The 251,829-nt window shown below is 38.5% G+C and overlaps 1 protein-coding gene and 1 non-coding gene across 2 annotated transcripts; both read left to right on the top strand.

The window, feature by feature from the left end:
- Positions 1-8,457: 8,457 nt before the first annotated feature.
- Positions 8,458-187,124, top strand: LOC122426469 (von Willebrand factor C domain-containing protein 2-like). The gene is made up of 4 exons (XM_043445442.1): positions 8,458-8,504; positions 11,045-11,511; positions 35,264-35,393; positions 186,867-187,124. Exons 2-4 carry the CDS (start codon positions 11,122-11,124, stop codon positions 187,013-187,015), a joined length of 669 nt encoding a protein of 222 aa, XP_043301377.1. The 5' UTR covers positions 8,458-8,504; positions 11,045-11,121; the 3' UTR covers positions 187,016-187,124.
- Positions 49,969-50,094, top strand: LOC122426946. Its single transcript, XR_006265294.1, has one exon. It is a non-coding gene; the product is annotated as a U6atac minor spliceosomal RNA (small nuclear RNA).
- Positions 187,125-251,829: the final 64,705 nt, after the last annotated feature.

The following is a 251,829-nucleotide window of genomic DNA, read 5'->3' as shown; positions in this document are numbered from 1 at the left end:
ACCTCTACTAGCTTTATCCGTAGTGATGCTTCCTAAGGCCCACTTGACTTTGTGTTCCAGGATGTCTGGCTCTAGGTGAATGATCACAACTTCATGGTTACCTGGGTCATGAAGATCTTTTTTGAATAGGTCTTCTGTGTATTCTTGCCACCTCTTCTTAACATCTTCTGCTTCTGTTAGGTCCATACCATTTCTGTCCTTTATTGTGATCATCTTTGCATGGAATATTCCCTTGGTATCTCTAATTTTCATTATCTCTTTTTAAAATTTATTTTTAATGAAGGATACTTGCTTTACAATATTGCATTTGTCTATGCCATACATCAAGATGAATCAGCAATAAGTACACATAAGTCCCCTTCCTCTTGAACTTTCCTCCCATATCCCACCTCTCTAGGTTGTTACAGGGTCCTGGTTTGAGTTCCCTGAATCAGGTCTTTGAGATTCAGAAGAAGCCTGGGAGACTAAAGCTAAAGTTTTTCACTTCAAAGGCCAGGGACAGAGGGGTTTGTACGATTTCAGGCCTAGCAGAAGAAATGGCATGCACATTCCCAGTTATAAAAGTTATTTGCTTCAGTCTCCACTATCCTACACAAGATTGCCATCTTTGTTGTTGTTTTTTTTTTTTAAAGGAAACATTCTAGGGTTATAGTAATGTTTTGTATCTCGATAGGGCTGAAATACACAGATACATTTTTGTCAAGATAAAGTTTCACTTGATACATTTCATCATATATAAAGAGCAAAAAGTAAATATTGGACTTGTGTTTTTAGGAGGATATTAGTTGATGCCTACAGTTTACTTTTTTTCTTTTATTTATTTTTAATTGGGGTATAATTGACATATATTATTAGTTTCAGATGTAGAACATAATGTATTTTATATGTATTGTGAAATGATTACCACAATACATTGAGTTAACTCTCATCAGCACACTTTTTTTTTCAGTTTAGCTGTTTCTTAAAAATTAAACATATTGTTTAGTTCTCTGGCCCATTTTTTGATTGGGTCATTTATTTTTCTGGAATTGAGCTGCAGGAGTTGCTTGTATATTTTTGAGATTAATCCTTTGTCTGTTTCTTCATTTGCTATTATTTTCTCCCAATCTGACGGCTGTCTTTTCACCTTACTTATAGTTTCCTTTGTAGTGCAAAAGCTTTTAAGTTTCATTAGATCCCATTTGTTTAGTTTTGCTTTTATTTCCAATATTCTGGGAGGTGGGTCATAGAGGATCTTGCTGTGGTTTATGTCGGAGAGTGTTTTGCCTATGTTCTCCTCTAGGAGTTTTATAGTTTCTGGTCTTACATTTAGATCTTTAATCCATTTTGAGTTTATTTTTGTGTATGGTGTTAGAAAGTGTTCTAGTTTCATTCTTTTACAAGTGGTTGACCAGTTTTCCCAGCACCACTTGTTAAAGAGGTTGTCTTTTTTCCATTGTATATCCTTGCCCTTTGTCAAAAGATAAGGTGTCCATAGGTTCGTGGATTTATCTCTGGGCCTTTCTATTCTGTTCCAATTGGTCTATATTTCTGTCTTTGTGCCAGTACCCACACTGTCTTGATGACTGTGGCTTTGTAAGAGAGGTCTAAAGTCAGGCAGTTGATTCTCCAGTTTCCATTCTTCTTTCTCAAGATTACTTTGGCTATTCGAGTTTTTTGTATTTCCATACAAATTGTGAAATTCTTTGGTCTAGTTCTGTGAAAAATACCGTTGGTAGCTTGATAGGGATTGCATTGAATCTATAGATTGCTTTGGGTAGAATAGCCATTTTGACAATATTGATTCTTCCAATCCATGAACACGGTATGTTTCTCCATCTGTTTGTGTCCTCTTTGATTTCTTTCATCAGTCTTTTCTTCAGTTTTAAGCATTAAATTTTTGCCTATAAGGAAATTCAGTGGCATTAACAGAGAAGCCCCAAATGTCACACTTATCTGAATTATAATTTAAGAAAGAAAATTTAAAGTCAGTAAAAAGCAGCAAGGAGATCAAACCAGTCCATCTTAAGGGGGCTCAACCCTGAATATTCACTGGAAGGACTGATGTTGAAGCTGAAGCTCCAGTATCTTGGTCGTCTGATGCGAACAGATGACTCCTTGGAAAAGTCTCTGATACTGGGAGAGATTGAGGACAGAAGGAGAAGAGGGTGTCAGAGGATGAGATGCTGGATGGCATCACTGATGCAATGAACATGAACTTGGGTAAGCTCCAGGAGATGGTGAGGGACAGGGAGGCCTGGTGTTTTGTAGTCTATGGGGTCGCAAGGAATAGGACACGACTGGGCGACTGAACAACAATAACAAACGAAGCAAGAGTTTTTAAATAATAAATATTTCAATTAAAATCCCAACTTTATCTTCTCTGAGCCTCATTCTTTTTATTTTTTTTATTTTTTTTATTAGTTGGAGGCTAATTACTTCACAACATTTCAGTGGGTTTTGTCATACATTGATATGAATCAGCCATAGATTTACATGTATTCCCCATCCCGATCCCCCCTCCCACCTCCCTCTCCACCCGATTCCTCTGGGTCTTCCCCCTATGGAATATTACTCAGCTGTTAAAAAGAATTCATTTGAACCAGTCCTAATGAGATGGATGAAACTGGAGCCCCTTATACAGAGTGAAGTAAGCCAGAAAGATAAAGAACATTACAGCATACTAACACTTATATATGGAATTGAGCCTCATTCTTCATTAGATAAGAAGGGAGGATATCTACCTGTTAGGACTGAGTGCAGGACGTGTGAGGTAACTGGTGATGCTCTAGGTGCTCAATAAACAGTGGCTGCTGCGAATTCATTCTAGCAGACCTGAAAGACAAACTCATCTCCTTTCTTTCCAAAAATATTATACTATTTATGCCATACCACAACTCCTCCTACAGCAAACATGTGTTGACTATTGATTATGCCATTTCATAATTAATGTCAAAAATACTGTAGTAGGTAATATGCAGAATTCCTAAGCTAAAGTAGAATTTGTCTAGGTTAAGAGATGAGTGTTGAAAAGATTAAGGTAACTCTTGGTTATTTTAGGTATTTACTCTCAAATTGAATTTTCACACGTTTGTATCTAAAATCAAAAGGCTTCCCTGATGGCTCAGACTGTAAGGAATCTGCCTGCAATGCAGGAGACCTGGGTTCCATATCTGGGTTGGGAAGATCCCCTGGAGGAGGGCATGGCAACCCACACCAGTATTCTTGCCTGAAGAATCCCCATGGAATCTTTTGGGGCTTCCCTGGTGGCTTAGCCAGTAAGGAGTCTGCCAGTAATTTAAAAAAGTACCAACATTTCACTAATATTTGCACATTTTGTTAAGATGCAATGAGTTTCCAATTTTTGTTGGTTCACCCAAAGTGATTCCATATACCCAGATACAATGTCACCACTTGATTTCCATGGGCTATTTCAGTTTATATACATCAAGAGAGTCAAAGATTCAAGTTTTTATACCATATCCAATTGAGACTGCTTTGCTCAAGATATTATTAAACCTGTATTTTTTTTCAAAAATTTTCTTTCTAAAACAGAGTATAAAGAAGCTCTATAATGTATATTTAGCACTAAAATTTGAAAGAAATACTAATTTTTTAAGATTTATTGGCTCATTTATTGGCTTTGGGTGAAGGCAAAATTTAGTGCTTTCTTCTTTAGCCAAAAGAAGTTGGCAAATTAATCCAAAGTAGTAAAATGAATAGCAATACAAGTTATCCTCATTCAAACTCATTGGTCAGCAAAGTAGATAGTGATTTAACCGACAAGAAATTATTCTAAATTATTGATAGATTAAAATAAATGCTAAGTTTTTCAGAGATGTGTAGATCAGAAGATAGTCATAATCACTCATTATTGATATCTACTGATTTACATAAAAAATAACACTTAGGAAATTATATCAATCTTCTCCCTGGACTGCCTACTTTCTCCCTATTCTGTAAAAGTCTGGGCATCCTGATAACATAAATGTTAATCAAAAAAGGAGCAAGTCATTTTTTATATAATACATGTTGAAATATTTATATTTTAAAATACCTTTTAGATCATTGTTGATAAACTATAACGCTAAGTATTTTAACCATATACTGTATACCCATTTGATATTTGTGGAATGTGTGCATTTATAATTTAGTATAATCATTCTTAAATACAATGCTAAATGACATTTTAAATAGTCTATTTACTCAGGAATTGCATAGTAGGAGTCAACGTTTTATTAAAATATTATAATGGTTAAGTATTTTGTTAAGATGTTGTAAAATTTTAAAATAGAAATAATTTTTTCACATTTTTAAAAAGACACATGAACATTGTAGGTACAAGTTTTCATAAATCTTCATGTACTATTTAAAGTTTCATATCTATTGTATTTTAATTCCACTGACCAAGTTTGATGTAGCTAAATCGTCTATCCTTCCTAAATTTTCATTAAGACTGTGACATTGGTATGACAAATGATTCATCCTGTAGTTTATTTTTTATTGCCAGTCATCAGGATGTTTAGAAAGATAACTGGGCACATGTTTCTAAATACTTTCTAGAGATGCTACCAGTAGTCTGATTTTTTTTTTCTTTTGAGAGTACCACCCCCTCTCTCACACCGGTAGATACTAATGTAGTAATTGATACATCCTGATTAGTAATTGACACATCCTGGTAAGTAATTTTGCAAATCTTCTAACCTAGAAGCAGTTAAGCATCTTAATTCCCAGTAAAACTAATTTTGAGGTCAGACATTCTATGCCATGTAATAATCCAGTATACTTTATAGAGGTGAACATGATGTTAAATAGATAGATGGATACACACAATCTTACAGTCTTTTGAAAATGAGTTCAAGTAAACCTGCAAACCTCACCATGAACTTGCTGACTCAAATCTGTTCAAGCAAAGACACATTGTTAAAATATCTGCAGCATGGTATTGTTGAATTATATTATGAAATAATATACTTCTGTCATCAAATTCCAATATTATTATTTTCTCTATTTTATTGATCAAATTTTCAGAAATTACTAATAACTTTCACAAAGATTTTCAATTATAATTTTTAGAAATTTGACTCCAATAAAAGGTAATGGTTTAAAAGCTAAATTGTTTCCCTTTTCTTTAGGGGCTTTGATTCTGCTTGGTTTTCTTTGCAAAAAAATAGAAAATGATATTTACCACCTACCTTGTTATTATATGAAGACTACAAGAAAAAGAAAGTCATTTAATTCTTAGGAAAGTCACAAACAACTGTCTATAGTGTGAGGTTGAAAGTGGAATCCATATGTAACGTCTCTGTTGGCAAAGACTTGGTAGAAGGGGCTTTGTAATAAATATTCACATCTGCTGCTTTGGACACTCAAATCCATCCTAAGGATCTTTGCTGTGTCAGGCTTTGTTCTAGATGAAGAAGCCCAGTAGATAAAAAGGTTTGTAAATAGGCCATATTTATCACGGTCAACTTTACCATGTTTCAGAGACTATTCATGGCAATTGGGGTTAAAATATGTGATTAAATATTTCACAGTGACCTTTATGGCAATATCATTATAGAATTTTTAACATGGAATGGTAAAACTCTACTTCTACAGTGTATCACCTACTTAACATTGGTCAAGAAGGTGTCACTGATAACAATGCTATGCTAGATATAGAAAACCTAATGACTAAAAAAGCCAGACTCTATATTCAAAGTGCTGGTGACTAAATGTGAGCTCCCTCCGATACCTAGGGTGTCATCTTAAGCAAGTTATTTAGCCTTTCCCAGTCTCTTTTTCATCACTTATATAGGAGTTATTATTTTATCATTAGATATTATAAGATTATCTGGAATAATAGATACTAATTAAATTTACTAAATCTAGTGTACAACATATTGAAAGAGTTTAATGAATCTTAAATGTCATTACTGGAATGATAATATATACCTTCTAAATATGGTTACATAATCCCATGGACAATACTAATATCACTTATTTAACCCACACATTGAGCTTATATAGACATATTTTATTGCTTTTACTTGCTTCCAAATTCCCTGATAGTTTGCTGCAGGATTTCTTTAATAAAAGTTTTAGTTGGAATTGTATGTGGATATGTTTTTTATTTTAAGGAAATTATTCACTCACAAATATATGCTATAAAAATGTTGAGAATACTCTGTGCTATATTTAGCTCTTTTATGATACAAAATTTTAGTTTAACAGAATTTTAAATTAGATTAAAAATGCTGACATCTTTGAAATGGAGGTATTTATTTTCACTTCAACTCCAAATAAAAGTTTGCTGGACCAATGAGTATCACAATTTTTAAAGTATAGATTCATATTATTATAGTTTTAAGCAATGATGTAGTATAGTAAACAAATTTTAATATAATAAATTTAAGTATAACAAATTAAGTATAAATTATCCACTGTGTATGTATATTTATTTATGTATGTATTAGTGTGTATATTTATATCTTTGCCATAGATAGTTTTGAATCTTATTTTTAAAACTTTTCCAGAGATAATTCACTTGAAAAGAAAGGTTTATTGTTTACTTGCTTTCAATCTCATCTTCTCAAAATTATTTATTAATCCCAAATACAAGGAGACTAGCAGGGCATTTTATGACCTCTACATATTAAATAGAGATCATTTAAAAATTTAAAAATCTACTCGTTGGCATATCTCAGTTGTGACTGGGATTATTTCCTATACAACCAGGAGTTAGTTCAGATTTGTTGACTGACATCTAACATGAGTCTGGATTATAGTTGAAACAAAAATGTATATTTTGTTGCTTGTAAACTGTTACTGCTTGAAATAAAACTTTGATTTTCATTCTTTCTCTCTCCCTTCCTCTCTCCCCCTCTCTGTCAGGTCGAGTTTTAGCTCAGGCAAGTGGCAATGGGGTTATCCATTTGCTGGATCTTAAATCTGGGCAGATTCACAAACTGATGGGCCATGAGAGCGAGGCTCACACAGTCATATTTTCTCGTGACGGAGAGACTCTGTTTTCTGGAGGCTCTGACGGCACCGTTCGAACATGGTCTTGACGGTCAGTGCATCCCACTGCAGAGGGTATTCCCTTTAAGGCTTGAAAATGCCTCATATTGTCCCAAACCAGTAAATAGCTGGTTAAATGTGTCAGCAGGTAACATTTACAATTTGCTTTAAAACTTGCTTTGGACATAAATGCTAGTGCTCATACTGTTACCAATAAAAAATAATAACTTTCTGACCATTTATTTGTGTCTTTTTTTTTTTTTCTCCTTTTGATAAGAATTCCAAAACAGAGCATCTTTGCTAGTGGTTTGGAAGAAACAGTTTTACAATGACGCCTAATGACAGACTAGATGAATTACAAGAGATTGATTTTGAATGTTAGAAAACAAACTGCAGGAGAACCAGGCTACTTTAAAAAAAAGAATCAAATCTAAACTGAAAGAAGACCTGAAGTGTAATTATGTATAGCACGGGGAAAGGCTTTCTGCAAACAAAGGGTCAAGTGGAAATTGGGAGCATACGTTTTCACAAATTCTTTAACAATGATTGTGCTTTATCTGTTAATAATAATCAGAGACTGCAGGTGGCTTAAATCTAAATGCAAAGCTCTTCCGAACTTTCATCTCTGCAGCCCATGCAAGAATGCATTAGGTATAGTTACAGTGTTTTTTTTAATTAGTGTTTTATTGTAATTTCAATGCAAGTAAGTATCTCGCACGCACGTAAAATGCCTTTTCCCCCTCCTAACGCACGCATCCACTGTATAAAACACGACTGCTTAGAGAAGGCTCTAGCCTGGTCTCAAGGAGCAGCTCGGGATTTCGACCTAGCTGGGTTCAGAAGCCAGTTGTTGGCGCTGTCCGTGGTGCTGAGGAATTCCCGGCTGCCGGCAGAATGAGCTCCAAATCAGCAGTCTGCAAACTGCTCTCAGTGATGCAGAAACCCAGCTAAAGTTGCTCCTTTCCTTCACGTCCACAGTTAGCATTTTCTGGTGTGTAAGAGGGGATTCAAGCAACATACTGTGGATGGTGTTGATGTTCCTGCCGGCGGAGTGGGCTTTAAGCTACAGCATGCTGTTGCTGATTTTGATCCTCAGAGCCTAACCAAATCACCTCTACTGCTGTATCAAACACTGTGTAAGTGAACTCATGTGTGGAGGAGGCATAATCAGCTGGGAAATTTCATAGAAGGATCTGGGAAAAGGCTAAAAATAAGTTCAACATGATTCTGCTCCTGGGGTCTGGATTGCTACAGGACCAGCATTGCTTCTTGCTTTGAATTCTGAAGACAGGTCCAAAGCATATTTCTTATGTGTGTCTGCTGTGTTTCTCTCTGGAAGGGCGGGAGACTGCTTCTTGACTGTGTTTTGAAATGGGAGGTAGAATGGATTGCCTTTAATTCAAGCCTGGAAAATGTATTCTTTGGATAATTAAAGAAAACTGCTTTCCTAACACAAACGTGATCTTTTAGTTCGTATTGGCCTGTGACCCCCACCACCACCATTTAACCTCCAGAGTGATTAGGTAAGTGTATCTTATGACATGAGTTATGTTTGTTTTCTCAAAGAAATAGATGCAATCACTTTAAATCATATGTAGCAATATGGGGAGGGGGAAAGTTTAGCTGGGAAGTGATCCTCAGTTTATCAGTGTTTGCTTACTTATTAAAGATCTTTGGATAAACATTTTGATTTCACTAATATTTCTTCTCTTAAATAATTATTAAATTACATGAGAGTAGCCCAGTTAGGAAGAATGCTTTTTAAAGAATAATAAGTTTCTTATATTGACGAGAAGACCTTGTTTTCTCCATGCAGATTTTTAAATATATTTCATATTTAAAAAGCATGTTTAATGTTCATATAAAGTGAGTATGACATCCCTATATTACCTTTGAGTTTGCATTTACCCTAGCCTGACACATTAATGCCTACCTGTAGCTTGCAAAGAGATCATTTTCTGTCTGTGTCCTTTTGAAACAGAATGATCTGGGTATTTTATATGGCTTATCTTGCATGTATTGACAAGATACTACTAGAAAACTGTAAGAAAGCACAGTAGCTCCTTTTTCTTCCAAGATAAACTTTCTAAGTGTGTGGCAAATGTGTAAATGCATGACTTAATTAGAAAATTATCATTTTTCAGAAGCTTGTATTATGTCTGTAGCCTCTATAGTAATTTAAGAGAAAAAATGCTTTGTCAAAGGAAGCTTCCAGCTTCTCAAGTAGAATTATAGGTTTGCATTTTTTTTGGTTTTGTCGTGACTCATTATTTTTGACATATTTTAAAAGAGATCCATCTCCTTTATCATCACCTTCACAGAAGGAATTCTAATATTAGAGAGCAGTTTTTTCTCTTGAAGGAAGGCATGAATATACTATCTTCCATTTTACTATTACCAGAATTTGTATATCTAACTTAAAATGCAAATATAATAGTTCTTGAAGTTTTCTAGTGCCATCTTTATCTTACTTAAAATTATTATGTACATATGTTAGACTAAAATAGATAGTTTATCACTGCTATTATAATCTGAAAATAAAACAAATGAATAACCCTTGTAAAATGATCTGAAAATGCCCTATATACAATTTTAGCAATATTGGCAGAAAGCCAGCAACATGTAAATAGACAAATGAATTATTTGACATTTTTCTCATCCATTACTCCCTAAAGTCACAAGTTCTCCAAGGCTTTGTATGAGTTAGTCATTCTAACCATTTAAATAACAGCCCACTACCAACACTCCCCATCAAGTGCTAATACTAAGTGAAGTTTACAAGAGTCAGTAACACCAAAGTATGTAAGGTAAATTTTCTATGAATTGATAACACCTTATTATTTTAGGAAACTTCAAACAGTTGTACATTGGCATTTTTGTGCAAATTGCCTAAATGCAAGTATCTTTGGCATGTCAAAAAGAGAGGTATATTTTTGAGAATATGTGAATGCTATTTTACATTGAAGTAATTCAAGTATAATTTCTTACATGAATATTAGACTCAAGTTACTGTAAAAATAATTTACAGATACATCTTTCCTGCCCACTAGGAGCTTACTTCCTGAATAAAATAAAGGTGTGGACAATAATACAAATAAATTTGTTTTTAACAAATCCTTTTCCATACATGGTGTTTTCTTATTTATTATGTAAAGTTTTCATTCTGTTACTCACTGTGAAATACTTGTACTATTTCCCTTCTTAACTATGTTTCAAAATCCAGATTCATATCCACATAAACAAGTAAGCCATATTGAGACCACTGTTGTTCTCTAATTATGGACATAAAGTAGTAGGAAGGCCTTTGTACCAGCTCCATCCAATGATAATTTACATTCAACTGTTGGTCTTTCCTTTAGAAGCAGCATGTTTTCTCCCTAATCTCTGGCATTTTCACACAGATGACTGTAACATATATACATTCTGTCTCTCACTAGTTTGGTTTTGTCAGTGAACTCAAAGAGAATGTGCATTCGGATATTCTTGAGTTAACTGTAACTGTTAATACTAGTAAAATTGAGTCTCCGTAAAACCACTTCTTACAAGATAGACAAAGCTAGACCTTTGAAATTCAGAAGGTAAATTAAAGCTGAAATATCCAAGGTAAAAGAAGTTCATAAAGGACAAATTTTAATGCATATATTGCCAAGGATCAACCCTCCAAACTTCATAATAAAGTGCAGATAGTTGCATGAACTTAGTCTATTTGAGGTCTTAGGAGCTTCCAAATTGGGTTTCCCAGGTGGCTCAGTGGTATAAAGAAACTGCCTGCAATGTGGGAGACTCAGGATCGATCCCTGGGTCAGGAAGATCCCCTAGAGAAGGAAATGGCAAACTGCTCCAGTATTCTTGCCTGGGATATCCCATGGACTGAGGAGACTGACAGGCTACAGTCCATGGGGCTGCAAAGAGTTGGACATGACTTAGCAACTCAACAACAGCAACAAAACTTCCAAATAGATCACAAATAAACAGATCTCAAACATTTTAAGAGCATGGATTTAAATAAACCTATATTCTCTTTATATATGTCAAATCATTCTTTTTAAATATTTGTTTTCAGCTTGCCCCTCTTGTATTCTCATGGAAGGAGCTGAGTATATCTAATATTAGAACATCCAGAAGCCGTTGAGGAAGGGGATGGCTCTTCATATTCATGAAGCTTGCATACTGCTATTGGTCATCCCTGGATTGGTCACCTCTGCTGCCATCAGTCATGAAGACTATCCTGCTGATGAAGGTGACCAGACCTCCAGTAATGACAACCTGATTTTTGATGACTATCGAGGGAAGGGGTGTGTGGATGACAGTGGCTTTGTATACAAGTTGGGAGAAAGATTTTTCCCAGGGCATTCCAACTGTCCGTGTGTCTGTGCTCTGGATGGACCTGTTTGTGACCAGCCAGAATGCCCTAAAATTCACCCAAAGTGTACTAAAGTGGAACACAATGGATGCTGTCCTGAGTGCAAAGAAGTCAAAAACTTTTGTGAATATCATGGGAAAAATTACAAGATCTTGGAGGAATTTAAGGTATGAGTTGCCCTCTGTATTCATTGAATACTAACTTTTTACACCACATACTTAGACCACAACATTAAAATTACAGTTGAAAAAGCACATTTTTAAATTTCTCTTTGATTTACAAAAATGTGACTCCAGTTAGCCTAAGTACCACTGTGGTGGTACAATAGGCAATTGGTTTGTTGACCAATATCTGTAGGGTTTCACAAGAATTTTTTTTTTCCTTCAGAAGTATTTGGAGCATGCTTACCATCTTTTATTTTTGCCCTTAAATGTTTCATTGTGTTATTACAAAATATGTTTTCTGATGGAAACAATTTTGTTTAAAAGCTATGTGTTTATTAATGTTTAAATTTTGTGAGTTTCATGTGTGAGTGTGTGTGGCTTATTAGCCTGTATTTGGAGCCATTTAATTGTAGTCTAGAATTATCTATTTAGTGTATGGAAATTCAAGTACTACAGAGACACACTTCTGAGCTGTGGTCTTTGTATTAAGAATATGCATTGGACTTACTTGTTGTAGAACATGGTTCCCATTCTGTTCTCTTATCTTTAGATTTTTTTTTTTTTTGACATATAAGACCCCAGAGAGAACTGAATTTTTATCATAGTCCCTTGTAAAATGTAGTTTAAAAAAAAAAGGCTAGTTTTTCAGGCTTTCGTCCTCAATGGTATTTTTAGTCTTTCTTTTATGCTTGCATCATGTTGTCAAGTAACGCGGACTTCATTTTTACCTCTTCTTTGAGCCTCTTTTTTCCAATGACTAGTTTTAATTAGGGTTTCATACAAGCCAGATCTGAACGCTTAAGGTATAAATTAATATATCAACATGTCCTCAAATGCAATGACAGTTTTGCCTTGAGGTTTCTGTCATATTGGTGGCTTGATGTAAAGATTTTCATTTTGCCTAACCAAGTTCTGTGACAACGTGCTGAGAAATGTGTAGGCAAAAGAAGATATAGCTAGTTTTCAGTGCATTTATGTTTTAGAGAAGAATGTTCAATTATTAGCATTGACCCAATTTCCTTCTTTACAAGAGTCAAATGGTAGAAGTCAATACATGGGAAAAGGTTTTAACAGATCATGATCGGAGTACTTCCTATATGCTGGCAATTCATTGCATTCAGTCGATTCTAAGTTGTGGGTTCAAACCATATCTGATTTACCCAAGAAACCCAATAATTTTGACTAGTTTCCTCAGGACATGAGAGAAATTTCAGTGATAATTATCACATTCAACTTTCTTATATGTAAGTGTTATTCTAGACTTTTTCATGTATTATGATACTTTGCTGCACAATATTGAGAAGGGGCCTGAGAATCTAGTAAAATTACCATTATTGACATCAAATAATAGTTAAGAGTGTCATACATTTATCAATTCCCTTCTGGTCTTTCACATATTGGACACATTTTGACATAGGGTAACAAAAGTAAATGCAAATACTCAACACATGACTGATTGTCGACATAGTTCTAGAATCAGGTCACTCTCCTCTAATATGCATATTTATTTGGAGTAGAATAAAAAGACATTTTAAGATAGCCTATCCCAAGCAAAATTGTATTCCAGATAAAATTTGAGATTATTAAATACTGACTACCAAATTAAATAAAAGAATAAAAGATACTGATTTTTTTGAACTTAGCTCATCACTGAAAATGCTATAGTTTTCCCTGTTTTTGTTAGATTCTTATTCCAAAGGTAAAAATTATTTTGCCATATCAAACAATAAAGATATATCAAGTTAATAATTCCTTCATTCTAATTATCTGCCACTGCCATAATTAATATTTAATCTGTTGATATGCACAACATTCTCCCTGACTTATAATATCACTGATTTTAAATCAATGTGATTTTTAAAAAAGAAAACAGATACCACTTTTTCACAAGGATTGGTTTTAAGAGCTCTAGAGATTATCTAGAGTAAATTAATAAGATTGAAAGAACTGAGACCAATCAAGTTTGATACTTGTCCAAAATTGTCAAGTTATTTAACCTTTTTCTAAATACATCCATTCTAACAATAAAGCCTATTTCACTTCTCAAAGCACTTTGGCTCTAGAGTCAGAAAGACCTGGATTTATATCCAAATTCATCACTTAGATGTAAGATTTTGGAAGGAGTCCTTAAACTTTTTGAGCCACAGTAGCATTCACTACAAAATGACCATCATAATAATTACTTCTGTTGAGAGGAGATATTGGAAAGAATTAGTGAAATAATTTATATGAAGTAGTGATCTTGTAACAACTGGTACACAATAGATACTGAAAAAAAAGGGTCCTTTCACTCTTTCTAAATCCTAGTGTCCAGGAATTTCCTCTGAGTTCTACATTCTTCCATGTCTTCACCTATGTCTCATGATGGAAGCTTGACTTTAAAAGTCACTCAACTAAAAAAATAATAATAATAAAAGTCACTCAACTGAAAAAATTCCAACAGTTTTTTAAATTTCATACTTATCTATATGAACTATTTTGCCTAGTAAATATCAGCCATCTTCTCTTCTAATTTAGTTTCTTGTCTCTTGTAAGCTGATCTTTGAAGCTACATGCAACTTTCACATAATAATCTTGGCATGTTATTAAGAAGCTTATATTGTGATATTCTTGTATATTATATATTTGTCTGATAAGCATTTGTTGGACTTTTTAATAGATAAGATACTGTAGTTGTACTGTACATGCATTAGAGAGTCAAAGATCTAGAAGAGAACATCTCCACTCATAAGGAATGCATGAGCCAAGCTGGAGAGAGGAGTGGGGAAAAGGCAATATAAAGCATGTGATTGTGAAGGTCAACACCAAGGGGATTTTGGTGCCAGAAGCTTATCAACATGGTATGAGGTTTGGTCAGACAAACTGTCTTTTTCTTCAGGAAGGTCAAAGATGAGCCTATTCTTAAAAAATTAAAATGTATCTAGGAAGATTAAAATTCCAAAGAGGAAACTGCTTAAGCAAAGTCAGATATTTGGATAAATAAAATCAGCAAGAAGAGGAGAAAGATGAGAATGACAGGGAACTGGATCTTACTAAAATGCTATTATCAGAAGACAGAGGTAAACTTGAAAAGTGTTTTTGGAACGTGGAAAGAGGAACTCGAGTATTGGGCCAGAATAGATTCAGTCTAAAGAGTAACAAGGGACAAAATGCAGGTTGTTGTACATAGAGTTAACCTAGTTAAATGTGTTTTTTTAAACAAGATTACTTTATAGTCAGGTATTTAATTGAATGGAAGTGAAGAGAGATTAATGGCTGGGAAAGCAGGACTGTTGCAGAAAACAAAGAATGAGAAGACCAGCTTGTAAAAAGACAAAAACATTCAGGGACAGTCTTGAGGATAAAAACCAAAATTCCCTAGTACAGTCTAGATTCTACTCATCAATTCCTTCAAGTTTATTAAACTCTCAGTGACTTCTCTTGCCTGGGTGCTTGCACATGCTGGCCCACACCTTTTTACCATTTCTGCACCCGTGTGTAAGTCCAACTAAACTGCTTCCGAGCTCCATTTAAATCTCATCTCAACTGCAAAGCCTCCTCTGACTGGCCTACTGCTGTGTTCTGGGCTGCATCTCATACCTTCATAACAAGGACAGTAATCAGAGCCAGACACCGTTAAGAGCTTTGTGTGTATTATAGCACAATTTCATGCTAACACTATGAAGTTACACTTTCATTAGCACTGTTTTACAGTATGAAAACTGAAGCACCCAAGTGTAAATAGTTCACCCAACACCATACATAATATAGAAGAACTAAGATTCAAATCCAGGCTTCCTGGCTTCAGCATATGAACTCATTACCACCATCTCTATCACATCGCAATAATATAAACTGAAAGGACTGCTCTCTCCCCCACTGGACAGTGAAACATTTAAGGCTGGGGACAATGTTTTCTTTTTGCTCCTTGGTCCCAACCCCAGCACCAGGTAAACCACGTAACAGGCATTTAATGTATTTTGGTGAACAAAATGAGTCAGGTTATAATTGAACAGACAGAATATAAAAAGTTAAAGTTCCCTTAAAATGCCTTTGCTTCTGTCTATGTGTCCATCTCTCCGTTTTAATTAGAGAAGCATTCAAGCTTCAGGTAGAGTGCTCTCTGGGCCCCTGTAGATGACATACATTGTTCATTTCCATCCTGCTTCTACTTTCTACTCCGTCTCCCCACCTCTTCCTAACCGACGCTCATCTTGGATTGCCTTTCCATCCCAAGTGTTGTAATGACCACTCAGTGTTTTAGTTGTGCGGTCTGATGCTATACAGTTACAAAAACATATGTCACTACATCAGTGTCCTCTGATCACTCAGTTTAAATGTAAACTGATATACATGTGTCACCTGATAGAAAAAATAATGTCATTTATACACATTTGGATTTTTTCCAACACTTACTGATCTAAGGTTTGAAAATGGCTTTCACACTCTCCTTTTTGAAAACCGAATTCTCCAGTGTTCTGTTAATATTGTACTGAGATAAAGGTCATCGTGTAGTGGGTTTCTCTTCTTTCATGTGTGCACAGGCGAAATGACACTGGAACCTACTTTTTAAGAAATAAGTATAAATAATAATCTACAGTAGCATTTCCTACAGAAAATCTTGATTGGAAATGCAGGTTGTATCAGGTGTGCTTCTGTGCTTAACCATCTCATGCTGAGTTTCTTAAAGGGAGAAATAATTTCTTATTTTGCTCAATATTTTTATAACTCTCACTCAGCTAGAATTAGCCTTTTTGGAATTTTTTAGACTTCGTAACTTGTACTGATTTAGTTTTAGGTCAGACACTGAAGATTATACTACTTGCAACTGAAAGAGATTTTTTTTTTTTAATTTCAGCTTTGCATAGCCTGTCTTAAAGTGATTTTCTGCAGTCAACACCCAGTACCCTTACTTGAGGATTTGGATTTACCCAAAATCTGCCTTTCTCTGCAGGCACTGACCTTTGTACTTTTCCCATTATGGGCCAAAGACAGTTGATCAAGTTTCTGGTTTTTATTTTTAATAGGTTCAGTGTGATTATTTTCTCGTTTTGCACATTTTGTAAATATGTTACAGCTTTAAAAAAAAAAAAAAAGTTTTCATGCTGTGGTAAGCTGTTTAGTTTTTGCCCTGAATTTTGGACTTAACATTTAAATCTTGAGGAAAGCAGCAAAGAGGACAGAGAATTAATCACTCAGAGTATTCTGCCAAATCATCATACCCATAAAAAATGTCGATGCCAACTAAGATTGAGAACTGACTCGCTCGTCAATGGGTACATTCACAGGAAGACAGGTTTCCCAACTTTGTCATTAATCTATGTCCCATCATTAATGTCCAGTATTGTAACATTATAGAAATCTATAAAAGTGAGTAGAAAGGATTTTTCAAGTTAGGATTAGGAGATTTCTTTTTTTTACGTCTGTTTTAATACAGAAAAAGGATGAAAAGCAGCATATTCTAGGAACTGATTACCAAATATATGAAAGAACAGGGGAAAAAGCTGTAAAGAAATCTCAATGAGGGGATAATTGTTTGCAGAAATGCCACTTATTGTACCCCACCCACTCATCTGCCATTGCACCAGTTTCTATTAATATGAGAGGCACAGAAACTAAGATGTTTGTACTAGACAAAGAGATACAGAATGCATCTTTCCAGATGTATGAAGATTGTAGTATGCATTATATGTATTTCATTGCCACTAAATGGAATCAAATTTGTTATGAACATCCTGCTGAAATATGGGAGACAAGGCAGGAAAGACCTCTCATCCTAACAACTGGGAGGGTTTTGTTTATTTATTTTATTTCTGCTTCTTTGACTACCTGTATTCATTTTAATAATGGAAAATGGGTGAATTTTAAGACTATGGGTGGGGTTTTTAAACATATTTTTCCCAAGAGGGGATGGACAAGTTCTTAACAAGTAGTTGGGGCATTTGTAAGATTCCATTGAGAGTCAGTCCTAGAAAACATTATAATTTCATACAACAAAGATAACTGAGGTCTTTGTTGGGAGATTGAGAAGACTAATTCCACAGTTGTTGACTCTACAATATGCAGTTTTTGTTTTGCAGAACATGTTGTTTTTAGTATTAAAACTGCCTCTGAGTGAATTCAAGCATAGCTTTTTTTCCTTTCAAGTAGCTGCAAAATATCAGAGATTAAGTAATCTTAATCAATAATGACTGTTGCTCATCTGAAGCTCAGCCCCCAGCATGTACCACAGCAGCCTCAAAGTGGATCATTCTCAATGATCATTCTCCCTAGAGGGAACGCCCATCTTTTGTAAATAACTAGGGAGCATCTGCTTAATTTGTATAATGTCTGACCAGTTTCAAAGATTAGAAGTCAGTTTTGTTAGAACTTAAATTTATAAAGTTCCTCAAACCCTTTCTCATTCTTTTTACATTGTATTCATTTGGTGTGTTTTAATTCTACAGAACTACATTAAATATAGAAATAGATCAGAGTTTTGAAATAATTTGTTTTTTTCAAAAACCTCAGTGAGAACTGAAAATGGCCCTCAACAATTTTCAAATTATGGTAGTAGAAATTATAGTTATAAATAGCTTCCAAGTTAACCCCTGAAGGGATGAAATAGTCTCTTACTTTAAATTTTAAGAGACTTGATGGTCACCTGGCCCTTTAATTAGTTAAAACTATATAGATGCACACACTGATTTTTATTGCTGTCCTTCATATGGTAAGATGCTGCCATTAATGGTGATAACTGTGTGATAAACATGACTAGAGAGATTTGTGTCTAGGCTTCTATCCCCTGTGCACACGGGGAGATTGGTGTTTGATTTGCAGCCACATCTGAGATTTGTGGAGCTTGTTACTGCTAGTGACTACAGCAGACTTGAGGTCAGTCATCAGCTGTTTATAAACTTCACTGTCCATTCCTGCTGACTCACCAATACTATGAGGAGATGAACCTGAAAAGAGAGTGACCTGGTAGTTTCCCCTCCAAATTTTAACTCTAATTGTACAAGATTTTGGATATGTTAGAAATTTGCTAATCTATCATTGTGTTTTTACTCACCAAAATACATAGTCAATGGCGTGACTATGTCCTATACCTTATGACATAATCTACATATTTTATGCAAATTTTGTAGATTATATAGTCTAAACTGAAATTGTTTCATACATGCATTGTGTGTGTATGTGTGTGAAATTTGAGGGAGCTTGGAAATGTTCTTACTTTAAGAAAATCTTTACAATTATTTCTAACCCTTCTTATCACCCTGATCATATTTTTTGTTTTGTTTTGTTTTCCTTTAACTTGATTTATGTATCAGACAGTGTGTTTTACAAAGTATAGCACAAGAAAAAAAATACTGGTTTATGTTTTAGTTATATTTAACCAAACTTTCAAGGAAGAGCTTGAAACAAATACTTCAAGGTGATTTCAAGTGCTCAGTGGGTTTGCTTACCCAAGTGATCTTTCTCAAGCTTAGTCATTATTAATAGGGACTGGCTTATTTTAGAGTCAGCTTATTTTAGGTTTGGACCTTTAATCACCACTGATTATCATCAGTAATTTCAATCTCACACACCACCATTGTTGATTTCTTTGCCTCCAGCCTGCCATCTAGCACATCACAATAATGTCATTTTTGCAAGAATTTAATGACACCATGAAAAGGGTGAATGAAGTACCAAAGTAACAAGAAAATTCATTTATCTCCTGAAAAGTTTTTATCTGGTATTATTTTATGACTATATAAAGTTGATTAAAGTGGATACAAATCTACTGAACACAACTCTTAATTTTTTCCCTATTATGTCATGAGACCATAAACAAAATTCAAATAAATTTAATATTTCTATATATAAGATGGATACAATAATGTCATATATCTAATGAGGAATAAATAGTATTGGGAATTTGAAAATTAAAGTATTACATATGAAGTTTAATTAACAATTCTGATTGCTCAAAAGTTTGTGTGTGTTTTTTTAACTAAACATTACTTGGATGAGATTTTGAACTAACTTTGTCTTAATATTGATCCTTGATTATCATTGTTATTTCTTAGCAAGGGATTGGATTTCTAGTATCTGAATTTATATAAATTCTTCTATCTAAAAAAGGCAAGCGTTGTGGTCTTTGCTTTTTTTTTTTTTTAATTCATAATCTAAGTCTTCCCTACTTTTAAGAACTGACAACAGAATTTTAGATCTGGACAAGAACTTTCAACTTTTTTACAGATGATAAAACAAAGACCAACAGAAACTTAGTGGAAACACCACAATGGCTGACAGAACTTACTATTTGCAAAGGCAATATAAAGATATTTTTCCTGTGGTCTTTTATCTACATTTTAGACCTTCAGACTTAATGCTTATTTGCATCTTTCTTTCCAATAAATATACTAGATGCAGAAATTTATTTCATCCAATTGTCTATAGAAATGTGATATCGGGACCTATCTCCATGACAACCCAGAGTTACAAACAGACCAGAACAATAAAATATTGGCATATCTAAAATCAGTCTTTGACACAGATAGAGGTCAACTTGCAAAGGAAGCCTAAGTTTGCAAAGGCTCTAATAAAAAAGAGAATCCTTTGTCTAAAAATGAAAAATTCTATAATTAAACCAAATAGTATAGGCCATAATAAAATTATATTAAACACTATCTGTTTTCACAGAGACTGCTTTATCCTAGGAAGAAGCAAAGAAACTAAATTAGCTGCCCTTGCCACATATTTGGTGATTTTAGGAACTGAGGATCTGTGTTCTTGATTTTTTTTTTTTCACTCTGCAAACTGTCACCACTCACTACATGACAGGAATGGAGTGTGAAAAAATGGATGAAGTGTACAAAAATTATCTAGCTGTGTGACATTAGAACAAAGGGCTGTCCTTAACCTGGCAAATGATCAGTATCATCTAAGGCAGGAATGTTACAAAAATTCACATTCCTTGACCTCTCCCTCTTCAGTGCCAACCAAAAATGGTTTAAATTTCTATTTTAAAGTTTCCCAGATAGTTCTAATGATCAGCTAGCTAGATTTTTAGTAGGATTTTTGCTTTTCTTTTTTGTGGTCAAGTTATTCTGAGAAATGATGCATCTTTTAACACCTCTTAGAAATATGCAGTGTCTGATCATATATATTAGTATACTGACAGCACTTGAAAAATTTTTAAAGGTTTGTTTGAGAGTCAGTATGAACACAGTTCAACAGCTGAGAGCTCAACCGTACGGTGAAGACTATATTTTAGAGTAGGTTGAGTAGGTTCTACGGCAGCCCACCAGGCTCCCCCGTCCCTGGGATTCTCCAGGCAAGAACACTGGAGTGGGTTGCCATTTCCTTCTCCAATGCGTGAAAGTGAAGTCGCTCAGTGGTGTCCGACTCTTAGCGACCCCATGGACCGCAACCTACTAGGGTCCTCCATCCATGGGACTTTCCAGGCAAGAGTACTGGAGTGGGGTGCCATTGCCTTCTCCGATGTCTTAGTGCACGCATCTCTAAAATAGAGATATTAGTAAAAACTACTTGGCACACAATAAGGGATTCATAAAAGCTATCTGACATTTTTACTACTATTGCTCCTAACCCGTATTTAGTCCAGTATTTCACAAATTTATGTGACAGCAGAACACTTTTCTTTCCTCTGAACATCTATTAACATCTTAAAGTTCATAAGCATTCAATGAAACCATTTAAGAAGTATTTTGTTAATGACCAAGATCATCCTTTATTCCTTTATCTGACTCTGATGGGCAATTAATGATAAAAATCTATATATCTCAGCTTATCTTTTATTGTCTGGTCCTTTTTAAAGTTTCCAAAATTGCAGTTAATGTTGTTATTTGTGTTAATTAATTTTTGTTCCAGAAAACCAATGTAAATGGACAATGACTTATTCAATATAATGGCAATGATGCCAGTTACACAGGGATCAGCACACGACAATCTATTAGCCTATTCTAGCTCACCACCCATTTTTGTAAGTAGAGTTTTATTGAAAAATAGCAATGCTTATTCATTATGTATTGTGCATGATGGCCTTCAGGCTGCAATCCAGAGCTGAGTAGTTGCTCCAGAGATTACATGACCCACATGGGTCAAAAATATATATCGTATGGCTCTCTGTAGAAAAAGTTCGCTAACTTCTTATCTAGGATCAAATTCTTCTCCCCTTTCTGTGCTGTGTGAACAGTCGCGTCAGTCATGTCCGACTCTTTGCGACCCTAGCCTGCCAGGCTCCTCTGTCCACCAGACTCTCCAGCACGAATACTGGAGTGGGTTACCGTGCCCTCCTCCGGGGGATCTTCCCGACCCAGGAATTGAACCCATATATCTGGCATCTCCGGCGTTGCCGGCAGGTTCTTTACCCACTGAGCTGCCTGGGAAGCCCTTCTTCTCTTTCTGCTTCCCTCAAATCATACTGTCAGCAGATCCTTTTGACTCGCATTCTTCAAAGTTACAGATTCTTTGGGTACTGTTAGGTATAGGTTTTACTTCACTTGTAGGTGGTCTTGGGGATGTCTTTCCACATGTGTAAATCTTCAAAGGCATTTAAATTTGCCTATTTTAAATGTATTATACATACTTAACAACAGACATGTTAAGTCATCGCTCTTTGCACATTTGTCTCCAAGGAGTATGGCTTTGCTCTTTGCATTGATGTATAATAATTTAATAACTTCCTACTTACTGAGAATTCTCAGATGAAATAGATAAGCAAAGAGGATAAAAAGGTGCTTTATTTTGAGATCCCATGTGCTCTCCTTTGAGAGTGTGATAAATCAGGTAGGTATTTTTCATTTAATATAATATAATAGATATATTTCCTATTATATTAATAAATGAAAATATGTATCTTATCTGCTCAATTAGATGTTAAGTTCACTAACATGTTTTCAGGTCAGCTTGCATAATACATGGTTTGATTCCATTAAATGCTCTTAATGTCTCTGATATGTAGAGAGGTGATAGGTGTGAGGCGTGTACCAAATTGTATAAGACATGAATCTGACCCTCAAGGTGCTCCTAGTGTATCAAAATGAATGCTGCAGATAACCACAGATAGCAGGTGATCTGGGAATTTGCTCAGGAACTCACATCAGGAAAGGAACAACTTAGTCAAAAGAGCTTAGGAAGAGCCTAAGAGTGAGGATTTCAGTGCACTGAAAATATTTTAGACAAAATTGGAAAATTGGCAAAAATCACTGGAAAGAACATTCATAGAAAATTGAGTTAACCCAAGTGGCCAGATCAGAGGGAACAGAGGAGACAAAAAGTGAGAGATGAGAGAGATAGGGGACATGGAACCAGCCTGTGAAGACCAGGCTTGGGAACTTGAACCAAAGCCTGGAACCTGTGTAAAATCACCAAAGGGCTGGAGTTAGTGACATTACCAGATTTGTGCCTGAGGGAAATATAAATACTTGTTGACAATTTTATGAGGGTTTTTTTTCATCTTTGTTCCTTCATGGAATGATTTAGTTCTTAGATGATTTTTATTCTCATGTTATAATTGATAAGGGAGGCTTCTGACTAACTGCAGTGCTCTGGCCATTAAACCTGCCCAGATTCCAAGAGTATACTATGGACATTATGCAAGAAATGTGATAGAGATGGCTTATTTAAATGTGTACACATCCTGCATTTTGGAATACCTGTTCAATTATAACTGAATTATTTCACGTTGTCTTATTTCTTCCTGATGGAAATCTTGTACACTGCCAACATAAGGGAAATTCTTTTCCTACTCCATGTTTTACATCACTCAATTTGTTTCACTTAAAAAACTCCAATGCCCATAAAGAAGGGTGAATCTAAGGCACATTCCTGTTCATTAAACGACAACAACAACAAAAAACACCTACATTCGGAAAGTAGTGAGGATTGACCAGGAATGTTGTTATTGTTGTTTAGTCATTCAGTCGTGTCCAACTCTTTGTGACCCCATGGACTGTAGCTCCCCAGGCTTCCCTGACCTTCACTATCTCCCAGTTTGCCCAAACTCATGTCCACTGAGTTGGTAATGCCATCCAATCATCTCATCCTCTTCTCCTCCTGCCCTCAATCTTTCCCAGCATCAGCGTCATTTCCAATGAGTTGGCTCCTCTCATCAGGTGGCCAAAGTATTGACCAGGAATATTTTTTCAAATTTTGTTGTTTTCATTTTAAGTTTCCACATCAGGAAAATGAAAATTAGAATCAACAACAAAGATAATGTGGACCCTGAAAGGGCTTTTTGCAGCTTTAGAAATACCACAGTCATTGTAGAAACTCCCAGTGGTTACAAATTAAGTCCTATTTCTATATGGGGAGAACACAGCTCAACTCCCTGAAACTCCACCTATTTTCACTGTATGCTAATTTGATTTTACAGTCCTAAATAGGACAGGGAAAAAAATTAAAATTGTTCAGTCTAACTTTAATACTCCCCAAACGTTAAAAATAAAATCCCGCTAAAATAGCAAACCTTTGACAGCTGAGATTTAGAAAACTTCATTAAGGAGAAGAGGGACAATCATAGAGAGTTTTCCTTTTTATAATGAGTCTCTAGGACTTTCAGATTGAAAATACTCAAGATACTTAAGTCAGGACTCCAAAAAAAAAAAAAAAAGTGAGCTCAAGTTACCCCACTGCAAATCTGTTTTTGGCAAGACTCGGATTGGCAACCCACTCCAGTACTCTTGCCTGGAAAATCCCATGGATGGAGTAGCCTAGTAGGCTACAGTCCATTGGGTAGCGAAGAGTCGGACACGAAAGAGAGACTTCACTTTCACTTTTCACTTTCACGCACTGGAGAAGGAAATGGCAACCCACTCCAGTGTTCTTGCCTGGAGAATCCCAGGGACGGGGGAGCCTGGTGGGCTGCTGTCTATGGGGTCGCACAGAGTTCGACATGACTGAAGCAACTTAGCAGCAGCAGCAGATTAAAGAGTGAAGTTTCATCTCTGTAAATGAGTATCTTAATTATCGAAAAAAAGTTTTTCAATATCATTCTGTCTAATGATAATGAGTGCAAACAGTGCTGCATTTTAGAGATGCAACAGATTGCTCTCAAAACTAAAATAGATATTTTTTACAAATTTAATATTTCAAATAAATATATATTTATATATCATTATAAATAAATTTATATTTGTTTATCATATATAAATATTTATAAATCATTATAGTAGAAATGATTATGTCATGTGTGTGTTAGTTTCTCAGTTGTGTCTGACTCTTTGCGATCCCATGGACTGTAGTCTGCCAGATTCCTCTGTCCATGGAATTCTCCAGGCAAGAATCCTGGAGTGGGTTACCACCTCCTCCAGATTATGCTATAATTTAATAAAAAATAATTTATGATCAATATAATTTGAGAAATATACAGTCACTGAAAATAGATGAAAGGAGAGTAAACAAATAAACCACTGGTCAACTAGAAAGCTAGAATAACAATGAAAGTCATTTACAAAATGCATGATTTACAAGCTTCTTCAAATGTTGTTATTTCCATTTTGTCTCATAAAAATACAGTGAGGAAAACTAGAGGTCTCTTAATATTATATTATTGATTTCATCCTACAAATAAGAAAACCTAGTTTCAAGTGGTTTAAGTAACCTATCCAAGCTAATACAACATTGTTAGATGACAGGACTTAAGCTCCAAATGTGCCTACTCTGCTATCCTATAGCTGAATCCCACTGGGATACCAACAGTGTTCACACGTGACTACACAGCTGAGACTGCTTCTGCTATACTTGCACAAAAGATACACACTAAAGTCAGAACTTTTATCAATAAATTAATCAGTCAATATTTTTTCAATTACAATAACCTCTCATATTATTGCCCATAAGCTATCCCGATATATTTTTGTGGAATACGTTAAAGATAGGAATTAAGCATCAAAAACCACAGCATAAAGTTGAGTAGGAAATTACTGTTTGTACTTAAAATTGGAAATGAATGTTTTATTATAATATTGGCAATCATAAAGCAATTTATTTTACTAATTCTAAATTTCTGTCTCTTTCAAACAAGTAAAATGCATGTTACTAGCAAATGGAAAATGAAAAGATTTCAACTTTTAGATTTCTTAGTCATCTGACTGATATTCCCAATACAAATGGACTTTTGTGTCTATACTCCCATCCTATTGACCCTGAAAAGCCCTGAATTCAGTATCATCCACACAAAGCAAGAAAGCTCGAGTTATCACCCTCTCTCCTTCCTCTTATCATCTCCACTCAGTGTTTCCTGTAGAGTAAAACTGATTGTATTTGTCTCTTACATGATTCTTTCATACTGTACAATTCTAACAGTGATGTATTCGCCCCCACCTGCACATGACCTTGTTTTAATGCTATTATAGATTATGGGCTTTTAACTGATAAACAGTCTGTCGTTTTCAATATCAATAGGAAAGTTTTGAAGTTGTGCAGTTGTTCACTTTTCCCTTGTTGCATAAATGGGTAATAAATGGAACAGCCTTAGCGTGGAGACATACAGGTACTACTCAGAATATTCAGTTCCTTGATAGGGACCTGCCTTGTACTAAAATCACTCTCAATCCAGCTTATCAGTGAAGGACTAGAAGCTGCTGCTTTTCTAGGCTATTTTACAAGTATAATACTTTATCAAAATCTTTATCTTCAACCTACTAGCCTTTGTCTATACCTTTGAGTTCTTCAAAGATCTTAGAGGCAACTAAAGCATCCTTTTCCTGCTTAAATACACACTGATATTTCCTTGTTAAGTGTACATTTGCCTACTTAAAAAAATACATCTGTTATTGCAACTAAAGAGAGATTTTTGCTTACATTCTCCTTATCTATATTTTATTTTTCTCTATGCTATCCCTTATGTTTTCAAAAGGGCTATATTTTATTGTCATAAGACTCCTTGAAAATATCCATATTTTACAAATGGCTCTATACACCAACAGTTTATCAGTATGGGCAGTATATAATTATAGAATTGCCTGTCTTTGATACAAATGCCAAAATATATTTACATTTTTTAGAATTGTTTTAGAACAAAATATTTTAGAGGAAAAAAATCATTAATATGATTCATTGTTGTGTAGCAACTATAATGATCAGTTTTCAAGAATGAGTAAACATTTTTGTACTTGACAATAATTTTAGATGGGGTATACTTCATTAACTGTTTTTGCAGTATTCTTGTGTTTTACATTATCTCAGAGTAAATGCAAATTTACTCTGTAGAAAGATTAATAATTCTGTATTCCATTATAATAGTATCATCAGTTATTCTTGTAATCAATTGATTTAAAAACTCAAAAACTTATTTTTATAGATACCTAGATGGTCAATTTTGCCATTTATTGAGCAAAGGCTAGCTATGGAGTTCATCTTAGTATACCTTACATACATTATCTTATGTATAATACACATTTAATGAATATGCTGAAGGAATAATCTCAAAATTTTATATCATTTCTGAATTTTAGTTTATTACCTACCTAATTTACCATAGCTACATGGGCAAAGCAAAGCTATGTGCACTCATTACAATTGTTTGGCAAAAATTGTTTGTGTTTTCAACAAGCATGAAGTAGTTTTTGACAGACACCATAGAAATAATATTCCATGATATATTATCAAAATACCAACACCTCAGAAAGAATAGCTATTTCAGTCATTACTCAAATGATATAGTCATATACATTTTCTGACCAAAGCAGTTATTAAGAAAAAATCTATGCGTTGGTTTATTTACTCCAAAAGTATTAAAATTCATTAAGAAGTTCCAGCTCTATGTTCATAAATCGATAAGACTTACAACCTCAGTGTTTCAAATATGCTCCAATCAATGGGACAGATCACTGAAGAGACCACTACAATCCCATTAGAACAGTGAGGAGCATTTTTAATCAGTGACACATTGGTCTTATCTCAGATGATTGTGAATTTTGGTTACAATCAATTGGATCCATTGATTTTTTAGGTGACATCGGCCTAATGCAAATTCCTGACTAAGGGAGTGCCTGTGGATGTTAAATACTCTTGTACTCTGTAATTTAATGCATATTTTAATGAAGTGAACAGTCAGACTTCTGACAGGCATCAGCAACTTTGAAATAGAGTCTTCCAAATTTCTCGTACAGTCTGAAAGTAATGAGATTTGTTCCATAAAGTGATGAAATTTATGCCATAAATTATCTCTAAGAGAAGAGTGCTTCTTAAAGCAGAATCATTTCCTTGGTAGAGATCAGATTTTAAATAGTTGTTTAATAAGAAATTTGGGGGAAAGCAGTCTGAACTATGTTCTCTCAGATAATTTTTGCCCATTATCAAGGAAATGGAGTACCACATGGTATCTGAAGGCTGCTATTCTTAGAAGGAAAGCCACTGACGTAGTTAGTGTGCTAAAACTTGGAGCTTAGACTCCATCCCTTCTTTAAGTATATATCCCTTTACTCTTCAACAATATTCACTGACGACTTTCCAGGAATCAAATCTTCTTTCTCAGAGTATTCAGCAAGTGTTTTGTTGGAGTTTGTACCCTAAATCATCCTTTAAGAAAAAGAACACGGGCTTCCTTGGTGGCTCAGTGGTAAAGAATCCACCGGCCAATGTGAGAGATGTAGGTTGGATCCGACTTGGGAAGATCCCACATGCTGCAGACCAACTAAGCCCATGTGCCACAATTAGTAAGCTTGGGCTCTAGAGCCCAGGAGCTGAAACTACTAAGCCCATGCTTAGTAGAGCCATGTTCTGTAACAAGAGAAGTCACTTCCATGAGAAGCCCTTGCACTGCAACTAGAGAGTAGCCCCCACTCTCCACAACTAGAGAAAAACCCGCACAACAATAAAGACCTAGCATGGCCAAAAATAAAAATATAAATAAAATTATTTTTTAAAAAGAAAAAATACATGTTTAAAATGAGGGCCTTTTCTGAAAAATATTTTGTAATATACTAAAACCATTTTGTTTAATAAGTAACCATTAAACTTGACACATTATAAAATGAGGCTAACTTTTTCTTAGGGCCTTTAACAATTCCCCTACATGTATTCTCATCTTAGTTATCATGGTATTTTCTAGTGCAATTAAAGTCTGTAATTGTCAACTTCTAGATAGTCTAGTCAGTGGAGTGCTTGGAGATTGACTTAACTGGTGAGCCACATGATGGATATGATGAATTTCAAATTACCTTTAGAGGGTAAGTTTATGTTCATTGCCATAATGCTGAAGCCCAAATATTTACTTCATGAATCATAATCAGAAAACTTCTTCCCTCAAAGTTCTCATATAATATTTAAATAAAATACAAACATTATTGAATCAGAATCCTATCCATGCATGATAAACAGATGAAACTGCCCAGGTGTACGGTTTAACAAACAAGGAAGCATAGAATATACATAAATAATTGTGTATACGTTAACAGAGATTTCCTCAGTATCTGTTATGTACTAAGACGTCTGCTTGGTGCCAAGAATATAGCAATGAACAATATACTATAAGAAGCTTGTAAACTATGGGGAAGACAGATAAGAATAAATAATTGTAAACAAATCAATAAAATAATTTCATAATCTGATGAGAGCACTGAATGGGCCATGTGTTGGAAAAAGATGTTGGAGAGAGAGTCAGGTAAGAACTCCTCTGAGAGAGGGCCTTTGAAATGACATATAAATGATGAGACTTCAAGAAAAGAAAATAGATTTGTTGCCTTTTTTTTGAGTGATTTATAATGGTCATTTTAACCATTCACAATTACTCTTTATCTCAAGGCTTCTAATCAGAACTTTTCTTCAATGTGTTTCTGACATGATTAATTCTATTAGTTCACAAACCACCAAACCAAGTCCTATAAAACTTTATTGCAACCATATCCTACTTTGAATAAGAGAAATAACCTAAATATTCTTTTAATATAGTCATGTGCTTCCAGTTTTACGCTTTTTAGCTTATTTTTCAGAAAGCCATCACTAGCTAAGTATGCAAGTAAATAATGTTAAATATTTCTTACATATGTGCTTCCCAGTAACTCTGTGAAGTTGGTAATATTGTTATTCTTTTGTTTATTAAAAAACTAAAGCACAGAAAGGCTGTATAATTTGCCCAAGATTCAAAACTAGTAAGTAAAGCATTTTAGAAATGGAGCTCAAATACTAAGGCTATGGAGAATTCACTTTTAACCGCAAATAAAATCAACAAAATGAAACTTTTTTTTTTTTCAATTTTTCCTAATTTAGAGTTCCTCGATTTGTAAGAATGTTATCTTCAGTCTTACCAAGTTAAAATAGTAAGCAGAATCCTGCCGGTTGCCTTGTCACTTTGAATTTGTATAACAAACTTTATAGACTGGGACCATTTCCTCCCAGGTAGTCTACATACAATGCCAGTAACAGTCACCACAGAAAGAATAATGCTGTAAGGTATCGGTGCCTGGACCAAATATCCAGCCTTTCCTCCAGAAAGGATAAGTAAGTCTCATTGTATTCAGATTGCAAAATAAGGGTGTATATTCTAGAAGAAAGGCTTTCCTAATAGCTCAGTGGTAAAGAATCCAACTGCCAATGCATAAGACTTGGTTCAATCCCTGGGTCGGGAAGATGGCCTGAAGAAGGAAATGGTGACCCACTCCAGTATTCTCACCTGGGAAATCCCATGGACGGAGGAGCCTCGTGGGCTACAGTCCATGGAGTCACAAAAGAGTTGATGGCTAAGTGACAAAACAGCGACAGCAACGATCTTCTCTAAATATCCGGAGACGTCTTGGCAAGTCTCCAATAACATGTTCCAATAATCTTATAGTGATGCTAAGTGATAATCACATTAGCTTCAGATTCTCACAAAGAACATATGTGACTGTTTTTCTGGAGTTACTCAGTCCCTCCACTAACCTAAGTTACCAATTCTCAACCTACTTTTTGCATTTTTAAAATCACAAAGCATTCTACTGTTTGCAGGATTCTGGAGTTAGGAATCTCAGCTTCCTAATCTGCATTAGGATCTCAGCTTCAAGGTCTTCAGTGATAAACCATAGTTTAAAGGGTGCATATTGCTTTATTGCCAGGTTTCCATTCTAAAACCAAGGAGGAAGCTTTGAGCTCCAGTCACCTAAACCAAGAGTTAAGAAAGAGTCCCTTTTCATTCTATTAGTTTCAAAATAAATGAATACATCTCTAGGAGGACATCCCTTGAACTCCAGGAATGGCCTGGATAGCATTTGGGTTTGCCACACAAATAATTTTAATCACAGCAGAAACTGTAGATAAAATGTATGGTTTCTGCTTAAACAGATAACATGTTCAAAATAACTAAGATGAAGGCATACACATTCATAATACATACAATATTCAGATCACCTAGTGCAAACATTAAGAAATAAATTTGACCTCTAAACCTAATTTCAATAAAATTTGTGTAAAGGCATATACAGTGAATGTTACTTTATTTTTCAGAACTTTCATTGAAATAAAATGCTCTGTGAGATATGTTAGAAAAAGATTTTCCTTGTATAAAATTTTAGGATGGTGTCATTTAATCATCTTAACTGACCAAATCTCTAATTGACAGAAGCCATGTACTGATCATAATTTCACATGTTCTTCTAAAAGAAAAAAAAGAGCTAGCAAGAATAATTTTTTTTTTCCAAAGTACTTGTTCCAGTGTTCTCTATTCCTCGAAGGATAGCTTTATTGTTTAATCTTTGGTTTTACGGGGGACACTTTCAGATTTAATCTATAGTCTTCACATTGAAGAGCATGATAAAAAGAAATTTGTAATCAGCTCAGTGCTTAAGATGTAAAGATTTATTCAAAGCATCAAACCTTTCAGAGTTTTATGCTGTAAGGTGGGAAGGATTTTTACAGCAATGTAAATAAGTGTGAAGGATTTTTACAGTAATGTTAATGTTAAAGACGCACACTGCCCACTCGTAGGAACTTCTGGCTGTATAAGCAATGACTTTCAAAGTAGGGGTGGTGCAGGAAGTCAAATGAGGCAAGAAAATGATGAGTGAACTGGCAAGCTCAGGAAAGGAAAGAGGCTTAGGGAGGGAGGCTGCAGAGGACAGACGGGGGCTTTAGTGTAAGATCAGTAGATTAAATTTGAGGAGTATTTAGAGGGGCTGGGGACAGGCACATGGAGGCTTGCAATGAGAAGTAGGCTGTAACAGAGGCATTCTTTGAAAAAATGATCAAATAAAAATGTGATGTTTCCAGAGAACAGCATCAAAACATATATATTATCTAGGGTTAAACAGATCACCAGCCCAGGCTGGATGCATGAGACAAGTGCTCGGGCCTGGTGCACTGGGAAGACCCAGAGGAATCGGGTGGAGAGGGAGGTGGGAGGGGGGATCGGGATGGGGAATACATGTAAATCCATGGCTGATTCATGTCAATGTATGACAGAAACCACTACAATATTGTAAAGTAATTAGCCTCCAACTAATAAAAATAAATGAAAAAAAAAAAACCAAAAACAAAAGAACTAACAGGTTTCTTGAAAAGAGATTCTAGGACAGGAAGAGAAACTGGTATGTAAATAAAGCCAGGTTCAGGGAAAAATTGATTAGAAGCTGCCGGTGGCTAGGGTGATATTTTTATTTTTCTAATTAGTGATTCTTGTTATTCAAAAATCCTTTTCAAAAGTCTAGCATCCTCTTATGACAAAGCCTTGTAGTATTAGCTCTTCTTTAGAGTATTTTTCAGGAATCCATTGTGTACACTTCCAGCCACCACTGATTTCAGGCAGAGGCCCTGAGGTCTTTACTGGACCATTATCTGTTATTGCCTCTCCCAGATAATTACCATGAGTGTAGCTACCAGGTTACAAGACTTGAAGATGCCAAAGTCACCAAGAACATGAGCCTCATGGCAAACTATGTCTAGCCTATTACAATTTTCTATAAACTCACATTGGCAGGCAGTTTAAAAGTTCTACTGCTCCGTAATAGTCTATTTACCAACAAACCTAGTTAGTGAAATTCTCTTTCTTAGCAGGAAGTATCTATCCTCTATAAATCCTTCGTTCAGTTGCTAATGGTTATTTTCATGGATCTGATTGGCCTAGAGAGGTGTACAACACACTGGACAAAAAAACTATTCAGATGAGTGTGCACAGAATAAACACCACTTGGCATGACTATATAGCAGCTAGGCTGCCTGAATTCAAACCCTGCCCTTCTCCTACTGCCTACAGGACCTATTGAACCTGCATTGGAAAATCCAGGAGCTCTTTGGGATTTTTAATGCCCAAATCAGTCCACTAGAGTTGCACAGATCAGCCTCTCCTTCAGCAAGAAGGGAACCAGCAGAACAACCACAGCTGTGGAAGGGCAAGGTGCAGAAACAATGCAGCTCCCATTTTCTCTCATGTTAGCAATAAATTCAGACTAAGTCCTTGCTGTACACCAGAAGGCTATGCCAAAGTACTTCTTTGCAACTAATAAAGAAAAGGAGACACCTTCTGACAAGTTTGCTTTGGAATTTAAGATATCACAATGGGACTTGCAAAATAGGAAGCAGTATAGCAGATTGAATATCCATCTCTCACACTGTTTCCTCACTCAGAATTTTCTTCATCAAATAATGTGTTGTAGTAACAAACTTTTCCTTAATTTACTGAGATGATTTGGTAGAGGAGCCCCAGGAATGTTCCAGCCCTTGGGATGATACGGTAGATTTTTCTGGAATACTTAAACACATGGTAAAGAGCTTAACTGTACTCACCAATAAACTAGTTGACAATGCTAAGAGATAGCTATATTTCTTCCATGGATTCTGTGGCTAATTCTATTGTATCTACTAAATTTGAAAGTAAAAAAATTCACTGCAAGCTAAACTCATATGAATGGATTAAAAAAAGTCATGGGATGTAAATACAGTGGAATATTACTCAGCCATAAAAAAGAATGAATTTGAGTCAGCTCTAGTGAGGTAGATGAACCTAGAGCTTATTATACAGAGTGAAGTCATAAAGAGAGAAACAAATATCACATATTAGTGCATATGCACGGAATCTAGAAAAACAGTACTGATGAACCTATTTCAGAGCAAGAATAGAAATGCAGACATAGAGAACAGACTTATGGACCCAGTAGGAGAATGAGAGGGTGGGACAAATTGAGAGAGTAGCCTTGAAATATATACACTACCAAGTATAAAATAGGTAGCTGGTGGGAAGCTGCCATATAACACAGGGAGCTCAGCTTGGTATTCTGTGATGACCTAGTGGGGTGGGATGTGGGTAGGTGGGATGGAGGCTCAAGAGGGAGGGGATATATGTATACTTATGACTGATTCACTGTTGGACAGCAGAAACCAGCACGGTATTATAAAGCAATTATCCTCCAGTTAAAAATAAACAAAAAGAACATTGGCTTCCCTCATAGCTCAGTCAGTCAAGAATCTGCCTACAAGGCAGGAGACCCAGGTTTGATTCCTCAGTCGAGAAGATCTCCTAGAGAAGGAAATGGCAACCCACTCCAGTATTCATGCCTAGAGAATGCCACTGACAGAGGAGCCTGGCAGGCTACAGTCCATGTGCTTGCAAGAGTCAGACCTGACTTAGCAACTAAACCATCACCAATAAAAAGAACATTAAAATGAGAAAGCTAGGCTATCATTCTTCAAATAGAAACCACAGATAAAATTAACTTAAAGTAATTAGTTGAAAGATTTCTACTCTCACAGACTACCTGAGTCAAGATGCATTGATATTTTACCAAGTGTCAAGTTCATAAAGAGACAAGAGCTGACAGGTCTTGTGGACAGTTATCACTGAGACAAAGGCCGTGGACTTGAATGAACACAGTTTTCAAGTGAGTCACTGTGGCAAATAAATTGGAGGCAGAACTTTCCAGGGATAAATGGCTTGTTAGACCTGTATAACTTCTGAGAACTCCAAGTTTTCATTCCAGAATTTTCAACCTCTATTTTATGAGAAGGAAAAACTAGAAAGTATAAAAGATAAGAAAGTCACAGAATGGCCACTGTTTTAGATTATTTGTGGTATAGGAAGTTTCTAGAAAGGAATGAGAAAACCACAAATTCATTCTTGTCTGGTAAGTACTGTGAAGACAAAAATTGGTGTCTACTTCTTAATTTTTTTCTCTAAATGAATCACTGTTCAATTCTACTTTTAGAGTCCTCTGACTCTTAAATAGTGGCTTTTTAAAGTCTGTCCATTTTAGTTCATTCATAAAAGCAAGCAGGCAAGATGAAAGGTATTCAGTAAACCTTCCAAGAGGCAGTACCTGGACATTTGGATCCCAAATGCAATCTCCTCTAAAATTCACATTGGAAAAAAAAAATGCCCTTTAGAACCTAGGTTAGCTTGAAAAGGAGTTTCTGCCAAGGGTAAAGCTGTCCATTTACCATTTTCTCATTTCTCAGTAATCCTTTCTTTGCAGGAAAAAATGACAAATGGAAAAAACTTATTGCACATGTGCCAGTGTCACACCTGTTTACCAGAGGAAGGCATAGCCACCAGTGCATCTGGAAACCAAACCAGGAGGTGACATATTAGCTATCCAAACCTTTCTTTGGAGAGTAGGAACATAAGACATAGGAAACATCATACATGAGCGCTCTGGTTGCTCATGGCAACCTGAGCTGCCCTTGGCAACCCACCAACCCACACACCCTTGGCTAGGGTGTCCAGGTGGCCTTCCATGGGGAAAGAATGATCATACACATGGTAAATGGAGTTAATACAGTAAAGCCAATATAAACACTGATGTTTTATCTTCTGACAGCATATGAATGTGCAAGCATTAAGTTATAGGAGAAAAGGGGCTAATTTTAGATTTGTTCCTAGCCCTCTCCATGTGAATGGTGTCGCTGTGAGCCCAGCAATGAAGTTCACTGTGTTGTAGCAGACTGCGCAGTTCCTGAGTGTGTCAACCCAGTCTATGAACCAGAGCAGTGTTGTCCTGTCTGCAAAAATGGTAAGACCATACTGCATTAGCTTTCAAAGAGGGGTCAGTGCACAATACAGACGCTCCACCACTGCATACCATTCAATGCAGAAGCCCTCTGCGATCTACCTGTGTGATTTTTCAATGTGGGCATGGCCAATTAATATTTGTATCCCACCTTAAAGTGAAAGTAAGCCAGCAATGGGTGACTCGTGAAGTTTTCCATCTGGGGAATTAAAGCTCTTACAAGCTGACTTTGTTGTGCCCCCTATTATTTATTGTCGATTTATAAGGAGAATTTTGGAACGAACGCACTACCATCTTTTTTGTAGTGATTGGATTTCTCTTTCGTGGAGGTTATGAAGCAGTTCCTAGTACATAACCCAGGACAGAGAGAAATATCAATGCCAGGTGTTTTGCTTGGTACATAGACAAGACTTAAAGTTATCAACGAATTACAAAAATCAATTACTCATGCACTTAAGTAGAAATAAGGAAGACTAGAAAGTTTGGAGCTTTTATTCTAGGTCTTTATTGCAATGGAAAAGTACTCTCATAGTAACTACCATGGAGGGGAACTTGGTTTATAAGTTTATGGGTTCCTTCTGGCCCTTATATGATGGAGAGGTTGAAATGATTGTGGCATGCCAATCACCCGAAGTCAAGGTGATGCCACAGAGAAACCTATGTAGTGCTATAAACCCTATAAGGACAACTTACCAACAAACTCAAAATCACACTCTTGCTATGATTTTGATTGTATAGGATCAAAATATGCAATCAGGTATCAATCAAAACATAAACCTTCACTATGTAACATTCTGTCAGTGCCTTTGAATGGCACTAATATCTGCTTGAAAAGGTAGATCCAGCTCTTAATTAAGCTGAGGTCACTCTAGTGTTGAATTCTTACCTTCTTCCTTGGATTAGCAGTTCTCATCTTCCACTGTTACACATTTTTGTCCAGAATCTGGTATTATGTAAACTCACCTACTAATCTTTTCCCTTGCACAGTTATAATTAATAAAACAAACAAACAAACAGGTTATTTAGCCAAAAAAAGAAGCAAAAGCAGTTCTGATTGTTTTTATAATATTCATAGTGTTTTGGCATCTTCTCATGTGACTGATAAAGAAGCCTTATGACATTTCTCAGGCACAATCTTTATTATTTCTCATCATATAAATCTATTGAGTCAAATGTTAAACAGCACATCTGGGTTCTCTTTTTCTTCTTATCCCTCTCATCCAACTGACCTGTGTCATAGTGACCATCACTCTGACATAGAAGATAGACATAAATATACTCCTGAAGTTCAATGTGATCTAATATATGCAAAAGTATAAACTTTAAGACTTTATATTTTTAAAAGGATATTGAAGAAATTGGAAAAGATACAGGGAGGAACAATAAGATGATTTAATGCTTGAAACATAGGACCTATGAGGACAGAATGAAGGAGTTTGCATAATTTGTCCTGGAGAAGAGAAGGCTCCAGGGAGACTTAACTGTCATAAAGTATATGAATGGTTAGTCTAAAGTAGAAGAGCACCTGTTATTTTTCATTTTCTCCAAGGACAGAAGGAAGAAAAAATCAACTTCCTAATCAATCTTTAAAAATAGGATTGACAACTCTTTGACTAAAGACCATTTTTTTTCCAGAAGCAACTGTCTAAACAGGTCCTTGAGGATCTTCTCTGCCCTGGATGGCCCTGGTTGGCTGTGTTTCACATTTAGGGTAAACAAAACTATCCTTATAGTTTAAAATTCACACCTGGACATACTCAAAATACTGGGGGAATTAAAACATATAGACCAAATATTTAGAGTACAGGTTTTAAACCGTCCTAGGTATTCCCCACCCAAACCTATAATATATCCAGAGTTCGTGTTTATGTCAAATGTTAAATTGGCCTCTACAAACTTAGTTACACTGTATTTTATATCACCCAACATTATCCTATATCTCTCTGTCACATGTAAGAGTAGAAATTTGTCCTCAAATGAAACTCCCTTTGTATATTTTGAATATAAAAATGTATAATGAATGAACTTCAACTGTTCAATTCATTAGGTAATCAATTAGTAACACTTCAGGTCACTTCAGCTCAGTTCAGTCTCTCAGTCGTGTCCAACTCTTTGTGACCCCATGAACCACAGCACGCCAGGCCTCCCTGTCCATCACCAACTCCTGAAGTCCACCCAAACCCATATCCACTGAGTTGGTGATGCCACCCAACCATCTCATCCTCTGTCGTCATTTTCTCCTCCTGCCCTCAATCTTTCCCAGAATCAGGGTCTTTTCAAATGAGTCAGATCTTCGCATCAGACGGCCAAAGTATTGCATTTTCAGCTTCAACATCAGTCCTTCCAATGAGCACCCAGGACTGATCTCCTTTAGGATGGACTGGTTGGATCTCCTTGCAGTCTAAGGGACTCTCAAGAGTCTTCTCCAACACCACAGTTCAAAAGCATCAATTCTTCGGCACTCAGCTTTCTTTACGGTCCAACTCTCACATCCATTCATGACTACTGGAAAAACCATAGCCTTGACCACACGGACCTTTGTTGACAAAGTAATGTCTCTGCTTTTTAATATGCTGTCTAGGTTGGTCATAACTTTACTTCCAAGAAGTAAGTGTCTTTTAATTTCATGGCTGCAATCACTATCCACAGTGATTTTGGAGCCCAGAAAAATAAAGCCAGCCACTGTTTCCCCATCTATTTGCCATGAAGTGATGGGACCGGATGCCATGATCTTTGTTTTCTGAATGTTGAAGGTTAAGCCAACTTTTTCACTCTCCTCTTTCACTTTCATCAAGAGGCTCTTTAGCTCTTCTTCACTTTCTGCCATAAGGGTGGTGTCATCTGCATATCTGAGGTTATTGATATTTCTCCAACCAATCTTGATTCCAGCTTGTGCTTCATCCAGCCCAGCGTTTCTCATGATGTGCTCTGCATATAAGTTAAATAAACAGGGTGACAATATACAGCCTTGACGTACTCCTTTTCCCATTTGGAACCAGTCTGTTGTTCCATGTCCAGTTCTAATTGTTGCTTCCTGATCTGCATACAGGTTTCTCAAGAGGCAAGTCAGGTGGTCTGGTATTCCCATCTCTTTCACAATCTTCCACAGTTTATTGTGATCCACACTGTCAAAGGCTTTGGCATTGTCAATAAAGCAGAAATAGATGTTTTTCTGGAACTCTCTTGCTTTTTCGATGATCCAGCGGATGTTGGCAATTTGATCTCTGATTCCTCTGCCTTTCCTAAAACCAGCTTGAACATCTGGAAGTTCACAGTTCACATATTGCTGAAGCCTGGCTTGGAGAATTTTGAGCATTACTTTATTAGCGTGTGAGATGAGTGCAATTTGTGCGGTAGTTTGAGCATTCTTTGGCATTGCCTTTCTTTGGGATTGGAATGAAAACTGACCTTTTCCAGTCCTGTGGCCACTGCTGATTTTTCCAAATTTGTTGGCATATTGAGTGAAGCACTTTCACAGCATCATCTTTCAGGATTTGAAATAGCTCAACTGGAATTCCATCACTCTACTAGCGTTGTTTGTAGTGATGCTTCCTAAGGCCCACTTTACTTCACATTCCAGGATGTCTGGCTCTAGATGAGTGTGAATGATCGCACCATCGTGATTATCTGGGTCGTGAAGATCTTATTTATACAGTTCTTCTGTGTATTCTTGCCACCTCTTCTTAATATCTTCTGCTTCTGTTAGGTCCCTACCATTTCTGTCCTTTATTGTCTCCATCTTTGCATGAAATGTTCCCTCAGTATCTCTAATTTTCTTGAGATCTCTAGTCTTTCCCATTCTGTTGTTTTCCTCTATTTCTTTGCATTGATGACTGGGGAAGGCTTTCTTATCTCTCCTTGTTATTCTTTGGAACTCTGCATTCAAATGGGTATATCTTTCCTTTTCTCCTTTGCGTTTCACTTCTCTTCTTTTCTCAGCTATTTGTAAGGCCTCCTCAGACAACCATTTTGCCTTTTTGCATTTCTTTTTCTTAGGGATGGTCTTGATCCCTGCCTCCTGTACAATGCCACGAACCTCCATCCATAGTTCTTCAGGCACTCTGTCTATCAGATCTAATCCCTTGAATCTATTTTTCACTTCCATTGTATAATCATAGGGATTTGATTTAAGTCATACCTGAATAGCCTAATGGTTTTCCCTACTTTCTTCAACTTAAGTCTGAATTTGGCAATAAGGAATTCATGATCTGAGCCACAGTCAGCTCCCAGTCTTGTTTTTGCTGTTTAGAGCTTCTCCATCTTTGGCTGCAAAGAATATACTCAATCTGATTTCTAGTATACCAGTGGTACCAGTATTTTTGAGCAAACAGACTGAGCCCCGAGGTTTGCTTGCTGTCATTCTTAGTCCAGTAGATGGAACCAGATGACCTAGGTGTAGAAGAGCCAAAGGGGTGATACGTGTGTACTATAAGTGAGTATAACTAGAACAATTTCTTAAATTTTCAACACATAATAAGACTATCTTATTCCAAATGACAAGGTTCATTTGCCCAGCATCGTGTGAACTATTTTTAAGGTATGATACTATTTTCTTATATTGAAAAACAACAAGAAGAAGATAAAAATCTACCCTATGGATTCAATGTATAGGCTGTATATCCTAATTTGTAAACAGCCCTATAACATTTTCTACATTATCTTAAATCTTCAAAAATGCTGAAAAAATTTAACTTGCATAAATGCCAACTATCTTGGCTGCTAAATACTTTCTTTCTACATGCTAAGATTGATCTTTCCGCCTTCCTGATTTATAACTTGCCAAGAGCAAGAGGCATTAAAACTATAAAATGAAAGTTTAAAGCAATATAATCTACTACAAACAATATTCAGTTAATATCAAAATCTTTGTTCTCAGATTAAGACCAAGAAAAAAAGTAAGTAGAGTGATATATATGTAGGTAAATGAAGTTTTCCCAGAAAAGAGTAAAATGTAGCAATTGCCTTTAAAAATAAATATTTTTAATATTGTACATGCAAGGTAATCTGATCCCTAGATAAATAATGATAGTCTCTTTAGTCTCTGTAATATGTAATTTGTAAGAATAAATATAAAGTAATATACTTCTAAAACTTTTCTCTAATGATGTAAAAAATATTTTTTAATTTCTTGGCCTCCATGTTTCCTTGTCTCAATTCCTGTCTCTCAATGAGTCTTCCCTGGTGTCTCAGACAGTAGAGAATCCACCTGCAATGCAGGAGACCTGGGTTCAATCCCTGGGTCGGAAGATGCCCTGGAAAAGGGAACGCCAACCCACTCCAGTATTCTTGCCTGGAAAATCCTATAGAGAGGAGTCTGGCAGGCTGCAGCCCATGGGGTTGCAAAAAATCAGACACGACTAAGCGACTAACATTCGGTGTTTACCTCAAGCAAGATTTTCCAGTGGCTAACAATGAGTACAGCCAATCCACAAAATATACCCCGTTCTTACTAAAGTTAGGTTCGCACCAAGAAGACTATCAATTTAGTCTGAGCAAAATAGAAACATTAAGGAAATATGTGAATAGTTGGGCTTACACAAAACAGGAGGAGAAAGAGGAAAGTAATTTTTTGGGGGGAGGATTACAGTGATTGATGTAGGAATTTATTGTTTTAAAAAATTTTATTAATCATTTGCTTCTCCCTCCTCTATACATCTTTATGAACTTACAATCTAAATACTTCCCTGAAAGATATAACATTTCTAGACTGTTTTTCTTCCACCAAGACTCTGACTTTGGCCTGTCTTTCAGCTCCAGTCCTTTCCATGGGAATTAATATTCTTTATGTTTTCTGTTTTTATAATATGAAAAATAGATTAGCACAGCATCTACATAAAGAAATTATTTCTATTTTGGAGAATCATATAAATATTTCAAATATTTGGTAACTGACCATTCATTTGACTAGTAAAGTATTTGGGCATTAGATCATCCAAATGACTAACTGCATTTTTTATATTTCATCTGCCAACATGTCAGTGAGTTTTCTGTGCTTTTTGCTGAGATAAATAGTCAGTCATATTCATGATTTGGAAGAAAAAGTCACTTCATGAAAAACAAATAGACAGGAAACACCCTCCATAAACATTAAATAAGTTTTCATATCCTTTTCAACTAAACTGAATTTGTTATAAGCCCTATTCAGATATTTAATTTCATATCCCTTACTGTCTTCCAGTTCAGTAGTGATACAAATAAAGAAGGAAATAGACTAGCTGAAAGGTAAACGGAAAGAAGACAGCAAAGGGATGGGCAGTGTACAAATAAGATAAAGGACTTTGGAGCCATCCAATGCCTTCTAAAGGTACTTGGCTAAAATGGTGCTATGTATCAACACATACAATGTTAATATTCCTAATAAACAAAGAGCTCCTTGAGATAAATAAGAGAGAAAAACAATTCCACATGGAAGAAAACAGGCAAAGGGTATACAAAGAAAATTCACAGGAGAAGAAAACCAACTGTCTAGTAAATATACGAAAACACACAAACCTCACAACGGATCAGGGTGATAGCAATTAAAACAATGAGATACCACTATTGTGTTGATAATAACTTGAGACTGATGATACCTCAAATCAACAAAGATACCAAGAGCTGAGAAAATGCTGGAACAACTTTTAAGAAGGCACTATCAAAATGTTCATGTAATTTGAAGTTAATAGTTCCACTTTTTGTACTTCATCCAACATTTATGAACTAAATTTCCACTGCATTTTAAGAGCTTAAATGTGGGAGAAATGTAATAATACTTCAATGGAATAATAAAAGTATATTGCAGCCTGATGTTTTCCACTACTGTGTAAAATAAACAAGGAGTGTAAGAGCAGACTACCCATTTTTTATTGATAATATAGTATTGTAGTCTATATATAATATATACATTTTAAGGGATATATTTAAACATCTCAATTTTTAACTGATACACAATTTTAAATAGATAAATATTAAATTTGTATGTACATAAAGAGCCAAGTGTGGATACACGATAGATTATTAGCAGTGATTCAATGACTGCTTTTAGGGAGTAAAAGTGTGAAGGTAGATGTGGGAGAGACAAGAGTTAACCTCTTTAAAATATTAAATCTTAACAAATTGAGAGTAAAACCAGCAGAAAAGTACACAAACAGGCAGTTCACAAGCAAAATATAAACGTTCAAAAAATATAAAAACTATTCAGGCTCACTAACAAATTAGATTTTTGTTTTTTAAACCCTTTGTTATCTTTGTATGTAGCATAGGAAAAGTTCTGTAACAATATACACCAAATTTTTAACAGTGATCCAGTGATCAAAAGAGTAATTAAAGGATGGGGATCAAACCCATTTCTCCTGCATCTCCTGCAATGCAGGCAGATCCATTACCGCTGAGCCACAGGAGAAGCCCATCTATATATAAAGATGACTAAAACATTTAATAAATTAAGACTAAGGGTATATATTAAAATACATTTACCTCAGCCCTAAAAGAGAGAATCATGCTTAATACATAAACATTAATAAGCTCAGGAACAAGACAAAGCTCTACACTATTACTGAAAATTCAAATAGATAGTAGACATGAACTAGCTAATATAATCAGAAAAGAAATAAGTCAGAGGAAAAAAGTCAGGAGACAGAATGTCTATCATTTGCATATGAGAATATACTTGAAAAATCCAAGAAAATAGACTAAAAACTGATGTAAAGAAAATTTAGTAAGACAGTAGAGAAAAAAATGTGAGAGTACAGATCTCTCTGGGCTTCCCAGTTGACACAATGGTAAAGAATCTGCCCACATTGCAGGAGATGCATGTTCGATCCCCGGGTTAGAAGATCCCCTGGAGGAGGAAATGGCTACCCACTCCAGTCTTCTTACCTGGGAAATCCCATGGACAGAGGAGCCTTGTGGGCTACCGTCCACAGGATCATGTAAGAGTCAGACACAGCTTAACGAGTACACAACAACAATAACAAAACATTGTTAATGATGTATAATATATTTAGCTTCCATTTGCCATTATGTTTTTTAATCTCATATAATACATTTTTAAGCTTTAATTTCAAATGGCTCAAAATTGTGAAAGTAATGGATAACAGTGATATCTACTTAGAATCAACAGATACAAGGTGGCTTAAAAACATTAAAATAAATATTAATCTGTGGGGGAGATATATATATATGTGTATATATATATGTATAATATGAAAGTTTAAAAACTCACATCTTATAAAGAGCTATTTTTAAATATAATAAGACAATTTAAATATAAATTTTAAATGATGACTAATTTCTAAGTGTGAAAACTGAAATTTGTTAGAATGCTATTTCTCTAAAGATAAGTGTAAGTCTATCAAATTTTCCATGTGATGTAATTTTCTTTTGTAAGTTGTCAAAAGTTGGAAAATTTTAAGTACATGAATGTATTTGGGAAGCTTGGGAAATTCAATCTATCAGATATATTAAAATAATATGTAAAGGTATAATAGTTTTAAACAGTGTGATAGTGGAACAAAAATAGATAAATATAACAGAAAATCAGAAAGTAATTCACATTTGCATTACAATTTAACATACTTATCATGTGACATCCAAGCATCTGATGAAAGAATATATTATTCTAAAAATATAAAAGTTAATAAATTTTTAGAAAAGTGAAATTACATTCCATTACTACCCATTATACAAAAATAACTATCAGTTGGGTTAAAAACCTTAATCTAAAAAATGTGATCATAAAGGGATTTTTTTTAATCTAAACATCAATTTACTCTTAGGACAGGAATGGTCTTCCTAAACATAAATGCAAATAAGGACTTTATAAAAGGAAAAATTAAAATGGTGTATATCTCTGAACAGTAGGCTAATAAATGATTTTACTTTCTTTCCTTTGCTAGTCCATAGTTCCTAAATTTCCTGTAACAAACATTTATGATTCCTATGGTTTAAAATTACCATTTAAAAGAGTTTTATGATTAATAACACACCTCTTATTAGAGATTGCACTGTTATTCTTTGTTATAACTTCTACTCCATAATTAATGAACCAACTAATAATTCCACCACTTGACTTTCAACTCCTTTAACTATGAGATTCTTTGTAAAGAATTTGGAAAACATTGCCCATTTTATGTACTTATTAGGATTAAAATATTCACTTAAGTCTATCCATTTACATCTTCATGAAGCTATTTTGCAAGTCAGCCTTTTAAATGTGAAAATTAGTCTTTCACCTCAATTTGATATTTTCTCACTTTCTCTTAGGTAGACACTAACAAGTGAACAGAGACATTAAACAAACACACTGAAGATGAAAAATTTCCTGGCACTTGCACATATCCATTGGCTACAGAGTCTCTGAAATATTTCATGATGAAAGCACATCCTATGAAGGGCAGTTTCAAAGTCTGCATTTCATTGACTCCATAACTGAAAGTCAGAATTATCATATTCCTATAGAGTAGATGTCAAAACAGAGTAATTATAAACAGACATTTTAATGAGCTACAAACAATAATTTCCCATTGCTTTCACAAAACCTACTCCAAAATATGAAAGGAAATATTTATATTTATGTTGTCTAAAGCCAACAGGATTCCCTCTTAATTCATCAGCAAATTAGAATTCAAAGAGACTATTTTACAATGTTGACACAATGAAAATTAATGCTACATTCATTTCCTGCTAATAACATCTCTTCTTTAATTATCAGGGCTACCCAGTCCTTCAGAAAATGAAAGGAAGAAGGTCAACATATGCAAAAATGAGAAGTTTTTCTCTGTGTTTTCTCCTCAAAATACAGAAAATGCATAGGGACTATTTTTTCTCCATGTAAACATTTGGAATGTTAGGTCTGTTCCTCCCACAAAGCTCACAGTTAAGCACACATTAAGAAGTAGAACTCACTCCTTGGAGTGCCATGTAATACTTTGATGTCCAGGGTATCACTCCCCAGGGCATCTGAGGGACGGGAGGAAGGGTAATGCGTATTCTTATACTGAATATCTTGTTCTCACACATTCAGATAACCTTAAAGATAATCTAGTTCAAGAACAGTAGCTTGGCAGAGTGCTGAATATAGCTCCCAGAACTACCCATGCATTCTATTCTTTTTTTTTATCTTTAATATTTACTTTATTGGATTTTTTCTTTCAATTCTTAATCCCACCTTCCCTCTCATTCGTGAGAGAATGTTTTTGTAGAACAGTGCTGACTTCTAGGATTGTATACAGTAATCTCTAACAAAACACCTCTCAACTGTGAATGATGGCAAAGGGGCAATGGGGATCACTAACAGGTTCCTTGGGAGTTGGATTTGATTCTAGGAGTAATTAAGTGAATGAGGTCTGACAAGGAAGCCAAGACATTCAGTCCTGCCAAGTCTTTTCTAAGGGAGACTTGAGTCACTGGCCATGACGGGAACTACACAAGGGATCATGTCAGGAGTGTGGAACCACCGGTCCATAATGACTCCCAAGTTCTCCCTCACACAGCCCAGACAGCCGTGTAGCTCTCAGAAGCCCCCAGAGACCAGTGGGTCACTGCTGATGATGAAGGGAGAGTTTCCCTTTATCCAAACCTCCTTTCTGAGGTCAAGGCGTTAGAAGTCCCTCCTTCACCTCAAGTCTTTGCCATATAGAAGTTCAGGCTTTTCACACACAGAGCAAGCTGTATTTGGCCCCACCCCCTTCCCCCTTCACTAATTAATGTAACCCTGTGCAGTCAGACAAAAATAAAACAGAGTTGCCATGCAAATAGCTTTCCTTGACCTGCTTTGAATCTGAATGTCTTCAAAAGCACCTGGCAAGATGAGCCTAGAGGGCCTTCAGGAAGGTATAAATTACTTTAACTTCCACAGAAGTTTCAGAGATCTGAAGCAAGGGCATCTAACAGACTCATCTCTGAGGCACAGATTCCCTTTCTTACAGATAAGACCAAACTTCTTGAGCTTCTACATCCCATAGCACTGGTAAAGAAGGGATCCAGAACTCTGGGTCCTCCTGAAAACATCCTGACACTTTCCTAGCCAGCAGTCACAGCCTCACCCTCCTCGTCAGCTTGAGACACTTAGGACTGATTTCTTCCTGCTTAACTCAGACCTCGCCAGGAGCTCAGGACCACCAGGACACCCCTCATGCCCAGGGCTCTGATCTCCATATGTGCTATGAGCTCTGAGGTAACACCCCAGATCACCACTTTGCAGTCTTGGCCACTGCTTTCTCCTTCTCCATCACACCAACTGCCCCCTTGAATGGTATATATTTTACTTATTTCACTGCTTATCACCCCTGCTCACAGAAGTACAAAGATCATGCAAAAATTTTTGTCTGTTTTGTTCACTGTTGTTTTCCCACTACCTACAACACATTGTAGGTGCAAATATATGTTTGTGAATCAATGAATGAATGTACACCCATATTGTGCTTTTGGAAAAGCCAAAATTAAGAAAATTCTTTGAGTTCTTTTAACTTCTCTTTTGAAAATTATCAGTCTTCTACTTCATAGAGAAAAGCTCTTAAATGGAGAGTTTAGGAAGCATTGTGTGATGGGAAGGAGGGTGTTTTTTCTAATCAAGTTTGCTTTCATTTTCCAGTGGGATTCGTGGTACATATATTGTTGGAAGGCATTTCAAGGTGATCTAGTAGAGACAGGCTGGTTGCCAGGGGAAATTGAGTCAAGCTTGATATTTTACTACTTTATGACCTTTCTATGGATACCTAGATCTTCTTTTTTCTTAAAAAACGACTGCATGTAACAAATGACTGCATGTTCATATGCTTCATATGTTCATATGTTAATGCTAAAGCATTAATGTAATGCTTTAGCCAGTATTACCTATAATGATACATTTTATCTAACAATAGGGATTGGACTGGTTACCAGTTAAGGAAGCCACTAGCATTGACTGAATTTGTGATTTGTCAATATTTGGCAAACAGACTCAGAAAATGGGACTTGAGAGTGGGACAGAGGGAGCACTGATTGCAGGCAAGAATATTTAATTATTGATTAAATAATAATTTCAATAATTATTATAATGATTTATAGTATAGATTGTATAATTATATTAATTTATAATCATTTTAAACAATTAATAGTTGTTGATTAAATAACATTAAATCCACTGCAACCAAAAAAGATGATTATCAGAAATATGGTATAAAACAGGGGCAAAGGAAACTTGCTAACCAATACCTTTTCTGGCATACAGTGATGGGGAAATCTCTCCAAGGATGGCTGTGGCTGAGGTAGAAAGCCCTTGCAGAAAGACCTCTGATATTTAAATGTAGCTCTGAGCTGCTTCAAATCAATCTATCAGAAATGTTAAACCTCTTTTGAAACATATTTATGGTTGGATGCCCCTCAATTGAGAAAAGGAAAATGGGAAGTTCCTGCATGCATACTCATTTTGCTTACACGAGCTTCATTTGTACAAGGTGATGGTACAGAGCAGCCATAAATGTGGCTGCTTGTCAGGGTAGATAACCAGCCACGCCTGAGTCCTCTCTTCCTTTCACCCGTACTTTTATGCATTCTGCAGAAAGCTCCATAAAGCCACACACCTGCCTTCTGGATGGCTAAGCTCAGTTAGTTTCCAATGTCATTAAATAACAAAATACTTGGCAGTGTTGTATCCAAATCTTGAAAACCTGCCTCATTCCAACATACTGTGTGAGAATTTAAAATAGGGGTAAGATGGCAGGCACTAGGGGCTGATGTCCTATGTTCATTTTTTTAAATTTAATTTTTTAACTTTTTATTGTGTATTGGAGTATAGCTGATTAACAATGTTGTGACAGTTTTAGGTACACAGCAGAGTGGCTAAGCCATAGGTATACGTGTATCCATTCTCCCCCAAACTCCCCTCCCATCCAGGCTGCCACACAATATTGAGCAGAGTTTCCTGTACTATACAATAGGACCTTGTTGGTTATCCATTTTAAACACTGCAGTGTGTACATGTCCATCTCAAACTCCCTAACTATCTGTTCCTCCCATCCTTTCCTCTGGCAACTATAAATTGGTTCTCTGAGAGTCTGTTTCTATTTTGTAAAAAAGTTCATTTGTCTCATTTCTTTGACAGAAGGAGAAATATCATATGGCATCCCTTATATGCAGAATCTAAAAAGAAATGATGTCCTGGTGTTTAAGATGTGGGATTTTCCATGTCTGTTTTGTCCTTCCTGCGTTGGTTTGATGATTTCTTTGAGAATGGAGAGAGATGACATTGAGAAGCAGCAGAGGAGGAAAACTGCAGTGTAGAGGATGACATGCAAACCACAATTCCTGAAGGTTGATGGCTGAAAACTTAATTGGATTGTTTTTGATAGTCCTAGTAAGTACAATAGCTAAACTGAGCGAAACAGTCAGCCCCCATGCAGATATCTGAGGTACGCTCAAGAGCTCGTTCAACACGTCAAAGTTAGTGCCTCTTCTAGCCTGTCAATGTCCATGTCCCTGAACACATCCATACAGACTTTCATGCTCACAATTTTCTTTTTTAAAAGTTTCATCATTTAATATCACTAAAAACTTGAGGAAAGAATAGTACATCAAGTATTCTTGAATGGTACAAAGAATGGACCCGAAAGAATGGTACATCAAGTATTAATGACACCAATTAACTAACATATATTTTCTTGGCTTTATCAGATGACTAGATCATCAGACATAGGCCCAACTAGTTTAAATGTGGGAAAGAGTAAACCCAGGATAACAGGGATACCATAGAAAGATACTGGACCAAAGAGAGAACCCCTAGGTCAGGTGCCTGTAGGATGAGGAAGGGAGCAAGGAATGCTGGGAGGCTGAAATGAACTGACATGTCTGCTGATGGCATGTGTTCCCTTTTTCGTGTTTCCTCAATGACTGGCCTGATAATAATGATTAACCTAACTACTGAGTGTGCTACCAGCTTTCATTTGTTGCAGGGGAGACAACTGAGACTAAAGTATATAAACTACCCTCAGATACATAGCTGGGATTTGAACCCCGCTCTATCAAACTTCAAAGCCAGTGGTGTCTGGCCACTTGTTCTCAAAGTAGCCCTGGGCCAGGACACCACCATTATCTGGGAACCATTCAGAAATGCACATTTCTGAGCCCCTCCTAAATCTACAGAATCAGGAATTCTGGGAGTGAGACCCAGCATTCTATGTCTTAGCAAGACTTGCAGGCAATTCCGATGCTCAAAGTTTCAGGTGTCTATCAGAGAATGTTTGTTTGTTTGTTTGTTTTCCCTAATAAAGGATGTATGTGTTGGGGGACATTGGGGGAGCAAAAGCTGAAAGATTGTCAGCCAGTGGTGTCTGAGATACTGTTACACCCGGACTAGAAGGAAGACAAGGCTGGAAAGAAAGAGTTAGACACAAAGTCCCCTGGAGTCAAAGCAAGGCCACGTAGGTTGAGAGGATCTAGCAGTGGTAAACCCCAGTGGGAGCAAAGGTGGCTCCCCAGGGCCTAGAAGTGATACAGGTGGGAGATACCAGGCAGATGCTAGTCAAGTTAAGGGTCAAGCAAGGTCAGAGCTAAAGATATTTCTTAATAATAAAGCCATGGTCATTCACCTGATTTTTAAAGGCAGCAAAAGTCACTAGAGGTGTTGTATGAAAGGAGAGAAGGTTAGCACTCCCCTTGACAAGGATGGAAGAGGCTCTCGGGCCTGACAACACGCATACGGTTAAGGCATTGCCACCTACTTCGTGGCATCTAACCACTGTTTTTGTAACTCCATGGCTGATTCATGTCAATGTATGACAAAACCCACTGCAATGTTGTGAAGTAATTAGCCTCCAACTAATAAAAATAATTGGAAAAAAAAAAGAAAAAAAAATCTTACAGAAAAACCCAAATGAACTTTTTGGCCAACCAACCCAACAGCTTCACTTTTGCTTCTCTCTACAGATACATTTTTAAAATATTTTTTTTAACTTTGATATTTCTAATATGTCACCACTGATTTCTCTGGACTTAGGAAAAATAATGACAAATGCAATCAAAACATGTATTAAGACTTCCGGAATAAATTATAAGGCTTTTTTTTTAAAAAAAAAAAAGTCACTAGAGAAGGCACAGTGATGAAAGGGCAATGTGAGATGAAATCCATTCATCATTTGTCATGCTGATCTACTATGAAGAAGTGATTGCTTCAAGTAAATTATTTTCTGGATTTAAGTTATGATAACTATTAACATTTTCCAAGTTATATTTAAGAATATTTTAATCCCTTTGAACAGCTGTGTCAAGGTCTAATTGACATAAAGTCCACTCTGTATTTTAAGTGTACAATCTGATGTTTTAACATATGTACACCTGTGAAGCTATTGTTATAGTTGGAAAAATGCCCATACCAATCACTCCAAAACTTTCCTCAAGTACCTTTGTATTTCTTCCCTTTAGCCCTTTTCTGTCCCAGCCTCACCCAGGCAAATCTCTGTTGTGCTGCCATTATATTTAAATTTGCATTTCTTAGGATGTGGTATAAATGTAATTGTTCAACATGTATTCTCTTTTGTCTGAATTCTTTCATTCAGCATGATTATTTTGAAACTCATCCATGCAGCATGTATCCTAGCTCATTCTGTGTTTATTTCTGAATGGTACTCCATTACATACATATACCACTGTATAATTTATCCATTCACTTGTTGTTGGACATTGGACTGTTTCCAGTTTTTGATTATTACAAATAAAACTGTCTTAAACATTCTCACACAAGTCTTTGTATGGGTATATGCTTTATTTTCTATTGTGGGAATGTCTAGAAGTGGAATGCTAGATCACATGGTAGGTGTTATTTTCACTATTTTTTTTCTTTAATGCCAAACTATTGACATTTCAAAGGGACTGTATCATTTGAAGTTTCCATCAAAAATGTGTGAGAGTGCTGGTTCCTCTACATCCTTACCAATTCTTGGGATCATAAGTCCTGTTTAATTTTAGCTACTCTAATAGAAGCATATTATTATTTTATTATGGTTTTAAGCTGCATTCTCTACTGGCTATTGATGTTGAGCATCTTTTCATAAGCTAACTTTCCACCTGCATGTCTTCCTTAGAGACATGTCTGTTCAAATCATTCTCCAATTTTTAAAAGCTGGTTTTTTCTTTGTATTATTGAGTTTTCAGAGTTCTTCATATGTTCTAGAGGCAAGTTCTTTTCTAGACATACGCTTTGCAAATGTTTTCTTCCAGTCTGTGGGTATGTCTTTATATCCCCTTAACAGTATCATTTGAAGAGCAAATGTTTTAATTATGATGAAATCCAATTTATCGATGTTTTCTTTTATGAACCATGCTTTTAGTGTTGTAACTAAATAATCATGGCCTAACCCAGAATCAAAGTATTTTTCCTGTTTTTTTTCTAGAAATGTTTTAATTTTAGAGTCTACATTCAGGACAAAGATTCATTTTGAGTTATACTATGAATATGATGCAAGGAATTGACTGAAGGTTTTTTTTTTTTTTAATTTGGATATCCAGTTGTTTTAAAAACTTTGTTAAAAAGACTGTTTTTTTCTCCACTGATTGTATTTGTACCTTTGCTAAAAATCAGTTGTCTATTTATGCCTATATACATTTTCATCTATTTCTGAACTCTCCCATCTGTTCCACTAAAGATATTTTGGCCACTCTAGGTCCTTCGCATTTCCATATGAATTTTAATTATCAATTTCTGCAAAAGAAAAAGTACATTTTGATTGGCATTATGTTGAGTGTACACATCAGTTTGAGAATTGACATTTTATCAATATTGAGTCTCCTAATTTATGAACATTGTATGTCAATTCATTAATTCTTCAGTTTCTCTCAGCACTCTTGGTTTTGGTCAGTTTTATTCTAGAATATCTTATTTTTTTAATGCTATTATAGCTAGTATATATTATTCTAAAAATTCTGATTAGTTGCTGCTAATATATAAAAATAAACTTGATAGTTTATTGACTTTGTATACTGAAATATTGTTAAACTCAATTGTTAAATCTAGTTGAGTTTTGCTGCTAATATATAGAAATAAACTTGATAGTTATATATTGCTTTTGGATCCTGAAATATTGTTAAACCCAATTATTAAACCCAGTTGATTTTTTTTTATTAATTCCATTCCAATTGCCACATAGACAGCCATGTTACCTGCAAAGGCAGTTATATTACTTTCTTGCCAATTTTGATACTTTTTTGTTCTCTTTTCTTATCGCAACACTCTATAATATCTTATATGATATTAAATAGTAAATAGAAGTGCTAAAACAATATATCCTTGTGCCATTCAGGTATGGAATAAAAGTCATTCAATTTTTCCCAATTAAATATGATTTTACCTGTAGGTTTTTCATAGATGCCTGTATCAGACCAAGAAAGTGCCTTTCTATTCCTACTTTTCCAAGAGATTTTACCAGGGATGGAGACTGAGTTTTAAGATTTTTTCAGTATCTATAGAGATGACCATGTGATCTTTTTTTTATAGTTGTAAATTTAGTGAATTACATTGATTGTTTTTTAAATATTAAGCCAATCTTGCATTCCTAAGATAAACTACATTTAGTCATGAAATACTATCCTTTTTTATTTTTTTGGATGTGGACCATTTTTTTAATAATTAAATTTATTTATTTTTAATTGAAGGATAATTGCTCTACAATATTGTGTTGGTTTCTACCAAACATTGACATCAATCCACCACAGGTATGCCTATGTCACTTCCTTCTTGTTTTAAAGGAAGTTTTAAAGAGCACTTATTCCCCTGCATCTGTGGGCTGCAGGAGACCCAGACTTCTCATCTCTCAGCAATCTCAATCTCTCAAAAAGAAAGAAAATTGAGGTTTCTTGATTTTCAAGTTTTCTTGCTCTTCACTCCATGCTCTTACGTTATGTTTCCCTTGCAAGTTGTGATCCACCAACAGAGTATCATTGCAGAATTATAAACCACCAGCTGGGCCGACTTGACTTTGAGAGTTGTTTTCTTTTCTTTTTTTTTTTGAGAGTTGTTTTCTTATTTTTTTTCCCCATTTATTTTTATTAGTTGGAGGCTAATTACTTTACAATATTGTAGTGGTTTTTGCCATACATTGACATGAATCAGCCATGGATTTACATGTGTTCCCCATCCTGAACCCCCCTCCCTCCCTATCCCATCCCTCTGGGTCATCCCAGTGCACCAGCCCCGAGCACTTGTCTCATGCATCCAACCTGGACTGGCGATCTGTTTCACACTTGATAATATACATGTTTTGATGCTGTTCTCTCAGATCATCCCACCCTCACCTTCTCCCATAGAGTCCAAAAGTCTGTTCTATACATCTGTGTCTCTTTTTCTGTCTTGCATATAGAGTTATTGTTACCATCTTTCTAAATTCCATATATATTCATTAGTATACTGTATTGGTGTTTATCTTTCTGGCTTACTTCACTCTGTATAATGGGCTTCAGTTTTATCCATCTCATTAGAACTGATTCAAATGTATTCTTTTCGATGGCTGAGTAATATTCCATGGTGTATATGTACCACAGTTTTCTTATCCATCCATCTGCTTCTGGGCATCTAGGTTGCTTCCATGTCCTGGCTATTATAAACAGATGTGGACCATTTTTAAAGTCTTTATTGAATTTGTTGCAATATTGCTTCTGATTAGTCTGGATAAATATTTACCAATTTTATTTTCAAAAAACCCACTTTGGGGTTCATTGATCTCCTCTAATATTTTCTCTTTTCTATTTCATTGTTGTCTGCTCAACTCATTGTTTCCTTTCTTCTTCTTACTTTGGGTTTAATTTGCTGTTTTTCTAAATTTTAAGGGAGAATCTTTTGTAATAAATTTGGTACCTTTCTCCTTTCCTAATGTAGATGTTTTTATAAACACTCTAAGTTCTACTTTAGCATCATCTGCCAATTTTCATATGTTGTGTTCATACACATTAAATTTAAAATACTTTCTGATGTTCTTTTTGATTTCTTCTCTGAACCACAGGTTATTTACCATTTGTTAATTTGTTTCCAAACACTGGATATATTCCCAGGTATCTATGTTATTTACTTCAAGTTTAATTTTGTAAAAATGGAAGATCATATATTTATTACTCAATTTTTAAAAATTTTAATAGGACTTTTTTATGCCCAAGAATATATTCTACCTTAAAGACACCTCTAGTCTTTCCCATTCTATTGTTTTCCTCTTATTTCTTTGCATTGATCACTGAAGAAGGTTTTCTTAACTCTCCTTGCTATTCTTTGGAACTCTGATTTCAGATGAGTATATCTTTCCTGTTCTTCTTTGCTTTTAGCTTCTCTTCTTTTCTCAGCTATTTGTAAGGCCTCCTCAGACAACCATCTTGCCTTTTTGCATTTCTTTTTCTTAGGGATGGTCTTGATCCCTGCCTCCTGTACAATGTCATGAACCTCCGTCCATAGTTCTGCAGGCACTCTGTCTATCAGATCTAATCCCTTGAATCTATTTGTCACTTCCACTGTATAATCATAAGGGATTCGATTTAGGTCACACCTGAATAGGCTAGTGGTTTTCCCTACTTCCTTCAATTTAAGTCTGAATTTGGCAATAAGGAATTCATAATCTGAGCCATAGTCAGCTCTCAGTATTGTTTTTGCTGACTGTATATAGAGCTACTCCATCTTCGGCTGCAAAGAATATAATCAATCTGATTTTGGTATTGACCATCTGGTGATGTCCATGTGTAGAGTCTTCCCTTGTGTTGTTGGCAGAGGGTGTTTGCTATGACTAGAGCTATGAGTTCTCTTGGCAAAAATCTGTTAGGCTTTGTCCTGCTTCATTTTGTACTCCAAGGCCAAACTTGCCTATTACTTCAGGTATCTCTTGACTTCCTACTTTTGCATTCCAGTCCCCTGTGATGAAAAGGACATCTTTTTTTCATGTTAGTTCTAGAAGGTCTTGTACGTCATCATAGAACCATTCAACTTCAGCCTCTTTGGCATTAGTGGTTGGGACGTAGACTTGGATTACTGTGATGTTGAATGGCTTGCCTTGGAAATGAACAGAGATCATTCTGTCATTTTTGAGATTGCAACCAAATGCTGCATTTCAGACTCTTTTGTTGAGTATGATGGATACTCTGTTTCTTCTAAGGGATTCTTGTCCACAGTAGTTAGATATAAAAGTCATCTGAATTAAATTCACCCATTTGCCATCTCCTATTTGACCGCTTCCAATTTACCTTGACTCATGGACCTAACATTCCAGGTTCCTATGAAATATTGTTCTTTACAAGAACATTAGACATAACAAGGGAACATTTCATGCAAAGATGGGCACAATAAAGCACAGGAACAGTAAGAACCTAACAAAAGCAGAAGATATTATGAGGAGGTGGTAAAAATATACAGAGGAACTATACAAAACTGGCTAATTGGAAAAGACCCTGATGCTGGGAAAGATTGAACTGATATTCTATCTTGGAAATATTCCTTGTGTGCCTGTGAAAAATGTATATTCTGCTGTTTTTGAGTATGGATTCTATAGTTATTAATTAAGCTAAGATGATTGATAGTGTTCTTCAAGTCTTTCATATTCTTTTTAACTATTCTGTCTAGTTTGTTCTATTAATTATTTTTGTTTGGTCACTCAGTCATGTCCAACTCTTTGAGACCCCATGGATAGCAGCATGCCAGGCTTCCCTCTCCTTCACCATCTCCTGGAGCTTGCTCAAACTCATGTCCATTGAGTCAGTGATGCCATCCAACCATCTCATCCTCTGTCATCCCCTTCCCCTCCTGCCTTCAATCTTCTTCAGCATCAGTCCTTCCAAAGAATATTCAGGACTGATTTCCTTTAGGATTGGCTGGTTTGGTCTCCTTGCAGTGCAAGGGACTCTTGAGTTTTCTCCAACACCACAGTTCAAAAGCATCAATTCTTTGGTGCTCAGTCTTCTTTATGGTCCAGCTCTCACAGCCATACACGACTATTGGAAAAACCCGTAGCTTTGATTGTATGGATCTTTGCTGGCCAAGTAATGTCTGAGAGAGGGATATTGAAACCTCTGACTATAAATTTATCTAGTTTTCTAGCAGTTTTATCAGCTTTGTTACATAAATTTTAAAGTCTTTATTGTGTGCATCAATATTTAGAATTCATTATGAGTTTTCACAAATTGACCTCTTTCTAATTATTAAATGACGTTCTTCATTTCTTTATATTTTTTGCTCAGTAATCTACTTTGTGCTGACATTAATATAGCCAGTGCAACTTCTTTTGATTAGTGTAAGATGCTGTTAACTTGTTCTATCATTCTATTTTTATCTTTTATGTTTGTATATTTGAAGTCTTCTTCTAAAGAGCAGCATAAGATTGGGTGTTGCTTTTTAATCAGAACTTCATTAATAGTGTAGAATTCTTCGTTGATGGGTTATTATTGTTTTCTCTTTCTTTCAGTACTTTGAAGATGTTGCTCCACAGTATTTTCCCTTGCATTTCTTTTTCCTGATGAGCTATTAGCTCTTATCTTTATTCCTGTGAATATAAGATGTTTCCCTCCACTCCATCCTCTAGCCATTTTTAAGATTTTCCCCTTATCTTTTTTTTTGTGTGTGTGCAATGTGATTATTATGTATCTTGACATGGTTTTCTTAGTGTTCCTTATGCTTCATTAACATCTGTGGGTTTATAGTTTCTTCCAAATTTGAAAAAAAAATTCAACCTTTATTTCTTCAAATATGTCTTTGTCTCTCCCCTAGCTTTGGGAATCCCAATTATACATGCATTGGGTTGCCAAAAAATATTCCACACATCATGCTCTATGCATCTTTTCTGATGCTCCATTCTTTTGATTTTCATTTTGTATAGCTAGCTCCTGTTAACTTAAAACTTACTAATCTTCTCTTCTGCATTATCTAATCTAACAATAAGCATATCTTATATATTCATACTTTGCAGTTTTCATCTCTAGAGGGTAGGGTTTTTTTTTTTGCGGTTTTGGTTTTGTATTCCTTTGTCAGTCTCTCAGTCATGTCTGAATCTTTGCGAACCCTATGGTCATGTCCAACTCTTTGTATTCCTAGATTCTACTTAAGTTTTTTTTTTTATATGGAAAAAAGTTATGTTTTCATTTTTTCTGCTTATTTTAATATATGGTAGCTCTAGATCTTTTTTTAATTGAATGTCAGGCATGGTAACTTTTACCTCGTTGGGTGCTAGATATTTTGCATTTCTATAAATTTTTTTTTTTTTTCATTTCTGGATGCTCTTTTTTTTCCCATTTATTTTTATTAGTTGGAGGCTAATTGTAGTGGTTTTTGTCATACATTGACATGAATCAGCCATGGATTTACATGTATTCCCCATCCCGATCCCCCCTCCCACCTCCCTCTCCACCCGATTCCTCTGGGTCTTCCCAGTGCACCAGGCCCGAGCACTTGTCTCATGCATCCCACCTGGGCTGGTGATCTGTTTCACCATAGATAGTATACATGCTGTTCTTTTGAAACATCCCACCCTCACCTTCTCCCACAGAGTTCAAAAGTCTGTTCTGTATTTCTGTGTCTCTTTTTCTGTTTTGCATCTAGGGTTATCATTACCATCTTTCTAAATTCCATATATATGTGTTAGTATGCTGTAATGTTCTTTATCTTTCTGGCTTACTTCACTCTGTATAATGGGCTCCAGTTTCATCCATCTCATTAGAACTGATTCAAATGAATTCTTTTTAATGGCTGAGTAATATTCCATGGTGTATATGTACCACAGCTTCCTTATCCATTCATCTGCTGATGGGCATCTAGGTTGCTTCCATGTCCTGGCTATTATAAACAGTGCTGCGATGAATATTGGGGTGCATGTGTCTCTTTCAGATCTGGTTTCCTCAGTGTGTATGCCCAGAAGTGGGATTGCTGGGTCATATGGCAGTTCTATGTCCAGAATTTTTTTGAGATTTGCTGTAGTACAAAGTTAAGTTACTGGGAACTATTTCGTTCCTTTTACATCTGATTTTTAAGAATTGTTCAGCAGGACTAGAACAGTGCTTAGTCCAGGGCTAATTCTTTCTCTACTAAGGTAAAAATTGAGTACTGTACTCAATACCCTGTCAGTCATATGATTTTTCAGTCTGGTTGCTGGGGATGGTACTTTTCCCAGCTCTACCCACTGTTAGTTCTTTCCTGGCCTTGGGTAGTTTTCTCACATGCATATGCTGATCAGTACTCAGCTAAATACTTAAGGGAAACAAACTGCAGGGCCTGGAGTCCTGTCTCTGGCATGTCTCCCCTCAGCAGTATTCTGTCCTGCAAACTCTCAGCGCCTTGGTCTTCAAAAAACTGTAGCTCTGTTTCCTCAATACTGGGAGTCACCTGGGTTTCACTGCCTAGCTCTGTGAGTTAAAAACTCTCAAGGCAGAAACTTAGGACAACCACAGAATTCCCCTCATTTGTTTCCCTTCTTTTAGGAATGTCCTCCCTTGCCCAATACCCAGTGTGTTAAAAACTGTTTCACAGATTGTATTTGTTTTCATGATTTCTAGTGGGGATATAAATCTTCTTAGGTACTCTACCTTGGACATAACTGGACGAGCATAGTTTAATTTCATAGCTTGTATTTTTCAACAGAGACCTAGGCTGGTACAATCTATACCTATCACAACAGTGCTGAGCAATTCATAGCTAAACAAAAATAAAAGAGTATTATTCTTTGCCCTCTCAATAGCTGCCAAACGGTTATCACTCAATAATGAGTACTGTGTACATACTACTTGACCTACTATGTCTTAGCCATTTTGCTAGATAGTTTACTTATTTCTCATTCTTAGTAACACATTATGAGGTTTTTGCCTGTTTTTTATTTTACCATTTATGTAAGTGAGGGAAATTAGGTTTGTTGTTGTGTTTGTTTAGTCTCTAAGTCACGTCTGACTCTTTGAGACCCCATGGACTGCAGCACACCAGAGTTCCCTGTCCTTCACTATCTCTCAGAGTTTGCTCAAACTCATGCCCATTGACTTAGTGATGCTATTCAACCATCTCATCCTCTGTCACCTCCTTCTCCTCTTGCCCTCAATCTTTTCCAACTTCAGGGTCTTTTCCAATGAGATGGCTGTTCCCATCAGGTGGCAAAAGTATTGGAGCTCTAGCATCAGTCCTTCCACTGAATATTCAGCGTTGATTTCCTTTAGAATTGACTGGTTTGATCTCCTTGCTGTTTAAGGGACTCTCAAGAAATTAGGTTTAGGAATGTGAAAAAATGTTCCAAATATCCAGTAAGTGATGTATTTAGCTTTCAAATTCAGATGATTCTGATTCCAAAGACTTTCCACTTCCTATAGTGCTTTGTTATTATTTACCATAAAATACAAATAGGACATTTAATAATGGATTATCTAATTGTACATTCCAGCTGAGGGCATTAGAACGTTTCTAACTTAATCACCTTAAAAGATTTTGCTGACTAATAGAATTTTAAAAGAGATTTTCTGTAGATGAGCAGGGGAAGAAAATTTATGTTGCAAGAGTGAAAGTGATAAAATGAAAAGAATATAAATTTGGTAATTTTAAAACTTAGGTTAATGATGAATACTGAGAACAAGAGTGTGCAGAAGAAAAGGAGGCCCAGAGATTCAGAAATCCACAGGAATACATAGAGGAGGAAACTGGTTCACTTGACAAACCACCAAACATAGGGCATGGTTGCAGACATAGGAACAAAACTTTAGGAGTTTTTAGAAGTTGTATTATTTTGGTAGCTTACAAATCCCTTCTTAGATGTTGGAGATATGAGCTTTTGAAAACTTAATATTACCAATTTAAACTTTGTTAAAAGTATACAATATTTTTTTATTTAAAAATATTACCAATGCATGTTGGTAATATTTAATATTTAAAATTTAAATATTTAAAATTTAAATATTTAAAATATTTAATATTAAAAAATATTAAAACATATGTTCTTTATATTGATAGATACTCTCAGATCATGGTGTAAATATTTAAATAAATAAAATTTTAATAAATATTTTCAGTATAAAATATAACCATTTTTAAAACATCTGTATTATTATAACTTTTACAAAATATCAAATGATTGCATTTTCCTACTGAATTGCCCAATGATGAAAAATACACAAAGGACACTTCAGTTCAGTTCAGTTGCTCAGTCATGTCCAACTCTTTGCGACCCCATGAACTGCAGCACGCCCGGCCTCCCTGTCCATTACCAACTCTCAGAGTCTATCCAAACCCATGTCCAATGAGTCGGTGAGGCCGTCCAGCCATCTCATCCTCTGTTGTCCCCTTCTCCTCCTGCCCTCAATCTTTCCCAGCATCAGGGTCTTTTCTAATGAGTCAGCTCTTTGCATCAGGTGGCCAAAGTACTGGAGTTTCAACTTCAACATCAGTCCTTAAAATGAACACCCAGGACTGACTGCCTTTAGGATGGACTGGTTGGATCTCCTTGCAGTCTAAGGGACTCTCAAGAGTCTTCTCCAACACCACAGTTCAAAAGCATCAAATCTTCAGTGCTCAGCTTTCTTTACAGTCCAACTCTCACATCCATTCATGACTACTGGAAAAACCATAGCCTTGACTAGATGGACCTTGGTTGACAAAGTAATGTCTCTGCTTTTAATATGCTGTCTAGGTTGATCATAACTTTCCTTCCAAGGAGTAAGTGTCTTTTAATTTCATGGCTGCAATCACCATCTGCAGTGATTTTGGAGCCCAGAAAAATAAAGCCAGCCACTGTTTCCCCATCTATTTGTCATGAAGTGATGGGACCGGATGTCATGATCTTAGTTTTCTGAATGTTGAACTTTAAGCCAACTTTTTGACTCTCCTCTTTCACTTTCATCAAAAGGCTCTTTAGTTCTTCACTTTCTGCCATAAGGGTGGTGTCATCTGCATATCTGAGGTTATTGATATTTCTCCCAGCAGTCTTGATTCCAGCTTGTGCTTCATCCAGCCCAGCATTTCTCATGATGTACTCTGCACATAAGTTAAATCAGCAGGGTGACAATATACAGCCTTGACGTACTCCTTTTCCTATTTGGAACCAGTCTGTTGTTCCATGTCCAGTTCTAACTGTTGCTTCCTGACCTGCATACAGGTTTCTCTAAAGGCAGGTCAGGTGGTCTGGTATGCCCATCTCCTTCAGAATTTTCCACAGTTTATTGTGATCCACACAGTCAAAGGCTTTGGCATAGTCAATAAAGCAGAAATAGATGTTTTTCTGGAACTCTCTTGCTTTTTCGATGATCCAGCGGATGTTGGCAATTTGATCTCTGGTTCCTGTGCTTTCCCTAAAACCATTTTGAACATCTGGAAGTTCACAGTTCACGTATTGCTGAGGCCTGGCTTGGAGAATTGTGAGCACTACTCTACTAGCGTGTGGGATGAGTGCAACAAAGCACACTGAAGCTACGCAATCCCATAATCCTGTGCCAGTGATGCCGTCAGTCAGCACTAGTGTGACCCGTGTACCCAGCCGCAACCTTACACGAGAAGTGGGTCTGCTTCAGAGTCATACTTCCTCACTAAAAGCTCTTTAAAGTGTCATGGGTACAGTGTATAAGAGAATATGAAAATAAAATTTATATAATCTGAGATCTATTTCCTCAGGGATAACTGGAAGTAAAATATCACCTTGAAGTGTATTAGGACAAAGTAATAAATTTTCTAAAATGGCTCTTTATTCATTTCAGCTTTTTAAAACTTCCTATGTTGAGGTAAAATGTAAACTTTAAGACTATTTCCTTCTCATTAAAGAAAGGCCTAAGAAAGAATCCCGGCTGTATAAATGAATGCTCGTGCTATGATTATTTTTTTCTATAGCATGGTTGTAAAGAATAGAAAAGGGGCTGATTTTCCCTATGTCTCAGCATTCTTCAAGCATCCAAGGATCTTAGAGTTAAATCTTCTAGAGGGAAAAGAGACTCTGATACCTTTAAACAGAAATTAAAAGATGCTTACTCCTTGAAAGGAAAGTTATGACCAATCTAGATAGCATATTAAAAAGCAGAGACAATACTTTTGCCAACAAAGGTCTGTCTGGTCAAGGTTATTGTTTTTCCAGTGGTCATGTATGGATGTGAGAGTTGGACTATAAAGAAAGCTGAGCACCAAAGAATTGATGCTTTTGAACTGTGGTGTTGGAGAAGACTCTTGAGAGTCCCTTGGACTGCAAGGAGATCCAACCAGTCCATCATAAAGGAGATCAGTCCTGGGTGTTCATTTTCAAAGGACTGATGCTGAAGCTGAAACTCCAATACTTTGGCCACCTCATGTGAACAGTTGACTCATTGGAAAAGACCCAGATACTGGGAGGGATTGGGGGCAGGAGGAGAAGGGGACGACAGAGGATGAGATGGCTGGATGGCATCACCGACTCGATGAGCATGAGTTTGGGTGGACTCCAGGAGTTGGTGATGGACAGGGAGGCCTGGCGTGCTGCGATTCATGGGGTCGCAAAGAGTTGGACACGACTGAGCGACTAAACTGACTGACTAACTTAAAAAAGGCAAGGGACAAAGTGATGTTACATTTGAATTGTCAGTGTGTGTTAGTCGCTCAGTCATGTCCAACTTTTTACAAACCCATGGACTGTAGCCCACCAGGCTCCTCTGTCCACATAATTCCGTCTCAAGGCAAGAATACTGGAATGGGTAGCCATTCCCTTCTCCAGGGCATCTTCCTGACTCAGGCATCAAATCTGGGTCTCCTGCATTGCAGGCAGATTCTTTACCATCTGAGCTACCAAGGAAGCCCAGCCCTCAAGAAAACTATTAATATATGTAACACAATACAGTGCTAATGTAGATACAGGGAAAGACTCATTACAGGACAGATACAGTTTTAAGAAGAGGGCTTGATGGCGGACTCTGTAAATCCATTTTCCCCAATTATTTTCTAGAGAAAATGGAAAATAATAGAAAAACAGAATTTTAAAACTGACAGAGACCTTGGGAATTATTTTGATGTAAATTTTTTATTTTGGGGACTTCCCTTGCAATCTGGTGGTTAAGACTTTGCATTCCAATGCACAGAGTGAAGATTTGATCCCTGGTCGAGGAACACATGCCTTGCAGCCAAAAAACCAAAATATAAAAGAGAAGCAATATTGTTACAATTTCAATAAAGACTTTAAAAATGGTCCTCATCCCCCCCAAAAAAAGAACTCTTAAAAAAACTTTTATTTTGCACTTGAAGAAAAATCCAAGAATAGCAAGTGAAGGTGAATTGCTCAGAAGACAATAGCAGAAAGAGCTAGGACCATCACCCAACTTTGCTACTCTCACAGGACCCATTTTTTAAACTAAAGAAATATATATTCTGTGTGATATCTGACAGGTGTTTATTGGTTTGTTTTTACTTAACAGGAATGCTTGTACATTTTTATGACGGGTATTTTATAGAATTTAATCTGTTTTTAAATGCTGCTGGGTGTTGAGTGCCAAACAAATGATTCTTAAGGTTATTTTTGATTTTGTAAGTACTAGTACACCTTCAGACTTCCTTTGTGGCTCAGACGGTAAATCATCTGCTTACAATGCGGGGGACCCATGTTCGTTCCCTAGGTTAGGAAGATCCTCTGGAGAAGGAAATGGCAACCTACTCCAGTACTCTTGCCTGGAAAATCCCATGGATGGAGGAGCGTGGTATGCTACAGTCCATGGGGTCGCAAAGAGTCGGACATGACTGAGTGACTTCACTTGACTTCACTCACTAGTACACATACAAGTAAAAGTGTGTGGTTAAAATGCTAATGACAATGTTTACTGAAGAAGATTAGGGGATCTGTCACTTTAATAGGTTTGAGAAACACCCTGCCCCAAGACTCCCTTCGGGGGAAAAAAAAAATTAAACCCATTTCTAAGTAATTCTTGGGAGGAAAAGGTGCCCAAAATTTTCAGTGAAATGTTGAAAAATGGCTGATGAGAGTTCCTTTTTAGCAGCCCTATCTTTCTAGTAGCATATATTGTTATTATCATGAGGAATATATATACTGCAGCACAATAAATTAAATTAAAATATGAACTCTTTTGTGCTCAGTTCAGTTTAGCAATATTTATTGCCCTCCTTCAGTCAAAACACCTATTTATTGAGTATCCACAAAATACCAGGTGCATTGCTAGAAATACAGTGGTGACCAAGATTTGTCCTTACCTTCAAGAAGTTTCCAACTTGAAGGGAAACCTAGGCAAGCAAACAAGTAAAAGGCAACTGAGATCTTACTGCAATTTGCTCAGAGGAAAAATATGGGGAAATCTGCTAAAGAGTGCCTAGAGAGAGGAAAAAGTGAATAGAACTTTGTCACTTTGGCTATTAGAGAGAATTAATTATAAATAGCCAATATGGAGAAGGGCTTCCTAAGTAGCTCAGTGGTAAAGAATCTGCCTACCATTGCAGGAGATGAGGGTTCAATCCCTGGGTCAGGAATATCCCCTGGAGGAGGAAATGGCAATCCACTCCAGTATTCTTGGCTGGAGAAACCCAGGGACAGAGGAGACGGTGGGCCACAGTCCACAGGGTTGCAAAGAGTTAGACATGACTGAGCATGCATACAAGCTTAAAATGGGTAAATCTACTGGTCCTTATGGGAATCTTTGAACCATTATGTCCACTAATTTAAGCACAGCTGTAAAAACTGATTTCAATTTAATGAGTTTAACATCTTTTTTTATTGGTGTATATTTATACAAAGAATTGATAGAGTGTTAGGAATTGGCTGGTCAAACAGATGCCTGTCCTACTTCCTCCTCTCTACTCACACAATAAGCAACAAAAACCTGAGAGAATGCATTTAGGAACATAATAAAAATAGGAATTACATATTGGAGAGTCTATTTGAAAATTTCTGTGAGTTTCTTTATTTTTTTCTCTTTGCTTCATACCACTTGATATTTCTCAATCATCATCCCTCTATGCCTCTGACAGTCCTAGATACTTCAGTCATCTATGGTTACACTTTAGACACCAACAGGTAAAGAACAATCTAATTTCAAATGATAACATCTGTCTTGTTCTTTTCATTCTTAGAAATGAAAAATATTGACTTTCACTATTGTTTCAGAGACTTCAGCAGAAATTGCCTAGAGTTGTTTGAAAGACTCCCTACAGGAAAATAAAAATATTTGCTTTTCAAAGAATAAGCAAACAGAAATAACAGAACCTCAATTATGACAGATAAGTGAGCATGTCATGGGCAGATTCAGACTAGACACCAGCTATTATGTAAAAAACAAGCTACAAGGATGTGCTATACATCACAGGGAAATATAGACATTATTTTATAATACTTTAAATGGAGTATAAGCTATAAAATATTGAATCACTATGTTATACACCTAAAATTAATATTGCAAGTCAACTATCCTTTAAATTTTTTTAAAAATTATGTCCAAGGTCATTTATAAAATGTATCTTCTTGATTACAAGACATCTTTCTCCCTACAAGAATTTTTAAAAGTAATCTCAATGATTGCTCAGCAATTTTTATTGTTTGTACAAATGTCTCAGTAATCTTCCCAACATGAGGAAGATGACTCTGTCTAGACTGGTGAGGCTCTAAGCTACATTACATTCCTGGAAGTCTCTTGGGAGAGGAAAAGTTTCAAAGCTTACATCCTTCCCGCCAAGTGCTTGTAGAGTCTTTACTTTGCATCTCATGGGTACATGAGTATGTGAAATTTAAATGGAAAACTAAGATTATTCATAGAAACTTACTGGAGACTAAAATTGATGAATTAATGAACAACTTAAGGCAGGAATGGATAAAAGTGAAGGCATTATCTTATGCACTGTAACATGAGTAGGTTAGATGAAAGTAAAGCTATAAAAGGTAGATTTGTCTGTGAAATAGACCTTTATTGGGCATCTAGGTCAATTACTAGCACATGTACTCTCATTTAAGTTTCCCAGTGGTCCTTCTATAGATGAAACTGAGGCTTAGAAACTTACTCATCATTGGCTCACACAGTTGCAAAATTGTTGCACTTATTTTCACAAAAGCCCATGCTCTCTCCACTAAACCACACAGCCAACATGTGCTCCATGAGCAGACTGCCTGGGTGTAACAATGTCATTCAAACTTACATTAACTAAAGGCAAACTGAACGACAAATTGGGGCTCGAGAACAAACTCATGGGTCTACAGGCTTTAATACTATGCAGGTGTCCTGCTCTCTGACTTTTGCTTCTTTGTTTTTCCTGGTTGCATTAGTGAGGACCAGCTCAGTTACAAAGAACAAAGAAACCAAGCTCTACCTGACTTGAGACAAAAAAATTCACCTAACTGAAAAACTCAAGGTCACTGGCTCTAGGCCTAGATGAATCAAGGGTCTGGGGCAATATGGGGACTTGATTTTTTTTTCATTTCTCTGTTCTGTGTTTCTCTTGTTGGTTGCATTTTTGAGGCCCTTCATGGAAACACAGTGGCTGCCAGCAGCTTCAGACTTACTTCTTATATGTCTGTATCTAGTGGAGGATGAAGGAATGGATAGATACTTTGTCTAACATTAGTATGTGGTGTGACTCCTATTGGGGAGGATAAACAGATTCCTGAACCAATCCCCCTCAATGGAAGAATGTGATGCAGAGTTGACCAGGCTGGAGCCACATTCCCATTCTCTAAGATGAGGGTGAAGACACCACCACGAGAGTCACAGGGTGTGACAGTGGGTATTTCCCCAAGAAAAATTAAAATGCTGTACTCAGAAAACATGACATTTCCACTACAGAATTAGAAAAAAAAAAACAGAAACATTTTCTATTAAAAAAAAAAAAAATACCTGGTGCACATGCACCAGAGCTAGAAGTGTTTGCCAATAACAGTGACAAACACATCGTGGAAAATTTAATACCAAGCAAACACTGATAGAAAATATATCATGGTCATGCTTCTGCATGTTCAGCTCATACCTGTTGAGTGAGAGCCACCTCGTATATGAGGAATCCTGATGTAGAACATCACCCAAAGACAGGCAACAAATTGATGAGAACTAGAACACAAGTTCCATATTCAAAAGATTGGCATTTCATACAACCATGGTGGCAGAAATCTCATTTGTTCAGAATATCTGTTATCATTTCATGGAACAGAGTTTGAGAAATATTGCATTTTTGTTCCTCCCTCTCAGTAAATATTCACGTAGGAATATATAGAAAAATACACCTAGTTTATACACAGCTATTTAATAGCCTGAGTCTGGGAAAAAAGCAGAGTTTACAATTTTGGTGGTTTTGAAAGAGAAAAACAAATACCATTTATTAACACATATATGTGGAATCTAGAAAAATGGTTCAGAGGAACCTGTTTACAAGACAGAAAGAGAGACAGAGATACAGAGAACAAATGTATGGACACCACAGGTGGAAGAGGGGGTGCAATAAATTTGGGGAGTGTGACTGACATATATACACTATTGATACTCTGTATAAAATAGATAACTCTCTATATATACATCATCATCTTGGTCTTATTAGCACAAGTCTAAGTGAGCTAATCAGTAACAAATGAGGTTTGTGATACTATGAGGAAAGAATTTAATCATCCCAGATACCTCTCAAAGATATCATGCCAGTCTGAAAATTCTACCTAGGGCAGACAGAAGAATCTAAGAGTTCAAAAATGAAAAGATCACTATATCAGTTTAACCCAATTTCCAATATTTTTGTTTTATTGCCATGTACCTGCAATATTGAAAGAAAAATTGAGAAAGAAGAAAATATTGTATAATTTACATAGAAAACAGGTCATTTCCCCCCATTTTGTATGAGAAGAGGCTGTTTCACACATAAAAGCTTAGCAGCCTGCTACCTACAAGAAGGGAAGCACCATGGCATCCTAGGGAGTGAGGAGGATAGGGCACAGACAACTGTAGTTCAATTCAATTAGCGGTGTAACCTTGAGCAAGCCACTTCACCTCTAAGGGACTAGCAGTCAGTAACAGCCGACCTGCCTACCTCTTGAGTCTGTTGTGAGAGTTAAATGTATGTGAAAGTATTTTGTCAAATATGAATTAGAAGACAAAAATGCATATTTGTAGGAAAATGTGACAGCCTTTAGGGGCTTCCCAGGTGGAAAAGAATCCCTCTACCAGGAAACATAGGAGATACAGGTTCAATCCTGGGTCAGGAAGATCCTCTGGAGAAGGAAATAGCAACCCACTCCAGTATTCTTGCCTGAGAAATTCCATGGCCAGAGGAGCCTGGTGGGCTACAGACCATGGAATCACAAAAGAGTCGGACACAACTGATTAACTATGAACTACATTTGAGGGGGGAAAATACTTTCTATTATTGCATAAGTAAGCCGTTCGTTTTATTCCCTGATCTTTCTTTTTTTTAAGCCATCATATAACACAGTGAAGTGGTTTCTAGCAGAGCCTGTGGCAAAACAGAGACCAATGCCCCAACATTGCTTGCATGAACTTGAGCCAGCCCTTTAACCTCTCAGCTCTTTAGACTCTCCCTGTGTGTTGAGGAAAATAATATGTTCCTAATAAACTAATTACGAGGATTATATGAGATAATGTATGTAAAATACTCTGCATAGCACCTGGCACATCATAAATGCCAGTAAATTATTGTATCTATTATCAGGAAGTGTCTGAGATGCTATCTCTCTCTGACTTGCTACCACCAGCTTCCTACCCTGCTCAGATCTCTCAGATTGCCAAAAAAGCTCAATGCGGTGCCAAGAAGAATAGAAATTTTTGGTTCACTGTGGAAATGAAGGAATACACAGAGAGAAACAGCATCTGGTATGAGAAAGCCATTCTGTCTAGCACATAGCAGTCTCACTGAGGCCCCTGAACTAATGCAAATTGCTTATAACTGTTCAGCAAGCTACTGTCTGGCCCCCAGAGCCCTTCTTTTGAAAGCTTGACATTGCATGTGTCAGCCCTTCTTCTGGCTATTAGATCCAGACATCTTCCCAAAGAAACTCTCTCTTTGTTGTACATCAATGGGACATTCAAAAGAAGGCATCTACTGAGAAGTTTCTTCATGAGGTTTTAGAATTGTAGCATTTTATGCCTAAATGGACCAGGGATGACAAATTTAAATGCCTCGAGGGGCCAGGCGAGTAACATAAAGTGATATGGGCTCATATTCTTTCAACAGGAATTCTCTTTGTTAGCATATTAAAACCAAAGAGATAGTCTGCATTTAAAAAGGAAATGTACTCTTCCCAGATGTATTTGAAACCTGTGGATGCTTTGATTTTTATTCTTTCTGTATTAGACAGAGATGCTGGTGGAGAACTGAAATATACATCCATCCCAGAAGAAAATCAACAATAAGCATAGCAAGTGGAACTAGCATTTAGCCCCTGCCTTGCAGTGAGAATAGGGAATGGTGAAGACTGAGACAAACAGAGGAAGCACATGACATTTGAATTGGAGGTACCATTATACTCTGATTTATTCTGCCTGTTAGAATGTGATGCTGGTATTAAGTCTTCCAATTTTTGAATGGAAGCCAGAAACCTGATTTTTAAGCAAAATCTGCCAACTTTTGAGCATTGGCTTGGCTTGGAGAAATATACAAACAAGGCAGGTCAACAAAAAATATCTGTAGGCTAAATGTTGCTTTGTGATTGTTGACAATTGCCAAGAGCTTCTGTTACAGAGAAGTAACAGATGGCAAAGGAGGCTAAGTGACTTAGTTAAGGTCACACTGCTATTGGCAAAGCCAGAAGTTGAACCTGAGTCTCCTGACCACACCCAGCTCAGGAAAATCAGTCTGTCTTTCCACATCTAAACCAGTCACAGTGTTATCGACAGCAGAATTCGTGAAAATAGAACAGAGCAGCGAAAAATACCATGTCCTTATTATTTCCTCCTCTTTATTTTTCCTAAAGAGATTTCCCCATTTTCTCATATTATTATCTAGGACATGATAAGACCCCCTTTATACTTTCTCAGTGTGATAATAATTCTCGCACTCACAGAAAGAAATCTTCGGTTTATTGACAGCTGATGTCTTTGTAGACTTAAGGAAATATCTCTCTGCCAATATGCAGAGAGTCTGGGTACAGGAAGCACATATTGTATCATTTAAATCAATATATTCAATAATACATATTCAGAATAAAATCATACACATTCTAACTGCTAGCTTGCATAGCTTTTAATACACAGTATGAAATTTACAGACCACATATTGACATTCTGGTCAAAATGATAGTTTCCATACAGCATAGCAATTGCAAAAATATTCATTTGGTTATAGAGCAGGGCATCAAATGCCAAAAATTAACTTTAAAATTTTTTAATAAAAATTTTTTTCATAGTGCATGTAATTTGTCTAGCCTCTCATGCTCCGATGCACCACAGGCTTAAATTAAAGAGATTATTTGTGGTTACCTGGTGAGCTAATGCCACCCAACCCAAAAGCTATATGACAGCAGGTGCTGAATAGCAAATTATTAGGTACTGGAAAAACAGTGATTAAAACCTAAAGCTGGCCTCGTTACATCCATAATTATATTTATTCAGCACATTTGGAAGCAAAACCACATTTTCCCCTGCCTTTTTCATGCTCTCTCTGTTTCATTTTCCTTTTGAGCTATTGAAGTATTTTTACATTTCGTCTACTTATTAACAGTGTAGAAACTCAATAAGAAAAGGTGAACTTCAAACATTTATTTTGTCAATTGGTTATGTAGCCAAAACCAAGGTGTTCTTTCCACATTCAAGGGCATTTAGATTAACTTCTCTTAAGGTCCAAATCTCTTTTAGAACCCAAGCTCAGAGGGACTGAATTTTACACTGTGATAAAATCGAAAGTTCAGAAGACAGAAAAAGGCTGCCAGTGTTAATGTATCTTCCACCTGCTAAAGTTACATGAGGCTTGCAGCTAATACCACCACTTCACAACTGAAGCATCAGGAGTGCCTATGTAAGGAGAAAGGGGATAGATCTCAAAGAATTAGAAAATGTCACTTGTGAGAACATTCCCCTTCCTAATGAGGCTGTGAACTGAGTTCTTACTGTCCTACCTTGATGTTGGAAAATTCCCCAGAGGATGGATGGGGCCAGCATGTTCTCTGCTTCAACCAATCACATTCCTAGAAGCCATAGTTGTGCTTTCAAATTGCTGGAAAGCCTTGAGAGAGGTCATCTGTGGTTCAACTCTAATGGGAACCTGTTTCTTTGGCACAAATCTTTGGTAGGAGATTTGCAACAACTTCTTGATTTATAAAAAAATGTTCTTTGCTTCACTGACCACAACCTCTGGAAAGGGGACTGTCCTGCTTCATTTCATCACTGTCCCTGGAACCATAACAAAAGCAATAGCTAACACTTGATCCTTGGAAGGAAAGCTATGACAAACAGACTGCATACTAAAAAGCAGGTACATTGCCAACAAATGTCCTCCATATAGTCATAGCTATGGTTTTTCCAGTAGTCATGTATGGATGTGAGAGTTGGACCATAAAGAAGGTTGAGCACTGAAGAATTGATGCTTCTGAACTGTGGTGTTGGAGAAGACTCTTGAGAGTCCCTTGGACTGCAATATCAAACCAGTCACTCCTAAAGGAAATCAATCCAAATATTCACTAGAAGGACTGATGCTGAAGCTGAAGCTCCAGTAATTTGGCCTCCTGATGTGAAGAAGTGACTCATTTGAAAAGATCCTGATGCTGGGAAAGATTGAAGACAGGAGGAGAAAGGGATGACAGAGGACGAGATGGTTGGATGGCATCACTAGCTCAATGGACATGAGTTTGAGCAAGCTCCAGGAGATGGTGGAAGAACAGGGAAGCCTGGCATGCTGCTATCCATGGGGTGGCAAAGAGTCAGACACAACTAAACAACTGAATAACAACAACATCATCTAAGTGGAATCATGCAGTATCTGTCTATCTATGCCTGGCTTATTTCAGTTAGCATAATGTCCTCAAGGACATTCATGTTATAGCATATTGCAGAATTTTCTTTTTAAAGGCTGTATAGTATTCCATTGTGTGTCTATGCCACATTTTCTTTATTCACTTTTCTGTTTATGGGCATTTAGGTTGTTTTCACATCTGACTTTTGTGAAGAGAGATGTAATGAACATAGGATTGCTAATCTCACTGAAATTCTGATTTCAATTCTTTTGGATAATTATCCAGAAGTGGAATTGCTGGATCACGTGGTTGTTCTACTTTTAATTTTGAGGAACCTTCACACAGTTTCCCAAAACAGCTGCACCACTTTGCATTCCTATCAACAATGTGCGAGGATTCTAATTCTTCCACATTTTGGCCAACACTTACTATCTTTTGTGTGTTTTTGACAATAGCCGTCCTGAGAGTTGTGAAGTAACATCTCCCTATGGTTTGCCTTTATTTCCATGATGATTATTACACTGAACATTTTTTTCATATACCTGTTGAATATTTGTATGTCTTCTTTGGAAAAATTTCTATTCAAGTTAAGGACTTTTAAAATCAGGTATTTATTTTTTTTAAAATATTGAATTGTGGAAGTTCCTAATATATTTGTGAGATTAACCCCCTTTTAGATACATAGCTAACAAATATTTTCTCCTATTCCACAAGATACATTTTTCACTCTGTTGATTATTTCCTTTCTGTCCAGAACTACTTAGATTAATGTAGTCTCACTTACTTTGTTTTTATTGCCTGTGCTTTTAGTATCATATCCACGAAGAACAAGACTAACATCGTGAAGCTTTTCCCCTATATTTTCTTCTTGAAGGGTTACAGTTGAGTCTTATGTTTAAGACTTTAATCTAGTTTGAGTTGATTTTTGTGTGCTATGTAAGGTAAGGATCCAATTTCATGATGTGTAGATGTAAGTTTTCCCAGTACAACTTGTTGAAGAGATGATCCTTTTCCCATTGTGCATTCTTGGCACCCTTGTTGAAGATTAGTTTATCATCCATTCATGAGTTTACTTCTGGGTTGTATGTTCTGCTCCATTTTGGTCTATATGTCTGCCTTTATGGCAATACCATACTGTTTTGATTACTATAGCTTTGTAATAGTTTCAAATCAGAAAGTGTGATACCTCCAGTTTTGTTCTTTCTTGAGACTGATTTGGCTATTCGTGGTCTTCTGTAAAAAATTTATACTTTTATGTCTATTTCTGTGGGAAAAATGCCCTTTGGATTTTGATAGGGATTCCATTGAATCTGTAAATCACTTTGAGTAGCATGGACATCTGAACAGTGTTAAGTCTTCCAATCCATGACGCCTTTCCATTTGTTTGTGTCTAATTTCTTTCACAGTGTTTTGTAGTCTTCAGTGTGCAAGATTTTATCTCCATAGTGAAGTTTATTCCTAAATAATTTTTGGTGCTATTGTAAATGGGATTATTTTCCTAATTTCCTTTTCAGATAGTTCAATGTTAGTATGTATAAATGAAAGACATTTTTATGTTGATTTGGTATCTGCAAATTTACTGAAATAATTTATTAGTTCTAACAATTTTGCAGAGGGTGGGGAGTCTTTAGGGTTTTCCATATACATGCTTATGTCCTCTTCAAGCAATGACAGTTTTACTTCTTCCTTTGATTTGGATGTTTTGATTTTTTATTTCCTACTTATGTGCTCTGGGAAGAACTTCTAGTACTATGTTGAATAAGACATGGTAAGATTGGGCATCCTTACCTTGTTCCTGATATTAGAGGAAAAGCTTTTTGTTTTTACTGTTGAGAATGATGTTATCTGTGGGCTTTTTATTGTCATCTTTATTACATTGAGATAATTTCCTTCTCTTCCCAAGTGTGTTGAGAGCTTTTAATCATGAAAAGGTGTCAAATTTTGTCAAACACTTCTTCTTCATCTATTGAAATGATCATGTAATTTTTATCCTTTGTTCTGTTAATGTGATCTGTTATATTAATAGATTTTTATATGTTGAGCCATCCATGCATCCCAGAAATAAATCTGACTTGGCCATGGTGTTTGAACATTTTAAGGTGCTATTAGATTCAGTTTGCTAGTATTTTGTTGAGGATTTTTGCATCTACATTCATCAGGAATATTGGTCTGTAGTTTTCATTCCTAGCGTTGTCTTTGTCATACTTTGGTATCAGGATGGTGATAGCCTTACAAAATAGGTTTGGAACTGTTGCCTCCTCTTCAGTTCTTTGGAATAATATGAGAAGGATTGGTATTAATTCTCTGTATGTTTGGTAGAACTCAGTGAAGCCATCTGGCCCTGGGATTTCCTTTGTTGGGAAGTTTTTGAAATCACTGTTTTAAAATGTAACTATTTTTCAGATCATATTCTGCCTATGGTTTGTTGATCAGGGCTAACATAGATTATGAACAAATATAACTTTATTTTTGACACTTCAGTTCAGTCACTCAGTTGTGTCTGACTCTTTGCAACTCCATGGATGGCAGCACGCCAAGTTTTCCTGTACATCACCAACTCCCGGAGCTTACTCAAACTGATGTTCATTAAGTGGATAATGCCATTCAACCATCTTGTTCTCTTTCATCCCTTCTCCTCCTGTCTTCAGTCTTTCCTAGAATTGGGGTCTTTTCCAATGAGTCAGTCCTTTGCATCAAGTGGCCAAAGTATTGGGACTTCAGCTTCAACATCAGTCCTTCCAATAAATATCCAGGACTTATTTCCTTTAGGATTGACTGGCTTGGTCTCCTTGCAGTCCAAGGGACTCTCAAGAGTCTTCTCCAGCACCAAAGTTCAAAAGCATCAATTCTTCAGTGCTCATCCTTCTTTATGGTCCAACTCTCACATCCATACCTGACAACTGGAAAACCCATAGCTTTGACCATACAGACCTTTGTCAGTGAATAATGTCTCTGCTTTTTAATATGCTATCTAAGTTTGTCATAGCTTTTCTTCTAAGGAGCAAGCATCTTTTAATTTCATGACTGCAGTCACCATCTGCAGTGATTTTGGAGCCCAAGAAAATAAAGTCTGTCACTGTTTTCATTGTTTCCCCAACTATTTGCCATGAAGTGACACTTACCTTCTCTTTAGAATTCTTTGGTTTAAGTTACCTTTCCTAGCTCTTAGATGAAAACTCAGCCAGGGCTTTGAGCACTTAAAGTCACAAACATAGCCTCAACTCATTAATTAGAATGTCTAGTCCAAGATATTGGAGAAGGCAATGGCAACCCACTCCAGTGTTCTTGCCTGGAGAATCCCAGGGACGGCAGAGCCTGGTGGGCTGCCGTCCATGGGGTTGCAGAGTCGGACACGACTGAAGCAACTTAGCAGTAGCAGCAGCAGCAGCAGTCCAAGATATTAATTAAAACTCTAAACCTTATTTAATGTCAACTCTCCACTTCTCTAACTTCAGTCTAGAAGCCAGGAATGGGGAAGAAGGTGTGGTCCTACAATGTGATTTTCTCACTGCTTACCTTCTCCAACTACTCCCAAACTTTGGTTTCAATTGAAACCGATTCTCCTTACCTCCATGTAACACTATTAAGAAGAACCCAAGACAACTCTGCATGGATTCACTTTCTCATATAGCCCACAAGAGTGCAATGGGATATACTCAAGCCTCTCTTTCTTTGACAAATATTTCTAAGCAGCAGATCGTTCCTGGTTCTGCCACAAAAGAAAGCTATTTAGCCATTCACTTGCCCTCATTGTTTCCCATTATTTCCTCATTATCCCCATGACCCAGATAATTACAATGGTGTGATCACTCACCTAGAGTCAGACATCCTGAAATGTGAAGTCAAGTGGGCCTTAGAAAGCATCACTACGAACAAAGCTAGTGAAGGTGATGGAATTCCAGTTGAGCTATTTCAAATCCTGAAAGATAATGCTGTGAAAGTACTGCACTCAATATGCCAGCAAATTTGGAAAACTCAGCAGTGACCACAGGACTGGAAAAGGTCAGTTTTCATTCCAATCCCAAAGAACGGCAATCTGAAAGAATGCTCAAACTACTGCACAATTGCACTCATCTCACACACTAGTAAAGTAATGCTCAAAATTCTCCAAGCCAGGCTTCAGCAATACATGAACTGAGAACATCCAGATGTTCAAGCTGGTTTTAGGAAAGGCAGAGGAACCAGAGATCAAATTGCCAATATCCACTGGATCATCAGAAAAGCAAAAGAGTTCCAGAAAAACATCTTTTTCTGCTTTATTGACTACGCCAAAGCCTTCGACTGTGTGGATCACAATAAACTGTGGAAAATTCTGAAGGAGATGGGAATACCAGACCACCTGACCTGCCTCTTGAGAAACCTGTATGCAGGTCAGGAAGCAGCCATTAGAACTGGACATGGAACAACAGACTGGTTCCAAATAGGAAAAGGAGTACGTCAAGGCTGTATATTGTCACCTTGCTTATTTAACTTATATGCAGAGTACATCATGAGAAATACTGGGCTGGAGGAGGCACAAGCTAGAATCAAGATTGCCAGGAGAAATATCAATCACCTCAGATATGCAGATGACACCAACCTTATGGCAAAAAGTGAAGAGGAACTAAAAAGCCTCTTGATGAAAGTGAAAGAGGAGAGTGAAAAAGTTGGCTTAAAGCTCAACATTCAAAAAGCTAAGATCAAGGTATCTAGTCCCATCACCTCATGGGAAATAGATGGGGAGACAGTGGAAACAGTGTCAGACTTTATTTTTTGGGGCTCCAAAATCCCTGGAGATGGTGACTGCAGCCATGAAATTAAAAGATGCTTACTCCTTGGAAGGAAAGTTATGACCAACCTAGATAGCATATTATAAAGCAGAGACATTACTTAACCAACAAAGGTCCATCTGGTCAAGGCTATGGTTTTTCCAGTGGTCATGTATGGATGTGAGAGTTGGACTGTGAAGAAAGCTGAGTGCTGAAAAACTGATGCTTTTGAACTGTGGTGTTGGAGAAGACTCTTGAGAGTCCCTTGGACTGCAAGGAGATCCAACCAGTCCATCCTGAAGGAGATAGGATCTGGGTGTTCATTGGAAGGACTGATGCTGAAGCTGAAACTCCAATACTTTGGCCACCTGATGCAAAGAGTTGACTCATTGGAAAAGACCCTGATGCTGGGAGGGATTGGGGGCAGGAGGAGAAGGGGACAACAGAGGATGAGATGGCTGGATGGCATCACCGACTCGATGGACATGAGTTTGAGTAAACTCCTGGAGTTTGTGATGGACAGGTTGGCCTGGTGTGCTGCGGTTCATGGCGTTGCAAAGAGTCGGACACGACTGAGTGACTGAACTGAACTGAATTCCGAAGTGATAGCTTTCCCAGGTATAGGTCAGTCATCAGTCTTATATAACTCCCAAAATGCAGGAAACATTTCAAAGCTCTCAATTCGACCCTTCATTAGGTTTGGAGTCAGGAATTAGTACTACTACATATGCCTCTTCCCAAGTTCAGTGTGAGGACTTCAGTAGAACAGCCACATCCACAAATGACCCTTCCCCACTCTGATCCACTTTCTGACACCCTATAATACACCCTATAATATCCTGATCTTGTAGAGGAGCCCAAAACCCATGGAGCAATTTGCTCCCTTTGTAAATTCTGCACATGGGTAAGGTCATCACAAACTTATCTTTGTTATCATGATATAGCATTTGAAACTGATGGAACAAACTTTCCTAGTCTGATATCTTTTAAAAGATATATTCATAGAATACAAAAAAATTATATCTTATTATTTTACTTATCATGAGCTATAAAATTTCCTTTATGGTTATCATGTTTTCATTTTCATGACTGTATAATATTCCTCTATTTATTTTCCATGGTTACCTCTTTATTCCCTACTGTTGGTCTTTTGGATTATAAAACTTGGAATGTTCATCTCTATTTGCATCTACCAAAAAGAAGTAATCAGTAATTAAAAAAAATGTTGTAAACCTATTAAAGCATCTACTTTCTCAAAGAATTGAGTGCCCTTAAACTTTTTTATAGTCTGGAAGTAGAACAGATAGTAAGAACATTATATCCAATTCAATTCTATTAGTTTTTCCTCTTTTAGTATTTTTAAAAATAATAACTAGCTCCTCATTTTCTGTTAATGAAAAAAAAAAGATAGCTTGAATTAACAAAATCAGATCCAGAAGTCACTGATTTTAGTGTTGAATTAAAGTTATAAATGAATAAGTGCAAGGAAGAAGATAATTAGCTTCCCATTCCTGTATGATATTGAAATAATAGATGATGACTTGATGAGTTCAGTACATTCTGAATAGCTCTCTAATTAAAATATTAAGGGAGTTGTGTTCTTCCAGGTTCTTCTGCAAATATGTTCAAAGAATAGTGCTCCAGTAATTTAGAAATGTAATTTTCTTTTACATTCAAGAAACCTAGAAGAAATCAGTCCAGAGTTTATGTAGCATTTTTTTGGTATCAGATACTCAGAGGTCCCATATGCCCAGCTAAAAAAAGTGGGTATTTATTTCTAATAAGGAAGGAAATCATGGATTTTGAAGGACAACTAGAAGTCTCTGCTACAGAAGTATAAAGCAAACTATTTACTCTTATAACCTAAAACCAAATCCAGAGTACTTAACCAAGTAGAAAGACTATAGAACAGAGAGAGATACAAACTTCCAAAGAAATTGGCTTAGCAAATGATGACAGAGATGCACAGTAATAGCTCCAATGCCCAACTCTAGGAATGTGCAAATCCCTGTTCAATGTGACTCATTCATCCTCTCACTTAAACAGGGGTAAAATCTATATCTCTAGCCCTTGAATCTGATTTGATATTATGAATTGCTTGTGTGCATGCTCACTCAGTTATGTCCAACTCTTTGTGACCCCATAGACTGTAGCCCATCAGGCACCGCTGCCCATGAGATTTTTCCAGGCAAGAATGCTGGAGTGGGTTGCCATTTCCTTCTCCAGGGGATCTTCCCTACCCAGAAAGCAAACCCACATCTCTTATGCCTCCTGCATTGGTAGGTGTATACTTTACCTCTGTGCCACCTGGGAAGCCCATGAATTGCTTAGACCAATAGGATGAAGCAGAAATGATGTTGTAAGACTTCGGAGGCTAAGCCTTAAGAGACCTTGAAGCCTCTGTTTTCATCATTTTGCAACACTCCTGAATCTGCCTGCAATGCAGGTTCAATTCCAGGGTTGGGAAGATCCCCTGGAGAAGGAAATGGCAACCCATGCCAGTGTTCTTGCTGGAGAATCCCATGGACAGCGGAGCCTGGTGGGCTAGAGTCCATGGGGTTGCAAGAGTCAGACATGACTTAGCAACTAAACCACCACCTCCACCATCATGTGAGGAAGCCCAGCCAGACAATGAATTATGGAGACCTTAGAGAAAAAAGACCCAGCTGATAGCCAGTATCAGAATCTCCGACTTGTGAATAAGGTTATTTTTAGACCTTCCAGGATTATCTGAGCTGACAGTTGACTGAAACCTTGTGAGCGAGCCAGATGAGGCCCATGGCCCAGTTAACTCACTGAACATGATAAACAATAATAAACTATGAAAAATATTGAAAACATTAACTTAATTCTAATTTGGGGATACAATAGTATTGGTACTATCAAGGCATCACAAATACTCTATTTACTTCTTGAAAATAAAAGTAACATAAAGCCTCATTTCCATATTGGTGCAAGATACCACTTCCCAGATACTGGTGCCTAGTGTAACTTCTTTAAAAATGTTATTGATTAATACGGTGAAGAAATGGTCAGTACAAAAAAGATAATGCCATAAGTAGTAGTGGGGTTGAGGTCGGAGAACGTGACTAAAAGCAAACCAATTTCTTAGTTTATAGCACATATTCAAGAGGAAAAAATAACACCAGGGTCTGGGATCCTGAAACACTGGAAAAATGTATTTATCCAATGTTCCTTGGAAACAGTGAAAAACTGAAACATTGGAAAAATATATAACCAAACATGGCAGAAAAACTAGCGTGAATAGTCCAAGAGGGTCAATAACCAGAAGGGCAGCCTTACAGTCAACTGTTTAGTTCAGTTCAGTCATTCAGTTGTGTCCTACTCTTTGTGACCCCATTTACTGCAGGACACCAGGCCTCCCTGTCCATCACCCAACTCCCAGAGTTTATTCAAACTCATGTCCATTGAGTCAGTGATGCCATCCAACCATCTCATCCTCTGTCGTCCCCTTCTCCTCCCACCTTCAATCTTTCCCAGCATCAGGGTCTTTTCCAATGAGTCAGTTCTTTGCATCAGGTGGCCAAAGTATTGGAGCTTCAGCTTCAGCATCAATCTCTCCAATGAATATTCAGGACTGATTTCATTTAGGATGGACTGGTTGGCTCTCCTTGAAGTCCAAGGGACTCTCAAGAGTCTTCTCCAACACCACAGTTCAAAAGCATCAATTCTTCAGTGCTCAGCTTTCTTTATAGTCCAACTCTCACATCAATACATGACTACTGGAAAAACCATAGCATTGACTAGATGGACCTTTGTTGGCAAAGTAATGTCTCTGCTTTTTAATATGCTACCTAGGTTGGTCATAGCTTTTCTTCCATGGAGCAAGCGTCTTTTAATTTCATGGCTGCAGTCACCATCTACAGTGATTTTGGAGACTAAGAAAATAAAGTCAGCCACTGTTTCTACTGTTTCCCCATCTTTTTGCCATAAAGTGATGGGACCAGATGCCATGATCTTTGTTTTCTTAATGCTGAGCTTTTAGCCAACTTTTTCCCTCTCCTCTTTCACTATCATCAAGAGATTCTTTAGTTGTTCTTCACTTTCTTCCATAAGGGTGGTGTCATCTGCCTATCTGAGGTTATTGATATTTCACCTGGCAATCTTGATTCCAGCTTGTGCTTCTTCCAGCCCAGCGTTTCTCATGATGTACTCTGCATGTAAGTTGAATAAGCAGGGTGACAATATACAACCTTGACGTACTCCTTTTCCTATTTGGAACCAGTCTGTTGTTCCATGTCCAGTTCTAATGGCTGCTTCCTGACCTGCATACAGGTTTCTCAAGAGGCAGGTCAGGTGGTCTGGTATTCCCACCTCTTTAACAATTTTCCACAGTTTGTTGTGATCCACACAGTCAAAGGCTTTGGCATAGTCAATAAAACAGAAATAGATGTTTTTCTGGAACTCTCTTGCTTTTTCGATGATCCAACAGATCTTGGCAATTTGATCTCTGGTTCCTCTGCCTTTCCTAAAACCAGCTTGAACATCTGGAAGTTCATACTTCACGTATTGCTGAAGCCTGGTTTGGAGAATTTTGAGCATTACTTTACTAGCATGTGAGATGAGTGCAATTGTGCGGTAGTTTGAGCATTCTTTGGCATTGCCTTTCTTAGGGATTGGAATGAAAACTGACCTTTTCCAGTCCTGTGGCCACTGCTGAGTTTTCCAAATTTGCTGACGTATTGAGTACAGCACTTCCTCAGCATTCTTTTAGGATCTGAAATAGTTCAACTGGAATTCCATCACCTCCACTAGCTTTGTTCATAGTGATGCTTCCTAAGGCCTGTTTGACTTCACTTTCCAGGATATCTGGATCCAGGTGAGTGCTCACACCATCGTGATTATCTGGGTCATGAAGATTTTTTCTGTATAGTTCTTCGGTGTATTCTTGCCACCTCTTCTTAATATCTTCTGCTTCTGTTAGGTCCCTACCGTTTCTGTTCTTTATTGAGCCCATCTGTGCATGAAATGTTCCCTTGGTATCTCTAATTTTCTTGAAGAGATCTCTAGTCTTTCCCATTATGTTGTTTTCCTCTATTTCTTTGCACTGATCGCTGAGGAAGGCTTTCTTATCTCTCCTCGCTATTCTTTGGAACTCTGCATTCAAATGGGAATATCTTTTCTTTTCTCCTTTGCTTTTCACTTTTCTTCTTTTCACAGCTATTTGTACAGTCACATAGTCATAACCTTAGGAAAAGTCCTCAATATCTGTAACTCTATTTCTGTTTTGTAGATAAGTTAGTTTGTGCCCCTTTTAGGAGAAATTATGAAGTTAGGATTGACATACACACACAGTGCTGTGCCAAGTCATCTCCGTCATGTGCGACTCTTTGCAACCCCATGGACTGTAGCCCGCCAAGGTCCTCTGTCCATGGCCTTCTCCAGGCATGCATACTGGAGTAGGTTGCCATGCCCTACCCCAAGATGTCTCCCCAACCCAGGGATCAAACCCCCGTTTCCTGCAATTCTCTGGCATTGCAGGCAGATTCTTTACCACCGAGCCACCAAAGAAGCCCTGACATATATACACTACTATATATAAAATAAATTAACTATTAAGGACCTAATCTGTAGCACAGGGAACTCTACTCAATGCTCTGTAATGACCTATATAGGGAAGAATCTTTTAAAAAGTTTATATATGTATATGTATGTACAGCTAAACTAATATAACATTGTAAATCAACTGTACTCCAATAAATTTTTTTAAAAAAAGAAAAGCCCTTGAAACCTTATGTTTTCATCCTTCTCGATGCTCAACTGTAGCATTTGATACTCCATAGTATATGAAAAGATTTTTGTTTTAATTCTAATAAAGATTTTTTAAGAGCCCAGAAGGAGAGGTAAGGCAGACCAACTTCCTCTTGAAACATCTTAATTGATCCTTCCTCCTTCCTCCTTACTGAGGATGTTGACCGTCCCCTCCTTCACTGACCCTCCACCAGCTTGGAGAAAGTTTTCTCTACATTTCTCTCCTCTCTTACTCAAGAATAGTAACTATGTCTGTGTGTTGATCCAAACTAATGGAAAAATAAGATAAAATTTAAATGTTCATTCAACATTGATTTCGGTCTACTTGATGGCTAGATCCCCCGCTCCTATTTTTCTCTGAGACATCTTGTCCTGGATTCTGAGTACGCACAGCAGTGTCAAAAGACCATTTGCACTAAAAGCACTTGTATTCAGCCCATCAGTCCACACCTGAGAGCAAGCATCATCCCTTCTTCTCTTTCTCCTTTGATCACAAGCAGTAGTACACAAGCTGTGGGCTTGAAATCAATATATTCTCTCTCATAGCATCCCTATTATAAGAATGAGAGGGGTTGAAATGTAAAGTTCTAATTTACTAGATGTTTATGTGTCATGTAAGCAAAACCTAAGTGTTTCAGTCTAAAATGACATTTCTGGTCACAGAGCCTGAGCTTTCAACCCTGCCTTACTCCCGTGTGGCTGCAGATTGAGAGCAAAATAAGAGTAACCAGCTATTGCTACGATGTCCAAGAAGGCAAACAGATGACATGCTGGAGATGTGTTTAGTCTCTGATAAACCATAATATAGTCATTTGAGTTACTGGCATGACTGTTTAGTTTTCTGTTACTTTCACCTTCAATGACCATGCAAAAAATTCAAACAACCTACCTGGCAATTTTTTTTTTAAGAGGATTTTGAAAATTGCAATGCAGTCAATTTCATGGTGATTTGGTGCTCAGAATATCAATATTTCTCTTACCCTGACCTCCAATAATCTATTCTTCCTCATCATTTCTAGATTTCAAGATGCACAACGCCTAGTAATTTCTCCATGTTCTATTCTCGTTTGGTATAAAAGCAAGCAGCAATATATTTACATTCAATTTAGATAGATCACTGCTTCATGTGATGAGATTTAAGGTGACTTACAGCTAATTGGAACAAAAACAACAGTAAGTGTGTTTGTCAGGTGTGAGTGCAATAGCCATTCAATTCACAGATTAAAATGCTGTCCTTTTCATTTGCAGATAGGACTTTTGCTGGCTTTGGCAGTGCACTGTGGGTTTTTCATCTCAAGCATGCCTGAGATGAGCCATGGTTAAGCCAAAGAGAGTATAGTCATTTCCTAGGACTGCCATAAAAAACCAGCTGGTTTAAAATAACAGACCACAAACTGGGTGACTTATAATAACAGAAATTTATTCTCTCACAGGTCTGAAGACTAGAAGTTTGAAAGCAAGGCATTAGCAAGGTTAACCTCCCTCCAGAGGCTCTAGAATAGAATTCTTCCTCGCTTCTTCTAGCTTTTGGTGGTTGTTCAGTCGCTAAGTCATGTCCTACTCTCTGCGCCCCCATGGACCCCAGGCCTCCCTGTCCTAAACTATCTCCTGGAGTTTGCTCAGACTCATGTCCCTTGAGTCGGCAATTCCATCCAACCACCTCATCCTCTGTCACCCACTTCTGCTCTTGCCCTCAATCTTTCCCAGCATCAGGATCTTTTCCAATGAGTTGGCCCTTTGCATCAGCTTCTGGTAGTTACTGGTAATCCATCAGTGGTCCTTGGCTTGTAATTTATCCCTTCAACCTCTGCTTCCATTGCCTTCTCCCCTATGTGTCTTTGTGTCTGTTTTCTCTTCTTGTAAAGACCCCCACCCATCATCAGATCAGGGTCCACCCTAATCCAGTCTGACCTCATTGTAATAAATCACATCTGCAAAGACATGGTTTCCAAATAAGGTCACATTCTGAAGTACTGGGTGGACATGAATTTGGGGGAGACACTATTCAACTCAACACAGGGATGCTAAGGAGGGATTCAGGTGGTGTGAATTCTTCCCTGAGATTTGTCAAAAGCCAATTGTGCAGCACTGGATGGTCACTTTACCACTGGGCCTCAGCGCCTTGCCTTACAATGAAGGGCTTTGAACTAGATGCTCTCTGAGAGCCCTCAAAGACTCTAGCTGTTTGTGATTCTTTCAGACACTCAGTGTCAACACTGTCTCAATTTCCCCTTATGAACAATGGCATAAACTTAGCAGCCAGCTGCCCAGCCAGGGAGCAGGGCTCATGCAACAGGGCAATGGTAAATGGTCCCCTATTAGATAGCTCAGTCAGTGAGAGCGTAAGTTTCAATTTGGCCTTCACGCAAATTCAATCTTAAGATACAGCATGAGATAGAAATCGATGGAGTTTTTACAGCTCAAAAACTATGATTTATCCCTAACATGTTTATTTTAAAGTCTATGGAAAAGCTTTCCTAAGGCATGGTAGAAAGTGAAACAACATAATAACATCTGTTTTGTTTTCTCATAACTGAATTTGGTTTTTGCAAGCTACATGTTCTCACAACTTCTTGGCACCAGAGTAATGTTGATAGAGATCATTCCATACAATGAACTTTTAAGTAATGCCTTTTCCTGGGTCACCTATATTTTTATAAAAATATATCCTCATGAACGTTATTAAGGGGCTGTCTAAAGCTGAGACATGAAAAAAACAATATTTTTCTACCTTTAGAACTCTGTATCTTAAACAAAACTTGTTGGAGAAGAAATAGTGTGCAGTCAGCTGCCAAGAGTCAAGGCAGGATTTGATTTCTAGCTCTGCCATTCTGTAACTGTGTGATTTTAGGCAAGTTAATTAACCTCTCTGTCTCTTTCCTCATTTGAAAAATAAGGCTAAAAATATTTTCTTTCATAAGGAACCCATAAGAGATGAAAAATAATATAAAACTCACATAGCTCAGTACCAAGCACTGAGGAGAAAAAGGAGAATCCAAGTGAAAAAAACGTGGTAGGAAGCTGAAATTTACACCCTTGCCTCATCCCCCAAGCACCCATGCTTTCTTCTTCCTCTGTATCAGCACAACCTTACATATTTCTCTACCCACATTCAGAATTTAGGATTGTAGCTGTTCTCATGTTTCTTCTCTTTGAAGACAAATAACAAGCATGTCTCTTTTATCTTTTTCTCTCCAGTGCCCAGCAGAGTCAACACTCTCAAAATAAATAAATAAGTGACTTAAAAGAAATAAGTACTAGAAAAATTATTACGTGGATAGCTATTAAAAGATATAATAAAACCTGACTTTATTCACAAAAATAAGTTATTAAAAGTACAGTTAACATAGGCCCTGACCCCTAAATAATGTATTTGTTCATCTCATCTCAGAATAATCCTATCTTTTTCCTTCCCACATATACATGTATACATCATATAATGAGTGTGTGTGTATGTGTGTGTAGATAGGAAATGGCCATTGCTATTTTAAGATATATTTATATACTCAGAGTCCTTTTAATTGCTTACTTATCAACAACCTGATGACAAGTGACCCTGAGACCATCATTTTTACAGAAAAGATCCTGAGCCATAGAAAGCTGGAATGGCTTAGTGAGACGCACACAGTGAATCAATCAATGTCAAAGCAGATGCTAGAGTTCACAGCTAGGATCCTCTTTTTACCGCTTAGCATCACTGCACGAGTTATCGCTATTTGTAGTAGTAACTTCCTTCAAGAAATCTTAGGAGACTGGGGTTGAAAATGGATCTGAGACAGGTTGCCACCTCTCCTTAATTCTTCCCCATGCCCCAAACAGGCTATCTTGTTCATCTGGCAGCTTCACAGAGCTTCTGGTAATTATGTGCATATCTCTGCATCAGTGAGTAGAAATTAGCCATTGATAAGGAAAGCAGGGCAGAGAACCCTACTGCCCCTACATTCAGGAGGTCTGGAAGAGGTCTTGATATTGATTGGCCAGGAACTTTGCTGGTCAGACCTTTGGGGTTTTCTGTTTGTTTGTACTTTGTTCTTTACAAAGACTTACTTTTTTCAGAGCAGATTTATGTTTATAATGAAAATGAGAGGAAAGTACAGAGATTTATCATATACCTCCTTCCTCCATATATGCATGTTGTTGTTTAGTCACTAAGTCATGTCCGACTCTTTGCAACCCCATAGACTGTACCCTGTAAGGCTCCTGTCTCCATGAGACTTTTCAGGCAAGAACACTGGAGTGGGTCACTATTTCCTTCTCTAGAGGATCTGCCCGACCCAGAGATGGAACTCATGTCTCCTGCATTGGTAGGCGGATTCTCTACCACTGAGCCACCAGGGAAGCCCACCCATACATGTATAACTTCCCCATTGTCAATATCTCTAACTAGAATGATACAGTTTTTACCAAGGATGAAGCTACATTGATAGAACATCATCAACCAAAGTCCACAGTTCATTTGGTGTTGTACATACTGTGGGTTTGGACAAATGTATAACAACATAAATCCATCGTTATGATACCATAAAGAATATTTTCACTGCCCTAAAAGTCCTCTGTGATCTGTCTGCTCATCCCTCCTCTCCTTCCAATGCCTGGCAAATGTTAATCTTTTTATTGTCTCCACACCTTTTCCAGAATGTCATATAGTTGGAACCATACAGTGTAGAGCCTTCACAGATTGGTTTCTTTTACACAATAATATGCACTTAAGGTTCTTCTATGTCTTTCATGACTTGATAATTCATTGCTTTAAACACTGAACAGTGTCCCATTGTCTGGTTTGCCACAGTTTATCAGTTCACCTACTGAAGAATATCTTTGCTGTTTCCAACTTTTAGCAATTATGAATAAAGCTATTTATAAACACCTGCATCTGCATGCAGGTGTTTTTGTATGGACATACATTTTTAACTCCTTTAGCGAAACTCCGAAGAGTATGATTGCTAGATCATATGGAAAGAGTATGTTTAGCTTTATAAGAAACCAAACTGTCTTCCAAAGTGGCTGTACTATTTTGTATTCCCTCCAGTAAGGAATGAGAATTCCTGTTGCTTCACATCCTTACCATCATGTGGTGTTCTCTCTGTTCAAACTTTGGCATTCTAATACAAGCATGATGGTATGTCACTGTTGTTTTAATCTGTATTTCCCTGACAACATAGAATTGGAGCATCTTTTCATATGTTTATTTGCCATCTGTATGTCTTCTTTGGTGTCTGTCAAAGCCTTGGGTCATTTTTTAATTGGGTTGGTTTTTGGTTTGTTTTTTTTTTTTCCTCTTAATGTTGAGTTTTAAGACTTCTTTGTAAATTTTAGATAACAGTTCTTTATCAGATATATGTCCTGCAAACATTTTCTCCTACTCTGTGGTGTGTCTTGAAATTCTCTTGATATTGTCTTTTACAAAGCAGAATGTTCTAATGTTAATGAACTCTAGCTTACTAGTTATTTCTTTCATTATCATGTCTTTGATGTCTTATCTAAAAATGCCACACACAAGGCCATCGACGTTTTCTCCTGTGTTTCCTCCTAGGAGTTTTATAATTTTGCATTTGAAATTCAGGTTTATGATCCATTTTGAGTTAATGTTCATAAATGGTATAAAGTCTGTATCAAGATTCATTTTTCTTGCATGCCAATGTTCATTCTGAGTTTTTTTTCTTTTTTAAAATTTCATAAAAATACTGTGTCTATTTTGTTTCTATGGTGCATTGCCATGTTTTTATTCCAGTTATATTGGCATATAGCACTGTATAAATAAATCTAAGGTGTACAGCATGATGGTTTGACTTATATACATCATGAAATGATGACCACAATTAAGTTGAGTGAATATCTATCATCTCACACAGATACAGAATTAAAGAAATAGAAAATATTTTCCTTGTAATGAGAACTCTCAGGATTTACTCTCTTAATTACATTCATACATAACAAACAGCAACATTAATTATATTTATGTTGTACATCACATCCCTACTATTTACCTTATAACTGGAAGTTTGTACCTTTTGACTGCCTTCATCCCTTTTTCCCTTCTCATATTCCTTACCTCTGATAACTACAAATCTGATCTCTTTTTTTCTGTGAGTGAGTTTTTGAAGTATAATTGACTTATAAGACTTTCTTAGTTCCTAGTATATAACAGTAATTCAATATTTCTATAGGGTTCAAAATTATCTCTACAATAAGCATAGTTACCATGAATTTTTAAGTTTTTTATTTTTTTCCTTCCTTCTCAGCTGCAACCTCTCTGTGTAATCCCTGGGTCTGCTTTAAGCTGTTTTTAGTTTGCTTTTAATCTGCTTGGCACTTGAACGTAAAGCAGAACTCAGAGCTTCTAAGGAAACAACTTACCAAATGTGGAAAGTTAGTGTTATGAATTGCATTGTGTCCCCATTTGTTGAAGACCTAAACCCTAGTAGAGGAAAACAACAGAATGGGAAAGACTAGAGATCTCTTCAAGAAAATTAGAGATACCAAGGGAATATTTCATTGAAAGATGGGTTTAATAAAGGATAGAAATGGTATGGACCTAACAGAAGCAGAGATATTAAGAAGAGGTGGCAAGAATACACAGAAGAACTGTACAAAAAAGATCATCACGACCCAGATAATCATGATGGTGTGATCACTGACCTACAGCCAGACATTCTGGAATGTGAAGTCAAGTGGGCCTTAGAAAGCATCACTACGAACAAAGCTAGTGGATGTGATGGAATTCCAGTTGAGCTATTTCAAATCCTGAAAGATGATGCTGTGAAAGTGCTGTACTCAATATGCCAGCAAATTTGGAAAACTCAGCAGTAGCCACAGGACTGGAAAAGGTCAGTTTTCATTCCAATCCCTAAGAAAGGAAATCCCAAAGAATGCTCAAACTACCGCACAATTGCACTCATCTCACACGCTAGTAAAGTAATGCTCAAAATTCTCCAAGCCAGGCTTCAGCAATAAGTGAACCGTGAACTTCCAGATGTTCAAGCTGGTTTTAGGAAAGGCAGAGGAAACAGAGATCAAATTGCCAAGATCTGTTGGATCATCAAAAAAGAGAGTTCCAGAAAAGCATCTATTTCTGTTTTATTGACTATGCCAAAGCCTTTGACTGTGTGGATCACAACAAAGTGTGGAAATTGTTCAAGAGATGGCAATACCAGACCACCTGACCTGCCTCTTGAGATACCTATGTGCAGATCAGGAAGCAACAGTTAGAACCGGACATGGAACAACGACTGGTTCCAAATAGGAAAAGGAGTAAGTACGTCAAGGCTGTATATTGTCACCTTGCTTATTTAACTTACATGCAGAGTACATCATGAGAAACGCTGGGCTGGAGGAAGCACAAGCTAGAATCAAGATTGCCAGGAGAAATACCAATAACCTCAGATATGCAGATGACACCACCCTTATGGCGGAAAGTGAAGAGGAACTAAAAAGCCTCTTGATGAAAGTGAAAGAGGAGAGTGAAAAAGTTGGTTATAGATCAACATTCAGAAAAGTAAGATCATGGCATCTGGTCCCATCACTTTATGGGATATAGATAGGGAAACAGTGGAAATAGTGTCAGACTTTATTTTTGGGGGCTCCAAAATCACTGCAGTTGGTGATTGCAGCCATGAAATTAAAAGACACTCCTTGGAAGGAAAGTTATGACCAACCTAGATAGCATATTAAAAAGCAGAGGCATTACTTTGCCAACAAAGGTCTGTCTAGTCAAGGCTATGGTTTTTCCAATAGTCATGTATGGATGTGAGAGTTTGACTGTGAAGAAAGCTGAGCACTGAAAAATTGATGCTTTTGAACTATGGTGTTGGAGAAGACTCTTGAGAGTCCCTTGGAATACAAAGAGATCCAACCAGTCCATCCTAAAAGAAATCAGTCCTGAATATTCATTGGAAGGACTGACACTGAGGCTGAAACTCCAATACTTTGGCCACCTCTTGTGGAGTTGACTCATTGGAAAAGACCCTGATGCTGGGAGGGATTAGGGGCAGGAGGAGAAGGGGACAACAGAGGATGAGATGTCTGGATGGCATCACTGACTTGATGGACATAAGTTTGCGTAAACTCTGGGAGTTGGTGATGGACAGAGAGGCCTGGTGTGCTGCGATTCATGGGGTTGCAAAGAGTCAGACACGACTGAGTGACTGAACTGAACTGAACCCCTAGTACCTCAGAATGTAGCTGTATTTGGAGAGAAGATCTTTAAAGAGGTAATTAAAGTGAGGTTATTAAGGTAGCCCTAATTCAATATGATTGCTCTCCTTTTAAGAGGAGAGATTAGGATACATACACACACAGAGGGAAATCCCTGTAAGGACACCCTGAGGATGGGAAAAGACAACCATCTACAAGCCAAGGAGAGATCTCTCAAGAAACCAACCCTGCTGACATCTTGATCTCCAACTTCCAGAATTGTGAGAAAATAAATCTCTCTTGTTTAAGCTATTTGGTCTGTGGCACTTGGTTGTGATTGTTCTAGCAAACTAGTACATTTAATCATCTTTATTTTATATTTACTACTCACTGGCAAGCATTGGTCGAAGAACTGAAGGTATTCAGTCCATCACTTAGTAAGCACCTTCTGTACTCACTACTGAGCATGTACTATGTGCTAAGCTCTGTCTAGTTGCTAGGCACACAATGGCAAATGAGACAAAGCTGCTGCCCTTAAGAGGGTTGCAAGCCTTCCAGGGAAGTAGACAAAGGAAGAGATGATCATCACTGAGTAAGATAAACTAGCAGTGAAACAGTTATGTCCAAGGTGTTGTGGGGACATAGAGGAGAGACATACAATCCAAAACATGCTGGAGAGAGCAAGGTGCCAGGCAAGACACCCAAGAGATGTTTGCAGCTGCTATGTTTTAAAGAATGAGAAGAAATCAGCCGATGACAAAGGGGCCTCCCATGAAACCAGGAGCCACACTTGAGAACACAAGAGACCCTAAGCACAGTGTACTGAGGGAAGCCACACAGCCAGCATGCTTAAAGCATCTGATGAGAGGGGAAGCATCCAGATAGGAAGCGGGAGAAGCAAGCCAAGGGCAAGTCCGAATGCCTCGTAGACCATGACGTCTCTGGTTATTCGCAAGCCAGCTGCGATACTCAGTTTAAATCAAGTGACAGCACTTCATTAGATTAGGTGGAGGAGTGAAGAAACACAGAAAACATCTCATAATCCAAACTGTCAGGTCTCACTGGCAAAGTGGAATGTTGATCAGCTTAAAACAACAGCTCTAGGCTTATTGATATTCTGGCTACTTCAGCAAAACTCATCTCCTCCATAATGCGTATCTGTTATTGTTCCTCTGGGGGTTCACTTTGCTTTAGATTTTACTCCTCTTGCCTTTGGATTCTACTGTGCCTAAACCTACACCTTCTCCCCACCAGTTCTTTCCTCTCCTCTGCATCCCATGAACCTTGTTTCCTGCCGCTTCCTTGGCTTCATAGCTTTTGCTCACAGATGCCTTTGATTGATGCACTTCACTCTGAGTCTGTTTTCTGTGATGTTCTTCCTATTTGTGTTTCTCATGCCTGACATTTAATCCCTCTGGATTGAGAATATGATTGTGTTGATACATCACAAGCCAACATAGAGAAACCCTGTTGGGCAGAGTTATAGTACTAGGCTGCTTCACTAGCTGCTGGGTGCTAACCAGAAGGCCACTGATGTTTCAGTCTCATACTGCTCATCTAATCACCCTGGGCCGTAATCACATCAACTAGTGCTCAAAGAAATAATTCCAACCAATTAGCACAGAAGCAGACCATGACAGTGCAGAGCAAATGGAATTCATACACTCTATCCAGATGTTAAGGAGTCATTAAAAGATTTTAAGAGAAATAAAATATAAATTTTTGCTGTAAAAGCTTACTATAGCCAAAGGAAAGAATGGCTTGAAGTGAGATAACTTGAAGAGATTATTGTAATGCTTCTGTGGCAACCTGGCAAGAGATGGCAAGGACTAGACCTAAAGCATTGATAGCAGTGATGGCAAGAACGGGGAAGAATGGAGAGATTTTAAATATATCAAATTAATAGTAGTTGTTAAGCAGCCATAATTGTAAATTACAGAAAATGGAGCAGTCAAGCATGATACTGAGATTTCTGGCTTAATGGACATTAGAATTTGTGAAATGATAAAAAAAAAGTATGTGTATTTTTCCTAGCACAGAGCTCCTAAAACCGTTATGAATTCCTAAGTGATAAGAGAACTAGGAGCATCCTTTATTCTATGGGGGGTGACTCTGGGTGGGCTAGTGAAGGAGGTCTGGTTACTAAAAAAAAACAATCTATACTTATAATCTTGAAATTTTCAGCATCCCCAATAAACCCACACCCTTCTCTAGAGAGGTGAAAGGGGATGGGAAAAAAGTTACAAATTGATCATGCCCATGTGAAGAAGCCTCCATAAAGTCCCAGTAGCATGGACTTCCAGGTCAGTGGACACACCCGCATAATGGAAGTGTGGGAGAGTGAGGCTTCCCAGCTCTAAGGGAACTGAAGTTTCTGCACTTGGGACCCTCTCAGAGATCCTCCCTATGTGTCTGTCCATCTGTATCCTTTAGCATATCTTATAATAAACTGGTTAACATAAGTAAGTGCTTCCTGAGTTCTGTGAGCCACTGTAGCAAAGCAATTGAACCTAAGATTTATAGCCAATTGGTCAGAAGCACAGGTGATAACCTGAATTTGAGATTGCCATCTGAAATGGGACGGGAGCCATCTTGTGGGGCTGAGCCCTTAACTCATGGGATCTAATACTATCTCCAGGTAAAGAGTTTCAAAATTGGGTTAAATTGTAGGACACTCAGCTGGTGTCACAGAGAATCATTTGGTGGGGGAAGATTCCCCATACATCTGGTGTCAGAAGTGTGGTAGTAGTGTGTGAGTAAAGAGCTGACTCATGGGGAAAGAACCTGATGTTGGGAATGATTGAAGGCGAAAGGAGAAGAGGGTGGCAGAGGACGACAGAGTTAGAGGCATCACTGATTCAATGGACATGAACTTGAGCAAATTCCAGGAGATAGTGGAGGACAGGGAAGCGTGGTGTGATGCAGTATATGGGGTCACAAATAGCCAGACACACCTTAGTGACTAAACAACAAAGAGAAACACAGATGGGAAAACTGGGTTTTCCCCAACACAGAACTGGTCATGAAGGTAACAGGCCTTGGAGAGAAAGGGAAGATTATAAATGGGGTTTTAAGTGTGTTGAATTTGAAGTGGCTGTAAGACAAAACATTAGTCAGGGTAAGTAATGTTGCAATTATTATAGCTAAACCTCCTAAATCTCAGACGTTTAACACCATAAAAGTTTATTTCTTGTTCAGTTGGTCCTGGTGTAGAGAGTGACCTGCTCCATGCAGTCACCTGGGCCTGCCATCTTCAATATGTGACTTCAGGACCATCTTGACAGTGTCCTACACTAGATGGGGAAGAGAGAAAGTGGAGAAAGCACACCTACTCTTAAGCATCTAAGCCCAGAAGTAAGACATCACCTCCAGTCACATTCTTTTGGCAAGAATTAGTCCCTGGATGCCAAGAACTTGAGAATAGTTCAGGTATGTGCCTGAGAAGAAGAAACAGCCATGATCTAGCCACTCTCTGCCACACATAGTTGGGTGAAGTTTTCAGAAGCAAATGGACATATAAACTATGAGTTGATAACATATTTGGGAATGGATCAGTTGGATCCTTGAGATCCTTGAGGAAGGGATGTAGCCAAGTTCTAGGAACAGACCTTGGCTTATAAAGGCTTTTGATCAACCATTTGAGATTCATAGAGTGTTATGATACCACAAGGTAAATTTTTTTTAACTCCATCATTAACTAGAAAGCTTAAATAGCTTTCCCCAAATTATGAATTATCCTTCATGCCCTGAGAACTTTTTCACCCAATGCTAAGAAACAACATCATGGAAGAAAGAGAATTTTGTTGCAAGATGGAAATAACTTTGAATCCCAGCACCATTATTTATGGCCCTTGGGTCATGTTACTTAACCTTCTGATTTTATTCCCACATGTATAAAATGGGGAAAATAATGTCTGCTTTTCATTCACTATAATTCCTAGCCCCAATAATAGATACATATTAAGCATTCTTCTCCCTTTTTTCCTCCTACATTTCAACCCCACTTTCGGGTTTCCTCCCAATTATGAAATACTGAAATTTGTAGAAACCTAGCAGCTAAAAGGAATATTGTATTTTTATTTTATATATATATATTTATAAATATATATATTTTTTTATTTATTTATTATTTATATATAAAAATATATAAATATATATATATATTTGCCAAAAATATGAAAGGGCAAGTATTATAATACAACTCAAAATACTTTAGGATTTTGGGAACATAATATCAGAGGGATAAAAGTAAGCATGATGACAGTTGATCTTAGAAAATTAAACAAGATGAACAAATCAAAGAGTGAGAAGGAGAGTGATTTTCTGCGCATCTCTGGGATGCACAATAGGACACAGGGTGACCCAGTAAGCAACATAAAGCCTCTTGGAAGCAAGAGGACATGATACTATCCCTACAGGTAGTGATTGGTATCAGGGGCGCACAGCAGTGAGAGTGTGAAGTGTGACAATGGGGGACAGATGTTCAAAGAACTCCACTGGCCATCAACCATGATCACAAAAGGCTATTACAAAGGAGGCACTATGTGACAAGTGCCTTCTCTTGTGACATTTATTGGCAGAGCTGCTGAGGAGCTGTCAGCTTATGCATCAAAGAGATCTACCAGATCAACAGTTTGGTAGATCAAAAGTTCAGTTCCATGGAGTACTCTATCTGTGAGACACACAGGAATAACCAGAGCCTAGAAAAGACAACCAAGGAAAAAAACGGAAGTTATAATAATACATTCACAACTGGGGAGGACTTTGCAATAAAAGTGTTCATTTATCTGAGCTAAGTTCATTTTTATAAATTGAATATTATAATGCACCAGAGGAACTTGTAATTTAGAGAGGACATCCATTGGTACTATGAATAATTAACTTTCATCTTTTTTTAATTTGGGGTTTTTCAATGCCTAACATAGCAGTCTGTGTTTGTTAGACTTTGCTGTTGTAACAAACAAACCCTCGATCTTAGGAGTGTGCACAGCTATTATTTCTTGTTGACGTTTACATGTTAGATGTGAGTTGGCATGACTATAACTCTCAGAGTCTCTTCATTTTGGAGCCTGTGCTGAAGGTACAGTCCTTATCTGGGGCCCGTACTTTTCTTGACAGAGGAGGGGAGAAGCCAAGCAGAAGCACATTCCACTGGGTCAGAGCAAATCACCTGGCTGAGCCTGTGCTGACGGAGCAGGGAAATAGAGTTGTTTTACGGGGAAAGGGAGACAAATAATTAGGAACTGTGTTAAAGTCTTTCATAACTTTTATTCCTGATGTAGAGTATATCTGCATATATGTGTCTGTTAAACTTTTAAAATGTCACTACTTCAGAAATAAGGCCATTTGCAGCAACATGGATGGAACTGAGATTATCGTACTAAATGAAGTAAGTCAGAAAGAGAAAGACAAATACCACATATCACTCATATAGAGAATCTAGAATATGACACAAATGAACCTATCTACAAAACAGAAACAGGCTCACAGAAATAAAGAACAGACCTGTGGTTGCCAAGGTAGAGGAGGGATTAGGTAGGGATGGATTAGGTGGTTGGGCTTATCAGATGCAAACTATTACATATAGAATGGATAAAGGACAAGATCCCACTGTATATCATGCAGAATTACATATCCTAAGATAAACCAAAATGGAAAAGAATATTAAAAAAGAATATGCATGTATATGTATGTATATGTATAGCTGAATCACATTGCTGTATGAAATTAACACAACATTGTAAATCAACTATACTCCAAAAAAATAAAGTGCTCAGCCCACTAAAAAAAATTTTCACTAGTTCAGGTTAGATTAGATTATCCTTTCTGAGAAAACTAGGCAAAGTATAACAACGTCTTACCACCACACAGGAACAGCTCAGGGAAGAACTTCATGGCTTCTAAGAGGCAGGGTCTAAATGACTAGTTCAATAATATTATTCCTATTAACCCATATGCTGTTCAATTAGCAAGCCAACTTTGTGCACGTGACAAAACCTAACCCCTGTTAACAAGATCCAAAGGAAAACTATTAGTTCAAAAAACTGGAAAAAATCCAAGGACAGGTATCATTTCATGCTTGGCTAGACCTGGAGGTCCAGAACTCTCTTAAGGAATTATCTCTTTGTCATTCTGAACCTTGACACCTCTCTCTCTATTTCCTGCATTCTTAGGCACCCCACCAATTTTTGTGGCAAAGACAGGCATGATGAGTTTTATAACCTACCAGCCTAGTAACTGCAGTATGAAAGGAAATGCCTTTCTAATAGTTGTGGCAAAACTTCTAAAGAGAATTCTGTCTGATTGAGCTTGAGTCTTGTGTCCACTTCTGAAACCGAAAAGGAGAGTATTCTGGTCACCTTCCATCTAAGTTACTGGAGGCAGGACATGGAGACAGGGGTTGGGGGGATTACCTAGATCTCATGAACTGAGTAGAATTATTACAGAGATGACAAAGAGGTTGTTGACTAAGGATGTGCTGCACAGAAAGCAAACAGCAAAGTGTATCAAATTCTCGACTTGTAAACATTCTGGGGTGAGATTATTCTTATCCTTTTCACCCACTTTTTTTCTCTCATTCTATCTCCACAATGTACTTGTCTAGTACCACCAGCTCCTAGTAGGCTAAAGAACAACTATACAGCCAAATTAAATAATCCTACTCCCAGTTTTCTAAAGTTCAAAGGGACATCAATGGAAAGGTCCACTCTGCTTTGCTATGGCTGTTATCTTTCATGCTAAATGCGCCCACCACATCTTTATCAGCGCACAATGAGACTACAATCATCTTATTTAGCATAATCTTATTCCCAGATGAACAGGGAATGCTGTAAATTGCTTATCTCAGGTTTTATCTCTTGCTACAATGCCTTCAATTATTTATCCAGTCCTAGGTGTAATAAAATATTACAATTTATTCTCAGAGACATGAAATAAAGTAGTTCTCAATTATTCTGATTTGGAATATGTTTCAGCATAGAAAACTGCTTTCCCATGCAGAGTGAGCACAGAGCTATTAGAACAACTTAAGACAGATACATTTTGCCAACCGCAGTGCCAGAAGCATTTTAGCAGCAAACCAAATGGTGAAACTCTACTTCTGTATGTTGCTGAAGTGTTTCCCAGCCGAGGATTAGGAATGATTTTACCCTTCATTCTCTTTAGAGCTAAGCATCCCAGGTGACTCAGTGGTAAAGAATTTGTCTGCCAATGCAGGAGACACAGGAGACACTGGTTCAATTCCTGGGTCAGGAAGATACCCTGGAGGTGGAAATGGCAATCCACTCCAGCCTGGGAAATTCCATGGACAGAGGAGCTTGGTGGATCACAGAGAGTCAGATGTGACTGAACATGCCTGCACTCTTTACAGTCAGTCTTCTTGACCTCATATTTGTGGCAATCACCTCCATTTAGGAGGAAAATCTCTCAGCGCATCTTTGAGTCTAAATGTCTCTTCAAATCAGCTTTGCTTACCCTTTCCTCTCAGAGGTGCTTAAAGTCAAATTAGAAATTAAAGTTTATCAGAACTAGGCAAGTGTTGCCTGCCTCCAGACATGAATGTGCTTAAAATTCATCCTTGAGATGTTACACAACTATGTTTTTTTATAGCACCAGGTACCTTTTTTTAGTTTCTAATTTGGTGTCTTGGGTGTTTCCTTCTTGTTTTTCCTTTCAAGGGCATACTTCAAGTAGAAAAAACCTTCCGGAAAAGTGACAAATACACTGCTGCTCTCATTTGCCCATTAAAGTTTCCATCTAGAACAACTCTTAGATTTTTAAGGTCTTTGCTTCTGACCTATCTTCAAATATAGCATAATCTTTATGGTGCTTTCAAATTGGTCTGGTTTATCTAGAATTTTCATAAACAACTAAGCATTTCATCTCTTTATGCTGATGACAAGCTTAATGGTCTTTGATGTGTTTTACTTTTTCATATTAATCTAAATTTATACCTACCTGCATTAGAAAAATACTCTGCTAATACTTTGTAAACAGCAACAACACACACACAAAACCAAGCCTGACAGTAAGTACAGTAGTATATTCCAGGATTATTGGAATAAATAGGAGGAAAGAGACCTCAGTATAGAACTGACCTCAACACTAGATGCAACATAGACAAGTGGGGGTTTCCAGACAAGGAAGAGCTTGGGGTGAGGGTGGCAGTGGTCAGTGAATGGAAAGTTACTAAGAGGTATGTTGAGAGTAAAGGGGGGTTTGTGACTAAATAGGCTTGACAGGAGTCTTGTTGAAGGCTGACCAGGGTGATCAAATATCACCTGGGAGATGTTAGGAAATGAGGAACTGGATCATGCATGGAGGGTAATCATACATCCAGGGTGTGGATGAGCAACTTGGCTGAGCAAGATTCTTGACAAAACTGGGCAATGTGAAGGTGGATACATAACTCCAAAAGCCAAGGCCTAGTTGTGAAGAGGGCTCCTAAGAGCCTGAGTAAAATTTGGTTAAGGAGGAAGTCTTTGTCAGCTCCCTACCCCCGCCAACAAGTCACCAAGAGTCACAGGAGAAAGAAGTGAAAGTGAAAGCCGCTCAGTCGTGTCCAACTCTTTGCGACCCCATGGACTATATGGTCCTTGGAATTCTCCAGGCCAGAATCCTGGAGTGGGTAGCCTTTCCCTTCTCCAGAGGATCTTCCCAACCCAGGGATCGAACCCAGGTCTCCCGCATTGCAGGTGGATTCTTTACCAGCTGAGCCACAGGGGAAGCCCTACGTGAGGTACTGAGCCAATCCCTGCTCCCCATCATTCACTGACCGGTCACTGGCGGGTTTCTACCCCACATTCACCATTTTCCACTGATGAGCCAGCCTTGAGGTCAAGTGCCTGTTTTGAAAGTGTTTGCTTTATTCTCCTCAGAAAACTGTGAGCTTCTTGATGGCAAGGATCATGCTTTCTCATCTTTGTTTCACTGGAAATGCTAGAGTAGCTTCTCAACAAACATTTCTTAATTCAAGTGACTTCATTTCTTTGTTTCTTTCTACGATACTGAATCAAGGAGCTCTTTGAGATATCAGTTTTGCTAAGTTGACTGACCAGTATTTGGGAACCACCACCAGACTGCCTCACTGCCCCACTAGTTTAGTGGGATTACTTAATCTCTTCTCATTTCAGTTTCATCATCTATGAAATAAGAACCAATACACTGCCACCAATATATTTCCACCATCAGCTGCATGAGGCTGTTACGTCAAATGAATGATAAAACCTTGAAAACACTAGGACCATTTTTTCTTGTTGGCAGGGGTAGTACAAAACACTCAAAACATTCACATTCAAACTCAAGTTGCAAACACATGGGATATAAACTTAACCTCTTTCTGAAATTTCATAACCAGCTTCAAAACACATCAATTACAAGAAAGATTTCAAGAAAAACAATGTCTGTTCAAATAGTTCATAAATTGAATATCCTCCATGTATGAAAAGAAATATGCAATAGAAGAGCTGCAAGCATCAGAAGCATTGTCCTCTCCATGACTTAGCTTTAAACACAATCAGGATATCAGGCATCTTCCCACAGACCATGACACTGGCTGCTGTCCTGTATTATTTTACAATATCAACTATGCTTAGGTCTCCAGACCTGTCATCTATAAGAACACCAGCTTTCAGAGTATTGATGAACCCCTTAATTAATTTGCTGTTTCTAAGAACATGTTTAGTACTCTGCTTTGTCCATGTTGGGGTTGGATTTCACAAGTACAAAGATGTTTTTAACTGGAGTACCTGAGTTCCACAAAAAACCATGGCTGAAGAGAAATCCTATGCAATTGTATACTATTGCCTAAAGTTGCTACTGACCAATTCAATCTGCAGTAATAGAGTAATGATTTATCTTAAAAAGTGGTAATTTCATCAACCATTTATTCTAAAAGTGCACTTCTTTCAAATTATCTTGTCACCAGATACTTGGTTATCAGTAAAAACTTGGTGGTGAACATGCCCAATAGTATTCATGATTTGGCCTGTTGGTAACCAAGGATAAAGTATATTTTTCATGGTCCTTATTATTAGATGTGTTGATTAGTATATTTTCATCCTTTCACCTCTTACTACAATCCTTTTATTTGTGGTAATTGTACAATACCAAAAGGCTATACTTCTTTGAGTTAAACAGATGGTCTTTTCCACTTAAGGTGAAATGCAGATTTCCCGCTAAAAGGCAAATTCTGCATTTCAAAAGGTAGAATAGACTGGTACTTACAAAATCCCAGCTGGTTAAATTTAGAGTATTGGAAAAGATCCAATCCAAGAATAGGCTCTGGCTTTGGGCCTGTAACATTTTTATTTGATAGTGTATTGGAAAGGAAAAAAAAATTCATTTTAAGCTCTTGATTTTCCAACATATTGTTCTTCTGTGAGAAGCGAATTGGTGTTGATAGTGGCATTGGCCTCAAAACCATCGCTCCCCTTAAATGATCTATTTCAATTGTGTTCTGCCAGTTTAAAGGGGCTTGTTTAAAAATGTTTATACTGAAACTGTCCTCTCCTGCTTCTCTACATGTCAAGTGCTTTCTTTTTGGCTTCACTGCATTTTTGCAACCCCATCATTGAGCCTTCCACCTACTTGAAAGATGGTAGTCACAGTACTCAAGAATTAGTACTCATTGCTGTAGTAAGAAATATTTCTTTGACAATCTTTACACTTACTCACTGATTTCTAATTCATATAGCTCACAATTTGGCTCAGGCTATAACCTGCTGTCCATGTCCAAACCTAGACGCCCAGCTGCCATTTCTGCAAATGTGCATCAAAATCACCTTGGAATGGTAATTAAAATGCCTATTTCTGGGCCCTATCCCAAATCTAATGAATCAAAATTCCAGGAGTGAGGCCTGGGGATTTGTATTCATAACAAACTCTACCCAGAAGTTGCTAAAGTGTCAGAACTACTGCTCTCTGGGCTTTCTCTAACAATGGCAACTTCATAACCTCTGTTAAAGCTGTAGCAGATATGTAGTTGAGATAGTGCCCAGTGCTATAACAGAGTAAAAACCAAAATCTCTGTGACTTAACCCAATAGACCTGCAGGCAGAGATGTTCTAGAAAGTCACTGTGGGACAGAGCCTAACAGAGGCTTCTCCTCCTTCAGTCCATGTTTCCCAGACCACCCTGTACATCAACATCCAGCCAGCCAACTGGGGCAGAGAGAGTAGGAGACCCCCAGGAGATGTTTGTAAGCCTGGCCTAGAAGTGGCCTCCATCACTTTTGCCCCTATCCCCATGGCATCAACTTGACATTCCACCTTGCTGCTTGGCAAGTGCTAGGGAAAGCAGGCCCTGGGCAGCTGATATCCAGAAACCACTGTGCACTGCACTGCCCACGACTGAGCAACACTCTATTGGACCCTGGCCTCTCTGCCACTAGTGCCACCAGAGGGTAAAGAAACAAAGTGCATGGTGCTACAACATATTTTGGCATTTCAGAGCCCTGTTTTTCAGAGACCCCCATTTCTAGAACTTTCTACATGAAGGGGAAAATCAGGAGCCCCTTAAAGCTTATCTCTTGAACTATCTGAATTCTCCATATTTCTTTTCCTTAACATTTTTCCTTGATTATCTAGAAACACAGGCACATTTTATTAAATTTGGAGATGAACTATGTGAATATTTTAATACATAGAAATTGGTAGGTAAATCAATATGTTCCTGATATTAAAAAACAATAAAATTGTCTATATGTGTACAACTTTCTTGTTTTTCTTGTTCACACACACACATTCTATATATGTATATATATACACATATATACATTTTCATATATGTATATTACACACAAACCTACAGCTGGATTTTATTGTGTATGCATATAACAAAATCCGGTGGCAGGTATACTTTTCATAAACATAAACCATTGCTTTGTGTTTATTTTATTACTAAGGAGACATAGAGTACATCTGCCCAAGAAAAATTAGGGACTAGGTGGCCAAGTCTCCATAAAGGTGATTTACAAATATCTTCATGTGCCTTTTGAGGCATATATCTCACTGTTCTATTTCTTTGAGATAAAACTGAAGTGAAGAAATCAGCAAAGTTTGAAAAATTTCCATCTTATTTAAACACTACCAGATACACTGAACAATTTTAACAGAAGTATTATTTTAATAGGCACCAAGCCATCCTAAAGTTTAACAGTATATTGGAGTTCTCAAACTGAAATAGGCTATGAGTCCTAATTTTTCTACATTGTTTTCTTGGTAGTTTTCTCAGGAAACTCTCAGAATCAACCATGCATTAGCTTTTGCCTTTTCCTTTTCCTAAGTCAATTATTTAACAAATAGTCACTGAGCATCTCCTAAGTGTAAGACACTCTTCTAAGCACTGAGGGGACAATAATGAACAATCACAAAGTAAAAAATGTCAAGAGTAGCCAGTTAATAGAATAAAGCTGTAGAGAGTAATGAGGCTATTGCTGTCATATAGCGTGATTAGGATAGTCCTTTCTGAGCTGTGGATGTTTGAATGGAAGCCCCAGTGAAGAAAGGGTGTGTGCCATGTGAATATTCATGAGAAGAGTATTAGGCATGGCAAGAAAAAGTGCTAATGTTCTGATGAAAGAGTCTATCTTACATGAGAAATTGCTAACATATATCCATTTAAGAAAATTTTCTTACATAATTTTGAATAAATAAGTCACCTAAATGGCATCATTTTTCTTGGGAAAAGCATCAACTACATATTTTTATTTATCTGCTCTAATAAAATGTTCACCCAGGGACTGTGTTCCACTGCAAAGTAATAGAAACAAACCAACCCCAAAACAGGAGCACAAACTAGGGTATTTTCTTTCCTTTATGTCAGCTGAAGTTGTGGGGTAGATGATGGAGGGCTGGTATAGGGGCTCCACCATATCATTGAGGTTCTAGCCTCCTATCTTTTTGCTTTTCCATTCTTAGTGCGTGGATTTCACCTTCAGCTTTACTTCAAGGTCACAATATGACCACTGCAGCTTTAGGTTTTCTATCTAAATTCCAGATAGGAAAACAAGGGCACATAGCATCTCTTATCTGAATCTGCTCTCCCAGTCTCTACCCATAACTGCCAGCTTTTAAACAACTTTCTCACACCCTCACCTAAAAGTTTCTACCCACCTGTCACAAGTCAATGGGTGCTATATGGCCCCTTTATCTGCAAGGAATGTTAGCAAACATATTTTTACCTGGGTACATTGCTGCCCTCAACAAGATAAGGATTATATAAGGATGAAGGGGAAAATCAGTATCAGTAGACTACTGAAACCAAATAACCACAGCTTCAGTTACAAGAAGTGTAGACAAATGATCAATTTTCATTTGACAACAAAATATGAGTCTTGTTGTTCAGTCGCTAAGTCATGTTGACCTCCTTTGCAACCCCATTGACTGTAGCCCACCAGGCTCTTCTGTCCATGGGATTTCCCAGGCATGAATGCTAGAGTGGGTTGCCATTTCCTTCTCCAAAATATGAGGAGTTCTATAACACTGTCAATTATTTATCCTTCCTAGGTTATTGGATACCTTTCTCAGTATTTTCATCACTTACTCTTCATTCCTCTTTTTAGAATCTCCACACATACCTCATCATTTGTAATTTCCTCAGGTTGTTATAATCCCCAAGGAGCTCTATAGATAACATCTCTCTTCCCTGAATTGAGGGAATAAAATAAAGTAGTAGCAGACAGAAGCCAAATATCATTTTGGTTACTCACAGAGACCAAGTTAGAAGATGTGGTTTTTGGTTTATTAGCCAGTAGCTACTAATGAATCCTCAAATAATACTGACTTTCCTACTGGAAATGTTGGACTCCTGCAGAAAAATCTCACTTGCAAGAAGCACATATGCTATTATATTTCACAAACTTAGGAGCCAAATAAGCCACCCCACCAGCCCAATAGTGGAGTATTTCACTAGATGTCACCACCACCTGGAAAGAAACATGAGGTATGGGTGGCAAGTTCTCTCTTACGCCTATGGTGTTTGGTCAACTGGTAGCCCCACGGCATCATTTCTCTCAGAGTTCAGATCCCTGTGTGTATCCTCCCCTTCAATGTGCATGAACCAAAAGAATGTAGCGACCTTAAGCCTAAGCTTTAAAATGGCCACTTGCTGCTTCAGTGGCTTTCTTGAGACCTGTGAGCCACTTTGTAAAACTCAGGCTACCCTTCCAGAAAGGCCACTTAGGGGGGAGACCTGAGATTGCAGAGGAATAAAGAAAAGTCCAGCTGTCCCAGGGCTCCCGCTAAGCCAGATCCCTGTTGATTCACCTGCTTAACTGTAAACACATGAGTGACCACCAGCAAGGTGAGCAGGACTGCCCAACTAACTCAGCCCAGAAAGCAAGAATGGAACAAATAAAGTATTGATTGTCTTAGGCTGCTAAATTTTGAGGTGGTTTGTTACAGAACAGTCAATAACCAAAGCACTTGTTGTTCTTGTTCAGTAGGTAAGTCATGTCTGACTCTTTGCAACCCCATGTCTGCAGCACGCTAGATTCCTCAGTCCACCACTGTCTTCCACCCTTTGCTCAAATTCATCTTCACTGAGTCAGTGATGCTATCTAACCATCTCATCCACTGCTGCCTCCTCTTCCTTTTGCCTTCAGTCTTTCCCAGCACCACGGTCTTTTCCAATGAGTTGGTTCTTCAAGTGGCCAAAGTATTGGAGCTTCAGCTTCAGCACTGGTCCTTCCAGTGAGTACTCAGAGCTGATTTCTTTTTGAATTGACTAGTTTGGTCTCCTTGCAGTCTAAGGGACTCTCAAGAATCTTATCCAGCACCACAGTTCAAAAGCAAACCAAAACAGTTAAACCCTGCTATTTCATCTTCTATAATTTTCACTCTGTTTCCTTCTCATCTAGTCTTGGCTTCAATGCATATTCCCACTGAAGCTGAAATATTGGCACGTTCTCAATAAGAAATAGTAGCTATTATTATGTAAGTCACTGTGTAAGTGGCAAATATAAAAGGAAGTATAAATTTTCAGAGCAAAAGCCATTTTCAAGTATTGTTTGCTGCTAGTTGCCTTCTTAAGACTAAAATGAAATGCAGTCTTCCTGGGGATCTAAAATCGTTGTTTTTATGGGCCTGTATCCTTGCAGTCACCCAACCCCTCTATTTCTATACAACACCAGGACATCTTTTTTATTTCTCTTATAAGTTCTCATGTTTTCATGTATTTTGACCTTCCTTCTTATCTCCACTGAGTTTTTCATCTTTCTCTTTCCTCCCATTCTCTTGCTTCCAGAAAGAAGCTTTTCCAGACTGTGGCCACTGGACCCTAGTAGTCCTATAGCCTAGTATTCCATAAACTTGTATTTTATGTAGTAGTCACATGCATTTGTTAATATTGACAAAATAGGATAGTAATACTTGAGCAAACTTGTGACCCACTATCTTCTCCCCTTTTGCATTTGCCAGTATTGAGAAGTCAGTTCAGTTCAGTGGCTCAATCGTGTCCAATTATTTGCAACCCCATGGACTGCAGCACACCAGACCTCCCTGTCCATCACGCAACTCCCAGAGCTTTCTCAAACTCATGTCCATTGAGTCAGTGATGCCATCCAACCATCTCATCCTCTGTCAACCCCTTCTCCTCCTGCCCTCAGTTTTTCCCAGCATCAGGATCTTTTCTAATGAGTCAGTTCTTCGCATCAGGTGGCCAAAGTATTGGAGCGTCAGCTTCAGCATCAATCCTTCCAATGAATTCAGGACTAATTTCCTTTGGGATGGACTGGTTAGATCTCCTTGCAGTCCAAGGGACTCTCAAGAGTCTTCTCTAACACCACAGTTCAAAAGCATCAATTCTTCGGTGCTCAGTTTTCTTTTTTTTTCTTTTATTTATTTATTTATTTATTCTCAGTTTTCTTTATGTTCCAACTCTCACATGACCACTGGAAAAATCATAGCTTTGATTAGATGGACCTTTGTTGACAAAGTAATGTCTCTGCTTTTTGATATGCTGTCTAGGTTGGTAATAACTTTTCTTTCAACAAGTAAGCATCTTTTAATTTCATGGCTGTAGTCACCATCTGCAGTGATTTTGGAGCCCAAAAAATAAAATCTCTCACTCTTTCCATTGTTTCCCCATCTAGTTCTTCTTCGCTTTCTGCCGTAAGGGTGGTGTCACCTGCATAGCTGAGGTTATTGATATTTCTCCCAGCAATCTCGATTCCAGCTTGTGTTTCATCCAGCCCAGCGTTTCTCATGATGTACTCTGCATATAAGTTAAATAAGCAGGGTGACAACATACAGCCTTGATGTACTCCTTTTCCAATTTGGAACCAGTCTATTGTTCCATGTCCAGTTCTAACCGTTGCTTCCTGACCTGCATACAGATTTCTCAAGAGGCAGGTCAGATGGTCTGGTATTCTCATCTTGCTAAGAATTTTCCACAGCTTATTGTGATCCACACAGTCAAAGACTTTGGTGTAGTCAATAAAGCAGCAGCAGCTGCTGCTGCTGCTACTAAGTCACTTCAGTCGTGTCCGACTCTGTGCGACCCCATAGACAGCAGCCCACCAGGCTCCTCTGTCCCTGGGATTCTCCAGGCAAGAACACTGGAGTGGGTTGCCATTTCCTTCTCCACAATAAAGCAGAAGTAGATGTTTTTCTGGAACTCTCTCACTTTTTCAATGATCTAGTGGAAGTTGGCAATTTGATATCTGCCTGCCCTCATATCTAGGCATCCAATTCTGAGCATAAGGACAACCTGCAAATTTTCCTCATACAGAGCTGTATCCTCTGAACTCCAGCAAGTGTTGATCTGGATCTCATTGTACTACAACAAAAATGTTAGGATCTAAAAATTCAGAATATCTGATTGCCAGTTTTCTAAGTTGACTAGTCCTGGATTCATTCTGGGCTGTAGGAGAAACAGGAGGCACAATGCTTAATGCCCACCATACTTTTAGGAGCCAATGAAAATGCTTCTTTATTTCCTATCAGAAGAAAACATGAAGTTAGGTTGAAGAAAAATTTTAATATATAATATTACATATTCATCCATGTACTAACAGAGTAGCGAAAAGATAATTTTAAATATTTTTATGGAGGAAGAGACCCATGAAGGCAAAAGTGCCTTGAGTCCATGAAAGTCATAATGTTGCTCAACATTTATTAGGCTAATTGTTCTCAAAATTTAGAAGGCATTCGAATTCCTATGATCTTTCTCTTATGGATTTTCAGACACAGTATCAGCAATTCCATTAAAAGCAAGTCCAGGATGAATCTCAGGAATCTGCATTCATATTGGGAAATTTAGATAATTCTACTACACACTGAATTAGAGGAAAACTAAAGAGAAAAGCCAGAAATGATGAAAATTTTTGTCTCTATGGAACAGAGTTGAGGGATGGGACAAATATGGTATATGTTGCTTTTGTTATAACTTTTCTGTCCTAGGGATTCCTTGGTAGCTCAGCTGGTAAAGAAGCCACCTGCAATGCAAGAGACCCTGGTTCAATTCCTGGGTTGGAAAGATCCGCTGGAGAAGGGATACACTACCCACTCCAGTATTCTTGGGCTTCCTTTGTGGCTCAGCTGGTAAAGTTTCTGCCTGCAATGCAGAAGACCTGGGTTCAATCCCTGGGTTGAGAAGATCCCCTGGAGAAGGGAACAGCTACCCACTCCAGTATTCTGGCCTGGAGAATTCCATGGTCCATGAGCCTGGATCACAAAGAATCGGACATGACTGAATGACTTTCTTATTGTTTTTTTTTCTGTCCTAATTGACATTCTCACCACCTACATATGGCCAAGTATTAAACTGCTGATTCCATGATCAGTCCTTTGAAATTCTATCTGTATGTAGATTATTCTATAGAAGATGAGCACAATTTATTATTTACAGGAAAACTACTTCTCTTGTACACTGGCAAACAAGATATATCAGATCAGCCTTGAAAACAGCTGAGATTCCAGTGACTTATACAAATTATATCTGGGTCTGTGTGGTGCAGTGTTAATGAATCTGTCTGCCAAGCAGGAGATACAGGAGATGCAGATTTAGTCTCTGGGTCAGGAAGATCCCCTGGAGTAGGAACTGGCAACCCAATCCAGTATTCTTGTCTGGAAAGTTCCATAGATAGAGGAGCCTGGTGGGCTATAGTCTTGGGTCGCAAAGAGTCAGACACGACTGAGTTACTAAGTGCATGCACAGGTGTGTGTGCATACACAAACACTGTGTACACATGGAAACAGTTGGGTAGACAATTGAAATAGCAAAAAAACAAACAAACAGACCAAAAAAAAAAAAGCGGGGGGAGGGCATTTCAAAACAAAAATGTAGAAAGGGTCTTTGTTGTCAATTTTAAATATTATAGCTTTAGATGATTCCCTATAAGAAGGATGAAATCAAGATATACAAAGCAAAGAGAAAATAAGATAGTTGGGGTGGATTGACTGGTATGGAAACTAGCTACCTGTTACCCCTGCACTCATTGGATGTATCAAAGGTCCCACAAGAATGGACTGGACTCCATATATGTGTATAGGGTCTCCCTCTGACTACTCACTTGTGATAGGGTGTGTAACAGCACCTATGTGAATGACATTTTAGGGACCTGAAATTTATTAAGATGTTCAACCAGCTTGCCCGCCAAAGCTCCGTTTCCAGCCAAGTTAATTATACAGAGGCCAGTAAATTAGCCTTTAATTAAGATGAATTGAATAACGACCAAAGAATTTGTCGAGGGTCAGGGCCTAAACCAAGCTAGAAATCTTACCCTTTTATAAATAGTAACATCTTTCCTAAGAGAGAGCATGACGTGAGCCACAGCATGAACTAAAATTATTGGTTATTTCCTACAGGTCCTGGAAAATACAATCCAGGGTTTCATGATTGCAGAGTGCCTCATAACATTTATTATTTTATCTTTACAACAAGCCCGTTAGGCAGCCTGGGGATATGATTCCCATTTTACACAGGAGGAAACAATCAGAGAGAGATTAAGTAAACTCACCCAATGTTCCAGAATGAAAGAGGATAGACAAGTCCAATTTGAGCTGTGAATTTCTAGCACATCATTTAGCTCATTGCCTTGCTTGCCTAAAGTCCCAAAATAGATTTGACTGGTCTGGACACTTAAAAAGATATTATAATTACTTAAAGATGCCTTGGTGGTCTTGAATGCTATTTCTCATCTGCCCCCATCCCCCTGGACTTGGTCTGTGAAATTTCTTTTCTCAAGGACAGTGTTGATTTAATTGGAAAGAATCATGTTCTCGTTTCCTATTTTGGCTACCACCATACCCCAGCCATATGCACAGTGGCCATCTGGAAAAACCCGTTCCTAACTCCAAGGAGTACTGCTTCAGTTTGCCCTGAAACTGTTTACCCACTGGCACTGCTCTTTGTTCAGAATCAGGGTGATTTCTACTTGGGTTTACTTGAGATTCTGCCTAATAACCAAAACAAACACTGGTGCACAGCCTCCTCAGAGAATCTGCATGCCTATTTAGAAAATACTGCCCCAGTGCTACTCTCTAATTTGTTCCTTTTTTTTTTTTTGAAGCTTTTGTTCTATATAATGAGTTGTTGAATTCAGCTTTTGTTCAATATATTCATGACTACACATCTTGTGTGTGTGGTTTTTTTTTCTTTTCCTTTTTTTCAGACTAAGAAATACTCAAAGGTATAATCAAGTCCTTCCACAGTATTTAATTAGCCTTAATTAAAAGACATCTACAGAAAGCGCAGTGTTTTCAAAGTCTTTTCTCTGTTACATTGCTAATGAAATAAAAAATTAATTGGCAATATGAGTTACAAAAGAAAATGTCAGTGAGAAAATCTTAATTGTCTTATAAAACTATCTTCTTTTGAGATCATGTTCTGTCCCTGTATTAAATTCAGTGACATTCTCAGTAAATTTTTAAAAAAGTATAAGAACAGTGGGAGAGGGAAGACAGAAGGAGGTAGAAACCTATATTCTAGTAATATTGCTTACAATGATCAAATCTCTGAGCTTTTAGATTAGATCAGATCTCTGAGCTACATTAGATTTTTGAGATTATTTCAATCTCCAAAGCTCTAAAGGATAGTAAAGGGGGTGGTAGACAATAGCAAGAAGTTTTGGAAAGAAGATGATTTATTTTCATACTGAGCAATCTGACTCCATTGCTTGATATGGAAATATTATACATATGATTAATTCTAACAACAACAAGTTCCCATGAAGGTCAGTTTAATAAGAATTTGGAGAAAATTAGCTCATGCTTCCATCTTTAGTCTTTCATAAGACTATATTATATGGATGTGCTAAACTTTATCCCTCCATTTGAATTGATATATAATAGCTTATATTTGACAAATAAATAGAAATCAGTTATAACAAGTATCATATGTCAAAGATAAATGTTTAGTGTGTGGAAAGTTTATATAGATTTTTAAGATAAAAACACCAACACAGAAGGCAAGAACAGAGTTATATACAAATAATATTGATGGCCAAATATACCTAAGATAGATCAATTTTACTAGTAATCAAAGAAATACAAATCAAAATGAAATAACCCTTGGCAAGAATATATAACAGAGAAAAGGCAGTCTTCAATAAGTGGTTTTGGGAAAACTGGACAGCTACGTGTAAAAGAATGAAATTAGATTGTCCTCTACGCCATATACAAAAATATACAAAAATGGATTAAAGGCCTAAATGTAAGACCAGATACCATAAAGCTTCTAGGGGAAAACATATGCAAAATACTACTTGACCTAAATCATAGCAAGATTTCTTTGGATCCATCTCCTAAAACAAAGGAAATAAAAGCAAAAAGAAACAAATAGGACCTAATTAAACTGAAAAGCTTTTGCCCAGGAAAGGAAGTCATCAACAAATCAAAAATATAACCTACTGAATGGGAGAAAATATTTGCAAGTGATATGATCAACAGGAGATAATATGCAAAATAGATAAACAGTTCATACAGCTCAACATCAAAGCAAACAACCTGATTAAAAATTGAGAAACCTCAGTAGACATTTTTCCAAAAAGAATATGCAGATAGCCAACAGGCATATGAAAAGATGCTCCACATTGCTAGGCCTCAGGGAAGTGAAAATCAACCACAGTGAGTTAGCACCTCATAGCTGTCATAAAGGCCATCATCCAAAAGAACACAAATAACAAATGTTGGTGAGGTTGTGGAGAAAAGGGGACCTTTGAACACTGTTGGCAAAAAAGTCACAGTGTTGGCACAGTCACAGTGGAAAACAATTTAGTTTCTCAAAAAAGTAAAACTAGGACTACTACATGACTACAGAAATTCCACTCCCAGGTATATATCCAGAGAAAACAAAAATAGTATATTCATAACAGCATTATTTACAATTGCCAAGATATGGAAGCAACCTAAGGGTCCATCAACAGATGAATGAAAAAGAAAATGGGATATATGTGTATATACACGTAGATAAACACACTTACACACACACACACACACTGGAATATCACTCAGCCACAACAAAGAATGAAATAATGCCATTTGGAGCAACATGGGTGGACTTGGAGGGCATTATGCTAAGTGAAATAAGTCAGACAGAGAAATATAAATTCTGTATGACAATGGCAACCCACTCCAGTATCCTTGCCTGGAGAATCCCATGGATGGAGGATCCTGGTAGGCTACAGTCCACAGGGTCGCAAAGAGTCAGACACGACCGAGCGACTCCACTTCACTTCTGTGACATTACTCACATATGGAGTCTAAAAATACAACACACTAGTGAAAATAACAAAATAAGAAGTAGACTTACAGATATAGAGAAGAAACTATTGGTTACCAGACAGTGAGGAAAGGGGGTAGTGGCAATATAGGAGAAGGAAATTAAGAGGTACAAACTATTAGGCATAAAATAAGCTATAAAAATATATTGCACAAAGTTGGGAATATAGTCAATATTTCATAGCAAGTTTTTTATAGTAACTATAAATGCAGTATACCCTTTAAAAATTGTGAATCCGTACATTGTATGCCTGTAACTTATATAGTATTGCATAACAACTATACTTCAATCAAAAAATTAAATAACCCTTAACTTCCATATCATTAAGAATACCTTAAAAATCATAATACCCAGTGTTTGGAGAAATGAGGGTAAAATTGATATTTAGAAATGAGAATATGCTTGATTTAGAAATTTTACTTCTAAGGATTTTTCTAAAAATATTTTCAATGATGAAGTAAAAGATATATAATAACTTATTCATCATAACAAATATAGTAAGGTTTTAAAATCAAACAAATAGAAATAATTTAATGTCCACAGTAAAAATTTAAGTATATTGATTGCTTAGTTACTAGAGTAGTATGCCAATAAACACATCCAGTCTCATCACTTTATGGCAAATAGATGGGGAAACAGTGATGGATTTTATTTTCCTGGGCTCCAAAATCACTGCAGACAGTGACCGCAGCCATGAAACTAAAAGATACTTGCTCCTTGGAAGAAAAGCTATGACAAAACGAGACAGCTTATTAAAAAGCAGAGACATCACATTTCTGACAAAGATCTATATAGTCAAAGCTATGGTTTTTCCAGTAGTCATGTATGGATGTGAGAGTTGAACCATAAAGGAGGCTGAGCACCAAAGAATTGATATTTTTGAACTGTGGTCCTGGAGAAGACTCCTGAGAGTCCCCTGAATAGCAAGGAGATCAAACCAGTCAACCCTAAAGGAAATCAACTCTGAATATTCATTGGAAGGACCAATGCTGAAGCTGAAGCTCCAAAACTTTGGTCCCAGAGCCAACTCAATAGTAAAGACCCTGATGCTGGGGAAGATTGAGGGCAGGAGGGGAAGGGGGGCAACAGAGGATGAGATGGTTGGATGGCATCATTGACTCAATGGACATGTGTTTGCCCAAACTCCAGGAGATAGCGAACAGGGAAGCCTGGCATGCTGCAGTCCATGGAGTCACAAAGAGTTGGACCCAAATGAGCAACTGAATAGCAACAGATGCCAATATAATATTTCTGAATACTATATAGCATGGGAAAAGATTTATGATATGTTTTGTGGAAAATAAAATATCAAACTTTATTGTCCAAATGTTTTTTTTTTAATTATGTCTAAGTATCTATAGAGAGAGCTTCACTCATGGCTCAGACAGTAAAGAATCTGCCTGCAATGCAGGAGACATGGGTTTGATCCCTGGGTTGGGAAGATCCCCTGGAGGAGAACATGGAAACCCATTCCAGTATTCCTTCCTGGAGAATCCCCATGGACGAGGAGCCTGGCAGGTCCATGGTGTCGCAAAGAGTCGGACACAACTCAGCAACTAAGCATAGCACATGTAGACAGAAGAATAGAATTAAATTAAAATATTTACAAAAGTTATATCTAGGTAGTTGAAACTACCAGAAATTTTCTTCTCTAATTTTTGTACAATTCTCTGCAAGGAAAATGTTCTATTTTATGATTACAAAGTAAAAAATTTACTTTATTAAAAAGGTCAGGATTAATGTTTGTTTGAAGCAAAAAGTACTAAAGCAGAAACATATTTTTAAAATTAAACCTCCTACAATTAAATGTAACTGAAAATATTTATAATATTTAATTTGTGTATCTAAGGACCTTAAAAGATTCAATATTCAAATTATAGCTATTTTAACATTTTAACAAATTCTCTCATAAGTTTAAAATAGCAAATGTCATTATCTAACAAACATAATCAGATAAAGTTTAGTTTCAACTGAACTCTATTTTCAGCTCTTAATTTTGTGCTAAATAATTTGGAAGTCCACTAATTAGTGAATCAGATAGAATAATGGCAGGTATAAAATAATCATAGAAAGGTTAATAGCCACTAACAACCACGTTCATCTGTATTACTATATTTCACCCTTATATTTACAAACAGGAATAGTGATTTTCCTGCTTAGACACATGAAGAAATTTGTTAGAGCAAAATTAAGGAAGTTGCCCAAAGTCCCTTGGGGAATCAGTGATAGAACCAAGCTTTAACTTCGTACCCCTGATTTCTAATCCTGGGCCAAAGTCCAGAGCTTCTGCTGATGTTCCATATTGGCACTGAAAAATAACAATTCTCTCATCCATACATGTGATTCTATCAAAAATGTTTGCTCTTAAAGTTAATTATATCATCATCTGTAACCAGTCTGATGAAGAACACGTTTGTATTGAATGGTCTTGGAGATAGTCATGAGCTTGAAGTGGGTGCAAATTCCCACTAGATGGCGCACAGCCTGCTCTCGCCTGATGAATGGGTTTCAAAGAATTTGCAGCAATTTGCCACATTTCTAAACGTCATCAAAATCTTAACAAATATTTACATTCACGTTGTTAAAAAAAAAAAAAGCCAATTCATGTAAGGGCTTAAATTATCACTATTTTTTGAACTTTTAAGTGACATATTCACTTTTATTTCTTTATCCAAACGTCTGACCTGTGGATTTCTCGTTTGGTAAGATTAAGATCATCAATGCCTCTCCCCATTTCCTTCACCCCACCTTTCTCTTTCTTCTTCTTCACATAACTGCCACCTCTCCTCTTACATGATCAGAATTGGTAACATTTACAATCTGTCAAGCTTTGTCTATAGGATGATTTTAAATGATGGATAATAATATAACTGATAACGTTTTTTCACTAATAACCAAGTGGTTTACTATAATCACTCATCCTTACCTATATAACTAGTATATGTTCATTTTGACCAGAAGTTTCCCTTCTTTTTCTTCTGTTTTTCCTTATTCTCATAAAAATTTTTTGGCTTTTCTTCTAATACTTTTATGGATTATTTTTCCCAACCATAATCATTCTTAACTTCCAAGAGGTCGTCCTGATTTTACTTTTTAGATAATACACTCTTTTTCTTTTACTAATGAAGTTTCTTTTTTCCTCAGATCCAGTTAAGAACTTAACCTGAACTTTATTTTGGGAGTTCTAACTTTTTTGTATTGAACAGCCTTGAAGACATGAAATCATGAGCCTTCCTGAAGTCGTGACCCTTTCCTTCCCTCCTTCCTCCCCACCTCCCTCTCTGATCTTTCTCTTTCGTTTTCTGGGCATGACGGCTCACAGGATCCCTGCTCGTCTCCGAATCACTCTGTAGCAAGTTTTCAGTGTCCCAGAGGTCCTCAGAAAGCCTGAGCCCCAATTGTACACAGGCATTTGTCACCTCTTGCCTTCCTAATCTCACTCCCTTAATCTCCCACTAGAGTTTCTAGACATAACCTGTCAAATAGTCTTCCCTCGATATGTGCAGGGGATTGGATCCAGGCCCAGCGTGGATACCAAAATGTGCATGTGCTCAAGTTCCTTACATAGAATGGCATAGTACAGTCGGCCTTCCGTATCTGCGGGTCCCACATCCTTGGATTCACCCAAAGTGGATGCAGAAGCCGCGGTTATCAAGGCCTGACTGTACCTGCATTGAAACAAAGACAGTAACTTCTAAAGTGTGTTAGGTCTTTGACTGTTCATTCATATCAAGTGTGAAGTAACTGATTAAATGGTCATAAGGCGTTCATTTTATAGGAAGATTCCTACTTAGACAGTGTAGACTTTTTTGCTCTTAAGCGTGAATACTTTTACTACCTGTCATAGCCTCTAGTTCCTAAAGCATTGCCCATACGCCCCCAAGCCAGTTGAGTTTTCTTTTTTTTAAAGGAAATATTTACCACTTAAAAATTTTTGTTTGAGGGGTTTTTCGGGGAGAATGGATACATGCCCCTGAATGGCTGTGTCCCTTTGCTGCTCACCAGAAACTATCACAAAACTGTAATCAGTTATACCCCAAAGAAAATTAAAAGTTTAAAAGAAAAAAAATTGTTTGCTATTGATGTTGAGTTTGCCAGGGAGGTAAATGTTTTCACTCCTGGATATTGCATATTTGGATGGTGGGGCTGGCGGGGGTCAGGGGTGGTAAGGAGGATACAATTGATTTGAGGACAACCTTGTTATCCATTTTCTCATGTCTCCTCCGCTCTGCTTGGTGTATCTGAGAGCTGAATTGCTTTGGGGTTCTGCAGGACATAGTGATCCTCTTTTTGGCTATAACCCATTAGTGCAGAATTTCAGCAATAGCTTTCTCTGCTCCACTTTAAAGCTCATTTATTCTCCTTCTTCCAGATCACTGATGAAATTTCCTACTGATGATGACTTTTTTCTGTTCTCATGATTGTAGACTTATACATTTTTCTATCAATCACTTTAAGATCAATTTAAGGCTGGCCTCTTGCAGGGAAGGAAATGGATGCAAGTGATCGGAGTGCCCTATTAAGATAGATGCTAGCTGTTTTCTTTTTATTAACAAACTTAGCAGCAAAATATGTTATACCTCTAAAACTATGAACTATTAAAATAAGATCCCATTCATGACTAGAAGATCATAAAATACATACAATTTTGGTGTAGAAAGCACCTGGCTCAATTTTGATGGGCCTTACTTTTTAAATAAATCTGTATTATATTCCAAACTTTATTATAATATTATCTCTCTTTCTTCAGAACTAGGAAACCATTTGACAGTTATTCTGGAAATGTTAGACTCCTAATAACTCATTAATGGGATCCAGATGTAAACTGAATTGACTATCAGAGATTATAATGATCAATTATGTTTATACTTCTGGGTTCTCTTTATGGCTCTGTTGAAATGTTTAGAAATGATCATTTATTCCTCCTATGCATTAAGTATTTAATTCACTCACATTTATCTAACTCCTCTTTTTGCACCTGCTTTGTGTTAGTTCTAGAAAATCTTCTGAGAAAACTACATTATTTCCGGTTTCTCCTCCACATCTTATGCTTCAATTTATCCTTCTGTCTTAAAGCAGACAAAGTATTCAGGATTCTGATATTTTTCCCCCACTATATAAAAGGAGATATTATGTAGTAAATTAACTTCTAGTTCCCCTGGTATAATTGTGGGCAGGACTGCTTAATGTAATGTAAAACACTGAAAGAAAGGTTAATCTTACCTGAGACTTTTACTGATCCTTGTAGACACATTCTAATGGTTCCTCTACTCAGGTGGAATTACATCCTCAGCCATTTAACCATGCACCCACTGAGTATATTGCCTGGCAGATACTCACTCCCTAACAGATAATTACTGAATAAAATAATTAATCCTAGAATAGCTCCACTCTTGGCCCATATGGTAGGCAGAATAATAGCTCCCCCAAAGATAGCCACATCCTAATCCCCGGAATCTATGAATATATTACCTTACAAAGCAAATGGAGCTTTACTGATGTAATTAAGGGCATTGACCTTGAGATAGGGAGACTACCTGGCTTTTGATGCAATGTATTTGTATCAGTCCTTAAAAGCAGAGAAAGCTTTTCCCAACTAAGGTTGCCAAACTTCAAAGATGGAAGATGGGGCCATAAGCCAAGTGATTCTGGTGACCTCTGCATTGCAGGCAGATTCTTTACCAACTGAGCTTTCAGGGAAGCCCTTGGTGACCTCTAGAAGGCAGAAAAGACAAGAAATGGAGTCTCCCCCTAAAGCTTCCAGAGAGAAATGTAGCCCTGCTGACACCTTGATTTTAGCCTAGCGCGACAGACTTCTGACCTACAAAACTGTGAGCTAATGCGTGTGTGCTCTTGTCACTACGTTTATGGTCATTTGTTTCAGCAGGAATGGAAAAGAACATGTCTTTGGCCTCTATGCCTGAAATAGCTTCACTTTTGCTTCTGCCTGTCAAAAAGTCTATAAATCCTCTAGTACCCATCATAAATGTTACTTCCACATGAAACCCTTTCATGTCTCCTCCTCCCCAAATGAATTGGTCTTTCCTTTTTATAAACTTCTGTTACCTATTTTCATGTTTCTTTTGTGTCTCTTACCTGTTTTTGCATTGTGAGTCCCTCAAAGCAAGAAACCAGTAAGCTTTACTTTAAGATCCTAGAGGTTAAGAATCTCTTCTTACTTATATCATTACCCACCAACATAACACCTTGAACCTATATGTAGATATTTGTTAAAGTGGCCAGGAAATGGAAACCCGTAACTATGTTGCTGTGGACTGAATTATTTTACATTAAAGCCTTGACCTTCAGTGGGACTGGAGATAAGGGTCCTTAGGAGGTAATTTAGGTTAACTGAGGTCATAAGTGAAAGTGAAAGTCACTCAGTCGTGCCTGACTCTTTGCGACTCCACGGACTATACAGTCTATGGAATTCTCTAGGCCAGAATACTGGAGTGAGTAGCCTTTCCCTTCTCCAGAGAATCTTTGCAACCCAGGGATCGAACCCAGGTTTCCTGCATTATGGACGGATTATTTACCAGCTGAGCCACAAGAGAAGCCCAAGAATACTGGAATGGGTAACCTATCCCTTCTCCAGGGGATCTTCCAGATCCAGGAATCGAACCGGGGTTTCCTTCATTGCAGGCAGATTCTTGACCAACTGAGCCATCAGAAAGCCTGAGGTCATAAGGGTGGGGCGTTAATCTGATAGGACAGTGGCTTTATAAATAGAAGAGATCTCTCTCTGCCACATGAGGACACTATTAGAAGCCAGGAAGAGAACTCTCACCAGAAACCTCTGCCGGCACTTTGATCTCAAACTTATTGGCTCTAGAACTGTGAGAAATAAATTGTTGTTGTTTAAGTAACCCCATCAATGGCATTTTGTCACGGCAATTCCAGAAAAGATAGCACACCTAGAAAAGATATCACACTGCATTTCTCTATAAGATGTATATAATCTCAAGAAATCTTGCATAATTTAAACTAAAGATGTAAGGATGTTAAATTGGATAAAACAAAAGATATATATATGCTGGCTTTGCTCTTGCTCCCAAGGGGTGATGAACTTAATCTTTATCCTTGTCATTTGTACTTCTCTTTTTGAGATACATTATTTACAGACTGTGGCCATGTTCCTTAGAAGGAAAGCTATGACAAACCTAGACAGCATATTAAAAAGCAGAGACATCACTTTGCCAACAAAGGCCCATCTAGTTAAAGCTATGGTTTTTCCAGTAGTTGTGTATGGATGTGAGAGTTGGACCGTAAAGGAGGCTGAGTGCCAAAGAATTGGTGCTTTTTAACTGTGGTGTTGGAGAAGACTCTTGAGAGTCCATTGGACCGCAAGGAGATCCAACCAGTCAATCCTAAAAGAAATCAATCCTAAATATTCATTGGAAGGACTGATGCTGAAACTCCAATACTTTGGCTACGTCATGCAAGGAGCTGACTCATTGGAAAAGACCCTGATACTGGGAAAGACTGAAGCAAAAGGAGAAGGGGGTGGCAGAGGATGACATGGTTGGATGGCATCACCAACTCAATGGGCATGAATTTGAGCAAATTCTGGGAGACAGTGACAGACCAAGGAGGCTGGCATGCTGCAGTCCACTAGGTAGCAAAGAATCAAACACAAATTAGCAACTAAACAAAAACAACAAATTTACAAACTATCCCTCTCTCACAAATGGACCATCCATTTCACCTGTTCTCATTTGATTATAGTCTTCATCTCATTTGATTATAGCCTTGATCTCATTTGATTATGGTTTCGTGTAATACACATAAGAGTCACTGAAATGAATTTTTCTTTTTTATAACAAATTACCTGGGAAGAAACCATCTGCTACCTGTTCAAGCAAAAATAGGTCAGCAGGTCTTTTGTTTGCCATGTTTATTCCATCTTTATGGCACCCTACTATTGTAATGTCATAAGAGTCATATGTACTTCAAAATCAATCACTATCCCTTTCTAAAAATTCTTTTATCAATGTGACAGGTACCTGTTGGTGAATAACAGGGTTTATGCTACAAGTCAAAACCCAGTGCCATCAGGTCAAAATGTAAAATTCAAGAGGAAATGCAGTAAATCCAACACCCAAGAATTTCAAATCTAAGGGCTGTTAAGAGAGGTAGTTTCCCCATACAACAGTGATAGACCACAGGAAGAATATATAATGTGAATACAACTGGAAACTGAACTGTTTGTGACTTTATGTATCGAAGTTGGCAAGATGAATCATAGATGGAAGCAAGATGATCACATAAACTACAGTATCTAAGAAAAATATGTGCTAGAAAGTTCTTCCTGAAACATCAGTGGTTTTCAAGTCTGACTCCTTACAGAATCTACTGATATGTGATTTTTAAAGTTGAATGCTTCTGGAATTCACTGTAGTGGTAATCCCACTATAATGTGTGGACAAAAGAAGCAAAACTCTTTGAAGAAAGAAGCCTGCATCTTGGTCATTAAGCTCAGTTAGGTAAAAGATTATTTCACAACTGCAAACAAGGGAAATCTTAGAAATAAACTGGCTAGAACTGATCTTAGAAATGATTGTCATTTTGGTCAGACAAGTGATTGTCTGAAGGTCAAGGAAAGCCAGCAATGTCTCCCCAATCATTAAATACACTAGAACTTTAACCTGCTCATCGGGCTTTAATATCCTTATCTTGAAATGTAATCAATCAGCCTTCCCAGTCAGGAACATCTGACATTATGCAAGCCAAGATAATGTGTTTATGGATTGATTATTAAATGATGCCTAAGATGCCAAAATTACAGCCCTGAGTAATGTTTCTGAAGACATGCAAAATTCAATTCATTTTTTTTTTCATTAAGCCAATATGAGAGGGAGGAGGGTCCTTATCACCTGATATCATCTATGTGCAAGAATTACCTATGAACACTTACAATGTGGTAGAGAAGCTCCTCACTTTATGCTCCTCAGAAGTATGACATAGCAGCATGGAATTCAACAATGTATCTGGCTGAATCTGCCATTCATTCATTCATTCATTTATTCAAATACTCAACATATAGCTTTGGACAGCTGCTCAGTGCCAAACAAAAGTTGCTACTGATGGTCCCAATGAGACACATTCTTTCTTATTCACAGAATAAAGTACCAAGTTGGGGGGAAATACATATAAGTTGCACAACAGAAACCCGTATCCAATGCAGTATTATCATCTTCGGTACCCCTAGCAAGTGGTCATCCAGTCTGTGGATAAAACCTTCCTAAAAGCCTTCAAGATGAATTCTCAGATGTAGATCTGTCCCCTAATATGATTGGCTGCAGGTACAATGCGCTATGCTGGTCACAGGGCAGACTCAGTTCGGTCAGCAACCTGAAGGGCTACCATTCTGCCAGATGTGCTCTTCCGAATGACAGCAGGGTGCTGGTAGAGCAAATATCTTTGGCTCTGGGTTTTATTTTCCATGAGAACTGATTGATGGTTCAGCCCATACACACGCACTCATGCTAATAGCTTCATCTTTACAGCCCTAAATGTAATATCATGTTAATTTGGATAAATGGTTGTTAAGGTTCATATCAAAGGTTTATTTTTTCTGTAATCATTTACTTAACATTTTAATTTTTCCATCTCAAGCTTTTCAATTTAAATTGTCGAAAGACAATCTCTATGTTAATACTAGATGTAGACAGAAAGCATCTGTATTGTGTCAAGCAGAGGCAAGAAAATCAGAAAAGCATCAATTTCTGATTTTTGGATATTTTTTTTCTCAATACCATTTCATGTAACAGTGAAATATGATATTTGAATATCAAGGAAAATTTCTGTGTTTTTAAATTTCCCATTCATTGTTGATCTTTGTCTAGTTAGAGAGATTGACCTATTTACATATGTAATGGATATATTGCTTTTACAATAAAACCTCACCCCCTACTTCAGAATACTCAGTAGCTTAGGGGCTACATTTTTCCAAACAGATAGTGTTATAAGAGGAAATCGTGATGCTTTTTTTCAATCCTAGGTTCCATAGCAATAGAATATTAAGTGCATACAGCACTTCACCTAGAAATCTTTTATCAGGTCAACAACATGCAATCTAGTGATGAGAATAGGAGGGTGGAATCCTGTAAATACATACACATATCTGAAAAATGGCAGTTCCTTTTTTTGTGGAGATGTGTTATTCCAAAATTGGCATAATCACAGTTTCCACCTCATTTATGACCAGCATAAAAAATTGTGTAAAATATCATGCAAGGCTGTAGTCAGAAGGAAGATTCAATTTGGGCTTTGTGTAGACTTGACTGGCTGCCAGCACAGTTACATACATCATCTAGGGCTGCATTTAAAAGGATAAAATACAGTTTTAATTTTTACAGCAAATTTATTTTTTTAAGAGAGATAAAAATGTTCAAATAGATCATAAAGAGCATCAAGCCCCTCCCTGCTCCTGCCCAGCCCATCTTTTGTTAATATAATGTTAAGGGTTACCAAAAGATGGCAAAGCTGTAAAATTAAAGGTTAAGACTGCAGTTCTATCTATCCCCAGAATAAGAAGTTATCTGGTGTGATTGCATACTCTTTTTCATTATTTAGACAGCCTCTTTGGGAACATTATATGTGAACAGCCTCAAACATCCCTGCTGGTTTCTTTGAGAAATCTCAAAGGCCACAGTGATAGAGAACAGCATGGGCAAGCACTGAGGAAAGACAGTGTTTTCACCTGAAACTCAAAAGCACAATGTTGCCCACAGTTTTACAGGTGATTTTCTCCACCCCTATGGAGGAGAGGACTGACATCTAGCATCCTGTGTGCTACTGCATCACAGCATCTTCAAACGCTCAAGAACCTTAAAGGGCCAGCTGCTTCATTTCTCAATCAGAGTGCAAAGAAGCTAAGTGAGTTGGCAAAAGCCACATGGCTAATCATTGAATAATCAGAACCAGACTGTCATTCTCTGGAATTCGAATACAGTGTGCTTGCTACCCCTTCATGCTGTTTCACTTTATGTCACTTCAGGAAGTGAGAATATCCATTGAGAAGGGAGGGGATATTTTTCTTATGTGATGGTGCACTGGAGCCAGTTCTGCAGACTTGAGGATTTACTGTTCTCATCTCTTTCTGACTCTCCATTTAGTGACTTCAAGCTGATAGCCTGAAATCAGCCATGTTGGAGTATTCACATCACAGAAGTGGGCAAATACTACAAATCAGGCTTCTTCTTTTTCCTTGAGCTGGTTTTCAAACATTATAACACGTTGCTGCTCTTACTGCATCACTTAGGCAGCTAGCTCACCAGGTATCAGGTATAATACTGTTCTCACCTACCAAGATTCACCCTCTACCACTAGTCTCCAGCTATCAACTCTTAGTCATTTATAGCCCAGCTTGTGGGGAGCTGCTGTGAAGCTCCTTCAAGAGTGTAAGAGATCTTGAGAATTACTTGTGTGAGGGGCATTAGAGCTCTACCAGGACTCCTGAAGCCAGGAGATGCCAGAACAGACAGTCTTGTCATTGACTGAGAGAAACCTAGTATGCTCAATATATTCATCAGAGCTTCAGATCCCAAAGTTTTCTTTTAATCTGGAGTGCATCTGTACCTGGGTTATGTAGATTATATAGTTTATCATTAAGCACAATTTTGCTGTAGAAGACACAGGTTCTTAAAAATACAAAAATAAGTTCAGGAAAAAAATGCATATAGAGCTGATTTAGCTACAAATGAAAGGATATTTCTTACCAACAAGCAACAAAGGAATATAGTTGCTAAGGGCAGGTAGACTTACATTTGACCTCAGCTCTGACAACTGTGAGCTCTGTGACCTTGGACAAGTTAGCAACCTCTCCAAGCTTCACTTTCTTCATATGTAAAATGGAAATAAAAGTAATATCTGCCTCTTAGGATCGTGGCAAGGATTAAACAAGATGAAGTGCACTAAAACCCTTCCCTTTTATGTACCCAAGAATTTTGCCCTGGTGATTGTCTTGCCCTCTCTCCTGTGTCATTAATTTTTTGGTTTCTACTCAGGGTTTTATTTCCCACCATTCCAATGACTTCTATTGATTTCAAGGCTACCAGTGTTGTCCATATTACTATTAATAAATCCATTTTACATGACAGCATATGACACAGCTTATCAACTCCTCCTCATATATTTTCTTCACTTGGCTTTCAGTACCCCAGAGGCTCTCCTGGGCTCTCCAACTTCATGGCCACTACCAATTCCAGGAGTCTATAAGCTATAACTACATCACGTTATGACAGATTGTAATAGGAAATAGGGACATTGAACTCTAGTGAAGGAAGTGAAAATGTGGCAGAAGAAACATGAAAAATAAGTAGGAAATGTTCAGACCAGTGTTTTCCAATTATGGCTGCAGATTTAATTAATTTGGGGAGCTTTTGGGAATCTTGATATCCTGGCCATGCCAAGTAAACTAGAATCTCTGGGGTGAGACCAAGGCATTGGTATTATTTAAGGACCCCTGAGTGAGTACATGTACAACCAACAGGGAGAAACACTGATTTAGATGAAGGAGAAGTAAAAGCAGATCCCAAGAGGAGGAAGAAGTGTATAGAAAGACTCCATGGGGAAGGTAGCAGGTGAGTAAATGCCAACGATGAGAAAGGTTAATGATGCTAGAGCAAAGAAAGGAGACCATAATATTAGTACACCAATGGCTATAAGAATATTATTCAAAAGATATCATAAGTATGTACTTATAAAAGTACGAGTCCTTAAAAGATTCAGAGCAAATAGAGATGATTTGGGCTAAGGATAAACATAAAGATAAAAATTGGAAGTAGCGCTAGGTGCCCATTGATAAGGCAACTGGAGTGAGATTGGCTAAATTTAAATTCCTGTTTCAACACTTTCTTTGACTTTGGGCAAGGTGCCTCAGTTTACTCTTGTCTAATATGTACATAACAATAAACATAAATTTCTTGGAAGATTAATTTAGATAATTCATATATGACTCTTAGAGCAGCAAATACTCATTACATCATGATGATGATGATGATATAGACATTCGAAAAAAGTTAGGGGAATTAATAAGTTGGCCTATGATTAGGTTTTCAACATTTTTTTAGGGTTTTTTTTTTTTAAACCATTTTTAAAGACTTCAAGAACTTGTTACAAGACTGCTTCTGTTTTGGTTTTTTGGTTTTTGGCCACAAGGCATGTGGGCTCCTAGCTCCTCCACCAAGGATTGAACCCACACTCCTTGCATTGGAAGGCAAAGTCTTAACCCACTGGACCACCAGGGACACCCCTAGGTTTTCAATTTTAAGAGAACCATGATAGATGCTGGGGCTTCCCAGGTGGAGCTAGTGGTAAAGAACCTGCTTGCCAAATGCAGGAGAAGTAAGAGACACAGGTTCGATCCCTGGGTCAGGAAGATACCATGGAGGAGGGCATGGCAACCCACTCCAATATTCTTGCCTGGAGAATCCCACGGACAAAAGAACCTGGTGGGCTACAGTCCATGGGGATTGAAAAGAGTTGGACACGACTGAAGCAATTTAGCACACATGATATTGGGTTTTATTCCTCCAATCTGAACTAGCAAAAGGAATATTGTGAATCATGAAAAACTTATCATTAGTTGGTGTATTTATTCTCCTTCATGTCATTTCCCCGCTTCCTGTCCTTCAGGACCAGGATTTTTCCACTTGCAAATACCTTCCAGAAGAAAATGATCTGATAGCAGTACCATTACGGGAATTACTTTTCTCAGTAGGACTCTATCTTAAAGCTTTATCTGAAACTGTGGAATGAACAGCTTCATTCTCATAGGAGTGTTAGCAATCAGCAAATTAAGTGAGACAATGTAGATGAAATCACTTTAATTTATAAATTGCAATACAAATATTAACCTTCACTTTGGATAACTTACTTCTACAATACCCTTGAGTTCCTCAGGGGAATATCCTACATTATTTGCCACAAGCCCAGCAAAGAGAATACTAGATCTTTCTGGAAGGCAGAAAGTTCCTTACTAGCAGCACCTTAATCCAAGCTTATAGAAAAAAAAAAAGACTGTAATGAGATGCAGTGAGCATTGTTGCAAACCAGTGGGTTTTCAGGTAGCTTCAGAAAGTTTCTGTTCTTTTAAAAAGGCTTAACAAGAAAATCATGCTGATTTATGCCTAATCAGTGTGATTAGGGAGCAAAGGGAAGAGAGGAAACACAGGGCTACATGTGTCCTTAGAATTACAAACCTGTGCACTGTCAGAAGCTGAAGCTCCAATAGTTTGGCTGCTTGATGCAAACAACCAACTCATTGGAAAAGACCCTGATGTTGGGAAAGATTGAAGGCAGAAGGAGAAGAGGGCAATAGAAGATGAGATGGTTGGATGCTATCACTGATTCAATGGACATGAACTTGCACAAATTCTGGGAGATGGTGAGGGACAGAGAAGCCAGATCTGCTGCAATCCATGGGGCCATAAAGAATTGGTCATGACTTGGCAACTGAACAGCAACAACCACTGTCAGAACTAATATATTTCTGGTTCCCCCACAAAACAATGTATGGAACACCCACCATGTGCCAAATGCCTTTCATGGCACCAGAGACAAAATTGAGTGTGTAGATCAGTTTGACATAGAAGAGAAATTACAAAGATGGAAATAGGTGCAGGATGCTGTGAGAGTATTGCTCTCGGCCCATGTTGGAAACCATTAGAGCACAAGGGTGTCTTGAAAGAAAAGAGCCTAGCCAGGCAAAGAAATCTATAAGGAGAATTCAAGATAAAAACAAACAAACAAAAAAACCCCAGCAACAACAATGTGAAGTGGCCACAGCAGCATAACGATTAAATTCTCTTTCAAGCAGTAAGTCATCATCAGAACATACTGGTTTCCAATTAGAAAAGCCTTTCCCTTCCTTCCCAGAAATGCCACATCGTTTCTCTCCACTCTCTGAAGAGATGGTCTCATTTTCTCTCTCCTGCTCCTGGAGGTGCATGGCCAGGTGAGTGTATTCACACACCCAGACACACCTACCCAGGTTTGCTTACATGACCCAACCATGCCTTTGCACTAGAAAGGAAATGGTCTAGAAATGCAAAAATATTTATGTGCAAAGATGTACACTGCAATTATCCATACATTTTAAACAATACCAAAAAAAAAAAGGTTAAAGACATTGTGGTATAGCCTCAAAATGAAACACTGTAAAGCTATTAAAAATACACAGTTTTGAAATTTTAAGACTATTTAATGGCATGGGTAAATTCTCAGGATATAATGTTTGCTTCTGTTTCATATATGTTGTTCTTTGTCGTTCAGTTGCTAAGTCGTGTCCAACTCCACAACCCCATGAACTGCAGCACCCCAAGCTCCTCTGTCCTCCACTGTCTCCCAGCATTTGCTCAAACTCATGTCCATTGAGTCAGTGATTCCATCTAACTATCTCATCCTCTGCCACCCGCTTTTCCTTACCTTCAATCATTCCCAGCATCTGGGTCTTTTCCAATGAGTTGATTCTTCGCATCAGGTGGCTAAAGTATTGGAGCTTCAGCTTCAGCATCAGTCCTTCCAAGGAATATTCAGGGTTGCTTTCCTTTAGAATTAAGTAGTTTGATCTCTTTCTAGTCCAAGGGACTCTCAAGAGTCTTCTCCAACAAAATAATTTGAAAGCATCAATTCTTCAGCACTCAGCCTTTTTTATGGTCCAACTCTCCTATGTTTGTGTGCATTTAAATATATAAATATATGTGTGTATGTATGTGTATTTTTATTTCCCAAATTTTCTGCATTGAACACCTGTAAACATAAAAGTTGTGTGTATATGTATGCAGGTGTATATATACATGTATGTATATGTGTATGTATACATGATACATATCTATTCACCATTTATGTTTGCATAAGCCCACATTCCAAACAGAAAATTTGAGAGATACAAATAAACAACTAAATACTGCAATAAATATCATACATAATCCCAACAGCCAGAGATAATGAGTACTAATATTTAGGTTTATATTTTTCCAGGCCGTTCTCCACACATTCTTGCTTTTTTAAAAACTAAATTGAACTACTGGATTTTTGCAACATGCATTATGCACATTCCATGCACCATCATATCAAGAACCTCTTTCCATATTCTTAATTATTCTTTGTCCATTTTATTTTTATATTTTGAATATAGCATAATTTATGTAGCAGTTTCCTTATAGTAGGCAGTAATGAGTTTTGTCCTCCTGTATTAAATGACTCTTCAATGAACTTCTTTGACCATAAGTCTCTGTTCATATATTCACTTATTTCCTCAGACTGGCTATATGGAAATAAAATTACCAGGTCATAAGGTAAATGGTTTTTAATGCTCTTGAAATATATTTCCTAAATTGCTTTCCAGATAGGTTTATACTCTCACCAGTAATAAACAACTGTGCTTGTAACTCTCAATCTCATGCATTATCTTTTTATCAGCATTGCCAATTTGATACATGAAGAATTATCCATTTTTAATGCTATATTGTGTTAAATAAAATTAAGTATAAAAATGTATCTATACAGTATGATCTCAACAATGTAAATGTATGCCTAAAAAAAATGAATGGGAGGAAATACATGAAAATGTTAGAATGTTTAGCACTTGGTGGTAGAATGTTAAATGACAGCTATTTTCATGTAACAGTGCTGTTGTTGTTCAGTCCCTAAGTTGTGTCTGACTCTTTGCAACCTCATGGACACGGGGATTCCCTGCCCTTCACCATCTCCTGGAGCTTGCTTAAACTCATGTCCATTGAGTCACTGAGTCATCCAACCATCTCGTCCTTGTCATCCCCTTCACATCCTGCACTCAATCATTCCCAGCATCAGAGTCTTTTCCAACGAGTTGGCTCTTTATATGTACTATTTATTCAAAAGCTTCCTTGTTTCAGGAAGCATGCCAGGTAACTGACATGCAGCATGTCATTTAATCCCCAGAACTGTACAGACTTTTAATATGCCATTTACAGAAGAGTATGACCAGAAAACTAGAGAGATGCCAGACCAGGATTTAACCCAAGCTGAACTAATTCCACAGAACCTGTTTTTCCTCTTCTTTCTCCTACTTTACCATATTTTTGGATGTTTGTTAATGAGTATTTGTTCAATGAGCATTGGCAGCGATATGGATGGAGCTAGAGATTGTCATACTGAATGAAGCAAGACAGAGAAAGACAAATATCATGATATTGCTATATGTGGAATCTAAAAATATTCTACAAGTGAACTTATTTACAAAACAGAAATAAAGTCACATATATAGAAAACAAATTTGTAGTTATCAAGGCAGGAAGGGAGAGGAGGAATTTATTGGGAGATTGGGATTGACATGCATATTACTATATATAAACTAGATAACTAATAGTACCTATCGTATAGCACAGGGAACTCTACTGGATACTCTGTAATAAGCTATTTGGGAAAAGAATCTTAAAAAGTGGATACATGTATAACTGATTCTCTTTGCTATACAGTAGAAACACAACATGTAAATCAACTATACTCCAATAAAATTTAATTTTAAATAACCACTTAAAAATCATAAAAAGCAGTGAACTTTTTTTTAACAGTCATTCTCAAATAAAAGGGTTTCTTACTAAAACTGTTGTCAATAAAATTTGATCAATTTCCCTGGGAACAAATTTTATTGAGCTCAAGAAGATAGAAATATGAGATAACTTTTGATGTCCCACAGTGACCATGGGCTGCCCAAGTGCAAGGGATCACACTACTATTGCTTGAAGTATCACTTCCTAGCACGCCAGAACTATACTGCATAGGAGGTTGCTTATCCCAACAAACATTAACTGGGCCTTGGCTTGTAACTTTGTGTTCTGTCCATGAAAAATGCCACCTCTGGAGAGAAGACAAGTCAGCACCCAAACTGTAGACCTTCCTGCATTAATGGGATAACTGTACTTTCCCTGTATTGTATTGATTTTAATAATTTTCAAGAAGATAGACAAGAAGTTATAACGTAAATAGGGTATGTTCTCAATAGTTTGGCCACCTGATGCCAAGAGCTGATCCACTGGAAAAGAACTTGATGCTGGGGAAGATTAAGGGCAGGAGGAGAAGGGGGCAACAGAGGATGGTTGGATGGCATCATCGACTAAATGGACATGAGTTTGAGCAAACTCCAGGAAATAGTGAAGGGCAGGGAAGCCTGGTGTGCTACAGTCCATAGGATCGCAAAGAGTCGGACAGGACTTAGCAACCAAACAACAAGCATGTGTATAAATGACAAGTTTGCTTCTATTTCTATTAAAATCCAGATAACAGCTAGACAATCTTTATTGTAGTCCTCAACCATGCATGCTGCTGCTGCTAAGGCGCTTCAGTCATGTTAGACTCTGTGCGACCCCATAGACAGCAGCCCACCAGGCTCCTCTGTCCCTGGGATTCTCCAGCCAAGAATACTGGAGTGGGTTGCCATTTCTTTCTCCTAAACATGCATACAATGCATACAATTTTTTAAATATATATTACCTACCTAAAAGAACAAACAAAAACAAAAAACTCTATCATAACTACAAAGGAGTCATCCTAATTTGTCTTTTAAAGATATACTTGAGTACATTTTTAAAAACATACTACTTAATGATAGTTATGAGCTATGAAAATACAAGCTTACACATAAATGAATACAATGGCTATTTTATAGAAAAGGAACTACTCTTCCAAACGTTATCTCTGTTTTTATTAAATCTTGATATGTTAAATATTCATATTAACAACACAACACATGGAACAATGAAAAAGAAATAAAGAATATTCGTATGCAAGGTAAAGTCCTAAAACTAATGTTTTAATATTCAAGAAACACGTTGCTTGTAAATGCAATATACACCAGACACACTGTCGGACAACATATCCATTTAAAAATAAGCCTGAAGAAATCAGACTTTGTTGGTAAATATTCAGGTGAAAGGAGCCAGGTGAAAATCCTTCTGTTGACTCTTATCAGAAAAAAAAACACTTCATCATAATTCTATTATTTAGTAGTGTTCTTCTAAGACTATAGTGTCCAGGCCTTGTTCCTCTGACCCCATAGCATCATCTCAAGTCCAGTCATGCCCCAACTGTTTGACCTCTATAACAACAGGAATCAAAACACAGAAGCCTTTGGCACAGTCACATTTTTGAGACAAGTGCCACTGAGTTACCTATTTTCTTTTCTTTTTTTTTTTAATTGGTCTGAGTTCCCTATTTCTTATTTTCCAAAGAACCAGTAAAAGGCTAGGAATCTGATTTGTTTTTGCTTTTCCTATTTCCTTAAGATGTCCAACACATTTATAATAGTTTGATAAAGCTTCTAATTTGCCTGTGTCTTTTCCATTGTAAATGTGAGGATTCCTCATTATAAAAGTATTTTAGAAATCCTAATGCATACTTATTTTAACTGAGAAATGGATCATTTTTTCAAGGACAGAAAAAGAAATAATTTGAGACACCAAAGAGAAATAAATATGAAATTATTGTTAAAGTCTTAAAAAGACTCAAGTTTGGCCAAATTGCCTGCCATTACTGGTAATAGCTACTTCCTGGGATTAGCTAAGCCTGTGAAGGAAAGTGGGCTGCCCTGGTAGCTCAGATGGTAAGGAATCTATCTGCAATGCAACAGGCCTGGATTCAGTCGCTGGGTTACGAAGATTCCCTAGAGAAGGGAATGACTGGCTACCTACTCCAGTATTCTTGCTTGAAGAATTCCATGGACAAAGGAGCCTGGCAGGCTACAGTCCATGGGGTCACAAACATGACTGAGCAACTAACATATATGAAGGAAAGCATGGTGGATGGAATGATTTAAGGTTAATTTGGGCAGGAAAATGAAGAAACTCATTGTCTATTCATTACATGAGAACACAAATAAAATCTCAAACAGATTGAACCATACCACATCCTGTTATACAGAGCAATTTCTCAAAAGCAAATTATAATATATGCTTTATCATCTAACAGGGTTAAATTCAGGTTATATTGGCCCCATCTTCCTGGTTCTAGCATTCCAAGTTAATCTCAGTTGTTAAATGCTGAAGTTCAACCACATAATGTCACCTTAACACCAGAAGGAACAACTTATCTCAGTTTTCTAAAGGTAACCAGACCTGGTTCTGGAAATTCTTTTTCCAAGAGCTTCTACTTTTTGTTAAATTCTTAGATCTCAACCAAGTTCTGAGAAATTTTCTCCCTTAAGTCTGAGTTAGAGCCTAGGTTTTCTCATATATTATAAATGAAAGGATTAAGCCAGGAGCAGTCCCTGAACTTTTTTGGCAATACAATGAAAATTGTTCTGATTCTAGGCTCCATTATATTCATTCCACAAGTATGACTAAATACACTGCCATGCGCCAGGCTCAGCATTAAGTACCAGATTACGATGGTGCGCACAGCACAGGGTAGCCCATACCTAACTTACCTCCTTGTAGGGGGAACGTGATGTTGCCTCACTACCTTCACTATTGCTGTTCTCTCACTCATGGCCTGGTCTACCCAAGTGCAAGACTCCACTTTTCACAGCTGATCTATAAGAACCAGATCTCTTGACCAAATTACATATATCATAGACAGTTATCATTTAATCTTGCCTCAAACAAAAGCTGTTGTTGTGTTAATTTCTCAGTTGTGTCCAACTCTTTGTGACCCCATGGACTGTAGCCCACCAGCCTCCTTTGTCCATGGGTTCTCCAGGCAAGAATACTGGAGTGGGTGGCCATTTCCTTCTCCAGGGGATCTTCCTGACTCAGGGATGAAACCTGGGTCTCCTGAAGATTCTTTAAGTCTAGCCACTAGCGAAGCCCCAAACAAATGTTGTGTTGTGCTTAGTCATTCGGTCATGTCTGACTCTTTGTGACCCCATGGACTGTAGCCTGCCAGGCTCCTCTGTCCATGGGATTCTCCAGGCAAGTATACTGGAGTGAGCTGCCATGCCCTCCTCCACGGTATCTTCCCAATCCAGGGATCGAAACCAGGTCTCCCACATTGCGTGTAGATTCTTCACCACCTGAGCCACCAGGGAAGCCCAAACAAAGGTTAGAGGAACACAAAGAATTCATTTTCATTTCTTCGTTGATGGCTTCAGAGGGAAAGGTACTTCAGCTGACTTTATGCTGTTTAGAAATGCCAAGTACGAGACAGGACCACACACTTATTTTAAAAAGCCTGGAATTAGAGGAGGGTAAGGGAGAGCAGCAGTCTTTTTTTTTAAACTTTAAATGAACAATGAGCTCATTAGTCCCTCCATAAATTCTTTTCTACACTAGCTAAAAAGGATTTTATCTTATCAAGTATGTTTCCACAGGGAAAATCTCTGGGATTCTTAAGCATCCATTCTTAAGCAGCCCGTAAGTATTCTTAAGGGCTCAGAAGTCCCTTTGAGAATCAGAGGAAGGTGATGAGCCTGAAGCCTGGGAGCTGGTGGGGCCTGGGGAGAGTGGTGGTACATATTGCAATAAGCACATATACACACGGTTTTGCAGCTAGTCTTAGGAAGCTCATGGATCCCAAGTTAAGCAACTCCTATCAGAGTATCACGTTGATTGCTATATTCTACAAAAAAAATTGCACCTTGATATGTGTGTTTTACAAAAATTGGTATTACTATTTCTTGGAAGGAAAAATATCTCCATAGTGAATGAGTCTGGAAAATTCTGATCTTAAGTTTTCAAAATAATTTTTAAAAATTCTGTAGTAAATTAACATTCATTCCACCTCCACCTCCCTGAAAAGATGCTGTAACTGGATCTCTGAACATGGAACCCACTTTCAACATCAATCTTTCAACTGCCTTTTCTAACTGGTGGTCTAAAAGACACTTTGAGCAATAATTCATTCCTCATGTCCCTACCACACTTCTAGATCCATCAACTGAATCTGGCTAAATGAGAACATCTTCTACGAGACAGTAAGTTTAGAACACTAATAGTGAATATTGAGTTGTGGGTATGAATAACCGAAAGTGTCACCTATTTTGATGGAACTCTATTTTTTATTTAATAAAATTTTATTTATTTTAAATGTAATGTAGGTGTGGTTAGAGCAAGTTTCTAGGCAAGTCTTTTTCTTCTCCAGTTTTGTCACATGTTAAATTATAGATTAAAAAAAATACCTATCACAGGACATTATTGTGAGAATTAAATGAGTTAATATCTGTAAAGCACTTCAATTAGTGTTCAGCATATAAGTGCCCATAAATATTAGCTATAATTTTTATTTTCTGTACTTACATGAATATATTTTGCTGCTTAAGTATACTTCATTAGCTTAGAATATGTTATATAATCAGAGCCAAATGATAAGTATTAGTATTTTCAAAATCATACAGTGGCTACTCTTTCTCAGAATATCTGAATATAAATTGAAATATTTGAGGTGGGGAACAATCAGATATTTGGGGAAAGAGCCATTTTCTATCCAGATACTTCAATACAATTGCATTTTGTTTTGTACAGATACACAGAGCTACATCAATGTTTAGAAACTTGGTTAAAAAGTAAATAAAGACAGATCAATTTTCCTGCCCAAATCTCCCCATCTTCATACAATAGTTTTCTTTGCATAATTTAATTTTGTAGGGTTAAAATGAATGACACAGTTGGGGCCTGAGGCATTTAATGGCTAAACCACAGTCCACTTTAAAAAAGTCATCATTATTGATATATGGACAAAACACATAAAACTGATAGATGACTAAACCTAGGCTTAATCCTACTTTGACCTGATTGTTTATTATAAACCCAACTTTTTTTTTTCCCTTGGAAGAAAAGTTATGACCAACCTAGACAACATATTAAAAAGCAGAGACATTACTTTGCCAACAAAGGTCTGTCTAGTCAAAGCTATGTTTTTTCTAGTAGTCACGTATGGATGTGAGAGTTGGACTATAAAGAAAGCTGAGCGCCAAAGAATTGATGCTTTTGAACACTGATGTTGGAGAAGACTCTTGAGAGTCCCTTGGACTGCAAGGAGATCCAACCAGTCCATCCTAAAGGAAATAAGTCCTGAATATTCATTGGAAGGACTGATGCTGAAGCTGAAACTCTAACACTTTGGCCACCTGAGCGAAGAACTGACTCATTGGAAAAGACCCTGATTCTGGGAAAGATTGAGGGCAGGAGAAGAAGGGAATGACAGAGGATGAGATGGTTGGATGGCATCACTGACTCAATGGACATGGGTTTGGGTGGACTCTGGGAGTTGGTGATGGACAGGGAAGCCTGGCGTGCTGTAGTCCATGGGGTCGCAAAGAGTCAGACACGACTGAGTGACTGAAGTGAACTGAAACCCAACTTGAAGGGACTGTGGAAAGTCTCTGCTTCCCCCTACAGCTCTCTCTTTATCCATTGCTTTGTCTCTTCACTAAAATTTACCACATGACAACGAGCACGCTCCTTTCGTTACTCCCATCTTGTTACTCTCCAGTGACTTCTCAAGGGAATCCTTAACTCAGTCCATGAGGCCCCACATGATACGGCCTGCTGTGCCTCTGCCCGACCCTTCATCTCATATCACTCTTATCATGTTGGCCTGCCTTTTTTCTGTTCCTTGAACTAAGCTCCAACCTGCTTGGGAGGTTTTATACTTCCCATTGCCTCTGCCTGGAATATTTATCCCCTAGGTCAAGCCTGATCTGACTTCATCTACCATTCGAGCTGGTAGATGATAAATGATATCTCTTTAATAGGCATTCCCTGAACACTCCATCTAAGATAGCCCTCCTACTCATCCTCTCCCTAAACCACTGTTTCTAGAGTCCTCTTAGCAGACAGAGCCCTGAAGTGAGTCCTGTGCCACAGATGACCAGATAACTGCAGAATAAAGCAATCTGTCAAAACCTATGTTCATGATGTCAACACAACAGCAACAAAGCATATAAAACCACCTAGGAGTTTAACACAGAGAGAAGGGACACAATAAAAGGAAAGAATCTGAAAAATACTGGCCTCTCTTTCACCACCCTCCAAACCTCCATCATTCTCTAATCATTTCTTATCTCTTCACTTTTTTTACAATTAAATTTGAGGTCACTATGATAGTTTCTCTTAAGTTTGCAGAGATAAAAAATCTTACCTAGCTCAAATCATATGAAATTGCCAACATGTAGTTATTTTAACTTATAAAAATAGCAATTTTAAGTCAAAGTCACAATGAGCCCCTTATGCCTGTTCAAATGACTATTATCAACTAGATAAGAGATAAGTGTGAGCAAAGATGTGGAGCAAAGGTAATCTTTTGGTGGACTGTTGGTAGGAATGTAAATTGGTACAGCTGCTACAAAAGACAGTACAGAGGTTCCTCAAAAAATTGAAAATGGAACTACACTATATCCAACAATTCCACTCCTGGGTATGTATTCAAAGGAAATGAAATCAGGACCTTGGAGAGATGTCTGCACTCCCGTGTTCGTTGCAGCATCTTTCACAATAGCAAGAGATCCTAAGTGTCTGACAATAGATGAACAGTGAAAGAAGATGTGGCGTATGTGTATATGTATATATACACACAGAAAAATATTATTCACCCATGAAAAAGAAGAAAACCCTTCCATCTGTGGCAACATAGATGAAACTTGAGGTCATTATGCTAAGTGAAACTAGTCAGACAGTGGGAGACAAATACTGTATGATGTCATCATATGGGGAATCTACAAAATGCCAAACTTAGAACCTGAAACTGGACTGTTTACCAGGGACAGAGGATAGACAGGAGGGGGGATGTATGTGGAGTGGGGGGAAGTTTGTCAGAGGGAACAAACATTTAGGTTACAAAATGAATAAGCGTGGTGTATCTAATGCAGGATATGGTGACAAGTTAACAATACCGCATTCTATTCTTAAAAGTGGCTAAGAGGGTAGATCATAAACGCTCACAGCACATAAAAGAGATGGTCATTATGTGAAGTGATAGAGTTGTTAGCTAACCATATGTGGGTTATTATTTCACAATATATTAGTGTACCAGATTAGTATGTTGTATACCTTAAGCTTGCATGGTGTTTTATATTGATTATATCTCAATAAAGCTTATAAAATATAGTGATTTCTTAGAACTCAGCTCAATATATCATGTATATAAGAACAAAATACACTATCAACATTGTTCAAGTGGAGACACTAGCTCACAGAGAGTCAGTGACTCGCCTCGGATCACACACCAGAGAGTGACAAGGGCAGGCTCAGGAGCCAGACGGCTGATCCAAGCTCTTGTTACCATATCACATGGTTTTTCCTGAGGACAGCCTTTCAGATCCCTAGAGAGGAAGTGAATGTGTTGTACTGGCAGACAGATTCCGTCATCTTTTCCACATTAAAAGCCATAGAAAATGGGCTTCCCTGTTTCCTCAGGGGTAAAGAATCCTCCTGCCAATGCAGGAGACACAGGTTCGACCCCTTGTCTGGGAAGATCCCACATGACACAAGACATTGAAGCCTGTGCACCACAACTATTGAGCCTGTGTTCTAGAGCCTGGGAACCCACTGCAACCAAAACACTCTAAAGCCTGTGGTTTAGAGATGCCCCTGCAATGAGAAACCCATGTACCTCAAGGAAGACTAGTTCCTGCTTGTCCCAACTAGAGAAAAGCCCAGGCAGCAACTAAGACCCAGCACAGCCAAATACGTAACTAGACAGATAAATAAAATTTATTTAAAAATGTAGAAACTGAATCTCAGAAAAGTTTATAACTTAGCCAAAATGACTAATCAGAGAGTTGGGAATTGGAACACTGAGGGTTCTGACTCCAGGTCAAAGCACCCTGAGCCAGTGTGACAGTTTCATTAATTCTCTGCTACCATTTGCCTTTACTGTTAATAGCTCCTGGTTGTGAGGGGTTTTCTCTGTTTAACTTGAAAAAGTCAGTAGAAGCAAAATGACCAAAATCTATTTTCTCATTTTAATGTTTTTTCTATAAGTCATTTCTTCCTCCAAGTACATAAAAATGCCTACATCTTTAGGCAGTGGAACTCATGGAGATAACTTGGAAAAGCCAGTAAGGCAAAAAGCACTTGTACCAAAGCCATTGCCAGGTTCAGGTTTTGTTCCATCACAGTTTTGCGTCTAAGTTATAAGGCTTTTCCACAAACTAGGTTCAGAGGGGCAAGTGCTGAGTCATTTCCATTATTGCCTTGATCCTACACAAGGAATCATCATCACAAAGTGTGGGGAAATCAGTCACTAAGGTTTAATTTGTATCTCAATCAATGGAATTATCAAATCATGTCTGGGCATCTGTTAAAGTGATTCATGCTTACATTTAGATATTTGAAAGATTTATCCCTCATCTTCTATCAGGTAAGGGACTGGCAGTTCCAGAAACCCCCACCAGAAAGTCATACAATTCAGTAAATTTAATGCATCCTAAGTTTAAAAGCACAAGCTTCCTCCCAACTGGTAGTTCAGGTCTCACAGCACCAGCAGCTGAAATAGCAATAACCATATCAGTCATGAGAATTACAGTAGCTCAGAAACTAACTTACCATGTCGGGGCAAAAATAAAATTAGTCCATACTTAGGTTCTCTGTTTTCTTTGTGAAGTACTTTGAAAATGAAACTCTGGCCAAGTAAGGCTCAAGCCAAACCTTCTCTCCTTCACGGCTCACCACTCTTAGTTAAAATGTGGAAGTCATGACCGCATCATCAGTTCCTTGGCTCATGGTTTGTGGGTAACACAGACAACCAGCAATTATTCTATGAGGAGGGCAAGTTGATGCCAAATGCCAGGGGAAGGGGTGGAGATTGTTGTTGAGTTAAGTGACTCCTCATTTTCTTATATTAATATTGATCCCCACTTAGCCATTTGTTTATAATATACATGGGATAACATTTATCTCTGCTCCAATGCCACAGCAGCTGGTCCTGTAATATAAACACATCCTTAGCACTGATGAAGCTACAAAGATAGATGGACCTGCCCACCCGTTCCTGACACATGGACTCATGACCAGCTGCGAGAATAAGGAGAAAAACACCAGAAGAGGAACCACTTGGGGAATCAGATCTGGAGCTTTCAGGTAGTAAGAGGATAAAAAGGAGATTAGAGATTGAAGTCAATTTCAATAAATTATGCATAACTCGTCCAAGTTCTGAAAATAAACTGGTGGCACAAGAAGCTATTATATCTGTCTCCATCCTGTAGCAAGTTAATGATGTAGTGATACATAAAATATAAGCATACTCATGAGTAAAGCTTGTTACGAAAACAACATTAACATGGCACCCCTATAAAAAGGAAACCTCCAAATCTCTAAACCATAGCTTAAACAGCCATATGAACTTTGTGCATTTTAGTTAGAGGCATTAGTAATCACGTTAGGATAAATAAGTAGTATGAAAACTACAATAGTATCTATAAGAATGGTGCTTTAATATTGCCACCCACACAGTAACTTAAGTGTTTCCCAAATCTAGGATATGTTCTCCTTCTTAAGTGAACTTTGCTGTATTTTGGCATTGACCTTGCTACTTCTCCATATACTCAATGAGATTGAAAAGCAAAGTGGTTACTCCCCAAGGGCCTTCCAACTGACACCTCTACAAATCTTGGATAATATTGGGATCACAGAAAACATAAAAAATGCAAGCAATTCAGGAAAGCAAGCAAAACAGCTAGCAGACCCTCGCTCTCCAGCATACATACATACATATATATATATTTATATATATATGACTTTCCACGTGTTAACACATTTTGATTGTGTGTGCAGTGTTCGTCAAGACTCATTTTTCTGCTGAGGAGGGGAAGAAACAGTGCCAAATAATTATTACTTGGAAGTAACAAATGCCTTTAAGATCAAGTTCTTTTTCCTTAGTCTGCCATTCCTTCTTCCAAATGTACAGAGAAACGGGTAATTTGTTCTGGCACAGTAGAAAAATGTGGAAATAAAAGAAGCAATTTTGCATTTTCTCTGTATTGGAGTATTAGGTCTATTTCTCAGGTAATCAACTTTCCTGGGAGTGAAGTGTTCTGTTTTTCAGGGAGGGTGAACTCTTCAGTAGGCAGATGTCGAGCAAAGCCATTTCTTAAGTGGGCTCTTGGCAGAAGTGGTTTGCTTCACGTTAAGGCAGATTCAGAGTTACAAGTGGCCCACGGGACTCTAAAACCAAAGCAATTTCTCACATTACTGACTGACTGGGGTAGAGCCCACACAAGAACATGACTGTCAGTGGAAGCTCCCTCCATCTTACTCTCTTATTGAAACAGAGCCTGTTTGTAGGTCAGGGTCCAGGTTCTCACAGTTACCTTCCCTAGCAGATTTAAGGAATGAGCAGAAATGAAAATCATAGTGGCATATCCAGTTGCAGTGTTATTGTATTCTCACTCATACACTTTTTTATTTTAATTTCTGCAATCCACAGTCTTTCCTCCAAAAGGAGCTATCCCATAATACTTGTTATTTCTCTGTAGGCCCGGTAAGATTAGGGGAAGAAAAAGAAGTCTACCTCTCTGGGAATTTCCACAAAAGTATGGTTATAAACTTTGAGATCACAGAATACAATGATATCCATGGAGACAGGAAACAGACCAGAGACTAACAAAAACCTGTCCTATGATTTGATGTAATCCACTTCCAATCACAGGGAAATGCTTGATTCGTAGCAGAGAAGCAATAAATAGCCAGAAATCACAGTAAGGGTAGTAATCATATTAGCAGTATCATCATTACTTCAGATTCTAGATTTTAAAACTGGCAATAAAGTCTGAGTTTTTACTTTGCTCACATGGATATTACTGAGGTAAAAATGTGCTTTTTCAATAAATGTACTAGGAAAAAAATAACTTACTTCACCGGGTCCACAGCAAGAAACAGACCCCATGTATGTGACATGAGTAGCCTTTCTATTGACATGTAGGATGAACAAAAATTTCCACTTTTTCTTTCAGTGATCTAATAAAAACTTTATGATTATGTCAAAATGTCTTTTAAATCCCTTTCTATTCTGCTGGAACCAAAATCAGAGAAGGAGAAAGGCTAATAGCTCTTATTTTTAGCTCCATTGTAATGTTGCCAACTTTTATGGAATAATCAGATTCTAGGTGTTGCTGTAGGTTCGTCTTTAAGTCACAAGTTTCTGAACACAGGACACTGACAACAGCAACTTGATCTATTTGGTGGTTTCAACAAAGTGGGAGGAGGAGGTGGGGTGGGGAGCAATGGACAGGGTTCACTTCATTTGTCAGTGCACAAACCTCAGACTTTCTCCCACTTCAGTCTCTGCCTCCTGGGACTGGATGGGAGGAACTGGAGGCAAACCCATGTACACCCATGAGACTGGGCTGGGATCCAGATGCCAGAGCCAGTGACCTTGTGCTGGAGGGAAGAGCCTCTGGCATAAGACCAGGGACTGACTTCCACATTCATCCTCATGACCCCCCTCCTCTCAACCCAAACGATTTCTGATACATATCCCAACTTCCAAAGTCATGGTTCTTTTTATAGAACAAAACCCACAACCTTTAAAGTGAGCAGACTAAAATTCTGCCTGAATCGCTGTATCTGATTCACCACTCTACTCACAATTACCTGATAAACCACTTAACCTCACCAAGTTCCAATTTCTTTTGTAACCCAGGAACACAGAAATGTAAAAATCTCCTTTGTGGGATTATTCTGAGCAGTCGTTATAAATACACACATATATGTGGCATACATCTATATTTAAAGCACTAGCTATGTAAGATGCTCTAGCCATATTGAAAGATAAAGTCAGAATAATTGAATAAGCCTGAAGCTGTCATAATCTTCTCTCTACCTGAGACTGCTAGTATTGAGCTGTCAAGTTAGAACTGTTCTTGCCAGGTCTCTACCCGTGGGCTCTGCCACCAATTTGGATTCTCCCTGTTTAAACAAGCCTCCTTAAAACAATCTAGAGTGACAAACTCCCCTGCGAGGCTGAGGAGGGGAAAAAGAAAAAGCCAAGGGATTTAATAGGGGAACTGAAAAAACAAGTAAGAGAGAGGATTCATCCCTCAGATGCACACTTATTATTTCTATTCATATAAATGCAAATTCAGCCCAAGAGTAAAATCACATGGAACTCTATGATTTAAGGCATCTGCCTAGTAAGTCATGGGTATTTTTCTGGTTTTGTCAACCAAGTGCAGAACAGGAGGTTTTAGGGACTGCTTGTGAGTTTGCCCTGAATTATCTGCCTGAAGCTTCTATAATTTAAATTGTTGGGGTTATCTATGGATAATGGCAGGCGGAGTTTAGCCATAAACCTCCCAAGTAACCATGACTTCTTGAGTACCTCTTAGAACAATTATTTCAAAACTGTTTTCCTTGACTTATTGCCAATAAAATGGGATGGAACACTTTCAGTTCTCTCTCTCTCTTTCTTGGTCATAGCTTCAGAACCCTAGCGCTGCTTGACTTCCTTCAGGTGCAGATATTGGTGGCTGAAATCAAGAGTCAAACCCCAGAAAAGGTTCACAGAAGGACATACATAGGGCCAAATCGGACCCTCCAATCCACACCCTTTATCTCTGAGATGAGTGGTGTCTGAGGTATTGCTAATGCTGCAGCCAAAATGGCAAAATAGAGTGACCCCTGAGCTGTATTGAGAAGCCAGGTCGCATCCTGATGTCCATCATGCTGCACTGCATTCTGATCAGGTCACCTCTGTCCTGGGCGCTATGCATTTTAACTGCACACACGGCAATTAAAATTTAGGTTTAAAAAAAAATTGCCATGCTCCTTTGTTTCCAGGTCATTGCCTGGTGTCTCTTCATTCTTTGACAGAAACATTTCAAAACTGAAGTTGTGATATGGCTGGAGCCTTAGAGTCTGTCTTTGAGCACCTTCCATCAAAACAGAGATACGTCACCACCAATGAGAAAGCAATAGTAGGGGCTTCAGAGTGTGTACAACTTTCAGTTGATGCACACTCCAGGGGGACACCATTCACTCTGATCCCAATGTTACCAGTTCCCCCTGGAGCTGTGCTGTGAAGAAATCCTGCAAGATCACAGATAACCATAGAGAAATCTTCCTAAAGAAAAACTGACTCAAATAAATCAGAGATGTCCATTTAGGAGACATAGGTTCCAGTTCTTCTGCTCTCTGTATCTTAACTTGCCTCATTTTCAGCAAGAAGTTTACGTGAGGTCATCTTCAGTATTAACTCCAGCTCTCAGACTGTAATTCTGAATCAAGGTCAATTCATAAACGTCAAGTAATAGGACTGAGGAGAAAGGGATGACAGAGGATGAGATGGCTGGATGGCATCACCAACTCAATGGACATGAGTTTGAGTAAACTCCAGGAGTTGGTGATGGACAGGGAGGCCTGGTGTTCTGCAGTCCACGGGGTCACAAGAGTCAGACACGACTGAGCAACTGAACTAAACTGAACTGAACTAAATAGCACTGGTGGAGATGTCTCCCTTTTCAAGCAGTGCTCTTGTAACCCATGTCATACTAGTGAAAACAGGAAGGAATTCCCCACCATCCTGTTTGTTTCGAAGTATGTTTTTGGCAAGAGTTAAACCTTGGACAGCTGACCAGTTTTAGTTTCTCTCACAACTAATGAAAATATTGCATAAAAATTAAAGACAAAAATGAAGTCATAAATAAAAATGTCGTTGAAGTAGTACAGGCAGCATTACAAAAATGATTTTAGGAGGTTTATTTCCCCAAGTTTGAAGTACACTGTTTGAGCTAAATAATGAAGTCTGCTTTAAATCAAACACAAACAAAGCAGCACCCTTGTTTTGGGAGAATGAAATATGTATGTGTGTATATATATACCTATATACACATTCACACACATACCTATATACACATACACACATATATACACATACATTCACACACGCACACCTGCATATACACACATACATATATACACATGCATTCACACACATACCTATATATACATGCAAACATATATATACATACACATATATAAAACTCTGTGCTTTCTCACATTTTCCCAAACTAACTTTTGCACACCACCAGTCAAATTCTTTACTGAGCTTTACAGGTTGCCATTTGATTTGTAAAACAGACTGAAGATATCTTTTCTTTAAAATTACCCATGTCCCTTTCTACTCCCCTGGTCCAAGATTCTCACACTGAGGAGGGCAACACCTCCCAGGCAAGAGACCCCATGTATCCACATTGACCTATTGAAATGTGAGCCGAGTTCGGTTTCCTGATGGGAAACACTAGGTTTCTTGCATTCAAACAAAACTTAGGATCCACTTTTAAAACCTATAACCCAAGCAGCAATAGGATTGCTTGTAAGCCATGAGTTTTTATTTTAGAAATATAAACAGAAGGATGATTCTTACAATGGTGCAAGTCATCCCCATTTTGAACATTAGGTATTGGGTTATCAGCCTAACTCAGGCTGGATGCAGTTATACAGGCTAGATTAAACTCAATTTGGTAAATGGAATTTAAAAACAGGAGTTAACACTCATAATAGAAATTTAAGCACAAGTTACAAAAATGAAAGTATATGCACATGCACACATGATATTTTATACCAGGGAGCATCCAAGAGCGAAGACATGGCTATAACCTTACAAAGTGAGTAACAGCTGCCCTTTTCTTAAAAGAGAATGTTCACTCATGGTCTTAGTCTTTCAGGCTCTCCATTCAGGGCTAAGCTTTGTCCTGGACAGTCCTCTTGGCATACTCATTTAAATATTTTCCAATACCCTTTACTGGTAAAAGGAAGGAGACATGTTTCTCCTGATTTCTCATTCACCCATGATGACACTGCACTCTGACTCACATGAGGACCTACTTTTGTTGACCTTGGAGTTCCACTGGCCAATACATTGCGTGACACATAGTAAAGGCTCACAGGCAATTTTGGCCTTGGAATACAAAATAAAGCAGGACAAAGGCTAACAGAGTTTTGCCAAGAGAATGCACTGGTCATAACACACACTCTCTTCCAACAACGTAAGAGACAACTCTGCATATGGACATCACCAGATGGTCAATACCGAAATCAGATGGATTATAAGCTTTGCAGCCAAAGATGGAGAAGCTCTATACAGTCAGCAAAAACAAGACCTGGAGCTGACTGTGACTCAGATGATGAGCCTCTTATTGCAAAATTCAGGTTTAAATTGAAGAAAGTAGGGCAAACCAATAGGCCATTCAGGTACGACTTAAATCAAGTGTCTTATGATTATACAGTGGAGGTGATGAATAGATTCAAGGGATTAGATTTGGTAGACAGAGTGTCTGAAGAACTATGGACAGAGGTTCATAACATTTTACAGGAAGTGGTGACCAAAACCATCCCCAAGAAAAAGAAATGAAAGAAGGCAAAATGGTTGCCTGAGGAGGCCTTACAAATAGCTGAGAAAAGAAGAGAAGTGAAAGGCAAAGGAGAAAGGGAAAGATACACCCAATCAAATGCAAAGTGCCAGAGAATAGCAAAGTTAAGAAAGCTTTCTTAAGTAAACAATGCAAAGGAATGGAGGAAAACAGTAGAATGGGAAATACTAGAGATCTCTTCAAGAAAACTGGAGATATCAAGGGAATATTTCATGCAAATATGATCACAATAAAGGACAGAAATAACAAGGACCTAACAAAAGCAGAAGAGATTAAGAGAGGGTGGCAAGAATACACAGAACTATTCAAAAAAGGTCATAATAACCTGGATAGCCATGATGGTGTGGTCACTCACCTAGAGCCAAACGTCCTAGAGTGTGAAGTCAAGTGGGTCTTAGGAAGCATTTCCATGAAAAAAGCTGGTGGATATGATAGCTAGTGGAGGTGATGGAATTCCAGCTGAGCTATTTCAAATCCTAAAAGTCGATGCGGTGAAAGTGCTGCACTCAATATGCCAGCAAATTTTAAAAACTCAGCGCTGGCTACAGGAATGAAAAAGGTCATTTTTCATTCTAATCCCAAAGAAAGGCAATGCCAAAGGATGTTCAAACTACCATACAATTTTGCTTATTTCATATGCTAGCAAGGTAATGCTCAAAATTCTTCAAGTTGGGGTTTAACAGTACATGAACTGAGAACTTCCAGATGTAAAAGCCGGATTTAGAAAAGGCAGAGGAACCAGAGAACAAATTGTCAAATTTTGTTGTACCATAGATAAAGCAAGGGAATTAAAAAAAAAAAATCTACTTCTGCTTTATTGACTACGCTAAAGTTTTTGACTGTGTGGATCACAACAAACTTTGGAAAATTCTTAAAGAGATGGGAATACCAGACCACCTTACCCACCTCCTAAGAAATCTGTATGCAGGTCAAGAAGCAACAGTTAAAATCAGACATGGAACAATGGACTGGTTGTTCTATGGACTCAATGGAACAAAACTGGGAAAGGAGTACATCTAGGCTGTGTATTGTCACATTGCTTATTTAACTTATATGCAGAATACATCATGTGAAATGCCAGGCTGGATGAATTACAAGTTGGAATCAAGATTGCTGGAAGAAATATCAACCGCCTCAGATATGCTGATGATACCACCCTAATGGCAGAAAGTGAAGAGGAACTAAAGAGCTTCTTGATGAGGGTGAAAGAGGAGGGTGAAAAAGCTAACTTAAAACTGAACATTCAGAAAACTAAAATCATGACATCATTTCAAAGAAAATAGAGGGGAAAAATTGGAAATGGTGACTGATTTTATTTTTATTTTCTTGGGCTCCAAAATCACTGTGGACAGTGACTACAGCCACGATATTAAAAGATGCTTGCTCCTTGGAAGGAAAGCTATGACAACCTAGACAGCTTATTAAAAAGAAGAGACATCATTTTGCCACAAATATCTGTATAGTCAAAGCTATGGCTTTTCCAGTAGTCACGTATGGATATGAGAGCTGAACCATAAAGAAGGCTGAGCACTGAAGAATTGATGCTTTAGAACTGTCAGGCTGGAGAAGAATCTTAACAGTCTCTTGGACAGCAAGGAGATCAAGCCAGTTAATCCTAAAGGAAATCAACCCTGAATATTCATTGGAAAGACTGATGCTGAAGCTCCAATACTTTGGCCATCTGATGTGAAGAACCAACTCATTGGAAAAGACCCTGAGGCCGGGAAAGATTGAAGGCAGGAGGAGAAGGGGACAACAGAGAATGAGATGGTCAGATGGCATCATTGACTCAATGGACAAGAGTTTGAGTAAACTCTGGGAGATAGTGAAGGACAGGGAAGCCTGGCATGCTGCAGTCCATGGGGTCGCAAAAAGTCGGACATGACTGAGTGACTGAACGACAAGAAAGGCTCAGTAAATATTTTCTGAACTACTGAAGAAAGTTTTCTTTTTTTCTTCAATGAAAAATACTTTTATTGTTCTGCCACAGGGAGTTCTTGGCATATAGCCGTACTCCATAAACATATATCTAAACTATAGTACATATCCAAGTCAAAGTCAAATGTTAAGATGAGAAAATACCTTAGATGGACTTGGGTCCAGTTCTTAGACACCAGCAAGGCCTTCTGTAAATCCCCATGATCACCACGAGTAGGAATGAACTTCATAGCCTTGGCTCATTTCTGCACTGTTTGTGTACTTTTCAGCCAGTAAGAGAATGCCTCCTTCTGACCAGTGCCTCTTTAATTCCTGATGGGAAATTTCAAACTTCAGTGACATTCAACTGAGGTGCAAACACTTAACTTGTGGGCAAAGACAGAAAAAAGAAATGAAGATGTATCATTTCTCTCTTTTATAGAAAAGTATATATACCTCTTCTTATGGAAGAAAAATTATTATCACTGTTCTAATGATCCTGCAAAGCATTTTGCCCTCACTGCCTCTAGAGAGAGTTTTCTAAAAACAGATGTCTTTTCAGAATGTGCTTTAAATTCCCACAATGCCTTCAGTGTAACATCCTGATTCAAGGCACGGCTTGCCAAAAGCTTGATGATCTAGCCCATTTATTCTGCAGGCTCATGCCCGCTACTCTTCCCAACAGCAACCACCACCAACCTCCACGTAACTGTGTAATACTTGACGTTCCTAAACAAACATTTCTATTCTCTCTCTCTTGTCCTCTCTGTATGATAATGCCCCTCTCTCTCCTAAACCCACAAATTTATATCCAAGACATACTGGGCTAATTACTATTCATCTTTTTAATTAGCTCAGGGATCATACTTTCAAAAACACATGCAAGTCCTCAACCAGCACTCCCATAAGCTGGGTCGGGTGACCCTGTTATGGAAACCTTGCACTGTTATAATTTGTTTATCAGTTCACCCCTCCCCTAGTAGGCTATAAGCTCTCAGAATGCAGGGTTTGAGTCTTAATATCTTTGGAACTCTAGCATCTAACATGCCTGTTATTATAATCAAAACTTCATGGAATAAAGGAACAAATATATTCATGCCTTTTTTGTTTATACTTCCTCCAAAAGATTCTGAGTGGATTTCTTATTGAACCTGTTAGCTCAGTGAATAAACCCAAACAAATAACCAAGGACAATCAAATTACTTCCAAATGGATTGGTGGTGTACTTTCTGTGGGCTTGCTATGGATAGTTCTTGAACTAGACACTGAGTAAATCTGTATGTCATCATGTATTCCCATCTCTTCTCCCCAGAGTTCTCCTTTGGATGGGGGTGGGGGGAGGGAGGGGTGGGAATATGTATTCTTATTGCCATTTTTTATGAGAGTACAGTAGGAAATCAGATGATTTTTCTTGGAACTGGATTGTAAGGAGATGCAGCAATGTGACAATGGTAGATCCCAACATCTGCATGACCATGAGAGACAAAATGAAAGACTTAGAGAGACTGAGTACTAGTCATTGACTTCCCTGGCGGCTCAGGTGGTAAAGAATCTGTCTGCAATGCAGGAGAGCCAGTTTTGATCCCTGGGTGGGGAAGATCCCCTAGAGAAGGGAATGGAAACCCACTCCAGTATTCTTGCCTGAAGAATTCCATGGACAGAGGAGTCTGGCAGGCTACAGTCCATGTGGTTGCAAGAGAGTCAGACACAACTAAGCAACTATCTCTTTCACTGACTACTGCTGAATGGCGCCTTGTAAACCACTAATTTGTTCACATACTTGGGAGCTGTTATCTCTCTAGAAAATCATCATTTTGATTAGACCCATAGACAGCCTCCTACTCTGGAGATGAGTACAGTTTTTATGAGCAGAAAGAGTGAGATGCTTAGCCTATATTATACAATCTAAACAAATACTATCATGTCTTCCCTGATGGCTGAGTGGTTAAGAATCTGCCTGCCAATGCAGGAGACGTGGGTTCGATCCCTGGGTCAGAAGATCCCCTGGAGAAGGAAATGGCAATCTATTCCAGTATTCTTGCCTGGGAAAGACCATGGATAGAGGAACCTGGCATGCTACAGTCCATGGGGTCACAAAAGAGTCAGACACAGCCTAGCAACTAAACAACAACAACAATCATATTACAAACATCTCTGATTTAATTAGTTCGATGAAACTGTGTTGAACAAATAATTTTGTGGCTTCAAATTCTGGAGCTAAGGACATATTCTAAATAAAAATATTTTTACTAAAGTAAATATTTTTATTAGGATTATTACAGTGCAGACTCAAAAACTCGAATAGATCCTTAGAGTTCATTGTCAGTATAATTTACTATATATTCTAATTAATGTGTATATATATATATATATATATATATATATTGATTTAGTATATGTACTTTAGTGTAACAGTATACTTTAAGTTAATGTCTTAATGGAATGTTTTCTCTACCTCTCCCAAGTATATTCATAAAATATTTTACTTCTTGTTACTTTAATTTTGGGCTTCCCAGAAGATCCACTGGAGAAGGAAATGGCAACCCACTCCAGCATTCTTGCCTGGGAAATGCCATGGACAGAGGAACCTGACTAAGCAAATAGCAATAACACCTTAATTTTAATGCTCTGTTTTGTCAACTTTAAGTTACTTAAGAGTTAGATGTCATTAAATGGATGAATGCAGGACCATGTCTATCAAAATCTTCAGTTCTCAGTTATTTGAGAATTAGCTGTCTAGCCTATTTGCAGAACTCATGCTAAAATTTCCATTGGGGACAAACCCTCGTAATTTCTAAACTGAGCACTTTTAAATTGCATCTATAGATCTTCCTTGCATGAATGGATCTCTGGCTCCACATCTAGCAATGCTTGCTGTAATACCTCCTCATAAAATTAAGCAACTATATAATCAATTAAATTTTTGTAAAGGCAGTGTGACGGTGCTCTCCTTGGATGCCACACTGCCTCTGATTAGTGTCGGGACTACTGTGCTTGACTAAGAATAACAACATACACATGATAACTTTGCAAAGAAGATATAAATCAACTCAGAGGAACAACCTAGCCCAGTTGGCATCAAAGAAACCTGTTTATTCCCTAAATGTTCAATTCAAACTGCAGAAAAATTTATAAAATTATTTTGGTAGCCATCTCATTCCTTTTTCCAAAATTAACCACGATTGAAATGCAAATGCAAAGTAAGTACTGTGATTAGTTCACTAGTAAAGTTGTCACTGCCCACTGAAATCTTTGTGCATACATTGTACCAATTAGGGAAAAAAGATCAATGAGAATGAAAGAGACCTTTTAGTCCCATTACTGTCTGACTACTCATTATTCTGAACCATTAAATCAAGAACCTTCAATTTCCATATTTATCCACACACTTTGTTAGTGAATAACGAAGTTATCCTGACCTTGTTTAAAAGTTGTTAATATATAAGCTGAGAGTTATTCTGTATTTTCTTGATGTACTCTTTCTTTTTGATAAGTAATTTGTAATTAAATTGCTTAAACATTTTCCTTCTAACATTTTAACAAAGAACTAACTTTCTTGAAACAAAGATCTCATGTGCTGCATGGTGCAGCTAGAAAATGTTTTTAAAAATTTTTAAATAAAAAGAAAAATTTTTATTTATTTATAAATTTGTATTAGAAAACACACATATAACACATTTTAATTAAAACAGTTAAAATTTCACCTCTAAAATAGCTTTTGCAGTAAAAAATTAAGATTAACTTTGATTTGGGGTATATATTTCTTAATGCTGCATAGGGCTTTTTGCATGTGTTTTGCATTGGCAAAATTCACAGAAAACTCAAAAACATCAGATAAATTAGCTAAAGGAATGAAGTACAAAGTTTAGGACTTACTACTTCTGATTCTTCCTTCCTGAGAAAATCTACTTAGAATTGAGTACCCCCGAAAGTGTTGACATCTGTTTGGCTAGAGAGTCACATGAAATAGCAGATAATCGCTAATGCTTATTGAATAGAATCTGCATGTCCTAAAGATACCAGAAAAGCCAGTTGCATTAGAAAACTTGGTTGAAAAAAATCAGAATGAAGAAAATAGATTATTACATCAAAAACAATATTTAATGGGCTCCTAGTATAATCTATGGCAACCTACTCCAGTATTCTTGCCTGGAAAATTCCATGGATTGAGGAACCTGGTAGGCTACAGTCCCTGGGGTCGCAAAGAGTTGGACACGACTGAGCGACTTTACTTCACTTTAGTATAATCTTGATGTGCATTATCTCTTGAATCTTCACAGTAACCTATGAATAGGACATCCCATTTTACAACTAAGGATACTGAACTCAGAAGTGAGGTGACCTGGGTAAGGTCCCACAGGTAGCAAATTCTAGAGCAAGATCCAAACTCAAGCTACATGGTCCCATGATTCCCACTGGAAACCAATGTGCATCACAGTCTAAAAATGAAATATTATCTTTTCCTCTAAGAAAAGGTGGTTTCTCCTTATACACATGGTGGACACATATTGGAAAGTTGGAGTCTTTCATCCTTGCAGATAACCAACATCTTCTGTACCTGGATAGAAGACATTTATTTTCAGAGTTCCATGTTTTTCAACATTAATGAGCATTAAACTCTCACCAATTTTTGCATGAGAAGAACCCAGAGCTCATCTGAATTAGAGGAATCCCAGGAAAATTAATTTTCTCCTTGAGAAATGTATGGTAAATAGCAGACAGCTTTTCTTCTAAAATGCCTAGCATCTGTAAACAACACATTGAGAGGCAAACAGAGAGACTGGGGTAGATTTTATGATGATATAATACATGTCCTCAGCAGTGTCAAAATGACATAAAGAACAGAATTTTGGACACAGTGGGAAAGGAGAGGGTGGGGTGATTTGAGATAACAGCATTGAAACATACACATTACCACATGTCAAACAGATAGTAGGGGTGTAACCTAAGGCACAGGGCACCCAAATTCAGTGCTCTCTGACAACCTAGAGGGGGTGGGATAATGAGGGAGATAGAAGGGGGTTTCAAGAGTGAGGGGACATATGAATACTTACAACCAATTAATGATGATGTATGGCAAAAACCCTCACAATATTGTTAAGTAATTATGCTTTAGCTTTAAAAAGATGTCCTCTCCTTCACCAAATAGTGAACAGATGGGACCAAAGCCTTTCTTTATACAACACAGGAAAGAAAGGAAATAATCACTGCCCTGACCATGTATTTCACTTTCTTTTAGAACATGTCTCAAAATTTAGTTTTTCCTCTCCCATCTCAGGTGACACTGTGTTGTTGTGTTTTTCTGTTTGTATTTATTTTTTTAAGACACTCATTAGATGATAATCCTTGGGATAAGATCACATAAAATTGGTCCTTCAGCTAGTAAAATTCAGGGTGTTTTGTTCTGACTGAGTACAGAAAAATTTTGGCACAAAGTGGTGGGATGCTGTGTACAATAACCACCTGGACTTAGCACTATGTCCTTGATTATGCCATCACTTATCAAGGCCATTTAGTTCTGTATATAACTTATTCTTCACGCCTTTTAATTTCCTCATTTGGTTTCCAGATTTGGTACCTCCCTAACAGGCAAATCAAAACCAAAACTCTTCCTTCGGTGTGTCTTCCTTGTCCATGTCTCTGAGTGATATTTAGCTGCTTCCACCCTGCAGAAGGAAATGGCAACCCACTCCAGTACTCTTGCCTGGAGAATCCCATGGATGGAGGAACCTGGTGGGCTACAGTCCACGGGGTCACAAAGAGTCGGACACGACTGAGCGACTTCACTATCACTACCTCAGGCTGAGCCTCTTCAGGTGCATGGCCCTTGGGGGCTCCTTATCTCATCCCCAGTAGAGCAGCCTCATGGCTCCATGTCCTTGTGATTCATTGATGAGCATGCGCCCGGTGTAGAATAGAACTCAAACTACATTGGTCAAACAAATGATTGAATGAACTTGCAGTTTATAACGGAAGAATTTTCTGAGTAGTGCATGGTTAAAACTAACAACAGGCATCATGGTGAAGAACTCAAGCTCATGGGAGAGGGCAGTCTTCATTTTATATCCTTGCCCTTCCACACATCAGTTGGGGCCTTGAGCAAGTCACTCAACCCCATCAAACCTTGGCTACCCCATCTCTGAAACTGGGACAATTGGCTTGTTCCAGGCTCAGCTCTGTGCCTGACACCAAGCAAGTATACAATACTAGCACTTTTTATTTTTTGGTGGTAAGTAGTTAATGCATTTATATTCATAATATGGAGATCTGAATATGAGTCATTGACTCTCCTATACTCTAGGTGAATTTTAGAATAGCATTCGTGTTCTGGGTAAGAGTAAGCACTGTTAATTCCTTCCTTTTCCTGAGGTAAACGTTTTTCATCTAATTTGGAATATTAATAAACAGCCACCAGAAGGGAAGTTCAGCGGCAGAGGAGCTGTGTGGTTGTTCTATTTTGCTCAGGTGGAAGAGGGCATTCATTACGGGACAATGTTGGCTCCCTGGGCAAATGTAATGCCGATGACAATCTGTCTGGTTTTAATGGCTTCCCCGCATCTTAGGCGGTTCTGGCAGTAGATTATTAACAGAGTCCCTTCAGCTTGTCCTTGAGTGCAACATGGTAATATTGGGGAAAACAAGCTGTGATCACTGGGGACGATTTGCATCTGATCATTTGCACACAAGCCACCAAACTTCCAGACAGTTTAGAAAATTACATCAACACCTTCAAAACCAACCTAAAGCACAGTGCCTCTCAGGTGGCTGACCCAGCAGCTGTGTGCCTCTCTGGGGACCAGCATTGCCAAGTGCCTTTCCGTCTTCCACGCTTGGCGCATCAGTGAGCAATTGCTGCTGCTGACAAGACTCTGATGGTCCTAACACAGGGGTGGGAGCAAAGTTGAAGTGACTGAAAACTTCTCCTGCTGCTGCCTGATGCCGATTGACCCTGACATCATTCAGAAATGTGCAGTTAATGCAAGATGCTGGCATTAGAGCTGCCAAGGCCATTTCTCTTTTAGTGAGGGTCCACCATGGGGTGACTGGGTGCCCCAGGCAAGCAAAAATTGCTGCAGGCATCCATCAAAACAGGCTCCCTGCATCTGATTATTCCCCTCGTGTGTTTCTCCTATGCCCTTTCCAATTTTTCAACCTTCATCCTCTCTCTGCCTTTCCCAGGAATGGATTTATCCCAGGGGTGATTGTAGATAATGGCTGTACAATTTTTGTACACTTTCATCCAAGACAGATTTCCATAAACCCTCCCATTACTGAAAGGTGTGCACAGTTTAGAGACCATGTGCCAACTTAAGGCTCCCTCATTCAACAAACATGTCTTGTACACCCACCCTGGGATGGGTTGTCACTGTATCACATCAACATTTTCTTTGCAAGTTTTTGATAGCTTTCACTGAAAACTCTAAATCCTGCTGAAAGAATGCCTTGCTCCTGAGAGCATGCAGGATTCACTTTGTATCTCTCCAACACAAGTTCAGTAGCAACAGCAGCCTTGTGAGAGCAGTCCTTTTAGGTTTACGTGAAAAGTTGACTTCCAAGTTAAACTACAAGAAGACCCCTCCCCATGTCCCCCTAGAATTCTTAAAAAGGTTGAACAGGAATCATCTTATTCAGATGTGTTCAAACATGCTTTCCAACTGAGCCAAACTTGGATTCCTTCTGGAGGCCTCTCAATTCTCCAGGGAGTGTTTTCCTTGAAGTATAGTTGGTTTAACTACCAGAAATGTACCGATCTTGACAGTAATTTCACATGGGCGTGGTTCCAATTTATTAGCAATTATAGGGAAAAGCTAACTCAATTTCACAACTTAAAAAGTTAATCAAGCGAACCGAATCAATATCATCAGGTTCTTCCCTTCTCATTTCCTCAACAGGGGCTTTTCAAGATAGTCATTGAATATAAAAATCAACAATAAGTATTTGTCTTACCCAGAGTACTTTCCACAAATACAAACTATGTTGTTCTTGCTCGCTGAAAACTGATAAAACTTCTAAGATTCTAGCAAAACACACTGACCAAATAAAGCAAGAGAAATAAAAAGATAGGAAGAAGATGAGATGATTGGCAAGGTCTCAGCTTAATTGGATAAGCAAGGGGATTCCAAATAGTGTCCTGCATGCCCTCTCAAAGCCAAACCAGCCTGGCTGACTCAAAAGTGCTAAGTGGTTCCTATAGGGCATTAAGAAATCATGGCTTTCAGCCAGATCCGCCAAATGGCTTCACTTTCATTGTGTTTCTGGGTCAGTGGAACACCTGGTGTCTTTATGGTGCCCCCAGAAAATCTGATGATTTGCCAATATTGGGACTATAGAAATAAGAAAACCATAGCACTCTGCAAATTATGGGAATGTTTTCCTATTTTATTTGACCTGCAAGCCTATGAAGCTAAAAATCCAAGAAGGATATTCCTATCCCTGTCTAAAATGAGGATTTGAGATTCAGAAATATCATACAGCTGAAAAGACACGGAACCGACACTAGAGCTCCTGGCCTCTCATTCCAAGTCTGTTGCTCTGTGCTTGTCAAAGGGGACAGGGTAGGGATTCCAGGCATGAACAGCCAAGGCCTAGCATTCAGAATACTCTGGGCCATGTGTCTGCACAGGCATAAAGACATATCCTCAGAGGTGCGGATCCACTTTGTAGCTAGAGAGTGATAGTTGCCCAGTCATATCCAACTCTGTGACCCAATGGACTGTAGCCCACCAGGCTCCTCTGTCCACGGAATTCTCAAGACAAGAATACTAGAGTGGGTTGCCATTCCCTTCTCCAGAGCGTCTTCCTGACCCAGAGATCGAACCTGGGTCTCCTGCATTGCAGGCAGATTCTTTACTCTCTGAGCCACCAGAGAAGCCCCTTTGTACTTAGCACCCAGCACTATGAGAAAATCTGGTTTGGAAAGCTTTTAAGAAGGTAGTAACTTCCACCAGCAAGCAGCCAGTTGGAGCCACTGACCCAAACTGGATAGCATAGCCCCTCTCTACAGCCCCCTCTATGACTTAGTTCCTGAAGTCTAGTAACCTTCCAGGACACCCCCACCCTGCCCACCCAATACACCTGTCCTCTTTTTGAGGACATTCAGGTGTAGTTGATATCCTCTAATCTTTATAGTTGGGTAAAGACTCTCAAGTCAAGACTGGGTAGCAAACAGGTGGCTGAATAATGGTGAATGGTGCAGGGATCTGACATTGATCTTGGGGATGTCTTTTAACCTCTCTAAATTCCAATATGCTTGTCTACAATGGGAGAGATTGCTACATTCTCTGCAAATTTGCTGAGAAGATTACAAATCTTAAAGGATTAATCTCAGATTGTGCTATAGATAAGGCATTATTTTAAGCTCTATAGCAACCCTATGAGGTAAGTACTACTACTTTTCCATTTTGCAGATGAGAAAATTACAGCAAAGAGGAAGTAACTTGATCAAGAGTATGCAACTAATAGGTAAAAAAAAAATGAGATTTGAACCCAGATTCCCAAATTCACTAGGCTAAGCTGATTTCCAATTATCCTAATTTTTCACATACTTCATGTAACTTAAATTGCAAAATAATGTTACTTTGGATAGCAGGAAGTAAAATGCCCAGTCTCCAGGAATTCATCACTAAATGCATCTTCTAGCAATGATAGAGTGACTGCTATGAAAAGAATGGAATGCGTGTAGATGATGAAATCAAAGTAGTAAAACAAAGTCATTCTGGAAGGTTGAATTGGCTATAGTACAGGTATTTTGTGAAGATTAGTTAAATAAGAAAAAAAATACCAGGAACTTTAGACGAATTGGCATATGCTGTATCTGTGTACACTCTCACTTTGAAAACTGTTATCAATTGCTCATCCTTGAAAGAGGAGAGTGAAAAAGTTGGCTTAAAGCTCAACATTCAGAAAACTAAGATCATGGCATCTGGTCCCATCACTTCATGGCAAATAGATGGGGAAATGTGGAAATAGTGTCAGACTTTATTTTTTTGGGCTCCAAAATCACTGCAGATGGTGATTGCAGTCATGAAATTAAAAGACGCTTACTCCTTGGAAGGAAAGTTATGACCAACTTAGATAGCCTATTAAAAAGCAGAGACATTACTTTGCCAACAAAGGTCCACCTAGTCAAGGCTATGGTTTTTTCAGTGGTCATGTATGGATGTGAGAGTTGGACTGTGAAGAAAGCTGAGCACCAAAAAACTGATGCTTTTGAACTATGGTGTTGGAGAAGACTCTTGAGAGTCCCTTGGACTGCAAGGAGATCCAACCAGTCCATCCTAAAGGAGATCAGTCCTGGGTGTTCATTGGAAGGACTGATGCTGAAACTGAAACTCCAATACTTTGGCCACCTCATGTGAAGAGTTGGCTCATTGGAAAAGATCCTGATGCTGGGAGGGATTGGGGGCAGGAGGAGAAGGGGACGACAGAGGATGAGATGGCTGGATGGCATCACCGACTCAATGGACATGAGTTTGAGTAAACTCCAGGAGTTGGTGAATGGATAGGAAGGCCTGGCATGCTGTGATTCATGGGGTCGCAGAGAGTCGGACACGACTGAGCAACTGAACTAAACTGAACTGAAGTAATATCTGTACCAATACACTGAATCACAGTGCTATCCAAGCCGTTGTAGAAAATACAGAATGATCCATGGCTGTTGCCTTGTGGATTAATGACATAAATTATATTTAACCAAGTACCATAGTAGCACATGATCATTGTAAAAGGCGAGTTATATTGTACAAGACATTGGTCTGTTCAAAACACAAATGGTGTTTATGACTGTAATGAAAGTGAAAGTGTCAGTTGCTTAGTCGAGTCTGACTCTTTGTGATCCCATGGACTGTAGCCTGCCAGGCTCCTCTATCCATGGGATTTCCCAGCCAAGAATACTCGAGTAGGTAACCATTCCCTTCTCCAGGGGAATCTTTCTTGCCCAGGGATTAAACCTGGGCCTCCCACATTGCAGGCAGATTCTTTACCATCTGAGTCAGCAGGAAAGCCCCAGCCCTAAGTGTAAACAAACATTGCATCTTATGTGACACAAATTTTTTTTAAAATAATGTGCTATTTTTTATGTTTCAGAGCTAGCAGAAACCTAAAAGCACTGATACTTCTGAAAGAAATTTCTCTCTGCAGCAATTTTAAAATTTCAGTCAAACTGAAAATATTGTTAAAAAAATTTTTTTCTATCTCCCAATTCATCCCTCTAAATGGGAAAAAAAAAAATCCAAAAAAAAAAAAGAGGAGATATATGTACACATAAAGCTGACTTACTTTGCTATACAGTAAAAACTAACACAATATTGCAAAGGCAACTGTATACTAATAAATAAAATAAAATAAAAAAAACTTTTATGGTGGCGAAATCAAGAAATTCCATAAACATCCTTGACAACTATGTTCTAAGAAACTCACCACAGAGGCAACTGTGATATCCCACTGGTCTTCACTCTACAATTTGAGGAAAGCCTGATTTTTCTTACTCCCACACCCTAAAGGGAAAATAATCCGTGAAATCATTTCATCATTCAGCATCAACAGATTCGAATTTTTTACACTGGATCCAACAAAAATAACTGAGGGCTGCTCACCAAAAACAACCCTCCTCCTGGCAAGGCATTTCTAAAGGCACTCTCCCCTCACCTACATCTCAAACCCTACTCACTAACCTCTGCATTTGATTTGCTATCTCATGCCAATGCATAATATAAATAGCAGCTTGCTTGGGGTTGAATGGGGGAGGTAATTTGTATAAATAAGAGAGAAACCACCATGGCATAGCTTTAGGAAATTAACTGCCCTTAAAACCATCTAGAGGGCAAAGCCTTAATCATTTTTGCTTCCTTGTGCTGTTGATTCTTTCATTCCCTCTTAGGGTTGGGCCCATTTACTGAGCAGTGAGAAGGAATCACTGTGGCATTTGGCACGAAGCTGCTAATATGTACAAAACTTCAGTTTGATTACCATATGTTCATTGTGTTAATTTTCTTTCAACCAAATGCTCCCTAGATCTTGTTTGCTGAATCGTTTAGCATCTCCTAGATTCTCCTGAATTCTAATGTCTTTCTTTCTTTCTCAAGAATGCTCTGGTGGGGAACATGCAAAAGCTCTGTGTTATTCTAGAAATGGCCATAGTAGGAGAAATATTGCACTTCTATATTGCAGCTGTTGTTAGTTTCATAAAAATGAAGTGTAGCATTCACAAGAAAGCCAAGTAATTATTGCAAATATCAGATTTTTAACAAGAGAAAAATGCATGCCATGTTCAGAAAACTAGTCATATGACACATGATCATGTTGGCATATTTGAAATGTCATTCTTCTATCTCCAAAGTTCTACTTTTTGTGATCATCATTTCTAGAAAACACTGAGAGCATTGGGTATCACAAACCATGGAAGTGGCTAAGTGAGAAAGATTTTCATTGGTAGAGCTGGCATGTTCAAGTGACTCTCTGCCAAAACCAAGAGTCTCAGAGGGAATTCCAAAGAGGATGATTCCCTATTTTTTTAATACTAAAGGCAAAACTTCCTTTCAGAAGTACATTTAGATAAATGTTACATTCATTTACTGAACTCCTCCTCCACACTGTGCAGAGGGCCTTTGTGATGCTCAAAGTCCAGCAAAGACATGAAATAGTAAATAAATACCCTTCTGTGACAAATTTAACAAGAGAGAACTAAACCTAGGGCAGGGAAGACCCTATAGGGAGGAAGATTAGTTCAAACTGGTGACATTTTGTTAATTAGGATCTGAAGACCCCCTTGAATGCCACTATATATATCCAACAATGATTAGAGAGCTTGGGTAAATTCTAGGAAAACAGAAATCTTGGGGTCATGTTCCCAACTCCTAAAATATCTGAATCACCCTAGAAGTCAAGCATGTATGATTAAAAGCCAGAGTAGATCCAGCCTAGAGTAGGCTGGAGAACATTTTTACATACTCAGTCTGGGGCAGGGTAACATTTACTAGGACAGACGGCATAAGAGATATTCAAAGACTTTTCACCAAGTGGTCTGTGATTTGATAGTGTTTGTGTTCTTGGGTCACTTTAAAAATAAATGCTACAATTAAATTTTTAATGATAAATAACAGCCTCAGTATGAAAGTTACTGGGAGTAAGAGACAAATTGAGCAGCACTTGTTGAAAACCATAAAGAACAGAACTCAACAAAATCAGACTTAGCTTTCTCCCCTAGTAACAGGACTCAGTCATTAAATGTTCCAGATACATTCATGTCACAGATACCCAAAAGTACAGAAGTTCCATGGGACGCAAGTAGGTATCAGCGCATTCTCTAAATACCTGGAATTTAGTGAAAAACAGTCTTGCCAAGACCTCATTCATTCTCTGTTTAGTGTGACCATTCTCCTATATTCATAACTGGAAGCAAATTATTTTGTTCTGAAAAAGCATGGTGGATGGTATACAGTTGGCTCTAAGCAGAACCTGTTGAGTGAATATCCATTAATATCCATAAATACATGAAAATTTTCCTCTTCTATGTGCATGAGAGTTTTTATCTCTTCTTCCAGATTCTTTTTCATTGATTTAGGTTTCACATTGAGTCACACCAGCTCATGTGAATTCTGCTTCCTTCACTGTCTCCTCAATTTGGAGGCAATCCCAATGTAATTTCAGGGTTGTCATTAAATTTCTACAACTCCTATGACTCATGAGTATTTTCCTCTCTTGGGCTTGTCACCAGGAGTACACTAGCAGAGCAATTAGTCACTCATACTATACAGAACTCTTGTTAGTTCTGTTAAGCCATGTGACTCACTGTCTATCCTTGTATTATGGGTGTTTCATTACTACTTGACAATACAAAGCTTACAATTTACAAGCTTGAAACGTTTACACACATTTTTTAAAAATTTTATGCTCATATTCTCTGGGATCCGCGTGGGCAATATTTTTTTTCAAACTGCACTTGGCAGAGATGATGTACTTTCAATTTCTGAAAATGAATAGGGCAATCCAGGACTTAAATTCATAAATAAATTTCCATGTTTTCATTACAGGGTATAAATACTCTAAAACTCTGCCTGGAAATTCAAATCTGAGCAGGGAATTCAACCAAATCCAGTGGATCAAAGTCCCATTCTGAGAGCATTGACAAATGCTTGATTTTTTAAGTACACAGAAAACAGTTCAAGGCAGACCACAAATGCTTCAGTCAAATCCAGCCAAGTTGTTCACATAGACAATTTGTAAAGTGGCCATCACAATAACCTGCTTAAGAAGGGCAGCTCTTTTAACCTTCTGTGTTTCAGGTGGACCAAACTTTTATCCCTTCAGAGATTCTTTTACAGAGCCCTATAACAGCATTAGTAATCAATATACATCTTGTGAAAGTGAAAGTCACTCAGTTGTGTCCGACTCTCCGTGACCCCATGGACTATACAAGTCCATGGAATTCTCCAGGCCAGAATACTGGAGTGAGTAGCCATTCCCTTCTCCAGGGGATCTTCCCGCCCGGGGACCAAACCCAGGTCTCCTGCATTGCAGGCAGATTCTTTACCAGCTGAGCCACCAGGGAAGCCCTAATACACAGCTTGAAATTCTTTTAGAATTCATTGGGAAATTCTACTTGATGTCTAGATTTACCCTTTCAGCTCTAGTATCATCTACAAATTGAGTCAAGGGGTGGTGCTCAGAAGTCTACAATCTAGGTGTAGGCTGAACTGCTGCCTTTCTTTTGGAGGCATCAGGGGAGACTTTGTTTGCTTGCATTGCCTAGCTCCTAGAGCAATGGTCCCCAACCTTTCAGCACTAGAGACTGTTTTCATGGAAGACAATCTTTCCATGGACCAGGGTCGGGGGATGTTTTGGGGATGTTTCAAGCACATTATATTTATTGTGCACTTTATTTCTATCATTACTGCATCAGTTCCACCTCAGGTCATCAGGCATTAGATACCAGAGGTTGGGGATCTCTGCTCTAGAGGTCACTAGCATTATTTGGATCATGATTCCTTCCTCTCACCACTCCAGTCTCTTGCTCCCCTAATCACACATCCTACAACTGACTCTTAACCTCCCGTTCTCCTCCTATGAGAACCCTTGGGATTACATTGGTGGCTCAGACGGTAGAGCGTCTGCCTACAATGCGGGAGACCCGGGTTCATTCCCTGGGTCAGGAAGATCCCCTGGAGTAGGAAATGGCAACCCACTCCAGTATTCTTGCCTGGAGAATCCCATGGACAGAGGAGCCTAGCGGGCTACAGTCCATGGGATCGCAAAGAGTCTGAAACGACTGAGCGACTTCGCTTCCACTTTCTTTCACATGGATAATCCACAATAATCTCCCTGTCTCAAAATCCTCAATTTAATCACATCTGTAAACTCCTTCTGACCACATAAGGTCACATAATCACAGCCACAGGGCTCAGGATGTGACCATTTCGAGGAGGCATTATGCAGCTTACCACAGGGGGTGTAGCAAAGAGAACACAAAAACTACAGCTCTGAGTGAAAGTGAAGCCGTTCAGTCATGTCTGACTCTTTGCGACCCCATGGACTGTAGCCTACCAGGGTCCTCATTCCATGGGATTTTCCAGGCAAGAGTACTGGAGTGGGTTGTCATTTCCTTCTCTGGGGGATCTTCCCAACTCAGGGATCGAACCCGGGTCTCCCGCATTGTAGGCAGACGTTTTACCATCTGAGCTACCAGGGAAGCTTCTAAGTATCTAGGACATTATTTCCCTCTTGAAATTATCAGAGAATCACAGATGAAAAGAGACAATTAGAAAAACATAACATTCTGCTACTGCCACAAGCTGTATTAAGAAATCAGCCTAGCCACATATTTATGTTATGAAAAATTGGGAACTGAGTAGAAATATAGGTATATTTCTTGAATCCTCCTTCTTGATTCCTAAACATGACATCTTTGATGGCCCTTCTATCCTCTTAGCTACATGCCTCTGCTATGGCTCAGAGAAAAACCCTGACTGGTTCAAAGACTTTACTTCCTAACCTTCTTTCACAATCTGCAAACTTTTTGATGCGAAAAAGAAACAAACTCAGATATGCAAATGTTTTCAAAGTGCCCAATTCAGGGTTTTGAACCAAGTTGACTCGAAAATGTGCATGTGAGATGCAAGTGCTGCACAAATGCTCTTTATTGCTGGGATGCCCCGGGAAGTACAGTCCCTAGGGCTGTGATGTACCATTTGGAATGAAAATGAGCATCACAGGAAAACTCGGGTGTCTCTAAAGGTCAGTGGAATTTCAACCAGATGTTTTGCTTCCCTACCAGAGACTTGGCAGTAGGAGCGGGTTATAAATTTCACTTGGGGGAAATAAATGTAAACATTTTTAATAACATGTTTCCATTTCAACCTTGGCTCTTCCTTAAAGTTCAGAACAGTCTCATATTTGTTTTCTTCTAGCATAGTCAACCAGTGCTTATTACCACAGTGAGGGTGAGTGTTAGTTGCTCAGTCGTGTCTGACTCTTTGTGACCCCATGGACTGCAGCACGCCAGGCCTCCCTGTCTATCACCAACTCCCGGAGTTTATTCAAACCATGTCATTTAAGTCAGTGATGCCATCCAACCATCTCATCCTCTGTTGTCCCCTTCTCCTCCTGCCTTCAATCTTTCCCAGCATCAGGGTCTTTTCAAATGAGTCAGTTCTTCGCATCAGGTAGCCAAAGTATTGTAGTTTCAGCTTCAACATCAGTCCTTCCAATAAATATTCAGGACTGCTTTCCTTTAGGATGGACTGGTGGGATCTCCTTGCAGTCCAAGGGGCTCTCAAGAGTCTTCTCTAACACCGCAGTTCAAAAACATCAATTCTACGGCACTCAGCTTTCTTTATAGTCCAATACAGAATAAAAGTTTAAAAAAACTCAGAAGTTGACTGAATTCATAAATTCCATCCCAGAAAGTTCTCTCTCTCATCATTTAGCACTACATTTCACCTTTTCAAAACAAACTTTCTTGAATGTGTAGTTTACATATTTTTGTTCATATATCACTCTTAAACCACTGATGTCTAGCTCCATCCCCACAATGACATCAAAAGGTTTGTGCCAAGGCCATCCAAGGCCTGTTGGATACTAAATTCAATGGAGGTCTTCAACTCTTATTTCACTTCAAGCAGTATTTGATTCCTTATTGAAATCCTCCCCTTTAATTTCTGTTATATCATCTTACTCCCATCTCTCTAATTATTCATTCATATACCATTCTCATAGTTCCACTCCTCTATGCAGGATGTAAATGTTAGTTCCTTGGAGTTCTGTCAATGCTCATCTTCCCATTATTTATTCTCTTTTTTCCTAAGAAGACACTTTCATGTGTTCAATCACCAACTTATCCTGTAGACTTTTAGATTAATTGATGCTCCCAGTTCAACTATCTCCATTGAGATCTCAACTCTTAGATCCCACTACTTACCCTAAGCTTTCCACTTATAAGCTAAAGGCATTTGAATCTCAGTATATCTAGAACTGAACTCTGGACCTTCCACCTAAACTTGCCTTCATTCCTATATTTCTTCTTTCCATAGAAGATACCCCCTGATAGCCAGTACATAAGCCATAAATATGGATATCATTTTATTTCCTGTCTCCTCCATGTCACTTACATCCACATTCTATTCCTTCTACCTCCTTTAAGATCACCCCAGTTTAGCTGCTCTTCTCTATTCCTATTTACACTGGTTCGGTGTGGACCTTCCCCATTTCTTTCCTGGAGCAGTTATTGCTGTTGCTTCCACCAGACTGCATGTCGCCCAACCTCACCATACACAGCAGTGGGGGCAATCTGGCTAAAGCATGCATGCTGTCATTTCAGTCATGTCCAACTCTGTGCGATCCCATGCACTGTAGCCTGCCAGGCTCCTTTCTCCATGGAATTCTCCAAGCAAAAATACCTATGGCTGATTCATATTGAAGTTTGATAGAAAATAACAAAATTCTGTATAACAATTATCCTTCAATTAAAAAATTAATTAATTTAAAAAATTACTGGAATGAATTGCTAGGCCCTCCTCCAGGGGATCTTCCTGACCCAGGGATTGAACCCACCTCTCAACTGTCTCCTGCACTGGCAGACGGGTTCTTCACCACTAGCGCCTCCTGCTGTAATAGTTAAGTCCATTCTACTCAGTACAGCTTACAAGGTCTTCCAAACCTGGCCATTGACCTTTCTTCTCTTCCAGTTTCAGCTCCCTGTTCTGCTTCTAGGACCCTAAGCTCCAGCTATACAGAATTCCTTATGCTTTTCCAATGAAACATAACCCCTTCTTTGCCTATGCCACCAACTTCCCGACTCACTACCACACTGTCCTGATTCTTTACTAAAATTGTTCTTTAGTCATCTCACATGATCCACTTAGTCTTCATCTCCAGAAGCCTTCTTCTTCCTCAGTTTTGATTAAGTTCCCTCCTACTTTCTCCTATAAAACCCTGCTTCTAACTTTGTACTTGCCTCATTCCTGATTCTTAGGAATATATCTTATCATTGTATCTCCAGGGATTTGCAGTTTCTGGCACAAAGAAAGGTTTCAATGAATGCTTTTGAATCAATGGATAAAGTATCCTTAACCCTTGACATCTGTCCCTTGGCAATTCCTGGGAAGACAGCAGATTCAGGGGTATCTTTGAGATAAGAATGGTGGTATTTACATTTGATTTGGGCCACCCTGATCTCTCTTCTCTCCACCCTCCCCAACTCCAAAAGTCTCCTCTAAATTTAGAAAAAGTCACTTGCCGGGGCAAAAATAAAATCAAAATTTCTAGACCCCTATGGGGGCAGGCCCTAGTCTATAATTTTATTCTATTTATTTGCTTGTTAGTGCATGAAACTATTTTCATATGTTCAAAGAGCTCACTAAGCTTGTTAGTAATATTTTCACCATATAAAACTCCAATAATTTTCCAACCTGAAAACAAACTTTGGTCCCCAAAGTCCATTTACATTTATGATTAAAGTCCAGGGTCCTGATGCATGATCTAAATGACCATACAGAGTCTATTCTTGGAGACAAAATAACACCTGTGAGTGCCTCAGACCACCAGGGATGCAGAGAGTTCCTTTTAAAGTTCACTTTTGGAGGTTGTTTATTCCACAGCAATTCAAGCCTGGACCAAACAGATTGTTTTTCTGGCTTAAAATACATTGTGGACCACAAGGAAAAGAACATGAACAGTTGGCAAATTTACAGCCTTTAAACAAAATTGCCTTAACTTGAGGGGATTCCCTTAACATTGCTTCCAATAATTGTTTTTCTTTTTGAAAAATCTTTCCTATTTTCCAATCATTCAGAACATAAAGTATCACACACAGGATCTGCTTTGAGCTAAAGTTCTCAAAACAACATTTTTCTGATGTAAATTCCTTATGTAATTGGATATCAAAACTAAAGTATAGGATGGGAGCTGGAATAACAGAGCTCAGACACTATTACACATTTTCCATTAACACTAATTCTGTGGGCAAAACTAGCATACTGTATTCTTAGGCTAGGAATCCATAACAGGAGGACTTCCAGTAAATTCAAAACAATCTAGTGATTTCCAAAATCTATGGCTTCACTTCCCTTGTTGTCCAGTTTAATTCCTCCATCTACAATTTCAACAACTTTCTTATTTCTCATTCCTTCACTCCTATCATCTCATGCCTGACAAAACCCCAAAGCTGGAGCGTAGTTAATACTTAACATAAAGTGTATGCTGTTGGATTCCCCTGGTGTTCCAGTGGTTAAGACTCTCATTTCCACTGCAGGGAGTGAGGTGGGTTCAATTCCTCTTTGAGGAAGTTCCACATGCCATGCACTATGCCCCTCCCACACTATCTACTGTTTTCAGTACTTTATATATATAAACAAATTAATAATCCCAACAATCCTATCGGACGTGTACTGTTTTTGTGCCCAGTTCACAGATGAGGAAATGGAGAGTAAGTGACTTGCCCAATGTCACATGGCCGTTCAGTCATGGTTCCTTGCCTGGGGCACTCTTCTACACTACTGCTGAGCTCCAGTGGGAAGACCACTGGAGCAATGAAATGGGTACCACTGCAAACTGCAGGCAGCAGCATCATCTGTAGCCTCACCCTCTTCCACAGTTTCATTATGCTGCCCCCGGCTGCTATCTGTTTCATTCCCTGGAATGACTGCATCAACCCTCTGTTTTCCTCACCTTCTCCTCCACTCTCAGCCAATTAGTGCCCCTCCTACTTCCCAGAGAAAATTGAAATCATCAAAAACAGAAACTCCTGTAGCTTTCCATTGCCTGTTACAATGGAAGAGAGTCCCCATCTCCCACCTGAGAACAGAATCCTTTTGTTGCTTTTCTCCAGGACTCTGTTCTGTCAATTCTCTCCCTGTCACATCCTACCTTTTTACATTCAACTCTTCTCTCCCCCACTGAGACTTTCTCACCAGTATTTAAACATCTCTCTCTCTCTCATCTTACATATCCTCCCTCCACTCTGGCTTCATTCAGTTACTGACAGGGCTTCCTTTATGCCCACCTGTCCCTCACCTTCTGGCTTTTGCTGCACTACTCCACAGACTACTCTTATGAGACACCAATGAACTTCTCTCAGCCCACATCTCATCTGTTGTCTCAGCTGCATTCAACACTGGTGTCACTGCCCTTACCAGAAACATTTCCCTTCCTTTTTACTCTTCTGACACCATGCGTTGCAAATTTCCTTCCTTCCCCTTTGGAGACTTCTTTTCAGTCACCGTAGTTGGCTCCAACTCTCCCATCTGCTGTCCTAGTCTCTCTTTCTTCTTGCCCTACATCAAAAGCTCAACTGGAATTCCATTACCTCCACTAGCTTTGCTTGTAATGATGATTCCTAAGGCCCACTTGACTTCACATTCCAGGATGTCTGGCTCTAGGTGAGTGATCACACCATCATGGTTACCTGGGTCATGAAGATCTTTTTTGTATAGTTAAGCTATTTCAAATCCTAAAAGATGATGCCATTAAAGTGTTGCACTCAATATGCCAGCAAATTTGGAAAATTCAGCAGTGGACACAAGACTGGAAAAGGTCAGTCTTCATTCCAATCCCAAAGAAAGGCAATGCCAAAGAATGTTCAAACTACTGTACAATTGCACTCATCTCACACACTAGCAAAGTGATGATCAAAATTCTCCAAGTCAAGATTCAACAGTACATGAACCGTGAACTTCCAGATGTTCGAGCTGGATTTAGAAAAGGCAGAGGAACCAGAGATCAAATTGCCAACATCTGTTGGATCATCAAAAAATAGAGTTCCAGAAAATCATCTACTTCTGCTTTATTGACTATGCCAAAGCCTTTGACTGGGTGTATCACAACAAAGTGTGGGAAATTCTTCAAGATATGGGAATACAAGACCAGCTTACCTGCCTCTTGAGAAATCTGTATGCAGGGCAAGAAGCAACAGTTAGAACTGGACATAGAACAACAGACTGGTTCCAAATAAGAAAAGGAGTACATCAAGGCTGTATACTGTCACCCTGCTTGTTTAACTTACATGCAGAGTACATCATGTGAAATGCCAGGCTGGATGAAGCACAAGCTGGAATCAAGATTGCCAGGAGAAATATCAATAACCTCAGATATGCAGATGACACCACCCTTATGGCAGAAAGTGAGGAAGAACTAAAGAGCCTCTTGGTGAAAGTGAAAGAGGAGAGTAAAAAAGCTGCCTTACAACTCAACATTCAGAAAACAAAGATCATGGTGTCTGGTCCCATCACTTCATGGCAAATAGATGGGGAAACAGTGGGAGACTTTATTTTTGGGGGCTCCAAAATCACTGCAGATGGTGACTGCAGCCATGAAACTAAAAGATGCTTGCTCCTTGGAAGAAAAACTACGACCAACCTTGATAGCATATTAAAAAGCAGAGACATTACTTTGCCAACAAAGGTCTGTCCAGTCAAAGCTATGGTTTTTCCAGTAGTCAAGTATGGATGTGAGAGTTGGACCATAAAGAAAGCTGAGCACCAAAGAATTGATGCTTTTGAACTGTGGTGTTGGAGAAGACTCTTGAGAGTCCCTTAGACAGCCAGGAGATCAAACCAGTCAATCCCAAAGGAAATCAGTCCTGAATATTCATTGGAAGGACTGATGCTGAAGTTGAAACTCCAATACTTTGGCCACCTGATATGAACAATGGTCTTGCTGGAAAAGACCCTGATGCTGGGCAAGATTGAAGGAAGGAAGTGAAGGGGATAACAGAGGATGAGATGGTTGGATGGCATCACCAACTCAATGGACACGAATTTGACCAACTCCAGGAGTTGGTGATGGACAGGAAAGTCTGCTGTGCTGCAGTCCATGGGGTTGCAAAGAGTTGGACACGACTGAGTGACTCAACTGAACAGATCCCCAACAGCTCCAGGCACCCATCATCCACTCCCCTGCCTTCAATTCCTGCTCGTGTACCAAGGACACACAACTCTCTTCCCCCAGCTCAGTCAATTCTCTTCCACCATTCATCTCCATTTAGGTAACTCACATGTGCATAAATCCAATATCACTAACACTAACTACATTCTCTTCCCCCCAAACCCTGCTCCTTCTCAGTGTCCCATATCCCACATCAGGAACTTGAGGAGCATCTTCCACCTCATTCCACACATTGGCTCCACCACCAAATCATGTGGATTCAATCTCCTAAATACTGCTCACATCCATTTACTTCTCTCCATTCCCATGGCCACCACTGGAGGTTAGCCCACACTTACCTTTGCCTGTGGACTAATGCAAGAATTGATTCAACTGGCCTACTTTCTGCAACTGGGCCCTCACCTCTGCTCCAAATCTGTATCGAAGCCAGTAGAATCTAGTTAAAAAGTGAATCTGGTGACATCCTGTGTCAGTGGCCCTCTAAAAGCAATCTCAAACTCCAAATAGTTTTTTTTTTAAAAAAACACTAAGAACTAGCTGTTACTTATGTCTCTGCTTTTATCTTTGGTCTGCCTTCCCCTAGCTCTCTACTCTGCAGTACCTCAAGTGTTTCCCTAAGAGTCAAGCTCTTACTGCCCTTGGAGATGTTCACATGTTTGTGAACATCCTTTGACCCCTCCGTCTTGTTATTATATATCACCTCTTCAAGACACCTTTCTCTGACTTCTAAACCAAATTAAATTCCCTTAGTATGTGTGCTATTTTTTTACAAACATTATCACATTGTTTATATTCAATATCCACTTTCACCATGTCCATACAGGAAGGAAATAGGCCTGCCTAGTCAACATTGTATTTCTAGACTACGTTCAGTATGCAGTTGGTGGACTATTTATTTTTATTACTCTTGTCCCCATTTTTGTGTCATAGTTATTAGCTATCTACAGGCACTGTTAGATGAACATTAAAGAAAATGTCACTTTGTGTCTTCATTTACCCATGGCATGTCAAATAATTCATGACCATGAAAATCATGGAAATGTCAATAGGGCATCTTTGGTCATATGATCCACTAATGAAATAACCTGCTCACACTTTTTTTAGTTGTAAGACATTTTGTGCCTTTGAACATGGAAAGTGAAACTGGAAAGTTTTCTGTTCCATCTCCATTATCAAGGACGTTGTGTGGATAGTGTGTTGTGTATGTACATGTGGGTATGTGTACCCACTTTGATGAAGGCATACCCTATGTGTCTCCCCGCCCCCTCCAGTGAGCACATAACTTCCATTCTAGTGAGTTCATTCAAGCAGTTTAAGGAAATGAAAATGGGTTTGCAATTTTTTCATCAATAAAGAAGGCAATTTTAATGATGATACTAAATTCACTGTCAGACATAGAAAGTTGGTTGCTTAAAGAAATTCTGCCTTTTCTATGGAAGTTATATAAAACTGAGTAGTACAATCTTTTCCAACCTGTTTCTGTCCCCAAAATAAATATGTATTATTTTCTTTCCAGTGATAACCAACTTGTTTTTGGAAAGTGAGGTCATTAAAGTATCCAAAATAGTTTCAAATGCCAAGTTTCACACATGACTCTTTGATTCTCAAAGCTATCATGTGGGTAAATTCACACTTACCAAAAAAAAAAAAAAAAATACACAATAAAGACAGCTCAGGCCAATGCTGAAACTTGAAAATAATTGAACCATTTAACCACCATTTTCTTGCTCAGAATTTCTACTCGGGAATGATTCATTGCTAAAAGTCTATATTGCCTTTGGGATAAGCTTAGTCTATTTTGAGGCATCTTCTAAAACTCAAACTATGCTATCTTCCACAGTTTGTATCCAAATTCTGTCTTATCCTAAAGCAAATTTTAGCTTGCATCAAAATCACCTAGAATGTTTATTAAAACATAGAAACACAGATCTTGGACACCATATCCAGAGTTCTGATCAGTAAGTGTCTGGTGGGGCTGGAGAATTTGCATTTCAAAGATATTTGCAGTATACTGTTGATCAAGGGCCCATGTTTTGAGAACCCCTGTGGAAAATTTATGCCCTTTTCCACAACATCTAGCATTTCTTCCTACCAAATTATGTAAAAATTAGTTTCTTGTAGCCACTCCTAACACCTCTTCATCCTTCTGTAATTCCTTGAGGCCAGTACCATCTCATGGAAATAGTATATGAGTCACACACTGAATTTTAAATTCTCTAAATTTAGTTGCAAATTTAAGTAAATTTTCTAAAATTCAATTTTCTAAACTAGCCACATTAGAAAGTAAAAAGAGATGAAATTAACTTTAACAATACACTTTATTTAACCCAATATATCCAAAATATTATTGCCTAACACATGCTGGATATAAAGAATATTAATAAGCAATTTTCCTGTCTTTCTTCTGTTCAAAGACATACTAAATCTTCAAAGTCTGACATCTGTTTTTGACATTTACTGAGCATCTCATTTTGGACAGGCCTCATCTCAATTGGTTCAGTGGTAAAGAATCTGCCCGCAGTGTGGAAGACCCAGGTTCAATCCCTGGGTCAGAAAGATCCCTGGAGGAGGAAATGGCAACCCGCTCCAGTATTCCTGCCTGGAGAATTCCATGGACAGGCTAGTCCATGGGGTTGCAAAGAGTCAGACATGACTTAGCAACTATCACTTTCACTTTCATCTCAAGTGCTCCACAGGCACACATGGCTAGTGGTTGCCATCATGGACAGCATGGCCCCAGAACTTTAGATTCAGGGAAACTAGGGCACGGAGGGCTCTTTTATGACTTTCACTACATTTCCTCAGTTTTATGATGTATTAATCATTTTAAGAACAGATTTTAAAGGAAGAGAGGAATAATTACAGCATCACATGTATACATTGATTTTTTTTAATACATTGATTTTAAAATGCATGCTAGTCTAAGAATTCTCTAATTTTATACACAGAACCAAATATCTCATGATGCACTCGTTTTGTCCTATCCCCATCTGCTCCTCCATCAGCAATCCCTTCCTCTGGCAAGATAATCCACGTTAACCACTTAGTATTTGTGCTTCTTTATTTTTCTTCCAGTCTCGTGTAATCCTATACAAACACACACACAGAAGTCTGTTTGTCTATATTTGTTTTATTAAATTAGGATATTATACCCACTTCTCTGCATTTAATTCCTTTCTTATTCCATAATAACTCATGAAAATCCCTGCAAGTCAGCTAGAGGTTATAATTCATTACTTTTCACGGCTCCAGAAGAGTCTGTGAACTGGAGCACCATAATTCATCATTATTTCTGTTATTGGTGGGTATATACATCTTACTCTTTTTCTAAGCACTAAGAAAAATGCTATAAGAAAGCAGAAAATTTTAGCTAGATAAGTTGATCAATCAATAGATGTCTATCACGGCCTATTCTCTCTTTAAATTAGCTTGCCATCTCTTTGTTAGCCTTTACCTTAGACATTTTCCTACCATATCTGGGCTCTTTCTTTCCAACAAATGAAAGCAGTTGTCAGTATTCTTCAAGCAAATCACTTTAGTTTTATTTTCTAATGAACTATCCCACAGTCAACAACTGGTTCAGACTAATACATCTCCCCTTGAGTCTCCCAGTCATGCGCTCTCTCTCTCTTTCTCTCTCTCTCTCTCTCTATATATATATATATATTCAGATGTTCTCTTAATCTGTCTGGCTTCTAGGTAAACAGTCAACAAGGCTGGGGAAAATCCACATAGGAATGATTCTTACTGTTGTACATCCACTCACTTTGTGAAAGGTATTAGTTGACACTAACCACATTGTTTTTTTCACTGATATTTTAAAATTAAAAAAAAAAAAAAGCAGTAAGAATCAAAGGTCCTGGAATCCATAGCTGACCCAAAGCAGCACAGACTATAACTCGAGTCATAAGAATAATAATCAGAATGATAAAAAGCAGCAACTGGCATTGTTAGTTCATGACAGGCACTGTTCTAAGTACGTTACATATGTTAACTCATTTGCTTCTTCAAAACCTCCACTAGGTAAACACTCTTTTTATTTCAGCATCATTCCCACTTTATGGCTGAGGACATGAAGATGGCAATAAGTGGCAGGAGGCAGACTGAGATGTGGGCAGCCTGACTCCAGAGTTCTGTCTGCTCACTTTGAAATAAATCCCCTCACCTGGGAAATCACATAGTAACTGACCTTATGTCCTCTCTTCAAACCGCAGTGACCTGAGCTCTAAGATGGGCATAGTACTGCCAGCTCTTCCCCCTCTTAGGATTGCTGAGGAGAAAGGTGAAAGGGATTTGAAATCCACTGAAAGGTCTAACAAAAGCGGGTCATCTGGTTTAAGGTTGAAAAATTGGGGTGAGTCGATTTCATCATTTGAAGCAAAAATGAAGTGGATAGTGTTTAAGGTGGGGTTGTTTTTCTTTTGTTGGCTGCTCTTGGTCTTCACTGCTGGCAGGCTTCTCACCGCAGCGGCTTCTCCTATAGTGGAGCACGGGCTCTGGGGCATGAACTCAGCTGTTGCGGCACGGGGACTCCATCGCCCAGCAGCATGTGAAATCTTCCGGGTCCAGGGATCGAACCTGTGCCCCCTGCATTTGGCAGGCAGATTCTTAACCACTGAACCACCGGGCAGTCCAAGCAGATAATGTTTTATACAACAGCAAACCAAGTCATTTTCTGACCACACACCCCCTTCTGAAGGTGAGACTGGATGTAGAGAGCCAGCTAATGCAGATTGTGAACAGTGCCAGATCCTCACAGCGACTGAGCTGCCTGAAATTAGGGAAAAAGCAGCCAACCTTTACCTCCATTGTCTAGCCCAACTGCATCTCTCCTCTCTCTCCTCCAGTCTTTGCATTTTGCTTAATTGGAGCCCCATGCTATAAATCTTACATACTTAAGGGCCAAAAAACTCTCCGGAGGCCTCATGCTGAAATTTGTGTGGGAGTTCAGCAATATTGAATTTTCGAATAAAATGATTAACAGGTACCTCTTGGGCAGCCTCTGGAAAACAATCCTTCCTGACTTGTCACCTTAATCTGAGGAAGCTTTTTGTTCTGAGGCTTAATAAAATGGCTGGAAAGTCAGGTAGGGATGAGGGTCTAGAAGCAGGTAGAGACAGGCACTCCATTCTCTAGGCTGGAAACTCGCTTTAGCAACCGGAATCTCATCACTGCTCTCTGTCTAGGCCTAAAAGGGCCATTGCAATGTGTTACTGGGAAGGTTTCAGTCACTTAGCTCCATTTTCACTGCCATCAGCTCTAATTACTGGTTTCTAGAAACACTTTCTCCAAGATTTTAATAGTCAGAAATGGGTTCACCTGATCAGAAGCCTATTTGCTTTTCAGCAGCCCAATAACATCTCTCAGACCTCAGGAAGCAGAGAATTAAAATTGGTTAAGAGGAGGAACATAATCCAATCCAATTCAATCCAAGACGGATGCCTATAAGCCTAATATTTGCTGTAACAATGATTTAGATGCCCTGCCAAATAAATATAGGATGTTTATGGCCTTACACAATAGGAATCTGCCTCATTTATGCAGCAGGAAGATCGTTTACAGCCAATTTCCAAAAGACACCAAGCATCAATAATAAATTTTCAAATCAAGGCCAGAAATTGCAATACTCAAGAAAAAGAGGCGGGCGGGGGCGGGGGGGGGGAGGCGGGCCTGGCAAGCAATATGAAGTTGTTGTCAGAAGGTGGATTTTCAGGGACACCATATACCAATTTATAATCCAGAAGTGTCTATAAAATGGTCATGACCAGCCTGGCTTTCCAAATCTCTGGGAAGGAGGAGGCTTGACTGTAAAGAGGATTTAGGTCAACAAGCAACAAGAACAGGGCACCTCCTGCTGAGGAATCTCAGTGCCAGCCTGGCAGCCTTTGGAGACGATCAGAGCCACACTCTTTCTCAGCTATATCCGCTTCTTGGGAGCAATTCCCGTTTTGCACTTACAGAGAAGAGGCTGAACAATGCTGCTGGCAGGGCTCCACTGTCTGCCCCACAGGGACATTATGTAGAATGGCCTTCCTCTTTCCAATCACCCTCTTTACCTACACATGTGTGCATCCCTCCCCACCCCTCACTCACACTATTTTTTTAAACTGAAGGATAATTGCTCTCAGACAGTAAAGAATCTGCCTGCAAGGTGGGAGACCCGGGTTTAACCCCTGGGTTGGGAAGATCCCCTGGAGGAGGGCATGGCAGCCCACTCCACTATTCTTGCCTAGAGAATCTCCATGGACAGAGGTGCCTGGTGGGCTACAGTTCATGGGATCGCAGAGACGGACACGACTGAGCGACCAAATCACATTGCACCGGCTTCTGCTGTACCACAACAAGAACCAACTATGAGTACACATACATCCCCTCCCTTTTGAGCCTCCCGGCCACCACCCCTCATCCCACCCCTGTAGGTCATCACAGAGCACCAAGCTGAGTTCCCTGACACAGTCTAACACAGGAATTTAAACATCCAGCCTTTTCTGTCTAATCCATCCCACACTATCCCAGGGTGGCAGGTAGGTGCTATTAAAACTTGGAGGAAGTGAAGAGTAGCTCTTATACCCAGGAAGACTGACTTCTGGGACCAAGCCTGAAAAAACGGCTCTGGGTCCCAGCTCACTCACTCACTAGCTGCGTGACTTTGAGAAAGTCGCTCGACACTTCTGTGTCTTATTGTCTCACCTATGAAACACAGAAAACTAGTAGATCATGGGAGGAGGAAGTAAGGTGGTGCATGAAAATTCTTAAAAAGAACCCCTCAAATGTGCAATGAATTCAGTGTTGCCAGTTGGATCTGGATCTCATCTGAGCTTCCTACAGGGGCAAGCTGGGGTTAGAGAGTTTGGGATGGACATGTACACACTGCTCTATTTAAAATGGATAACACAGTCCTACTTTATAGCACAGGGAACTCTACTCAATGTTATGTGGCAGCCTGGATGGGAGGGGAGTTTTGGGGAGAATGGATACATGTGTACATATGGCTGAGTTCCTTTGCTGTTCACTGAAACTATCACAGCATTGTTAATCAACTGTAAGTACAAATGTTACTCACTCAGTCTTGTCCAACTCTTTGCAAGCTTATGAACAGGCTCCTCTGTCCATGGGATTCTCCAGGCAAGAATACTGGAGTGTATTGCCATTCCCTTCTCCAGGGAATCTGCCCGACCCAGGGATCTAACCCAGGTCTCCAGCATTGCAGGCAAATTCTTTACTGTCTGAGCTACCACTCCAATATCAAATAAAAAGTTTAAAAAAAAAAAGAGAGCAAGCTAGGAAGTCAGGAACAGGAGAGGGTATCATTCTGGCTGACATTTGCAGTAAGTGATAGCACACATAAAAAAGTCTCTGCTCAAGGAAAGCAGTCAGAACAGGACGACGGACATTTAAGCTCTCGCAACATTTAGCTCTCTGCCCTTCAGCAAGTGGCTTGATCTCTCTGAGCTTCACTTTCCTCACGCATGCAATGGGATTCATGATGACATCTCACAGCTCTACAAAGACATATAAAACATGTTCTGTAAACTCAGAAGAATGTTCCTTTCTTGAGATTAGGTCCTCAACTACACTGCCTTGCTTATTTTCTTTATAGCACAGAATGACTTGAAATGTCCTGTTTGTTTTTCTACTGTTCGTCTGACTCATCCCCCTGTAGAATGTCAACTCTGAGAGGGCAGAAAATCTGTCTTAACAGCTGTATCATTCATGCTTAGAGAGGTCTTGTACTTAATGTTTACTCTGTTAACCCGGTTGCTAGACCAACATACTGGCAGTCAGCCCCAGGAAAATGCTGAAGCACATGAAGTCTGCCCTCATTGACCCCTTTCCCAGTCCATTTTAGCATCACAAATGAACCGCCTCCTTCCTGTGATTGGGGAATCCTCAATATATGAAGCAAGCCTCTCTCTCCCTCAAGAAGCTACAAGTGCCAGAATGTAGGTATCCATGCCCCAAGCTCTCTTACAGCTAAGGTGTAGGGACTTGACTAGGCTCTGTCTCCAGGCTCACCCACTGCATACTTTCCATTGAAAGCTAGTGATTTCAAGAACTACATAATCTCCATCCTGGCAAGACTTGTCAGAGAGCCAGCTCTGCCAATGAATCTCACAGAAACATCCAGGATCCTGGGTTGGGAATATTGATGGAGCAGGCTTCTATGTGTGCACCCAAGGAGTGTGTCTTCACTGAGTCAGATCTGTGGCATGACTTTTGTCCTTGCTACTGTTTATATCTACTTTATGGCAAACAGATGGGGAAAAATGGAAATAGTGGCAGATTTTATTTTCTTGGGCTCCAAAATCACTATATACAGTGATTGCAGCCATGAAATTAAAAGACATTTGCTCCTTGGAAGAAAAGCTATGACAAACTTAGACAGTGTATTAAAAGGCAGACATCACTTTGCCAATAAAGGTCATCTAGTCAAAGTTTCCTTCCAGTAGTCATGTACAGTTGTGAGAGTTGGACCGTAAAGAAGGCTGAGCACTGAAGAACTGATGCTTTCAAATTGTGGTGCTGGAGAAGACTCTTGAGAGTCCCTTGGACAGCAAGGAGATCAAACCAGTCAATTCTTAAGGATATCAACCCTGAATATTCATTGGAAGGACTGACACTGAAGCTCCAATGCTTTGGCCACCTGATGCAAAGGGCTGACTCACTGGAAAAGACCCTAATGCTGGGAAAGATTGAGGGCAGGAGGAGAAAGGGGTGACAGAGAGATGGTTGGATGGCATCACTGACTCAATGGACATGTGTTTGAGCAAACTCCGGGAGGACAGGGGAGCCTGGCGTGCTGCAGTCCGTGAGGTCACAAAGAGTCGGACACAACTTAGTGACGAAACAACAACCAGTTGTATTACCTCCAAGCCTGGCTATATTGGATGTTCTCTAGATACAACCTTAATTTGTGCTTTTTATGCTTGAATTTTCAGGGTTGATTTATTGCTTGACTGATAGGATCTTCCATTTCCCCCAAATAGCCCAGTATCTCCATCAGCTTGAACGTGACCCTCATCTCCTAAGGGACTCTGACTAAACTATCCTAGAAATTACCTGTTCCCTCCTTTCAACATTTTCCTTCTTCCAGATCAAATTGCATACTTCATGGTGCCTTAGGATCTTAATAAGATCCTAAATGCTTTAGGATCTTACTTTCTATAAGGGATAATCTGATCAGTTAATTCAAGCCAATGTGTTAATTGCCAATGCTAATTTAATATTACCCCAGCATTTTAGCAATACTTTTAAAGCCTCAGAGCAAAGGAGAAAACGATGTGCTTTTACCATCTCACTAGTACCAGGGTGTGTGAAGTTTCTACTCTTTGTCTACAATCACAAAGGTCCCTACATTCATCAAAACATATCACATATAGTCCAAAGATGGGTGCACTGTGGACCAATCATGTGGTGACGCTGGTGCAGTTTATGGAATTAGTCTTTACTTCATGACTATACACATGCATGCGTATACACAGATGTTGACATGCATATGCACAGATGTTGACATGCATATGCACAGATGTTGACATGCATATGCACAGATGTTGACATGCATACAGACACACACACACAAATCCCTAAATACTTCAGTCATTTCCAATTACTTTTAGAATAAGGACCAAACTTTTTAACATGTCCACAAGGCCATAAATCCTAAGCCCCAACCTGGTGATATATTAATTGGTGATTATATGATTTGGCTTTCAGGCAGAGGGAGAAGCAGTTAAAATCCTTATTTTTAGCATTTGCTGCTTTTACTGGCATAAATACTTCCCATATGTTAATCTCAGGCTACCAAGATAATATCAGCAGGTTTTAAAATTCCTGACTATTTAACAATGGTTCTTGCAAGCCAATAGGTGCCCCCAGCTCCACAGTATCACTGTTTTCCCAGCCACTTCTCACTGCACTTATCATTGTAACCCCACTGGCTTTTTAACTTCCTCAATGGGTCATACCCTCCCCCCTCTCCCCCTGTCCCCACACACAGTCCTTCCATAAACCCACTGGTCAAACTCTCTGTTACCATCTTCCACAGCTCTGAGAGTATCTCTTTGAGAACATTGATTTCAGGTTACATATTTGTTCTCTCATACAACAGAAGTGACATTTAATATCATAAGCAAACACAGATCTGTAGGAAGTGTGATCTGAATAGCTACAGACTTTCTCTTCCATATAGTTTCTACTCACCTGTTATGAGGAACATTTCAGGGCTCATCAAGAAAGAGAACTTCAGTGGCAGAGCAAATCTGCTCAGTTCTTACAACCTCAAATATGACAGAATCCCTTCTAACTCTCTGGTTTCTTAGATAACTGATGCTGGAGGAGATCATTCCAGATGCTTTTTTCTCTGATTACTAGATATTCTATGCAGATGCCTCGTGGGCTACCTCTGCAAGACTTTGGTGGCAAGTTGGGAAATCCTGCTGAAATGATAGAACTCTAGAATCCCCATGGCCACCTCACCAGAGAAGCTCTGCTGTTGTGTATTCCATATATTGGTCTTCCTTATGATATTTCTTATGAATAATACAAAAAAACATTTGCAAAACAATTTTTATTTTTAGGTATGTAAAATAGGTGCTTAGAGAAGTATAGGATAAAAGAAAAAAAATGTGTTTCATGGAAAATTTTTCTCATAGAACAGAATCCATAGCCTGCTTTTCCTTCTTCCCATCCTCCTCCAACTCCCAGTAAAGATATAACGTGCATTTCCAATCTTACTGCATTTTCAAAACTATGAATCCTTTCTGAGACTTGACCATATGGACTTCCATCCATATTTGCGTTATAGAGTGCTTGCCTAAAGTGATGTAGAGGATCAATCATGGAACCACACCTTGAACCAGGTCTTCCTGAATCAAAGTCTGCTTTCATTCTGCTTCCTAGCTCATCACCTCCCGTACCAGTGGGAACTTCACTGCAGATCAAAAGAGAGCCAAAGCCTCCATGTCCAGGCATCTGCTCCAGGAGGAATTTCTTTTTTACATGAATTAAGTTTTCTGGCAACTCTATAGACACACTAACCTAATATGGATACCCAATATAAAACTAGTAAATTTTTGAGAGATCTGACAAAGGTCTATAGGAAAATAGCCTTACTTCTTTTTAGCCATCAAGTTTCTAACCTAATATGCATCCTCGATACTGAAGCCAACAAAGTTCCCAAATTCTCATCAGAAGCTCAAAATCGCAATGCACTCCCAGACTCCGCCTCCTTTCCTACAGGTCAGGTCTGAGTCTACGCCCCACTGATGCCTCTTCTTAGATATGTGAGCTCAGGCAAGTTTGTTTCTGTTTCTGAGGCTCAGTGTCCTCAGAATAAGTACGTGCATCTTATATGGTCTGTTGGAAAGACTAAAGGAGACAAATTCCTGGCATGAAGTAAGTGATTAGGAAATTATAACTGTCCGCAGTTCAGTTCAGTTGCTCAGTCGTGACTGACTATTTGCAACCTCATGGACTGCAGCATGTCAGGCCTCCCTGTCCATCGCCAGCTCCCAGAGTTTATTCCAACTCATGTCCATTGAGTCGGTGATACCATCCAGCCAACTCATCCTCTGTCATCCCCTTCTCCTCTTGCCTTCAATCTTTCCCAGCATCAGGATCTTTTCAAATGAGTCAGTTCTTTGCATCCAGTGGCCAAAGTATTGGAATTTCAGTTTCAGCATCAGTCCTTCCAATGAATATTCAGGACTGATTTCCTTTAGGGTGGACTGGTTGGATCTCCTTGGAATCCAAGGGACTCTCAAGAGTCTTCTCCAACACCACACTTCAAAAGCATCAATTCTTCAGTGCTCAACTTTCTTTATAGTCCAACTCTCACATCCATACATGACTCCTGGAAAAACCATAGCTTTGACTAGACGGACCTTTGTTGGCAAAGTGTCTCTGCTTTTTAATATGCTGTCTATGTTGGTCATAACTTTTCTTCCAAGGAGCAAGGGTCTTTTAATTTCATGGCTGCAGTGCAGTCAACATCTGCAGTGATTTTGGAGCCCAAAATAATAAAATCTGTCACTGTTTCCCCATCTATTTGCCATGAAGTGATAGGACCAGATGCCATGATCTTCATCTTTTGAATGTTGAGTTTTAAGCCAGCTTTTTCGCTCTTCTCTTTCACTTTCATCAAGAGGCTCTTTATTTCCTCTTCACTTTCTGCCATAAGGGTGGTATTGTCTGCATATCTGAGATTATTGGTATTTCTCCCAGCAATCTTGATTCCAGCTTGTGCTTCATCCAGCCCAGCGTTTCTCATGATATACTCTATATAGAAGGTAAATAATCAGGGCAACAATATACAGCCTTGATGTACTCCTTTCCCAATTTGGAACCAGTCTATTGTTCCATGTCTGGTTCTGTCTGTTGCTTCCTGACCTGCATATAGGTTTCTCAAGAGGCAGGTCAGGTGGTCTGGTAATCCCATCCCTTTAAGAATTTTCCACAGTTTGTTGTGATCCACACAGACAAAGGCTTTGGCATAGCCAATTAAGCAGATGTTCACTGTTTCCATTAATTAATAAATATTTCTATATTGCTAGGGTGAGGCTTGATAAATATATATCTTAGGCCTGATCTGAAATTTCAGAAAGTAATTTGCTTCCAGTAGATAACTAGCTACTTCATACTATTTCATTCAGCTAAGCAAGCATATTTGTTGTTGTTTAGTCACTCAGTCATGTACAACTCTTTTATGATCCCGTGAGCTGTAGCCCACCAGGCTCCATTGTCCATGGGATTCTCCAGGCAAGAATACTGGACTGGGTTGCCATTTCCTCCTCCAGGGGATCTTCCCAACCAAGGGATCAAACATGTATCAGTAGGCAGGTTCCTTACCACTGAGCCATTCAGGGAAGCCCAACCAAGCACATACTGGATTGTTTTTATTTTAATATTTGTAAGACACAGTATTAGTCCTGGACCATCAGAAATTAACAGATACTCAGTTCCTGTTTTCAAGGAGCTGGTGATTTCAATCCACCTGACGGATGAGACCTCATATGTTCTTTGAGATCTCTGAAAGAAAAGACCTCACCACACTATCGGCTACTGCCACACTTAATTCTCAGTTCTCTGAGCTATTTGTGTGTGTGTGTGCTTCCAATTCCTTGAGAATCAATGCATCTCCATTTCCTCTTATTCCAGGTGTCAGAAGAGAGAAAGAACATTTGGTCACCATTTGGTCACCATTCTTTCCATAATAAGCCTTCATTCCCTGAGAGTTATTGAGTCATACCTCTGTTTTCTCTTTCTAGATTAAATAATTCCAGTCCCTTTAACCTTTTCTCAGAGGTCCTATTTGCCAGCCTTCAGCTTAATCATTTTCACTATTCCCCTCTGGAGTCTCTCCAAGTTTTCTGCATTAAAATTTGTGGCTTTTGCCATTGAGATGCCTCTAAGAGTCTTATTCTTTCACCTAAATCAAGACAAAAGAAAAGCAGCACCCCGCCCCACCCCCAGTCAAAGTAAGAGAATATATAGAAACAGATTTCTCCTTTGAAGTATTCATGCAAGATACTCACATGCTGAAAGCAAATTAGTACTTACTGTCACCAACATTGAGGAGAAAGGGCCAAGACCAGAAGAATTTCTAAATAGTGCCAACCATTGTATCTGGCAATTACCTAAATTACTTTTAAGAAGATAAGGCTATTAACAGCAAACTTGAAGTTTGTTCTAGTTACGTCTGAAGTTCTCAGACAGGTGCTACTAAAATCACTGTTAATGAGATCAAACAGGAGTTTTTGATTCTGTATAATACCCCTGGCTGCTGAGCAGACTGTCCAGAAATGACTATGCTATTTATAGGCAGTAACTCTGGTGAATCCTGGCAAACTGCGTAAGATTCATCTCTGTATTCTGTCAATCAATAGCAATTAGTATTTCCTGAGCTAAGTCACAGACATAGAGAACAGACTTATGGACATGGTGGGGGGTAGGAAGGAGAGGGTGGGATATATGGAGAGTAACATGGAAATGTATATTACCCTATGTAAAATAGATAGCCAATGGGAATTTGCTGTATGGCTCAAGGAATTCAAACGGGCTCTGTGACCACCTAGAGAGGTGGGATGGGGAGGGAGGGAGGAGGGAAGTCCAAGAGGGAGGGGACATATGTGTACCTATGGTTGATTCAAGTTGATGTTTGCCAGAAACCAACACAATACTGTAAAGCAGTTATCCCTCAATTAAAAATAAATAAAAGATACATTTCCTGAGCTGAGGATGCAGGAATTCTACATGACTTTTAAGAAATGATGTATATGGTCTGATCAAATATCTAATCATTGTATGGTACCAATACATGCTGAAAGGGGGCAGACATGAAAACCAGAGTTCTAAGCAAGATGGCTTACCAGAAATCTTTTTACCAAGATCCCTCCCTGCCTTTTTCTCTTGAGATGTACCTGCCCGCTGTGAGCCAGCAGTGTGACTCTACACACACACACACACACACACACAGAGTTAAGATTCTACTGACAGATTTCCAAATCCTCTCATGAAGTTGGGAAAACTCTTTCTGGATAATATTCTATCTTTCCACCTCTTCTGTTTCAGGGACATCTTTGTTTTGGAACCCCTGTTTAGACAAAAAATATTTTCCTATCTGGAAAAGTTAAAAGTATACAATTAGGGTAAAAACAGTTGGTTAGATATCAGGAAGTGGAGAGAGAGAAACTACTGGCTCCTCTGGGCTGGTTCTGGGAAACCAGGAATTAGTGTTCATCTAGTTTATCTTCTGAAGCTTGTGTGGCTATGGTGAGACCCTATCTAGCCAAGAACCAGCAAGACTGAGAGAGGTCTATCACTAGCAGCCATGGGAAAACCAGATACCTACTGAAAGTATCTCTTTCCCAAGTTCTCTAATAACAGAACAAATTCATGATTTGGTGTGGAATCTTTCCAGGGAGGTGTAGTCCCAAAGACAGTTCAGTCTATCAAACCATAACCTAAATCCTAAGACTTAAAATTGATACAGTGACCCTTAAGTAATCAGCGATTAAGATGGCCAAGAGCTTTTAACCACAGTATCTTAACAAGGAGCACGGTCCTGGGTGAGGGCACAGAGTTTGCTAAGCCATTTAATTATCAGTGTGGATCCATTATATCCCTCCTACTCTCATTGGCTCTTCACACCCAGGCACACACCCCAAGAGTCTGTCCACCTGAGTGAAGGAAAGGCGTAGGTATAAAAGCACCATTGGTGAGCACATGCACAATTGAGCTCCAAGAGCTCTGAAACCAGGGCGATTAAACCTGTAGCATATTAAATAGTTCTGGGTGAGAAATAATGTAATAACCACTATTTTAGAAAGGCAAGTTTCCAATTATGAAGTGAACTACAAATCAGCCCTGATTTCATTTACTTCGTAGTAAAGATCATCTCATAAATTCTTATCAAGAGGTAAGAAAGTGAAAGTAGGGCACTGATGTTGATGTGTGTTGCCATGTAACTCTCTAGTGGTTATGGCAAGTGGCCAGTAATGTTGGGTGAATAAATCACTAGTAGACACAACTCAGTTCTCTCTCTCTTTATTTAAATATGTATGTCAGAGGTTTACACCAAATCATTTCTGCTGCTGCTAAGTCGCTTCAGTCATGTCCGACTCTGTGCAACCCCATAGACGGCAGCCCACCAGGCTCCCCCATCCCTGGGATTCTCCAGGCAAGAACACTGCAGTGGGTTGCCATTTCCTTCTCCAATGCATGCAAGTGAAAAGTGAAAGTAAAGTCGCTCAGTTGTGTCCAAATCATTTCTAGGAAAGAGCAATTTGTACTACCCCACTATAATTCATTGCACTTTGGGAAGCAATCTTTATCCTATTTGAATGTGAGAAATAATATCACCCATACTGAACACTGGCATTTTTACATTGGGAGGGTTAAAAGAAAATAAAAATTAGAAAGAGTGAAAATAAAAGGAAAGTAAAGGAAAGGGGAGAAAGACAAGAAATATAAAAAAGAAAAAAAGACTGGTGAATTTTAAACACATTTATCTATAACAAGCAAGTGACATTTTGAGCAAAGCTTTTCTGAATCTGAAAAAGTAAAATTCCTACTGACTTTCAAAAGCCAACCCTTGGAGTCATTCTTTAAAAAAAAAAAAAATATAGCCAGCAGATTAAAAGAACTCCTTTTATAAAAATCAAATGAACCTCTAACAAAGTTTGTTTGGGACATGAATAAATCATCTGGCCATGAATTATTCATTATTATCAAGAAACAAGCTGGAGATTCCAGGAACTGGGTTTGGGGAGGTGCTGAAATCAGGGAGTGAGCAAGTTCACTGTCTCATACCTCCTATGGGAAGGGAAAGGCCAGACCACGGGCACAGACAGTGATGCTGACCATGCTAGACCCTCCTTCAGGTTTCAGGGGACACTCTGGCAGTCTTAACACTCAGAGAATAAAGCAAATAGACTTTAATCCATATCTCACTTTAGAAAAATGCATGTACTCGGTAATAGATATTAAGACTTCTTTTCTTTTTTTGAGCATTGGTACCTTTTTTTTTTGAATGCATGACATACATGTGGAATAAGAGCTCTGTGCAAAAGACAGCAGAAGTTAAAAGCTTGCATTTAAGGGAGATGACTAGAAAATTCCTTAAAGATACACTGGTAAGAGTAGTCTGACCTACTCATTCATGGCTTTGGGGATTGGAATTTTTTTTTTTTTCAACTGGGGTGGGAAAGGGAAGAAAAAAAAGGGAGTCTCTCAGATCTAATCAACTAATCAGCTTATATATGTGTTTCAGGTCCAAACTGCTTTGCAGGAACGACGATCATCCCGGCTGGCATTGAAGTGAAAGTGGATGAATGTAACATCTGTCACTGTCACAACGGGGACTGGTGGAAGCCTGCTCAGTGTTCAAAACGTGAATGCCAAGGCAAGCAAACTGTGTAGAACCGAGTCCCACCCGACGATGAGCTCTTGGGAGACGAGGCTGTGGCTTCCACACAGCACATGTTCAAAACAAGACGAAACAAACAAACTCCTGCCAGCCACAACAGGGTCACCAGCAAAACCTTTTAGGGTTGACAAAAGTGAATATTTTACTAAGAGGAAATTTCTCTCTTTCTTTCTTGCTATACAAAATATACATAGTATACAGCTATTGAAACCGCTTTTGTAATGATCCTTGCTTGATGGTGACTTGACCACTGGATTTCTGGAGCAAAAAGAAAGAAATAGCCTTGAACAGGCTTCTTCTCTGGTGACACTCTGGCCTGCCAGCTCACCATCTACCGACTTACTCCACTTTTCCTCTTCTGTAAACACGGCATTTTTCTCTTGCAGTAATTCCTTTTTTCCTCTTTAGAGTCTAAGGGGCCAGATTTAACTGCACAGGAAGGTTTTGAGTTGTGTCAAACTAGCTTCCGGAAAGCAGTGTCAGGGTAAGGACCCTTCCTGATTGGGAAGATGCAAAAACATTCAGCCAATCACTCCCCTTGAGTGAATCTTGCCCTGCATGGGAGAAGAGAGAGGTGCGCCGAGAGGGTCCACTGCTGGGCTGGGTGGGGAACTGGTGCTCCGTGCATTATGCGAGGGCTCACAATTTGATTCTTACAAACCACACATTTCATTCACAAAACCTTGAAACTGCCAATCAAAAACTAATATGTGACGAATACCATGAGCTTGACTAAAGAATCCAAAGGGAGACAGGTATCCAAAACTGCAACATTAAACACTAGGCTTTCTCATGATGTTGAATTTTGGTTCAGCTTATAACAAAACACACTCTAAACCCACTCTGTCACCTGGCATGATAAATACCAGGGTGAGCAGCCCCACTGTGAATCTGAAGCCTTCTGAACACTCTGAACACTCCTAGCTCTTGAGTTCAGATCTGGCTGAAAGCCAGTACTTGTACCAGGCAGTTTTTCTGGTTCGGGACTATGTTTGCCATGTTATACTAATGACCACTCAGCCCTCTGACTAAAACACAGATTCAGGACACTCTTTCCACCTTAAGTGCTGATTTAAATTAAAGATTAGGGTAGAGTGGGTCTTGCACAATACAGTTCCATTTGTTGAACATTTTTTAAAATGTATATATTAGATATTAAGCAATTAAAGTGAACCTTTGAAGAGTCTCAAGGTTGCCCTGGTAATGCTGCTAGTATAGTAACAGGAAAAAAAATAAAAATAAAACACACAGGGTATCTGATGCCACCTCGATTCAAATGCAAATGGAGCAGTTCTGAAACCACACAGCGTAGCTAGTCGCTTACTTCACTCTCCTGTGTTGAAAACCCTGGCACAGATCTGGTAGGGTCCTTGAGGAACCTTGAAGGTTATCTTCATTATTGATGTTCTGTCCTCTTCTGCTCCCACCCCACCTGGGCTTGGCCACAACTCCAGCGGAGTGTTGCCTTCCTGGGCAAGGTTTCTCGACCTCAGCATTATTGACATTTGGGGCCAGACAATTAATTGTCACTGGGAGCTGTCCTGTGCATTTTTTACGATGTTGAGCAGCATTCTTGTCTTCTATCCACTCAATGCCAAGAGCAGCGCCCCTAACTGTCATAACAGAATGTCTCTGAACATTGATAAATGTCCCCAAGGTGTCTGGGAGGGGGCAGAATTTCACCTGGTTGAGAACCAGTGGTCTAGAATAATCAGTAGAGAGTGGTTTTCTGCCAGGCAAGATCTGGCTGCGACTGTGGCTCTGGGGAGCCTCCGAGCCCTTGGGGACAGGCACGATCAGAAGCCCTGAGATCCAAAGGGAGTGAGGCCCCACCGCCACATGGTCACAGGTCTGCCCTGCAGGCATACATCTCTTTAGTCTCACCCACTGGGTTTTCCTTTAAAATTGCCAAGCCTCTCCTCCCTGGAAGCACCTCCCATCATCAAGAACTGTCACTTCCAGAATGAATGTGTTGACAAGTTGGACCTGACACTTCTCATGCACACTGCACTTGTGTTATGATACAAATAGCCAGGCCAGCATCATAGGAGGGAGCGCATCAAGCCACCTTTCCTTAGAACACCAATTTGCACCAAGGTTGGTGCTTTTCTGTTACCACCCTGGAAACATCATATAGACAGTCATGAATCATTCATGAACAATTCTGCATGATTTATTCCCGCACTCCGGAGTAAAGGCAGTACTCCACACTTCAGTGTATGTCTAGACAGAGATGTATTATAGAGCTTTCTTTGCCCTGAGGTTGCCTATTGCCAGCTTCAAAAATCTACACTCTTGGAAAGAAATAATAATAATAAATGACAGGAATAAGGTTTGAAACCCAGAAACATCATTAATAGAGCCATGTAGCATAGTACCCCATCTATTATTAAGGAGTTACTCTGTCCTTTTTAGAAAACAGAAGGAAAGACCAACAGAGAAGCCAGGGTACAGGCGTTTTGCATCAAAGTCTTGGCTCAGTAATAGTCGCTGGAAGAATTTTCAAGAATGGAATATAATACCCATAAAGAAACTCTCTTCAGAGAGCTTGCAGAATGAAGGCTGCTCAGCGGCCTGTTACCAGCCAGAGAGAGGGATTATTTTGCTGTTCTTGGATTTTTCTTTTCTCACAATGTCTCACTACAGGATGTTTCCTTTAAGACTTTGTAGCACTGACATTTCCACTCCCTCCCCCTCCCTTTAGGGAGAGATGAACCTATACTGTGACAGAATTTCTCATCAACTGATAAACACTTTACAACTTCCTTCTACCCAGGTCATTGAGAAATTCTCTCCAAACTCTGAACAGCAGATTTCTGGCTTCATCTGTTGCTTCCTAATTTTTTTTTTTCCTCTTGAAAGCTTTGTTTGCAGCCATCCTGTCACCTCGATTCTCCTACATCTCCTCTGCCTTTGGTTCTCGGCTTTAACTACAGCTCTGTTTAAATAAGGGATCAACAACCTGTTTGTCAGCTGATGCCTGTTAAAAAACGATTCAGTTTCTAAAATCTTTGAAAAATGGCGTGCCTGAAAACTAGTGAGAAAAAAAACAAAAAACTAAACACTCAACTGTAAAAAGGGGATTCTAGCAACAATATTTGATGTATAAAATAATATATTATTAAAAAACTATTTTGTTAAATATAAAGTGTGTTAACCAGCAAACATCGTTCGTGGTATATTTTCCTTCCTAAGTTTCTCCCTTCTCCCTACTCTCATCATTTAAAGACTGATTCTCAGTGACGTCTGTCATTTGAGAATACATGTGTCATTAGAGCTATATTCAATTAGAATTAAGCATCAGCTTTAGCATTTGTCTGTATACATTTTCATTTTTCGTAACATAAGCCTGACTTAGGGATCAGAGAGAACTCAAACCAGCAGTGAGAGGGTAAGTGATTGGAAAATATTTCCCCTGTTCATATCCAAGCACGTTACGAATGATAATCTATAATTATTGAATGCTTGCTCTGTGGCAGGCCCTGCGCTGTGCACTGACCCTTTTCCATTCAATCCACGCAGCACAGCTATGAGGGAGGCACTCTTATTATCCCTGCTTTGCTGTTGAGGAAACCAGAATACAAGGAGATTAAATGCTCTACCCAAGGTCACAGGACCCTAAGTGGCAAAGCAGAAATTTTTTTACTGTGAAAGTTTTCAATCATATGCAAAAAAAAAAAAAAAAATGAGAACATTGTATAAAGAACCTCCATTTACCAATTGCTCAGATGCAATATTTCTCAAGATTTTGCATCACGCTTTATCTATATTTTTCCCCAGGAGTATCTTAAAGCAAGTATCAGACATATCATTTCATCCCTACATCCCTTCCTCAAAGAGAGTAATCATCTCTTTGAAAAAGGGAGAAGCTTTTTTTTTTAACCAAACATAACAAAATTAATATTATTATCACTATCTAATTTACATTCAAATTTCTTAGGTTTTTCTAAAATACAGGGGAATGTGGGGTGTTTGCGTGATCAAAACCAAGTCATCTGCAACACTGCATTTGGTTTTTTTTGTCTCCTAAATCCACAGAAGGGATGTGAACCCTGCCAACTGACATACTCCTGGGTCTGTTGTTGTTATTAGAGGGTTTGCTTTGGAGAAAATTACTTTTTTAATGTCCATGTTAAACTCCCTCCTACACGCCGAGCAGGGCAAGCAGCAAGCAAGAGCCTTTCTACAATTGATCTCCAAGGGGCAACAAAGAGCCCCAAATCAAGAATTACTGCCGATGACCAGCATGCAGAGGACACTGCCTTTTATATATGTGCAAGCTTTCCTTGAGGAGTAACAGCAAACTGTTATTTTCCTTCTCCTTGATTCAAACATAGTGCCTAACACAAAATAAAGTGGAACAATACTCCATAAATTGCCATCATGTACTGCATTGTTGGAGGAAGAAAGAAAACAGCCAAACCATTAGAAAGCAGCAGCATGGTGTCCCCCTATACACGGGTACACACCTGAGCACCATCAACATGTTCTTAAAACACGATGAGACGATCACACTTTTCAGTTTCCCATCTGTTCAACTCGCTGCTCCCTATGTCCCTTGCAAAGAATTGTTTACAGTTCATTTCTGATTCAGGATTCATGGAAGGGCACTTCAAAGCATAAGAGAGAAAGCTATGAACTGTGACAGAGTCCTGGGTTTGTTATTTCAGTGTTTATGTTGGCCATGTTATTTAAAAAAAAAAAAGAAAAGAAGAAGAAAGGTTGCTGTTGTTCAGTCGCTCAGTTGTGACCGACTCTTCATGACCCCAAGGACTGCGGCAGGCCAGGTTTCCCTGACCTTCACTATCTCCTGGAGTTTGCTCAAACTCATGTCCATTGAGTTGATGATGCCATCCAACCATCTCATCCTTTGTCACCCCTTTCTCTTCTGGCCTTCAATCTTCCCCAGGAACAGGGTCTTTTCCAATGAGTCGGCTCTTCACATCAGGTGGCCAAAGTATTGGAGCTTCACCATCAATCCTTCCAATGAATATTCAGGGTTCATCTCCTTTAGGATTGACTGGTTTGATCTCTTTGCTGCCCAACGGACTTCTCAAGAGTCCCCCAGCACTACAATTCAAAAGCATCAGTTCTCCAGTTCTCAGCCTTCTTTTTGGTCCAACTCTCACATCTGTATCCAACTACTGGAAAAACCATAGCTTTGACTATATGGACCTTTGTCAGCAAAGTGATATCTCTGCTTTTAATAACTTCATGATTTTGAAAAACAAATGCTATCTCTGAATTGGAAACCTCACCTATCGTTTACACCCCAATTTATACTTCAAATGTGGAGGGCAATATTATCAGTGAGGCTCCAACTGAACTGTCTGATGTGGATGTCTCATTCTCCCTGATCAACCTTATACACCCAGAGGCATATTTTTGAGGAGCTAGTTCCTTAGTGCCTCTCAGAGTAAGAGTTAAATGCACTGAGCTAAAAGGATTTCTTTTATTTAATTTTAAGGACTCTAAATTTGTTTTACATGCCAAAAATTTTTGGTTGTGGTGATGACAACAGTTTTCTCTTTAAATCTGAAAAATTTTTAATTTACAGTTCTTTGAAACCCAAACTCCCAGTTTAACCAATCCCAGTGCTTACTTTACCCCTTAGCCTTAAGGGGTAAAAAAAAAAAAAAAAAAAAAGTTATCCTTTTAGAATTAAGTTTAAGTTTTAAAACCTTTCAAATGAGTAGGTGAGATGGGGATAAATTTGGAGATAAAGTTCAGCTATTCAGCTACCACACCTTGAGCTCTGTCTGGGCATCAAGACACTATATTCATTATTTTATAAGAGATAAGGACCTGCATTCATCAATTCAACCATTCTCATAACTATTAATATCATGGAATCATGAACTGGCATTCCCATTTTTGAAAACTGGAACAGTGAGATTCAGAGAGGTTCTGTCATTTTCTCAGACTCACACAATTTTATATCAGAGTTGTAAGTATCAAACAGAATGCTACCCATAAAATAGCTTAGACTACAGCCTGGCACATGCGAAGAGTCTCCTATGTGTTAGCTATCATTATGAGGTCTGGTTATGGTATGATAAATCTCATAGATAAAGTAACCCTGGGTTTGGATCATATAGCTTGAGTACAAGATGTGCAGGAATTTCTGGTTTGATATTAAAAAGATAAATAGTATCTTTGGAGTGTGTGACAAGCAATCAGCTGTGATTTGAGTGTGATGTTGGAGATAGGTGGGACATGGTGAAAGTTGTATCCGGGAAGGAAACCTAGTTGTCAGGGATCAAAAAATCACATTTAGAAAATTGGACTTGATTTTTATTGATACTGTGGATTCATTAACATTAAAAAGAGAGTGATATGACCACATTTAAGTCTTGGAATAAAAATTCTGACAGCAGAGTGAATGATGGGTTGGGGTCTAGGGAAACAAAGGTGTGGACACTAATGAGGAGCAATTACCAGAGTCCAGGAAGGAATAATGAGGATCTGATCTGATAATGATGATCCTGAAACAGACTGGTTGGCACAGCAGGACTTCATAGAGGATCAAATAGATCAAGAATTAAAACAGTCCACGTTTTTAGTTCCGGTGACTAGAAGGATATGGATACTAATAACAGCCACCAAAAACATGGAGCTATGCTTTCTTTGGGAGTGGCTCATAGCCAACTTTAGACTTCACACTGAAGGTGCTGGCAATGACCAGGTTTTTAGGATCAACCTCAGATATGCTTGTCTCCAGGGCAGCCCTTCTGCTTCTACTTGCCAATCCTCTTCTCATTTTGGTTTGAATAGCCATAGTCCTCCACTGGTCATACAAGTTTTCACTGTTGTTGTTGTTTAAGTTGCTAAGTCATGTCCAACTCTTTTCTTCCCCATGGGAAGGCTTCCCTGTGCTTCACTGTCTCCCAGAGTTTGAGTCAATGATGCCATCCAACCATCTCATCCTCTGTCTTCCCCTTCTCCTTTTGCCTTCAATCTTTCCCAGCATTAGGGTCTTTCTAACAAGTCAGCTCTTCACATCAGGTGGCCAAAGTATTGGAGCTTCAGCTTCAGCATCAGTCCTTCCGATGAATATTCAGGTTTCCTTTAGGATTGACTGGTTTGATCTCCTTGCAGTCCAGGGCACTCTCAAGAGTCTTGTCCAGCATCACAATCCAAAAGCATCAATTCTTCGGCATTCAGCCTTCTTTACATGTTTTCATAGTATTCTTGAAATGGAAGTCAAAGGTTGGCATGGCAAGAAAAGAATTCTTTACTAATTTGTGGTAAATATTAATCTCACACCACGGTGAAATAATTTCTTTTGCATATTAAGATACAAACTGCTTATAAATTTCCAACACCTCTCTCTGCTGATGCCCCTTCAGAATGTAAGTGTCAGTTTTATTTTTATATTATTGTTCACCAGGGTTTTGGAAATTAAAAAGAAAAGAAAATTTTCAACCATCTGCTGTGGTCTTCTGTTTTTGTTTGTTTGGTTTTTTTTTTCTTTCAAAACATACAGGATTAGGTGGCAAAATAGGTCCTAGGAGAGCATTTTGATTTGAGATTTGCAAGAATGCCCACCCTGTTCCCATTACATTTTTCTTGGTCTTTGTGTTTTGATTCCACTCTCTGTTTAATTAATCACAACATTGGGTCAACTAGACCCATTAACTGCATTTCTCATTTAGACCTTTCAGAGATGTGGTTGCAGATACAATTTAATTTGTTGACCATGATCGATAACAATTAATAGCATCTCTTTAATCTTGCTGAAAGGTCTGTTTCTGACTCCCAGTAGCTACCATCTAGAGTGAAAGGTAGCCACACACATAGGTTATTTAGCTTCCAGGCAGTAGCTGCCCTCACCCACCTACTCTTCTCCTGACTTAGTGGCCATTCCAGAAGTCACCATTCTCTAGGGCCTTTTCAATTATCACAAGAGAGTTTATCTGGAATCTCTTAATCCGATTTCTCCACTGCAAGTTTATTAGGCAAACGAACTCTGAGAAAAATACCATAAAGACTTTTTTTTAATTTAGAAAAATAGATTCTACATTTTAAAAGTACATTATGTTGATAAAGTAAATGTTCAAGTTCCCTGCTTCTTCTGCACATGGTCTTGTGGCTAACCCATCACTGCATCCAGACTTTTCTTTTGATCTGTCAGATTCATTGAAGAGTTTATTTAATTATTCAATAAATGATGCTCCAGTTAGGAAACTGGGCACTGGGGTTAGGACTAAATGAGCATCTTTTCCTACTCTCAAGGAGTTTACAGTGTGGTGGGCCAAAGAGCAAGCCAAGTCCACAATTAATCAGAGTAGGGAGTGCTGGGCTCTAGGTAGGAACAGGTACTCTGGGAATATGTGCAACATCCTGGATCTGTGGGAAGGCTTCCTGAGAAACGGAACAGCAATATAAGTTTTAAAAGAGCAAAAGACTAAACAAAAGAGTGAAGGAAGTAACCAATTACCCTCACACAGTATATATAAGGTGAACCTTCTACTGATTCAGCTCAGACCATAAAATTGCTCCCATCTTGCTAACAATGAAACCCACCCAATAAGTAAATATGTGCCTGACACCAAACCAAGGACTTTAAGCAAATAAAGTCAATACAAGTCACCTTCCTATTGTGAAGGAATCACTTGCCTTAGTACCATCTGCCCATTTCTCTATAGTCGGCTTACTGACCTGGGGAATTCTCTTTCCTCTACCCAATTGGGGGTACTCAGTGTACTGCATTTTATCAAAGCTTGTCCTTGAATTTTCAGTAGGAATTTGGGTAACGCCATCCTTCTATGGTGTTTGTATTTTTTTGACTTCATCTATTGACTCATCCTAACCTGGTACCAGACTCAGCTGTGGCCCCTGTTAAAGCATCAAAAAGCAAGTGAGAGACGGACTGCTGAGCAAGGGGCACTTTCCAAATGTTCGGAAATGACAACCTGAGGGGATGACCACATGCTCTAGAAACTCACAAGACTAGCCTGAAACCAACTGTCAAGAAGTTTCCTTGGTTACAATTTTACAGAGAGATAATAAAGAAGATGCTAGGCAAAGTCTTGCAGAGATTTGTGGTTATTGGATACATAAATATAAGGAATCAGTTCAGTCGCTCAGTCACGTCTGACTCTGTGCAACCCCATGCAGCACTCCAGGCTTCCCTGTCCATCACCAACTCCTGGAGCTTGTTCAAACTCATGTCTATCAAGCCAGCAGTGCCATCCAGCCACCTCATCCTCTGTTGTCCCCTTCTCCTCCTGCCTTCAATCTTTCAATCATCAGGGTCTTTTCCGATGAGTCAACTCTTCGCATCAGCTGGTCAAAGTACTGGAGCTTCAGCTTCAGAATCAGTCCTTCCAGTGAATATTCAGGACTGATTTCCTTTAGGATGGACCGGTTTGATCTCTTTGCAGTCCAAGGGACTCTCAAGGGTCTTCTCCAACGCCACAGTTCAAAAGCATAGTAATTTATGCGCTCAGCTTTCTTTATAGTCCAACTCTCACATCCATAAATGACTACTGGAAAAACCATAGCTTTGACTAGATGGACCTTTGTCATCATGAGTGCTTCTGCTTTCTCATTTCCAAAATGGGAATCACAACACTATCATCTCATTGAGCTGTTCTCTGAATTAAATGTGATATAAGGCAGTGGATCTCTAAACTGCAAGTAGAAAATGTCTAAGGTGCATACACATGTGTATTTGTATCCATGTGTTAATAGTACAGGACTATGTATCAATAGAAACATAAAAAGCCATGGATATTACCGTGGACTGACTGACGGCTGTGTCATTAAGTTCACACACTTGCTACATCTCCCACTTTTGTGCCTAACAATTGCAGGCTTCTTTAGCCTACAGTAATTCTTATCCCACCTCTGCCTTGCAGGGAAGCATTTCATTAGTTCTGCTTGTTCATAGATTTAATTTCCCATCCCTAATCATTTGTGGCTCATGTGGTACACTGATTTCAGAGGGAGGCTGAACACAAGCAAACAAGAGTTGCAGAGGGGAATGAAAATCAAGCTGTGCGGAACCTAAAAATCACTGCAGTGACAATGTGACACGTATACGGTGGAAAACAATTTCTTATTTAATGTGTAAGATATTCACATAAGCATGTAGTTGGGGGTTTTGTTTGATTGCTTTTTTTTTTTTTTCTTTAGCAACTAGAGAGTAATTTTTTCTGCTCAAGAAGACTTATCTTCCATTTATCTGCTCTGTTTACTATTTGATGTGGCCCTGCAGGGCGGCACTGCTAGAAGACAAACAGGGAAGGACTCCCCTGGGGATCCAGATATGCAAAGTTTACCCACATGCAGTCAGAGGAGAATGTTCACCAAGACACTTCATGTGTTTCCATAAAGCACACTCCTCTTCTGTTGGCTGGATGCCACATTAGGTTCTCCAGAGAACCCAGCAGTATTCCAGGAGGTTCTCACCACTCCATTGCCTGCTTCTCAGCCTGACAAGTATTCTGTTCTCAGGAATGTTGGCTTTAATTGCCTGAGTTTGCTTTAGATATCCACTTGTATCTCCAGATCATGAGTGATTGAATAGCTCTACACAGCATCTCTGGACGAAAATAGCAGCAGAAGAGGCCCCAGCACCACTCATGAGGGAGAGCAGGAGAACAGTGTTCCATCCCCCTGACTCCCTTTCCTCAGGACCATGCTTTTTATCAGCAGACAGGCCACCAGCTACCTAGACTCCAGAGTCAGCAGTCCACAATGGCTCCATTTAGGTGATTATGACTGGGTCTTTTTCTTTTAAACCTTTAGCTATCTTCCAGTGAGAGGGGATGTCTAGGGTCATAGCAGCAAACTTATGAAATGATGCATCTGAAAAGCATAAAGTAACTTAAAAAATAGGGGAGTGAACAAAATTGTGATATTTTATAACACCAGTGTACCATGCAATGATACACTCCTTCTTTGCTCTTACGGACGTAAAACCAGAACGTACATCTCTAATCACATATTCCATCCCATGGATTTGCTCTCACAGAAAACAGAAGGTCAATCATCAAACTCATATGTATACTGAAATAATGTCAACTCAGAAAAAATATCCTTCGTTCACCATCAAATATAAATTTCAGGACTTATAAATCCAGTGTATACAGACTGTGTATATAGCATTGTACAGTTTTCTTTAGCTATTTCCTGGAGAAATAAAGGGGCATTGGGAAATATGTCATGCAGGTGAAGAAATACAGCATAGAAACATGTTATCTCAGCCTTGGCTCTGACACAATGAGAACAGATTTCTAATACTGTTTGCTTAGGTTTGAGCAATTACATCTTTAGCATCATCAAGACTTAAGGTTAAACTAAATAATCTCATCCAAAAAAATTTTTTTGTGAGAGTTGATTTTTGTCTGTTAAGCTGAATCAGAGAAACTGAATCACTGTAAAGAGTCAGTTTGTAATGATTCTAGCATTATCTACAGAGCCATGTTCGCAAGGCCAAATGTTTTCTCCCTTTGTATAAAGTATTCATTGTAAGTGAACCTCTTCTCAGCTTCTTCTTGACTTACACCATATGTACATACAAGCACGTACAATACTTATGACATGGATAAATAGGGTATATTATTAGCACCCCAAATTCGCCCTGTGCCCCCTTCCAATTAATTCCCTCACCACCACCAAGCGTAGCTCCCATCAAGAATGGTGAACTTCCAAATAGCACAGCTCACTTTGGCCTGTTTTGAAACTCAACAGAATTATACAGTTTGTATTTTATGAACCTGGCTTCTTTCATTCCACATCTTGCTTATGAAATTCATCCATATTATTGCATCCCTTTATTTCCTTTATGAAAAGGAGATTTAATTTCATTGCCAGAGCTACAGGCCTTGATTTACTAGGAGGAATGTAATTATTAATATTAAAAAATCTAAAATCTCACCCAGAGATCAGAAATGGGGGAAAAACTCTATAAACTTACTTTTTCTTCTTCTTTGAGGTATTTAATAATATACATTAATTTAGGAAGGTACTGGATGCTTACATAGGGAGCCACTTCACAGCAGAGTAAAATGTTAAAAAGCACCAGCGGGGAAGCTCAGTTTCTATTTTTGAAGGAGCGAGTTTGTCCTTCCTTGTAGATTTCATCACCTCTAGCCGAATTTGTCATTTATCACCGTTTTCCTTCCCTCATCAGTAAAGTCTTACACTGGCCGAGAAAGAGAGACAAGACTCCCTAACAAGTGAGCTCAGAAAGGTCAGCTCTCAACTAGAGAAGGAAAAAGCATTGTAACATCGGAAGTGGGGTCATTGGAGACTAGAGAAAGTGTCAAACATTTCCCAAGGGGTACAACTCATCCTAGCAGGAACTGTGGGCTCTGTAATCTGGCCTGAAGCCCATGGACTTCTGACTCCTTCTCTTTCCAGCCCTCAGTTCTCAGCCTAAAGGGTACTTCTTAGGGAGTACTAGCCTCCCATCCTGATTGGGTCAGATCCTTCAGGAGTTCTTCCCTAGCCCCCTAGACTTTTTTTGGAAAATTTATGACCCCATATATAAATTATGTTTCTGCTATCCCTTCCACCAGACTTTAAGTTGATGAGGCATCTAGTAGTGTGCGCGGCAAATAGCAGATATTCATCTAGTATTTCTTGAATGAGTGAATTAGAAAGGGGACAAGATAATATATTGCAGGTATCCTTAAGACATAAAATCCTTTTTATCCCTAAACTTTATGATTTGTTCCTTCTTGGTGTCCTTATGTCAGAAGAGGTACGTCAGTCTCTCTAAACAAACCAGAAACTCTTGAGTGTCAAATAAATCCACTTCTTTCTAAACACAAAATGTTTCCTCATTTCCAGGAATGTGTGCATTATAGGTTCCTTAAATTAGAGGTACAGCTGCTCAGAATTTTGGTGCCAAAACCCACCAAATGAATGGAAAATCAGGAGAGCAAACACATTTGCCTAAAAAGAAGCATATTACCCCATTTCAGAAAAATGGATCCGTGGAGAGTATTAAATTACATTTTTTTAAGAAAAGGTTTGTAATGTGCATACACCTCCTCACAGCCAGTGGATCCATTCAGGATGATGTATTTGGCAGAGAGAAGAGACAATTGAAGTATTGTGCGTTTTATGTTAACCTGGTGTTTCTTCAGAGAAATAAGAGTTTTTCGTCTCCTTCTTTGCACTCTTAGACTCTGAGGACATTGACTAAAATGACCAAGAGAGCATGTTAATACAACTTGCTTGGGTTTTTTTCAAAAGTGATTCAGATGGTCAGTTTTTGCAGTTGCAGATAGCCAACATGACCAAGTGACAGTCTAATTTGTCAGGTATGGGAAAGTTAAAACAATTTTTATTCTGATTTGTCTTTAGAGGTGAGTTCTAGAATTGGAAGGGCCTCATAGGCCATGAATTTCTTAATCTGATGAGCATTAATTATTACTAATAATTTACACATAAAGGTATCTATATTTCTAATTATCAACATGCATTCATAGTACATGTTACTACATGATAACAACAATCCTATAAATCTGGCAGTTACCAGAAACTTCTAGCCAGTATCCTAAAAACTAAGCTGAACTGCTGGTGTATATATCCCTTGGGACCTTAACACACCATTTGCTCCTAAAACCTGCTTCCAACCTATAAGTGACACATAGAGTATCTAAATTAAAAATCCCTCCACAGTTTTTTTCCATAACCTGGCCAATTACCTAAAACTTTCAGCTAAAGGAAATCTTACATAAAACTATTAAGTGTATCAGTTTAACTCAAAGACAATTTAATGAGCATTTTAAATCATTTACCAAATGGAAGGCACTGGGCTTCATGTTGAAGGTACTAAGATGAATACAAAAGTCTTTTTCTCAAAAAACTTTATAGCCTAGTGAAATGAAGACACAAAAGTGTCAGTAAAATTTCAATATATAGAGGTTTGCATAGGATGTGATGGAGCATAAAAGAGGATTACTTCACTTTGGATTTTCAAGTATGCTTTCTGGAGAAAAGATGTCACAGTTGAGTTTTGGAAGATGACCAAGGGCTAACAGGATGTGGAGAGGTGAGGAGGCGGTTGCAGCCAAGGGGTTACCTGAAATCAGAACATGCAATGTGAGGCAGCACTACAAGTGTGGAGAGTTACAAGAAAATCCATGGCACCCTCTGCCTGAGAGGGGAAGCTAATAAGGCGGGTGTCAGCCAGGTCCCAGAGGATCTTATGAGCCCTGTTAAGAAGTTAAACTTCAGGTGGTACTAATAGATGTTAGGAAACCACTGGGAGATTCTGGAGTCGGGGAGCAACATAGTTAAATGTGCAAGTTGGAGAGAGGATTCTGGTTCTGGCTACACCATGAAAATACATCTGGTTAAAAGTAAATTTAATAACTAAGTAAAAACAGGGACTTCCCTGGTAGTCCAGTGGTTAAGACTTCACCCTCCAAAGTAGCAGGTGTGAATTTGATCTCTGGTCAGGGAGCTAAGATCCCACATGTCTCTTGGTCAAAAATACCAAAACATAAAACAAACAATATTGTAAAATTTAATAAAGATTTTTAAATTAACCACATCAACAAAAATTTTAACGAGTAAAAATAAAAAAGAATGCATCTGGGTCAGTGACACTCTACTGAAGCAGAATTAGAGGACAACTGTGTTCAAAACAAGAGCTAGTCTACACTCAAGCCTTGTTACAGGGATATAGAGAAGTGAATCCATCTGAGCTTGCTTCAAGCAATAAAATGAGGACTTGAAAACTGAAGATGGGTGCTGAAAGGAGGAAGCAGCATAGTCTGAGCAAGAATTGAAATACAAGGAGAAGAACAGGTTGGGTTTGTAGGAGCAGGACTTTCAACTTTAAGCATGTTGAATAACAGGTCACTGTGAGATTTCTAAGTAACTGGGTGGCTCAGACAGTAAAGAATCTGCCTGCAATACAAAAGACCAGGGTTCAGCCCCTAGGTCAGGAAGATCCCCTGGAGAAGCCAAAGGCTACCCACTTCAGTATTCCAGTATTGCCTAGAGGAGTCCATGGACAGAGGAGCCTGGCAGGCTACAGTCCATAGGGTTGCTAAGAGTCAGACAAAACTGAGTGACTACCACTTTCACTTCCTCCAACAGGATGATTGGATATATGAGCTCAAGCTCATGTAAAGTTCAAAGCCAAGCTTAAGATAGAAATACAGGGTAAAGAGTCCTAAGAATATAAAAGACATGGAGCAGATAAGTGTGAACAAGTAAAAAGACTATAGGACTAGAAAAATATCAATTATAATACTGCTAAAGTCCTTACTCAGTGTTTCCAATGGTCAAAATATTCACTAAATGTTTTCTCTTATATTTTATAGAGGCAAAGCCAAAAGCTAATGGTGGACTAACACTGAGCCAAATTTAAGAGGCCTAAATAAAAAGTGATTCTCAGCTACCTCAGAGAGATTCAGCAGGATGCTCTGTCATTACCTACTCATGTACATACATTGCTGGATAAAGGGCATGTGAGTAATTGACTCTCATACAAATAATTCTTACTTATATGTAGCTAAAATGCTCAGCCACATTTCTTAGTCCATGAGGCTCAATTTAATCCATAAAGAACATGTCTGGAATCAATAGAACTTTGAGGGTTTCATTTTCAGTCTTGCTCAGATGAAAAATTCTGAGTGCTGCTTGATAATTTTAGCACCTATGCAGCATTGGCAACAGGCCCCGCAGGAAGCATGAAGCCAAGGTTAAAGGCCATCTACTTCAAGATGCTCGATACCCAAAGAAACCATTTTCATGGTGTTGCATGTCTTCTGATATTTTACTGGCATGCCCAGAATCTTAGAGCAGAAGGGGTGCCCTGGGACTAATTTCAGTTGCAGATGTGTAACTCTCAGCATTCAAGTTTCCTTAACTTTCACAAAATTCAAGGTTACTGCTTTAGCTTACTAGTCTTTTGCTAATTTTTTTCATGTAAAAAGAAAAGTAGAAATTCTGTTTTCCTCAAAATAAAAAAGACAATGGTGTAATGGAGTTGTGAGTTCCAGTTTCTGCTGAATTAACAAGTACGTGCTAAAGAAATAACTGCTCAAGAAAGCCTTTGACAAAATTCAACAACCATTTATGATTTAAAAAAAAAACCCTCCAGAAAGCAGGCATAGAAGGAACATACCTCAACATAATAAAGACCATATATGATAAACCCATAGCAAACATTATCCACAATGGTGAAAAACTGAAAGCATCCCCCCTAAAGTCAGGAATAAGACAAGGGTGCCCACTCTCACCACTACTATTCAACATAGTTTTGGAAGTTTTAGCCACAGCAGTCAGACAAGAAAAAGAAATAAAAGGGATCCAGATTGTAAAAGAAGTAAAACTCTGTTTGCAGATGACATGATCCTATACATAGAAAACCCTAAAGACATCACCAGAAAATTACTAGAGCTAATCAATGAAAATAGTAAAGTTGTGGGATATGAAATTAACACCCAGAAATTCTTTGCATTCCTATACACTAACAATGAGAAAACAGGAAGAGAAATTAAGGAAATAATTCCATTCACCATTGCAATGGAAAGAATAAGATACTGAGGAATAAAACTACCTAAAGAAACAAAAGACCTATATAGAGAAAACTATAAAATACTGATGAAAGAAGTCAAAGATGACACAAACAGATGGAGAAATAGACCGTGTTCATGGATCAGAAGAATCAACATAGTGAAAATGAGTATACTATCCATAGCAATCTATAGGTTCAATGCAATCCCTATCAAGCTACCAATGGTATTTTTCACAGAACTAGAACAAATAATTTCACAATTTGTATGGAAACACAAAAAACCTTGACTAGCCAAAGCAATCTTGAGAAAGAAGAATGGAACTGGAGAAATCAACCTGCCTGACTTCAGACTATACTACAAAGGCACAGTCATCAAGATAGTATGGTACTGGCACAAAGACAGAAATATAGATCAAGGGAATGAAATAGAAAGCCCAGAGATAAATCCATGCACCTATGGACACCTTTTCTTTGACAAAGGAGGCAAAAATATACAATGGAGAAAAGACAATTTATTTAACAAGTGGGGCTGGGAAAGCTGGTCAACCACTTGTAAAAGAATGAAACTAGAATGCTTTCTAACACCTACACAAAAATAAACTCAAAATGGATTAAAGATCTAAGTGTAAGACCAGAAACTATAAAACTCCTAGAGGAAAACATAGGTAGAACACTCTCTGACATAAATCACAGCAAGATCCTCTATGACTCACCTCCAAGAGTAATGGAAATAAAAGTAAAAATAAACAAATGGGGCTTAATTAAACTTAAAAGCTTTTGCCCAACGAAGGAAACTATAAGCAAGGTGAAAAGGCAGCCTTCAGAGTGGGAGAAAATAATAGCAAATGAAGCAACTGACAAAGAATTAATCTCAAACATACACAAACAGCTCATACAGTTTAATACCAGAAAAATAAATGACCCAATCAAAAAATGGGCCAAAGAACTAAATAGACATTACTCCAAAGAAGACATACAGATGGATAAAAACACATGAAAAAATATTCAACATCACTCATTATCAGAGAAATGCAAATCAAAACCACAATGAAGTACCACCTCATGTGGATCAGAATGGCTGCTATCAATAGTCTACAAACAATAAATGCTAGAGAGGGTATGGAGAAAAGGTAGCCCCCCACACTGTTGGTGGGAATGCAAACTGGTACAGCCACTATGGAGAACAGTGTGGAGATTCCTTAAAAAGTTGGAAACAGAACTGCCATATGACCCAGCAATCCCACTCTGGGCATACACACCAAGGAAACCAGAAATGAAAGAGACATGTGTACCCCAATATTCATCGCAGCACTGTTTACAATAGCTACGACATGGAAGCAACCTAGATGTCCATTGGTGGATGAATGAATAAGAAAATTGTGGTACATATACACAGTGGAATATTATTCAACTAATAAAAAGAATGCATTTGAGTCAGGTCTAATGAGTTGGATGAAACTGGAGCCTATTATACTGAGTGAAGTCAGTCAGAAGGAAAAACACCAACACAGTATATTAATGCATATAGATGGAATTTAGAAAGATGGTAACAACAACCCTATATGTGAGACAACAAAAGAGACACAGATATAAAAACAGAGTTTTGGACTCTGTGGGAGAAGGCGAGGGTGGGATGATTTGAGAGAACAGCACTGAAACATGTATATTACCAAATGTGAAATAGATCACCAGTCCAAGTTCAATGCATGAAACAGGGCACTCAAAGACAGTGCACTAGGACAACCCAGAGGGATGGGATGTGGAGGAAGGTGGGAAGGGGGTTCAGGATGGGGGACACATGTACACCTGTGGCTGCTTCATGTCAGTGTATGGCAAAAACCACCACAATACTGTAAAGTAATTAGCCTCCAGTTAAAATGAATAAATTAATTTAAAAAAAAACACATATATGTGGAAACTAGAAAGATGGAACTGATGAGCCTCTTTGCAGGACAGAAATAGAAAATGGACATGTGGACACAGGGCCAGGGCATGAAGGTAAGGGTGGGATTAACTGGGAGACTAGCATTGACATATACACACTATCATATGTAAAATAGTTATTAATAGTTAGTGGGAAGCTACTGTATAGCACAGGGAGCTCAGCTCAATGCTCTGTAATGACCTAGATGGGTGAGATTGAGGGTGAGAAAGAAGTTTAAGAGAGAGGGGATATATGTATATATAAATAGCTGATTTGCTTTGTTGTACAGCAGAAACTAATACAAATTTGTAATTATACTCCAATAACAAATAAAAAATTTTTTAAAAGAATAGGACTATGGCTGGAGTAACTAAGTATAGGGTACAAGAACATTCATCCTGGCAACGACTCAAACACAATTCAGAAAGTATCTGCAGGGCAAAAAAATCTTCCATACCATTTGACTAGCTTATGTGCCTTAAACTCATACTTGGCTGACGTGTCACCCCTGGTGATCCAAGCATTAATCTGACCCCTTAACTTGCTGAATGATACTTCATACCTAAATTTGTATTTGTGTAGTACTTTCAATTTTCAATGTATTTTTATATATGCTATTTAGCTTTCTATCCCAAGAATTCACTGTAAGTGACAGAGTAACTATATTTATTACATGGTCATGTTGGGGAAACTGAAACTCCAAAGGGTATAATGGTTTGCACAGAATTATAGGATTAATTAATGATGGAACTGGTCTAGAAGCTAAGTCTTCAAATTTCTAGGTGAACTTTATCTCCACTCTACCCCAAGCTCACAATAAAGATAATACGTTGTTGTTTAGTCACTAACTTGTGTCCAACTCTTTGTGACTCCAAGGACTACAGCATGCCAGGTTTCCCTGTCCTTCACTATCTCCCAGAGTTTCCTCAAACTCACGTCCATTGAGACGGTGATAGTATCGTATCTTACCATCTCATCCTCTTTTGTCCCTTTCTCCTCCTGCTCTCAATCTTTCCTAGCATCAGGGTCTTTTTCAGTGATCCAGTTCTTTGAATCAGGTAGCCAAAGTACTGGAGCTTCATCTACAGTCCTTCCAAAGTACTCAGGGTTGATTTCCTTTAAGATTGGCTGGTTTGATCTTTTGCAGTCCAAGGGACTCTCAAGAGTCTTCTTCAACCTTCTTTATGGTCCAACTCTCACAGCCATACATGACTACTGGAAAAACCATAGCTTTGACCATACAAACCTTTGTTGGCAAAGTGGTGTCTCTGCTTTTTAATATGCTGCCTAGGTTTGTCATAGCTTTTCTTTCAAAGAGCCAAGCGACTTTTAATTTCATGGCTGCAGTCACCATCCACAGTGATTTTGGAGCCCAAGAAAATAAAATCTGTCACTGTTTCCACTTCTTCCCCTTCTATTCGCCATGAAGTGGGGGGACCAGATATGATGATCTTGGTTTTTTGAATGTTGAATTTTAAGCTAGCTTTTTCACACACACACACACACACATATATACATGCATATATGTATATATGTATACACACACACAGGCAGTAACGAATCTGCCTGCAATGCAGGAGACTTGGTTTCGGTCCCTGGGTTGGGAACATCCCCGGAGTAGTGAATGGCTACCCACTCCAGTATTCTGGCTTGGAGAACTCCATGGACAGTATAGTCCACAGGGTCATAAAGAGTCGGACACATCTGAGCAACTTTCACTTTCATACATGCATAAAATAAAATCACTGAGGTCTTACACAGGCTATGAAGAGTACCTAGTGTTATGGAACAAAGCATTTTTCTTAGGATTCTTAACTAGCTGGAAGATACAACAAAGTTGAGAAATGAACTTTGTGACATTCCTACTCCTTCCCCAAGAGCCCCATTTTACCCCCATATTTTCACCTTTCAGATCTGGGCTTAAGGTTCTCAGTCTTAGGATGAATCATTTCCAGCTCTTCCTAGTAAGCAAATTCCCCTAGTCTTTCATAAAACACAAATTTTGCTTCCTCTCTAAAAGTTGTCCTTATTTCTCCTGGAATTATGCATTGTTCCCTACTCTAAACTATCAGAGGATAGTTTTATTCATACATTTTAATGTCATTAATTACATCATATTTTAATATTTCATACCATCCATTTTTCCACTGGACCAGGAGTTCCCAGGAACAAGTACCTATGTTTCATCTTTGTGTATCTGCAGTACCTAAACAGGTCTGGCATATGATAGATATTCAAGAGGTATTGGGTCTGTGGATCTGAAAAACTTTAGCCTAAAGTATTGGTGACAGTGTACTTGCTCCCTTCACAATAATGGATATTAATGTTAAGAGAGATCTTTAGAGAGAGGTCAGTACTTAGCACAAAGTAATCAATCTCACAGGATGACGTATCAGACACTATGACTGTATGGGGGAAATTCAAGACAGTGAAGTGTTTCTATTGTTTCTCACATGTGCAACTTCCAAGATCAATTCAAATTATTTCAGTGGAAAAATATTTACCACAGACATTTGGCATTCATTATGAATTTTTCCAGGCTTCTTTACATAACCTTTAATTCATGATTTCAAATTATTTTGGCAAGGATTTTGGTTTGCTCCAGAACCATATTCTATTGAAAAAGTCACCTGTTTTCTTTTCCTATCCAAGTAATCAATTTTGCTGTTTTAAAATTTTTATTGTCAGTTATCTTATTTCACCTCTATTTTACACACATTTAAAAAAATTCACTTGTGAGCACTTGATGACATGCAATAACGATCACTTGATAAAGAGCTAAGGGCCATCATGTTGAGATGCACATGCAAAATTCCAGGGCCCTCTGGAGGTTACTTGGGAAAACTCAAAACCACAAATGTTAAATCTGCAAATGCCAGGGGTTCAATGGTTAATGAGCGTCTGTTACATGCAATATATTGTGGTGAGGGCTGCAGAGAATTCAATGCACATAATTGTCTCTGTCCTAAACATTGTCCTAATTAACCCAGTACCTCTATCTCTGTTGCACCACTTGAGCTTACATTTTTATTTAACAGAAAGTCCTAGAGAAATAGCCTCAAGGCTTCCAGTCAAAATGGCACCTTGGATTAATGCTTCAAATTTCTGTTTGACGCATTCACAGTATACTGTGAATACTGTGAATTCACAGTATACTTTTTGATTACTTTTAAAAGTATTAAAATAACAGTCATTTTAAATATGAACAAGAGTTGGAAATATATAAACATGCACAAGAGTTGGAAATAGAACAGACACAAAGATAAGTAGGGGCTACAGCCAACCAGATCAGCCAGATTCCAGAATTATTTACAGCACATGACTTAGCTCAGGCTCCTATTGCAAAATCCTGTAGAGTGGCAGCTTCAACAATAGGACTTTATTTCTCACACTTCTGAATTCTGAGGAGTCTAAGATCAAGATGCCAACAGATTCAGTTACTGATGAGAACCCTCTTTCTGATTTTGCCTGTGGCACCTTCTTGCTGCATTTCACATGGCCTTTTTTCAGTGCATGCTCTTGGAGAAAGAAATCACTCATGCCTCATCCTCTTCTTATAAAGGCACTAATCTGATGAAGAGGGACCTATGCTCATGACTTTATCTGAACCTAATTATCTCTCAGGTCAAGAATGCAACAGTTAAGAACTGGACATGGAAAAACAGACTGGTTCCAAATAGGAAAAGGAGTACATCAAGGCTGTATATTGTCACCCTACTTATTTAACTTCTATACAGGGTACGTCATGAGAAACGCTGGGCTGGATGAAGCACAAGCTGGAATCAAGATTGCTGGGAGAAATATCAATAACCTCAGATATGCAGATGACACCACCCTTATGGCAGAAAACGAAGAACTAAAGAGCCTGTTGATGAAATTGAAAGAGGAGAGTGAAAAAGTTGACTTAAAGCTCAACATTCAGAAAACTAAGATCATGGCATCCAGTCCCATCACTTCATGGCAAATAGATGGGGAAACAGTGGAAACAGTGGCTGACTTTATTTTGGGGGACTCCAAAATCACTGCAGATAGTGATTACAGCCATAAAATTAAAAGACATTTACTCCTTGGAAGGAAAGTTATGACCAACCTAGACCATATTAAAAAGCAGACATTACTTTGTCAACAAATGTTCATCTAGTCAAGGCCATGGTTTTTCCAGTAGTCATGTATGGACATGAGAGTTGGACTATAAAGAAAGCTGAGCACCGAAGAATTGATGCTTTTGAACTGTGATCTTGGAGAGTCAGTCCCTTGGAATGCAAGGAGATCCAACCAGTCCATCCTAAAGGAGATCAGTCCTGGGTGTTCATTGGAAGGACTGATGTTGAAGCTGAAACTCCAATACTTTGGCCACCTCATGTGAAGAGCTGACTCATTTGAAAAGACCCTGATGCTGGGAAATATTGAGGGCAGGAGGAGAAGGGGATGACAGAGGATGAGATGGTTGGATGGCATCATCAACTCAATGGACATGGGTTTGGGTGGACTCCGGTAGTTTGGTGGACAGGGAGGACTGGCATGCTATGGTTCATGGGATCGGAAAGAGTCGGACACGACTGAGAGACTGAACTGAACTGAATTATCTCTCAAAGAACCCCCCTTTCTAAATACCATTACACTAAGCAATATATGAATGGGGGTGGCAAATGTTCAGCACATAAAAGTTTGTGTGTGTGTGTATAAACGAACAGCTGAGATTTTTTTTTTTAATTCTTGTAGGATGTGGGGAAATATCTGAACCAGACTAATTCCATTAAACCAGGGACATGAAATAAGGCATTAGAAGCATTAAAAAGAAGTTAGGAATGCTATGCAAATTCCCAGAACATCAGTTTATATGAAGCAATATAAATTTACACTTTGGTGGGGGAGGAGGGCCTAAAGGAAGCAGAGGGTGGGTGGGACCATGTGGGTCAGACCCCAAACAGGCTACCCAAAAGCTCGTAATTAGGTCTGAACTTTCTCCACATCACCATGGGACAACAGCAGAAAGACACCACTATGGAGACTGGCTCCAGACAGGAAAAAACAGAGTCAGTGTAGATGTCTCTACAAAACAGACAGGAAGGAATGAGCCCAGACAGTGTGAAAAGAAATTGTCACTCAACATGAGCTTCAAAACTAACATTACCAATATATGATAAATAACAAAGCTAAGGGAAGAAAATTCAAATAGAAAATGTCAAAAATGACTTTAAAATAGACATGCTTCAAAGAAATAAAGACGTTTTTAAAAATAAGAACAAAAATTGTGAGACCAAAGCAGTCAGATAGGAATCAAGAATAAGCAGATTAGGAAAAAAGAACCAATTGGAATTCCTAGAAACTAAAAATAAAAAAAATTCCAATATAGGTTATAATTGACTTGCTGAATCTAAAATAAGAAATAATTAATTAGAAGGCAGATATGAAAGTATTCACCCAGGATGAAACACTGAGACATAAAGAAATAAAATACAAAAGAAAAGGCAAGGCATAATAATGATGGTGATATTAAACTGCTTAACATTTATCCTATGACTCAGCAATTTCTTTCCTGGGGCCTACAGAGAAAGCCTCATATGTATGTATAAGTAGACATGTGTAAATATATTCACAGCAATATTGACTGTGAATGTTCCTATCAGAAGCATTCTCAATATCCATTAAGAGGAAACTACATAAATATACTGGGGTATATATATCCACAGGGGCTTGCCAGGTTGCACTAGTGGTGAAGAATCCACTTGCCAATGCAGATGACACAAGAGACCACTGGTTCCATCCCTGGGTCAGGAAAATCCCCTGGAGAAGGAAACGGCAACCCACTCCAGTATTCATGCCTGGAAAATCCCATGGACAGAGGAGCCTGGAGGGCTACAGTCCATGGGTTTGCAAAGAGTCAGACATGACTTAGCGACTGAGTACTCACTCCCTTATATTACACAGCAGTGAAAATGAATGAATTAGAATGGTACAAAAGACACTGTCAACTAAGATCAACTTAGATAAATTTCACAAATACATTGAGTAAAAAAAGCAAGTTGCAGTTGAATACATACTTTATGAATACCATAAAGTATCATACCTTTAGCATAAATTTTAAAACATGGAAACAGCACTGTATGCTATTTACATGTCAATATGTGATATTTTAAAATTATATCAGATTGCTTAGAACTTGTAGTCTAATAATACCAAAGTTGTGTGGAACTAATTCTCATATACTATAAGTGGGAATATGATTTGGTATGACCCACTTGAGATCAATTTGACAATATTTAGGAAAAATGGAGAAGTGCCTACCTGTAACCCATTCATTTGTTTTCCTGCTATATTAATCTCAAGAAAACTTGCAAATATACACAAGGAACATGCTCAATGATTTCCACGGAAGCATTACTTTGTGCAGAATTATTTTTGCTGGAAAACATGGTGAGAATATCAAAATATGGGATAAGTATACACTAAATTACTGCCTCTGTTTGACTTTAGTGAAGAAAGGAAAATGATCTATAAAGAAAAACATAAGAAAACTATTTGCAATGATTTACGTCTTGAGGCAACCCACTTCAGCATTCTTGCCTGGAAAATCTCATGGACAGTGGAGCCTGGTGGGCTACAGTCCATGGGGTCACAAAAAGTTGGACATGACTCGGTGACTAAACAACAATAATGTCTTAAAGGAAAAAATCTGAAGAAAACACAATAATGTTAACATTTGTTAAATTTGGATGGCACCTAAATGGGCTTTCAGAGATAGTATTTTTTGTGCCCTTTTTAATTTTTTTGTCCCCCCCTTACATATATATGTGTGTGTGTGTGTGTGTGTGTGTGTGTGTGTATGTATATATATATATATTTCCCTTCACTTCCTGAAGTTGTTTCTTGGGAGCAGAAAACTCACTGGACTTGGAATTAAATGCCCGGTTTATATCCCAAGCTCTTCTACTAGATAGCTGTGTTGCCATGGCAAATCTCCTGAGTTTTACCTGGAAATGTAATGACTAGCTCACAGGGGATGATTCAATGAGACAGCCTGAATTACTGGGCCTTGGGTACCAGCCAACTGTATCAGTTGCCTTAACAGTGAGCCACAGACTGCATGGCTTCAACAGATTTTTATTGCCTCACAGTTCTGGGGGTGACAAGTCTAAAATCAAGGTGTTGGCAGGACTGGTCACATCTGAGGGCTATGAGAGACACAGCTGGTCCAGACCTCTCTGCTTGGTTTACAAATAGCTGCCTTCTCCCTTCTTCCTGTTATCTCTTCATGTCATCTTCCCTCTGCATGTCTGTATCAAAACTTCCCCTTTTATAAGGATACCAGTCCTCCTGGAGCAGGGCCCACCCTAATTACCTCATTTTAACATGGTTATCTCTGTAAAGACCCTATCCCTCCAAATACAGTCACATCTGGAGAGTCAGGGCACTAAGACTTCAGCAAAAGAATTTCAGGAGTACACAGTTCAACCCTTAGTAACTACTGCACATAGTCAATACTTAAAATACATAAAGGAAAAGAAATAAAAACATTAAAATGTTTTCTTTAAGAAGTTTAAGCTGATCCCCAACTATTAGTAAAAGTCACTGTTTTATTGATATTAATTCGTTGATCAAGTGTTAGGAGGGGGGCTGCGGAGTGGCAGAGTGAGGTCTCTAAATTCAGCTGCTTCCCTTTCAGATGCACTACGACAGCAGTGTTGGTGAACCCTGTGGCCAAACAAGAGGCTGGAGCTGCCAGCTCCTCATTTGTCTACTCCACATCCAGTGTGCTCGGGGGTGGGGGGGAGGATGAGGTCAGAAATGCCAAGCTCCTGTGTTTGATTCGCATCAGAGCTAATTAGCTTCCCTCATCCTTCCATGTCATTAGCCACTAGCCATTGCCAACTGACCCACTGAACAACTGAGGCTGATAAAAAACAAGGCACTGGCTGCTTACAAAGCCTTAACTTCTGAGTTCCAGAATCTGTAACCTAATAGCAGAAAAGAGGCAAGGGGAGGCTACCTTTATCCCAGTTCAAATAACCCCTCTCACACTTCTGACCTCCATAACCATGTGATTAACACCATGCCAAAAAAAAAAAAACAACTTTACAGAACAAAACAGTCTACACAAGCCAATGAATGGGAACCGCAAACCCACTCAAAACAACCTGAATATACCATAGCCTGGGGTTAACAACTCTGTTCTCATATTACTACTTCTTTTGCAACTAATGAAATAATTACAGATCAGTTTAAACTGAATTCATCATTACTTACAAATATTTTACCCTTATTTATCAACCATTCTAGCTTTCTCTTCTGTAAAAGTCTGAATTCTACAGAATAAGCTATTCTAAACTTTAGGAAGAAACATATCTTCTCTGTCTTGTTTTCTGTTTGGTCAAATCTTGGTTGCAAATAAAGACAAGGGCTTTCACTTTCAGAAGCAGAAGATGGTACTAACATTCTCAATTTCTCATGAAAACATTCAAGATTTCCAAGTTCATCTTCTTTAAAGTGAGAAACTCTTCGCTTTCTCCAGCCTTAGGGACTCCGAGACTTAGAGTGGATTTGGATTATACAGCAGAAAAATCAACTAGAAATGCTATGCCCTGGACTCATTATACAGCTATAACTTAGGAGGACTCTTTTTATACTTTTCTCTCTGTTAATATCCTCAGAATAAAGACCACAGAATATGTGTATGAGAGGACTCTTTTGGGTGCAAGTAATAGAAATGCAACTCAATCCAACAAAATGAGGGATTTTTGACCTCTCAGAATTCAAGGGTTCAGAAGTCAGCTTCAGGCACAGCTGGATTCAGGTGCTCAAAGTTCAGGCATCTGTACTCTCCCCAGCCCCTACCTTCCAGGTCTACTTTCTTCAGATACGCTCTCCTCAAATAACAACAACAAAGGTTCAGCATGAGCTCTCAAATCACATCCTACCAGTTTAGGAAAACCAGAAGAAACACATGAAACTTCTCTTTTCTAAAACTTCCAACAAGTTTCCCATTTTTCATAATCACATGCCTTTCCCTCAACCAATCAGTGTATCTAAGCATATGCTGGGTTCTCATCTCCCATGTCTGATCCATGTACTAGCCTAGGAGAGGAATCAACCACCCTAACCAAATGGGTTAACCAGCATGACGGCTGGTTCTACCCCCAGAGTTGGAGTATTATCATCAGAAGGGGAAATGGCAGGCAAAACCATTATGTAGCCATCAAAGGCTTATGTTGTTATCTCAGAGAAAAAAATACCATTAGTCACAAAGAAGGTGAAGTCAGAAGGCATGGCAAGCTCAGTATAAACTCATCACTCCAACTGGAAAAAGGTAAAAACCTATTTTCTACTGCAGGAGGGTCAACACTACACTGTCATGTGGGCAAGTAATTATGGTAAGTAGTAGTTATCATCTGCAAGCCACTCAGTAGGCATGGGAAAACAGCAAATGAAGAGTGACACTGAAAGTTTCCTTAGCACATCCCAAGCCAGCAATAAGAATCACACCAAAGCCTCCAATTTTTAAAGACCTGCAGAAACAAGGTGCTATCACCATCCATTCCATTAAATTATTAAGAAAAATGATATATGCTGCCTTTCTAGGCCTCTCCATTCAAGGGAATAACTCCCTCTGTACATGTCATTAATTAATTTGTTGTAACAATTAGTTTCAATGCTCCTGTGAGACCTGCTAATCTCTCACCGGGGTAAAATGGGGCACTTGCATAAGAGTTGTGCTTCTGGGAGGCGTGAATATCCAGCCTCGATAATGACTTTTGGATCAAGATAAATTCCCTCACCCCAAAGACTATTCACACAGAGTTCAAAGACCTGTGAAACAGAAGATAACCTCACTAGGTGTGCTTTTTTGACTGCCAATTAGGGCAACTCTCCTGTTGGAAAGTTGGCCTCCTTGCACGATATTTCCAGTGGAAAAGTTGGCCATGAGAATAAGTCATTTTCTATCATACAGAGTGAAATAAGTCAGAAAGAAAAACACCAATACAGTATATTAACGCATATATATGGAATTTAGAAAGATGGTAATTATGACCCTGTATGTGAGACAGCAAAAGAGACACAGATGCAAAGAATAGTCTTTTGGACTGTGGGAGAAGGCAAGGGTGGGATGATTTGAGAGAAAAGCATTGAAACATGTATATTATCATATGTGAAACAGATCGCCAGTCCAGGTTTGACGCATGAGACATGGTGCTCAGGGCTGATGCACTGGGATGACCCCGAGGGATGGGATGAGGAGGGAGGTGGCGGGGGGGTGGGGTTCAGGATGGGGAACATGTGTACACCCATGGCTGATTCATGACAATGTATGGCAAAATCTATGACAACATTGTAAAGTAATTAGCCTCCAATTAAAATAAATTAATTAATTAAAAAAAAAGAATAAGGCAATTTTTTGCTCCCATTGTAACACTCTACTTCATCATAATTAAAGACAGTGTCACTCTGTACTTACTGCAAATTAATTGTTTGTCCAAATAACCCAAAATAATTTAAATTTCACATGTAGCTAGACTGAATGCATTATCTGGAACAGGGAAAAGACATTCTTTTATAGAGTATTTTTTTTAGGAATTAAATAAATAAAGTGTTCACCATATGCGCAGCCTGAGACATAGCTTGCAGCATTTAGCAAGGTCAGATTATCAAGTTTCATTATTTGATACATTTTTCAGGCTTGCAACAGAGTCACAAAGAATTGATGGGAGCAGCAAATTCATTTTAAAACTGGTTTATCATTTTAAAACTGGTTTATCGCTTCATTAAGTATTCATTTAAGCAGAATCCACAGCCTAACTGGATCTCTTTGGCCCCATGTGACATGTTTTTCCAAATGGAATGATAATAAGTATAGAGATGTAATATGTAGTTAAAGACATTCCGTCTCCATGAGGCACTCGGATATTCAAAGGAAGAAATTACTTTCATTCTCAAGCCACTATTCACTAGAGGATCAATGACCAGCTGTTTAAGGGCCTTGCTAAAAAGAAATCTAGAGATGCCACAGTCCTTTTGGTTCATAGTCAATGAAGCTAACAGCTATGTTTTAGAGAAACCATCATAGGAGATTTAGTTTCCAGTGAGAAAAAATTATAAATTGAGCATTAAATAAACTATTATAATACATTTTCTTCGAGGTGCAAGACCAGATCAAATGGCATGAAATTAGCTAAGAAGATAAAATTATAATTCAAAAAATACTATTAGGAAATTTCAAGCTAGTTCAGATTTCCAGAGCATGGTAACAAACACAGGTAATATGTACACCAAAGTCTACTATATCCAACACCTCGTCCGAAATGAAGATTGTTAATTTGCTGAGTTCTTATAGAATGCCTTTTATTTAATGAAATCTATCATGACCTCTCCCAAAATTTTACCTCAAAATATTAATCATTGGTTTTCCATATACATATTGACATTTTTTAAAAAATATAAAAATCTACAGGTGGTATAACAGTATGTGCAATTGTTTCAAATACCAAAGGCTTCTTAGTTAATAGATCTCATACACTATCAGCATTGGAATACCATAGGCACAATAAATGATGTATAAAATGTTTGAAACCCCTTGTTACTGATAATACCATATTGAAAAACACAGTTAGGATTTGCTACCTAAGTGGGTTGACTCCAGACCCACAGTCTAAACCACTGGTTCTCAACCTTGACTGTGCTTTAGAATTACCTGGAAAATGTGTAAAATACCCTCTGCCCAGGATGATTAAATCAGAGGACTCGTGAAGAATTTGCCCCAGGGATTAGTAGTTTTAAACCCCCTCCAGGGGCTTGCTGTGTGCCCCCAACGTTGAGAAACAGTGGTTTAAAGCAGTGTTTCTGAAAGTAGGGTCCTTGGAGCAGCAGCCTCAGCATCACCTAGGATCTTGTTGGAAATGCAAATCAGAGTCAGACCTCCTAAATGAGAACCCCTGGGGAGATGGGCCCTGGGACAGACAATCCAGGGGATTCTGTGAAGTTTGAGAACCACTGATTTGAAGCTTGAAACAGGGAAAGTCTGGATCTGCACAGCTGCACCCTTACCTGGAACTGTCACCTCTCACTAGCCAATAATGGAAAGTGCAGAAAACCAGGGGTAGATCCAGGCTTTGAGGAACTTGAGATCAACACAATTTCAAGATCTCTTTTGAGAAAAAAAAAATATAAAGTTAGATATGAAGTAAATATTCCTTAACAGTCAAAGAACTAACAAAATTAACAAAAATGTAATGCTAACAAGTATCAAACTACAGGACAACATAATACTTTTTTTAATTTATTTCATAAGATTCTTAATCCTCTTCATTTTTTCATTGAATACTCTTTGGTTGTCTTTTTGTAGGACAATAATTTTATTATTTTCTATAGAGATAAAAATGATAATTCATTCTTTTCTCTAGAATGACATTTTTTTAAAAAACTGAGAGTTTAGATAGGTGTCTTCAGGCTTGAATTTGGGAAAATCTCTGTCAAGTTTCATCCACATTTGAGATGTAGGATTTTAGGGCAGTTTAAGTATTTTATTGCAGCAACTAACCTTAAATACTCTTTGAAGAGTCTCTAACCAGGGCCTTGGAAGTAGTCTCTGCAAAGGAGCGGTCTAATGATTTCATTACTTCATGCTAAATCTACTTTGTATGGACTTTTCCAGTTAGCCCACCACCTAGGCAACTCATTCTACTTCTGTGGAGTGAAGGTGCTGGTACAGAGAGCTGGAAAGTTTAGAGAAAATCCTTTTGTTCCCCTGAAAGAGAAGAGAAGAGTAGCCTTTGTGGTTACCCACGTATTGAGAAATGCGTGCAGTCTACTCAGATCACATGAACAGACTCCCATCCCTCTATTCCTCTAAAAAGTGTGATGCTTCATCATCTGAAACTGGCAAGGCTCTGCAGGGTCTAGTGTAATTTTGTAAATAATGAATTGAGGCCAAGATGTCTCCTATGTTGAGCACCAAAGCCTGCTTCCTACTTTGTGAGGCTTGACTGTTCAAAACTAGAGTGCTCAAGACCCTCATCAGAAATCTCCTGTGTGAGAACTATCACAGGGACACAGTTCAAAATGGGTTTCGATTCTGGTTTACTCCCAGGTGAGAGTAAAGAGATGGGAATACCAGACCACCTGACCTGCCTCTTGAGAAACCTATATGCAGGTCAGGAAGCAACAGTTAGAACTGGACATGGAACAACAGACTGGTTCCAAATAGGAAAAGGAGTACATCAAGGCTGTATATTGTCACCCTGCTTATTTAACTTATATGCAGAGTACATCATGTGAAATACCAGGTTGGATGAAGCCCAAGCTGGAATCAAGATTGCTGGGAGAAATATCAATAATCTCAGATATGCAGATGACACCACTTTTATGGCAGAAAGTAAAGAAGAACTAAAGAGCCTCTTGATGAAAGAGGAGAGTGAAAAAGTTGGCTTAAAGCTCAACATTCAGAAAACAAAGATCGTGGCATCTGGTCTCATCACTTCATGGCAAATAGATGGAGAAACAGTGGAAACAGTGACAGACTTTATTTTGGGGGGCTCCAAAATCACTGCAGATCGTGACTGCAGCCATGAAACTAAAAGACATTTACTCTTTGGAAGAAACGTTATGACCAACTTAGACAGCATATTAAAAAGCAGAGAAATTACTTTGCCAACAAAGGTCTGTCTAGTCAAGGCTATGGTTTTTCCAGTAGTCATGTATGGATGTGAGAGTTGGACTATAAAGAAAGCTGAGCACTGAAGAATTGATACTTTTGAACTCTGGTGTTGGAGAAGACTCTTGAGAATTCCTTGGACTGCAAGGAGATCCAACCAATCCATCCTAAAGGAAATCAGTCCTGAATATTCATTGGAAGGACTGATGTTGAAGCTGAAACTCCAATACTTTGGCCACCTGATGCAAAGAACTGACTCATTTGAAAAGGCTCTGATACTGGGAACAATTGAGGGCAGGAGGAGAAGGGGATGACAGAGAATGAGATGGTTGGATGGCATCACCGATTCAATGCACATGGGTTTGAGTAAACTCTGGGAGTTGGTGGTGGACAGGGAGGCCTGGTGTGCTGCAGTCCACACGGTCACAAAGAGTCGGACATGACTGAGCTTCTGAACTGAACTTACTCTCAGATGAACAGAACATGGGATAGACAGGGGACAAAGTTACAAACACTGATTCAAAGGAATAGCATGGCTTCCTTTGTCACTACTGCCCTCTCCCCCAGGGTGCTACCAGCTGAGACACAGTCAACTAACTACCGCTTAAAAGGAGCTCAAACTGTGTGTGGGCTTGCAGTCTCTTACACCTCCTCCCATTTTAGCACCCAAACACACCTATTTTCTATATAAAAAACACATCTGCCACTTAAAGGAATATATGTCCAGTTCCAGTTCTTAAAACTCCTGCTGGGCCAGCACTGAGACATCTCTCCTTACACGCATTTGTTCTATGCACTTGGGAATTTTCCATTTCAATCCAGTCAGGAGCAGAATACAGAACACACAGCAGATGCCTGACAAATATTTGTAAGATGAATGGATGGATGGCTTAGCTACTATTTTACAGGATAAGATAGTATGTGATGAGTACATACATGAGAAACAAGAAAGCATGTACCTGATACAGAGTTTTCTTTTAAGCTGATAGTTTAACAAGTAGCTGCCAAAATGAACTCCTGTTTACAAGCTGTCTCTTATAAGTATTCATCTGCTGACAGGCTAAAAAGAAAAGCGAACCTATCTGGTTGGGGAAGTCAAGAACAGCTTAATGAAGTGGGTGGCATTCTGGATGAGTCTTGAAAGAATTTGACAGATGACATATTTCTGGAGGATATTCCAGATGGAGGGAGCCTCATTAGCAGAAGACCCCGAAGTAGGAAAGCATGAGGTGTGTTTGAAGAAGAGCGGTAGTACAGTTTAACCGCAGTGTAGAAGGCCTGGGGTGGGGAGGAAATGTGCTGAAACTTTGGATCTGGAGGGTCCATCTGGAGAGTTGGGGTTTCTTTTAGGAGGAATGTGGCCCCACAGAAAGGTGTGATGAAGAGAGTGCTATATCAGAGCTGTACATCTGGATAATGAATCTGCCAACGGAGTATCATGATCCAGGGAAGAGTGACCACAGATCCATGAGGTCCGCTAGTTTATTAAAGCAATGATCCAAGAGCAAAAGAACAAACCTTCATCAGGACAGCAGCTCTGGAAATAAGGAGGGAATGAATTTGAACAACAAGGTAGAGGAAGCTTTTGCCAAATGTCTCAAGGGAGAGAATCTGTGATCAGGGGACATTGGGAGAGTAGGGCATGGAGAAGGAGTTGCCCAAGAAAACTGTGAAGTTTGAAATTTGGAATCGTTGTAATGAAACATACTGAAAATATACTATGTAATTTCCAGGTGTTGATCCTGGAGACTGGCCCAATAGACCACTGGAGGAACAGTTCTGGACTTTGGAAGTCACCTACAAACCTAAGCCTATGTTCTATGAAGACAAGCTGATGTCAAAATTAGGGATCAAATACAGAATCTTCTGTTCAGTTCAGTCCCTTAGTCGTGTCCAACTCTTTGCGACCCCATGAACCACAGCACGCCAGGCCTCCCTGTCTATCACCAACTCCCAGAGTTAACCTAAACTCATGTCCATTGAGTCGGTGATGCCATCCAATCATCTCATCCTCTGTCATCCACTTCTCCTCCTGCCTTCAATCTTTCCCAGCATCAGGGTCTTTTCAAATGAGTCAGTTCTTTGCATCAGGTGGCCAAAGTATTGGAGTTTCAGCATCAACATCAGTTCTTGCAATGAACACCCAGGACTGGTCTCCTTTAGGATGGATTGGTTGGATCTCCTTGCAGTCCAAGGGACTCTCAAGAGTCTTCTCCAACACCACAGTTCAAAAGCATCAATTCTTCAGCACTCAGCTTTCTTTATAGTACAACTCTCACATCCATACACGACTTACTGGAAAAACCATAACCTCAGAATCTTAAATAATGCAAATTATACTCTGCAAGAGGAAGAAAACCATCTAAAACGAGTGGCATTACTACTATGTAGGATACAGAAAAATGTCTAACCCTTAAGAGTAAGCAGGTTATAACACATAAGCTTACAGGTCGCTGGAAGATAAGAAAGAATTTGTTCATAGGATATTTGTGGACCCAGGAGCATGAAAAAAAAGCAACTTAAAAAAAAAAGCACCAACTTCTAAAGTTATTATTTAGAAAAGGATGGGGAAGATTAAGTCTTCTGGGGAAGTGGGATGTATGAAAATCTTGACATTAGAGTGATTTTTTTATAAATCAAACCTGCTGTTCCACAGTTTAAAATGCTTCCCGTTAAACAGTTTAAAATGACTTCCTGTTATACCTAGGAAAAATCCAAACTCCTTAACATTGCCTACATGGTCCAACAGTATCTTTTCCCACCAATGCCTCTCCTGTCCCATGTTATGTCTCCACCTCCTTCAACCACTGGCCTGCCTAACACACCAGCCATCTTCAGTTTCCCCAAACTGAATAGTTTCCTTATTTCTCTTTGTGATTGAAAGGCCTTCAAACTCCACTTTTTTGCCCCACCTACTGGGCTCTTTCTAGTCAATGTATGTTCATTCTTCAATTTCAGTTCAAACATCGTTTCTTTGGGGAAGGCTTTCACTTCTCCTTAGTTTGTGTTAGATTCCCCTGTTATAACTACTAGAGTTTACAGTATCTTCAATTTGTAGCCTTTATTATAGTTTTTTATTAGACTTTTGTTTTAATTATCCTTCTTTGCAAATTAACCATCATCTCCATGGGGATAGTATCAGCTTCAGCTCACTTTTATACTCCCAACATCTAGCTGAGTGACTGGCATATAACTATGCTCTACAAAAATTTTAAAAATAGCAGCAGCCCCTAACTTTCTCACACATATAACATGCATTTTTTAAGTCCCAGATATTGTTTAAATGCTTGAGTGAGTCGAAGGCAATAGAAGGTAGTGTAAAAAAACATGGATTTGGAAACAGGCAACCTGGGTTCAAACCTCAGTTTTACCATTTATTAAAAGTGTGAGGTCAGGAAATCTAGTAAGTTCTCTGTACCTGAGCTTCTCCATTAATCAAATGGAGATAAGGTACAGTTGTGTGGTGAGTAGGTAACTGAGAAACAGAGACATTGAATACCTACCTAAGCTCTTAAAGCTGCAGGACTGGGAACCAAACCCAGGCAACCTGAATCTCCTATTAACTACTATGTAATGCCAGTGGTAGGAGAAGGCAATAGCATCCCACTCCAGCACTCTTGCCTGGAAAATCCCATGGACAGAGGAGCCTGGTAGGCTGCAGTCCATGGGGTTGCTAAGAGTCAGACACAACTGAGCGACTTCACTTTCACTTTTTACTTTCATACATTGGAGAAGGAAATGGCAACCCACTCCAGTGTTCTTGCCTGGAGAATCCCAGGGACGGGGGAGCCTAGTGGGCTGCTGTCTATGGGGTCGCACAGAGTCGGACACGACTGCAGTGACAGTAGCCGCAGCAGCAATGCTAGTGGTAAAGAACCCTCCTGCCAATTCAGGTAAATGTAAGAGATGCGGGTTCAATCCGTGGGTTGGGAAGATCCCCTGCAGGAGTGCACAGGCCACCCACTCCAGTATTCTTGCCTGGAGAATCCCACGGACAGAGGAGCCTGGCAGGCTGCAGTCCATAGGGTCACACAGAGTCAAACACAACTAAAGCAACTTTACACACAAATTTATAATATACATATTATATATGAAAATACTTATCTCTATGATAGGCAGAGACATCCAGGACCACCTATAACTACTCCTCACATCTTGTCTTTTTTGTTGTTGTTGTGCAACATAGCATGCAGGATCTTAGTTCCCTGACCAGGGATTAAACCTGTGCCCCCTGCTGGGAAAGCATGGAGTCTTAACCACTGGACCATCAAAGAAGTCCCTGCCCCCTCCTTTTTCTTCAAAGCAGTAATTAGGCCATAAGGCCTGGTCCCATGATAAAATGTCCCAAACAGTGAACTTGGACCAAGAATGCCTTTTCTACCAATTCCAGAGTCAAAGCTAAAAGAGGAAAACCCACTGCTACAGGCTCCCTGGAGTAGACTAGTAACAAACATGGCCACACTCACGTCTTGGTTTTAAGTGGGCCATCACTTCACTAACAGATTTCAAGTGTCATTCCTTTGTACATACATACCAATATGCTTCATTTGATATTTATGACTTAATACATGAAAGGTTACACAAAAGCTTTGTCCAGTGATCCTTGATGACAAAGCATTCATGACCCAATCGTTTTCCAGACCTAATGATATTTCCCTCCAGCAGCCTCATGCTGTATCTCATATGAAACAAATAAGGCACTCATGCATAAAATTAATATGGTAAGCTATCTAGGCAGTGATAAATTTGGAAAGGAAATGGGCCCTCATAATCACTTCATCCCTCTTGAAAGCAGATTTCCTCTAAAACCTTGAGTCACCTACATCTTGACTTGTAAGGCTCTTTTGGAAATTATGCCATCATCCCCATGAAACCCAACAGGGCATGTTGCAGTCAAGGTGGAAATAAAAGTGCAGTGAAGCTATTGAGGAGATGCTTAGAAATATGACCACTTCATTTTACGTGGAAAGGCGATTGATCTCTAAGCACTGAGAAGAGCTCTCAGCTTGCCCTTTGCTATTAAGTTATCCTCACCTTGCTGCTCCTTTCTGTCCACCTGTTAAATGGGTCCTGAGTTCTCTTGTTTTATGCAGGGAAACTGAAGGTTGATTACAGTCGACCTTGAAAACTCTGATAAGCAGAAGTGTCACAAGTCTCATTGTGGAAGAATACGGTTGCCTGACTTTCTTTATAATCACGAAAAAGCACCTCTGCTTCGAAAGCCTGAAACTCATGAGGACATTCAGAAATAAAACCTGTGTGTCCTGGGAACACACATGTCTTAGTCACCCACACAATGACCTTACTGCTGAGGTTTGAAACAAACTTTGAAAGTGGGTTTTGAACTCTGAAAACTGAATGGTACTGTATTCAAAAATTCACATTTAGAAATCTGGAAGAACAAAGGAGGTAGCCACTGCTACAAGGTTCCCATTACACCTGAGAAGAAAAGGAAGGGTTTGATCTATTTAGGGAGTACATTGTTAATTTGCTGTATGTGTCATGTTATACTTGAGTGGCATCTGAGAAAAGTAAAGGATTCAGGTTGAAATGATACTGAGGATGATGCTGGTTTTACTTCACCAGGCTCAAAAGCATCTGTCATAGATGTCAGGTGCCTGCGATGACTTTTTTTTTTTTTCACTGCAGCTCCAGTAGTAGGAGCAAGTTTTCAGAATGCATGTGTCTCACGTGGCTATTGTACACACAGTAAATTACAGATGTGAATGTTTGATGGATTCCTTTTGACCTTGTTGTTTGTTGTTGTGTCATTTTAAAGAAAGTTAAAATCAAACAGTAGCTTTTAAGTTTCCCTTTCCAACATTCCCTTTGCTAACATTTTACCTTTTGCAGGCGGAGGTCCTCAACCAGAGTGGAAATGAAAGTGGAAGTCGCTCAGTCTTGTGGGACTCTTTGCGACCCCATGAACTATACAGTCCATGGAATTCTCCAGGGCAGAACACTAGAGTGGGCAGCCTTTTCCTTCTCCAGGGGATCTTCCCAACCCAGGGTGTCCCACATTGCAGGCGGATTCTTTACCAGCTGAGCCACAAGTCAACCAGAATAGTTTACATATTAAATGAATAACAATGTGAGTCTGTATGGAAAATAAAACGCAAGCTACCACACACCTCGAGGGGATTCCAAGGTGCAGAAATGTGATCTTGTTTCTGTATAACCAAAGTATTAATATTAATGGTGAGTTCAGAGTATTTGCTTAGCAAGCAACCCTTCTCCCTGGAGTGTTCTCACAGCCCTGACAATACGCCCCCCCCCCCACCCTCTCATTCTGCTTCTGTTTCCTGACTTTGAAATCTGTTAGCATTTTCTTGCAGATTCTTCCTTTTTCTCATAGGTCAGGAGCCCAGACTCAGCCTCTATTGAAATACATCATTCCATGGTTACACAGAAATTTGCCTTCCTCCACCCTCTCTCTATAAAAGGTTCTTTCCTTCTATTTCTCCCATCCTTGTATTATGTTGAATTATATAATTTCCATTAGCAACAATCCTAGATCCTTGAATTATGGGAGCTGGGTTTAATTCTTAACTAAAAAATAGTATTTTAAGTGCACACACGAACTTCCCAGAAAAATACAATCCACCAGGAAAAAAACCTATATTTTACTTGCCATGATCTATTTTCTCTGTCATGAGCACAGTTTCATACCTCCCACTTCTGTTTTAGTAGTACATGTCTTTTAAAATTTGGAAAAAATATGTGAGCAAATATTATAATTACTGATAAATAATATGAGACAGCTTGTTCAGGATGGTAGACTTTGTGTGTTACAACTTCTGTTTATTTGTAAAGCACTTCAGTGAACCACAGTTAAGAAGACCCCATTTCATACACTGTAAATAAATCATTCTAAAAAGCTACTCCTACACATGAGCATTACCACAGCATACACAGGGTCATTTGGGGATTATGAGAGACTGAACCAGTTTCTTAGCATCTGTTTTGGCTTCTTGAAAGATGATCAGATCTCTGTGCAAAATAGACACAAAGATTTTCTGCGTAAAAAGACAGGATGTTCTATCTCATTCAAAAGCTGCTAACAAGGATCATTGCTAGAACAACAATCATTGTAAACTCACTTAAATCTACATCATTCTTTCCTTCTCCCCAGTAACTGCATCTTATGGCAGGTGTGCACAAATAGCTCTCAGTATTGGAAAAATATCTGCCTAGAACCTCAATGCACAAAAATGTTAAGCCTGAAATGTTTAAAAGTTCATGTTGTCTGCTCCTATCATTCTATAGATGAGAAAGCAAAGCCCTAGAGAGATGGTTTGCACAGGTAACACAGTAAAAGAACACAGTATATCATTGTATAGAATTGAGATAACTAGAGTATTATAACAGAATTTTCTGTTTAAAATAGTAGATTGAACACTCATGTTTATCTTCTTTTTATACCATTAAAGTATCAGTATTTTTAAATATAAACTCGTAACAGAAAGAAAATGAGAAATGAGGCAGCCTGCAGGGTGGATAGGGGTGTATATGACAAGAGAGTCATATGACAAGATGAAAACAAAGATAATTTGAAATGTCAGGACAAACAACTGCTGTACAAAGTAAGAATATAATCGTAATTAGCAGTCAGACCTATCCTAAAACCAGATATTTTAGAGTTGGTGAGATATTTCAACTTAACAAGCATCTATTGAGCATTTACTGCAGACAAAGAATTCTTGAAGTTAGAAGCTGAAGAAGAAAACATTCTTGTTCTCCAGGAGCTTAAGTCTGGTGGGCGAGATGACCAGTATGTCAAACATATAGATGATCTAATTATGATTTAAGGCATCCTCACATGCATTCTAAGGGAATGGGGCAAATAATTTGTTGTTTATTCACTAAGTCGTGTGTGACTCTTTTTGCAATCCCATGAACTGTAGCCTCACCAGGCTTCTCTGTCCATGGAATTTTCCAGACAAGAATACTGAGTAAGTTGCCATTTCCTTCTCCAGGGAATCTTCCCAAACCAGAGATTAAACCCAGGTTCCTGCATTGGCAAGCAGATTCTTTACTACTGAGCCACCTGGGAAGCCCCTAGTAACTTGTGGTAGCCCAAAAAGAGAAAGACAATTCAGATTTTAATAGAATCCAGAAAGACTTTGTTAGCCTTTATCCTTAACTGATAGGATTTGGAAAATTAAGAAATGATAGTGAGAAAGCCCTTCATGAGGAGAGACTTTGGACAGCTAGAGCATGTGTCACCAAATCAATGGACGTGAGTTTGAGCAAGCTCCAAGAGTTGGTGATGGACAGGGAAGCCTGACGTGCTGCAGTCCATGGGATCTCAAAGAATCTGACACGACTAAGCACCTGAACAGAACTGAAAGTGTGTGTACTAGGAAAGAACATTCATATTCAGGAATGGTGGGAAGATTAGAAAGAATGGGCATAGGATGAATCAGAAGGGCCATGGAGAATGCATTTGACAGATTATGAAAGCCTGGAACCCCAAAGAAAGCAATCTGGATATATTTACTATAGTTATACAGCATGGAGCCCATGCACCTATTTTTTTAAGAGCATCATGAGTTCTGGCAAGTGTACACACTGTGTAACCACCATCCTGATCAAGAAACAGAATATTTCCATCACCTCAAAAGCTCCCTCATAACTGGACTTTTTCCAGTTAGTTCCTCCACTGCCTACCCAGGCAACTATTGATTTCCGTCACTTCAGATACATCTTATCTGTCCTGTAAATTTATATAAATGGACTTCTACAGTATTTATCCTTTTGCTTCTAGCTCGATTGACTCAGTTTCTTGAGCTTGATTTTGCCTTGCTGCTTCTTGCCATGTTCCTTGAAAGGAAACCCCTCCATCAACAGAATTTGCCCACCTTCACAGTCTCGGTTACAGTTACCTATTGCTGTGTAACAAACCACTCCAGAACCTAATTCTGAATGGCAATAAGCACCTGTTATTTTTATGAGTCAGTCAAATGGCCAGACTTGATAGGAACAGCTCATCTATGCTCCACATGGCATCAGTGGACTGGTGGTATTCACTTCCCGGATGACTCACTAACATAGCTGGTCAACTAATGCTGGCTTCTGGCTGAGAGCTTGCCCAGGGCTCTCAGTCAGGGACCTTAGCTCCTCTCCACACGGCTGCTCAGGCTTCCTCTCAGCGTGGTGGCTGGATTCCAAGAACTAGTTTCTTCTTTTTTTTTTTTCCTTTAAGAGACAGAAAATAGAAGTAGTTGATCTTTTAAGGCCTGGTCTCAGAAACTGGCACATCACTTCTGCTGTTTCCTACTAGTGAAGCAGTAACAGAATTTACTCAGAATCAAGGAGAGAAAGAATATGGACCTTCACCTCTGGAGGGAAAGTGAAAATTAGTCACTCAGTCATGCCTAAATCTTTGGAACCCCGTGGACTGTAGCCCACTAGGCTCGTCTGTCCATGGAATTCTCCAGGTGAGAATACTGGAGTGGGTAGCCATTCCCTTTCTCCAGGGGATCTTCCCAACTCAGGGATCAAACCTGGGTCTCCTGCATTGCAGGCAGATTCTTGCCATCTGAGCTACCAGGGAAGCCTGATTAATTTGTATTTACCCCAAAGATAACAAGGATAGTATTATATCTATAAAATAAGCACATTTTTAAGGAATCTGAGAGCAAGAATTGATTCCTAGAAATTATATATATGTAATTACTAAAATGTGAAATTCACTAGAGAGACTGAATCTTAAAATGGATATGACTGAAGACCAAGTTAGACATCTGAAAGCTAACGAAAAATAAATCACTTGGAATTTAAAGCTAAAAGACAAAGTGATGAAGCAGAGAAAAACTAAAGCACATAGAAGCTCAATCCAGAAGGCGCAACATCTGTCCACTAGGCATTCCATAAGGAAAATACAGAGAATCAAAAGGAAAAATGAAAAAGTTACTAAAAAGAAAAGACAAACAGCATTTTCAGATGGAAAAGTCCCCTCATGTCAAGAGGATTGAATGACAAAAGGCTCACTTAGTGGTTTGGGGTGAAATTTTGAAGGTCTGAAATGAGAGAGAAAGCTCTAAAATTGTCCAGGAGTGGTAAATCTGATATTATATTTCCTTCTCTCGGGATCTAATCATGAACTTCTTGGTTTAGCTTTGCAATAAATACATCTTACAAAAAAACAAATAAATAAATACATCTTACATAATTAAAATGTAGTATGTAATGTTTTAATTTTTATAATTAACCTATGGGTAATTATAAAAGTCTAGAATCTCTCTCAAATCACATATATATACATGTATGCTGCTGCTGCTGCTCAGACAAATACATTTTCCATATATATGTCTATGCATGGACAAATGACACAAACACATACACGTATGTATATGTGTGTTCTTATAAAACATATGCTTTATAAAAAAAAAAAATCTCCTCTATAAAACAAACAAAAAAAGCAGACCAGAGGAGTGAAAAAGTAGCAGAGAATGTAGTTTGTTAATTCTCTAATTTTGCATAATTAGATACTGCTTAAGATTAATGACTCAAAAGCCAGAGGTTTAGGTACATAATTTATAGTTCTAGAGTAATAATTAGAAGAACTAAAAGGAATAACATAGTTCAAAACCCATAAGTGATTAGTTGGTAACGCAGATACTAAATTCCTGTTTTTCTAGTGCTGATTGTGCAGAAGTTACTTCAAGTCATTAAATCAAAAATATAAATTTAGATGTATGCCATATAGCATTACTGATGTAATCGATTTGGGGAGGTAGGAATGGGATGGGAGGCCAAGACACATCCACCCCATTGCCACCCACCACCCTCCTAGGAAGGGGTAGGGCCCTTTTGGATGGACAAATCCTTGCTTAGCAGCTGGGGACTGAGAACTTCAGTCCTGGAGTGGGTGTACGTGGGCTGTACCACAGTACCCACTATAATAGCTGCTGCAGTTGTCCTTAATACCGCAGACCTCATATACATTACTATGTCCTCTGTTGTGTTCGACTCTTTGCGACCCCATGGGCTGTAGACCACCAGGCTCCTCTGTCCACAGGATTCTCCAGGCAAGAATACTGGAGTGGGCTACCATTTCCTTCTCCAGGGACTATTCCAGACCCAGGGATCGAACCTGGATCTCCTGCTTTGGCAGGCAGATTCTTTACTGCTAAGCCATTTCAGAAGCCACACTTTCCTAATGCATATATGCAGTTTCTAAGGGCTTCATTATTTATATATTATGGGACTCAATCATTGGGGCTTTGTTGTATAGATATTTCCTAGGATATTTAGTAATTATGAGGTGGTTCTTTCTCATTTGTAATAAAAATATTATTAGTGTTGCAAATGGCATAGAAATAACTTCAAATAATTCTTGCCAACATGAATATCTTCTTGTAATAGGCTCTCTGTACATTCATGTGTAAGTAGGACATATTTACTCAAACCCTCCAGAGCATATTCCTCTTCTGATGCAAAATGAAGCCTTAAAAATGTGTGAAAGTCACATCTTTTCTAATTACAAATTCGGTTAAATTTATTCTACTTCTACTCTGTACCATGAAGAGAATAGTATATATTCAATTCCATCACTTCTTCACCTGTAGGGTACAGACACAGTAAAAATTGTTAATTTTGTTCCACCAAGTTCGATTTACAACTATTGTTACAGAAGAGAGGTTGGCGTTGATTTTTATTCTATGATTTTTAAAATACCTTTATAGTTTTACAAAAAATTATACATATTCATAAAATGTTCAATTACAGGAAAGCATAAAGAATAAGGCAATTAATCACTTAAATGAAACCACCCAGAAATAACCAGTATTAACATCACTCTAGATACCTTTCATTACAGATGGATAAGTGGATGGGTGAATGGATGACTGGATGTTTGGGTGAAGGGTGATAGGAAAGATAACTTTAAAAATTCATACAAATGGAATTACATGTACATACTACAAATGTTTCTTATATTTAAAGGGTAATGATTATATGTCAAATTCTTAAAATATTTGTGACAGTAATCTTCTAGCCCCTTTTCCTATGCTTTAGTGACTTAGCCTTTTTCCAGTTTCATTTTAAATTAAATCATTCCTGAATTTATATTTTTAAATAATAAAAGCAATGGTAACATATAGTAAGCATTTACAGTGTGTGAGCTGCTGATGCCAAGCACTTTACAAAGGCCATCTCATTCAGTACGTCCAATACACCCATCAAAAAAATGAGTCTGAATAGAGAGGTTAAGCCACTTGTCCCAGTTCACACAACTAAGTGCTGCCCTGGATCTGAACCCAGATATTTGTATTCCAGGGCTTGCACTCCTAAGCACTAGTCCATACAAAATTAATAAATCCCTCATTAAGATAACTCAGTCCCAAGACAAATAAATTAGTCACTTTCTGTGGGCTCAGTCATGTCCAACTCTTTGCCGTTCCATGGACTGTAGACCACCAGGCTCCCCTGTCCATGGAATTTTCTAGGCAAGAATACTGGAGTGGGTTGCCACTTCCTACTCCAGGAGATTTTCCCAACCCAGGAATCGAACCTGTGTCTCTTGAGTCTTGGTGGGAGGATTCTTTACAGTACCACCTGGGATTTTCATTTAAATTTCTAAGGTCTTAAACTCATGACAATACACTTCCATATTCCATAAATAATTATTAAGAATCTACTAGATATCAGGCACTGTGCTATGGGGCAAAGAATTAAGGAGAAAAAAGAAAAAAAGTGTTTGTCTAAGATTGAATCATAAAAGAGTAAAGTCACGACCAAAAGAAAACTGCTTGTCTATTTCTGTAATGTTTGTGTTTGCTTTTGGAAAATGAATTGTGGTTTATTTCTTGACTGTCCTTTTTCTACAAATACAATATGTAAATATGCACTGAACTGGGAACATACTTCTGTCTCCATTCTGTAAGTTTGTTTCTTTATTACATAACATTGTAGATGAGCATTTCTCATGTCCTTAAATATTATTTAAAAAAAATAATTCTTAGTAGCTCTTTGGATGTAATTTTAATGAGCACATTCTAGCATATGGTTGAGCTATAAAATATTTTAATTATTCCCCCAACTGCTTAACGTTTATGCTAACTTTTTCATAATAGAAAACAATATTTTTAATAAACCTTACGCAGGTCCTAGAGCAAAAGTAAAATACTTCAACTTTTTCCATTATTCAAGGCAAGAAAAGGATGAAAACTTAATGATGAAATTCTCTGAATCCCCAAATCATCTCCAAAATATGCTTTTATGCCTAAATAGTATCTCTTTACTTTTTATCCTTGTACGAAGTAACAACTTCATTTTTTTCTTTAAATCTCCTTTTTCAACATATTGTTTTTTACATATATTTGTTTTTCCCGTATGAGGGTCTCAATTTTCTCAGAAAGGCAACTCATTTTTTCCTCATTATTTTACTGTCTCTTGTTTTCCAATTAATACAACCAGACTTACACAGCACTATTCTGCATTCAATTGCCTAGTCTGAGAGTCCATAATCATTCAATAAAATTTCAAGCTTTGGCTTAAAAATTTAAGCACTTTCAGCTGATTCAATTATTTTAAAGTGATGTGATATTAATGGCTTTGGTTGTTTTCTTTCCCTTAGCAGAAATAGTTCAGTGGCTTAATTTTTCTTGCTTTCATGAATTGAATTTAAAAAAATAAATAAATAAAATTATCCAAAGGCAATAAATTATTCATCATGTTGCTTAGTCTTAAAATCCTGGGTAATTTTTTTCTATCAGTTTCACATATACTTTTTCCTGTTCCATAATACTTCAGATGCCAGTTAATAAGTATGTGTGCTGGTGTGTCGATCGCTAGGTTTAATCACATGAATGTTTTTCAGATCCAAGGGACCAATTATTATAAGCTTTCTACTGCATTGAAGAGTATTTTGCTGGGAATTGAATATTAAAAATGCAAAAGATCTTTCTCTGTGCAAAATGTAAACTGATTTATTCTCACAAGAAAAGATAGTATGAAAGCTGAAAGAAAATCTGCAAAAGAAAGCAAAACATATTCTAATTGTCTTCCTTAAATCAGTTCCCCCACCCTCAATAAAGAGTTAAAGAAGGAACAATTTAAAATAGTTAGCACAGAAAGACTAGGACAAAACATCATGTTTGGTACTAAAAATGCTTCTGCAATTCCATCTACTATATTGTGGGGTTGGATGTAACAGGAAATTCCCCACTGCTCAGGGGTAAAGATTTTGCCTGCAATGCTGGAGACGCAGGTTCAATCCTGGATCCCCTGGAGGAGAAAATGGCAAACCATTCCAGGATTCTTGCCTGAAAATTTCCACAGACAGAGGAGCTTGGTGGGCTACAGTCCATGAAATCACAATAAGTCAGACTTGATTGAGCGACTAAGCACACATGCATATTTTTGAAGGATTCAAATTGAGTCATGGCACAGACCACAGACAAAAGCGGTCACAGGTTGAGGAAACATTTGTGTTTGACAACTGAGCCACTTTTGAGAGTACCTATATGCACTTTTGCTCACCAGGCTCCCCCGTCCCTGGGATTCTCCAAGCAAGAACAATGGAGTGGCAGCATATGCACTTTTTGCTGGATATTAGTGCTGGGAATAGTACTCAGAGACCATTTTGCCTGGTAGTGTTTAAACTGTATTTCCCAGCATCCTGGGAAACTTCCAGAGAGTTGGCACAGAGAAAGAGGGGAAGGCTAAACAGGCCTCCCTAACCCTTTTTACCAAACCAGGTGGCTCAGACAGTAAAGCAGCTGCCTACAAAACCCGGGTTTGATCCCTGGGTCAGGAAATCCTCTGGAGAAGGAAATGGCAACCCACTCCAGTACTCTTGCCTGGAGAATCCCATGGATGGAGAAGTGTGGTAAGCTATAGTCCATGGGGTCGCAAAGAGTTGGACACGACTGAGCAACTTCACCCACTCAGTCACTCAGCATTTAAGTGTTGTATAAATTGGGGGAAAAACCTAAAATTTCATTTTTGAAATAAGAAAATTCTTTGGTCCTACTCTTCCAATTTATAGGTGAGAAAACTAAGTACCAGATGGATTAAGTGTTCACCCAACTCTGCAACTGAAAAGTGAGTGTTAGTCACTCACTAACTCACTAGTTGTGTCCAACTCTTTGCAACCCCATGGTCTGTAGCCCACCAGGATCCTCTGTCCACGGGTTTCTCCAGATAAGAATACTGGAGTGGGTAGCATTCCCTTCTCCAAAGCATCTTCCTGACCCAGGGATTGACCTTGGGTCTCCTGCATTGGAGGCGGATTCTTTACCATCCTATCTAAACATTTACAGGGCCTAGCAGTTTTTGTCTTAAAAACAAACAAACAAAAAAAATTCTCAAAAGGCCACTTTGGATTGCAAGTTACCAAAAGTCAGATTACTTTTGCCTAACTTTTGACTTGTTGAATATGAGTCAAGTCAGACTTGGAAAGAATTAACAGGGAAAGACTTTATTTCAGTGACCAGACTTTCCTTTTCTATGGTCTAGGAATCTCTTTTACATCTATGAATTTAAGTTACTAAATTTTGCTATGCATTTTTAATGTCTATTTTTAAAATAAGAATAATGTGATACCAGCATATTTAAAAAAGAGTAAGATATTATTCCACATCTATCAGACCAAGGATGAAATTCTTGGTCTGATTTCAGGTACTTTTGAGAAAATAAAGAGTAAGAACACTCAAATACTGCTCATGGGAGGGTAATTTGGTTTAACCTTTGAAAACAGTTTGGGAAAGTACAGTAGACTTGGCAGTATAGCACCTTAAACATAAACCAGAGATACTACTTCTAGTTATGTGAACCTAAGTATCTCATAGAGCAGAGGTTCCCAGCCCAGCCATGAACCTGTATCTCCAATCAGATTAGTGGTGGCATTAGATTAGAAATGAAGTGCACAGTAAATGTAATGTGCTTGAAGTCGTCCTGAAACTATCTCCACCCCTCACGACAGTCCATGGAAAAATTGTCTTCACAAAATCGGTCCCTGGTGCCAAAAAGTTTGGGGACCACTGACATAGGAGAGTATGTGCTCAGAAGCTTAGGATTCCCTGGTGGCTCAGATGGTAAAGAGTTTGCCTGCAGTGTGGGAGACCCAGGTTTGATCCCTGGGTCAGGAAGATCCTCTGGAGAAGGACATGGCAACCCACTCCAGTATTCTTGCTTGGAAAATCCCATAGATGAAGGAACCTGGCAGGCTACAGTCCATGGGGTTGCAAAGTGTCAGACACAACTGAGCGACTTCTCTTTCTTTCGGTAGCTTACTTCTTTTTTTTTTTTTTTTTTAATTTTTATTAGTTGGAGGCTAATCACTTCACAATATTGTAATGGTTTTTGCCATACATTGACATGAATCAGCCATGGATTTACATGTGTTCCCCATCCCAATCCCCCCTCCCGCCTCCCTCCCGGTAGCTTATTTCTTAAAGTGGAAAACTGGAAAGAGATGCCCATCGACAGAGGAATGAGAATGGTGGGTTTCCAATTGCCTGTTTAAGGAGCTTGGAAGGTCCCCAGTCCATACAAACAATAAGCAAAAAACTGAACAAATTGAAAAAATCAACAACCCTTTTTGCATCCATAACAGAGGGGAGTACACAGAGCAAACCCAAGCCCTCAAGACTGAGGAGACAAACAGGCAGACACAGGGCGCTGTGCCTTACCGGAGTAAACACCCAAGGACAGGAGGTCCATCGAGAACCAGCCCCAGGAAGGAGACCGAACTGCACTTGACAAATTGCTGGAGGCTCAGCACACACAAGTCATAGGGGAGCTCCGTCAGAGGGGGCTCCCACAATATTGTGAGAGTTCCCTCCAGAAACTCAAGTAGATCCAGTAAATACTGGAGAAAAATCCCCTCGAGCATTCAGCAGGGGGAAAGAAAGGAACCATTTTGAAATTCATCAGTGTCTTCTGTTCCTCTTAATAAGCCCTGCCTTCAGGAGAAACTAATTAACATAATTTAATCTGCTGAGATGATATTACAGCCTAACTAACCTGGGGGAAGGGAAATACCCAAATGCAGATGGCTCTAGCCCTCCATCCCCACCTAAGGGGATAGAAAAAAATAGAAACACTTGTGAAACACACACTCCAGAGGCACAAGCTTAACTAAAACACTGGGACCTAATCATAAAACTATAGAATGCTTCCTCCCCCAACAGCTCGCCACCACATTGCTCAAGGATGATTTACCCCGTATCTCGTGTCCAGCTATCAGGAAGAAATGTAAAAAGGCACAGCAAAAGCAAAAACCACAATGTAAAGAAGTAAAGCAAGCACCAAAAACTAGGCACAGCAGGGATGTTGGAATTATCAGATAAGTAATTTAAAACAACTATCACTAATATGCGAAGAACTCTAATGTATCAAATGTACAGCAATGCAAGAACAAATGACAATGTAAGCAGAGGGAAATCCTAAGAAAGAACCAAAAAGAAATGAGATTAAAAAAAACAACACTAATAAAACGAAAGAATCCCTTTGGTGGACTTAGCAGTAGACTGGACACAGCTGAGAAAAGAATCTCTGAGCTAGAGGATGTACCAATAGAATCCTTGAAAACTGAAAAGCAAAGGCAACAAAGATTACAAAAAAACTGAATAGTCTATCCAAAGACAGTGGGACAGCTAGAAACGGTGTAACATACATGTAATGGGAATACCAGAAGAAGAAAGGAAGGGACAGTGCAAATATTTGACACAATAATGACTGAGAATTTCCCCCAAAATTGTGTTAAGACTCCAAACCACAGATCCAGGAAGTTCAGAGAACAAGTAAGATAGATGCCAAACAAACCCATAGCTGGCCATACTATTTTCAAACTACACAGGAGAATAAAGAAAAACTTGCAAGAAGCCAGAAGGAATAAATTCCTTACCTATGGAAGACCAAAGATAAGAAATATTTTGTGTTGAGACAAACACCCCACTTCTAATCTAGAATTGTCAGTAACTCAGATCTAAATAAAGTAAGAAAGAACAATGAAGAATAGTGAAGGTAATGCTGAACAGGAATTCCCATGTGGAAACCATAATATGTGTATAAAACCTAGACTCAAGAGTCACCATATTCATGACTGTGATTACAGCTCAAAGGGGCAAGGGGTTAAGTACTGAGAAAGAAATAAAAGGAGCTTAAATTGTATCTGAAATGCATTCTCACTTTGAGAAATTCAAAACCAAAATCATAAAATTAGGTCTGTTAGTTCTGACAGAGGAGGGTGTGGGGGATATATGTATATCTGATTAACATTGATATTACTGTTGGGTTTTTAAAATCTTTTCAAAGGAATTGCTTATGCTGACTCCTGGGCCTCCCTGCCAGCGATCCTGATTCTCTGGGTCTGGAGTGGAGACTAGGAAGCTTTGTTTTCAGTAGCTCCACAGAGGACAAGGGGGCAGATGGCATCACAACAAACTTAGGTGAATGCTGACAACTCCAGGGAAACTCAGGCAAAAACTGGAGGTACTGGCAAAGAATCCTAAATGGTAGCCAAACAGGATTTGCAGATCACAGCCTGATGTTGGGGTTTGCTTGTTGGAGAACGTGCCCCAGCATCAGGAGTAGCTGGGCGTTTTCGCCCTGGGTGAGTGTGGAAGGAAAGGCTTCCGAATCCTGGTGACATAGCGCCATGTAGACGCCTCTCACACCTCAAGTGGACTGGCTCTGTAACTGCTGGGCTGCCACTCACCACTGTTTACTAATTTCAAGAACACATGCCTGGATGGGGAGGCCAGGGGACACAAAAGATAAAGCTCTTTACTGAATGGGCAATATTTTAAGAGTTTCCAAAATTATTACTTTATTAAAAGAAAAATTCCAAGCCACATTTTGCATTTGCTTTATGATATACTTAAAACACACTGTCTGACCTCACATTGAAATTTTCATGGAACTTTCCATGGAATTTTCCACTTTCTGATTGCTCGGCAATCATGAACCAGCTAATGACTAAATTACTAGTTTCAAATCTTCATTATAAAGTGATAATGTCAATTACCTTGTTTCTCTTGATTGCTTGATTTTAAAAATTTTAACTCAGTACCATCAGGTAGTCCATATGCTAATATTTGAGAAATATTTATGCAAGGATACATTTAGGTGTGTTTTGTTGCTGTTGTTCAATCACTCAATTGTGTTCATCTGTTTGCGACCCCATGGACTGCAGCATGCCAGGCGTCCCTGTTCTTCACTGTCTCCTGGAGTTTCCTCAAACTCATGTCCATTGAGTCAGTGATTTCCTTTAGGATTGACTAGTTTGATCTCACTGTCCAATGGACTCAAGAGTCTTCTCTAGCACCACAGTTCAACAGCATCAATTCTTCAGCGCTCAGCTTTTTTTATGGTCCAACTCTCACATCCATACATGATTACTGGAAAAACCATAGCTTTGGCTATACAGACCTTGTCAGCAAAGTGATGTCTCTGCTTTTTATGATACTACAATGTAGCAAGAAGCAAGTTTCAGGGCTTATAATAATTAAGAGAAAATAAACCCAGACTTCTGAATTCAAAAACCAACGTATGTACTCCTTTCATTCTCTTTGTGTAGACAAATGGGGTCTTGATAAAAATAAAGGCATGGATACCTGGAGTTCTGTGTTTGACTTCTAAGAAAAATCCTGGTTTCTGCATCAATCCTTTGACTTCAACCAGCAGAGCTGCTGAAAACTTGGTGAATTTGTCCTAAGCTACTGGGCCCAAACCTTTCTCTTTCCTCCCATTTCCTCTGGCTTTTCATAACTGACATCAAACTGAAAGGAAACTCTCCCTCCCAAATGCAACTGACAAGGCTCATTGTCATCCTGATCAAAGCTATGCCATGTGGAAATTATTTGGGTGTTTATCCAAATGCCATCGGATAAGTGGGATGCCATCTGTACCGGGAGTTTCACAGACTGCTGCTGTGACTTTAGCATTTAAACAGAGTGTAGGACAAATGTATGATGGGCTACACCAGCTACATACATACACCTTCAATTATAAACATTTTACACTTCAAAAAATTATCTTGCATGATTTCCAATTGACAAAGATATCTGCCAAGAAACACTTGAAGCACACCTTTCCCACTTCTCCCTTAAACTCAGTGTCTACAAGCAACACTTACAATTAAGGCTTTTGGATAGCCCAATCCAGAATCTGGGTGGTCTCTGCCCTAACTCTGAAGCAGGTGGACTGAGATGCTGCTGATGATGCTGAACTGCAGAAAATTGACCCAGGCTATGCTTCATGAAACACAGGCAGCATGAATTAAGGTAAGAAGATATGTCCATCTCCTCTAATATCCATTCCCCAAGACTAAAGTTCTACAGTTGGCACCAACCAAAACCCTAGGCAACCACCCTTCTACTGCATGAGAGCACTGCTCTTCGAGACAGACAAAACACTATACTCGTGACTCTGTCCTCACCCTCATGTTTTACCCTCAGTTGACAAACAGTATATTCCAGAATGCATCCAGGCCACAGCTAATGTGATGGCAAAGGTATAAAGAACAGAGCCATGGAAATAGCCATCACACCTATCTACAAGATAAATGCTATACATGGAGGTGATAAAAGGACAAAACCTGCTATTAATCCTTGATGAAGAATACTTTTTTTAATCCATTGGTACAGAATATGAGAAAAATGTGGGAGGTGTAGAAAAAGCTGCATCAAGCGTATGCATGTCACTACATGTTTAGCTACCCAAATTACAAATAATCAAAATGCAACTGAAGAAAAAAAAAAAGGTAAGTGACCAAAGAGAAGGGAAGATAAAGTGTAATAAGCATGTGGAGGAGGAAAGACAGCACTTCAAATGCAGGAAATAAGGACTTTGAGCTTCCTAGAAGTTTTAGCTGAGTCCTTAATTATAAGCATAGGGATGAGTAGAGTTGAGGAATAGCATGCCAAGCCAGGGCACCGATGAGAGCCAAGGTGAAGAGCAAGAAGCAAAGAATAAGACTGAAGAGGGAGAGTGGGAGCATAGACTTGGAGAACCCTGAATGCCAGCTAAGGGGACTACAGATTTTTTCCACATAAAAGGTATTGGTGATTTGTGAACAATAGAATAAAAATATCAGAGCAGTGCTTCCAGGGTCCATAGGAAACAGACCACAAGCTGGAATGGAAGGGAAGATTGAAGGAAAGTAGGAAAAAGTCGATGAAAAGAGTCCAAGTGAGGTTTGAAGTGAAAGTCACTCAGTCCTGTCTGACTCTTTGTGATCCCATGGACTATCCATGGAATTCTCCAGGCCAGAATACGGGAGTGGGTAGCCTTTTCCTTCTCCAGGGGATCTTCCCAACCCAGGGATCGAACTCAGGTTTCCCACATTACAGGTGGATTCTTTAACAGCTGAGCCACAAGGGAAGCCTAGTGAGGTTTACAGAAAGCCTGATTTGGCATCATGTCACATTTTATAGGTACGGAAACTAAAGCAACCAGAAGTTGAGTAACATAGTCAAAGTCACACAACTGGTTAGCAACGGAGCCATGATTCAAGTCTGGAAAATCTAGTTCCAGAGTCTAGGCTCTTAACTCTTCTGCTGTAGGAATTCTCAATATTAAGACTTCTCAAAAATATATTGTCCTTGCCAGTATTTCTAAAGCAAAAGGTATAGCCATGACATGACATTCAATAAACAAATACTTAAGGAATGTACACAAGTGCATTATGTACGTGCTTAGTCACTCAGTCGTGTCTGACTCTTTGCAACCCTTTGCACTGTAGCCCACCAAGCTCCTCTGTCCATGGGATTTTTCAGGCAAGAACACTGGAGTGGGTCGCCATTTCCTTCTCCAATGCATGAAAGTGAAAAATGAAAGTGAAGTCGCTCAGTTGTGTCCCACTCTTCGCAACCCCATGGACTGCCTCCCACCAGGCTCCTCTGCCAGTGGGATTTTCCAGGCAAAAGTACTGGAGTGGGTTGCCATTGCCTTCTCTGCTACTTAAGGCATAAACAAAAGTAAAAATCAAAATATGAGCAATTGAAAATTTCTGTAATAGGTAAGAGCATGGATATCAATTGTGAAATATACATACCATGGGCATGAAATGACATTTGAAAGAATATTTAAATTACATTGGGGTAGTTTCATAATATTTTTAAGGAAAAAAAAATTACCAACCTATCCCTATACATGCACAGAATAAACAGGGTTGATTTATACATAAATATTTACAGTTTTCACTTATCTTGAAGGGAGGATTTAGAGTGATTTTTATTTTATTTTTCTGCATTTCATGATTTTTATATTTGACTTCTGAATCAAAACTGCACAATTTTCTAGTACTAAATAACCAATTCACTCAGGTTTTTCATCTCTCATACATATTTCTGATGTTGACAGGATTTATGGCCTGTTTGATTTCTTTTATGCATTTGAGCACTAAAAACAGGTTGTAGACCCTAAGTTAAGCACTGGAGTTACAACTGTGAATAAGACAAATAGAATTATAACTTTACAGCCCAGTGGAACTCAAGATATTGAACAAATAAGTTAAAAGGTTATAGTTGCTTCAGAATGGAAACCATGAGATACTAGGAGAGTACTCACAAGTATGAAGAACTGGCTGAGAAAGAAAGTTTAACATGAAAAATAAACATAGAGTAAAGTGGGGGCTGGGGTGGTGGTAAGAATATTCCAGAATGAGCCAGAAGCATGCATGACGTCCTCAGAGAGGAAGTCTGGAGGTGGGGAGTAAAGACAAGGACTCTGGAAAGACAATGGAGATGCCGGCTGGAATGGAAGGTGGAGGGTCTTGGAGAAATAATAGATGTTAGTGGATTTTTGTTCTGAAGATAATGGGAAGCCATTGTCTTATGGAAACTGGAGAAGGACAAGAGATCTTCTAGGGGACAAGTTAGGAGAGCTTTCTAGAAAGGATGATAGCTTGGACGAGCAGGACTTAGAAAATTAAAATGCATACAAAGAGACTTCCCTGGAGATTCAGTGATTATGACTTTGTGCTTCCACTGCAGGCAGTGACACCCAGTTGGAGAAATTAAGATCCTGCATGCCCCAAGGCGCAGCCAAATAAAAAAAATAAGGTAAAATGCTTACAGGGACAAAGCAAGCCATCTGAATGATTGAAGTAGGCTGAGTCTAGGGAAAAAAATGCAAACAATGTTAAGTGATAAATATCATATTGCCACAGAGCTGATAACAGACTATGGAGTAACAGAGACTGTAGCATTATGGAGTGTGCACACCCTATCCAAAAGCAAAACAGCTACTCCATTGATTGTTGTCATGCAGGAGTATGAGCCTTGAGTTGCCAACAATTTTTGTTTTATCTTAAACGTGTATGTAAGCCCCTTGATTTGTATATATAATCAGTTAATTCAACTTATAAATGTATAAGCCAAATGAAACAAACCTACCCTAGGCTGTCAATTTGCAACTATGATAGAGAAAAAACAAGCAACTTCACCAACATTTGTCACATCTTAGGTGCTGAAAGTATCTTCCCGACCCAGGGATGGAACTCACATCTTTTGTCTCCAGCACTGCAAGCAGGTTCTTTACCACTAGTGCCACCTGAGAAACCCTATTTGAAAGGGGCAGTCCTTTCTGATTATGAATATCCCTGATATCTGGCATGTTGTTATTGTTCAGTCACTATGTCCGACTCTTTGTGACCCAAAGGACCACAGCACATCAGGCTTCCTGCTTTTCACCCTCTCCTGGAGTTTGCCCAAGTTTGTGTCCATTGAATTGGTGATGCCATCCAACCATCCCATCCTCTGTCACCTTCTTCTCCTTCTGCCTTCATATCTGGCATCCTCATTTCTAAAAAAGTCATGAATCCTTTGCCCACATACCTCTAACAAGAAAAGATGCTGGGCAAACTAAAACTTTGGAGCATATTGTCTTTGCAAGACACAAGGCTGAAAAGCACCTGTGGCATTGCCCGTCTCTGTAGATGAATCCTAATTAAGTGAATCAAAGTCATTTTTTAAATTATATTCCAGCGTTTGTTAGGCAACAGCAAAAGACAAGACAAAATGGAAAATGTGGTACCTGCCCAGGGGGCATGAAGTCTACACAGGGAAGAAAAAAAAAACATTCTGGAAATAAAAACACCAGCTGGGAAGGAGACATAATTAATGAAATAGTGCCAAGATTATTGTCTCTCTGCAATTACCAGGTGTTTCTGATACTTCAGTAGAGACTGATGACTTGTGATGAGGGGGCACACCAGGTACACACACACTTTGGATTTGATACAGGACAGAAATGGAGTGTAAATCTCTCAGATGTGCTGATGCCTCACTTCTGCCAACAAAATTCAACCAGTAAAGCCAACTGATTTGCAAAGCAGTGTAACAGTCCTTAATGATAGTCATTATATAATTACATTAATACTGCCTTGACTTTACAGAAAATTGATAACATTAAAGTGCCTTACCTCTTCCAGATTCACCCCAATTCATTTTTTAAAGGATTTTATTACTGTTAACTTTAAGATTTTAGTAAAAGACTATGGAAAATAGAAAGAAAAAAAAACTGTAACTAATAGAATATGATCCCAATTTTGTTTTTTACAAAATGTATTATAGGCAAAGAGAAGAGGCTGGGAAGATGTATTGGTTATCTGTGGATGGTTGTTATCTTGGGAGATAGGTACTCTAAGAGCAAGCAGAAACCAAACACATTTTCTCAGTGCTGCTTCTACAAAGCCACTCTACGAATTTACTAAGACCTGCCCTTGGATAAAATTTCACAGAGTTTCCATATTGTTTCTGGTGACTCAAATAATAAAGGAATCATCTTTTTCTAGGTAATACAAAGTCCAGTCTCACCTAAGAATCACTCAATTCCAATCAGGTATAATACTAAAACTCCAAGTTTGTATCCAATGTGTCTCTTTACATATAATGAGCAGTCACGTTTGGCCCCTTTCTGGACAAAGATGGCACAGGGGGAAAGGGATAACAGCTCGGGTCCTTCTCTCTTTTCATCCTCCAAAGCTTGCTATCTGAACTGTGTGCCTCTTGGGGGCTGGTTGAGGGTAAAGGATGAGAAGAGTCAGAGGAGCAGGAAAGGGCTTTCCAAAATGACTCACTCATAGTCTGGTGTTGGTGCCTGGGAGATGGTAGCCCAGAGCTGACTGCTTCTTTCATAGGGATCATTTGCAGTTTCTTCATTCATTCATTCATCCCTGGATTCCTCTGATTATAGTTGGCTCTCACACCCTCAATGCCTCACCTTTAACTCACTTCTGACACCCTTGGGCCCTTGGAATTCCACCCACTCCACATCCAGGCTAGGGTCCTATTGTCCTTTCATGTATTATTTGGGACAGAGTCTATTTTAATATAATCCCAGTCTGCTCCTTCCAATGGAGTAAAAAAGAAAGAAAAAAAATAAATAAAAAACCTTCAAAGGAAGCACAGCTTACTCCCAACATCCACAGTCAATCCTTTACCTCGGGATTTCTCCTGGAAAGAAACAGGCCTCCTTTCTGAGTTCAGCAGACTCCAGGGAATGAATATCAAGTCCTCCGAGTAGATCTTCTGAAATTCCTTGTCTCACTTGAATAGGTGAGAGGCAACTCACCTTTTCAACGTTCTCCTCTCTTCAATGCTCTCCAGGTGTGATCACGCTGACCCGTGTCTGTATCATGTCATGCATTCTGCACAGGTGGCTCACATCTCACTTTTAAACGTGGGGTATCTGAAACCTATTGTATTCTTTCTGCTGAAACTCCATGATTATTTTTTAAAGGACCATTTTAAGCATGTGTTGTGCTAAGCTGCTTCAGTCGTGTCTGACTCTTTGCAAGCCTGTGGACCACAGCCTGCCAGGCTCCTCTGTTCATGACTACATATGTAAATAGACAGTCAATGGGAATTTTCTATATGACCCAGAGGACTCAGACTAGGGCTCTGTAATAACCCAGAGTGGTGGGATTGGGCGGGAGGTGGGAGGGAGATTCAAGAGGAAGGAGACATATGTACAGCTATGGTTAATTCATGTTGATGTATGACAGAAATCAGACCAATATTGTAAACCAATCGTCAACCAACTAAAAATAAATAAATGTTAAAAAAAAGAATAATACTGGAGTGGGTTGCCATGCCTCCTCCAGGGGATCTTCCTGACCCAGGGATCGAACCTGCATCTCTGCATTGGCAGGTGGGTCACTTAACCACTAGTTCTGAAGAAGGAATTCATAGGGCCTGGACTCCATCTCAGGCCTGTCCGTGCTGGCCGTGCTCGGCTGCCTCTCCAGCGGACTCTGAACTCTCTGCTTAGTGCCTGTGGGGACGACAATGGAAGGCTAAGACCCCCTCCAGACAGGGGAATCTTGAAGATCACATCCAGGCTACTCATTGCCTAAGAGGAAGCATACCGTAATCACCCCTGTCTCCGGACAGGTTATAAACTTTTTTCGTATCTATCAGGATGTCATCACAGGCTTATCGATTATTAACTGGTTGGAATGTAACTGCGGGCTTATTGACTATTGACTGTTTGGACACGTACACATGGGGTAGGTGGTGGGTTTAGACACGTACACATGGGGTAGGTGGTGGGTTTGGACACGTACACATGGGGTAGGTGGTGGGTTTGGACACGTACACATGGGGTAGGTGGTGGGTTTGGACACGTACACATGGGGTAGGTGGTGGGTCTGGACACGTACGCATGGGGTATAAAAGATTTTCACAAATACTGGACGGGGTCCTTGGCTAAGAGGAGACTCTGCCTTGGGCCCGCCGGTGTAATAAACTGCACTCCACTATCTGCATTGTCCTTCTGAGTGAGTCTGTTTCCCGGAAAGCGTGGCTATAACAGTTCCACCTGGGAAGCCCCATATTTTAACCATATTGCTGCATTATCTTCTTCTGTATATTTTTTCTTTTAATTTTCTTACATTAATATGAATTAGTCAACTATCAGAGGAAAAATGAGTGTTTTTTAAAGAGTATCCAGGACAAATTTTGTCAAAACAATTTGGCAGAAGTTATATATATTTGTTCAACACACATTTTAAATATTATTTTTAACTGAAATATAGAATCAATTCCTTTATATTATAAAAATATTTATGACTTTCTTTTAGAATTCTGCCATATATATAACCAGAACAAATCACCTCTATAACATGTCTCTATGCCCAAATCAATGTCACTCCTCTGCTCTGCCTATTAATATTTCCTATAGTAATTTAAAGAGTCACAGTGTTAAGGTCAAAGGCTCACAAAGGAAAGACTTAAAGAATAGAACATCTATGGTGAAATGACTATTATCTAGGACTTAATCACAGCTCTTCACATTCTAGAAATCAATTTGATTAGGGACTCCAGAATTTATCAGACTCCAGGATAACCAAACAAAATCATCTGAAAGTGGCATGCATGACTTATATGTAATGATCAAATTTCAGATCATAAACCTAGCTGTCCAAGAAATTTTACTTTATGTTCTCATCCAGATTATTTTCTATTCTGAAACATCATGCTGCTGAGTGGAAAAACTTACTACTGGTCATTTCATGATCAGCTCTTGATTTTGGGTCACCTTCAGGGATTGAGAGTACCCACACAACACGGGAGGATGACTTACGGGTGCAGTCTGATCTCCACTATCCTTGACGAAATACCCCCTTCCCCAGAAAAAAAGCCCTCCTTGCCTCTGTCTCACCAAATTACCATCCACCTCCTCAAACACTCACAGGTTGTCATTAATAGAGGTTGGCAGCTACCCCAATGGAATCACTCTAAAAAACAGCCTAGAGCCAACCTGTATGTGAAAGAAAAGTATAAACAAATAAATCAGAGGGGCAAGAAGCAAAGCAGGAAAAGTGGACAAAATGTGATAAGAAGTTTAAAATTTATTCCATTGCCTGTGATTTCAAAAGCCATGATAAATGATTTTTTTCATTTTCTAGTTTCAGAGAACCCATGCAGATTTAGGGCTTAGTACTAAGAAAAAGCTCACAACGCCACCCAACCCTTGCCCCAAAGACAGTGTATATGAACTCTGGGCAATTCATTGTCAAGAAAATAATTAAGTTTGGGTCGTTTAATAGAGTGCAGCCCTTGTGTACTAAACGGTGCTTCTGTGGCTTGGAGAAGTTCATTTTCCCCCCCAAAGCTCTATAGGCATTCACTTTATAGCTACCCTGGTGGGGTCTAACCCAGAAACAATGTTGGATCTAATTCTTTAATAGAACATATTTATTACAAGCCTTCAATAGAAAATACCAACTCAGATCAGAGACAGAGTGTTTATGGCTAGGCTCCCAGAAAGTGCAAATAACCACAATAAATGGTGGAAGGTTGCAAGTGCCCAGGAGAAGAAAAGGTGGACTGCTACAGGAGATGAGAGAGGCAAGTTCAGAGAATTTCAAGGAAGGGGACTGAGGACAGTTTCCTAGGGGTTTGAGCTGCATTCTAAATAACAGGGAGATGGATATGTGGAGCTGATGGAGAAGGGCAGTCCAAGGAGCTGGCCAGTGCAGAGGCAAAATGCAGGAAAGGGAGGGATCATAGAAGGAAGGAATAATGACTTGGAAAAATAGGTCACAGCCCAGACAAGAAGACCTTGAAAGTCCACCTAAAGACTTTGGAGGATTTTTTAGTACTTTTTTGTTTGATTGGTTGATTGTTGTTTTGGAATTTTTATGTGTGTCTTATATGAGTGTATTTGGGATTTTGTTGTTGCTGTTTTGATTTTTTTTTTTTTTTCCTACACTAGGGATGCACTTGTGATTATTGAACAATAGAGTACAACCATGAGAACTGTGCTTCAGAAAACAATGAAGAGAGACCGTCAAACAGTTAGGGGAGGCACTAGAGACAGAAACAAGGGTCTATTGAAATAGTCCTGGTTGACTGCAGAAAGTCTCCTCTGGGCCCATGTCATCCTGCTCCTTACTGATCCCAGAACTTACCTCTTCAAGGGCAAAAAGGATGGGATTAAATGATTGCTGAATGAAGAAAGGAGGGAGAGAGTGAATGAGTTCAGTTGTGGTAAAAGACTGAAAAATATAACTTGGTGAAGACAAATGAGTTTTGAGAGGATAACACTGATTCCAACAGATAAATCTAAAACTAGGTGAAAGGTTAAGTTCATCTGATAGATGAGAAGTTAGGGTCACAAATGACTAAAAGGACCTTGGAACTCTTTACCCAACAGCTCTCTCTCACTCTCCTTTTCATAACAGGAAGAACAGCTCAAAGGTATATACTCTTTCCTTCCTTATTACTACCTGATGCAATCTCAGAATACATGCAACAAAGCACAACTTTTTTCATTAAAACACACATTTAAAAATATACTTGATTATATTTTTTCTAGCTATACAAAAATGACATCTGCTCACTAAATGTAAATAATTTAATTGGAAAATTCAGAAAATCACTTGCAATTTCATCCCAGAGATAAACACATTTAATTAGTAAAAAGTCTTAACAGATATGTGTAGATTTATGGAACGTAAGTCAGTAGATTGGTAGATGCATGTAGAGTAATATACATTGGAGGTAAACTCTTCCTTTGGCATGATCATTTAATCCATTCGTTACCTGAAATAAATTCCTGTGCTCTTTTGCTTTCTTAAAGTCTTGACATTATTGCTTTTACATCTCACAGAGCCACCTAAAAATTAAAATCTACACCAAAATTAAAGAACTCTGTTTAGCTATCTCTTGGACCACATTACTGTCCTTACTTTAATTGGTTATAATATGTATATAGAACATTCTCTGCAAGTGAGCTGGCAACTCTTGTCAAACTCCAGGAAGTAAATAGGAACTGCTTTTAATCTCAGGTCTCAGATACATAAACGCAGGCATTGAGCAGTTCATAATGAGCTCAAGGTCACCTGGTCCATAAAAAGCAGGCCTGGAAATCAAAGTCAGGATTCTGTAGACTGAAACCTTTACCAAGATTTCCCAAGGATGGAAATTTCCTTATAGAATGTTCAGTCTCACAGATCTGAACTTGAGAGTACAGTTTAACCTCTTCACTTTACTTACACTGAAACCAAGATGCAGAGAGGTTTTATGGCTTATGTGGGTCATATGGATGGTTAACAACTGATCTAGGTATTTTTTCCATTGTTTTAAAATTAGGCAGAGTATAGAATTTCCCTCAACCCTGGGGCAGACAAGGCATTAAGGGAGCTGTTTTTCAAGTTAAAAAAAAAAAAAAAAAGTTAATTAAAAACAAACCCTGATTAAGTTGAAAATTAGAGGTCATTAAAAATGAAGAAAAGATAGCCAATTTTTGACTTGATAAAAGTGAGTTAAAAGTGAATTTCATTTTTTTAAAAACATAGTGTCTAAAAAGAAAGCTCAGTGACTATTACTTCAATGAGTTTTCTAATTAAGTTATTAGGCGTGCTTTATGATTTTTAATTAACTTTACTTTGTAAACATTGCATCAAGCTCTGCTACACATTTAGAACAAATTCTATCCATGTGAGATATGCTGGGTTTTCAAGTGTGTCTGCTGGAGAGGGTAGTGTGTGTAGGTGTTTGAAAGGTCACACATTAAAATATTAGCATTCTACCTCAGATATGCAGATGATAACTCTCTAATGGCAGAAAGTGAAGAGGAACTAAGAGCTTCTTGATGAAGGTGAAAGAGGAGAGTGAAAAACTGGCTTAAAATTCAACATTCAGAAAAACGAAGATCATGGCATCCAGTCCCATCACTTCATGGCAAATAGATGGGGAAAAAGTAGAAACAGTGTCAGATTTCATTTTCTTGGGTTCCAAAATCATTGCGGACAGTGACTGCAGCTATGAAATTAAGACATTTGCTCCTTGGAAGAAAAGCTATGACAAACCTAGACAGTGTATTGAAAAGCAGAAACATCACTTTGCCAACAAAGGTCCATCTAATCAAAGCTATGGTTTTTCCAGTAGTCATGTATGGATTTGAGAGTTGGACAATAAGGAAGGCTGAATGCCAAAGAATTGATGCTTTCAAACTGTGGTGCTAGAGAAGGCTCTTGAGAGCCCCTTGGACAGCAAGGAGATCAAACCAGCCAATCCTAAAGGAAACTAACCCTGAATATGCATTGGAAAGACTGATGCTGAAGCTGAAGCACCAATACTTTGGCCACCTGATGCAAAGAGCTGACTCACTAGAAAAGACCCCCATGCTTGGAAAGACTGAGGGCAAGAGGAGAAGGGGACAACAAAGGATGAGATAACCATGGCTATCTCATCACTGACTCAACGGACATGAGTTTGAGCAAACTCTGGGATATAGGGAAGGAGAGAGGGAAGCCTGGCATGCTGAAGTTCATGGGGTTCAAAGAGTTGGACACAACTTAGCAACTGAAAAACAATGGTGAGATTTCAGATGTTGTATTTACCTTTTTCTGATCTGTGCTTGCTTATTTCCTCATTTTTTTACAATAAATATATATATTTATGTATGTATGTCAACATGCATATATATTTTATATAAAACAAAAAAAATTAAGAGATTCTGCCAGTGAATCAATGATCTTCCCAGCCTTTGCAGGGAAATAGCCATTTATTAAATTCAAAAAGCAGTGTGCTATTTGCTCATTGTGACGGATGTTTTGTGGCTTGCCTGCTTAATATCCATTCCAGCCTCTTTCTAGTACACCTTCCTACACTCCATTGGAAAGCTGAAAATTATAATTCTTAGCTTCCTTTGCAGCGAAGGCTCCAGATGAGACTTAGGTTCTGCCAGTCAGACATGGTCAGATGAGACTATAAGTTGAAAGTCAGTTGAATGGGAAAGGAGGCAGGCTGTGGCGTACAGACTAAAGCAAACCACAGTAGAAACTCCATGGCTCTGATCCCCACTCCCTAGCTTCTAGACTCTCTAGCTTCTTGCCACAGGGATGGGAACTTGCCCAGCTTGCTAGGGAGACAGGATGATTCTAGGGGTGTTCCTGGAAATTCCACCTACCACCTGTTCTTTCAACTTTTCCAATAATATTGTAAGCCATCTTATATGTAGTAAAAAACCCATTCTGCTTAAAACTAGCTCCGATGATTCTCTTGCTTACAATTGGGCCCTAAACCATGGAGTCATGTTCAAAATGTTTCCATTCACCCTCCTTCTGTTCCTTAAGCTCCACTTTTAATTGTTCTCCTTTAATACTTACAACAATAATACCTGCTTGTTGTAAATAAATAGATAGATAAAAATAGAGCAATACAGAAGTTATTCATTGAAAAATTTAAGTCTATGACCCCTACCCCTCTCAACCTAGATCCTAAAGGAATCCATGGTTGATAGTTTGCTATTTCACATTCTTCCACTTGTTTTTCATGTCTGTGCAAACTATGAACACACAGGTGTTTTTTTTTTTTTCATTTTTACAAAAATGACATGACATCACATATACATAAATCTTATGACTTGATTTTTTAAAAATCTTTCCATATTTGTGTGTACTGAGCTACCTAGTTCTTTAGAATTACCATATATTATTCTATACTGTGAAGAAGCTAAAATATATTTCAATATTCCCCTATAAATGGACATGTTAACATTTAAAAAAAAATCATCATAACCATCTTTTATAATATATCTTTGTGTGTACATTGAATATTTCTTGAGATAGATTCTAAAATCTAAATGCAAGAAAAGCTAAATGTTAGCAGATTGCATTTAGCAATGTGTTTAAAGAAAAATGTCTGTTTTGCTTATTACTGTATCACTAGTGCTAAGCACAGCATCTGCCATGTAGAAGGCACTAAATAAATATGTGTGAAATGAATGCCAAATGGATGATTGAAAATAGATTAGGAAATGCACTAATGCAATT

Source organism: Cervus canadensis, chromosome 24 (genome assembly GCF_019320065.1).
Source record: "Cervus canadensis isolate Bull #8, Minnesota chromosome 24, ASM1932006v1, whole genome shotgun sequence".
Classification (NCBI taxonomy): domain Eukaryota; kingdom Metazoa; phylum Chordata; class Mammalia; order Artiodactyla; family Cervidae; genus Cervus; species Cervus canadensis.
This window is presented reverse-complemented; position numbering and strand designations above follow the sequence as displayed.

Bases quoted from the DNA above. Each gene is read 5' to 3' on its own strand.
- LOC122426469 (XM_043445442.1), top strand. From the start codon at position 11,122: ATGGCTCTTCATATTCATGAAGCTTGCATACTGCTATTGGTCATCCCT. The intron at 11,512-35,263 runs GTATGAGTTGCC...ATTTGTTCCTAG, and splicing joins AGATCTTGGAGGAATTTAAG to CCCTCTCCATGTGAATGGTG. The intron at 35,394-186,866 runs GTAAGACCATAC...TATGTGTTTCAG, and splicing joins TTGTCCTGTCTGCAAAAATG to GTCCAAACTGCTTTGCAGGA.